At 34.8% G+C, this 288,358-nt stretch overlaps 2 protein-coding genes across 9 annotated transcripts; both read right to left on the reverse strand.

The window, feature by feature from the left end:
- Positions 1 to 1,799: 1,799 nt before the first annotated feature.
- On the reverse strand, positions 1,800 to 22,195 carry Ptpmeg (protein tyrosine phosphatase Meg). The gene is made up of 15 exons (XM_073092931.1): positions 21,611 to 22,195; positions 18,564 to 18,692; positions 15,609 to 15,822; positions 14,950 to 15,158; positions 13,244 to 13,396; positions 12,490 to 12,728; positions 11,891 to 12,037; positions 10,445 to 10,700; positions 9,783 to 9,888; positions 9,163 to 9,405; positions 7,482 to 7,598; positions 6,258 to 6,481; positions 5,649 to 5,781; positions 4,972 to 5,183; positions 1,800 to 4,417 (listed from the first exon to the last, which is right to left on the reverse strand). The coding sequence occupies exons 1-15, from the start codon at positions 21,758 to 21,760 to the stop codon at positions 4,337 to 4,339; spliced, it is 2,613 nt and encodes an 870-aa protein (XP_072949032.1). The 5' UTR covers positions 21,761 to 22,195; the 3' UTR covers positions 1,800 to 4,336.
- Positions 22,196 to 24,486: 2,291 nt separating this feature from the next.
- pdm3 (POU-domain protein pdm3) lies at positions 24,487 to 228,295 on the reverse strand. Of its 8 annotated transcripts, none has more exons than XM_073092934.1 (13): positions 227,970 to 228,295; positions 218,844 to 218,935; positions 186,149 to 186,246; positions 89,885 to 90,005; positions 88,815 to 88,991; positions 79,532 to 79,672; positions 78,161 to 78,650; positions 60,436 to 60,617; positions 41,415 to 41,595; positions 35,715 to 35,768; positions 34,649 to 34,732; positions 28,950 to 29,086; positions 24,487 to 27,856 (listed from the first exon to the last, which is right to left on the reverse strand). In XM_073092934.1, the coding sequence occupies exons 3-13, from the start codon at positions 186,221 to 186,223 to the stop codon at positions 27,732 to 27,734; spliced, it is 1,767 nt and encodes a 588-aa protein (XP_072949035.1). In that variant the 5' UTR covers positions 186,224 to 186,246; positions 218,844 to 218,935; positions 227,970 to 228,295; the 3' UTR covers positions 24,487 to 27,731. The 8 variants fall into 8 exon arrangements, with proteins under 8 accessions (XP_072949035.1, XP_072949033.1, XP_072949036.1 ...); XM_073092932.1 differs by having other exon boundaries at positions 89,885 to 90,008; XM_073092935.1 differs by lacking the exon at positions 35,715 to 35,768 and having other exon boundaries at positions 89,885 to 90,008.
- Positions 228,296 to 288,358: the final 60,063 nt, after the last annotated feature.

Below are 288,358 nucleotides of genomic sequence, written 5' to 3' on the forward strand. Positions count from 1 at the left end.
TTATTACTACTATTACTTATTATTAGTAGTCGGCGCTCAATATATTTCGTTGGATAACGATGTAAACAGCGTGTCTAATATGTGTGCGTGTCTAATTCGGCGCTCAATATATTTCGTTGGATAACGATGTAAACAGCGTGTCTAATATGAGCGCCGACTTCAGAAATATGTACTAAACCAACATTTATTCGAATTATTTTTTACTTTGTAGTGACATAGAAGTCGGTTGTATTTTTTGTTAAAAATTTTTTTTCACCCTTTTTAGTGATGACATAATAACATTTATATTAATACAATATAAAATTGTATAAGCGAGATCATGAATTAAGGTAAGGTCTGAATTTACATTGATTGGAACCGCCCGCTCGCAGGGCGCTGCCGCGCCCTGCTCGCTTAGTTTTATATTGTCTTATATGTTCCAACCTAACCTAACTAAATAGTCAATGATGAACTGGCTTTGCAATTTCATTAGAACCAGTAAATATCTTCAAACACAACTCAATTATTCCCATTGGTTGAGGAGTTACATATTTTGTCTCCGAGCCACATTATCAGACCCTTAAATAGTCAATGATGAACTGGCTTTGCAATTTCGTTAGAACTTTCACCAAATATCTTCAAACACAACTCAATTATTCCCATCGGTTGAGGAGTTACATATTTTGTCTCCGAGCCACATTATCAGATCCTCAAATAGTCAATGATAAACTGGCTTCGCAATTTCATTAGAACCTACACCAACATTCTTCAAACACAACTCAATTATTCCCATCGGTTGAGGAGTTACATATTTTGACTCCGAGCCACATTATCAGACCCTTAAATAGTCAAAGATAAACTGGTTTTTCAATTTCATTAGAACCTACACCAAATATCTTCAAATACAACTCAATTATTCCCATCGGTTGAGGAGTTACATATTTTGTCTCCGAGCCACATTATCAGATCCTCAAATAGTCAAAGATAAACTGGCTTCGCAATTTCATTAGAACCTACACCAAATATCTTCAAACACAACTCAATTATTCCCATCGGTTGAGGAGTTACATATTTTGTCTCCGAGCCACATTATCAGATCCTCAAATAGTCAATGATAAACTGGCTTCGCAATTTCATTAGAACCTACACCAAATATCTTCAAACACAACTCAATTATTCCCATCGGTTGAGGAGTTACATATTTTGTCTCCGAGCCACATTATCAGATCCTCAAATAGTCAATGATAAACTGGCTTCGCAATTTCATTAGAACCTACACCAAATATCTTCAAACACAACTCAATTATTCCCATCGGTTGAGGAGTTACATATTTTGACTCCGAGCCACATTAGCAGACCCTTAAATAGTCAATGATGAACTGGCTTTGTAATTTCATTAGAACCTACACCAAATATCTTCAAACAAAACTCAATTATAGCCATCGGTTGAGGAGTTACATATTTTGTCTCCAGAACCCACTCTGATCCTCATCATATTTAAATGGGACCAACTTGTAGCAATTGTCCACACACGAAATTAAAGGCATTAAAATAGGTTCATAAATGGCGAAGTTATGGCTGTTATATTTACATGGGTGGAGGAGTTCCCCTCTTTTTCTCCAGAACCAATCGATGGATCCTAACCATATTTAAATGGGACCAACTCGCAGCTCGTCTCTACACAATAAAAAAAGAATTATTAAAATCGGTCCACTAACGGCGGAGTAATTGCTGTACATACATAAAAAAAAAAAAAAAAAAAAAAAAAAAAGATACCGGCCGAATTGATAACCTCCTCCTTTTTGAAGTCGGTTAATTACAGTTAAATTCGTTAGGGCAAGATTCATCTAACTATGAACAGTTTCTTACAAAAGCGGTGAAAACAATCACAGAATGCCATTCTCTTTGTAAAGTACTATTAATTATTAATTAAGAGTAATAAATTAATTGCGTTAAACAATAAATAGAACCTTAAAATTATATTTTACATTTGATATGTTGTTTTCGTTAAATAGGTTGGGATTTCAAATCAAGTTTTAACCAAGTGTGGTCGTTTTACATTTTTGTGGAACCTACAACTAAATTATCAAATGGACATTTAAAGATATAAATAAAGATACAGTCTATGTAAAGTTTCCAAGTTTATGAGTTGATGATCATATGATATGCTTGTATTACTCATGTTTTCCATCACTGTTAAAATAACTGAAAATTAATTTCTAATATGCACATAGCTTTGAAAAATCTGAAGTGCAATCTTCATACCTGTGCCTTTCAAAAATGTTTGTATGAATTATAAGAAAAACTAAAAATATATTTCATTCATAAGTACTTCATTTCAAATGTGTGTGCTCTATAGTATATTAAAAAAAAAACATCCAATGATTGACTAAGACCAATTAAATCACTTTATAATAAATAAGCAAATAAATAATTCTTTGGTACAGAAAGTGAATACAAATCTCCTTTAGTTGGTAACACATTTTTAGCCTTTGAAAAATATACAGGCATGTTCCACTAAACAACCACAACACAAGTCATATTGTAAGTCTCATACAAAAACACAAAAAAATGCAAGACGGCATTAGTGAGCATTTCATGCCGTCAAGTGGAATACGTGATTGGAAATCCCACCTTTTTTATATCAATATGTCAATTATTCGAGAGTCTTCTATCTCTTTCACTCTTCTATCAACCAGTTGTTCACTAATGTGCTTATAACTTCCTTACTAATTTGATCCCATTTAAAACCTACGAGAGTAATCTATTAATAGTATCTGAACATTGGGAGCTTATTAAGTATTACAAAAGAAATTTATAACACTGGTATATTTTAAAAAGTTAAATCTATACATATAATGAACACCCTTCATAATAAGATATTTTGCGTAACTATAATAATGGGTATATAAGGAAATACAGTAGACCTTCGGTGATCAAGCCCTCTACAAGAGGCAATCTGGCAAGCCAATTTTCGTCCACGAGTGTATGATTGAACAAATTACATTTGATGACACAGTGGCATCGTATAGATGTGTCAACAGTGTTTATTATATTAAGGCTGTCTATCTATTGCTTACCATTGCTTGAGCATTTGGTAGTGTCACTCTACAGGAGCTCAGGAGTCCTCTACAGAAAAACATTGTTAGTGACCCAATCTTGCATACTAATTGTAAAATTACCAAAGATCTACTGTACAAGTAAAACATTTTTTAAATTCTATAGGACTATTATTGTGACCGTAAGAATAATATTAATAAATTATTTATTAAGTATAAACTATTGTATGTTATGTACAGTGGCATATGAACATTATGTTAAGATGCTTATATTATTCCTCAACTGCGCTCTTAAGACTGTTTTAAAGACTTATGTGAAAATGAAATCTATTTACATAATTTCCATATGAATTATAAGCATTGCCAAATACATATATGGTGTTTTTAAAGATGAAGAAAAAAAACTGTCTTATTAAAGGCAAAATTGGGCATAATTCACATAAATGAAACCGTTTTAAATTACCATTATAATTGCACTTCACCCATGCTTATCATTAACACTCCATTATCACTTAAGGCGGAAACATACTTGTAATACTCGAAGAATACCAGGGAAGACATAACATTATTCCATTAGACGTTAAAAATAACGAAAACATTAAATTTTGCTCCCACTTTTATAACTTTATTGAACCAAATTCATTGAATGCTGAGGTTGCTATGGTTCATAATGTTTTACTAGCTTAACTTTGTAAAGACATGCTAGTGAGCAAGTTGAACTGTCTTTCTTGCTACGTTGCTTCAACTATCAACTGTCTAATGACATGCAGTGTCTATTAATATCACTGGATATACCATGCACAATTTAGATCTAACTATCAACATCCAAATAAATTTTGAATAATTGATTTAAACGCTACAATCCTATTTCAAAAGGGTCTGAATGCAAAATCAACTTGCAACCTTACGTAATTATCTGAAATTCATCTTATAACAAAAGTCGTTTGCAAAATTCATCTTCAACTCATTACTATCCTACTGCTGGTCGCAGGTCTCCTCTCAGAATGAGAAGGATTAGGCCATAGTCCATCGCACTGGCCAAGTGCGAATTAGTCAGACTTCAAAGGTAGAATTGGTAGGTTGCAAAATTAATTCTATCAAAATACATTACCATTGGCTTCAAATCCAATCATTCCATATATATGTTTCCGCCTTCAACACTACACACAATTCACATCACTTCACTATCAATATCACTACCACTAAACACTGTTCTAATCACACACAGTGGAGTCCGCAGTTAAGGGGCAGACCATTCGTCATAAGCATGACGTGATCTCGCAGAAGGGTAGCAGCTATCAGTTGGACGCGCTGTCTGACGCCGCAAGGCCCTTGGAGTATGCCGCTTGGATGCTCTCACAGACGAACTTGTATTGGCTCTGTGGATAGTTTAATAATATTATTGAATGTATAACAAATATGCATATTTTATAATATGGTACATAATAATCTATAGACATGTTGATTTTGGCAAAGGGAGATCTCCCGCCAGATTAGGTGATCATGCCTGTGCTCTGACAGTCTGTTTGGAGCTTGTATATATGTAAGATGTTGAGAAAACTTTGATACAATATGTGTGGCGCTATCTTTTGACGAGTAGCGGAAAGTCATCACACATCCTTACAAAGCTATTTCTATGATACACATAAAGTAGGTTCCCAACTTGTAGAATATACTAGATATTTGGTAATAGTGAAGATTTTATATATAATATATTTTGAAGGTGGTAAAACCCTCTATGATTTGACTCCAGAGGCAACGTCGCTATACCCATTCCTGCCTTATTATAGCAGTGTTAAGCACTGCTGTGTTCTAGTTTGAAGAGTGAGGTAAGGGTGATATACTCTTCTGAGGCATACCAGCTTAGTCCTCAGGGGTAGCGGCGCACCAGTAACCTAACCTTAGTAGGAATACAATCTGAATTTATACTCACAGCGTTCTGTATACACATAGGTCGTTGCGTCCTCATAGCTCTCACTAAATCCAGGGGGTATAAGGGTTGCCTTCTCGCCAGCAATTCTAGCGCAGTCTCGGCAAGTATGAGAGCCCCGGTTCTACCAACCCCAGCGGAGCAGTGGACGATCATTGGAGGCTCAAGTAGTCGTTCCTCTTCACCGTTCACTTCCTCCACTACTTCTGGTATTACTGTAAATGAATTTATTCATGCTTTGTCAGATTTAATGTTAAATTATTTTTTGCATCAATGTGTTCATATAAGGTAGGGTGGAGAGGGAGGAGTTAGGAACCCTCTTCTTAACCAAGCTTTAGATATAACACATGCTCCAATATGAAGGATTAAATTAATGTGTAATAGATTCCAGTTCTATTTTCAAATGTGACCAAATCTAAGTGACCACTATCACGTAGGTTTTATAATCAAATTTCTAGATACATACCTAATGAATTTACATTAGTAAAATCGGCAGTAATGTCATTATTTTAGTGTGGGTTAATTCTTTTTTTAAGAGAATCATTATTTTTTACTATAAACAAGGACAAAGATCTAACTACAAAAATGAAACAATCATTTTTGTAGTTAGATCTTTTTCATATAAAATTTGAACATGAGAAAACCACAAGCTAGCCACAATCATTAGTGTTTTTAGTCACCTGCTCTATGGTTCCTCAGTCGCGAGCACAATCGAGTGAAGTCGAGGAATTCGGTAGAGTCGTCGGGCACACCGTGGTCAGGCCACGCGGTATACTGCAACTGGGTTACGTTACGACTAGCACCGCTGCTGTCCTGAAAAAAGAAATTTGACATATTTATATAACTTTTTTTTTATTTGGATTGGTAATTGCAATGACTTGAAACGAGCAACTGTCTACTAGTCAATCATAGAAGCATTTTTATTAGTTGATAATAAATATTCTTAAAACTAAATTTTAATTGTATGATTGATGAGTGAAAGTTAATTGTATATACAAACAGGTCCAGAAAGAACTGTTTAAAGGTTCATGATACAACAAAAATCCAAAATAATCACTAAGAAAATCGTACAGAAACAGTAACTACTACATGGCATTTTTATATGGTTATCGAGTATAACTTGACTCAATATAGATTGTATTCCAAATTGGCATTGTATCTATTTTCCTTCCGTTCATTCCTTCTAATGTACAAGCATAAAAATATACATACACCCGTCCATTTTGATAACAATACTTATTGAAACAATTTATAAATAAAAGTATATGTATATAGAAAAATGTACGCACCTTCAAAACCATCTCCCTCCGTACATAATGCCCCATATTCTGTTCACTGTTAGTCGACACGGCGAGTGTATTGGTGGCTTTCAAGGCAGCGGCGCCAACTTTCGGCCAGTACTGGTGGCACTTGATGCGGCCGCGCTCCGCCAGTACAGTCAGCATCACCACCAGGCTGCTCTCGCTCTCCCACACCATCTGCCAGAAGTCGCCCACCGTTGACGCTAAGGGGCCTGGAAGGTTAATGACGAATTATTAGAAACTGGTAACTACAATTTTATTTGATACTGACCGACAGTCTCATTGACCGTGACAGATTGATTTATTTCAAAAAAATATTACTTTATGTATTATTGAGTTACATGAAACTTTAAATATATGTCGGAACAGGATGGCTGAATTAGTTGATTTTAATGTATTCCCGAACCGACATCTTTGTTACTTCATATTTGTCAGGATATTTCTTATACAGGTACAGGTAGAAATACAATCACAGATATTCTTATCACTAACTTATGTCTCTTAACTTAATCACTTGTAATGCTTTACATAGTCCTTAAATCACTATACTGGGAATACTCTAATTTATCGAACTAGAACTAAATGGACACTATCAAAACGAAGACAGATCCTCGGCGCGCGCGGGAACAACTTTACTCGTCAGTTTCCAAGTCGCACTGTATGCGTTCACCCCATACGAAGAATCACCCACTCACAGTGGGATGATATATTTTTTATATTTGTTCATTATTCTATTATGTTTTAAATAACATTATATTATTATGAATAAATATCAAAAATCCGGGGGGTATTTACCACCTAAGAATCTGCCCGGGCAAAGAGGGTATCCTCGAGACCCGAAATTCCATGCCCACCGCCTAGACATTGCCTACACATATGAGATTGCCTTAACATTGCCTTAGCACATGAGAGACCCGGAGGGTGTGACTTCGCAACTGACTGACTGACTCTGTCGAAGCTCCACCAAGTGCTTTAGGTGTAGCTTTTGTTCTGAAGTACCCATTTGATGACGTCACAGGTGACCACTCTCAACATATATTTTTAAAAATTATTTAGTACCTAAGGTAAAAGTAGCTAGAGATAGTCAACTTTAAAATAAGAATAACAATCTGTATAGTTGAACAACACCATAGCTGCCGGCTATCAAAATATCTCTTCCCATATCGTACCTAAAGAAGTATAATTTAAAAGTGGTTGAAAATTCCTGCTTACCTTGTGTAGCAATATACGTAAGTACTAGATCTGAATTCGGTATTTCTATGTTAATGTACGAAGCGTTAATATAGTCTCCTGTTGGTCCATTCTTAAGTATTACTCTCGTAGAATCATCTGAAAATGATTAAATTATATATTAGATTATTTGTGGACACTTGTTCTACAGCGATAAATAATATAAAAATATTTATGGTATCTATGAATTCATCAAATTAAAAAATATGCCATTGCATAGAATTATTTAGACTATTATAGAGCCATAAAAACTCTTAATTCAAAAATTTCTACCATTATATGTTAACTGTCTACCATTGGTATTGTATTTACATTACAAACCCACACACCAAATATCCATCACCAACTTTTACTGTTCTTATGAAGTGCCAGAATTTGCATTCATTAACACTAGTATCGTACACACTTCGATCTGAATAGGCTCGCCACTACTTCAGCATATTCTTTACGAGCATTAAGTACTGATATCACCACTACTATCCTACTACCATTAAAATTAAAAAACAAAAAAAAAAGTGTGTGTGTGTCAGCTACGACGCACGATTGGAGTTTACTCCTTACGAATGATAATTATGATATATATCGAATAGAAAAAAGGGTAGGTAAATGAACGCATCTGCTAAAATGATAAGAGAAACAAACATATATCTGTAATTATTCGGATTATTTATATTACTTCAATAATGCGTATTACATAAAGTATGTTACAAAATAATATAAAATAGCGCCATCTAGTGGCAAGTTTTATAAATTGTAAGTTTGCAAGTTTATCAATCTATGTATTTTGGTTCCAAATATTATAATGGTAACTTAATATAATTGTTTATATTAAAGTAAACTTTAATATAATATAATTATTTATATTTAAAACAATGTTAAACGTTTTATAACTTAAAACTTAATAATTATAATTTCTTTGCCATCTATAAAATATCCTTGTTGCAATTTACGGATGAAATTTATATAAGACTCAATAAACATGTTATTATATGTAATTTGGATTGTTTCTGAATGTTTTATAATTCTAGAATTCATTTAAAACGTATTGCTAATTTTATATAACTTATTTTGAACATAATTCATTAGCAATAATTCTGTAATTAATATTAAATAATACTGTTTTGATTTTTTCCGTTTATCGTTGATAGATGGTGCTGATCAATAATGCATCCATTTTTATAAGTTAAATTAATATATCAGTAACTTACAAAAGCCTCTTTATGTTAAAAACTTATTTTGCTAATATTATATCTTATTCAATTGCTTACTGATTTTATATGTTACTCTTCTTTAAAAACGTTCATTAAAGATTGTTAATCATATTATGGCGCCAATGTTCATATTTTTCACAGTGTTTATAAATAATCAAACCTATAACTTAATTTATGCAAAAATGTAAACAAATTAGTTAATGATGTTTTAATGTTTTATATATTGCTAATTATTTTTATTGTAATAATTACTTTCATATGGGATTTGAACTTACTGTATTTTAAATTAATAAAAGCACTCTTGATTCATATTTTGGTTACCGTTACGCCTCAACTTTTCGTGTTACACTTGATTTTACTCCTCATAAAATTTCCGTACCGGGCCTTATAACTCAAATCGTTTCTTAAGGAGTAAACTCCAATTATCAAAAACTACACAACAAACTACTCACAAGGCGCAATATCCCTGTATCTATTCTTGTTAATATTACACGGCAGTTTCGATGCCGTGGTGCTCTCCTCCGGCAGTCGTCTTAACAACGTATCGTATTGCTTCAACGCGGCACCACTGGCCAATCCATCTCCTAATAATAGCATGGACTGTTCCAGTGCATCCCCCTCGAACTGGTCCGACCAGAGCGGGACAAAGCACACCGCTGGTTCCTCTGTACCGGCTTCGTCCGCTTCGTATACCGCTGGAAGCGTGGATAAATTGAATATTTATCATTGGCGTTTTAAGTAACTAAATAATTGTAATGTATACTTATTAATAAATATAGATTTGTATGTGTATATGTGTGTGATGTGCAGTTTGGAATGTCAAAAATTACGTTTCTCGCTATTTATTAACTTATTATACTAACATATAAAAGTAAAACCATTTTTTCACAATTTTGTCAGTATCTTTGTAAGAGTTAGGCAATCTTGGATACACCCAATTCAATTTTATTTATAAAGGTATGAGATAGTTATAGGGGTTTTTTTAAAAAAAAAATATCCTGGTTTGTTTAAGTTGAGGGTATAAAGGGTTTCACAATATTTATTTTATTGAAAATACCTGTAATATACTCACCATTAGGTTTGACGAGCAGCGTGAGAACTCCCCTCGTGTTTCGTATCAACTGGACCACTTGTTCGTGTGTCAGTTCGTCCACGTCGGTGTTATTTATTGATATTACCTACAAATAAATATAATTTATTATTTGATTAAAAATGTTGAGAAAAAATACTGTGCATCTGAAGATTATATGGTCTTAGTGAAAAAATTGTCATATTTTAGACTCTATTATTGTATATAGAAGTGTATATAATATAAATTTTATAAAAAGTGTTGAAATTTGCTAATATATTGTGAATGTCTTTTGAATAATTTTTACTATTTCTACTTCAAACTGATAAAAACCTGTTTTAATGTGGCAGGAGTGTTACTTGTAATTATATACAGATTTTTCGTTTCCATAATCAAGATTAAAATTGATCTATTATTACAAGACAAAGGATGTAAGATTTAACAATATTGCTTTATTATAAATCAAAATATTAACTACGGTCTGCGGTTCAGTGAAATATACTTTAAACGCTAAAAATAAAATGTCCCAGGAAGTAGGGTTATATATTACTTAGTCGTCCGCGCCCGCACCCGCGTTCGCCTTCGCTTTTCCCTCGGACCCGGATTCCGAAATATACTTCATAACCGTAAAAATAAAACGCGTGAGAAGTAGGGTTGTGTACTACCTGGTCGCCCTCTTGCAGGTGCGCCCTGGTCCTCGGCGCGACCCTCGACACCAGCACCGGTGCGCCCCCGCCCCCGCGCACATTGAACCCGAAGCGGCCGTCCGCGCCGGCCGCGAGCCGCACCGCCACCGCACCCTCGCCCGCGCCCGCTCCCGCGCCTGGGCTCGCCTCCGCTTCTTCCTCGGACCCGGATTCCGATGCGTCGACGTAGGAGAGCGGTACGCGGCTTAGCACGCGCTCGAGGAAACCGCCGTCGCTGTTAATAAACATGGTATGTTACTTATTGATAATAAATAACAAAATTATTTTATATAAAAAGAACAATTAATCCCATTATTAATAAAATAATTATCACATTAATGTGGCACCTATATTGGGATCATTTAGTTGGCTATTAACATGGTAGTTTAATCACTAGTTATAGAAATAGAAATGAATCACGTCATCATAGCAAATTGTATGATTAAACCTGCTCGCAACAACTTCAGAGTGGATTAGCAGTTTGGCGCGGACTATAAATATGAAGCAGCACAATAAGACATTAATATGACACACAAAATAACAATCACGTTAAAACACTTTATTAAGCTGCAGTACGAAGTTGACTGTTGCATGACCATCGTCATGCTTTCACAAAAACTAAACAGGTTATCCCGATACCTATAGAGTCCATATAGTCAAGCTCATAAGTAGATTAAATAGACAAAGACAAGTTTTTTTTTTTTTTGTGAAGAGTTTAATAGACATTTTCACGTTAAATAGCTCATATCACAAAAAAAAAAACTGTTTTTGACTACTTATGAGGTCGCTTACATTAACCTGTATTTCAATAATTATTGTGACATAATTACATAAACAGGCTCATTTAAAAAAAGATACGATTTGTTTTTTTATATGTATATTATGAAATCTATTAACGACCCAAATCTCAAAATTTTCTACACTAATGATGGTTGAATCTTGATCATACGGTAAAACAAGCACCAACAACAACTAGCGTGCAGTCATTCTGTTCGAACATTGACCATTACGCTCAAATAAGTAACAACAAACACAACTAGCGTGCACTCACTCTGTTCGAACATTGACCATTACGTCGAAACAGAAGGTGAAGGTAGAACCCTTGTGGTTTGACTCCGGCGACACAACCGCCACACCTATTTCTACCTAATAGCAGCAGTGTTAGGAGCTGCTGTGTTCCGGTTTAAAGGGTGTGGTAAGGGAGATAGAGATTTTCCGAGGCGTTCCAGCTTAGTCCTCAGGGGTAGCGGCGCATCTGTGGCCGACCTCAGGTGGGAATATCTAATCCTATCTGGGGTTGATTACAGATGTCCATGGGCGGCACTAGCCACTTACCATTAGGTGGACTGTATGTTCGTCTGCTACTCCTATATTATAAAAAAATAAAAAACAGATAACAATAAAATACAACTAGCATGCACTCACTCGTCGTTAGTCGCGGGCGGCTCAGCGTCCCCCCAGGCGGCGCGCGGCGGCGGCTCGCCGTGGCCGGTGACGCGCGCGCCGCGCGGCCCGCCCGCCGGCGCCGGCGACGCGCCCGCCGAGCGCTCGCGGGTGCGCGAGCTGCTGCGTCTGTACACGATACATACACACTACACTTTATTAACGTGTTACGGTTTAAGGTAGAGTCCTAGTCTGCTCTGAATATAGAAGTGAGTTGCGTCGCAAAAGCAAATTGTAGATATCAGTGGCACAAAAACAGCGCAGCGCCCTCCCGGCACGTAGCTGCGTTAGTGTGCCCTTACTGTTGCTATGGAATATATTCTTGTAGGTATGTTCGACCTAATTGGGTCTCTGACTACATCTGCGCGCAACAACTTCAGAGCGGACTATGTGTGTTACGATTTTTTTTTATATGTATACCTAACTATAACGATAAGGCAGACTGGCTACTGTCGCCAATAAACATCTGTAATCAACCCCGTCTGTCTCGCGTGCGTCTCGGTCCGGGTGAGAAAGCCGTGTCGCTCCATGTTGCAACGCCACAGCACCTTCGCTGCGCGATCAGAGCGTATGATACTTACCTCACAAAGCTCCTATTGGACGAGCGCGACCGCCTTGCATCCTCCAGCGCTTGCGTCTCTGTTCTCGCCACGGTGGGTGCCGCTACACCTGCGACGGCGACTAATGCACTAAGTAACGGTCGACGTCGCGGCGCTCGGAGCCGGAAGAACCCGTGCCGCTCCACGCTGCAACGCCAGAGCGCCTTCGCCGCGCGACCGGAACGCATGTTGAAGCCCAACACCGTGTCGTAGGACTCCGACTGAAATATATTTTTATATTATTAGAGCGGTGTACTAGAAAAAAGAGTCTTAGCTGTCATAAAGATGTTACATACCCGCGCTTTCGTTTTATGAAAAGATGTGATTTCTAATGTTTCTTTTCTTTCTTAATAAAAAATCCCACTTATTATAAATTCATTTAACAACACATGCGTATAAAGAAATCTATATTTTTTTAGTGAAACCAAAAAATATACGTAAGAAAAATGCATGCATCCAATATTAAGTGTTTGTTGCAGCACATTAAGAATCATTCATTAGACATGCACATCCAATCTTATAATAGTGTATCACAACTGGCACGAATTGCATTTATATTGCCCTTATTATTTATGTAAGTATGTGAAGCATCAAAGTAACATTGCATCCCATTAAAAAAAAGTGAATTCAGAAAAACATGCAGATTTTTTTAAATACCATTTACATGCCTGTCTCAAACAAATGTACAGTAACCATATGAATACCACATTAAATTATTTTCAACTTTAATACTCACAGGCTCCCGTTTCAACTGTATGAAGAACTGTTTCTTCTTGAAGGAGATCTTGACGATCTTACTCCAGGAGAACGTGTTCACTCGTATGTTGTTCTGAAAGACCACTATGCCGATTGACGTCACGCCAATGAATATGTCTTTACCATTGTAGTCCTGGAAATAAAAATATTTAACTTTATAGGCGATACTGGACGAGTCTCGTCAGATTCTGCATCTATCACGAAAATATAGGCAGCTTGTGGGCAGAAGAATTGCTTTACGTGCGAAATGTGTGTGACAATCTATAAATTTTGGACGTTTTTGAGTTCATAGCCGGCTTCTTTAAACTGTTAGATCTATGACCAAAATACTATATCGAAACTTGAAGCAAAGAGTATTAGAAAATTATTACAAAAAATATTTGTATTTAAAGTTACTCTTTTATGCAACTTGTTTCGCTAAATATCGTAATCCACAATTTCTGTTTACCTCTCATTCTTTCTCTATAATGTTCGTGAGAAAAACATAATCAAAAGCTGCCATTTGAGAGTCCATTCTTTATCGAAACAAGTTATACATTTGCAATCTGATAAATCGTCATCCATCTTGCTGTCTGTCTATATTATACTACTTAAGATTGTGCAAGGAAATCATTTCCTGAATGATAAAACCACTCGAGAGGCTTATTTTCTTATCTACTTAATAAATATATGCTTTCAACAATGATTGAAGTTATACATGATTTATTTATTATGTTATTAGTTTTTCCTCTCTTATATTATTTATTTTCCGTTTAATGTTTATGTTCTAATATGCATATTAAGCAGTTTACTTCGTAATAACATCGTAACTGGTGGTAAAATGCACTTATTAAATTGTATATAGTTTCTATAATTGTATATGTAAATTATAGTTAAAATATTTATTATTCAAAAATTGTATCTAAGTCATACAATTATAAGTCCAACGAATATAATAATTTGATACAAAATGACATTGTATGTTTGAAGTACAATTTCATTTTATAAAGCGCATGAGGGGATGCGATTGTAACTCACAACATCATTAAATAACTCATCCAATATATTATACATTTATTGATTATTTTTAATAGTAGATCTTAACTTATTTACTTTTACTTATTTACATTTTCAAGAAAAAATAGCATTAGGGTTTCACAGAAATCAGCAAGATTGTTTTAAATCTTTGTCGCGCTCTCCCACGAAATGCCTAAAACTTAATTACGATGTTTTTCCTTGCGGGTGTCGATATTATAACATACCAAAACATTGTATATACATCATAATGGCATACAATGGTAAATAAACTATGACTCGACAAAATGCCACAAACCTATTAAATTGTCCTGTTACAAGTTACACAAATTATTAATTCATAGAATAATTTAGTTTCATAAATGTCACATAATGACTATTTCCATATTCGTTTCTCTTGGTGCGATCTAGAAAGTACGCCTCAGCGTCCGCTTACGCTTGTCCCTTGTGTAACTAGTGCAGATTTCTGATGAATGATCCTGGATTTATATTTTAATCAACGACCTTAGAATAATAAATTAATCCTACCTTACTGGGTGTGACTCGACGCCGTAACAAATCAATCTCTTTGCGTGTTCCAGAAAGATCGCCTTCGTGTCCGCTGGCGCTTGTCCCTTGTGTAACTTCTTCGAATGCCTGATCAATGACCTTAAAATAGTGTAATAATCATACCTTAGCTGGATGCGACTCAACGCCGTAACAGTCCAATCTCTTGGCGTGTTCCAGAAAGTTCGCCTCCGCGTCCGCTGGCGCCTGTCCCTTGTGCAACTTGTGTAGCTCTCGTATCCGCCTCTCGTCTTCCGCGGTCTGCTTCGGCAGGAGACAGAGGTCGGATAGGTAGTTTGGCGGATGTTCTGATATGTTGTAGTCGCCTAGTTCAGCTGGAAATAGACATTTAATACTTATTATTCGTTACCAACAAATAAATATTCTTTCTTTTGGAAATCACAGGTTAACTCTAAGTGGACGTGGAAATGACTCCTTTATAAGTTTCAAAGATGTTTAAGTAAAATTCAACCTTAGCTTTCAATTTTTAACAAACCTTTAACATACTTTCAGATAAAATTTTATACAATATTCGTACTTGATTTTAAGTAGATGGACGCACAAATTTACTGCAGTTGAGAGGCCACTTTTAACTCTGGAATGAGTTCAAAATTATTTATTATTAATATTAATTTGCTGCTATACATCTAAAATGGAATTGGGGAGAACATGATGGCTCGTGCGTTTTTGATTTCCTTCAAAAACAACTCATCATAGCTTGTCATTGCTTTAATACTGCAGAGTCAGTAACTTTGGCCAATTAAATACGACAAATTATAATTTACCTTGTACAGTAAACGAAGCGAGCAGCAAGGCGGTGTTCTTCGGCGCAGTCATCCTGCCATCGAGCAGCAGTTTCCTCAGTTGCAGACAGAGGAGGTATCGCGTGTACTCCTCCGCCAGGCGACACGGCTCCGGCGGGTAGAAGCGCACCGCGAGCCAGAACTGCGCGTTCACCCCCACTTGCTTCTTGACTGACTTGCTGCCGTCCAGCCAACGCTGTGGACAGCATTAATGGGTTATAGAGTAGGTTTCTGGGATCGATCTGCGTGCTTTTAGAAATTTATTTGCGTGGTAAAGGAAACACTTTTCTGATGCGTTCCAGCTTAGCCCTCATGGGTAGTGGGGCATTCGTGGCCGACCTCAGGTAGGAATATCTAATCCTGTCTGGGGTTAATTAGAGATGTCCACAGGCGGCAGTAGCCAGGTGGATTTCATGCTCGTCTGTTCCCCTTACATTATAAAAATAAAATAATAAATGATGGATATTGATTGTTCTGGTGTGGGTGTTTGTTTGACTAATTGCTTGTGTATCAAATATGTACGGACTTGGCCAGCGCGGTGGACTATGGCCTAATCCTTCTCATTCTGAGAGGAGACCCGTGCCCAGCAGTGGGACAATAGTGGGTTGATAATGATCATATTTAATTATAAATCGTATTAACACGATTACAACATTATATTAAGTACCTATTTTGCACTATATTTAACATGTCTAAACATGAATTCCAAATATACACGTTTCCTAATAAATTTACCTTTCACAAATAATAATAGCACTTCAATCAAGAATATGTCAATCGCACGCGATCTAAAGCGAATAAATTACACATAAAAATGTCTTCTCCAAGTAATTAAGGCAGTCCATTGATCGTTCGATAATAAATTTAGTTCAACTGAACGGTTTCACTGTAGTTTTCACTAAGTGTCGGGTATATATTGTGGCTTATCGATAAATTACTTGTGGCTAGCTACGGGCAAGGGTGTGAGCACATTAGGCGAAAGAACGATCGATCAGATCGATCGACATTGATCGAACCAATTATTTTAAACGTTACCAAACGTAACGGAGAGAATAATTGACGAAGAAAATATTGTCTAATATAAATAGTGGTTAAATCTAAGATAGATGACGCTTATATTATTTGAAATCCATTTAAAGGATTGATATGATGTTTTCTCTAAAGTATTGGGCCGTCTGTTAACATAAGGCGAAGAGTACTACAAAAAGGTTACTCTGATAAGTAGTTTTTTATTTGCGGTTTGTGTCCGTTTAAAATTGTGCGGTTTAAAATTTAAGCGTCCTCTTATTATTTATACCTATATTCTACAGGAACATGCTTCAAGGACATTAGGTTTTTTAATAGTACTTAGTAGGTACTAAGGAATACTGTGAATGGTGAGTATAAATTATTAGAATTACTGCAGTAGTTATTATGGACTGCGATCGTTATCACACCAAATCGATCGAAAGGTAGGTGTGGCAGCACCCTAAGTTTCATATCATTAGAAGTACTTTAACACACACGTAAAAGTAATCGCATGACTCACTGCAACGACTTATGAGACAATTAAAAAATATATGACCCGTAACATTGATATAGTAACTAAAGATACGTTAATAGCGGGCAAAACTTGTAACATACAAAAGCAACCAATTGGGGTTTATCGGCTCCAGGCGCGCGGCGTCGTAATTAATACGTATGTCACTGTACACGTTAAACGTCATTATTTTAGTCTTCTAAGCTTCAAAATACCTTCTTGTGCAATGTATAAATATACAAATTATGCGCAAACAATAAACGAGCTTCATGGAATCACATCAATCATGTGTAGTAAATAAGGAGAAATTAGTATCTAAAAATGTGCGTATGCGTGTCAATGCGCTTGCATTTCGTTCACTATTTGTGTTGTTTATTGGGCATGTAACGTATCTATTGTGTTAATATATCATTGACCCGCAATCATTGTCACGAGGATTAATTTTCACCAGTCTGTTATGAGCATGAGTCATATTTTGTGTAATAAAGTATAATACATTTTTTAGGGGAATCAGTCATTGCAATAATAATTAATGACTATGGTTTTTACTATGAGGTAAAAACAAAAATGCGAACTGGAAAATATGTACAAACGATGAATGAATAGCAATACTGTCTACTAACATTAAACTCCATAAATAAAATATTTAGTGCTTTATGACTTATGACTTACTAAAAGTAATATATTTTTCGTATAAACCCATTGCGCTTATTACCAAGACATAATTATGTATCTTCAAGACATTTGCTAGACATAGATATTCCACTTCTTCCTAGAAATTGTGGTCTTGGCGAGTACATATTTTAATGGCATATGAATAACATCCCGCAATTTGAGAATAAATGATTTTTTTAATTGCGAATAACATGATCATACTAATAAGGAAAATGTGCAATGATGAATGTAGAAATAATTTCCCAGATACTCAGATAGTCAATATTGCATAATAGTTACTCTGAGAAGTTTACTTATATGACTCGTAAGCGTATTATAACAAGTGTATGTGTTTTTGGAAATATTATTGAGAAATGTCGTCATAATTTCTTATCTATATCTCGCTTACTGGACAACACAAGCAACATAAAATCGTAGCAACATTACCTACTAACAGAGTGACGTATCCAATTAGCGCCTATTAAAGATCGATATTTGACTTTGGCAGTCAAAACATTTGATAGATTGACTATTAACTATGGATGATAATGCGCAACCTTACGGATATCGCTGGTAACGCAACTGCTGTTAGTGCAACTGTACCTAAACGCCACAAAACTTAGTCATTTATTAGCCCCTTAAATTTAAACATCTGAGTTATACTTAGATACTAAAACTATTGAGGAAATACGTGTTTTCCTCATAACTTACTTTGACCGGGCATTGCTAGCTGCAATGTTATGGGAAAATATTGCAATACGTACCGTTATCTCGGTATTTGTGGCGCTCGGTGGCGATCCATTTTCTGTGAATTGTAGCCCAAAGTAGTCCTTCTCGACGAGTTCTAAATTCAGGAAAACTTGCTCCAAGAGGACGCTGCCTTTGGCCTTTTTCTGTAACAAACAGAATGACAAATCATTTTAATTTAACTAATTGTGCCCGCGCCTCCTCTCGCATGGCTTATAATATATTTATAGTGGATAGATAGTATTGATAGCCACTGATATTTTAGATGCATCTATGCATTGCTACTCTTGCGTAGTGCGCCCATGTCATGTTTTTTTCCGACATGAACCAAAGTTGGTACTCTTAATATGCCTAAGTTGCCTATAGTAAATATATATATACAAATATCTAACCAATCATCGTATTTACATACTAAAAATAATCCAGAAAATTGGCCCAATGGCCAAACACATATTTTAAAGTTATGCATTGTTTGTAAAATGAATGAGCTATGTATCGAAAGTAAGTAATATGAAAATTTTTATTTTATGGATATACTTTACATAGGTCTGACAATTCTCAATTTTTGGTTTACTTTCATAATTAAAAATTAATTGAACTTTAATTTATATAACAAATCTCCATATCAGTACAGTACAGTAGTAAAGTTTCAAATGTTTGTCAAGATCATCATGATAAATCAATGATATTAATTGAATCTCTTAATATTAATCATTAATTAATTGATCACAATCAACTTTTTATCTTCATTTTCAATCAGTTCATACAAATCAATAATCTTTCAAATGAGTCTACAAAATAAACATAATAATGAGTAAAACTACCATGAACTGATTATTTGCATATTTTTTTGCGTAACTTGATAGATTTATTAATTGCAGCCTGTGACAAGCCCCACAGCCAAGAAAAAATAAAGTAATAATCCACCTTATGGTACAAAATGAGGAAAATGAACCTTGCAAGTTTTATCTTATTTGTTAACCAGATATTTTCAGAAATATTTTCGATATTCTTATATCTATCAAACTAATATAAAATGTCAATAAAACTGCAACAGTAACTTTCGCGAAACTAAAACATATACAAACATTGGGTTTAATTAAGATAAGATAGTCATGTAGGTAATAAACCCATTTACAGTTTGACTGTACTGTACTTTTATCAAGAAAGTATCTAGGACATAGGAATGTAGTCATTTTGACCTATGCAGAAATTATCTTTGACAAATAGTCCTGACCTCTACCCCCAAGTGATAACTTAGACAATGCAGTTGAAATAAATGTGCTAATGTTAGTAAATTCGATAAGGAAAATTAGGTCTATTGTAGTGTGTTTCATCCTTAATTTCAGATTACGGAGCAATTATTATAAAATCAAAAACCTGACTACTTATAAATATAGCCTATGGTTAGTCTGACAATTTAGAGGGGATACCTCTCACATGTTAAAATCTAGCAAACCATTTGGGCTTAAGGGTGTGCCAAAGGATGAGACGTACATACATTTGCTAGGTGGTATGAAGGTGGTAGAACCCTTTGTGGGTCGACTCCGGCGGCACCACCGCCACACCTATTTCTACCTAATATCAGTGTTAGGCGCCACTGTGTTCCGTTTTGAAGGGTGTGGTAAGGGAGACAGACTTTTTATTGATATAGACGCAGGAAATAAGCAGGCAGTTCATCAGTTTGGACATGGCTAAAGGGCTAATACCTTGTATTTATTAACTTGTATCTTCTTTATTATAATGATCAGTAATCATTTTTGAACTATTTTTATCATCAATAGATGCGGTGATGGTGCATCCATAATCTAACAATTAAACAAAGGATCCTACAATCTTCAAAACAATATTTTATCATAATTTAACTTTCACATAATCCACATGCCTTTTAAATTAATAATGATACTTATAATGTTGCTGATTATGAAGTATGTTTCCAAAATGTTTATTCCATTAACAGATGACAACATGTTTCAACAAAATATGATGAATAGCTCTTTGGAATGCTTCCAAATAAATACAAATAATGATTCATTGCTAAGGCCATCCTCGCACTATTGCACAAAAGTTTCTGTGACATTTTCACTCATCTATTTTACCTTCCATGATAGCCCAGCTAGTGAAGTAGATTCAAGCTCAGCATTAACATGTACAAAATTCATCCTTTAATATTATTATTTATTTTTATTTTATCCTATTGAGTTTTTAATTAAAAATATATCTTATTTTTTATTTCAGTTTGATTATTAGTTTATTACCCCACATAGCGGGTCCCTGCTAACAAGAATGACATAAAAGTGGTCTGTGACCAGGAAAAGGTTGGGAACCCCTGGCGTAGAGGCTTCAGAGTAATACTTTAGAGTAGTTACTAAAAAAAATAAAATTATGACATTTCTATTCAGTGACTTCTCGGTGTCAAATGAAAAGTTTGGTAAGGCGCCCTCGGGCATCTTCGGCCGAGTTCGGCTGGACGAGTAAAAGTTATGAAGTATACAAATATGCAAAAAAATATACAAAATTGCTTGCTTACTGAGTCCTAATTAAGTTCTGCATTCCTGGCTTCAAATTTATATGAATCCATTCTAAAATATTATAAAGACATGATGTTATGAGGTCCATAATTATAATTAATAATAAGTATAAGATCAAATCAACCAGATAATCCTGGCCACAATTCTTATTTTTTAGAAGAAGTAAAAAGGAACAATTTCCTGATGGTAAGTGACTGCTACCCAAGAGCATTTATAAGCAACCCAAGATAGGGTTAGTGTCTTAGCTGAGGCCAGTCACAGATACCTTGCTATCACTAAGGTCTTAAGTGTCCCTCTCCCTTCCTACATCATTCAAACAATAACAACACATCACACTACATTGCTATTTGACAGAAATATCTAAAGAGTCGAACTACAAAGGGTTCTACCACCTTTGAATGTAATATGTCGTTCTAAATTTGTAAATGCTTGTCATTTCGAAAAGCTGATAGAACTTTTTGTGGTTTGACCGATAGTACCATTATCACATCTACCGGCTACTTAACATGCTAATTGCTTTCACAAAAACTCACCTCGATCTGAAAGAAATGCTGGGTGTCGTCCAAAAACTGCACGGTAACATTGAAAATGTTCAGCTTACGTTCCCGCGCGAGCTCGGAAGCGCGCACGTTGTATGTACCACTGGAGCTACTAAACGCACGCCGTGATACGCTCTCAATCATTTCATCGATTACTCACTACCGGATTCCTATCAGACAAGTCAACGAACGCGATCCTTGTAAACGCACTCAAACTCGCTTAAACATACTCCCGAGACCTCTTAACCTCGTGATTCATTACACGACCCTCAGCGACTATCCTCACAGTATAATCGAGGCATTCCCGAGTGGGGATACTGACGTAGCTCTCTACGCAAATATTACGTACGCTGAACGTTTTACATTTTTTTCATGTATTTATTATTGTCGGATCGTACACAATTTCACTGCATGTTTATGTCTGAAACAAGCTGAATAAGGCACGTATTTGTCAGTCGGATCGTTGCTTGCAAGCCTGTAAAGGGGCTTTGTTTGCAATTTGGTTACAGTATTTGATATTTTAATTCAAATAACTAAATAATACACGCAAGACTCAGGACACTTCCACTTGCCGTAGAACATACGCCATATTGAATTTAATGAAGTTAGATTAGATTATTTGACACATAGCGTTTCGTTTCTGCATTAAACGTAATGTTGTAACTGACAAAATTTTTAGTTTTATATATTCAGCTGTATAATTAATTAATATAAACGAATTTGTAATATATATTATATTTTAAGTATGTAACCATCAAATTATTGTATGAAAACATTTACACTTTAGAGAAGCATATCAAGAAATTTAAACCAAAGTATTCAAAAAGCAAATACCAAACGCCGGTAAAATTTGAACTTGCATGGTACACATATTTGCGCTTTCTAAATTATCATTTTGTAGGATAAGGGTAACTAAATTAAACAAGGTAAATGAAACATGAGTAGGTATGTAGTTTAATAATGAGTCACGTAGAATCATTACTGTATAGTTAAAAATGTGCATGAACAAAAGTATGTGAGTCACTTTTTTACCACGGAATTCACAAGTAGATAGATATATTCCGACTTGTCTAGTCAAAAGAATGAATACATAAATTAAAAAACAGAATTTTAATTGAGTCGAATTATGGCAATTGAATAAACATTAAATTAATTAAGGATGAGAGTAACGTAAACGGATTCTTAGTTAAGAAAGACCGAAGGCAGTTGTGATATACCTACCTAGTGGAATTATATCTTTGATATTGATTAGATCTTTTATATCTAGGTTGATATTCTTGCCCCTTTGATGGGCACTGGTATACTCTCAGGAGTCAGGGTGATAGGGGCTTTAGCTGTAGTCTATGTAGTCCCGGCAAAGGGCTCCAGAGGAACACCGTGGGGTTTTAGCCGGTAAGAGTCCGGCATATCCTCTCAGCTGCTCCCACGGCAGAGAGGAACCCATGAGGGTTTCCCCACGTAAAAAGAAGAAAAGAAAAGGTCTGCTATGTTAATCATGCATGGATTCGAAAACTTCACACACCTCTCACAACTTAAAAAAAAATCGGAATTTTCCTTGCTACGATCTGATTAAAATTAATCAATGTTTTTTTTATTTAACACGGTATTAGATGCAATCCTTTTAGATGTAAATTTAATTATTTCAACACTGGTAGCTTGTTGCAATTGCGCCAAAGTGTACGGGGTTAATTGAACCGCTACAATTGACCTGTGTTAAAGTTAGCCCATTTGTTCAAACATACCATATAGAGTCTATAATAATTTATTGTTCCTTAATGTAGACCCGCGTTTCCCAACCTGTGGTCCGCGAGTATACGTATGGGGGTCCGCGGTGTCATCTCTGGACCATACATAAATCGCTCATTAAATGCAAAAGGGCCGCTTTACTGCTTTTTCAACCACATACCTATGTGAAAAGGCATTCTCTACTCTTGTTTATACAAAAAAACAAATACAGAAACAGATTACAAGTAGAATCTGATTTAAGATTACAGCTTAGTAGCAACTTCAACCCGAATATCCTGATTTAGTCGCAAAAAGCAACACCAATCTTCTCATTTCTTTTTTCTAATTTTTCATAATTAACAGTTATAATTGTATTTTTTTTGTCTCTGTAATAACTAAAATATATACCTAATCCGTTTTTTTGCTGTTTATTTTATTAAGGGGGTCCGTGAAAACTGTGCTTGATTTCTTAAGGGTCCGTGGACTGAAAAAGGCTGGGAAACGCCGATGTAGACCATCAAATTATTATCTTTGATTTTACTGCGCTAAAAATGTTCATATATCTACCTATTTTTTTTCTATATCTACTGCGTTCTTTCGCTTACGCTTAGTAAGGTAAGCTTAGGTAGGTACCCGTCTCTACCGAGGCTCTACTAAAACGTCAAACAAAGAGTAACAGGTAGAAATTGCACGCTGGAAATTATTTGCCTGCGTGAAATAATCGTGAACTGCGGGATTACGTAATCGATGCAATAATTTCGATGATAAGCCCAAACTGACAAAACTGACAACTAATTATTAATTAACATTTTCTTATTGTTCATCAACATTTTTCCCTTGTTTAACTCCTTATGGGAGACGAACTTTTAAAAATGTTTTGTTGATTCTCGTCAATAAATGTCATTTCTAGAACTTTTGGGCAGAATTTCATGCTATTGTAGACCTATTGGTTTTAGCTATGCATAGCTGAGTTGCTTGAAAATAAAAATAGCCGTGCGTAAGCTTAAGTCTGAAAGTTTTTCTTTGCACTGACGCTTAGGGTAAATACATCGATGTATATTAGCGAAGCTTGCCGACTTCGATTCCATTTTCAGTTCAAAGGAAGGGGTAATAAGGATTAAATGATTTCAATAATGAAACAAACATTCAAACAGTTATCTGCCTTTAATCTGCATCTCATCATAAACCAGCAGCCATAGTCATCCACTCGGTACCATTACAGGAGAAAAAATTAATACACTATTATACTGTTATAGTTTGGTTTGAATATGTGTTACAGATGAAGTTATGTGTAGTAGAATTTTATAATCGTATTTTAAACTATTATTATTATAGATATATGAAAACCAGGGTGCAATGCGATCTTGCTATGTAATAACATAGTAATATATACGCAACGGACTAGTTTTGTTTACAATTAAATAATTATTATTTGTACTTAGCACGCTATGCTCACTATTATTCTAATGTTTGTTGGGAGTCAGATTTTTCATAACATTAAATTAAATATGTGTATAAAGCGAAATCAATATTTGTTTTTAGGTATTATTTTTGAACCATTTATACAACTGAAATAAAGATTTTTAAAAAATAAATCCGTTAGTCATAGAGTATGAATGATTTAAATGAATACCTGAAAGCTATGGATATTAAAAAAAAAGAAAAATGAAAGTTTGTCATATTAAAAATAATTGCTTGTGAAAATAATGTTATCGATAAAGTTTTATTGATTATATTATCATATGTATAGTATGATAATCAATAATAATTTTGGAAATATGAAATAAAAAGAATTAAAAAATAAAATTAAAGTACCTATATGTGTATGTACCTAAAAACTTATTTTAGATGAAAAGCTCCATTTACGTTATGTATTATAGTAACCTTCCAATCTAGAATTTACCAATTAAAAGGCAAAAATAAGTATGGTGTCGGAGTAACGAACCACGAAGGGCCCCACCACCGTGAAATAGTTGCAGTGGTGTATTCGTCATATTTTTTCACTACCAATGGACATTTGGAAATTTAAAATAGTATAAAAAAATTACAAGAACTGTCAGCAATCTAGTGATAAGAATAACTTGTCGATACGTAGTCTTAATTAAAGTTTCAAGTTATTCTCACACGCAAACGATATTCCCTGTCTAAAAACTTATACATAAATATGAGGCACAACGGTAAAATATGAAATAAGGGATGGGTCGTGAAAAATCTGATTCCATAGATATAAGTACAGATTACTTGCAACATCGCACCGCACTATTGTAAGTCACTGTTTACCTTACTGCTTGTCTGTGGGTGTGGTAGTGTGGTTAAAGTCGATAAAAAATTCCTAAAGTGAAAAATTTCGATTATGGCCAAACGTTCCTTTTTTTAAATACACATTTTTTTGCACTTGTAATAATTTTTGAAAATATAAATTTTGATAATATTTTTTCTTTGTTCCTAAATATTACTCCAAATAGTTTTATTATCCTTAATATTGTATTTACAATTTTTCAACAGCCGAAAAATATGTTCAATTTTTTTATAATATTATTTTTTAACGACTCTTGTTAAGTAGTAGGTAACAGTACAAATATTAATGATCACAAGTTGGTTTTCATTGGTCATTAACATACGTTAAATTACAGCCTTATTCTATCGGTAATACAGTTAACAGTAGGTCTTTACTTGAAAACATGTGACTAAACTATTTACATACGCCACTCTAAGTGTTACAACTTTAATTCGTATTATTGATAATAATATTAATTGCGACTGGTGATTTTGAATTAAAATTACATAAACATTTAATACCAATACGTGTACATATTAAATTCATATGACAAATCATAAACGTCTGCATAATATGTCATTGTGCATACTTTTTGGGCACTTCAATTACTTAAAACATAAATAATTTTATTTTTTTTGAGAAACCTATACGTATATATTTCAAAATCTACTTTCCAAATGCGAGGCAATTTTAATAGTTTTATTGTAGCTACCCAAAAATATGCACAGACAACAATAATAAACATCGTATTTCCAAACAGACCCCCTGTTACGTGTATTTCGTTTAAAAATGAATTCAATAGAAAACCAAAAGAACTTGTGTTTTTACGCCACGAAATCAATGAAAACTTTGTTAATAAATGAAATTCGAATATTGCAACAGAAATATCCAACTCGTTTACCTACACAAGAATCTTACAAAGCTAAACTTATAGTTTTGTTATACATAAAACTAATAATACATTTTAATAAACTAAAATTACAGAACAATATTTACAATTTACGACAATGCATATTATTATAATAATTCTATACATATCGTTTTCATACCTATCTATTAACAAAAAACTATGATTTGAAAACTTTCAGTAGGCCACTAAGACTGACGACACATTTCAACTACATATTATCGTTAATTATCCTAAAACTATAAAGTGCAACATTCGCTAAGTAGAACGAAAAAACTCAGAGTATTTCAATAAATTAATGTTCCTAACTCTACATCATTTTATCGCCAAGATTTAAAGTTATTGTACTTATTTACAAAATGCAATAGTCTTTACAAATAAAAAAATAATAAAAAAACACGGCAATATAATTACCAAAATTCCTATTAATCCGAATAAATTTTGATCGGGCACTTTAATTCCCCTGTGACATTAATTTATATTCACGACATAGTTTCAATATTTTAAAAGGACAATTTTTGCGATCACCACGATCTATAGTTTCCAAAAATGTTTTGTTTTATAAACGGTTTGTTTTTGACAATTATACATACCATATAAGACAGTATTTAGGCGACAATCACTCCATTTTTGTACTAAACACCTATAATACACTACGTACCATTTATATCATTGTAAAAGTAGCTACGTCGAGACGAATATATCAGTCGAAATGTTTATTTTACAATTATATTTTAATTAAAAAAACTTAATAATTCTCTAAGCTTGGCTGGAATCGCATCAAAATTCTAATTAAGGCCAGATAATTTGTATTTTTAACGGTTTTAGTTTAATCAAATCCAGCTTTACGGTTATCGATGCAAAATAATATAGGTTTGATCAACAAGGTAGTCACGTTTCCGTGTATGGATATTTATGTGGTTCTTTCACAACTTCTTGATAGTTGAAATAAAAGGTGGATTAATGTTGTTCATTGGCGAACTAGGATTCTTTATGGGCTTCTTCGCGAATTTTTCGGATTCTGATATTTACAATCAAATCAACTTCTGTGTGGATTAGTGGACCCCCAATCATAGTGCTTAATAGTCAAGGAGTTAGTCTAACACCCTGGATACCCTTGCTACCCGATGTAACTTGCCCAAAACTATTGCAGCCTCAAACCCTAGTAACGCCGATGATTTTGTTGTCCGATCTACAATCAGTCCTTAGACCATGCCTTTGGACATCATTCGAACGGTATTCTTGAGCGCTTGCCGCTTGTTGCAGAACCATATTCTGATCACTTCCCTCTCGTAGCCGAGTTGATGCGCTAGACCGGTGATTTCGGTGCCTGGAAGTTGAAAAGGTGATGTTAATGATAATACTTATGTGAATCTTTATAATGTAGGAGTAGCAAACGAATATGATAGTACCAACCACTCGATGGTTACTGGTAACTAAGGGATACTGTATGGACATCAGTAACCAATCCTATGTAGATTGGAGGATCGGTAATAGCTGCGTTGATATCCCTGAGGACTAGGTTAGCACGCTTCATGTAAGTGTTACCTTTTCCGTTACCCTTACGCCTTAGGTGAAAGTTCAAACAACCTTCACTAGTTTGAAGGTTGTTTGAACTTTAAAGCTCTTAACACTGCTGTTCTAAGGAAAAAATATTTACAGCGGTGGTGCTTCTGGAATAAAGCCATGAAGAGCTTTTATCAATATTGAGTTAATTGATAAAAGTAACAATACTTTATGTATGTGTAAAAATATGGGTACAGTTATGTCTACGTATTGATTAGACACATTTCAATCGTTATTATGGAAGTAAATCGCCACAATTAGTATAATAGTCGGGAACTCTTGCTATATATCATTATATCCTAGTTTGAAGCATGTGACAAGTCCTACTTTGGAACGTTCCAACTTAATCTTCCAAGGTAGCAGTGCATAATATACATGATCGACTCCAGGTAGATTTATAATTGCTAATAAATATGCATGGGATGCTGTGTTTGACCAGTTATTATTGGATGGGATACACGCCTCATAGCTATGAAATAACGACGCTACGACTTGGGACTAAGTTGGAACGCCCTCGAATGCCTCTTCAAACCTATACACCTTCAACCATAGTTTTCAGTTTCAACGCTGCCGCAGTTTAACCACGAAAAGAGTTAACACTATTCAACATTATTATCTTAATATGACTTTTTGTACTGTTTTTTATGGTATTAGAAGATTATGCGCTTTTTGTTTATCTCATATGTGGTGTAAGTTTATACTGCCGCCCATGAACACAGATGCGTTGCTGCCCCTAAAAACGGTGGTACCTTCTTTAACCAAGGAAAGCTTTACTGCCTTTAAACGAGTTTCGTTTTTACCTTTTGGGTAGGGAACCCCAAAAATGGATAGGATAAAAATAAATCATGAATAATTACCAGATGGATGAGTGTTCCTCTCGAAGTGTGCGTTTAGCAGCTCCAGCGCCTGCGGTGTGAACGACGTCCGCCGTTTGCGCTTCTTACTCGGCTCCATGCCTATGAAGTCCGTGAGGTGGTTCTGCCCGGACGCGTACCTGGAATAAGGAATTTGACTTTATGGTTAAGGTGAAGAAAATCTTTTAATGGAAATTTACAACACCAAAGGAATCATCAACGGGCTGGCGTCGTAAATCTTCCACCCGCTATTACTCATTTTTTTCATTTTTTTTGGCCTTAATAGATGAAAGTCGTCGCTTTGTGTTAAAACAAAGACAAGTTGTAGTGTGTGGCTTACGAAATTTTACATCTTAATCTTTGTTTTGAGCGTAGGCTATTTAATTCGAAAATAAAAATAAATGGGGAAGGTCGTGAGTATTTTCCCGTTATAGATATTTGTATTTATTTTACAAAAGTGTCCTTTATACGTACATTTATAAAAATCAAAGTCTTATTATTATAAATTTATTTGACTTAGAATTAAAATCAAACAAAATGAACCAAATTAAGAACGTCCTCCCGATTTCGATAGCTACTACAAAATTATCTAAATACATGCAAGGTAGTGCATGCAAGAAATATAGCCTATAAAATTGTTTTTCAAGCTTTTTTATCCAAACATTCTTCAAGAAGACCTATCTAGATCTCCATATAATTCCTAGATCAATATTTTAGAATGAAGTGGGTGTTCATCATTCAGTCTAATTAGCGTCAATGCATAATTTTACGGACATTAATAATGCATTAGACAAATTAGTACGTAATTAAGTAACTTAATATATTATTAACAACCTTAACTAACCTTAATATATTATTAACGATTATTGGTAAACTGAGTTCTATTATAATACGGTAAATGAGAATATTGAGCGAAAACTTATATCTCTGAAAGTACTCCAAGGTTCTCAAAGGTTTTCTAGTTATAGTTATAGTTACGGAACAGACGACCATACAGTCCACCTGACGTTAAGTGGCTACTGCCGCCCATGGATATCTGTAATCAACCCCAGATAGCATTAGACATTCCCACCTGAGGTCGGCCACAGATGTGCCGCTACGTCTGAGGACTAAGTTGGAACGCCTCGGAAAAGTATGTCTCCCTTACTACAACCTACAAACCGGAACACAGCAGCGCCTAACACTGCTGTTATAATAACCGCAAATAAAACTAATTGGTCTTATGTGATACTACCCCTGAGGACTAAGTTCGAAAGCCTCTTGCAAGTCTCTCGCTTATGATACTCTTCAAGCCAAAATACATAAGTGCAACATTGTAGTTATAAGACAGAAATGAGAGCAAGTTTACCCATTACTGTCCCATTGTTGGGCACGGGTCTCCACTAAAAGTACAAGGGGTTTTGGCCATAGCCCACCGTGCTGACGAAGAGCGACTGAAGACTTCACACACCCTTGAGACCTTTTTTTCGAACTATCAGGCTTTTAATTTATCTCAGTATGTTTTAGTTAATCGTTCAAGCTAGTAATAATGAATTTCTAATATGCACAGATAAATCAGAGGTGCCTTGGATTCAAACCTCGGACCTATTGGGAGGCACTTTCTAACCACTTAGCTATCACTGCTTCGTTGTGTACGTATTTTTTATAGTAGCAGACGAGCATGCAGTCCACCTGATAGTAAGTGGCTACTGGACGTCTGTAATCAACCCCAGATAAGATTAGATATTCCTACCTGAGGTCGGCCACAGATGCGCCGCTACTCCTAAGGACTAAGCTAGAATGCTCGGAAAAGTATGTCTCCCTTACCAAACCCTTCAAACCAGAACACAGCAGCGCTTAACACTGCTGTTATAAGGCAGAAATAGGTGTGGCGGTGGTGCCGCCGGAATCGAACCATAAAGGGTTCTACCACTTTCAAAGTACCACCTTATAAGTAGGTATACACACTTTCCGTGTTTACGCCTTTGGCCTTACGGGTATAATGCAGTCGAATTGAAATAGAGCAGCCGTCTCAAGTTCATATCAAAACCAAAATACGTTTCGATGTTTGACAATGGACATAATGAACCTTGCTCTGGTTTCATAATATGGACACATTTGAATGTATTACATAAATGAATTTATAGTGTTATGAGTAGACACCGTCTGTTTTACATGTATTCGTATGTAAAGCAGTGGACCTATGTCAAGGACTGCAATCGTAATATTATCGAGGCATAGGAAACTTGAACTAATAAAATATTTTCCGAGATATGATTTTGTGACTGTTTTCACAGAAATTTTGGATGAAAAAACAACGCTTTCGAAACTTTGGAAACTTTTCATGCTTGTTTCTTTTGCCCCGAATGCGAAGACGAATCCGAAATAAAAATCTAAATTCAATATTTTGATCTCTGGTTGACATTGAACTCCGGAGCATTGGTCCTGTATGGTAAGCTTGTTCATATGACTCGTCAATGATCGATCTTTTAAAAAACTTTTTTGATCCAAGTCCGTCACCATGTCCGAGGGTATTCCTTATAATTTTATGTAATAGTAACGCTTGATGGCCGTTGTTACTGCATGGACATGTGTAACGAACTCCATATAGAACAGGCATAGATATACTACTAATAAAGACTACACACCTATTTCTACCTAATAACAGCAGTGTTAGGCGCTGCTGTGTTCCGGTTTGAAGGGTGTGGTAAGGGAGACAGACTTTTCCGAGGCGTTCCAGCTTAGTCCTCAGGGGTAGCGGCGCATCTGTGGCCGACCTCAGACAGGAATATCTAATCCTGTCTGGGATTGATTACAGATGTCAATGGGCGGCAGTAGCCACTTACCATCAGGTGGACTGCATGCTCGTCTGCTACTCCTATATTATAAAAAAAAAATAAAGACGGTATATCTATGAGAACAGGGGATTTATTAAGAATCGATCATGCCTTGCCACGACTAAAATTGTCGTCCCATAATTATGTAAGTCCGACAGCATCCACACTCTTCTACCGAAATGCAAGAACTGCATCACGCATAGTAATATGCGTAAGGGGTACCTTTAAGGTCGCACCATACTGGTTCTACCACTTTTCGTCACATACAACATATATATTTTTTTAAATGCCCTTTATGAGACGGACCATGAGGAAGGAAAAGATTTTTTAATTTTAATTGGTCAGTTTCGTCTATCCGACTATGTAACTATCTGACTTGAACCCGTCATTAGAAGTTACTTTTTTTCGATCAAACCATAATTCTACTACCCTCTATACATACAGCGTATCGTTAACTAGCATAGCGGGAGGGCACTGGTGACCTGTAACTCAGGTTCTACCTACTTCAGGCACCAGTCTCTCGCAACGTAAGACTTGCAAATAATTGTATCTCATTTTTGTTAAATGTATATAAATTAAGTCCTTATTGTGGGAGGAAATAAATGAATTTTATTATTATTATTATATTAAATATTAATGAAATGTCAGACGAAACTTGAATAATACAATGATTTTTAGTTAGTTTGGTCCATCAGACTATATTACGATCTGGCTTTAACCCGTAACTGCACACGGTTTTTTATATTAGAATAAGCTTAACCGATCCGCGTCAATCAGCTTAGTACGGACAATGTGCTAATCGTTTACAGGCTAAGTTGATTGCAGTCGGGAAGTAAAGGGTTATTAAGCCAATCCTGACTCTTAATCTCTTTGAACTTTTTACCTTTATGAATTAATATCTCAATAAAGTTATCCGCTTATTTTATTGTGATTAGTTTTTTTACTTACAAAGGTCACTAGAAAACTGAAAAAATCATTTGAGTATTTTACTAAACAGGTTTCTTACCAAATAACCAAAAATTGTCTAAAATCACTGGAATCGTTCAACTAAATCTCTAGATTAACTTGACTTGAAGAGAGTCAATAAACGCCAAAAATTCAGCATAAATTACGAAAAACTATTCACCCTAAAGACATATAAAAAAACTGATTCCCATTCACCGCACGTCAAAAAGACTTCTTAACCCCACTACGTAGGGTTAAAAGGGTGTTAAAATAATTAACACTTAGTGCCACTATTAGATAAAAGTGTCTCCATTCCTCTCTCCCTTAACAGTAATGAAGAAGTAACCGTATTAATTCAAGGACTATCGTTACGACCCGACCCTCGTTAAAAATTACCACGGAGAGGCCACAGGATTGCAAATTCACAATTTGCAATGTTAAATTTGTCCCGCTGCATCCAGATAATGCATTTTAATGATGCGAAATGTTAAATCGATAGATACTAGTGGTCTTACAAGATATTAGTGCGCGTTGGCGATTTAAGCGACACCTGGTGGGCTTATAAATGTTTATAAATTCTCTGTAGCTCTGTTCCTATTATGTTTATTGGTAGGGAAAAACATGTTTGTATTTCGATCGTTTAAATAACGGTTTGAGAACGAATACTATAGTACAATTACAATCGGTATGAAATGTATTTATATACGACTTTTTAGGGAAAGTTTTAAGCGACTTAGAATGTTGTATACACCTTTGTGGTTTTACTCCGGTGGAACCATCACCATAATCTATTTCTATCTGAACAGTGTTCGTTTTGACATGTTAAGATCTTCTAAAAATGTTGGAAGAAACAAAAAACTAGCTATCATCATCTTCAGCCTATTAAATCATCCTGGTCACTAATCTCTCAGAATGTGGACGGTTAAGGAACATAGTTTACCATACTGGTCAAATATGTATTCATAGGAAGAAACACGCCTGTCAGAACATTAGGAAGTTTTAAAATTGTTTCTTTATTATTTAAAATTAAAATATGTACTGACTCCACGGTCCACATTCGCACATGAAGTTATATCTGCTTTGCATCCGAATCTATTGGGCTATCCTTCTATCCCTTCATGACAATAGCTAATATCCTACTTCAGAGTAGTACTTACAACCCGAATGTCCTATTTACGACAGAAATGCCTTGAAAAATTTACTTTCATGAAAAGATATAGATATTGCATCTCACGAGCGCGCGTCGACGTTACATGTGTTGCAAACAGGTATTGTTATGCTTGTCCAAGTAGACGATGTTTGCGTGAGCTCTTCCGCGTGTAGGGATACAGTACGCACACTAACGCATAGTGCATGTATACGATTTACCACAAGTAAAGTTGACGCGCGCTCGTGACTTACAGAAGTAGATACCATAATTCACCTGTCTGTATACTATTCTGTACATATTTATACAAGCTAATGTTTACACCTTAAAAATATGCATGCGATGATCGATGACGTAAGTAACTTATCTGAAAGATTGACATATAGGTATTGGAATTGGGATAGGTAAAGCACAAATAGTAACACAGGTATAGATATTTTCAAAATTATACAGATATTATTAAGTAATACAAATGATTATAGAGATGCAGGTACGTTTATAGAGCAGCTAGCCGCGGATAACGCAATTGAAGTAAGTAAACGGAAAAGAATCCTTTGATTACTACTTTAATATTCACGATGTCTCTTATAAGAATAACGCCGCAACTTCGCTATAAACGTACCTATTGATAAATCGATCTACATGAACAAAGCATACATAAAACAAAGCTTAACCCGAAAAAGCGTAGTTAGTCCAGATTTGAGAAATGTTTTACGTCGATAAGCGTTACAGGCCAAATGTGTGACACGACACGGTTGCATATTACGTAAACTCACTCAAACAAACATATTTACCTCTCCTCTGCTTCCTTCATCCACCGTTCAAGCACCGGTTTGATTTTCTGCGCACTTTTTGGTGTTATATCCAATTTCTCAAATCTGTATCGAACATAAATCGTAATGTTAGAATCTTACTTTCACGCTCCGTTAAAAAAAAACGCGGCGGGCAGCGGGTTAAGTCAGCGCATACTTTTATCCCAAATTAAACGAAGGCGAAACACAGGACATTGACATTGCGTTAACGATTACAGATACAAAAAAACAATAGGCAATTTAGGCCGGCAGGGTAATCAGTTTGATTAATACCGAACGTGGTAACAATAAAACGAATTCAATTAGAAGCGAAAGGTAACGTATGCCAATGCCCTGGCTTGGAATTGCGCAAAATGAATATTAATAAACATAAAGAGTAATGAAATAATATATCATGCTAGATTAGATGGAAAGCTTGAAATTACACGTCGACGTTACAATAATAAAATCTGATAATGTTCTCACAACAATTACTCAAAATGTCGAACCGACATGCTTTGGTGCTTGTACTTTGGTAGCGTCGTCTTAAATGTAGTTCGGCTGATGCATAGCGCCTCCTGACTATAATTACTCGTATGTAAATACCGTATACGTGTGAAAAGGAAAAGAAAGAACGCCAAAACCGGTAATTATAAATAATTGTATGCGGGTTACATTCACGCGGTATGCACGGATCGCCGATCGAGATAAGATTACATTAAATAGCGTTGAAATATTTTGATTTAAAGACAGTGTTCGTATGACTGGCCGGGGCCGAAGCGTGTGGTTAATGCATGTTACAATGTGTATCTCGGAGCTATCTGCATTATTCGAGCGTTTTGCTAATGAGTTTATACGGATGTTAAGCAGAACTTTCGAAGACATTTGACGCACGTTTGACCAAACATTGGTTCAAATATTTGACGACAAACTTTGTTCGATGAGATTGATCAAACATTTGACCAAACATTGGTTCAAATATTGGATGATAAAAATCTTTCGATATTGCACGCTCGATAATGAAGTTAGCTCCGTTATACAGTGTAGGGGTAATAAACAAAACACGTACATGTTTTGTTGCTGTGAAGACAGCTGAGCTGCTAGCATCTGCGAAGCCAGGGCACTGGGGACGGTAACAAACAATATGTTAGACTGTTTGCCCTTCAGACTCTGAAGGATACATAAATAGTTTATTAGAGGATAAAGTCGCACGCTTATCTTTATGTGTTACAAATAATATAAAAAATACATTAATTTTCATAGTTCGTTTTTTTTTGTTTTTCCTTGTTTATACGGGGTTTATATATAACCTAGGCTCGTAAAGAGATTGACAGTAAGTGGTCCATAAAGTCTTCGTAAGTGCGTTAGTGCCGTACGATTTAAAAGCCCTTTGTAGGTCGTCTTTAACGCAGTATACACCTTGTACAACTGATTTAGTCATTGCAATATTATTCTATTGCATCATTTCAAAACAGTCCAACTTCTTTGCGTGGTCAAGTGGCCAGTGTCGTCTACGTGCGTTTGTAATAGAAGCCTATTGCTAATGTTTCGTTAGCTTTAAAGGCTTTAATTGCTTATTAAGCTTAACTTTCGAAGAGCTCTAAATCCTGTCACCGCATTCAGTAACTGTACTGAGAGTAAGAGTACTGACTCTTACTCTATTTTTCAAAATACTATTTACGTACTTCATGTACTTCAACTGCGAAGGCCCTACTACCTTATTGCACAGCGGTGCAGAGCTACTGTTTTGGATTGAAGGGTATGTACCTATGATACAGAAAATAAAGGCTTCACAATAGGATGGCAATGTATCTTCGATTAATCCTCCCAATCTTTTTTTAAACAACCAATTACTACCCCACTGTTGGGTCTCTTCTAAGAATAAAAAGGGCTCGAAACACCATGCCGGCCACGTGTATATTGGTAGACTTTACATACTCTCTAGAACTCTCAGGTATGTATCTATTTTTCCTCACATCCACATTTCCTCCTGTTTCCACTTGCCAACAAAACATATAACGATTAATTTCTAAAACGCAAATTATTTCAAATAATCAGAAGCACATGCCTAAGTCTCCCCACGTAAAATACCGCTAGAATTACTCCTTTTTGCCAGTTATATACAATAAAATTTAAAATATAACCCTTAACAGAACGGTGACCCGACACTGCGCAGACGCAGTCCGTCTCATATAAATTTGTAATAGTAACATGCTTAATTCAATATTTTCGATCGCAGTGCCAATGACCACTGCATCTACCGTTATCTTGGTAAATACATTTTGATTCAGTTTTGTTTGTATATTAATCGATTTTGGATTTTGGTACTGTAAATGAGGATATAGTTTTAGTTAGGGAATAAGTTGAATGATATTTAAATATTTATTTTTATAGACACGAATCCTAATTGTTTTCGCTAAAACGGTAGTCCATTTCACTCCTTATAAATTCTTGTATTAAATTTTGAAAGTTTTGTCAATAATTTTATTTATTTTCTAAATATACTTGATATTTATTACGATGATAGTAATAAAATCTTAAAGCCGCAAAGCGATGAATCAAAATTATTTACAATAATAAAGTAAACTGTAGTAAAATTAACATGTACTTACGAAAACATTTTATAAAAATATTCAGATTCATAATTAAAACACAATTTGACTGATTCGATGTAATTTTCGAAGCAAAAATTACACAGTAGGTACACTCGACCGATTGTTATACGGTGGCCAAATAATAAATTCTAATTATAATTCAAATTAATTGAGTCCGGTATAATCAAAGGGGTGTACTTTGTACCGGCTTCACAATACAAAATTGGGGGGAGTCGAAAGAAAAATTAATGGAAAATGAAATCACGACAAAGACAAGGGAATTCTACTCTTTTAATTACACGAAAAAAGTAATTACGGCAAGATAATTAATTAACTGGAACAGAAGTAACGATTAATGATTTTATTATACGAAGGAGGTCGATGGGGGCCAAATTGAAATTTCCTCCGAGTTGAGCCACTGTCAGGTTTCCAGCCGTCCGTATTGGCCAGGACTGGTCCAGAATGTCAATTTATGATTCGACATTTTAAAATGTAAACACCTATGAGATTAAAAAAACAATATGTATGTACCTAATATTATGTATAATGTAATAAGGCGAATTTTTTTTTAATATTTTTGTTTTTTTGTAATGTCTCTGCTAAATACATATCTACTTACAATTTAAAAAAAATGTCTTGTACTAAATTCATGGACCAAATTTCGAGGGAAAGTAACTAAAACATATTGTTTGGCAACTGTTGTTACGATACTTGATCTAATATTTTACAACCATTAAAATATTTTTATTTCTCATCATAGATTAGTAAAGATACTTCGCCGCCTTGAAATCGAATGAAGCCACAAACGGCTTATTTTAATAAGTTAGTTTTTTGAATTCTTGACAAATAAAAATATTTTTAGAGAAAATTTACGAATAAATAACTAATACTGCGTAATTTACGTAATAAATAAATTATTATTTCAAATATTTAGGGACATTTTAGCACGGAGACGTGGCAAAACTTATTTACGCAACTATTTCAATTCTCAAAACTGGGTAAATTTTCTTGTTAGGAGTGAGTAATCTTTACTAATCTAAGTTTCTCATTAATTAACTTGGAGAAATACATACAAATATAGCAGACATTATGAAAAACTTCATACAAAACCTTTCATCCCACGACACTGACACCATCGCGGAATTACTATCAATTGGTAATATTTCGTGGACAACAATATCTCCTACATGTACGATCTATTACTACTTATTAATATTCAATCTTTTTAAATTTTACCTACCAAAGATTGTATGAACATTTGTAGTATGCAGAAGTCAAATATTGATTTGGTAGGCAAATCATGGTATAGATCTATTATTAATAATGGACTCTATTGGATGTTTTTGAGTCAAGATTGTCCCGTACAAGTTAAAAAGGCTGGCGATCCCAAGCTAGTACTATTTGCACCGAACTCCGCTTGGTCTGAAAACCGTTTTCAATTATTTGATTTACATTCAATTTAATGTTATTAGCTTGCACGATAGTTTATTGTCGGTAAAACAATACTGTCCTTTAGCTAAAGCTGGGTAATTTACTTTTACGTGCTACTTTTTATCTTAGTAAAGTTCGCGTTGAAAAAAAGCAATCTTTACTCAAAACTGAGTCTATTGTTATGGATATTCCATATTCCAATCAAATAGGGATTGATTAATTACTACCGAATAAAAACGTTAGAAGAGCCTCCTAATATTTTATAAGTTCCACTTTTTAAGGATATAAGTTTGATTATGCATTTCGTACTGCAGTCATCGACAGTTTTTAAAAAATTCTCAAAGGTGTGTGAAGACTACCAATTCGCGGTTGGCTAGCACGGTGGACTATGGACTAACCCGTCTCGCTCTGAGTAGAGACCCGTGCCCAGTACCCTTACCAGGAGTTTTTACGTTTCGACAAATATGACTGTTTTGGTATTTTTTTACGTATGGGCCAATACGATTTCCTAGTTCTGACACAATCCGCTAGGGGCGCTGATTGGAATTTGTATGGGTAAATACGTAAACAAATACCAAAACAGTCATATTTGTCGAATAGTAAAAACTCTTGATAAGGGCCCAGCTGTGGAACAGGTGGTTAAAAGGTTTAATAGGGTGACGACGATGACAACTGCGGCGACAGTCATATTAATGATACGTCTGTTTGGTGTGGTTTGGATTGTAAATTGTGAAGAAGACTCTCTCTAATACGTTACATCGTGGCCTATGTTGTCAAGAAGTGTGTTAATACCCTAGATCTTAGGTTGTTTTGATCCTCCAACATAACATCTGTGGCCGACATAACTCCTGTTCGATTTGAAGCTCGTTTCGTGTCCATAGGTGACAGTGACCACTTACTTTACTTTTTAATTACAAGTTACTTTTATGACAAAACGCTCGATATCAGATAGAACTTACAATTCCTTTTTTCATTCGAATTACAACGTTTAATGAATATCTAAGTACACCTAGTATCAAAATTGGTGGAGCTCGTGGTACTCACTCAAATTCCTAGCGTGATAAGACATTATCTTCCATGGTGTTTCGCATCTATGCTCAAATTCTGATAGAACAGGTATTTCCAAGAATATGACTTATTTATCTACGGGTTAGGCTTGTACGGTTCTCCAATGTTTACAGAGTGACCTTATCTTAATATATTAGGAGTAATAGTAACCTATGTTATCAAATCAATCTCTCTTTAAATTAACATTACATCAAATTTAATAGTCTTCAAGAATTGAGTTAGACAAACGAACATTTTTATATACGTACCTACATTACATTTTATATTATCTTAGAAATGGCAAACAATTTAACATGTTAATTCGTATAACAAGCACAGCCACGGACAGTTGGTTACAATCTATAAATCTAGACATAAATCGTGTTAGAACAAAGGAAAGACCGCCACTAAAAAAATAAAACGATAACATAACACCTAATTAGAGCGCTCTAGCCTAAAAAATGGTCTCGGTTCAAAACCGGAACGGAAGCCCGAATGGTAATTAATTAAATGAATCGTAAGGAACGAAAGGAGTCATGCTGTTTTACAAATCACTTCAATTAGCGATATTAAAAAGTCGGTGTGATAACTGTTGTTGGCGTGACGAGGCCTATAAGGGTATTGCTAGCGCTTTTTTGATCGCGATTGTGCGACTTTCGATTAGTCGCCTGTCGTGTAGAATGCGACGTTTGTTTGTCCTATATAATAATGCTTTTATTTGTGCAATGTCTACAATTAATCGACTACGTACAGTTTTAATTACAATCAAAACTTATGATATTTATGAACATCAATTTTGTTTTATTTGCGACAGTGCGCGTTTGATTACCTTAGAGAGTGAAGTTCAAATCGTTGATGTTGTCTGAGTTGATTACATTTACAAATTAAAATGGTATTTTTATATTAATCATAATCATACTATTTTCATATATACATATACCAACAACAACATGATTCGATAGAGATTGTAATATAAAATGAAAGCTTTTGTATATGTTGTATGTCTTCTTACTCAAAAATTATACAGAAAGAGCAAGAAGTATGTAATTTATCTATACCTTAAGCTACTGGTGATATTATCAGCATTTTACTGATCTTTAGTTGGACTAAACCGTTTTGATAAAAATCTTTATTTATATTAGTTCGTGTCGGTTTTGGTAACTAAATACATAGTTTTTGCAAACAATAAAAACTTGTTTGCAAAAACTATGTATTTAGTTACGTCTAAAAATATGAATTAGTCGGAAAATCGCCAAATGTAGAGCGTTTGTGTAATCAACCTTATAGCTTTGTGCCCTCTGGGAGCGATGAAAGGTCACGTCGTTATGATGGCTAGCGATTCTTTTGTATTTGTATCCTTTTAATAAAACAATCACACAGATTTAATAAATCCGTTAAAAAACTAAATTTGTTTCTGACGGCTTGACAAATCGTTAAGCTGTAGGCGGACTTATAATTAAATTACTACACAGAAGACGATTTTTAATCGCTAAAATAACGTAACTATTTCGTTTGATTTGAATTTCCGTTTTAAATTTAAAATCTCCGTGATATTATAATGGACAAGCGTGCGTCTTTATCCTGAAAACGTGTGAAAATACAAGTTTTAACTTTAACAATTAATTTAAAAATCTGTTAATTTACAACTATCAAATCCTCAAAACATGAAAGCTATAAACAATGTGTCTAAGTCTTACCTGCAGATTGCGCTTTGGCTGTACGCGGGTCCCTCTGTCACGGACAAAGCCTGCCCCACTTGGGTCTGAGTCAAGCCGAGACCCAGACGCCGTAGCTTGAAAGCCTTAGCGAACTCCTTGATGTCTTCCAGGTTTATCCCGTCCACCACGTTGCCTGATGACTGGCTTATTGTTGGTTGATCTGGGGATAAGAGGTTTTTGTTAGTTTTTGATATATTAGATGGTGGTATAACTGTGATGTTTGGCTGCATGGTATGTATTGCAGTCTTCGAAATAAAAAGATGTCGTCAATAGTATTTGACTCATTATATTTAACGGTTTCACCTGGGACAATTGTTTTATATAAAATTGGACACATATGCCCTTGGGCTGCAGTAAGCATATTATATCAAGGTTGCAAGCTCATTTGATACTTTTCTTCGTTTTATGTTTGAAATTGGTCACTAATTTATCTTTATCTATACTTTATTTCTCTATTCTTGTGGAATAAGTTAGACTGGAATAAAATATTGCTTTCACAAATCATCGCAATTTTACAGTTTCGTCTTATGTTATTTCTAAAAGGAAGGAAGGCTATATATTAAGTTGTATTCATAATATACGTACCCTTGAACCCACAATAATAACGTATAAGGAGTAAACAAATCGAACCGAATAAATTTCCACAAACTACGTCCCATTTTTATGTAAAAATATTTGCGTTTGAGGTGAGAATGTCCTATTTTTAGTAGACACGAGATAAACGGAGTATCATACAAGGTTTTGAAGATTAAAAGTGTTCTGACTAAGTCTGAATGCCTTTTGCTTTCTTCACCTCAATAATACAATTAAAGATGGTAGAATCCTTCGTGGTTCGACAGCGGATGTGCACGTCACACACATTTCGGACTAATAAAAACAGTGTTAGGAGCTAATGTAAATAGTTTTAAAAATTCTCAATCGTATGTAAAGTCTACCAATACGTACTTGGCTAGCGCGGTGGACTATGGCCTAATCCTTTTCATTCTGAGAGACGTGTTTTACTTTGATGTGTGTGTGGGCGGGATACGTATATAATTTCCCACTTAGTCCTGAGGGGTAGCAACGCATTTGTAGCAGATGTAGGTGAACTGCGTTCTCACTTGCTACTTTTAATATGTAAGATCTCTCCGGTAATTTTGGTTGTTTTATGATGATACTATTACAAAAAATAATTCGTACAGACATTACGTGGAAAATTTGAAAAATGTGGTTTTATATTTCAATATCATAAATGTATGAAATTATAAATTACACGGCATAGGACTTATAGATAAACGGTTCGGTTAATGTAAGTTGTACCGTTATTATTTACATAACATAAACTTCCTTGTTTGTGAATTCCTATAATTAGACGTGATTTGACAACTGGTCTGGCAACAAGTCGTTATACTGAGTCTTAGTAGCGAAATTATAGGCAGGTTTAGCGGGCAATTTATGTAATTAGTAGATGGTAGCGTTCCTAATTATGCGGAATGTCATTAGCGAGACGAGGCCCGCGAACCACCCTGCTTAGCTAACCGATGACAAATTACTTTCCCTATCTACCCCCGCTAGTTCGGGGTTCGTCTCCATGGGCTAAATCAGAGAAATTATCACCCTGGCAACAATCTTAATTGAGTACTAACAGAAAATTTTCGATGTCTATACCAATTTTGGATATTTGCTAATGATTTTTTAAAATCTACTTTAAGTGATCTCAATATCTGAATCTTTATCTTTTTTGATTGTTCAACTACTTCATACATTTGAAACCCAGTTTCAATTAAAATACTGATCTATTACAAAATTAATAGAAAGCAATAAAATAAAACTAGCAAAAAAGTTTAGTTACTACTAGTTTAGTGCTACTTGGAACCATCTATGATAAACCCGAATTAAGTCTTTCCGAATCTTTCCGTATTAGGTCTTTCCGTACCTTTCGAGGACTGGCAGAAAGGCAGCAACAATAGATATAATTAACATAACCAAACCTAAGAAAAAAACTCGACGAAGTTAAAAAGCTGTAAACATAACAAAAAATACAACTAGCGCAGAAATACGACGCGTCGACGAAACCGTCATCCGTCAAGCTGGCACAATTTCGTCGGTCCCCGTTTCGATAGTTTCAATTCGTCGTAAGCGCGCCCGTGGAGACAATCCCGAAGCAGTAGTCTGCACCAATTAAGACAAGGTGGGGTTGGTAAATTGCCAATCGTTTCTCCATTTACCGGTGTACCAAACGCAGACGAATCCTAATTTCGTTTATGTACCAATGAAACGTTATTGTATTCGGCATCTTGCCTCTTGTTTAGTGATGTAATGACTTTTGCGATTTGAGGGGGAACTGTACACGATTGGATATTAATATGATTTTTTCGGATGCTGATTGGATGGGATGCGGTCATAACTGTTTGAAATGGGATTGAGTGTCATTTTGTTTGCAAATTTGGTGTCTATTACGCCGCAATGAATTAAAAGTATTAAAAAAATTAAAACGACGAATATTACACTGTACAAATATTATTAAACTACTAGTTTAAAAATTATTCAAATGTAAAAGGTATATCAATATTGTAGGTTAAAATCTAATGGTATTGCAAGCTGTAATAATAATCAATGTTAAAGATATAGTTTTTTTTAATAAAACTCTTCTAAATGCGACAATTTAATATTTATATTTTTTGGATTGTCTCCTAGTTTGTGACACTAAATCTTCCTTACATCTGCAGCGTGAATAAGGAGTAAGGCAGCTCACAATTTGACAAGCGGAGAAAGACATTTGACACGAACTGAACATCCGCATACACCCTGGCAGAGGTTAAAACTATTAGGCAACTCTTTGGCCGCCCAATTACTTCGAATGGCATGATGAGGCGCGCCCATTAATTAACTCGCGAAGATAAGTCAATTGGCCGAGCAACATGGCGGTCCAACTCAATAACAATAAGTAATGCATCAGATACCGCACTCTTAATTGTTTAATACATGTTATAAATTAATTAGACACAATTACAGATCGCGTGTCGGTTTCTACGTTTATTGACCCGTGTTACGTGTAAGCGGACAATTTAAAAAAAACGCAGCAATTAAGTGTTTTCGGCTATTACGGAGTAGGTAGGTACTTTCTTTACGAATTGGAGTGTTTTTGGGAATTTTTGTAATTGTGCGAGCTTTTCGATTGTTGCTCTTATCGCTGTTCCGTGGTTACTAATGTATATTATTTTTTTATTTAAGTAATTGTTAGTTCGTATGTATATGATCACATATGAAAGTGAGTTCAGTTATCAAATACAGACTGTACGCCACACACGCTACACGTACAGACTGTACTGTATTAGTATTTAGGACTAAGTTTGAACGCTTCGTATTAATGTATTTATTATACCATACATTTTAATACAGAACAAATGTTTCCAACAGTATGCCCTCTATAGGAAATCACCAATATGGCACACCAAATACAGGTGCCATACCATATGGTAATTAACAACCCAGGTGATCTAAATTTGAGTCACCCGTGGAGGGCATTAGGCATCATCTGCAACTACGGTAAAAGTAACATACTCGTAGTTTTAATAGAAAAAGTAAACAATTTATAATTTAATTTTGTTTTATCCGTTTTATTTTGAAAATACAATATAAAATATTGACTACATTATTAGAGCTTGTGTACTGTAGCTTTTGCTTAGCTAGAGTCTAACATAACATGAGAACATCAATTTGCACCAAACAATGACAATGAAGATTGATGGCCGATTACTTTCACACGATTTAATTTGATTATTAATAAAAAAACAAAATATTAATAGCCCGTACATTATAGCATACCGCGGCTTTACTACATTTGGGTAATTAACTTAATAATTGCTGTCGGTTAAATTTAACAAATTAGTTCCACTGATTAGAACCGGACACCTGCTATGCCGAAACATTATCGTTTATAACAAAATTTCGCCATAATTACAGTGTTATGTGAAAGGGGTTTGTGGAAATGCCTGCGAATTAATTTTTAGTATCATTAATGAACTATTAAGGTATAGCTCGAAGGTTCGACGAATTTTTCTGCGTTATACCTATTAAGGTAATGCCGAACTTGTGTGACTGACTGTATGTGGTTTTTATATTTTTTATTTATTGTTTAAAACCCTCTGTTTGCGTACTTCGTAAAAAAGCAAATTAAAATATGCCGCATTTTCTTAGAAACTGTGACTTTCTAAGATTGAAATACGAACATACTGTCTACCTGACGGTAACTGACTGCTGTCGTCCACATCTTTAATCAGCCCCAGAAAGATTACGGTCCTAGTTACGCACCACCCGACCGAACTACTCGTCGAATTGGGACGCACTGAAAATCAGTGGCCGTGGTTCGCCGCGGTGAGGCTGAGTGTGGACCCTTTTGATAAATTTTACTGCAGCAATGTTTTGATTTTAAAGTTATGTTTCCTATTGTCTATGTCACATAATGTTGTAGTATTTTTTACAAATAAATGTTTCTTTCTTTCTTTCTTTCTTTCTTTCTAGTTCAGATCAACCACACATGCGTTGCTATCCCGGACAACTAAGTTGGAATGCCTCACATCAAATCAGAACATAGCAGCGCTTAACACTACTAATTAATAGTAGAAATACATATGGCGATGTTGTTCCCGAACCACTAAAGTCCACCTTCAAAAGTATTGCTTTATTGTTTAATACACAAAAACAAATTGTAACCGCTTATTAACACAAGTACATTAGCTGAAACAAAAACAATGAATTCCACAAAAGCACTCACTTACCGAATATCGGGTTCACTCAAAAATTCAAAGCATTTATCTAATATTCATTCGTTCATTCGACACTTAATATCAGAGCTTCTATTATAAAATGACTTTTAATTACACGTAAATGAAAAGTCCTTATTGAATCTAAAAGGTCGAACTTTCGAAGAGCTGTATTCTTCAAAAACTCATTGGAAAGTACTTAAGACGGTTACAGTAATAATAAGAGTTAATTATAATCGATAATTCCCAATTTGACGTTAGAAATCGAATAATCGCAATCGCAACACGAAACTTCGATTCGAAGTTTTATTGCGAAATATATTGCGTGTCCGCAAATAGATAAGTCTGTATATTTCCTGTATCAATAGATATTAATATAAAAGTATGTTGTATGTATGGGTGTATGTAATCTTTGTATCTGAACTCAGGCTAGAAATTTTGCTAACAATAAAAGGTAAACAATAAATCACTTCAGAAGTAAAGTATGTTTTTTTGTGAGAAAAATCTGTATACTGTTTTTACATATAACTAGCTGACCCGGCGAACGTTGTGTTGCCATATAAATATAAAAATGTTAAGGCTGAATGACTCTTATCACTTAGGGGTATGAAAAATAGATAGTAGCCGATTCTCAGACCTACTGAATATGCATGTAAATTTTGGTGAAAATCAGGAAAAACCGTTTCGGAGGAGTACGGTAACTAACATTGTGATACGAGAGTTTTATATATAAGATTACGTAATTATAATTATATGCTGATATTTTAAGTAATTTATCAGTTTTGATAGAGCCTTTTTGTATATTTTTGTATACGATGTCTAATATAATTGTTTCGCATTATTTACTAAAGTTACAGGGCAAATTCGTTACTGTCTCTTTGCCGTGCACGGATCACCATTCAGTGTGAGACATATTTAGATCATAATCAACCGGGATACCTAAGTGTGCAGACTTCACACACTTTTGTGAGCTTTTTGAGAAGGTTCCGTGGGAATATAGCAGCGCGGCACAAAAGTGTATTTTGTTATATAGCAGAAATAAGTTGTTGCAGTGGTCCCATCACAGTCAAACCATAAAGGGGTTCTACCACTACTATAAGTCGAAAATCAGCTGAATTCGAAATCACGTCGATTTTTATAAATATGCATGTCGGTGGCATGTGAGCCCGGCATTACAGCTCAACAAACGCAAATCTGATATTAGCGGATCATTTTGAAGAGGAAGCCATTTCGAAATACCTTGATAAGGGAATTCACGAAACGAAACTGAATATGGAACAAACAAATCACGTAGCGTTCGTGGAAGACCTCATAATACGATTGTAATGAATGTAGGCACTATTAGTTAGTATTTCAATGAAATGTTTTCAATCAAATCGGCGAGCTTGAGGCATTCATTTGTTTCTTGTAATGCAAGGGAATTTGCTTAATAATGTGTAGGAGTTATGGTTTTTCAGTCATAAGTACAACGGTCATTTGATAGGTACAACTAGAGGTAGGTAGAGTCTTAGCCTAGTATACTTTACATTCCTTGTACTTTGAGGTTCCATAGCAATATTATTATTTTTAGAGCAAGTCGGTTCAAAATACTGACTCTCACTATAGACATCTGAATTAATTTGATCCTTGTCGGGATTCAAAGTCCAGACCTTTTGTCCACTGAATGGTTATAGTACCTAACAGTCTGTCTGTTTGTTCCACATAATCTCTGAAATAGCTGGATCGATGTTGAAGGGAAGCCTATTTAACGAATTGTCAGTGAAAGCGCTGACAATTCATTGAAGCTATAAGGAGTGACTTATTACATATTTAGGATAATTATTTTACAGAAAAATAATAAGGCTTCCGTTCAAACAATAAGAAGTCACTAAATGTACGTAATATACAGTAAATGTAATGTAAATAATACGGGGGAATATAGCAGAAACCACGTGTGAAACCGCGGGGCACTCCTCATCAAAAATAATCCGTAAAGCAAAGAAGCAAACAAGCAAACGCGTAACATTAAAGCTAGTGTAAATTACAGTATTAAATGTATCCAGATAATTAAGACGGTTACCGCCAAGGACATTCGTATAAAAATAAACAAGTGGGTAATTTGATGTTTGCTTGTGGGCACTCAGGTACCTATTCATCCAAATGCCAGTTGCCAAGTAACGCCGCGGAACTCTTTCTATTTGTCTTACTACGAGCGAATAAATATAAGCGAGAATTTAAATTATCTCTCAGAAAACCGAATGTTTATGTCGACGTGATTGAACGGCATCGGTTGCTACATCGGTCTGGAATGGAGAAGGTTCTATTAAATCGCCTCTGTAAGATGAAATATAGATTCTATCCTGCGTATAAGTGTTTATTTATATGTCGTTGTGTGTATTATAATATACAGGATTACCGACATGTGACTATAAATGCAGAAACATTAGAAAATTACAGCATTTATACTATAACAGCAGTTTTAGGCGCTGCTGTGCTCAGGTGAAGGTTGTGGTAAGAGAAACATAGTTATCAGAGGCGTTCCAACTTAGTCCTCAAGGACAGCAATTAATTTGTGACCAAGGATAGGTCTTTAAACTTATCTGAGTTTGATAACCGATGTCTATGGGCAGCAGCGGCATCACACTGGACTCGACTGCATGCTTGTTTGCTATTTTTGTACTTAAAAACGATAAGCGTATTAAGTTCAATTTATTTATGTATACTATAAGTATATTTATTATTCACGTACGTACTAAAGCGAAATCATTCCTAGTTTTGCTCGCTACTCGTCACCTGCCTACTGTGAAACCGACACCTCACTAACTCGTCGGCCCAACTCCTTGTCTTTCTTATCGATTGCGTTCAATTTTATCGGCAACGTTAATTATTTGTAATGGATTTTAATTAGTTAATTAATTAATTTAGTTCGGCGCGGGTATGCGCGGTCCTACCGGTGGCTTTGAGCCGGCCTCTTTGTGAATCGTGTATTTCTTGTCATTATTTTATGTAATTAAACAATTTTGTGCTGTATATACAGATGTTTTACATTTGTGCTGTAAAACATGTTTGCTCCTAGACTTTTTGATTGGGTTTTTATCTATTCCTTAGAGGCGGAGTAAATGTATCCCGAAGTTAATGTTTAATGATTTTGCAAGTTAACCAAAATATATTTATTTGTTGGTATTCATTTCAATTGTTGAATAATAAAATATAATGTCTAACGTAATAAAGTTAATAAGCCCTCTTAGCTTTATTTAAAATCGTGTATATATAAATTACTCACCAAACTCTTTTCGCAAGTATGCAACGTTCATTTATCAGAATATTATTATTGAAGCCTTATTGACAGTTGTCAAGTATAAAATACAGTAATATTTGAAACTAAGCACTTGAAACGTAAAGGATAGAAATTTATATAAAGGTTCGTGCACAGCGCAAAAGACTATTTCTAAATTCTTCACTTGACATGATTTTTATGACTTCAATTTTATGTCCATCAACACTAATCAGCCGGTACCTCAAAGCAACAGAACAAGCATAGCAGTTAAGCGTCCCGATCAAACCGTGCCCTATCGATTTAATATAGACAAATTAGCGCAGGCAGCGAACAGAGGAACTGAGTAATTCAGTAATTGTATCCACTAACAACGAATTAAATAGTAATCAATAGAACTGGGCCCCGGGCGGGGAACGCCTTTATATCCCACGATGCGGGCTCGATACGATTTTTAGGGTTCCGGGCCCGTAGGTTAAAAAAAACCCTTGTCCCTGCAGTTCCGGGACTAGAATAGGGCTACGGTATGCCCTGCCTGTCGTAAGAGGCGACTAAAAGGGGGCTTCCGGGGTTGAGGGCGGCAAGAGTGGGAGTTCGAACCGTCCAGAAAGCGACCCCAGGAAGGACGGCGGTATGTGTGGTCGCACACCGTCGTGAACACCAGATGGTGTGGGAGGAGCGAAAACTGCTCTCCCAGGACAGAGCCCTATCGGGGCATCGTGCTTCGAGGACTCCGGTTGCGTTCTCGTTCTATTTTCCCCTCGTTAAGAAAAAAAAAGTTTAAAAACCCTATTAAAAAGCCTCCGTTTCCTGACCGTCTGTTGCAGGGATCTATCTCTTGAACCTTAATATATAGACACTGGATTTTATAGAGTATGTATAACGATAGCTGCTATAAAAACACATACTAGGAATAAAAAAAAAAGAAAATAAAAGGGGGATACATGAAAACTGCTACTTTTCGAGTTTTTCGCTTTATATATTGAACTGTATTAGGTAGCTAGTTCAAATTTTCACATTGCATTTACTTCTACTATGATAAATACTAAAAAAAACTTAAAGAAAATTTGGTAGTACGGAATCCTCAGTGTGCGAGTTTGACGCACTTGGGCAATATTATATCATTGGAGTGTAAAAACCCATCAGCCTTTTGAAACTGTTGGAGAAGAAATGGACTAATCTGAACTAATTGGCATTCTGGCCAGTACATCCATCTATCTATCCAATCTTTGTTCCTAGTTGGAGCTATTTCAATCAATACTGTCTGTATCCAGATTATCTGCAGTTTTCCTTAGGATTTTAGTTCACTTTTGTATCAGCACCATATCAATTATTTCTATATCAATTAGCTCAATATTTACTAAGGTGTTGTGTTACGATTTTAAATGGCAAAAATATATATTTTTATAATATAGGACTAGCAGAGAACATGCATTCCATCTGTTGATAATTGGCTACTGCCGCTCAAACTAAGTTAGAAACCTGGCATAGGTTTCTCTTTCTTACTACAAACCCTTCAAACACAGCAGCTACTATTAGGCAGCAATAGGTATGACGGTGGTTTCATCCTTAACAAACCACAGAGGGCACTGTAAACTTGGCTACTTAAAGTACAAAAGCTGTAAACAATGTTTAATTGTTATAATTTATTTTTTCCGGTCAAAAGCCAAGTCTTGAAGTTTAAAAGCTCGCGAACTTTCAGGAGCTATTGTTTTAAATGGTACAGTGAACTACAAAATTAGATTAAGAACGGTTTTGAAACTAAGAGACTTGTTCAATCGCGGTCCAGTTATAAATATCAATGGGGGATATTATCAAACATTTTTTTTGGTTGAAACAACGTCACGTATGACTGATTTACGAATATCGACTAACTTTTATTAATTTTTTAGGTATGATTTTAGGACGTCCTAATTATATATATTTGTAATAAAGTAAAAAAAACGATGTCTATGTTCATGTGAAGTTTAAAAATAAATACATCGTAAGTAAAAAAATATTAATTAAATTTTTAATTTTTCATCTACATCGAAATGTAGGCATACTAACCACCGTCTTATTTGTTTGATAGTTTAAAGTTAAAACTAGTTTATTTTTTTGTAAATTTAGATCAAATCAGGCGAATTATTTTATGGTAAACAGATACCTTCGCCTGTTTTGAATTAACATTCAATATAGTATATTTAAAGATTTCATTTATTAAAAAAAAGCAAATCAGTTATTTTAACATGCTTCCCGGTGTTTTACTAGTTAATTCTTTGCAACGATACATTTCAAGCAGTCATTAATACCTTTGGGCGACTGTACCCTTAAGTTCGAGGCCTAAATTAGCGTGTTTAGGTTTATGTTTGTCTTTGTACCAGTAACCTTCTGTCTGATTATGTAACGTAATGGCGTCTGCATCGATTTTGTATTTAGAACGAGACGGGTATGAGTCTATCTGTCGTTATTTTTGACTTCTGATATCATATTTTTATAAAATAATACACGTGTTTTGGAATTTCACAATTTTTACACTATGATGATAATAAATTATGTAGTGTTTATGTACATAGTTGTGAATTGGTAGCAAGTAGCAACCATTTTTATTACCTACTGGTTGACACAGGTTTTTTCCGTAATCAGAGTTATGTAAACTTGCTGTTTTGCAAATAAGGAGACAGTTTTAGTCCTCAGGACAAAGCATCTGTGAGTGACTTCAGCGGTATACACCTAGTTCTTATAGAACCCAAGTTCTATAAGAACTATATTATCGTTTGCCGCTATAATATTACAAAAGTCACTTCCGCCAATGAACATTTACTAGCAGCTCTGTGTTGACCAGCGGTTGTAATTCAATCTGATCTGAGTAACAAATTTCCTATATGTGAAGCTGAAATCAGGTTTATACTTAAGAACCAAATTAACTTTTTTTTATAATATAGGAGTAGCAGACGAGCATTCAGTCCATGTGATGGTAAGTGGCTACTGCCGTCCAAGGACATTTGTAATCAGCCCCAGACAGCATTAGATATGCCTAACTGAGGTCGGTCACAGATGCGCTGCTACTCTTGAGGACTAAGCTGGAACGCCTCGGATAAATGTGTCTCCCTTACCACACCCTTCTAACCAGAACACAGGAGCAATTATCACTACTATTATAAGGCAGAAATAAGTGTGGCGGTGGTGCCGTCAGAGTCGCACCAAAAAGGGTTCTACTTTAAAACTTAAGATACTTCAGTGAAAGTTACACCGATATTGATTTCAGAAGCTCTGAAATAGGTATGTGCTCCAGTTTTCAATGGCACATATTTGTCTATTTATGGTAGACATCGAGATGTACGCTATTTTAAGTGGCCCGTGCCGTATGATGTTCAGTTTATGCTTAACTCAGACACATCACTATTAAATAGTTTAATATGTATAAATAATCAATATCAAAATAGTTGCAAATGTCGCGTATGTATTTTTGCTTTAATAAAAAAATATTTTCGTGCCTTATATTAGAGGGGTTAACCCTTTCTTAGTGTATTATTAAATTAGAGTGGTTAATTTTTAAAAATCCCTTTCTTAGTGGTCGTTTGAATAGAAGGAAATTCGATCCAAAATGCGTGTTGCACATTGTCACTCAATAAGTGTTAGAATTATATTAGCTTCACTTATATGTTTGTCAGTGAGTAACTTCGTTTTTCAGTAGAAAGAGATCAACATACATCCTTATCTTACCCTGCATGTATGAAAGAATGAAATATAATACTTTTCTACTTTTTAGTTGATTTTATCATAAAAGCGTGTTTTTTAGTTTTTGGAACTATATTTTTTTATTAATAAAAATGTGTTATTAATTTTATAGTAGAAATCGACAAAAATTTGGCAAAATTAGACAACTTGGTTGCTTCTTCAACAAAAAATATATTTTTGTAATAATTTTTAATTTCGAAAAAAATATTTAAACAAGAGAATCAAAATATCCTTATATTAATAAAAAAAAACTGCGTAAAATTAAAAATAGAAGTTGCCAATGAATCGGGCGATGCATCGGCCGGGAATCGAACCCGGGCCGCCCGCGTGGCAGGCGAGCACTGAACCACCGATGCTACGATTGACTACCAGAAATTTATAAGTCCGTATCAACAGTACAAATTAATATTGCACGACTCATGATGCGAAGCATCAGAGAGTGCTTTACGATCGAAAAATTTTTTTCGCTTCATTTTGGCGGCTATTTTTATTATTATAGCCTTGATAGTTCACGGAATCAAGATATTTTGCATACTATTGTCGAGATAATTTAATGGAGATTAATTCCATACTTTTTAAAAATTGATTTACTGCAATAGAATTGGAAAAAAACACCAAAATAGTTTAAAAAAAATTCCTGTCCGTCATGTGTGAAACCTGAAAACACTGTAACTTGTGAAAAAATCCATCATTTGAGTTAATTTTTTTTTTTAATTCTAATCGACGATTGTAGGTCACTGAATACGAATGATTAATTAATTCAGTGTCGTTTAATTGCAATTAATAAAAAACGAAAACTACAAGACTCTAGCGGTCTTATTCATAAAAAATGCTTATAGAAGGTTTTAAGCACTCATTAGTTAAAGTGTTCGATAAGCTTATAAAACGTTCTATAAAATTGCTTATTCATAAACGTTCCATAAACCTTCTATAACTAATGTGTCGCTAAAGTCAACTATAAATGAAAATGTTGCCATTATAGTGAAGTTCGGCGAACAAATTGACAAATATCCATAGATAAACATTATTAAATGACATTATTTCGTACTAAAAAAATATTCTGTCTTAACATTCTTGTCAATGCATTGTCAATAAAACCAAATAACATGTCAGTGTCATTGTATTTGTAAATACCGCGAATTTAAAAATATTTTATTTGTTAAAATAGGATATTAAGCAAAAGTTGTTAAAAGATAAAGGAGTGAAAATTGGTTGGATATAAATGTTTTATTAAGTTTCGTTTTGTAAACATTCGCAATATCTTATGGCAGTAAACATTGTATTTCAGAAGGTGTACCAGGATCTTTGCGATCTAATTTACGATCATTACGTACGAGATCAATTATAAAATTTACTGTCGATTTGTTAAAGCGATAACGCTTCCGAAAGTCTTCGTCGTTTAAAGAAAACGGATCACTCTTTGGTGCAATGTTCTTCGAAGTGGACGGTTTTCTAGATTATTAATAATATCTAAGCTTTGTAAAATTTGCATTGTAATTTGAAATAGTGATATAATAATGTTATTTATCGGATATTTAAATAAATTATTTCAAGTTTATATACAAAACGGACATTGCCATTTAAAATTTATTCAAAACATATTGTCAAATTAGGTTAGTAATCACTAATCAGCTGATGAGAGTCCGCCATCTTTGTCTTATAGCACTGTTATAGTAGGGTTCTGGCCTCTATAAGTTATAGAAGGCTTATAGAACGGTTTAGTGCCTAAAATACGTTTATGAATAACACTTTTTGACAATCGTACTATAGCAACGTTATAAGTGTGCTATAACTTTTTATGAATAAGACCGTATATCTATAGATATTATGTACATTTATTCCACCAGGGGCGCTTGTGCAGTACCTTCTTCCTACTACAGCTGTTTTTTCGGCAATTAATTTTGAACGACTTATTTTTTTTTTTTTATATTTCATAATTAAACGAGCATTATGAGTCGTGCAATTTTGGATTTTCCAAACCTTTTTTCATTTACTTTAACTTTACAGTAATTTACTTTAATTAATTTATATGTAATCTAGTAGGAAAAAAGGAATAGAATTTTAGTTGTACGTCGGTAATCACTAAGTATACTACTAATATACTAGCTATAATTTAAAATGTGGATTTTATATTGTTAGAAATATATACAATTTGTTGATGTTATCGTTTACATCAATGTAGTATTTTTGTTTCGCATTTTTGAAAGAGAACCATAATAATTCTATCGAATGATTGCATCTGCTGGCTTCAGAGGACCCTTCTCATAGGTATATGGAATTCGTTACAGATGTCCATGGGCGGCAGCGACCACTTAATTATCAGGTGTATGGTCTTTTGCTTTTTATTATTATAAAACTCATCGCACATAATATCTAGCATGCTAATAATGTTGTGGGAACATATTATACAATTGTTATTGAAAATTAAACACAGTAAACGTCCCATCTGAGTTGGGATCATGTCAAGTGCTAATTACATTTGCGTGGACCCGCTTTTAATGTGCAGAAATAGCTGAAATCGATGCACTCATTATGAAACAATTAGCAGTCGCACCTCATACGTGAACACGTGGTGTTGATAAATTAATCAATTTATGAACTATTGAAGCGGGTTTGCCTCATATCTACTTTATATTTAGGCCGTGTTGTATCTTATATATAAAATTCTCGTGTCACAATGTTAGTTACCGTAGGTACTCCTCCGAAACGGCTTTACCGATTTTCACCAAATTTTATATGCATATTCAGTAGGTCTGAGAATCGCCTACTATCTATTTTTCATACCCCTAAGTGATAAGGGTTGTTCACCCTTAACATTTTTTTATTTATATGGCAACACAATGTTCGCCGGGTCGGCTAGTAAAATATAAAACATTTGAGCGGTCTTGCTCTTATAGATCAACATCCTAGCCGTGCTCGGAAAAACACCTACATTACATTTTCATAGGTAATACATAGAGCTGTCATGTGTAATGTGCCGTGAAATTATCGCTATGATTGTATGTAAATCGCATAGGATGCCCTACAAGGATATCGTATGTGTATGTAAAATATTGTATGTGTTTGTGTATGTATTTATAAAGTTAAGCAACGCGGGTCACGTTAGGAGTTTTTTCTACACTAATATTATAAATAGGAAAACTTTGCTTGTTTGGTTGTAATGAATAGGCTCAAAAACTACTGGACCGATATAAAAAATTCTTTCACCACCCGAAAGCTACATAATCCACGAGTAACATAGGCTATATTTTATGTGAAATATATTTGATGAATAGATTTTGAGGCGGTACAAAGTTTGCCGTGTCAGCTAGTTATTAATAAGTAGGAAACGAGCATGCAGTCCTGATAGAAGATGCACAGCTGCCCGTGGACTTCTATGTCACTACTGTAGAAAAGAGTGAATTAGTATAAATAAAAGACACACTTAAAAATATAGCTTAAGTCCACAATTTGGACGAATCCAAAAACACCTTATAGGTAGTTGTGTTAAAAATCCGTCGAGCGGTTTGGGCTATAAGGCATTCCAAAGAACCATACGACTACGTACGCTCGAAAAACATTAGGTAGGTACTCTCCGTAGTCGGTAATCGGTAGTAAATATTATTTTAAATATCGACCCCAAATAAATCATTACATATTGTCTACATTGTAACTAGATTTTATAATTAAATCTAGCGTTCCTATTCAACAAAGTCCATTACAACAAATTATTCTAGACATCCGCCGTAAGCACGTCAGCAAACTAGAAAAGGTCGGTAGTGAATAATAGACAACTTTAAGGTCAGGTAATACAAATAAAACCTTTTTTTTTTTTTTTTTTTGTTTTCGAGGGGGATCGATACCCCGGTCGGGCTCTGCCCTGGGGGGAGCACTTTACGCTCCTCCCTCACATCTAGTGTTTACGACGGCATGCGACCACACATGCCGCCGTCCTTCTCGGGGTTGCTCTACGGACGGTTTGAGCTCCCACTCTTGCCGCCGGCAACCCCGGAAGCCCCCTTTTAGTCGCCTCTTACGACAGGCAGGGGATACCGTAGCCCTATTCTAGTCCCGGAACTACAGGGACAAATACAAATAAAACCTAGACTACAGATAGCCAGGCTAATAGGTCACTAATTAGCAAGTTAGTCCCTGCTCTGCCGGCCTATAATTGAATAAAATCTACCGGTGAAAATAAACACGAAATTTTGTTTAGTCTGGACTTTCATATTACCCTCGTAAAAATAATTTTCAACGTATACAGACCATAGATAAAAGAGTCAAATAGATATGGTACACACGACACGTATTTATAATTTCCACAATTAAAATTAAAAAGTACTCGGATAAATCTTTCAATAGGTATTTTAATCTAATACAGGAATCGATAAAAATCAGAATATGAAATTTACGTGAAACATGTTCAAATAACTGAAACGAAAATTTATCTGCCTGTGTCTTTACAAATATTGTTCAAGAACAAAAATCAAAAATTCATTCATATTTTACACGAATAGAAATACCGCAATTTTCGATTACTATCTCTATTGCGATGAATAATATTAAACTTCTTCTTTTCCATAACGAAACACCTTGTGAAGTGGTGGTAGTTGTACTGACATTCAAAAACTGTTCTGTAAAGAACCTATTTTGAATAAAAAAAATTGATTTGATTTGATATATACTCGTAGTTTGGTGCTTAAAATTGAATTTGCGATGGGCCTGTCTATATGATAACTGCTCTGTGGTTTGAACGGTAATGGAAATGGTAAAAAGTCATCGTGCAAATTGACTAAAAATAGACAAATATTAGAGTGTAAAATTATTAACGATTTTATGATGCAACATTCATTTTGATCAACCCTCCTTATATATTTGCTTTAGTTCGTAACAAAACGTAATCATAGCGCATATTGCTCAGTGGTGCTGGTACGAGTATATTTAAAACGATACCGATCTTGGTAAATATTTTAGCGATTAAGCGTGTTTTTGACAAATTAGGCTGTTTAGTGTTTATGCATAGCTAAGAACTACTAATACAATATTTTAGGGTTACGTATAAAAAATAAAAAAACGGAACCCTTATCGGATGACTCGTGCGACTGTCGGTCTGTCTGTCACAGCCCATGCTCCGAAACTACTGGACTAAATTAGTTGACATTTGGTACATATGTGTACCAAATGTCAACTTTATCGTGATTCAAAGACATAAGCAACCAAATTTTGAATCGATGGGTAGTTTTGACCCTACTTTGACACCCCATGATAAGGGGTTTCAAATGTAAGAGTTTTTTGAAAAAATATTGGAAAATCCTTGTAAAAATATACGTTTATTTTAAAGTACCGTGACATCTCAAGGGTTCATCAGATTCAATGAGACCCTTCAATACAATTCCAATGAGAACAAACAATATCGGATACATAATTTACTAGAAATCGTTATAGGTCAAGCTATACTCGGTTGCCCTTACATACAATTGCACTTAAATTTATAACTAGTTAAAGTCTGTGAGTATGTCTGCCTTATAAATGTCTTGTAAGCTTCTGTGTTTTGAGAGTATAATGGTATTTAGGCGTTTTAAATAAATCCTCAGAGGTATCTAGTAGCTACCTATTTATAATGGTCCTGAGAGAGGATATTTCATATTGGTCTCCATCATGTGTTTTACTTAACTTAATAACACATGATTATTTTTTGGTAGATCCTCTTAAAATAACATTATTGATAAAACAAGTTTTTAGTAACGTGTTTTCGTTTTTCATATTTTCTCAGAAAACTCTCTCATATGATATACATATAATACGGGTGCTTAAAAAAATATTGATCCGCCATCTTGGGGCTTCCGCCCATTTTGTATTTAGAATAACGTCACTAAGCTAATCATGCATTGTCATGTTTCTATTAGTGATCGAATATTGTCATCCAAACCCAACGTGGATGCCACGATGGATTACAAATCAATCGGTTGTGGTTAATTTAAAATTCAGTTTCTAGATTTGACCTTTATACATACAAACAAACAAGGCAAGTTACATAAAAGCCTGTAATTAGACGTTCGGGCTTAGTTCTTAGAATGATAATCATTAAGATGACATACATTAAGACTGACAGATTGTAAACATATTGTAAGTATTTAAAATTAATATGTTCATAGGCCACTGTATCAGTTAATGTGATTGTGTATGTGTCCGCTTCAATTACTATTGCAACTGTGTCTGTTGGTTTTCCCTTTAAACAACTTTATAGGTAAACCTTAATAATGCTATGAGAACATTTAGTTAGGGTCAAAGTTCTTAATACGCGACTACTTGGTGTGGTAAGGAAAACATACTTTTCCGAGGCGTTCCCATTTAGTATTATAGAAACGCATCAGTGGTGGACATCAAATATCTGATCTTATCATCTCATCACGGGTAAATACAGATGTATATGGGAGGCAGTTGCCACTTACCATCACGTGGAATGCATGCTCGTTTGCCACTTTTATAAATAAGGTTTTTCTTTGTGTGCGTCAGTCAACATATAATACAAAGATAATCCTAACATATGATAGTGAAGAGCGTTTAAATAAATCTAGAAAAAAATAATTCCAAAATCACTTAAAACAAAATTCTAAATTAATTAAAGTCCATTACTCTATTTCCTAACTTAGTCCAGGAACTTTCCTCCACACAGCCTTAGGTACTCTATATGAACGACCGCAAACCTACTTAGCTGTAATCAGCTCGACGTCGGCAACGCGCCGGCAACTCCAAACACCGTCCGACTTCGCTAACTCTTTATAGCATTAGCTGAAACGCAGGACATTGTCGGACTTCGCGACCTAATGGACAGCTTTTAGCGACTACGATAAGTATGTCGCACATGGAAATTGTAAGTTGCTATGTAATTGTTTTGATTTCCATCTGAGAATATTGTTGACATATTTTTGTATTAAAAAAATTATAAGCCCTTGGGTAGTGTTGCTGTAGTTTGGGTGTATAAATAATAGAGTTGAATATAGTGGTAATTATTCCACTAAAATCCGCTTCTGTATTATATTTTAATTTTAAAATAAATATATCGACAAATACTCGCACATTATGTATTGCGTGAATGTATGAAAGTCCGTCTGTGTGTCTCGAATTCAACTAAGATACCGGAAACTCTATTGCGTAGAAAGCGTCATTATTTCAATGTTATTTTTGAAATAAATTTATAGTTATAGAAAGAAACATTTTCTCATATAGTATGTATCGTTGCACATATTTTGTATATGTGTGTGTTTAAGTTATGTATGTTTGGTTGTGTTCATGCACTTACTTGGCGAATCAGCGAGTAGATCGCTGTCGTCCTGGGACGGCGACTTCACGGAGCTGGGCGAGAGCTTGACGGGCGCGTGGGGCGACGTGGTGGCGGCGGAGCCCACGGAGCCCGCGCTGCTCGCTGGCCCGGCCTGCGCGTGCGACGTCGTGATCGTGATCTCGCCGTTTGATGTTGCCAGCCTGTAAGTTAGGTGAGGTTAGAAGTGCTTTTGAGCTAGACATGAGCTCTCATTTACAGCCAGCGGTATTGAGCTCACTAAACTTATTTGCGGGAAGGCTGGGAATACGCTTTGTCTGCGCAGCCGTTTTACGTTAGATATAAATGAAAACAAGTTGAATATAAAAAAAAAAAAAACATTTTTCTAACATAGCCCGCTTCATACGCATAAATGTAAAGAACATCGAATACCGATTGGAACCGTGCAGTCACAAAGACATTCAATTATATAGACAACGGTCCGACGCGGACAATGTCTGTAGGTGTCTACCATAGCCTGTGTCTGGTACTCTTAATGTCAGTAGATATAACGAATCTTTAACCTGTGCGTTATCTGTCAGTTAGTGTTATACAGTGATTCGTTCAACAGAAGAGGATAAAGCTACTAAGTGTAAGGTTAATACAGCAAACATTTATTAAATAAATAAATAATTACGTCGATAAAATAAACAACATTGTAGCTTCCCGCAGTAGCTCGTAAAACCCTTCGCAACAAGAGTAGCAGCTACTTATGACACGAAGGGTTGTACACTCGAGGTGAAAAACCCGCGGCCGCAACAATAGTGGTTCGTCGTACGCGATATAAATGAGGTGCGCGCTTCATTAAGTGCCGTTGCATTAGAGGTAATTGCGGGCTAATTAGGCCTCATCCGTTGCACCACTCGCGATGGCTGATACGTACGCGTGAGTGTGTTGCGGTTTTTAAGTTTATTAAAGTGTTGTCTGGTTTCAAGGGTTTGTTAGGGTAGAGACGCTTACATATGATGTTTCTACTTTTTCACTATATTTAAGATGAATTATCTATTTAAAGAAAAAAGTTACTGTAAGAATAAAATGCTGAATTTTTTTTTGCCTTAAACATTAGATCAGAAAATGTACCAAGGAGTTACTTCCTGCAGTATCCTCGCCACTGTATTTTGGTATTACACTTTATTTAACGAAATAAAAAATCAATATTATACGAAATTTTGTCGTCAAAACAATGACAGTTAAAAATCTACACTGTCGCTTCCCGTAAAACCCTTCGCAACAAGAGTAGCAGCTACTTCTGACACGAAGGGCTGTACACTCGAGGTGAAAAACCCGCGGCCGAAACAATAGTAGTTCGTCGTACGCGATATAAATGAGGTGCGCGCTTCATTAAGTGCCGTTGCATTAGAGGTAATTGCGGGCTAATTAGGCCTCATCCGTTGCACCACTCGCGATGGCTGATACGTACGCGTGAGTGTGTTGCGGTTTTAATTTTATTTAAGAGTTGTCTGATTTCCAAAGTTTCTCTAGGCATTCCAATTCAGCCCAGAGTAAGAAATAGGCGTCAATTAGAGTAGTGACCAATTTTGTTATAACTAATTATTAGAAAGTGGGAAATTACACAAATATACAAGTACCGTCGAATTGATTCCTCCGTTCAAAGCCATTAACATTTCAAGTAAAAATAAACGTAAGTCAAATTTTGGAAATCGTGTTTTCATTTTAAGAAGATTAAGATTTTTGGAATTAAGATTTTTAGAATTAAGATTTTTAGAATGATGTACTCAATTTTACGTATCAAAAACTTTAAACAATTGAAATCGACGTTTTGTGCTGATTTTTATCGCTATCCCTATCCCTTATAAGTTATCCCTTATAAATTTAAACGATAAATTCGTAGACATCAAAGTATATAAAGAAGTGGCAAAACAGGCTTCATTTATGAAAAGACCAGCTGTTTCGTGGCAACTAATCAACACTATAGATATCAATAGCGCGCCTCCCAACAAAATAACGGGAATTCTAAAACTAATTTATGTGTAAATTAAACTAAAACAATTATAAAGCATCTCTATAATAAACAGTGCACGCTTGTTTAGCGAACGAGTTTATTCACACATGCTAAGAATGAAACACACTAACATTATATACAATAAGTGTAAGCTGTAAACTTCACGCACACATTCACACTAGAACATTAATTGTTCCTTCAATTTATCAACACGTAGAACACTCGACGTCGAAACTACGCCTTTTCGAGATAATTATTTTGAAAATAATAATGGCACGGTGGCAAATTTAATTACAACCTTATTTTCTTGTCATTGGAACACGACCTTTAATAACTGTATACGCATAAAATGCAATTGGTTTAAGGTATGTGCTACACTATCGAAGTGTAACGAGTAAATAGTTATGCAAAAAAACTAAAGATTAAATAATAATTTTATGTAATAGAAGTCGGAAATGATAATCTACACCTTTGAGAACATTCTTAGAAAACTTTACAATAGGATTTTCATGCGAAAATTTCCTTCGCGTTAAGAAGGTAACTCTTCCATTCGCATTTTGGACACGCAATGTAAGACGTAAATGAAATATCATTGCTCAAGAATGCGTTTTTAAGTTATGTCTTGTGTGTGATGCACTCAAAACATATTTTGACTCCAAGCAGGACAATGACTATTTGAAGATAGTCACAAACAGATTATAACTAAATTATCAGCGAGAAGATCGAGAGAGAATCCCAATGACAAAAAAAAAAGATATATTTCTAAAGCGAGAGAAAGTTTATCTTATGCCGTTTATCGCTTGTAGTAAGACTTGCGAAGAAGGGTTTATACGATGCACAGGCCCGGTAGCCTTAAGGTATGATTAAAGGAACTCCTTGATCGAGGTCAATAATTGCTTTTTAATAAAGTCAATGCAAGCTCATAAAAATGCTACAGGGAAAATTTGACAGCCTGTATTTACAACTGTTATTTTTTATACTTAACATAACTAATAATCTACTCTATATTTACTTTTAATTACAATTTCTTGGTTGCTTTTTACTTTGCATAAGTTCGACCAAATTCAGGTAATTTAGGGTATTTCTTACATAAGGGTAATTATTAACATACGGAGACCTTTTAAAAGATTACGAATATTTAAAATTAAGCCGTACTTATATTCTCTGTATTTAGTTTACCTGATGTTAACTGTCAATCTGCAGTCAACCCCAGATAGGATTAAAGTCGTACCTGAAGTTGGCCACAGACCCAGAACAGATTTCTAAATTTTTCAATCAGATATATGTCTGACCGGGGATAGAGCCCGGATTGCTTCGCGCGTGTCACCGGCATAGTGGCGCTACGCGACACGTCAAAATAAAATAACTACACATAATTTTGTATAACTTACTCTAAAGTTAACTTTAGGTAAACAGTTAATACGGCAAGAAACACAATCAAGAATCACATTAATTCATTATCTGATGTGATTCAGTGTGGGTGCGGCCAAGGAAAAAGTCATTACCACTCTGTGTTTAGTCAACTTAATAGCTTACTTTAGCTGTAATTATTGCAAAGACTAAAAAAGCTTGTAAAAGGACAACACTGTTGGAAATTTATATCGAAGGACAATTTGCTTTTGTGTGTGTGTCATATTTACGATCTGGCTTTTGTGTTCTATTAATGCTATAATTTATCTTACTTTATTTATATTAAGTTTAAAATAACATTGTTTATTATCGTCGTCAGCAACACATTACAGTCCCACTGCTGGGCACGAGTCTCCTGTCAGAGTGATTAGGTTAGGCCTTAGTCCATCGCACTGGCCAAGTTCGAATTTGTAGATTTCACATACCTTTAAGACGTAGGTTTCTTTACAATGGTGTTTTACTGTTAAATGAAGTGATAATTGATTTTTAATACACACATTACTTGGAAAATAAGAAGTACTGATAAAATCGATAGTTCTGCTATCGATCGGCTTTCTATGCATTATCGATATCCGACTATCGATTTGCAGCACTATTTATGATTACGTAACAAGTTATATCTCAATCGGTTCAAAAATCAAATTGCAAGATTTGGCCCATAAATAAAACATAGTAAGTCAATAAAAAGTTTGTAAAATTATATCCACTTACTACCTTATTTTCAACAGGCTGTGCCCCGCGGTTTCATTCACGTTTTATCGTGTAAATGCGCTGAAGTTACTCTGTTGTTTTTTGCGCGGAAGTTTTTCTAAAATAAAGTTACGCCTAGTTACTCTTAAGCTTACGTTACTCCTTATGTCATCAGCAATTTTTTAGTGGAATTCCCAACACAATAAATTGACCAGTCATTTTGAAAGCCGAAAGAAACAGACAGACAGTCAGACAGACAGACATTTTTTATAAGTATCGCATATACCTATTTTAATAGGCAATTAGCAAAAACTTCTTTTGATATTACAAACAAACACGCCAATTTTATTTTCTTATATAAATTCAATGTTAGTTACATTCTACACACATTTGTACTGAACCAGCCACGATTTAGACGTCAGCTGTAACATTATCCGTATTAATTATAATCAGAGCAATTTATAAGGAACGTTGATATTTATTAACTTGCTACATTATGTATTTGTATATTCCGTACCTATAGCTGTAGGCGAAGTTAAAGATTTGGTCTCGTTTTCTATGGACATTTTGTTATGAAATAGCATGAAGAAGGTTTTTAGAAGGTGGTAGAGAGTAGGCAAATTTAGAATGTGACAGAAGTCTTTTTAGCAAGGCAACGCGACCTCCTCATGTAACAATCTAATATTATATGAGGTTGATTACAGATGTCCTTGGGCAGCAGTAGCTATTTATATTGCATAACATTATAGAAGGAAATATATTATGAAATATTTTGAAAATCATAATTTTGTTTCTCGTTAATACGCGTAGTATGTAAGATAACTTTATCATTCAAGTCCATAACGATATCATTTTGATTTAAACAGATTTCAAGAATTGCTTGCTTAATAGTAATATGAACTTGATTGAAATAATGAGACCTAGGTTATAATCACATACAAAATCTTTTTGTAAGCTATTTCACAATACACTCAAATGCAACTTTAATATCGGCAATTAACATAGGTACAATATTTATCTAGATTGTAGGCCAACAGAAATGAGGTATTAAACTTAATTATGGATGCGAGAATTAATGCTTCTAACCAGTAATTATGAGGTCGCATTAACTTAATGTCTTTGAAGTACTTATGCGCACACATATAAATTAACTGTAATGATACGGTAACACTAAGGTGGCGAGCGCAAATGAACGTTCATTAGGGATTTTCATTTGTATCTGAATTTGTTCGAGGTTGTTTTGAATCGTCTACTTTTTATTCGTTTGTATATTTTGTATGTATCGATCGTTAGTTAAGTTGAAGTTTAAGGTCAATAAAAGTTAAACTTAATAAAAATAGAAAAAAATCAAGTAGACTAAACTTTATCAAAGTTTCATTTATTTATTTACCTAATAAAATTGTTTTGATGGCTATACTGAAAGATAATTCAAGAAGATACTTTTTTCATTAATTGGCCACTAGTGACTTTTGAAAAAAGCTGTTTAAACTTGACAGTCTTTTGTAACACAAGAAAGGTACTTAACGATCGATTAGAAGTTATGATGTTAATATTTTTTATTTTTAGAAACCTTTTGTGTAATTTTATTAGCAGTAAACAGTATTAAGAACTTCCCTACTTATGTGGAACATTAAATCCGATATCCTCTAGTAATAGGTTCCAGCTTTAAGATTTATTGCATTCGTCCACTTCAATCGAGTCTGTGAACAGCTTAACGTTGAGTACAATCGGCGTCAAAATGCTTTATTATAACGCAATATGACGTCATCCTGTAAAGTCGTGAACACATGTTTTAACATAACATTTCTTATTCTTAATTACATTTTTTGTAACAATTTGTCTATTTAATTGAACCAATTATACTTTAACATAATATTTTATTATGGAACATAATTATGGAATTTTGTTCCATGGAGTACAATAATTAACTACAATTATTTTTATTCCTACGTTGAACAGAAACTGTCTTTTCTGGTGTTATTTTAAAAATATTCAAGTATAGTCCGCGCCAAATTGCTAGTCCGCTCTGAAGTTGTTGCGCACAACTACAAACATATATTCCGTAGCAACGTAAGAGCATACTAACGCAGGTATGAACCTGTGGGCGACGGGCAGCGGACGGGTGCCGGGAGGGGTCCCGCACTGTCTTCGTTTGCTATACGACTCGATCGTTTTATATTCAGAGTGGACTAGCAGTTTGGCGCGGACTATACCTATTATTAATTACTTGTATCTTAAACATGCAGTTCATTTAATAACGATGGCCATAAATGGATTTCTATGAAGACTTTATTGAAATACTTCATATGAATGGTGAAGGAAAACCATTCATATGAAGTATGAACCTTCAAAATAGAACACAGTAGTGCTTTATATTGCCATTGTAAGGGAGAAAATATAGTTGTAGTAATGGTTCCTTTAAAGTCGAACCATCAGGTTTCTACCTACTTTGTACATAATTTCCTAATATTTACAAAATTACGTTAATTAAAATGAAAATCACTAATTAATATTAGTGCTATGACGAGACCGGAAACTCGATCAAATCAGTGTACGTCTAAACGCGGGAAAATATATCGCGCTTGCATTTCCGGCGACGGTGCCGCCTTCTTTAATTACATGGCTATAGGGAACTATGAATGTATGAAAGTAAAGATGAAATAGTAGAAAATTCATAGTGATTATATTTTTGCTATGAATGCCATATATTGAAGGTGGTAGAACCCTTTGCGGTTCGACTCCAGCGGCACCACCCCTACACCTATTTACAGCAGTTAAGCGCTGCTGTGTTTTGGTTTTAAGGGTGTCGTAAGAGAGACATACTTTTCCGAGGCTTTTTAGCTTAGTCCTCAGAGGTGCACCTGTGGCCGACCTTAGGTAGCAATATCTAATCATATCTTGGGATGATTATAGATATCCATGGGCGGCAGAATCCACTTACCATTAGGTGGACTGCATGATCGTCAGCTACTCCTATATTATAAAAAATGTGGGACTTCGGGGCAAAAGGAGTACAGAACACTCCTCAACCAGTTGGAAAATGCTGGAGTCAGACGGCTCTAGACCCGCGGCATTGCGCAGATTAGAGGAAGCCTATGTCCAGCAGTGGACTTTCAAAGGATGGATTTTATTACCAAAAAAACGAAATAAAATACAAAATTATATCGGTTAATAGGTATCCTTATCGAAATTATGACAGTTATGAATCGCATGTTATTCGATGCGAAAAGTCCCTGAATAGCATGAGTGCATTAAAGTTTTATGACATAATTACATTGTTGTTATTTGACTAAATGGGTACGTTTCATATAACACGTGAAACGCGAGCAAGCCTTAATAATGTTGAAACTGCTAAAATACTATTGATTTAAGACATAAAATGCCTTATTAAGATTTGTAATAAATCTAAGGGGCCACAATAATTACTTGAAATAACGTGGACTACATTTTTCTACATGAAAATTTATCAAACAAGCATTCATCTAGTGTAGTCACTTATGGTCATCAGTAGCCGACGCCATATAGGATAAGAGTCCTAGGTAAAGTCAATTATTGATGCCTAAAGTCGAATACCAATGTGCTGATACGCATCGTGATATAAATGACAGTCTAATAATCTCTGAAAATATCCGCTGTCTCACTGTCATACAATATGACATTACGATCAATAACTGCCAAATTCAATTTTACAGACTTTTTACGGACTTCGACCTGTTAAAATAAGGCTTAGAAACTTAATAACTAATCCTTATAAAGGGTGTATGTATTGTGTACATTCAATCAACATTCATCCTAAGCAAGTCCGTCAGAAAACATTCGTAAATGCCAAAGTCCGGAACTTCGTACAAAAATTTGTCATATAGAAATTAAAAGTCAAGCAACCCTATTGTTGGATTCGTCATATATCTTAACTTAGCTACGCCACACATTTTTGGAGGTAAGGCGCCTTAATATACGCAAACAGGTTCAAAAAGATCCGCAAATGCGTCTGAAGCCGGAAAATTCGGACAAAAATTAGTCATTTTTAAATTAAACTCAAGCAACCCTATTGGTGTATTTGTTACACATGCATAACTTAGTTACGTATGCATCGCTAAGCACGCCTAACCAGGCGCCCTAAGATACGCATCACATCTAAAATCATCCGCAAAAATCCCAGAAGCCCGAAACTTCGGACGAAACTTCGTCAACACAAAATAACATAGATGTGTAGGCATCCTTACATCACTAGTCGCCTACAGACAAGGTTTTCTAAGTATCGCACTAAATGTAATGTATTCTAATGATATTCTCTATATCTATTTATCACTATTACTGTGCGGATTAGTCGCGTCACACTAAGCTAATTACACACTGGAATATTTAATGCAATAAGTAGATATTATCTCGCATTTACCATGGGTTCGAGATTCAGATCTTTTGCACTTCTGATTGTTCAAAGTTCTATGCGTAATAGATAATATTACACCTACTTATTTTAATCTTATGACAATGCTGAGCGTTATTTTTTTCAAGTGTAATTTTTTGAAGGTTTAAAGGAAAGATACTTATAGGTATGTGAGGTTCCAACTTCCCTTTCAAATAGAAATGTTACACATGATTTTGTTATTCATTCTTTACAAGTGGATCCAGCAGGAATAGACAGACAGAAAAGATCACAAGCGAATTTTCATAAATTTATCGGGAAGGTTTTAGTCACTTTGATCATATGCATTCGTGGTGCTACGATAGCATAATTAAACCATAGTAAAACAACCGTGTTTAGAAGGAGTAACGATTAAGTGGCCGACCTCAAGTAAGTTACCACCTCAATACTTCACACTGACACTACAAAGTTATACAAAAATGTCTTGGATATACATTTCATTGACATTATAGATATCTCCATTTAAAAAGTTTATTGAACATCGCAATATAATAATAATAGTTATATTTATAATACTTTGTCACTTACGTATTTGTTGATATTTATATAATACACTTATAACTTAGAATTAATAATATTTTAATGACGTCCTTTACCAAGTATCGGTAAATAATATATTCAAACATTATTCTCGTAAGATCTATTTATCACCATTAATTGCGGATTAGACGCGTCATGGCGCTAGGTAAACGTTAGAATACTTAATGCAATACCTAATTATCTGCTCCCATTAATTGTAGGTATATCTCGATCATGTATGGCAGAGGTTCTCAAAGTGTATCTCTAGGTACCCCTACGGGGTGAGGTTTGTTAATTCTAGCGGATACATGGTTTTATGTAACGACTGATTTACTAACTTTGTCTGAATTATATGATTAAAATTAAGGGAATTTACGACGGCCAGAAATAAATCCTCATTACATTACTTAATTACTAATTTCATTAAACTTGGGTAATACCTTCTTTCAAATCAATCTTTTTTCATCCAAAGATTTAGTTGAAACTACCTATAGTCAGTATGTAAGAGGGGTTCATTTTTATATAAAAAAAACTATTAGGGGTACCTATGTAGAGTTATAAGTTTGAGGAAAATTGATGTATATTATGGTAGCATATGTATTCTTTCATATTAATATTTCAAACGTGTCTGTCTGTGCGTTTGTCCTGTATTTCCAACCACTAATAGAGATAAAGATATTATCGATTCTATTTTAATATCTTCAACCAGTAATAGTTACAATTGATATATAGCATTAAGTTTCACCATGCTTATCCATTAGAGAACCAATACATAAAATATAATTAAAGCCTTTCGGCGTTTATTTAGAGTAATTGGTACATAAAATTAGCAATGGAATGTTTCTAGACTATTAACGTTGAGTCGAAAGCAGTCAATTTGAAACTTTCACTAATAATTCGAATAGGTATCGGTACTTAATATATACTTGATTGCGAATTAATTTTATCGTGTGACGTTAAACGGATTATCTTTTTATTTATACTATACGAGTCACTCCACCTAATGGTAAGTGGCTACTGACGCTCATGGACATCTGTAATTAAGCCCAGAGAGGATTAGATTCCTACCTAAGGTCTGTCACAGATCCCCCGCTTACTCTGACGACTAAGCTGAAACTCCTCGAAATAGTATGTCTCCTTTACCACGTCCTTCAAACCAGTACACGGCAGCGCTTAACGCTGTTGTTATGAGGCAGGAATAGGTAGTGCAAATGATGGTCTTATCTGTTCCAACACAGTCCTGATGAATAGCAACGTATAGAATAGAATAGCATCTGTACTTGCAGGTCTTTAGGGTAAATTAGAAACATGTGAGAGTGGGAGTGACGATAAGATAGGTAGGTAACCATTTTATTATGCTCGTTGAGGTAATCACCGATATCGTTTACCCATAATAAGCAAAAACCTTTGCCAATATTATAGAGAATTCTTAGATAGGTAGGTATGTAAATTTTCCTTATAAACTTTTCCTTAATGTTAAATACAAGTAATTTAAGTTACATCGCTTCACGCTAAAAATGTTCTTTTTTAACATTTTTTGTGAATTTACTACAAATTCAACCTCTACCTACCAAATCGATAATTTAAACCACAATAATGTTTATCTCAAAGTATGTAATCATTATGTCATTAACATTCTTTCGGCAATAATTACACATTACATATATGGAGCGGCTATTGATATTTGCGACGGCGACTAATTAGAAATCATTACACACACTTCCTTATTAAACTGGTATAATTCGCTAATTACTCACGCCACGCTGTAATGAATATTACGTTTATGCAAAACATGTTATGTTCTGTACTGCATCAGATCGTAGGTATGCACCAATTTTTTGATGTGTCGGTTTTATTGTTAAATTGTTTTTGAAAACTTCTTTAACGGCGTTGTGCAATTTTTGTGATGGGTAAAAAAATTTTGAACTCGCGTCAGGTCACGTGTCCTGATCGAAAATTCCTAAGACGAAGCAAAAGTCAAGGTGTCATCCGTTGTCAGCATAGAAAAAATATGTCAATGGGTGTCGGTTTATTTTTTATTTATTATATTTTATTATTCAGGTTAGGTTGCGAAAGATTTCACTTTTGTCGCACTCCCGGAGTGCAACCCGATGATTTTTTTATTCTATGTTTAATGGAATAAGTCATGGTAGTTAATATAGTAGGTATATAACATATTACAGTTCCACTCCTAAACATGGGTTCCTCAGACTAAGAGGGAATTAGGCAATTGCAAATTGGTAGACTTCATATACCTTTAAGAACTTTTTGTAAAAGACTTCAGGGCGGTAGGTTTCCATACGATGTGAGGCTAGTGGTTGACGAGGCCTCTCAATCGAGTGTCCGAGGTTCAAAATTCAAATCTCAGACGCACCTCTGATTTTTCAAAGTTATGTTCTTATTATAAATTAATTATCGCAAGGAAACTTAAAGCCGGCGATGCATTGGCGACTCCTCTGGTGTTGCAAATGTCCATAGGCGACGGTGACTGCTTTCCATCAGGCAGCCCGTCTGCCTTATCGTTAGGTTACATATAAAAAAAAAAAAAAGAAACCTGCATACCTGAAGGGCAGCAAAACAAAAAAGGGTCTAAAATGTATGTGAAGTCGTCCCACTCGAGCTTGGTCAGCGCAGTGGACTTTGTCCTAGTCCTTAGTTCCTATCATTCTGAGAGTAGACTTTTGCCCACCAGTGGAACGGTAATACTTTGATGACGTATAGGTTTGGTGGTGGCGTCCTTGCCTCGAACCGTGGTGGGTTCTACCTTTGAACTATTTCCCTCTTCCCTTCCCTTCTCTGTTACTAAGTAACAAAACTTAAACGAAAGATAAGTAGCCATTATTCCTTGCATTATGAATCTAATTTCCATAAAAAATGTGTTAAGTCGAGAAACATTTCTTTTATCTCCTTGTCAAGTGGAATCCGGTAACATGACTCACTTTTACCTTCTATCTGGTTAACAAACACAAACAAAACGCACGCACACACACGAATGCGTTTATGCAATTAAAATGCAATAAACTTGCTGCAGTAGGTAATTCTTTGGTAATTATAAATTTAGCTTTCTAGTCTAGGCTAAACCTGTTTGCAATAATATTTAAAGGTGACAACGTTTAGGGCGTGTACAGACGAGGATAAAAAACGCGCGTTTTTAAGTTCAATTGCGCGTTTCATCTGACAATGGCCGATGCTGTTTTGTATTAATCCGAATCGAAGATCATCCGAGGTAGTTGGGAGATATTTTTATATTATTTTTTTATTTCTCAATTTGTACCTTAAGGTGCCTACTTTGTACAACTTTTCAATTACAAATAACATATAGAACTTTGGGTACTTCATTTATTTGTTATTATTTAATCCTTTATTTATTTATTGACTATATTATATATTTATATAAATCTTTACTGGGATTGAAAAGGAAAAAGGGGATCTTTAAACATACTTTAACCAAAAAACATATTAAATAAAAAATATCATTTGTGTGTGTGTATGCCGTAGTAGAGTCGTATTTTTAAACGCGTAATATAAAACGCACTTTGGCCGCCTTGTGCGATAAATGCCTAAGTCTATTGATTTTTCATTGTGTAATAGGTGACAAACTTCATGTAATGTATAACATTTTTATCTATTAACTAACTTCCTTTTATTTTGTTATTTATTAATTAAAATAAATTATTAAATATTGAATTAACATTAAAACTACTTCGCAACAATCCGCTAAAAATATATTCAGTGGTCAGTGACGCCCAGATAGATGGGGATACTATGAGGATAGTAGAGCCGGATTCGGGCTAGGTCAGCCAGGATGACTATGCCGGGACCTCCGTAAGAGAGGATCCCCCACAATAGTGAAATACAAATCTCGATTGGTCAAAATATTGTTTTTATCCAAACAAAATTTTTTCGAGATGAAATATTTTTATTTTTTGGCAGTAACTTTTTCAAAGACTTTTCAGATTTATGTCTTATATTCCCAAAATTATTAGGGGCCTCCGCTCCTTTGTTACCCCATTGTCTTTTGGATAATACCTACATTGTGGTAGTGATGACGTAACCAAACATATTCTACATTTAAACTTATGACTAACTATTCAAAACGTGTAAAAAACATCCCTATTGCCTTGAAATTGAATGAAGCCACAAACGGCTTATTAGTAAGTCCTTTTTTTTAATTCTTGACAAATAAAAACATTTTTCAGAGAAAATTTACGAATAAATAACTACTACTGCGTAATTTACATAATAAATAAATAATTATTTCAAATGTTTTAGGGACATTTTGGCACGGAGACGTGGCAAATTTTTTTACGTAACTATTTCAATTCTCAAAACTAGGTACATTTTCTTGTTAGGAGTGAGTAATCTTTACTAATCTATGTTACTAACATGCCCTTGACGGCCACGAAAACCAAAATGTCACACCAATCTTGCTTCAGACCTTTCCGCACGGCCAACACCAGAAAATTGTCCGCGTTGAGAACATTATTTATGTAATTATATCAACAGCTACACATCCTGCCCGTAATTAGCATAAAATACCTCATTACTGAGATAATAGCCGCCGGTGCCCGCGTTTTCCTTATTATTCTAGTATACTGATTGTTTATCGTGGAACTATTCGACATACCTCGTATTTTTAAACTTCACACTCGATACAAATATGAGTATGACACAAATACAAGTAGACACTTGTAGATACTTGTGTATTAGCAGTGATAGTACCCATCTTGTGACAAAATTACTCTTCCTACTGAGTGAGGATTGAATTCGGAGTAGGTCATATTGAAATAATTACATTATGCATTAGAACTTAAAAGTCAACTGTTGAAAATAGACCTCTAAAAATGCTTTAGATAGCAATCTACTATTAACATTTGACTACATAATATAAGTGATTGCAATAAGTAGACGAATAAATAAAACAGTGACGGTGCTGCCCTTATGCTTGACTTATTCACTGATTCCCTTCCTAGGATATCCACAGGAAGATAGGGAGTGGTTCTATTCTAGGTCACAAGTCATTTATATAATTACTTAAGCCCACGGTCTTGACAATTATTAACAAAACTTCCTATGTTTTCAATCTGATAGAACCCTTTGTGGTTCTATTCCGGGGGCACCACCACCACACCTATTTCTGCCTCATAACAGCAGTGATAAGCGCTGCTGTGCTCTGGTATAAAGGGTGTGGTAAGTGAGACATACTTTTCCGAGGCGATCACCATCAGACTCTTACCATCAGATGGACTGCATGCTCGTGTGCTACTCTTATATTATAAAAAAAAACATTTTGTAAACTTGGCAATGATTTATAATAACTTCGAGAGTGGTTCAAGATGCCTATCTGTAGTCGACTCGTCATATAAACTACCTACTTATATAATGTCCAATTATTTGTCATTATAAAATAATGAAGATTGTACATTTGAGCGAAGTTTTATTTCAGTGCACATTAAGCTAATGTGAGCACGGCTTAATTATAGCTGCCTAATTACGTGTAATAAGCAGTCATAAGCAGAAATAAGTACGTTGCTTATATGAACGTTGAGGTTTCCCTATACTGTTGTTTTTTATCTTTTATTTTATAATTACAATAATATTATTGTCATAATTATTATAATATTAAATTAAATAAATGATTAGTTTATCGTAGTGTTTTGTTTTGTTCTTTAATACTGGGAAGTGTAAAAGTGTGAGTACATTTTGACATTAAGCTAGTAATTAATTCACATGACCATATTAATTTAATTGGAAACCTTTGTAAGGCGATTAATTTATTACAATGTAATTTATATACTTACTTACTTTAGTTTATTACGAGATGCTTCATTTAGTTTTTTGCATATAAAAATAAAACCTTACATACTTGCAGGGTATACAGATTACACTTTCTCAAACTTTGTTTGTTTCCGCCAAATTACTTTTTTTTTATAATACAAGAGTAGCAGACGAGCATGCAGTCCACGTGATGGTAAGTGGCTACTGCCGCCCATGGACATCTGTAATCAACTCTAGATAGGATTAGATATTTCCACTTGAGGTCGGCCACAGATGCGCCGCTACCCCTAAGCTGGAACGCCTCGGAAAAGTCTGTCTCCCAATTACGTTTAAACTAAGTTTCAAAGATCAGGTTTTATAGATGAAAATTTAGAAAACGACTTTTGTGCGTTAAGGACTAAAGTTGTCAATTTTGCTTATTTGTATATTTTACTTGCATATCGTGTCCTTGTGCATTTGAACGAAGTTTAATTTCCAACGACATTAAGCTATTGTGGCCGCAGTTTAATTACGGAGTGCCTAATTACGTGTAATAAGCAGGGACCGCGCGATAGCATCTTCTGTTTCTATTCCGAACATTGAAATGCTAATACTGCAGTACATTAGTCATTCAATTAAAATTTGTAATTCACTTTATGTCATTTCGAATGATATATTCTATTTGGTTAACTGTGTTTGTCTTTTTTAATTATTGCATGTCGTAAAAATAATGGGATGTGTTATTATTGTTAGTTGTTTGATGTTATATTATTATTAACTAATTATTGTAGTTTTACTAGCTAACTCGGCAAACGTATAAATAAAAAAATGTTAAGGGTGAACAACCCTTATCACTTAGGGGTATGAAAAATAGATAGAAACCGATTCTCAGACCTACTGAATATGCATATAAAATTTGATGAAAATCGGTAAAGCATTTTCGGAGGAGTACTGTAACTAACATTGTGACACGAGACTTTTATATACTCGTACAAGATAAGTCTGACAGTATGTACTCTATTGGTAAAACCACTTAATGGATTTTCATGTTATTTTTACACAAAAAAAAGTTATAAGTTCACTTTGCAAAGTAAAATAAGACTTCTCACCTTGAAACTATGTAGGGTTGTACCAAGTGTATTTTGATACCCATTATCTTATTCACCAAGATATCCCAAACGAAAACTTCAGTTCAATTCTATTAATGTCTAACCCTATTTGTAGAACAACGCCCGTTGATTAGTACTGAGCTGTGTGTTGCGAGTGTGTGTAATTACACTCATTGTCACATAATTACAACGAGCATTTATCATTCACCCACGCTAAATCCACCCTTATATGTCCCGCGAGAATCGCCCGTAAAGCAAGCAACACAACGGTTACTATTCCGTGCGCAATTTTGCTAAGTTTAGTGCAAATTTTATTGATAGTCGTGAGAGATTGTACTGCCTTTTGCGGTCAGCGCGAACAGGTTTAACTAAATTGATTGTTCCTAATAATTATCGTTAATGCATTCCAGTAATTATTCAATTAATTGCATTTGTAACGTGAATGGTACGTACGAGTGTACTGAGAAACTATTTATTTAAAATCTAACTACTAGTATTTTGTTTCTTAAACGAAGTGAACTTGAAAAAGTTATCTACATACAAGTACTTTAGTCTTGTGTTTAGTCATTATAATATTCGTACTAGCATGTATTCATGATAGATGTTGGTTCGTGACTTTGATGGTCTAGTGGGATACATTTCTAGCCTTTTATGTTAGGAGTTCGGGGTTTAAATCTGCTTTTACCCCATTTTTTCTGTTACGCTAATTTAATTTTGGCATTGATGGAAAACACCACCAATAAAATTATATGCATAAGTATACTCTACAAAAATCTCAAAGCTTTGCCAATGTGGTGGACTTAATTTCTTATACCCATTTTTAGAGGTGGGATTATAACGAGTTAATTTAAGATTTGTGTTATTAAGCAATTACAAAGTTCTAAAAAATTATGAGTGATATGAAGCTGTGCTATAATTATACTTATTTATACATAATTACACCTACAGCGTATTTGTCATTGTATTCAAGCTGAGGCGGTATCGTTTTCACAAATACCACCCTTAATGTCTTCAAGATAAGGATGATAATAGCATGTTGAATTTTACTAAGGTTAGTGTAAATTTTGCGAATTAATAATTATCAGCTGAAGGAAACTGTAACTTTTGCTAAGGCTAATGTAAGTTTAGCATTTTCATTATTTAGGAAATGCATTAGCGTAATAACTTTTGCTAAGTTTAGTGTACATTTCGTGTGTATATTGCTAAGCTTAGTGTAAATTCCGTTAGTCCTTAGCGGTCAGCGGCAGGTTTAGTCGAATCGCGATTAAATTGATTGTTGAGCATAATTATCGTTAATACGTTCTAATAGTTGTTTAATTTATTTGTCGGTTGCATTGAAATGGAATGTACATCCGCTTAATGCATGCATTTGTCCTCAGTTCAGTCCTCTGTCCTCAATTTGATCTAGTTTCGCTTGAGGTCTTATGTTGTTATAGTTATTTAATAATGAATTCTAATTTGTGTAATAAATTCGTTTTAAATATTTTACTGCTTGTTAACTTAAGAAATCTGAAGAATTAAATTACTTTATTGTCGAATTACAAAAAATAACATAATAAACATGTTGATAATTCGCTGATATAAAAAAATATATATCATTAATAAAATTTCGAAGGAAGGCTAAATTGGTCATGAAGGTATTAGTAGGTAATTTACGTAAAATACAAAATATGTGTCTATCCGAAATTTTGTTTCTTCAGTTTCTTAATAAATGAGTTTTGGTGTCAGGTTGTCATTATATTAATTGACTAATTACTCTTCAGGGCTTTGTTCAAAAACAATAATTTCGAAACTTATTGAACAAATTGTCTTAAATAATGTTTAAGGACTCACCTGTTCATGTTGTTCATAGCTGAAGCCGCAGCATTTTCCCTCTCGTTCCGCTCTCTGCAGCCACTCACGAATCTCTCGAAGTTCTCCCGCTCCTTGTAGTGTCGGTCGGGGCGCGGCGAGGACGACCGTCTCCCCGGCATCTGCTGCGGCATGTTGTTCTGTTGGACTGTCTGCAGCAGGTTATGGTTCGCTTGGGGCTGCTGCTGTTGGAGAGCTTGCAGCAACTCTTGAGCGTTCGTCGCGCCGTTGGAGAGGAAGTTGGGTAGCCCGGGGTTTAGAAGAGCGTTCGACAGCGTCGGGTTCAGCATGTTCGGTCGGATGTTCTGCTGCTGTGGGTTGGAGTTGAGCAGCTGGTGGGGTTGGGCCATCGCTTGCAGGTTGGCGAGGGACGTTGATACCACTTGGCCGTTGTTGAGCGCCAGGTTCACCATCTGGTCGTTGGAGTTCACGTGGTTCACCGGTATCGTTAGGATGGTCTGAGTTGCTATACCTGTTATAAGAAACGTACAATCAATATTCAGATTCTTAAATTTAAAGTATAAAATGTATTAAAATGCTAACACCTTTTAAGGCAAACGTATTTTTTCTTATAATAGTACATATAGTATAGAAAGAAATATTTAGTAGTTAATTTAGTCTTAAGGGAAAGAAACGCATCATGCTCTTAAAACTAATATTCGTAGGTGAACCCATAAGGGTTTACCTACGAATATTAGTTTAAAAATTAAATTTAAGTCATTATAAGACGTATAAACGTCTTATAATGACTTAAATTTAAATTATAAGCCAAAAAAAAATATATGCGCCGTTCATTAGAAATTAATAATACTGTGGAATTTTATATTTTAATACGCTTTTATTAGCTTCAGACGTATGTATGTTAGTATGTAACGAAATCTTTGAACATGATTTTAACCCCCTTCAAAACGTCGGATTAACTTGAAATTTGGCATACTTAATAATAATAAGATAAAAATATTTTTTATTGTAAAAATAGCGTGGGGTGCTTTTTAAGATATTATCAAAATGATAATCCTTCTACTCAATATCTATCAATAAAATATTTATAACTATTGACACCATGCACCCCACGCTTTTTTTACAATAAAAAATATTTTTATCTTATTTACACTATTCTTAATTCAAATTTTAAAAAAGTTATTTTCTATTTTTTAGTTGGATTTTCTATAAAAAGTGTATTTTTTTAGTTTTTTTAAACTATTATTTATTTTTCATTTTTTGGTCGAATTTTTTATAAAAGCGTATTTTTTAGTTTTTTTTAACTATTATTTATTTATAATGATAACTAATATGTAAAGCCTATGAATCATTACCTATACAAGTCTACTAAACTATATTTTGAAGCCTTACCCTGAGATGTTGGTATCAAGAGCTGGGCGCCTTGGATTCCTTGGACTAGTTGCCCCGACGCCAGGATGAGCTGCGGCATTGGAGAAGGCATGGCCGGAGGCAGCATGTTGCTGTTAGCCACTGGGTTGGGTGACCCCATACCTTTGGACAATATTACCATATTAAACATTGTTATTTCTACTTGAAAGATAAAGGCTGTTTATTTCCAGAAATAGTAACCATAATAATACAGAAAGATTTATTTTTCGGTTTGTTGTGTACTCAAACTAATTTTTAAAATGTGTCGTTTCAACAAATTTTCAACAAGATTTTCGATTAATGTTTATCAAAAATAATAGTCTTAAAATTAATTAAATTAACATTTATTATTTTAAATGGCGTTATTAAAAAAATAAAAGTAACATTTTGATATAATTAAAGATTTTGAGCGCGAAATCAGAATACTAATTATTACTTGAATATAAAATCGGATAAATTTACTATCGGATAAAATTTAAAGATAAATAGCTTAGGTATCATACTAGTCGTAATTTCATACAATTTAAAACATAATATCATAAACAAAATCCATGAAATTAAATAATGTGAAATTAAATAATTATTCAATCTCAAGACTCATTAGACAAAGCTCGAACGTTAGTCATGCAACCACTTATCGTATTGACGATATAATCACCAACAAATCCGTGAGCTTTCTACTCATAATTTGAAACAATAAAATAGTATCTCAAAGGCGCCGTCGCACCGCCACAATAAAGCAACGATAGAAAATTACACAAAATCCATCGGCAACCGAGCAAGACTAATTTACCGCGAACAAAACGCCACGAAAATCTAAAACATTATCTGCATGCTTTACAAGCCCGTTAAACTCAACATTAACATACGTATTCGTTTATACCATGACATTTCACATTTTGTAATAAATGCTCTTTCCTACGGCGCATCAATTAAGCGCCGAAAAAAATGTATAATTAGGTCTATTAAGACAATAAAACTCTTAATGATACCGCAACAGACGTAATATCCGTGCGTTCGTGAAAAAATATGTAATTATACTCATTATTTAAATAGGTTTTTTTACCATTACGGCATGGGTTTAATGGGCGGGATAGCGGCCGGCACTTGGTTTCATTAATCGATTGGTTTCGGTAATCACCTAATTACTCCGTGATTTCCGTTAAGAGTTTTAATGCACAAACCGTGTCTCTCTGATTATCCTGATCTGTCTAATTCTAACCTAATTAGCGGTCTACCCTCGTGTCGGGATGTCTATTTGAAATGGTAATGTGCTGAAAAACTGTATGGATAGGGCTAGCGGCGTTCGCCGAGCGGTGAGTGTTAGGAGGCAGCGGATTTTGTATTCACAAAATTGTATTTGTTACGTACATATGTTGTTTATAATTATGTTGTGTATAATATAAGTAGTATTGCTTAACGTAGGTAATGACTATACTAACAGACAAAAAATTAGCCCCCTTACTAAATCGATCGTTGCAGGAATGTATGAAAAAATATTTTTAAATTACTCTTTCAATGAATTGTACGACCTAACCTAATTATTTTGTCTGCTTAAATATTATGTAAATAACACGATGTAAAGTATTCAATTTTATTACTGTCCCAAAATGATACTTTATTTGATGTTCCCACAAAATATTTCCAGCTTCATTGAAGGTCATTTTTTTTCTAGGAATCAGAAAATATATCTTTAACAGTAGTAGAAGGCACTGCTGTACCCATAAGTTGATGTCAATTTTTGGCACCCAAAACATTGGATAGATTGATTGCCATTATAAATAACGGGCGTAGGCAGAAATTGTCAAATTTTGGTCTAATTTAGGCAAAACATTATGTCATGTGTGTAGACAAGTTTACAAATCGGAGCCAAACCTATTAGGACTTATTTTTATTTCGCAAAACTTTCACTGCCAAAATCTATGACAAAATATTTTCGGTGCATTTTTATTTTTTTATAAAATTACCCGCTGCTCTTCCTAACTAAACTCTCGCGCCGTTTTCTAAAATAGAATGCGTACTCGATTCCACTAATAAATGCTACTTAAGGCACCGGCCACAAACTGCATTCCCAATTAGCTCCTAACACTTACACTGTAAGTTAGTTTTGCCACAAAATGGCTCCCGTATTGAATTTGTACATAATTAGGGACCTTTAATTAAACTGTCACGATACGCGAAGAAAGTTAGTTTTAATGTTCGTATTTCTGAACTAAATAATGTTTATTATTATTTGTGTAATGATTAATTGCTTAATTAATAATAAACGGTTATTTTGAATTTAACAGTGATAGCCAAGTGGTTGAAACTCGGCCTCTCGATCGAACAGTCCCAGGTTCTAATCCTAAGTTTCTAAAATCAAAATTATGTGCGTATTACAAATTTATTATTAATTTAATGGTTAAGGAAAACATCGTCAGGAAACCTGCATACTTAAAAGATCTTAAAAAAACAAGTTCTCAAGAGGTATGTGAAATCTACCAATACGCACTTGGCCAGCGCGGTGGACTATGGCCAAATCGTTCTCATTCGGCGAGGAGACCAGTGCCCAGTGGAACAGTAATGGGTTGAAATAGAGTTATTTTCACGTGTTATTAGACAGCGTAAACCTTTAGGTTTCATATGCCCGTATTTTTGTTTATAACAGCAGTATAACGCACCCGTATTTTGAATTGTAGGGTGTGGTAAAGTTGACGCATTTATTCGAAGCATCCCGACTTGGTGTTTAAAGGTAACATCTAATCTAATAAGGCCAGAGGTTTGATTGGACGAATACCAAGCAATAATTACCATTATCAAGACACATCCAAGAGACACAGAGTCATTCAGCTAAGAGACCTCGTATATTTTTGGTTGACACGTATATTCGTATCACCCAAGGCATTCCCTGCAGGCACGGCATGGCAAAGTATTCTTGATGGACGGATGCGACAACTAAAATTATAAATTTACTAGCTGACCCGGCAAACGTTGTGTTGCCATATAAATAAAATATAATAAAAAAATGTGTGTGTGTGTCAGCTACGACGCACGATTGGAGTTTACTCCTTACGAACGATAATTATGATATATATCGAATAGAAAAAAAGGGTAAATGAACGCATCTGTTAAAATGATAAGAGAAACAAACATATATCTGTAATTATTCGGATTATTTATATTACTTCAATAATGCGTATTACATAAAGTATGTTACAAAATAATATAAATAATAATAATAATAAGCCCCTCACAAACCTAACTCCACGTCCGGCCCAAACACCAGTGGCCACGTGAGGGGCGGACTTAGGCAGCTTTCAGCTAAATACTTACCTAAGACTAACGGAGCAATAGTAAAACAGTAGAATGCGATGCGTCTAAGAAGCGGTAATAAACTACCCCAGGCGGGTACCGGAGCGAATCGCGATGGAGAATCCCGCCCCGAGCCATCTAGCTCGGGCAGTCCCACGTATTCTGGGGGGGACACCGTGTCGCAAACTTCTGCCCAGTATAGTACTGTTGCAGATTTTAATCACGACTTAGTGTCTGTGGTTGAATCAGTTAATACCAGCCCATCTTCAACCCCACCTCTGTCAGCAAATGTTGTACAGGAGGCGCAAGCCAGTAATCCCGTACCCATTGCTGACACCAAATGTGCGCGAAAAAAGTGGACAACAGAGATGAACCAATTTATTTGGCGCACTTACCTAATAGCAACAAATATGGAGACAAATACGCGGCAATACCTAGATACCTTACACACCGAATTTAATAGTAAATTTCCACACATGAATTCTTCCAAGCAAAGAGTGGGAGATCAAAGAAGAATTATCGTAAGAAACAAGCTACTGGACCATGAAACCTTAGAAAGAATAAAGTCAGAAGTTAGCACATACATTCAAACTCATCCCAATCTGCAAACACAAACACAAGACTGTAGCCAAAACACACAACGCAGAAGAATGAAGTGGTCCAACGAAATGAATGAGACCCTAATAAGATGTTATTACGAAATAACAGAATGTGAAACAAACAGGACTGCCTATAGATCTCAGCTTAGGAACAAATTTCTTGATATATATCCCCAACTTTCAGATCTTTCTGAACAACATATCTCAGACCAGACACGATCTATCATACACAATAAATATATACCGGAAAGTAGACTTCAGGAAATAGCTAAAGAGATACAAAATTCAAGAAGAACTCACCAGCAATTAAATATCATAAATGTAACTACATCAGAAAATAATATCAATTTAAATAACACATATAATAACGAAGAAACGAAAGTTAGTAATACAAATACACAAAATACCTCACGTAATTGCCAAAATGTATCTCGTTCTCGTTATCTCAACTCATCTACACTAAATTTAAACTACACAAACATAGATAATATATTCAAAGAAACATTAGACCGGTTTAAAAATTCTAACCCAGTTAATCGACCCCGCATACTTAAGCAAAAACCTTGTAAAATATTATCTTCTATAGTTCGTTATATAAATACTAACTTACTGCCAAAATATATATCAATTGAGCATGATTTCACATTAACACAGACGATAATTTATAGTGCAGCTTACACAGCTGCCGTTTGTAATGGTACAAAAATTAGGGAAACTGCAAATACACTACACCGCAATGGCAAGCAAAACATACCATCATGGCAAAGAAGAATTGAAAATAAAATACAGCTACTCAGAAAAGAGATAGGAAGAATGACACAATACATAAAAGGAAATAGAAGTAGAAAGCTAGATAAAAAGATAGAGGATATAAAAAATAAATATATAATTCATTCCAAGCACGAAGGTCCCAATGATACACCAGAATTGATTTTAGATACAATGAAACAAAAACTTAATGCGTTCGCGAGTAGACTTAAAAGGTACTTGATTTGTAACTTAAGAAAAACACAAAATAATCAATTCATTAATAACGAGAAAGTATTTTACAGAGAGCTTAATTTAAACACACCCCAAATTAATTCATCAAACACTAATATTAATAATAGAAACGTAAATGTAAAACCAACAGAAGAAGAAATGTGTCAGTATTGGTCCAAAATTTGGGCCAGTTCTGTTGAGCATAATGCGTCTGCTAGATGGATTAAATTAGAAAACCTAGAAAGTATAAGTCCAATGTCTTATGAATACATCCCAGAAAACACATTTTTGAAAGTTCTTAAAAAATCTCATAACTGGAAATGTCCAGGATCCGATAATCTTCATAACTTTTGGTACAAACAGTTTACAGCAACTCATCTTATATTACACAAACATATTAACAATTTCATAAGTAATCCACATTCAATACCGGAATATATAATGCAGGGCGTCACTTACTTGATTCCTAAAAATAAAAACACCGCAGATCCCTCAAAATATCGCCCAATTACTTGCTTACAGACCATTTACAAAATACTTACAGGGTGCATATCAGACATTGTTTACCAACACATAACACAAAATAACATACTAGCAGAGCAACAAAAAGGGTGTAGAAAAGGGAGCCAAGGCTGCAAAGAACAACTAGTAATAGACGCAGTCGTCATGAACACTGCTTATACACAGAAAAAGGATATTAGTATAATGTACATCGACTATCAAAAGGCGTTTGACTCTGTACCGCACTCCTGGTTAATATACATATTAAATCATTATAAAATACACCCAACAATAATAACCTTCTTAGAAATAGCCATGAGTCACTGGTCTACTAAACTAAAAACACATGAAACTGAAATCACACCGCATACTCCTTCTATTCCTATTCGGCGAGGCATCTTCCAGGGTGATGCTTTTAGCCCATTGTGGTTTTGTTTAGCCCTTAACCCTCTCTCCTATATGTTAAACAAATCAAAAGCCGGGTTCCGCGTTAAAATCAATCAAAGTCAGACAACACTCACACATCTAATGTACATGGATGATATCAAACTATACAGTAATAACACCAAATCTCTGCATGCTTTAGCAGACACCACCCAGACGTTTTCAAAAGATATCCAAATGAATTTCGGTGTAGATAAATGTAAAACCCTAACAGTTAAAAATGGCACAATAGTACAAAATGATTACACTTTAGATTCAGGACAAATTATAGAATCACTAGATCATAACACTTCGTATAAATATTTAGGAATTCAACAAAATCAAAAAATTAATCATAAAGTCATTAAAAAGGACATATTAAAGAAATTTCAACATAGGCTTAACATCGTCCTTCGCTCTCAACTTAACGCGCGCAACTTAATTAAAGCACTGAACACTTATGCTATACCTTTATTAACGTATTCATTTGGAACTATTAGGTGGTCACAGACAGAACTCAAGAATATTCAACGGAACATTAACACGTCCTTAACAACTCATCGAAAACATCACCCCAGATCCTGTGTACAAAGGCTAACACTACCCAGAATTGAAGGCGGAAGAGGAATTATAGACGTGGTTAATTTACATAATAAACAAATAATATCTTTACGCACTTTCTTCTTTGACCAAACTCTAAAATCGAATCTACATAAAGTAATTACTGCAGCAGATACTCGACTGACACCACTCAACCTTTGCGATAGAACACCTCAACACAATGAACAATTAGTAAATATATCAGACAAACTTGCTACATGGGAGAAAAAGTCTATGCACGGAAGGCACTATAAAGATCTACAACAGCCACACGTTGATAAGGCAGCATCAAATGAATGGTTGCGACGTGGTGAGCTCTTCCCCGAAACAGAGGCTTTCATGATGGCAATTCAGGATCAAACTATAAACACTCGAAATTATCAGAAACACATAATCAAAAACCCTAACATATTAAATGATCTATGCCGGCGATGTCAGAGCAGTCCTGAGACAATACAACACATTACAGGCGCTTGTAAATCCATAGTTCAATCAGATTATAAACACAGACATGATCAAGTAGCAGCAATAATTCATCAAAACCTAGCACACAAACATAATTTTATACCACACAAAATCTCATATTACAAATATATACCTGACACTATATTAGAAAATAATAATTATAAAATTTATTGGGACAGAACAATCATCACCGACAAAACAGTACATTTCAACAGACCGGATATAACATTATTGGATAAAATTAATAAGACGGTTTTCATAGTAGACATTGCTGTATGTAACACCCACAACTTAGTAAGTACACACACAGAAAAAATGGCCAAATACAATGAATTAGCGATAGAAATAAAAAGGCAATGGCAAGTCAACACAGTCAAAACAGTCCCAATTATAATTTCGACAACAGGTGTCATTCCCAAAACTTTACACATCAGTCTCAACACATTACAGATGCCACCATACACACAATCACTTCTACAAAAAGCCGCCATCCTTAATACCTGTCGGATCACGCGTAAGTTCTTAGATTTGTAAAAGTCTCCTCCTTCTACGCTTGGCTAAGGCCCGCGCAGATGGATTATACCCCTTTGAAGGGAGAATAAAAACAACGTACTCAAATAATAATAATAATAATTGTGTTCAATTTATACAAATCCAATTTTAGGATGATTGATTTCTTTCACTTTGAATTATAATATCATTCTTAAACTTAAATTCAAAAATAGAAATGGGTCGTAATAATTTAATATAAGTATTACAAAATATTATATAAATATAAAATATATTTAATCAATTGATTAAAAATAATAATAATAAAAACACTAAATAAAAGATCTAGCTGTTCGTATTTAAAATGTATATTATTTATAAATGTAAACGATAAGCTTACCAATTAACCGCATCCATGTGTTTTTTGGATTCTTCTTCATTATCATCTAAATCAATTTCTTGCATATTTTCAAATATTTTTTCAACTTTAATCACTTGATGATTTGTTTAATAGTACATAAAAATACACGTATCAATGCATAGAAGTACAAGAAAACTTTAAAATCAAAACATTAAAACTTGATGGTTAGGTTAATAGGTTGCTGTTTATGTACGTTGTATATAGATGTATATATGGGCGCATGGGTATAATAGCGCCATCTAGTGGCAAGTTTTATAAATTGTAAGTTTGCAAGTTTATCAATCTATGTATTTTGGTTCCAAATATTATAATGGTAACTTAATATAATTGTTTATATTAAAGTAAATTTTAATATAATATAATTATTTATATTTAAAACAATGTTAAACGTTTCATAACTTAAAACTTAATAATTATAATTTCTTTGCCATCTATAAAATATCCTTGTTGCAATTTACGGATGCCATTTATATGAGACTCAATAAACATGTTAGTATATGTAATTTGGATTGTTTCTGAATGTTTTATAATTCTAGAATTCATTTAAAACGTATTGCTAATTTTATATAACTTATTTTGAACATAATTCATTAGCAATAATTCCGTAATAAATATTAAATAATACTGTTTTGATTTTGCCCGTTTATCGTTGATAGATGGTGCTGATCAATAATGCATCCATTTTTATGAGTTAAATTAATATATCAGTAACTTACAAAAGCCTCTTTATGTTAAAAACTTATTTTGCTAATATTATATCTTATTCAATTGCTTACTGATTTTATATGTTACTCTTCTTTAAAAACGTTCATAAAAGATTGTTAATCATATTATGGCGCCAATGTTCATATTTTTCACAGTGTTTATAAATGGTCAAACCTATAACTTAATTTATGCAAAAATGTAAACAAATTAGTTAATGACGTTTAAATGTTTTATATATTGCTAATTATTTTTATTGTAATAATTGCTTTCATATGGGAGTTGAACTTACTGTATTTTAAATTAATAAAAGCACTCTTGATTCATATTTTGGTTAAAAACGCTACTTCCTTTTTGAGAGGATATGATGATTGTAATAAAAAGGAGGGATTGTAATGGATATATATGTTTGTCTCTTTCTAAGTTACGCCTCAACTTTTCGTGTTACACTTGATTTTACTCCTCATAAAATTTCCGTACCGGGCCTTATAACTCAAATCGTTTCTTAAGGAGTAAACTCCAATAAACTCCAAAAATGAAACTGACACCCATTAACATATTTCTTCTATGCTGCCACCGGATGACATCTTAACTTTTACAGTTTACTTTTGTCGTCTTACGAATTTTCGATCAGGCCACGTGACTTGACGCGAACTTAATATTTTTTACCCATCACAAAATGTGTACAACGCTAAAGAAGTTTTCGCTTCAACAACAAATATCTCTCTTCGTACCGAGCCTACAGGGCACGTAGGTCCTAAAACTGAGGGTCTGCAATCCTAACAAACCATACCTGGAGCGCTGACACTCAGGTTGAGCGGCGAGTTGATGACGGGGTTGGAGGGCATGGAGGTGAGGCCCTGGAGGTTCGCCGCCAGCTGGGACATCTGCTGCGACATCTGCTGCTGCGTCATCGGCATGTTCTGCTGCATGCTGGCCAGGTTTTGCAGGTTTTGGAACATCGACGCCACTGTGGAGAGTAAAGTTGTTTTAGGTGATTCCTAAGATTAAAGTTGGAAGTTTGGACGGGAATTGATCTTAGGAATGTTTATTGATGAGTCGTTTTGAAATCGATTGTGACCTAGTTATGGTAATCTTATTTCAGTTTTATATAAATCTAGCAAGATAAAATATTCTACTCCACGATTTGTCAACAAAATTTAGTTTTTTAGCAGATCTTCTATCATTATAAGTATCATACTAGAATTAAATGATTCTCTTTAGTTTGACCGGTTTGCTTCGTTTCGTCTTTTAGAAGAATCACTAAATGCCACAAAACCGACCGGGGATCGAACCCGGAATCCTCCGAACCTGAATCAAGTAAGTTTGTTAACACAGAAACAGTGGCTGGTTGATTTAAACACAAATACCGTAATATAGAACACAACGACTAGGATCGAACCCAGGACTTTGCGTTTCGTATGATCGTCGCTTCGCTATGCATTCCCTAACTTACAATTCCATCATAATTTACAATGCCTGGCCGCGGATCAAACCCGGAACCTTCGTAAAACGTAACTTAAATAAATAAAACATTCAGTAGGTACAAACTTACAAGAGTTATTTAAGTAGGACTGATCGGAGATGCTACAAACCATCATATGAATATCATGACATAATGCTTGGCCAGGGGTCAAGCCCGAAACCCTGACCACTAACGTATCTTATACGTCTTTGTAAGTAACAAATATAAAACATTCAGTACGAACTCACTGGAGCCATTCAAGTGGTACTGATAACCATAATATAATAATTATAATACCAGACCGGGGCTCAAACCCGGAACGTAAGTCACCGGTATTGTGACAACTGCTCATATGTCTTACATAAGTAACAAATATAAAACATTCAGTACGAACTCACTGGAGCCATTCAAGTGGGGCTGGTGGGGGGTGCGCGCGCGCGGCGACGGCGACCGCGGCTCGGCTAGCTGCGCGCGCGCGCCCTCCGGCGTGCTGGCGCCGCTTTCACGGTCCGACTCCGCCTGCTGGACACAAACATTGACAAACTTAGTACTAGGAACATAGAGCACAAACAAAAAAAACCTCGTAAACAAAAAAAAATAGGAACATAGAGCACGGTCAGACTCCGCCTGCTAAACACGAAGATTGAGAAACTTAGGAATACAAGTTTAAAAAACTTAGAACTAGGTACATAGAGCACGGTCAGATTCCGCGTGCTGGACACGAACACAAGATTGAGAAACTTAGAATTTGGTACGTAGAGCACGGTCAGACTCCGCCTGCTAGACACAAAGTTTGAGAAACTTAGAAACACAAATTAAAAAAAAACTTAGAACTAGGAATATGGACCTTGTGCGACTCCGTCTGCTGGACACCCATACAAGTTTGAGAAACTTAGAACTAGGAATATCGCATGGGACTCTTCAAAAGTGCAGTAAAACAAAAGCTAGTCACAAAATATTGCGGTCGGCTAATGCGGCGCCCCTTTCACGATACGACTCCGCTTGCTGGACACAAACATTGACTAACTTAGTTCTAGAAACATGGGCCTGGTGAGACTTCGCCTGATGGACACATAGATCGAGTAACTTAGAACTAGGAACATGATATGGGGTCTATAAAAGTCTAATAAGAGATTGCAAAACACAAAGTTCAAGAATATAAGGAATAGGAATATCACATGGACTCTTTAAAAGTGTAATAAGAAATCGCCTGCTACTTCTATGTTATAAAAAATCGAGTTCTGTTTTTACCTTTAATAATAATAATAATAATTTCTTTATTTCAGACCTTTTTTTTTTTTTTACAGTCCATAGATTTGGTTAGTACATATTTTCTTAAATCTATGTTAGTGTACAACAAATAAAAACACGTAAAAAACACGGGGGTTAGTGTTAAAGACAACTTAGCCTATGTTAGTAAAGACAATTAAAACAAAAAACTTAAATTCTAAGTACACACACACTTGTTGGCTCGCGTGTGTACATCATTCCAGCGGGCCCAGAGAGGGCTGTCTGGTTTGCATACCAATGTGCTAAGGAGGGCGTTGGTGCTCCCCACAACCCGCTTCATCATCGACGCCATACGTTTGCGGACGATTGCGTAAAAGTCATCGATACGAGCCTCCGCAAACATGGCAGACGCACTACAGAAACGCGGCTTCCCCAACACCACCCTCAGCACATTGTTATACTGCACGCGCAGAGCTCTGAGGGTCCGCTGCTTATAGTTCGCCCACAGACTGCAGGTGTAGAAATTTTGGCAGTAAGCTCTAAAAAGTGACAGTTTTACCTGTTTACTGCAACGCTTAAATCTGCGGGCCAACATATTGCCTCGGACCGACATCGCCCTCCTCTCTCTTTCTATGTCCCTGTCGTCCCCAAGGCACTCGTCAACTATGTGGCCGAGGTACCTGAACTCAGCCACCTGCTTCAGTGGGAAGCCGCATAGTTGAAAGGTGGGTTTAAAGGTGGATTCTTTGTTTCTCCCCCTGAACACGAGAATCTCGCTCTTTTTCGCGTTATAGCTGAGTCCATTTACCTCGGCATACTCCTCACAGATTTTTAACAATCTCCGGAGGCCACTGACCGAGGGACTCAGCAGAACCATGTCGTCAGCATAACTGATGTTGTTGATAGAAAGTCCATCAATCGAGCATCCGACACCCGCCCCACTGAGCCTCTCTATCAGCTTGTTGACGTAGAGATTGAAAAGCCTCGGAGACGTCAGCCCACCTTGCCTTACTCCACAATCCAATTTGTAGGGGTCACTCATTGCGTCTCCCCACCTCACTACATTTGACTGATTGCCGTACCAGTATTGAAGCAATGATAATAGTTCCGGCCGTAGCCCTGTTTCAGTTCTGAGTTTGTGCCATAGAACTTTATAGGACACCAGGTCAAATGCTTTAGACAGGTCCAAAAAACACGCATAGACCTGCGTTTTTCTGTCAGTGTAGTACTGGACAGTCTGCTTGAGACACATAATCGCACTCTCAGTTGACAACTCGGGTTTGAAGCCAAATTGCGCGTCGTGGGTCTTCATAGATTTACTCAATTGTGTATCGAGCAAACTGTCCAGCACCTTCGCAATAATAGTCGCGAGGGAAATGGGCCTGTAGTTGGATCTGTCTGCCGCATCACCTGTTTTATCTTTTAACAGGGGTACAACCACCGTCTTCATCATTGCTTCCGGCAGATAACTATGGTCGATACACAGATTGTAGAGCTTAGCAAGGACCCCTGGAAGGTGCACACCCGCGTGCCGTAAATGCTCGACACTCAAGCCATCGTGACCCGGCGATCTCCCGCGCTTCATGTGCTTTAGGGCGTCATTTACCTCACATACCGAGAAACCTTTGGGGTACGGAACCCTAACAACAAAAATACCACCTGATTTAAAATAATTAACTGAAAAAAGTAAACTATCTATTTCAGATAAATCCAACGACACCTCATATGTTAAAATCCGACAGGCTGATCAACTCATGTATGTATATGTCGAGAATCGAATCCCGACCGTCGCATGTCAATTCATCATAGACATCGCTCTGCCATGTCTATCACCCGTTAGTAATAATCAATCCATCCAATGTTTTGTCTAACAAAACTTGGAAATTAGTCAATTTTTACCTACCTAAATTGTTCCTCAAACTGTAGTAGCCAAAAATTTGTTAAGATTAATATTATTAAACTGATTTTATTATACTAGTTTTTAGCCGCGGCTTTAATCGCGTTCAGAGGTATAATCCCTCGGGACAGTATTTTTTTTCGTGGATAAAAGGTAACCATGTCCTTTTCAGATGTTTTAACAACGTGTGTACAAAATTTCATGAAATTCGTTTACGTAGATAAGGTGTGACAGCCTAGCAATCAAATAAACTCTCATTCGCATTTATAATATAAGTTACGAATTACGATATCATAGTATAGAGAATGTATGGTATAGAGGTAGTATAGCTAGGATACCATGGTATAGAGTATGTATGGTATGGAGGTAGCGTTGCCGCAATCTAACCCGAATCCTTTATATTCGATACTTTTATAAACGCATTTTTCATATAGGTACTAGGAGCTTTTTACAATCTAAATTCTTGTAAAATAAAACAGGAGGGCTGTTGTAGCTAGCATGTTGTTAGAATATTTGTTGTTCGCTTTAGTTTGTGTGAATGACTCATTGAATTCAGATTCAATTACATTCCTACGTTCGTACGACAATTAAATCATTCGCGATTGATATTAATACCTACCTAGTTTGTTTTATATAGTAAACAAGAAGTCGTGATTTAGATATAGTTGTTAATAAATGTTGTTTAAATTAAATCACTACTATGTTGCGGTAACCTTTCACTTTGGGAGTCCAGGATTCAAATCCGTACGATCACTTTATCGTACGGATTTGAATCCTGGACTCCCAATCATTATCACACGTTTAAGAAAGGAAAGATAGTATAAAAAAGTATTTTTAAAGTATACTTAAAGGTATGAGAATCTAGAATTCGCACTTGGCCCGCGTGGTGGTATTAAAAATCAAAACGACTTATTTTGGAAAATAGTTCTTGTTTCGAATAAGCTGATGCAAATTTAAAGACACGCGTTCAAATACCAAATAGATATTATTTAATCCGTAGTACTTATATTTGAAAATAGTTGACCTGAGATATTTAAAAACCATTTTCGATTGAAATATTAATAAGATTTTTTTAATATATACATGTACCAACAGACAAATAGAAAATAATTTATACCTCATTAAATTAAATTAAATTTTAGTTTGTAATTATTGTGTTTAAACAATATTGTTTACAAGTTTCCTTGGTCAGTTCGGTACGTTTCGATTTAAGATATCTTGTAACCGCTGTAACCTATTAGTTTAATTGATAACTGATATTGTTTGGCTCCACGCTTACTATGTTTATCAAAATTACGCAATCTGTTGTTTTCAACCGCTTTGAATTCAAATAAGTTTTAAGTAAATGTTTGAATAACTTCTTTTTATAGTAACAGTATAGTTATAATAACAGTTATTTTTTTGTGCGCATATCACTGTGTTCTTAAAAGGATATATTTTTTTAATAAATAACATGACTCTATAAAGAGAGGATTATAGGTACTTTATATGATTTTATAACAACGAAAAGTTATTTCCGAAGTAACTTATACAAATTATATTATTCATATTCGTTAGACTTTGTATTATAGTAGAAGTATACTATTATTCTTTACGGAAATAATGCTAAAAATAAGTTTGTTTAAGCAAGTGTACGCCTCTTCTAAACTTTTGTGAAGTTTCAAAGTATACAAGAGTTTAGTTTCTCAAGATACCGCTAGATGGCATTAGTAGTATCAACAAAGCTCTTCCGATTACAGGGTTGACTTTCAGTTTTGTTTGTGTTTTGTTCAAGTCAATGAAATTAACGGAATAATACTTTTAGAATGTAACTTATCATACCTTTTTTGAAATTTGCTATAAAATTTTTAAATTGCAAAGGGTTTTTACGTACTACAACCGGGTAGCAAAGGTTCCGAAAAAATTAAGTTTTATATCTACTGTTGTATCCTTATCGGACCGACAAATTTAAAGACATTAGGAAGAAATCGTACTAACTTGAAAAGTTTCCAAAAATAAAAAATACGTTTAACACAAGATTCCAATATTGAAAAAAATATATATATTAAGCATAAACATGTACGATTATTAAATATTACGTTTCCAATAATAATTTATCGATAATACGTAATTTACGCATAAACGTGTATACATCCTCTTAATTAGTAACTTAAAATTTAATAGTCGACAAATAACTACTTATCAACTATTAATTATTGTTTATTGATACTTAAATCTAAAAACTCCGATGACCACAAGGATATATTGACTGCACCTATGTAATTAAATCAATTAGTACATTATTTTATCGAATGCAAAGATATTATGTTTCTTGTCTCAGAAGGTCGAGCCAGTTCTAAAGTAATTATTACAGTCATTAAATACAGTTTATTAAATTACCTCAAGGAAATGTTATAACATGTTAATTTATAACATAATTATATCTATTATGTTCTGTGTTAATGTATATTTTTTTTTATATATAAAATAGGAATAGCAGACGAGCATGCAGTCCACCTGATGGTAAGTGGCTACTGCCGCCCATGGACATCTGTAATCAACCCCAGATAGGATAAGATATTTCTACCTGAGGTCGACCACAGATGCGCCGCTACCCCTGAGGACTAAGCTGGAACGCCTCGGAAAAGTCTGTCTCCCTTACCACACCCTTCAAACCGGAACACAGCAGCGCCTAACACTGCTGTTATTAGGTAGAAATAGGTGTGGCAGTGGTGCCGCCGGAGTCGAACCACAAAGGGTTCTACCACCTTCAAAAATTTATAAATTTATAAATAAAATTTGATGAACTGATATGTAATCAACGTATCATTTTAACAGATTGTAATTTTTTTATAATATAGAAAAACTAGACGAGCATGCAGTCCACTTGATGGTAAGTGGTTATTACCACCGTTGGACATCTATGTTTAATCCCAGATGAGATAAAAGTCCTACCTAAGGTCGGTTATACATTTCCTTTTTTCCCCCTGAGTACTAAATTAAAACGCGTCGGATAAGTATGTCTTTCTTACCGCACTTTTCAAACCCTATCACAGCAGCGCTGAACACTGAAGGCAGAAAATGTTCGGTAGTGCCTCCGAGTTTGAACCACAAAAGGATATTATGTACCTACATCATAATTGAGGGCTCTAGTTTCTAAGGCGTAACACTTCAGGGGTTGTACAAAATAGTATACTTAAGTAGCTTGTTGCAATGACTTGTACGGTATCTACTCTTTTCATTCTCAGATGGATTGGAGATCTTTATTATTCAAGGAGATAGATGATATGTCAATAACTATTTATAGTAAGCCAGTCACTTTAGACTTTAGTCTTCGTAATATTGTGAATTCCACATACTTTATTAATAAATTTGTAAAAACAATTGAAATGTACCTACTTTACCGTACGTAACTAACCGATGATTGTATGTATGACTTTTCTTCAATCTTCCATCGAAACGCCAAACTGCTTCACGTTAGAAATAGGTTATCACTCTCTGATCGAACTAATTGGTTCTAGCTTTCAAATAATATCTTTACAGACTTAGCAACTAAGATCATAGCGTTCTAACTATTATTTCTATATGGAAATATCTATCAATGTTATAAATTATCGTTTTGTAATTAAGTATAACCTTGGCGGAATAATCGACTAGTATCATTGGTTCAATAATTAATTTACGTAGCTTAAGCAGATAATTATGTTGAGACGGGTTTGTTATTCCGGTTTGAAGCGGTTTTTTACTTTCCGATAATTGTGATTTAAACAAATTACCGATTTGTAAACTTTAATTAATGTTTTGCTTATTATAAATTTTTTTGGTTTTGATTTATATTAGAGGTACATGTAAAGAAGGTTCTTTAGATTGTAACTTGAAGATTAGACATACAATGTTACATACATGTTTTCAATAAAATGCTTCTTATAGCACAAATAAACCTAGATATAATAAATTGGAACAACTTTGAATAAAGATAAAATTATTGTATCGATAAGGCAAAACCTAATACTAAAAGAATACTTGTAAATATGTACTTATTATCTTTAATGAACTAAGGCTTATTGTTTACTAAAAAGATGATGGTGGTTCGTGATTCTGTGACGGTATCGATGCAACCCCTATCTCAGCAATATTTGTGTTGCAAGCCGTGCGGTCCAATGGAATCTTCAGTAGCGGTAGTAGGCAGTTTTATTAAGAACTGACAGTAGTGACCACTTAATATTGGTTTCCCAAATAAAATTATTGAGAAAAGGCTTTAAGAAATATACTAAGGTCTTTAAATAAATATACTAGGAAGTCTATTTTATTTTATGCGTTCCTAAAATCAACTTTCGTTTAAAAATAATTTATATTCGCTTATTCGTCCAGTATTGTTTAAATTTGGCATTAAACGCACAAACAGCAAAATAACATATTTATCACATTTATATCGATATTTTAAAACCATATTAATGTATAACTATTTCCTCATGATATCATAAACTTGAAAACTTGAAATATTGTTTAACAAAATAAGTAATTACATTTTTGTTAATTTATTTTTAATAACAGCTATATTTTTAACAACGAATTATATTTGTTCATTATCTTTAGTACACAATTACCTACGCAAAAGTAAAATTCAAAATCGTTACTATACCTATAATACAAATAACAATACAAAACCACATTAAACATTTTGTAAATCTAATCTAAATATTTGACTATAAAGTAATAATACATTTTTCAATTCAGTTTTGAATAAAAATAAGAACAAAATTCGAAGACGGTTGAGACATTTCGAAATCGTTCACCTTAGAACTACTGAAACACATTGTTCCGAGAGTTTAAAGAAAAATATCTAATAAGTAGTACTTACGAAAGACAATGTCATTCTCCCCACGCGCACAGTTGACGGTTAACTTCGAACAACTTTGTTACAAATTTCTCATTGCGTACATCATCGTCTAAAAATTTGAAAATATACAAAAAAACGCCGACGCGGAACTTCGGCAAAGTTTCTATAAAATTTAACGCGGTCAGGAGTCACTACACTATTACTCGTACAATACAGAAAAAATAATTATTAAAAATATTTTTATTACAATTTGAAATAAATAATTGTCATTGGCCGCAAACACACTCCGTAAGAACAATTGTAAAACTTCAAACGTCAAAAGTTGTATTGTTTTAAAAGTTCGAATTCCGAACGTACGAACGAGATACCGCGGAAGAGGAACGGCACTATCGACAAAGCGTTCGCGTATTTTTTTTCTATTTTTTCCTTTTTTATTTATTTATCAGCGACCGGCACACATACAGCCGCGCGCCAAGTTGCACGGCGCGGAATGAAAGCGCGTCATCAGTTTAAAAAATCAACCCCTTTGGTGGTGGCTTGAAAAAATGCGGCCCCGAAGGGAGGTGGGTGGTCCCACCAAAATCCTTGCCAAAGCGATCGCCATCGGCTCGACTTGTCACTTGTCGAATAAGCATAATAATTAGAGTTTTCGATTAGTGCTTTAATTACGTTTTTATGTTTCCGCCCGCTTTGCCAATCGCGCTTTGAATAAATACCGTTAATTATTCCGTACCTTCGATAAATCTTTCGGTGTCTTGTGTTTAAGATTAACGTTTTGAATAGTTTTATGACTTGTTTTATCGTCAATGGGAAGTTTGGTAAAACATTACTGCGTTTATGATAAACATTTTAATAATTAGGTATGTTTGTTAGTTCTTCTAACATATTTGCATAGATTAGTAAAGATGCTTCGCCGCCTTGAAATTGAATGAAGCCACAAACGGCTTATTTTAGTAAGTTCTTTTTTTGAATTCTTGACAAATAAAAACATTTTTAGAGAAAATTTACGAATAAATAACTAATACTGCGTAATTTACGTAATAAATAAATAATTATAATTAAAATTTCAAATAATTTAGGAACATTTTAGCACGGAGACGTGGCAAAACTTTTTTACGCAACTATTTCAATTGTCAAAACTGGGTACATTTTCTTGTTAGGAGTGAGTAATCTTTACTAATCTATGCATATTTGTAAGTTATTCCTGTTTAAACAATTCTCTATTTTTATATTTACCTTTTCTACTTTTAAGCATTTTCGTTAGCCACAGTTAGTAAATTGAGCACAAACTCTTCGGGATTTTCGGACTCTACTTAGTACGTAATCTGTTGCGCTCGTTTCGCGGTCATAGCTTGCGGACAAATATTTGGACTATTGCGAATATTAGCAGTATATACTTTTAATTAAGATTGTGAAATGACCAAAAATCACAGTATCAGGCTCAATTTCAAACAATTTAGGATATTCCAGGGGAAATAGTTTTTATTCCAATGAACATTCTTTCCTCATATCGTAGTAACATGACACATGTTTCTTCTTCTTGTGATTTTCTTATGTGGGTTTTAATCCTTAAAGGCTGAGAATGATTTGGCTTTGATAATGTACATTTTCAATTAGTAATTTAAATGTGTCCGTCTGTCATACCTTTAAAAATGTTTCAATAAAGTTGTGGCGTCATCAAAAATATTTTTATGAATGATTTAGCAAACATCGCGCGAGTTTATCGCGTTTACAAAGCTCATATGACCGGTGTAGAAAGGGAAACATGGGGATAAAATTTAACGTACTAACGTAGATATACGTTATTCAACGCGCAGCGAATGAGAGGAGCTAACTCTCGAACGAGCGAGCAGAAAAATTATCACCAGCAAATAACATTCGAAATAATCAGCGGTACACGAAAAAATCAGTAATTATTCAGATGAAGTTGGACGAACGAAGGGGGTAAGGGGGCAAAGGCCGGCCAAAATAAAAACGCCGTTGCGTAGGGGTGACACCCCGCTCTCCCCTCGCCTCTACAAATGTTATCTAACTGCGTTCGCTTCGCGCCGCGGCGCCGCTTCGCTTGGAATTAGCGCGCCCGAACCGACGAATTTTCAATTTGTACTCCATTTTTTTCTCGGATAGTTGGTCCTAATGGAAAAGGCTGGCGATAACGGATTCCGTGTGACGACGCGGCCGATCGCCGCCCACGCATCCCGAACTATTACAAGTCATTATGTTCGTCGAAGGCATCGGACGACACACGCATGTGTGTCCGCGGCCGTGTGTGTGTAGATTTTTACTCATTAATTTTAAAACGCTCCGGATTTTTTTCAGGGCGGGTGCTAGGGGGCTCGTGGGGGGTTAAAATTGGCGATGGCCGCCGGGTGGGGTGTCACCGGCGGGGGTTATTAAATAGATTGGTCCGCGGCCGAACGGAGCCGCCGATCTGCACTTGTACTCGCGTCATTAACGGGTTGAGAACCGATTTTAAATCGTGAAATAACAGCCTGTTACAGGAAAAGTTGAGCGGGGCTTATCGGTCTCTCCTGTCGTATTCTACGAGCTTAATTGCATTAAAATGTCTAAGTGTGTTTTATCTGAGGCGGGCGGGGTTAATTCGTTATCGGCGTTAATTGTGAAGGCGCGATGAAGACGGCGGCCGCGGCCCGCGATGACCGTGCGATCGGCGGTCCAGCGCCGCACACACGCACACGCCGTACGCTCGGAGGGTGAACGGGGGTGTTGGGGAGAGGAATTGTGAAAAATACTCGAAAAAAGGCGAAATTGTAGCAGATATATAATTAAAGTCCGACGTACAGTAACAGCGTACAGCGATGTATTATGCAGACGCGCGGGTGTCGCCGCGACTCGATACGTGCGGCAAAGCGGACGAGAAAAATTAATTGAACAGACAAATTCGTGAGAGAGAAGAGGGATTATCATTTAAGTTAGCTGCTAACGGATTTTGATTAGCTTTTTCACATCGCTCGTAGCGGACGCTGAAACGAGGCTGCTAACATTTAAACCTATTAGTCGTATATGAGCTTGCAAAGTTAACTGTGTAAGTCAATACTACATCGATGCTTATAACGATAGTATCATTAATTAATAACGGTTTTAATGACAGAATAACAGTTCATTTGTCATTAAGCTTAACATCTTAGTAAAACCACATTTAGATTACCTTGACATTAAAGTAATACTAAAATTTTATACCATTTTGTAATTGAGTATTTGAATGTCATCGTTGTCAAAGACAGATAGGTATATAGAAAGAAAAAACTAAATTATAAATGTTGTAAAATATAAATTATGTCAGTGTACTAATATATACATTTTTACATAAAATGTAAAACGCTAATATACAGGTTAAAAAGTATGTAATGCTCCATTTAGTTACAAAAGTAAAAATGCATGTACTTTATCTAAAATATTTAGCGTTTCTGTTTCAATCGTCCGAACAACACTAGTATTCGCAGCGGAACTAGAATTAGTCCGCGAAGACTGGGAAGAATTTTCTGCGATCTGTTTCTAAGACAGATAAGTTTGCAAAAATATTATGTTAACCCCCTGACATACTCGTAGATGTTCCAATCACGACAAGAACCGCCATACGTTATCAATTTTGAAGAAAACGTTATAAAATCATACTTCAAAAACCAATCGAAGCCACTAGTCCCAACTGACACGCTTACTCCCATACTACATACATTGTAAATTTGTAAAAGCACTCATCCTATGTAATGTAACGTAATAACTCATTGTCGATCGAGTATCGACAGCGGGGGGCGATCGCGACAGATGTTAGAGGGGGCTTACGATTAATTTAACATTAAATTCAATAATAACCTCCCATTTATTGCGTAATTTCCTTTCAATTACCTTTCATTTATCGCTCTGTAACCAGATTACAGATGCGATGGAGGGCTTGTTGTTAGTGAACTAGATGGCCGAAAAATAATAAACTGTTTATGACGGACCTATTGGAAAGAAAGAAAGGAAATTGGTAGAAAATTATGCTTACGATACTATGTTAAAAGATGTTTATAACTTTGAAGAGGTACACTCCTTTTATGAAACTCATTTCACGCCTATGTCTACGTAGGACAGTGCAGTACTCAGTGCCTTAGAGTAAACAGTAGTTCTTAAGCGGATTGCTTTTTAATATTTTACAAAGCAGGGTCCATTAATAAAAGCCTGCGGTCAATCTGTGTTGGTTTCTAACCACCCATAAGGCATTCGATTAGGTTAAACGATTGCTATCAATGATAAAAACGACGACTTGACGTATTTTTAAAAGCGTGGAAGAGCGTTACTTAACATTGTAGATGACATAGGTACGAAAAAAAGAAACCACACTTGTAATTTGTATCCACTGTCGTACGTATATTGTAATATATATTGTGTAATACGATGGAATTCTTAGTGGAACCACATACATTTTTTGCCCCATTACAGAAATATAACGTAGTTTGAAGGATGTAATAATTAGTACGAGTAGATGTAAAGCGCTTCAACTCAGTCATCACATTATGTCTCATTGAATACTGATGGTCACCAACAGAATGAACACATAACATAACATATACCTTTGCTACTTCCGTTTAGTAAAAAAAAAAAAAAAAAAATATCTATATAGAGCAGCTAGTGGCTATCGAATTATGAACAAAACGCAGCTCAAATTAAACTCCCGCGCATACGTCACCGGCCCCCGCCGCGCATGAGCACTCCACTCGATTGTTCGTTTGTTCGTTCGAGTACCAAATTTGAATTTATGAACTCCATTGTCGAATTTTAAAGTGGGAACGCAATTAACGAACGTGGTGATTATTTTTTTTTTCTCCAAGAACAATAGGCTTAGATTTGTAGATGGCCTTCCGAATTGTGTTTTTCGCGTTAAGTATAAAGCAGTTGTTTAACACATTTAAGTGTAATTGTTTGATTGAACGCGGTCAGTTTTTGTTTTAATTTTTTATTCAACACCTTTGTCTTTGGTGCGGATGCAAAAACGTTTGTAGAACGTGTCTACATGACTATTTATACAATGATTCATGCCAAATCTGCGCTAAGTAGAGTTTTATGAGAATAGTATGCATAGTTTTACGAAACAGATTTTTAATAAGGTATTATGGTGACATAATTTTACTTATACTCGATATTAGAAGGCTCCATGCATATTCTCAATCACGATATTGAAGAATGCACTGAGCTAAGACTAGTAGAGCTCGGTTGTCCCAACTAGACTTTTGGGAGGTATCCCTTTCAACCTCACTAAAGTACTACTTCTCTAAAGAAAGGTTATTTAATGCAATCTTAGTCTTGAGCATTTGTCATTAATTTCAGATGAAATCTCTGTTCTATATGGAATCAGTTACAGATGTCCATGGTGCTGCTCCAATATGGAATGAACGAAGACTAAAATTTTTAAGACTAACTTTTTTATAAACACTAAATCCATACTTAAAATTCAATTACATACCTATAAAACATCAAAGCACCGCATTTTGCACCATTTACTACCTAAATAGCCGTACACACACTCCTTAAATATAAATTTGACTGGAATAAAAGCTGATTCGACATCGGGATGCCGGTAGTTTTTCAAATATGCAATTTACTGATTTAAAAAAAAGAGTCGTATAGGGACGGGCCGTCCATGTGAAATGGCTGAAAAAAGAAGAAAAAACCGCTGTAAAAATAGTAGGCCGTGCTGGTATGGTAAGTAGCATCGAACGCCCCTACCTAATTTGTTACGTTACTGCATTTCAAAGGGGGGTTATTATGAAGCTATAACTTTTGGTATGAATACCCGCTGTGTATGACCTTTTTATGTGCATAGATGTAGCCATAGATGTATTAGTCGGATATAGTTCTAAGTTGGTTATTATACAGCAAATGAGCATGTTTTCTGTCGTCAACGTTTTTGACACAGATAAAATTGTTTGATTGCACAGTTACGCCTGAGGACTAACTTACAATGCCTCGTATAAGTGCATCTCCAAATAACCTCCAAACTAGAATACTTGGTTAAATGCGCTGTTACTAGACATTAGGCAGAAATGGGAGCGACGGTGATGCTCAAAGTCAAATCGACAAAGATTTTAATCACCTCCAAATTTTCACTTTTATAAAAATACCACATACTTACCACAAGGAGTGTTAGAATTCGAATTAGGAGTCTATTTAAATACGCAGTCCGTAAACACACGTGTCGGAAATTAGAATAAAATATTTCGATTTCAAGGTACCGACTTTGATAGATGTCACCGAAGGTGCTGTTTATTTATGAAACGCCTATTGAAATCGCCTGTACCCGATATTTAAAAGTGGAAAAGGAACAATTCACACTATCATTAACGCGACAACATAAACACATGAAGTGTTTACCTTACGTATTCTTTACGATTAAACCTAGCATTAGAGTACAGTCAGCGACACAAGACGAACAACACAATTGAAAACGAAACACACGTTTTTAGGGTTCCGTACCTCGAAAGAAGAAAACGGAACTCTTATAGGACAACTTTGTCGTCCGTCCGTCCGTCTGTCAAGACCTGATTTTCTCAGGAAGGCGTGAAGGTATTAAGCTAAAATTTACATCTAATACTCAGGTATACTGTTTTTTGGAGGTGTGAAAAAATCAAACTTCTAAGCTAACGCAATCAAAAGATATAGCCGTTTATGCCGCAAATTTCCGAAAATTTTACTCGCAACTCGCAAAAACATCAAAACCTACAGGGTACTTCACGTGAACTCAGAATCTTGAAATTTGGTAAGAAGCAACATCTTATAGCATAGATAAAGTAAAAGTTGCGGAAACCGTAAATTTTTAGTTATATCATAATATAATAAAATATTCTTAATAATTTCAAAGTTACCCCATTTCCATATAAACGCGTAGAGGTTTTAAATTGAAATTCATATCCAATACTTGAACTTTTACTTATCGAATCCGACTCGCACTGGGCCGGTTAAGTACTTACTTCTAAAGAAACACGGACTGAAATAGCATACTCAAGACTTATAATTTCCTTAGATTCGACGTTAAGGACACATTGTTACATAATACATTATGAACCATTAAAAGCACATAGAAAGAATCGTAAGCTGCAATTAAAAGTGTCGTTTGCAATTAAAATAATGGCTGTCACACCTATAAGACAATTAGGTGGCGGGAATAAATTCTATGTTTTGGTAGCCCGCCGTGGGTTTAATTAGAGCTAATCAAAAAAACTTAATGCACGGTAATGGTACGTAATGGCTGTAGGGCTGAGGTGCTCAAAGTTTTGCGTAGATCACTAAAAGTTAACTATAAGGTATTCGTCGTAGCTGTTAAATTATTATTGATGCTGGGCACGGGCCTCCTCTGATAAGATATACCGCACTGACCAAGTGTGAATTGGTAAATTTTACATATTTTTAAAAACTTTTTTGTTTTTCTTCACCTTTATAGATACTTTTTGTACACAAAATTCATGCCTGGTCTCGAACCTTTAACTACCCCAACTGAGAGGCTAATTTTCAATCACTATAAGTTACTCCGCTTTATTTAAATTTTACTAACATAGGTTTTTAAGTACAATGTAAATACTAACAAAATATGGACTATGTCTGAATTAAATGGAAATAAATAAATAAAATAAATTTAAATCAGAAAAAATATATATAAAAAAAAAAACAAGGTGTATCTTGTTGATGGTCACCAACGAAAGCAATACAGCAACGAAAGCAGTGTAATACTGGGTTTGAAGGGTTCGACAGTTTCTTAGATATTCCATCTATTCTTAGATTAACATTACCTTTAAATGTATATGACAGTTTTAATTTAACATTGGTTAGTAGTTAAATTTAAACTTTCTAGTATCTTGTCACAAGCAACTATTCAATACTACTAGTACTAATAACACTGTTTACGATAGGACTATACAATCTAAATACATCATTCCAAAGCTCCGCACTAACTCCATTACATTTAGGCGGGTAAGTCGACAGTGAGTTTGAGTACCACTGACCTGTAGTTTAACGTGGTATCAGAGCCCATGATAATGAATGCGATTACATTAGGGGTTGAATTAGACCCGGGGTGGTACAATTCGTGGTATTATTTGTGAGGGTTTTTTTTAATTGTGCTTTTATTTGGATTTGGATAGGTTTATGTAATAGAGTTGTGATACTCAAGTGGTACGGTTGGATTCTCAGGTTCGAATCTGATGTAAACCTGGTTAGTAATATGCACATTGCACAATGGGCTCTTCATCGTGAATGCCTAGTAGCAACAATGGAAATCTGTAATCAACCTCAATTAAGATTAGGGTCCTGCCTAAGGTAACCCCCGGTCGTACCCCTTAGAAATATGTTACTGAAACTCCATCTCTATCTCTAGATTATTTATTTCTCAGAATTATAAAATAGCCCTTAACACTGTTATAGAGCAGAAAAGTATGATAATGTTGCCGCGGCCACAAAGTGTTCTACTACCCTATTTAGTTACACAAAACATGAAAACTTACTTATAGAGTGTAACTTAAGGGACTTATTATATCAAGTACGGTAACGACCTAACATTAGACGGCCTGCATGCACAGTTGAATAATACAAGAATATATCGACTGAATTCAATATTAAACACATTACCGTGGTATAACACTGCATTTCGCGCTAGGCGTACCTATTCTTCGCCCTTAAATTATTTATTCCGTTAGCGAAGGAAATTATTTTAACAACCTAAATAGGTTGCTTCATAATAAAACGTCTAATGACGATATAATTGTACGTGCTACTTTTTAAATAACAGGTTTGGTACAATGATTATTTGGAAGTGTACTTAATGTCGTTTGTTTTTTTAATCAAAATAAATGTTTTCGTGGAAAAAATAATTGTTTAATAGTGTCTGATGACAAGTGTGCGATGGGTAGGTACATCGGTACATAGTACATCGTAATCTAAAAGTTAAGTGAGTACGGGCGCGGTTGATAGTTGGATGGGTGTCCAATTGTGGCTAATTTTAATGCGCTTGAGAAGGCATTTTAAGCTGCCAAATACTAGTTTTTATCATTTGATAGTAATAGAAGGCCATATAAAGTTATGCTAGAGGCTTATCGAAGACGGTATAGGCGATATGGTAACATATGGGATGGCCACTAACTCATATGTTCTTACACTAAACCGTACCTATTGGAACAGCGTGGTAAAACATGGTCCAGGCTTCTGCTGGTGATGAGGTAAGCCTTTATTGGGTAATAAAAGTCTTCCTTGTTGAAAACCTACTAAACATGTGTACCACAAAGTGGCATACTAGAAATGACCTTTATTTTTTAAATTCAACAGATTATAAGCCAAAAAGATTAAGATTAAGAGTAAGTCAACGAGGGTGACAAACGTACCCAGTAATAAGTCGTTTATACACAAGTCACCGCTAGATTGGGTGTTGAGCGCGACGAAAGATGATTAGCTCGAACGAATCTGTGTGATAGGAGATGACTCAATGAACTATTTGAGCGTTTAATTCTGTGTTTCGCGGTACATTGACATTTTAGATAGCATTCGGTTTTTACACCACCTTTTCTTAAAATATTTGAAGTAGTCGTCACTAAACTCAGCCAAGCAATTTTTCAAGTCAGTGTATTTTTCGGTAAGTTCTGTTATTGGGTATTTTCTTGCTCCAATATAGTGGTTCTAATTGGAATTGAAAAAAACATTTATTAAAATATAATAAATTCGAATACTTTCTTTAATTTTATTTTCCTTCTAAATTCAATAAATTGTGGTATAATTTATTACCGAAATATAACCCAACTCACTCCTTAGATGAACATGAATTTAATAACACCTTGCATTTATCCACCAAGTCGACATAAAGCCTCGAAAAACAACCTTCGTGGTTCAACTTCGAAATCACCACAGCATCCAATAATTCTACTGTTTTCTGTTTTAAAATATGCAGTAAGCGAAATAACACAAGGCATTCCAACTTAGTCTTCAGGGGTAACAACGCTATGGCCAACCAATAGAAGTCCAAACCAATCTGGGGTTGGTAATAGATATCCATTGACAGCAGTAGTCAATTACAAACTACATAGGTAATTGTTTGCTATTATAAAACAAAATTACCATTATTTTAGTACAATATCGTTGTTGGTACAACAAATAACGTTCAAAACTAACAGGAGTATGCACGTTATTCCATTACTGAGTAACTTGCCTCGTACTCTGAGTAGAGGCCGGACTAAGCCATTAAGGAAGGGAAATTAGTGCATTATTGACTGATTTCCCTTTTCAACTAGCTGATAGACGGCTTTCGATTTAAAATACTGCCGCGCACACCGTCACACTATTCGTTTACTGAATTTGATGTGTGATATACGAATTACGTTTTGATGGTAAAGTAAAGCAGGGATAGCTTATGGACCTGAAGAGTTAGAGTTCTACTGTTTTATAACATTGAAGTAACGACCATACGGAATTAATTTATTAGGCCATCCGATGGTAAGTGGTTACTGCCGCCCATGATTATTTGTAATCAAACCACGATAAGTTAGAAATCCTAACAGAGATTGGCTACAGGCACGTTGCTACCTGATAAGGGTGGAACGCCTCGGATAAGGGTGTCTCCTTTGTAGCAGCGTTGAACACTTAGTTATTAGTTATTAGACAGAAAAAGGTATGGTGGTAGTTCACGGCGTCGAACGACAAAGGGTTCTACCATCTTCTAAATCTTCTTGTGATCGGCCACACTTGTGGAGCTGCTACAAATAAACATAAACATAAATGTTTTTTACACTCACAGCCCCACACAAGGATTTCCTATATCGAGGATGCCGTGGACTCACAAAAAGCCGAATACACAAACACCCAGAGCCAGAACAGATCTCAATTCATCATTCAAATATCTGTCTGGCCGAGGACCGAACCTGGAACCCTCTGCGCGTCAGATCGATATGGTGACCGCTCCGCCACACGGATCGTCAAATAGGTGTAGCGGTGGTGCCATCGCAACTATACTATAAAAAGCTCAGCCAAAAAGTTTATTGCAATTTATGCAAGAACGACCTTGTGTGTTCGGAATTTGAATGTTTGTTTTTAATCTTGCTTATCTGCAAAATGGACAGTATTGACAAGATATTTTTATAATTGTTTTAATTATAGACATACCGGTTCTTATTATTTATTTGTTTATAATCGCAAATTACCCGTTAATCAGTGGACAAGGATATAATAATTACTTACAACAATTATTTTAATCACGTTACCTAATTAAAACATTATTAATATTCTCGATAAAGATCAGTATATGTAGATGTATCTATTTTAAAATTATTGTGCATTTACCTTAACGGGTAGGTACTAAAATTATAATTATATTACAAATATATTTGTAAAACATGTTATTATTTACTGTTTTATATCTTATATAAATATAAAGTTGGCCTTATCTCTAGTCTTCAGTCGGGCTATACACATGCTTTAAAAAGTTCTTTACCATATTTCAAACCAGGACATAAAATATTGAATTAAGTTCAAGTGGGCTAAAATACCGGAAAGTCGAGTATATTTTGATCAATTTTAGAGGCCTTAAAATCTTTATGTTTCGATTCCGGAGGCACGCTGGAACGCACGAAGGAGGACGCTGTTCCTATGTCGAATAACAACAGTGTTGCTGCTGCAATCTGATTTGTAAGATGTGGTCAGGGAGATACGATACAGCCATATCGGCTACAAACTTTGTCCTCAGGGACAGCAATCTGGGTATGATTACAGATATCCATGGGCGCCAGTTGCCACTTTTGGTGAACGAATTAAAAAAAAAACGCCCTGCACCGGTATTATAAGTACTCAATCTTTGGAAGCTGAATAAAGATCTCTTTTTAATATGTAATGGGTACTCACCGGCAAGTTCTTTTGCCGATAGTTCGACCCATAGATATTAAAATGTCTGAATTCCGCTAAAACATTAGTCTAAAATCATATAGATTTTTGGAAAGTGGAGACGCCGATCATCTGCTGAAATCAAATATCTTTGACATACGACTCATAGAAGAGAAATAACAAAGAACGAAGTCATCAGGAGTCCCCTACCACTTTTTTATGATTTCTAATAGGACTTATAAATTATGTTATTTGTATACCTAATAGAGTCGAATATAGCGCACTTTATATAACCATTTGAACACCCGCAAGACCTATATTCACAAATAAAGAGACTTGATTTGATTTGACTAAGATCATGCCCAACAGTGGGATATTACACAACCACAGTGACATAGCTATTATTGTGACAAATAGGCACATATGCGCTTTAAAACAGCTAGTTATAAATAATAATGCCGTTCATTAACTACTTATTTACCTAATTACTGCAGGAATAAGGAAAACGTTGTTATTACGACTTGGTATAATGATTCAATCGCCATCGTGTTTATATTTTTAATTTATAAATCCTTAGTTTCTATGTAGAGGTGGTAGAGCCCTTTAGAGCTAGAATGTCCCGTGCAAGGTCCTTAGGTACTGTAAATGATGACCTTCTAAAGAGAGTAATTTATATTCTAACACACTGGCCAAGTGCATATAGAGTTTACAGGTTTTTTAATGTTTTTACAGAACTGTCAGGCATTAAGAATCTGTCATTATATATTTTTACGACTAAGTAATACATATTTAACAGCAATATCATAATAAATACTAATTTGCGGAGGAAAATCTAAGGATTTGAACACGTGATTCCGACATAAAAGGCGAATTTATATCTACATTTACATATTTATATTTACATAAATCGGGCTATCACTGCTATTAAATATAACATTATTGTGGCGGTAGAACCACCTACCACAGATCTTTTCACAGCAATAACAACATATTAGCTCAAATACGAAATGCAGAATGATGTATAATATTAAACATATTAATTTCAAAAGATTTAAATCGTTACAAGAATAATTGTTAATCTCGCCGCCAAAGGCATTAGAGGTGTTTAATGCCGAGAAAGATTTGTAATTGGTGAAATCAAGCATGTTAACAATCAATTTTAACTAACTATTATAGAAAACGAATCGACCGACCATAAAGATCCCGATAAAATTACAAAAGAAATCCATAAAATAATTAAAACTTCTAATCGCGCCAATTAGTGGGTGGATTTATGGTTTCACTTATTAGGGAGTTAGGAACGATCGAAGCGTACGGTTTGAAATCAAAAATTGATTTAGAAAATTAAAGTTAAATCTGACATAGGTATACTTTGTGCTTTTTTAATTTGTTACTAGAGATTTTTCTGTAGTATCAGCTTCTTAGGTGCAATCGTGTATTTTAAATGTCATTGATTTTTAAGTTATGTGCGAGAAAGTTGTTGATGCTTGCTTTAACCATGAAGGAAAAAATCGCAAAGAAAGCAGCATACATGATACACCATATAAAATAAAAAAAATCTTTTCAAAAGTATGTTAAGTCTACCGATAGTGTACACATTTGGCCAGCGCGGTGGACTATGGCCTAATCTTTTTCATTCTGAGAGGAGACCCGTGTCCAGCAGTGGGACAGTAATGGGTTGACGACGAGTAGCTGTCCTTTACTGACCATGTAACGCCTCTACATCGATTTGAAGATCAGAATGAATGAAAATCAGATCAAGTAATATTAAGATAGAACTAGGATTAGTCTGCTTTACTCTTAAAGCCGAGACGAGTATCCAGACTGAAACTCAATCTAAATTAATCATTGATTATATTATTATTTACATGTCTTTGACCTGCGTGGCCATACCGGTCTGACGCGCAGAGGGTCCTGGATTCGATCCTCGGCCAGACGGATATCGTAATGATGAATTTAGATTTCTGTTTCTGGATCTGGGTGTTTGTGTATTTCTGTGTTCATGGCATGACATGACACAGGGAATCCTAGTATGCTGTGATTGTAAAAAGCGTTTTTTTTCCAACAGAGGGTCGAATTCGGGGCTATTATTCTGATGATCGCTGCCGTCATATTTTCCTCACTTTAATTCAAAAACAAAATGCATACACACCTAAGCAAGTAGGAGGGAGGCCGTAATTAGGTCGTGGAGTGGAAGGCGTTCGGCACAATAATAATTAACACTGAGTGTAATGAAGCAGCCATAAAAACTAATTGGGGGCTACAGACTGGTACCTTCGCCGATCGCCTATTGTTTACAATCGAATGGATTTAATACTTATGTTATATATGTAAAAGTAAGTGTATATGTGTTTGTAATATTTTATTATATAACGGGTACTCACGATATGCGTTTTTTTATTTCCGATATTTCGACCGAGTTACATGGATCGTGGTCACGGCGAAACTGACTTACTTTCCTCGTTTAGTAGAAGCAATAGAAATCAAGAAACATCCTAGGAACTTCAACAGAGAAGATGGTTTTAAGTTAGCCCAAACGTGGAATCCAGTGGTTAGTTTATGCAAGTCACAAATAGTACAAAGTACGGTGCGTAAGGATACTGTTAGTGTTGTGTGTCGTGACATAGAACCTAGAAAAGAAAAACGAACTAGACGTAGGGTAGATAGATTAATCTACCACTAGTCAACCGTTTCTCCCCTCCACCTCAGTTTCGCTGTGACTACGATCCATGCAACTGGGTCGAAATATCGGCAATAAAAAAAACGCATATCGTGAGTACCCCTTATATAATAAAATGTATCAATTCCGCGATAATTTTAGCCTAAAATCATATGTGTTTGTAATGTTTACTACTGGCATTGAAATTTGGTAGAATTCTTATAGCTCCACTCCGGAGGCACCGCCAATTTCTGTCTTATAATAGTAGTGTTAAGCGCTGCTGTGTCCTGGTTTCATAGGATTGGTAGTGGTCTCTCCTCAATCTTTTACGAGGCATTCCAACTTAGTTCTCTTATTTAGCAGCGCGGTTTGTGGTCGACTACAGGTAAGACCTCTGCTGTAAAACCGCTACTTATGGCTGACCTTGTTTAATACTCATCATCAGGTGGATTTTTACTCCTACGATATTATAAAAAATACCTTGAGTAAACTTGCTGATTGTTCGGATAGCACAAACACGGAAATGAATCCGAACGAAGAAGATTTCGTTGAAAATGTATCAAAAATGAGGTTGCTTAGCAATGTAATTAAACGAACAGGCAGATGGACAGACAGAATAAATTTATATAGGTTACTTTTTCTACGAAAGTCTTCTACATAATATTAAAGCACTACCTTAACTATAAGTTAATCTGCAAATTAAATGTATAAGGTCTGTCATCCAAACACACACATACGGCCGGACAATAAATAATCCACTAATAACAGCACACATCGCAGCGGTATCAATCACGAATACTTACATTGTGGCAATTTAATGATCTCAAAATAATGTAGTGACGTGCTGGCCTTTATTCTCTGACCAGTGAATACAGAGATGGTGTTATACGATTATCGCCCTTGACACTACGAATTAAGAGTTTTGCCACGTGCCAAATATAAGAAGGCAGTGGATTTGGCAGTGATTCTCAAAGTTAGTGTAAACTTAATTACCCTACTTACTATTCTAATATCGTTCTTCTGGTGTGATTTTACCTCAAAAATTATTTGGAAATAGCTTCACTTGTCGGTTTTAAATGTATTTTTTTAGCTAGAAAGTGTAGAAGTGACTAAACATGTCCATAATATTAAAATGTAATTTGGTCGACACAGTTCGTACTTTTATATACAGAATCAGTTTAATACATACTCTTGAAATTAGTGTAATTTTAACAAGTCACTCGGTTAATTACTCAGTTATCACTCTAGTCATTGTATGAAGTTTGGTCTAGGGTCTATTTGCAAAGTGGTGAAATGTGATCCAGGCCGTCCAATTGACATAGGCAGTCTACTGAGATGAACATGGCTTGGAATCAAGTCATGTTTATTCATATTTTATATGATTTATGAAATTTACATAGCAATATAAATAATTAATTGAATTTTTACAAAATACAGATTGTCTCTTCTACAATACGATGAATCTAATGCCACCTCATACTAATTTTAAAATCCGTCAAGCCGTTTGAGCTACAGGGCGTTCCTAACAATAAAACATATAGGCATACACTTGAAAAACATTACCTTCCGCGGTTGGGTTAAAATAGAACTTTTGTACGTCATATGGTGATAAATATTAGATTACACAACATCACATTAAATCACAAAATTATAGCGAATATTCGTATGATTCAAATGCGAAATATCTATACTTTCTTTAATTTTAATATTGTTTTTGGTAACTGTTCTTTGTATTACCTAACCAAAACTTTGAAAACCGCTTTCCATGAGATCATGGTTGGCTCACTTGATTTATTCCTTTAACCGTCTTGACCTACATTCGCGTATTGCCTTTAATTGTTAATAAGCATAATTAAAATGCGTGTTAAACATATACGCACGGACGGACGAGTGGACAGGAGTGTTTTATTAATAAATCAATGAGCGGTGCTGTAGGGTCCCGTGTGTGGATTCCGTGCGGTTTACATTTTTGTTCGGGAACACGATATTTATTATGCACTAACTTTGTGTTTGTTTGGTGTTTTGTGGTGTGGTCGAATAATGCATGCATGAATAATTTACGTGACATAATTAACTAAAGTTTTTATTCAAATATATCTTACGTACTACATGTCTTGTCTTAATAAAATAACGTAATATATTAAATTTCAAGCAAATATTAAACAGATCATATATAAGTCTATTGAATGAATGACTTGAATGAATAACGGACAGTATAATTTTATTATTGAAAATAAATTTTCGATCTTTCAAACAAGTTTACAACGGGTAATTATATCGTCGTTCCTAAATCTATATAAAAACATTTTTAAAATATAGCACTGAATGTGAACCAAATCAATTATTAAATAAAGCAATTTTTTTTTAATTAATACGTTTAAAATAAAAATTAACTTAATGAGTCACTACATTATGAGGCGGGAACTTTGAACTTCGTAACGTTTATAGTTTAACTGTAAATTAATATCAGCATATAACCTTCGGTCAGAATAACCATTAATTTATTTTACGTACGGCAGACGTTCTCAAACTTTACTTCGAGACGCCCTACGCATAAATTCGCCTACACTTATAAATATAGCCCAAGTTTGAGAAACTACGATCAGAAAAGGTTAGATATCGCTTTAAATATGTTTTTTGTTTAAAAAAAAACATGCAGTTATTAAGCATTTTTTCATTTTTTATTTGAACAATAAAATTATTTTCACGTCTGCTTCATGTGTTAATCAAATATCACCTTTAAGGGCCCCAAGAATCACAACCCGTAAGGGACAGTGTAAGGTTGAGAAGCCCTATCGTACAGCATACCAAAGCGCAAATGTTCTTACATTTCGTAACACTGCCTCACGAAGGCACGTCGTTAACCCTTACTACTTAGTACATAGCATCTAAAATTGATTGAATTCGTGTAAAACGCAATTAGTGTATTCATAATCTAAGTGTGCTAATTAGGAGCGCGATTAGTATGTGGGAAGTATGTTATTATGCTTATAATAGTTTCGTAATTGTTCCTAGGAACTACGTATGAGTGTATTGGACGTGGCTGTACGAAGGTAATGCTTAAATCAATTTGAAGGTGGAATTTTTGTATTAGGCACTTTTTCATGTCTTATAACAGCAGTGTAGACTTTTTTTTCTAGTGTGAGAGGTGTACTAAGAGATAGGTACTTACAAGAGAAATTACATTTTAATTCTCTGAAAAAACAATTGTTGCGAAGCTGCTATTCTGGTTTGACTGTTGGGAAGACAATACCAGGCATCCCAACTTAGTTTAGTCCACAAGAACAACTCATCAGGGATAGGCCTACATGCGACAGTGTCCACTCACCATTATATATTAAAAAAAATAGATTTTCAATTTATCCTGATTTATTTAGACAACGCTGTTTATATATATATATATATATATATATATATATATATATATATATATATATATATATATATATATTTATCTATATTTAAATTACATTCCGATTGGATTCAGAATAAACATAAAAAACGTTTTGATAGACCGATTGGAGTTCTTTCCAGCCTATTACACTTATGGGGTGCAAAAGCAATATTAACTTAAATGCACACACCCTCAGGTGAATAAATAAAAGCGTGAATCGCAGTCGGTGCGTCCTTTGTAAGGCACTTGTTGTGTTGGTCGCGATGTGCGATAAGATATTTAAAGGTAAATAGCTTGGGCATATTAAATCTGTATTATATTGGCCTTATTTATGTCACATTATATTTTTTATGTCACAAGGATTTTTCTCACAACTTTGGAGAATTCGAATGTACAAGATAGTTGACAAAACGTCACTTTTTAAACAGCGCATAAAGTATCTAACATGGTTTAGTGGCTGCCATGTAATGTTATTTAGCAGATTTCCCATACATACTCGTAGAAGCAGATATGAAATATAATGACCACCAAATAATGTATAATATACATCATCACATTCATACATATCATGGTATTATTAAAAGGTAATAAATGGGATTTAATCTCGTTTGTTATTAAATTATACTCCTAAAGTAGGTTAAATATAGTATGAGATGCGATCAAATTTATTCCAAAAACATTTTACAATCCGAAGAAAAAATAATTTAGGCTGTACAAAAAGCAGTGGAGCACTCACAGAACTCTTTACCTAGATTAATTATTTACACATTTCCGTACAACGCTTCTCGCTCCTCTTACCCACTCTGGCAGCAGCGTTACCGGCTAATTACGTTCGATTATGATCACGTCGCGACATTGAATATTTTATCGGCGTATTGTTCTTGTGCGCTTTATGTCTGCGCCTTCGAGAGCGCTGTTAAACGTAGTGGTGTTGAATACTTGAAGCGGCGCTGGGCTAAAATGCTGCATTATCGACGGCCAATGAGGTTTCAATACTTAATTGTTTGGTACTATATGTAGGCCTAAAATGCTGTTGGAAGTTTTAAGGTTTGTGTTGTGTGTCTGTTTATAAATGGAAACCAGAAAAGTTTTAATAACAGATGCGTTGCTAGCCGTTACTACCAAAGACTAAATTTACATACTAATGGGGTTATTCCATGAAATTTGGAAAACACCGCCTAGACGGCATAAGGACTCTAACAAGGTTAAACAAATGCCAACCACAACCGGGACGAAAGGTATAACGTGCCCACCAAAACATACTCGTGAAATGTACATCTAGCGGTCCCCAATCCAGCTCCCGACCGAACTAGTTGCTTAAGATTGGAGGTAGGTACATAAAACGCCACACAAAATTCTATAGAATACTTAATTAGCTACCTTACCTTGTGCTTACAAAAATCTTAGTAGGTTAATGCCATTATCCCATACACAACCACAACACTACACAACACAGACAACGATACATTACATACATTAGTAAAGGGGTCTAATTATACATCATTATTACTAATTGTACAATACACCGACTAAGAAGTATTCGCGTCTATTAATGACAAAAGCAATTAGGGTGCACGCACACAGCGCTACGGCAGTGTGTGTAGTGCATAATGTTACTGTCTGCTACTAAATTGCTTTAAAGGAAAATTATCGTATTGTGGTTTTTGTGTATTGATATAAGGTACAATAAGTATAAGGAAAATGGTTGTAATAGTTTGCTGGTTTGGAAGTATACCTACTTTACCAAGCTTGTACCTTATGTATGTGATCGTATTTTTTCGTCTTGTACATTATTAGAAAGAGGTGTAGTTATGCTAATTCTTAGATATGTATAGATATATGAAGAGTTTGTAATGTTATTATGTGTATGAGGCACTGTAGGTCATTGACTCCTAAAGTTTTGTGTCCATTCCGGGCCCAGAAGAGATTTAATTGATGAATGAAGATGTTTGTTTTCGGTCTGAGTTTTTTTTTGTGTGACTCCAGTACCTACAACATAGGTAATTCTTATGTGGTGTTATAATAAAATGTTATGAAGCGGGTAGAACTCTTTGTAACTCGACTCTGGTGGCACCATCGCGAGACTTATTTCTGCCTAATAACAGCAGTGTTTAGCGCTGCTGTGTTCTGGTTTGAAGGGTGTTGTAAGGGTGTTGTAAGACATTCTTTTCCGACGAATAAAGTATAGGATAAATTAGTCCTCTGGGCTAACGGCGCATCTGTGGCCGATGCCAATTAATTTAATCATATCTGGGGTTGATTACAGTTGACCATGAGCGGCAGTAGCCACTTACCATCAGTTGGACTGCATGTTTGTCTGTTACTCCCAAAAATATAGGTACATATCTACTATCGAAGTCGAATCACCTTATAGAATGAAAACACTAATTAAATTACTTCAAGTAGAAAAATCGTTACAACTATGTATGAACCATACAAATTTATTTACAATGCAAAATCCCACAATTCAGTGTAGAGCATAACAAAACGCGTTTACCTAAATGGTTTTTACTTAAGTTTATTTCTATTATAATGTTAAGTAAGCGATAGAGATCTCTTGACGAATTAGCACGAGATTATAAACGGAGATTAGTAAACATGCTATGCTTTTGAAATTAAGTCATGTTTTAGTGTACCTAATATGTTTTACTTATTTTTTATAGTTGTCGAATATTTTTGTGTGGTATCAGTAAAAATATTTTTTTGCGCGACTGCGGGTTTTTTTATAATGAGAAGCACAAGCATGCAGTCCACCTGATGGTAAGTGGCTACTACCGCCTATGGACGTCTATAGTCAACCCCAGATAAGATTAGATTCCTACTTGACGTTGGCCACTGAAGCCATCATACCCTTGAGAACTAAGTTGGAAAGCCTCCGATAAGTATGTATATAATTTATGTATGTATGTTTCATTCATTGGCAGACCCTGCAAGCCGAATGGCTTGACAGAATTTATCATATGAGGTATCGTTGGATCCGTCTAAATTGTGGGAGTAACGTAGGTTATATTTTTAAGTAGTTGGTTTTTGAATGATTCTCTAATTGTACCTGTATCTAGATGTAGGTGTATTAATAGTAGATAAAATACAAACATACTTTAAAGAAAATTTGACAGCCAAAGATTACCTTACTATTCTAAGATTTTGTGTTATGATGGCCTATGGTATATGTCCAACAACTTAGCTTCGAACATACCTAAAAATAGGCTTACTACAGACGTGATAACATTAAGTTATGAATAATAATATAATAAAACAACGCCAACTATAAATCATATCTCACTCCATACCATTTTTATTAGACCCGCCCATTCTCAGTACAGTTAGCATAATAACATTAATAACCGAATTATACCCAGTACAGTGGCGGTCATTAGCATTAACGTTACAGGCAATAATGACCCCTATAACGTGGATATAAAAACGAAAGCTTGATAGCTATTGACACTGATGTCTATTGTGGGCTTAGGGTCCTTACAAACGGCGCGATGACGCAGCGATTTAGAATAGCGTTAGTGTGAAAAATCTTTAACATATTTTTTTACCAAGTTTGTAAGAGAAACGCTCTATATCATTATGTCTACTTAATAAGTGTAACAGTGGCTAAGTAACAGATAGTTAAGACACTAACTAAATTAGTGAATCTAGCCGTATTCAATTTTTATTTATAATGTAGAATGTAGATATGTACAATTGTACATTGTACATACTATAAAATAACTTGAAAATCGAAAATTGATGATAAAGACCGTAAAACTTAATCTTATAAATCCAATTCTAAACTGTTTACATCACCATTTTAATTTCTTTCTAGACTCAAAACATCACACACTCGACTCTACATTAGGATTCCAGAATTAGTTAGAGTGTTAGTTAGGTTAGGTTAGGTTGCTTTGGAATTATATAAATACACAATCACGAATACTTAGAACATAAATTTATATTCACCATTACAATATCTACCTGGCTGGAAATCGAACCAGGAACCCTTTACGTGTAAGACCGGTATGGCAACCGCTCGGATACGTAGTTCATGGATTTGAGTAAAAAATATTATTTTCACTTAATATATATTATCAGGACTAATACTAACTAAAATAAATTATTTTCATCGATATGTTTTATAAGATACAGACTAATAATGTTGCTAAAACAGAAATTGATTGACATCATTGATCAATCAGTTAAATATTCAGAATTAAAATTTCTATTTGTGATCACCCTAATCACACAAAGACAATAGTTGTGTGTGTTCATGAGTTCTCATTAGCCGGACGCCTAATGGCTTAAGTATGCGGCTGATCGTTCAAACTATAGCTACGGGCATTTAGCATTGTAATGACTGGGATTTAAAGACATTTTCAAAAAGATATATTAATGATTATATGATGTATCTGGTGTTTCCGGAAATGCTTTAGATGAAGCAATCACTATGACAAGTACATAATATACAAATACACTATAAATAATAAAAAAACACACGACACAAACACACACAATTAGAGAAGATCTTATAAAATACTTATTCCGAATGGCTATATTATCGGAGAGCATGAATTACATACTGAAGATAGAAGTATGAAAATTTAGAATTTAGATTTAGAAATTTTTTGCTCCCGCTAAGGAAGTATTATTTGATATTTCACCCTTGAGGGGATTAAATAGGAAATAAATATTCCTTTAAAAATCCGTCAATTAAGAAGTAAATTCTATGAAGCTTTGTAATTGGCTATCTGTTTAGAAATAATGAAAATACTTATTTCACTCTTTCGTTTCCTTTAATCGTATTGTTAAATTTCATGATAGTATCATAACGGTAACTTTCCAACAGATTCGAGACTTCGTTGACGCATGTACAGAATAAGCCTCCAGTACCGCCAAATACGAAGGGCTTATTAAGGGTACAACTCACAAAAAAGTGCTGTGTGAAATATAGTTTCGTAAACTCTGTTATACTTATATTATGTATTCATGTTTAGTTTTACGATTTGTTTTTTATAATATAGGAGTAGCAGACGAACATGCAGTCCACCTGATGGTAAGTGGCTACTGCCGCCCATGGACATCTGTAATCAACCCCAGAGAGGATTAGATATTCCTACCTAAGGTCGGCCACAGATGCACCGCTACCCCTGAGGACTAAGCTGAAACGCCTCTGAAAAGTATGACTCCCTTACCACACCCTGCAAACCGAAACACAGCAGCGCCTAACACTGCTGTTATTAGGCAAAAATAGGTGTGGCGGTGGTGCCGCCAGAGTCGAACCACAATAATAATGTTAATATTGTGGATATTAAATTAGAAAACAGCAGCTTTGTGCCGTTATTACAGAGTTAAAACATGTGTGACGCTGGTGCCACGGATCTACGAATAGCTTAACACTTATTAGTATAAGTGTTCATTAGTATGAACACTAGAAAGCGTAGCAAACATTTCACCATTGATGTTAATTAAACGTGACGATATAATATCTGATTTTAATGCACATTTGAAATTGAAATATTCCCGGAACACTATACAATAGGGTCTTAAATAATATACTTTAAAAACTAAAAAGCACGCTAAAATCGCACAAGGAAAATCGTTAATCCGGATTCCTGATCCTGATGAGGAGAATGGGATAAAATTATTAAAATCGTGTATTGTCATCGGTTCTTGAGAATTGTTCAAAATTTTAAATTAATCGGACCGTTCAAAGTGGGTAAAAATCGAGTTCAAAGATTTCGTTACATACATACATACATACATACATACAGGTCAAGCTAATAAAAGCGTAGTAAAAGGCGTAAAGAACGCTCTCCTTCGAAGCCGACGATGCATTTGCGACTTCCCTGGTGTTTCAAGTGTGTAAAGGTGATGGTAACAGCATCCCATCAGGTTCCTAGTCGGTCTTATTGCGTATCCGTTTAATTATTTGCAAAAAAATGACTTATCCCCGTTATCTATAGCGATGTGGATGTTTGGTATTCAAACAGGTCCGTCCTAATAACAGTAAATTGTTATAAAGTTTCATTTTTATAACCTAAAATTCGGTACCTAATTATTATAATTTTTATTACTGTTTTTGACAACGGTACAAATTATTTTAATTAAAAACCACTGACACAAGTTGGCGTAAGTTTTTTTCAACGTACAATCAGAAACTTACTTAATAATTGACGAAAGTGCCAATTACGGATGTGTTCGTATTAAAAAATTAACCAATCATGGCTTATGAGGAACGCTGCGATATTCCAAATTTGAATTAATAATTTAATCAAAAGATTCAACAGCACTACGTGCATCTTCATACTCTCGCTGAGCGATTTTTTGTGCATTTGCACTCACGCACGGTTAAATTGGATTATATAAAAAAACAATTTTGTAGATGAATTGCCGAACTTCTGAATGAAGATGGACGTCGATGAATGATATCAAAAAATCCTTAACATTTGGATCAACTGCCAATTACGGAAGCGAAAAACTCGTGAAAACACCGATAGCCCACATGAAGAACGCGTTCGAAATTTGAATAATCAATTTTATTTAAAAATAATTCGAACGCATTTCGAGCATCACACACACAGCGGCGCGCATTAACACACACAATCGTGCTTAAAATGCCTAATCAACGGCAGGGATTTTTCGGTTCGCAATCAAGCGAACGAATTTCCACAGCCACGGGCGGCAATTGGAAAAATATAATTACCAACATAATCCTCGGCAAATTGGATTAAAAGTGAAAAAAAAGTAGAAAGTGTTTTAGGGTGCGTCATTATTTTTTCCCGGGAAAGGGATCGCGGGCTAATTACGACAGATGGATCGCTGTACAGTATGTAATAACGCTAATTAATCGATCGGTGTGATCCGATGTGAGTTTTTTTAATACGGATTCAAGCCTCTCAATGTTACACATATTTGAGTTTTTGCCTTTATGCGAACACTGTTGATGCGAGGGCCTAGTTATACGTGCAAGTACCTACTTTTCACATTTTATTCACGCTTTCGCTGAAAACTGTTAATGGCGTTGACGAATGAAATAATTTTATCCATATTGTGTTTTACTATAATATTGATAGTGTTATTAAAATTTTAACGGGACGGCCGTGCATTGGACTATTTGCTTATTATGGGGTTTTTGAACACAACAAAAGTAGAGAACGAAGCGTTATAAGAAACTACGAAGCTTATAAGATTTCTGAAGGTATCCGAGAATGATATTTGAATATTGTACATAACTATTTATTTCTCTAGTATTTAAGTAAGAGTTTATACCTCTTTAAATAAAAAAAAAAAATTAAAATTAATAAAATCAGTGTTTCTACTTATTACACATGTAAGTAGTTATTCTTATTTGTACACAAGCGAGAAGTGAAATTATTACAGTACAGCAAAATATTACAAAATGAGTAGTTGGTATATGTCGTATCCGTATCGTATATGTCGATATCGTATATGTAATATGATTGTCGTAGTATAGTCCGCGCCAAACTGCTAGTCCGCTCTGAAGTTGTAGCGAGCAGGTTATACAATTTACTATGGCGACGCGATTCAGTTCTATATTCAGAACGGACTAGCAGTTTAACGCGGACTATACTCTTATCAAATCTACATTGACAGTGGTACTTATAACCTATACCACTTGACGACCTGACTGACCTAAAAGACGTTTAAAAATAAAGACTAAACTAGTCGACACCGCTTTTCCTGCCATTTGACCCCATACCAAACTCACACAAACACGTTTAGAGTACGTACAGGGCGCCAGCGGCCACTTGTCATACACGCTTCAATTAAAAATCAAGTCATTTTTCGCCCGTCGTTTGTTTCGTCATGTGGAATCTGGAGGTATGTGTATATGAATATTTTTGTTTGTCGCTAAGGTTTCACTCGCCGAGTGTAGACGAATATACGCGAGTAGGAGTATGTAAATACCTGTTATTCGCCACGTAGGTAGGTTTGTTCGCTACGGCAAGGAAAGGATTACGCGCCTGTAATCGTGCGCGGCGTTAACACACTCGTCATTCTTCAGCAAGTAGCTCGGCGAATAGTTCGCAAATATTAGAAGGGATAATAAAAGTTTAATTTATTACAAGTTAAAAAAAATCGTTACTGAATCGCAACCATTGTCGAAATAGTATTATTAAAAGCTTATAAATTATTTTATCGATCAAATACCAAACTAAAACACAATCACGCACGCCTTGAAAATAACCCTTCTTTGATTAACATATAATTACTTCTGTAATAATCGCCCTTACGTGTAACCCTTTCTTGCTGACTTTTATTTCCGCCGGCGTAATTACCCCTATAATTAGCTTCCACTAATTTATTTATTCGAAGGAACGAGATAGTCGATTTTCAAATTATTTATTCGACCGATGACGATTGTAAAGGATTAGGTTGATAATTATATGTTTGAAATAATTACTTTCAATTGAAGGTGGTAGTTGGGGTTTGATCATAGCGGCACCACACCACCTATAGCTGTAATTATATTTATAGCAGCTATTTCTGTGTGGTTGTGTTTAAGTTTGTCAGGCCTTAGTTATATTAGGCGTGCCAATTTAGTCAGTAGGGATAGCAACGTAGGCTTTAAGTAGGTATTCTCTTAGATTTGATTCGGTTAAGTATATGTCCATTTACGATAAAAAAGACTAAGTTAGTCTATAAGACAAAAAATACTAACTTAGTCTACGTCTGTGATTGACTTTAGAGAAGACTCGTGTTCTATTAGTTATTTAGTTATGGTTTTTAAATGTATATAATGTCACATGTAACTTCATAAAGTAGAAAATAAAGAAAAAATTTAGAGTATCTAGTGTTTTACTTTCTATATTTTTTGACTTAACAATGTTTTTTTTTTATATAATATAGGAGTAGCAGACGAGCATGCAGTCCACCTGATGGTAAATGGCTACTGCCGCCCATGGACATCTGTAATCAACCCCAGATAGGATTATAATTATATTCCTACCTGAGGTCGGCCACAGATGCGCCGCTACCTCTGAGGACTAAGCTGGAACGCCTCGGAAAAGTCTGTCTCCCTGTCCTCACCCTTCAAACCGGAACACAGCAGCGCCTAACACTGCTGTTATTAGGTAGAAATAGGTGTGGCGGTGGTGCCGCTGCAGTCGAACCACAAAAGGTTCTACCACCTTCATTACTACTATTTATTTATTATTTAGGTACTGTCCAATAGATGATACCCCATAAAACTTTGAAGGTGCGTTTATAAAAACCAGACACCACGCGTGCTATATAAACGGACCTCGCTAGAAAGCCAAGACGCGTTACCAGTCAGTCAAAACAAGTTGAAATGCGCACAAAAAATTATTGGTTACAACCTATGAAGTGAAAGACATCAACAGAATGAGGGGAGTACGAATAGAACCACTTAATTTCACCCTCTACCCTTCATTATAATCACCACCCGCACATAGACACTATCGATCCAACGTTCTGTCTGTACACAGTGCGTTTATACAAGTGATTAGTGTATTTAATTTGAAAATGCTAAGTAGTTGCCTTGTTCTATCGTTGTGTTGATGTGCGCGTGTGTGCGTAATTACGTGTTGGGGAGACCAACCCTTTGCTTGCCGCTCATATCGCGTCGGTCGAAAAGTGATCCCGATCGTAGTTTTACGATTAATGTGCCGCTATTCGTTGTTTTGTAAGACGTTCGGTTGTGCTTTTGAGTTGTTCTATCGATATGTCAAAGATATAGTAAAAAGATATAAAATATATTATAAACACAAAAAGAAATGGTCATTGTCATAAATATGACATTGTTTGATTGATAATAATGTACTGTATAAAGAAGCTTATAAAAACAATTACAGCAAAAGAGTTTTGTTAAGAGGAAATAATTTAATCATACTTATTAGTAGATTAACTCATAGTTTGCCGCTTGATAAAATAAAAATCGATTTAAATACAATGTGCTTTGTAAGGTGATGATCATAAGATGATGATGATGATATAAGGCACTACGCCTATATATTGTTCGTGTTGTTTATAAAACTATTCATAAAGTAACGATACTAACCGTATTTTTTTATCTTTTTACTGCTAATACTTATGATGGAAGAGAAAGGACTCCACATTAAGGTTAGTAACCCTTTGCTTGCCTCTTCATATTATTTTCGCGGCGGTGTACAAGTGTTTGCGATTTTGTTCGTTCTTCTTTGATTATTATTGCTTTTGTCAATAAATTTGTAGATAAATAAGTAGGTTAGTGCAAGTGTGTTTTCAGGATAGCCTGACACGTTTTATTGTGGCGTTACAAAGGTGCAGGGCCCTAATCAACTTTGTGTCTGTCGCAAGTTACACGCTCATGGTTAATGAACTCGTCAGCATACACTTAATGTACTTGAATACTAATTATAGAAGTATAGAATAATATAGAAGTGGCAGTAAAGAGTGCAAGTAGTTAAATTTAGCAATTTTCGTGGCACCACTGCCTTACCTATTTCTGCCTTCCTAAGTCAGTTAAGCGCCGCTATTAGCTATTACCAAGCATTTATAGGGTTCCTTTTTACCCTTCGGGTACGGAATCCTAAAAATGAAAGATTTAAGACACATAATGAGTAAGCATTACTAAATATAATGTCAATATGAGCGTGCTACCTCAATAAAAAATTACTAAAAGGCACTTTTTCATTCCTTGGCTAAAATGTATACTGTCCTGCGACACCGTTTACTTTTCACCTCACTACACTTACGCTTTTCCATTGCTTTGGTAAGCGATAAATTCTGTATACATAAGTCTTTTGTATTCACACATTCGAAAATTCTCAAAAATCCTTAACATTTCGTTTTATCCTTTCTTTCTTTTAAACAGTAGAAATAGTTATTATTCCTAAGTTAGTTAATAATTATTTGACGTTTCTTTTTTAAAATTTCTTGAAAAGTTAAGGTATCGAGGGGACACATTATAAATATCGTTACTGGCTATTATAGCTAGTAGCAAACGAACATACAGTATTGTGGTCTACCCGATATGTGGTTACTGCCGTCTATCCACATCAGTAATCAACCCCAGATAAGATTCGATGCATACGTGAGATCGGTCTCAGATGCGTTGCTAGCCCAGATAACTAAGGTGGAACACCTCAGAGAAACGTCTCCCTTACCACACCCTGCAAGCCAGAACACAGCCGCGCTTAACACTGCTGTTATAAGGTAGAAAAGTGTAGATTTAGTTCCTTGCGAGTCGAACCACAAAGGATTCTACATTCAAATATATTTTTATGTCGTAGTACGAACAACGAGTTCTTTCTACAATTAATTAGTATGTGTAAAACTCGAGCACATTAGCAATTCGCAACAACACTTACACGGGAGTAATGACTCGTCTGTCCATATAATCATAGAGCAGCCATTACTCCGGCCGTGTAGGATGGACACACGGTGTTGTTATTGTAGGATAAGGTTTGGTACAAATAAAATTGAATTAAAGAAAGTAACAAAAAATATAGTGTGTACCATGATGAAAAGTGACTATATTAAAGTAAAATATGTATTGTCTATTTTATCTTCATGTATGATAATAATATAGTTTGTCATTGAATACTCATATCAATATAGTAAATACATTATGTAGCATAACCTATTGAAATAGTTTAACGTACTATCTCTTATAATATTTAATTACATTTTATCGTTTCAAATAATGCCTTTAACGTCTAAATAATTTATAAAACACCATTCGAAACTGTTCTAATTGACTATTAGAAATTTATTGATTTAAAGACCGCCACTAATAAGATTTCAAAATAATAAACTATTCAAGATTTAATTATCAAGATTACATCTAAGCCGGACTGTCCGAGAGGATCTTACAACATGGTGTCTCTACACAGAGGGAGGGACTCGACGACATTAATTTCGCGAAATGAACCTAATTTACATTTAAATAAGGACTCGCCTTAGCGGGGATAAGTTGCGAAACTAGCGGCCCGGGGCACTCTTGCCCAAACCAGGGGTATTTCATTACTATAATTCAATTCGAACGATATATTTCGTGTGCGTACATAATAACCCGTTTACGTGTAGGAAAGTATAAATTCGTGAGATTTACTCGCTTTGTTAATGGGATGTAAGCTTTTGGCTACAGGGTGCTTGAAATAAATTAAAGAAATTTTTAAGTTTTATTTTTCCGTCGACTACGCAATTAGATTTCTACTTTTTTCTATAAGTAGTGGCATCCTACGATAAAAAAATAACCTCCTATATATTATGACTGTCAAGTAAGTTAATAGACATTCTTTAATTGTTAAATATACGTTTTATGTGATGCAAAGCGTAAGCAACGAGTCATTCCATCATAATATGAATATTTCAAAGAAAGTAGAGTGCATTGATAATTAAAAAAGACCTCACAATATTTAAATAAAATTAATCCAAATAGGCATTCCAAGCGTAATCACACAACTATTTTCCGTTTATAATAACTCGATCAGTGAATCGTCTCTATGATTTCGCATAATTGGGCATTTAGGTTTGGAGCAAATTTTCGAAAAATATTTCGGAGTACCATTATAGAAAAGCGAGTATTTTAATTGAGCCGTTTTTGAGAGCTCCGTAATATAAATAAGCGAATTACGGGCTAAAATCACAGCTCAAACTTCTCGGGAACTTTTTAACAACGTCCGATTCAATCGTACCGCGAAAGAGGGTCATCAATAACAAAATTAAAAATTCCCCAATTTGAATTTTAATTGCGTCCGATTATAATCGGGGCCCGCGAATCGGCAGCCCTTGGTTCGCTTTTTTAAGAGCCATCTCCTAAATAATTCATCCTCTGAACTTGCTCAAACTAGTTACGACTGGATTGAAGCGGTTCGGGCGGCGAGGGAGTGTAAGTTTAATCCTTATAAATTTCCTTTTTACACAAAGCAATATAAGTAATTAGCATAATTTCGTTGAGTAAATGAAATATGGTAATGAGGGGTGGTTTAACCCCTTCTTGGGGGGAAGTTGGGGGAGTCAGCCCTTCAGTCGCATCCTTATTGATACTCGTCACCGTCCGATGTAGTGATGATTACAATTAAATTATCCGCTTTTCAAAGTCAGCCATTTTGTTGTGATTCCTCCTTTACAATTTGAATCAGGAAATTGTCTTCTGCATAATGCAAGGTTTAAAAGTAGACTTTATGTTAAATTGGTTCTTATAGTGAATATTTAGAACATAAATATAATATATTATAATTTTATTTCGAGTCATTTTATGTCTTTAATATATCTATCGTTTACTAACTGGCTTGCTTTTCGGTAAAAAAAACAATTGAATCTGACAAGATATAATTATGTTAGTTGGTTATTTTCAGTGGCGAAATATTAGGGTCAATTATTAATTTAAAATTGCAAAATGTATTTACATGCCTTTCATACTTTGTTGAGTCAAACTGTTTTAAGATGTTTTACAGTAACGCCTATCAAATTCGTTTTTCTTATAGATTAAATATATCAATTGATGTTAAGTGGTGAGGAACTAAGAAACGAAGATGTTTTTGTCATTTTGTGAGTTATTAACCCTTGATTTAGCAGCTAGTTTGTATGGAAATAATGAAAATATACTTATGTAATGTAGACATAAAGTTATCCTGGTATAAGGCTGCCTACTCTACTCTTTATTCTGTTTTATTTACAATTGTATGAAGTATATGAGCATATCTTTATATTGACACGTATTTTACGGTCTTGTTATTATTAGTTGTTAACAGAAAGAATTGCTCCGGTAAAGCCGAGAATTCTACTTAGCCGTTAACGAGTCAATTACATTGAGTGTTTAATTAATTAAGTTAATTAATTAACAATACGTGTTAATAAACCTAATAACATACGTATACGTATACAAATATCCGGAAAAGCTCACTCAATAGAACTCCAATTAAAATCTAAGTGCTAATAAAATCCGAAAGGAATCGAACCGGCGAACGCTCCACTTCGTGAAATGCCTGCGCGATAAAAGGTCTTCGAAAACACAATACCACGTTTTGTGCCGTCGCCTCCACGTTAGACAGGGACGGGTGTATCTAAGATGAACTGCGCGTGAAAGGAATAGAGACCAATTGGAATTAATTAATTATAATTAAGTTTTAAGTTGACGCGCCGGTTACGAGTAAGCGTAGACTTTCGTTTGTGTTGCCTGTGTGTGTGTGTGAATAGTTTGTGTGTGTTCTAGTATCGATTTGGAACTATGGCCAGAGATAATGAGGTGGGTAGGGTGGCGTAATAAGTTTTTGAGGTCGGTGGAGTTTCAAATGTTATCCGGTGGAATAGGGCGAAAGCGCCTTGTCCGTTCCGCTAAAATGCCGCCTCTCCGAATTCGGCGGATTATCTACAGGTAATTTTAGATAAACAAACCAATTATATGATGTAACGGTTCAGCTTGCTTACACTGGATGGATTATTTTAAGACGAATTGAAGTCTGCTTAACATTAAAATGATCTCTTATCAATTTTTGATGTTATCTTTCACGATCTTTACTTCCTCTTCGTTTAAAGTTATATTAATAGTACATACAAAAAGTATTCATAGAATTTTTGTCATGTAACTTTTTCAATATCACGAATACTCGTATATTGGAGCCTAGAAATAAACATTACGTATAATAACTTTTAGGAATAAGACTCCTTATTGTACATGTAATACTGTAATACTTTAAATCAGTAATTATAACCACAAAAATATTTTTATCGCGCCACTACTTCCCAAAGGGAATTATCATTATCAAGATTTTCATAAAAACGGTTTCATCCGTCTTTACACTAACACCATCTCGGATTGATTGTTTGACTTACTAACAATTGGTAATAACTCATGGATGTCCCATATCCTCCCCATGTCCACCATATTACTACTATGTATGTACTTTGATTTTTTCATTTAATGGGCAGTATTAAAATTAGATATCACTATTACGAGAAACAAAACAATAATTCTATTTTTTTTTTCGTACAGGCTCTAAACATAACGTTTCTCAGTAGTTAGTAGTTTAGCAATGGTTTGTTCTTCATCAAACCCGTACGAAACATCCCTATGTACACCAAAGAGGGATGTCCGAAGACAAATGCACAAACGGAAATGTGCTAGACCTTTTGGTTAGAAATGCAGCCCTAAATCAGGGGAACTGTCACAAGAATCGCATCATTTATAGTCTTAAAGAGAATTCTTTTCTTTTTCAATAATACCAACTGTAATTATCACATGTAATAAAGAACACAGTAATTTAGCAGTACAATACAAATAATACTACTTATAAAGTAAAAGAGGTTAAAAACATGTCCGGCACCATGATTTCTTGTGCTGTAAATGATTTAGAAACGCCTAAATACCCTAATACCCCAAAAATAAATACGCCTAAATACCCAAAAAATATTTAAATTCGTCATTCAGATGTGTGTTTGGCCGGAGATCGAACCTAGCCCGCTACGGTATGGTGACAATTCGTTAAATTAACCTCTATACAACTAATATATGCATAGAAATAAATTTACATCTCTATCTACTAGAGCTCACAATAACCCAGTATACTCTATACAGCACCAAGATACTCCAAACTACAATAAATCGGATCTCTACGGCTCTACGTAACTTTATTCACAGTGTAAACGCTCTACGTAGAGTCCGTCTGAGCTTAGTCTTATACATTTCTGTGCTACGCGCACGCACTGCAGTGTTCCGGTTTGAAGGGTAAGAAGAGCCGGCGTGATCACATGCACGTGGAGGCACTAAGGGTGGAGGTGGTAACTATTTGATAGTTTGGGGTCGTTACGTAATAATGTTTTGCTGTGATGTTATGGTTGGTGGAGCGAAAGCAAAGCAAAGATTATAAGTAACGAAAGAGATTTGTGTATACAAATTAGATATATTTAAATTATTAGAAAAAACTTAAAGTAACTTATAAAAAGTTTGTAATAAAAATCATAAGTAATATTATAATAATGTTATTAGTATTTTTAGAAGATATTTTTATTTATCAAAAGCATAAAATTGATTATTAAAATTGCCTGAATTAACTTAAATAACAAATTTATTTTAACTGAAATATGTCTTGAAAATCATCTCTAAACTATAATCAATTAATCATATTATATTTTTTATCGCAGTATAATTTGCGCTTATACCTAAATACGTTGTTTGCCTTACAGTCTTCACATAAGATACATTCTTTCAGTTTCCTTTCACATTTCTAATCTGTGACTACACCTAAAACAAGAACAATCTATGCGACCACAAGTACGCACAAACAACCGCAACGTGTGCACAAACAAAACTGCATAGCGATTGCCGCATCCATCGTTAACACCTGCGAGTGCGCCCCAGACGACAAAGATCGGGCATATGGGGGTACGAATTAGGAGCGGCCGACCTCCGCTATAACAACAGGGTGGCCCCCCCGGCCGCTATCGATTTTGGATGAGGAACTGGACTAGAGACATGCAAGCTTAATATCAATTCGAGATAACCTTTCGGCCGGTAGTTTTGCTCGCCTGTAGTTGCGTCGACGTACAACGTACGCCTATCGTTCGACCACGTGCTTATGGGAGTGGTAACCGAATCTTACTTACTTAGCTGTGTTGCTGGGCTTTATTTTCACTTGGACTTTAAAAGGTGTTGGACTTTAAATGCCATTTAATGTGATAGGTAATAACGAAGTCTTTTATTCTTTATATTGTATTCTCATCGGTCTTTCTTTCTTGGACTTTAGAACCACAAGTTTTATGTAATTTAAAGTTGATTGTGATAAGTGACAACGAATTCTTAAGGCTTTGAGAGTATTGTTGTTAGTTTTTATTTTTAGCTGGGACTTAAAATAAAGCTTGCTCTTATGTAATGAAGTCTTATGCTTTTGATTGTATTGTTGTTGGTCTTTGTTTTAAATTTTTATTAATAGTCTGATGGCCTTAGTTGTACTTTTTTACTTTTTGTTTTCACTTTATCTGTATGATTAGCATACTATTATTTAATGAAATAACGGAGTCTTACGCCCTTGATTGTATTGTTGTTGGCCTTCATACACTTTTCTTTGAAATATTTAATGTGATAATGTATTATGACCTTAATTGTATATGTTACACTATATTTTCGCTTGATTTGTATAACCAGCTTACTATTATTTAATGTAATAACGAAGTCTTACTTTGGTCGTATTGTTGTTGGTCTTTATTTTCACTTGGTCTTTAAGGTAAGGTAAAGACTATTTACAACGGTAACGGGTAACGAAATCTTACGAGCTTCATTGTATTAAAATTGTATTTTCTTAGTTACTTGGGTTACTATCCATTATACCTTATTTAAGTTAAATTAGTTAATTTCTAGTTCGGACAAAGTAATTTATAAATCAGCTATTGTTATAGACGCCCACTTTGAAGACGTTATGTACGGTATTATAATACTAATTTTACCAATAGGTATATTTCAAGTTTTATGGATCTTAAATTAAAATCATGTTACACCATTAAAATATAACTTTATGAAGTTTAAACTATACTAGTATATAAAAGAATATTAAAATAGAGTTAAAACAATACATGTCTGTGTCACTTATACATATTATTATTTTTTTATTTGATGATAGAGTTTCAACGAAATGTTTCATAAGGTAACACTAGCTTGCACCTATATATACCCATTGCACCTATAATCCGAAACTGCACGTTTAACAGAAAAAGCGTAAGATAACTCCAACCACTTAAATCACAAAAAAACGTAAGAAGAACCAATGAAACCGCAAAAAGAAGATGTTTCGCAACGAGCGGGAAGCTCTCGACGATCAACTGAATGAATGGACGCAAAGGCATTCGGATAAAGTGTCTAACATCGCGCCCGGAGTCAACGGAAATAAATGTCGGGGTTTAAGCCACTTGCTTCATAGCCAGCGAGTAAGCTATGCTATATGGGGAGTACTACCTGCCGATGACACAATAAAATTTATTGCACTACCCACATTTTGTGTAATGTATTCAACCCGCCGTTTATAAAATAAATGTGAGATTCCGCCGCTGATCGGCACTTGTCAGTCCTAATTCGGGAGCTACGAGAGATGGACGTGTCGTAAGCGCACGAATTACAAATAGATTGCTTTCCTTGATTTTCAACCACTGTGGTTGAAGCACAAGACATACATTTATTTACAATAATCTTTATAAATGTAACTTCAGCTATAAGGTGCGTATTACATTTACATTATATTTACTTATTTTCATAGAATATCGGCGAAACAATGATATTATTTTATTAAAAATACATAGAAACGTTCTTCCCTTCGTCTGAAAAGAATATGTTTCGCAACGAGCGGGAAGCTCTCGACGATCTCTGAATGAATGGACGCAAAGGCATTCGGATAAGTGTCTAACATCGCGCCCGGAGTCAACGGATATAAATGTCGAGGTTTAAGCCAATCGTTTCACTACAAGCGTATGAACAGCGAATAAAAAATGACAATTTTATTAAAAATAAAAGAGACAACTGTTAAGACACTTTTGCTATGTAACTTTTTAATTACGTTTTTATCAATTTATATATTATAACATTTTTATAACAGGATTTTATTATTGTCATTTACTGACATTTCATATTTTATAGTTTCTAATAATGAAATATATTACTGAAGTTATTTATGAAAACATTAAGTATATTTGTTTGACGTCAAGTTAATCATTCTTTGCATGTTTTTGGAATTACTATAATATAAGTCTCCAATGTATCTAGCGAACGTATATTTCATATATGGTATTATTACATTAAAATACAATGTATAAACATACAAATTAACAAAATACCCACATTAATTTATCAGTAAATGGCCAAATTATCTAAAACAGGCGTCTAAATTAATAATTCTGTTATTTGCCTGACCAGAGATTGAACTCGGATCTTCGCATAGGACACGAAGGCAACTGTGTTACACAAGTCACGGTTCAGTAGTCAGTAATGAAAGAACAATTTGTAAGACATAAAAAACTTGTGAATACCGCATATAAATGTGAAAGAGCAAGTGGCGCCTCGGGTGTCTAACAGCGGACAAAAAAATAAACAGACTGGACTTAAAGGTAGGGACCAGTTTCACCAGAAGCCGTTATGCCGCTTTTTGATTAGGATTATGTTGGTTAAAGACATGATTAGTGTTGTTAATATTTAACTCTTGCAATAAAACAGGGAATTTAGTTAAGATAGAAATAATTTGTTATTATATATGATGTTATGTAAGAAACAGTTAACCTTAGTAGTGTGACTTTGTAGCAGTAATAAAACTTGATTATAAATGTATATATTATTATTTAGCAGATCGATTATAAGGAAATCACATCAAATACATAATAATTAACTACATCGTTATTTTAAAATCACAAGTTAATTAGACATTTTAGGTTTTAGATACTTTTAATTTTCGTTCATCTTTATATTCTCTAAAAACGTAAACAGTTGTTATAGTCTTGTTAAATGTATATTTTATTATATCAATTCTTGTCATCATCATTGATAATAATATATGCTTATGATGATACCTTGCTCTGTTGTGAGCTGTTATTTAACTAAGTTTATTTCTTCTACACATAAAACAAATAATTTATGTGTAGAACACCGTATCAACAAACAAGATAACATTAAATAGACAACAACTATAATACATAACATCACTAAAAATCTAACAAATCTGAATAAAACAACAAAGCATCAAATATAATGCTTAAAAATAAAACTGTAACAAGTACTTAAGATCACTAAAAATCTAATAAAACAACACACCAAGCTACCGTAAACCACAAAAAGGCGAAGGTATTCAACGCGGGCGAAGCGGGCAAGTAATCCCTCTGATCAACTACAAGCGAAAGTTTAGACGGTGCCGCCGGCCGCCAGGGCACATATTTGTACGCCACGTTTTTGACGCTTCTGCCTGCCTCCGTTCAACTTTCTTAGGGCTGTGTAATGATGTAATTAAATTAAATTTAGTTCGTCTTTGAGATAACAATACATTAATCTTTGGTGATTGTGTGATGCGAAATGCATATTGGAATAATGATCAACTGTAAGCAACGTTTAGACGGTGCCGCCGACCGCCAGGGCACATATTTGTACGCCACGTTTTTGACGCTTCTGCCTGCCTCCGTTCAACTTTCTTAGGGCTGTGTAATGTGATGTAATTTAATCCTATAAATAACAGTTTGCGAGGTAACAATACTTCAAATCGTTGGTTATTGTGAGATGCGAATTGCGTATCGGGAAGACCATTTTTAATATACCGAAAGAAGCAGAGCACTAACGAATCGTCTAATGTTTTCTATTGGATCTATCTCACACCTATCCATCTTATAATACCCTAAAATAACGAATATTGCACAGAAGATCTTCAAAAAGTTTTGTTACTCAATCTATGCAAGTATTTCTTAAAATCTTTTGCTTACATAAGGCTAAATAAGGGATGAAAGCTTTTCATAAATATTGTTAACACAGCATCCATAAAACAAAATACATCTTTGTAAGCTTATGAGTGTAGAAAGCATTAATATTTTCATCATCATTTTTTGCAAGTGTTATAATTGGCCGTAAAGCTTAACAGTTCGTTAAGCAAACATGCAGTAACCATCTATGTATGTTAATAATCCCATTAACCAATTAAACTGTAGGTGTAAGTAAACTAAACAAGCGGCAATACAAACGTTAAACAAAAGTAGTTAAGCTGGCATTAACAATTTAACGGCAGCCCTAGCAGGCAATGAAAAGTCGGTTAAGCTAATGTTATCGAGAAATAAAAATGTATAATAAAATACGAACGCGAGGAAACAATTTGCCGCAGGAGACTGGAAGATTTCGCCTCCGACAATCCTTCGCACTCGAAAACAAACCTAAACACTTTCTATTACGCTCGGAAACCAAGTGGGGCGTTCAGGCAGAAAATTCCTTAAATTTTCTCGTCGCGGCCCATCCATTTTCAACTGTATGAAGTCGTTGGTAGAGTTTGTTGTCGAAAGGGGGCGCCAGTCGACAATTCAGGAAGAAAAGAGCGTTTCCCGGCTCGTCGGGGCGTCGTGACATTTGTGTTAAGCGAGACCGGGGGAGCCCATTCATAAAGGATGCTCATGGCCCAACCTACTACACGTTTGAAAGTAAACTTGTTGGATACAACCTTTCTGTGGATAGACTTAACCGTCTGTGGCTCCACTTTGTGTTGAGTGACGGAGTTTGTTAATTTTCAACCGGTTGACTTTGAGTTGTCTTTTTACCACATCTCGAACGGGACAGTCGCGCTTTGAAAGATATCTGATAGGATAGGCAATTACACACATTGATTAAACCTAAAATTAGATATAAGAAACATTTGGATGTTTAGCTTTACAAAAGTTTCAGTCAAACTTTTAAGCTTACACATGAATCTGATTAGCGTACAATAGATAAAAGTTAACTATATCACATCTAACTTATAGTGCATACTGAAAAAGGATTATAATTATAATGCCTCTAGGACTGCCCATCCAGACCTTTTTTTAATCCCAAAATCGGATACAACGAACATTTGCATGCGAAACTTTAAAATTTTTAAATAAGATTCTGATAAACTTTTAAAAAGCTTACATAACTGTCTCAAATTTATTTCATAGTGGTTTCTAATAATGCTTACCTAATGCTTAGGACTACTATAAACACAGTCCCGAAGTTGGATACAGCACACATTTGAAAGGGAATTCTTAAGAGAGAAAATATTCAGTGAAACTTTTAAACAACTTACATGTACAAAAATTTAAATGAAATTGTTGAATAACTATTCAAATAATCTTTATCAACTTTATTTTGTTGTGCATACGAAGAAACGTAGATAATAACAATGTTTAGAGCCCAGCAACAAAACTAACACAGTATGGAAGGGTAAGCGATGATGTCATAGTTCACAATCTGAAGTGAGTGATTGGGAGAATGTCTTTAGTAAGAGGCGATAAGTGTAGAAGTTATTTCAGTTGATCACTTGTTACAACCATCTTACAAGAAAGTTCCACTAAACAAGCTAAAGGAACGAACCTACTTGTCACAACCAACAAATCCTCGCAAGTCACACACTACACACACAAACAAGGCAAGAATGTGGCCAACTTTTTCTAATCGCAAGGACACGGGGCCACCTGTTGCGGGGGTCACGTGACTTTTTTGCTCCAAGGACGCGCGCCTCCTTCGCCCATTCATGGGCGGGCGCCCCCCGCTCCTTACGGGGGTCGGAGATTTTTTGCTCCTGCGTGAACCCCGAGGGCTTTCACCTACGTTTTCGAGGTCACGGCGGGATATTCGTGGTTTTGTTTCCACTTTTTGGCCCGCCTCAACTTTGTTTAGAAGGTTTTTTGGGTTGAGTGCGTGTCTGTTCTTTTGTTGTCTTGTGTTGCCTTGTTTCGGTGTACTCGATCTTTATTCGCTGCTTTGCTTGGTTTTGTTTCTGTTTGCCGTTTGGCTTTGCGCTTCCGAGGTGTAAGGTGTTTGTGCCTTTAATCCACTTCAACTTTGTTCCGGTTTTATCAGTCAGTCACCTTATTTAGTGAGACACGTTATATTTTCGGAACACAAGGTAAAATGGTGAAGAATTTATGACAAATGCATTTAGGAAATTGATTCTTGATAGTTTATTAGGATTCCTGTCATCGGATCAAAACGATATGATATTCACAAAAGACATATTTTACTAAGTTTCGTTTTACTTATGTTTCCCAAATTACTTCTTTTTTCTTGAATGTGTATTTTTAAAAGCCTCTATCATAAGTATCATAAATAAGTTACACCGTTCATTGACCTTTTAGCACTTTCAACATTTGCCATTACAATTCCATTTGTTTCACATTACATTTAAGTGCGTTTCTGTATGTATAAATGTATGTTGTTAGAAATTCGCCGATTTGATACAGCGGCGTCGCTAAGTTTTAACTCATTAAAATGTGTTACTCGCTGAGTTGTGCAAATACGCATTTTGCACGCTCAATTCAATTGTGTGCGAGTAACTGGCTTATACGTGTTTACAGTTATTGCTTTCGTTATCCTATTTTAGGATATTACATCACTTTTTACGTAAAAAGTTAGCTTTATTGTTTTTCTGTTATTTACATTGCTTTTTAATTGTGTTCCAAACATTTACAATATTTAAACAAGACACCTATTACTGAAATGAGTTTATTAGTAAACAAGTAAGCTTTTTATATGATTGGAGTAGGACCACTTTCAGTTCATTTGACAGTAAGAGATCACTACCGTCCATAAACATCTGTGGCTCCATATGGTCTGTATGGGGTAGAAGTCGATCACAGATCCCTTGCCACTCCTGAGTACTAAAATGGTCGCTTCACAAATATAAGTAAGCTGTTAACTCTAAGTAACTTCTTGGAAGCTAATGTTTACTTGAACACATTGTTGTTAATGTAAGTTGCTATACTTTAAGTAATCGCCATCACTATAATCCGAATACTGGGTATTAAGGTTTTTAGAAATCACAAACTGCTAAACTATTAAACCTTGCAAGTACGAGACTCATTATTAAAAAAATATTCTCACACATGTTACTTTTACTAAGTTTTCGGTTACTTTACTGTTGTATGATGGTATTAAGTTTAAAACTTAATTTACTGAAGCTTATTTATCATTCACCGTCTGTCCAAAACTCCTTATTACTGCATTTTATTGCCACCGAAGTATCATTGTTTCGTAACTTTATACCTTGACTTAACCAATTTTATCAGTTAATGAAATGAGGATTCACAAAAGGGGAAAAAATCGAAATTTATTATCATCGAGATTCTTAATGTTGACGGTAATGACGGCGTCTCATTTTACATTTTAATATTACACACACGCAAATACTTAATGGGTTTGTGAATAATGACAATACGGTAATTTAACTTTCACATTGCAACCGGTCTTCGAATTGATGAAAGTGTGAAACACTTAGGTATGATAAGTTGCTGCTTAAGCGATAAGTTAGTCATTTCGTCATTTATATGCTAATGAGCGAGTGTTTTATAAGTTGCAAAACACTGTCTTTTGATTAAAGTTAATCATGTGAATGTTAGTAATATCAGGAAAATATCGGAAGTATTGTAGTTATGAGGACTTCTATGACAATTGATGCCTACATTTTTATCCAAATTAAATTACTTTTTAGACACAATATCTAAATATTAGAAGTATTGTGGTTATGAAAACGTCTATGATAATTTAAGCTAGAATTTTTACCCAAATTAGATTACTTTTTACGACAAAACACCTGAAGCTAGTGACTCTATTGCCTCTAAATGTTAACTGAGGACTTCAAAACATAATATTCACAACATCTAGAAGACGAAGAGTCGAACCAACAATTTAATATTCTTAACGAGTTAAATTTTGTTTTTTCATCCAACACTATTATTAGACTTAACCGGATTCTAATTAAACCCTGTCCCTGATAGTGCACCGTGGAGCTGTAGACTGCGTAATTTACATTAATCCAATAATTGCATGGAGGTTCCTAGTTAGAAATTCAAATGAGATGATGTACTGGGGGGTGGGGCGGTCTTTAGGGAGGTTCGAGACGCGAGGAAACGGTGCGGTCTACACGCCGCGATTAGTATCTGATGTTGCCACGCTATTATTGTGCCTTTGGAATGGACGCCACGCAAAATGTTGCAACCCCACACTTATCGAGTTTCACTTTGTTGACACACGTAAGTTGTAGGCGACGTAACGCACTTATTTATAATATTTTACAAGTATTTTACTAACTTGTATATTGTAGGCTACACAGTTTGAGTTTTACAAGTCTTTTATTGATTTCCTGTTTAGTTTTATGGGTCATCTTGACGCATATTTAACACTTTTAAGTTAAAAGCTAAATTACGGAAATATTTTGATTTGAATGGCATGTTAAATTCTTAAACTGTGCTTGATTTTTTTTTCATTACGAATCTTTTGTAAATAATAAAAATTAAGCAACCTCTATCATTCAGAAATAGCCAAACATTTTCCGTTGGTAAGTTATTTCACACACTGAAATCATGTAAGATACATTAAATCCAACCAGGTCACAATATGAGGTGTTTCAACTTAGTCTGCACATCGTATTTGTGATCGACTACAATAACGATACTATTCCATTCGGCGTTGGTTGTAAATATCCATGGGCGACAATAGACCCTTAAAATCACATGCAATGCATGCCTGTTCCATACATTTTTGCAAAAAACTGCAATATTTATATAAGGTAAATTTCAACATACACTAATTACTCGAATATCTAAACACAACTAATCATTAAAATGAGGCCTCATTTCAACAAAAACATTAATTATCTCCATACGTATCATTAATTATTTTTTAAATCCGGATTAGTTTCAAGATAGCTGACGTCAGCGGTTCCAAGACTCAGTGTAGATTACAAACAATAGTGGCGAGTTATTGTACGTCTGTCGGGGGGTTGATTAATTAAATTGTTATGCTAATGAACGTTGGGATTTTTGGCCAATACCGCTATTAACTAGTTTTCGCTACGCTAATAAATTTGCGTCCGAATCAAGCGAATTAGGATTAATTTGATATGAAATTGTTATGTTGTAAACGTAAGATCGTATTACTGTGTGTTACTAAGAGGCATATGTACAGAATGAGTGATATATATGTTTTTTAATATTAAGGTAGGTTTAAGATGCAATTAAATGTATTAAGAATTTAAGATAAAAATGTTTTAAGCTTCCATTAAAATGTTCTCGACTTTTATGCACGTTACTACACAAAAACGTATTTATAAACAACTAGAAACAGAAAAAAATAATGTTATGTTTTTGTCGAACACAAAAATCATACTCATGAAAACAGTACAGAAAACATTGGGTATCTTTAAATGACCTCAATACTTAATGTCTTAAATATCGAATACTTGTATCATTGGAATTTATGTAATCTGTACTGAAAAATAAATATTAAACTACTTGCTTAAACTATTTTGAAAAATAGCACCACAAATACACCCCCAAAAATTGAATCCAAGTTTCGAGTTACGCAATTTAAACCTATAGGGTAAAGGCACCAGTGATTGACCGTCTAACCGAGACGCAAGGCGGGTGGAGTCGACGCCTTGGTAATTTCCGAAATCGCTTGTCGACAATCAGAATAGTGCTGCGACAGCGTCAGACGAATCCGAATAATTAGATCCGATCTGCGTTTAATTGCGACGATTGTGATCCGTTTGTGGGGTGTTGTGTTTTTGCTGTCGATTTTAAAGTTATTTTCGGTGTACAAGTACGGAAGGATGCGTTAAATTCGGTTACAATGTAATGTTTAATGTTACTGAGATTCATGTGTTAAGTAATTATTCCTTACTCCTACCCTAGATAAGTTTTATGTAAAATTGCTTTCTCTCAAAAACTCAATGGTTTTCTGGGTGAGATCGCAGCACCTCTGGTGGTAACTGGTCGTTATGAACATTTGTAACTCCATATAGAGCCAGGGTTCTACTTGAAGCTGATCTAATGCGTTGCCAATTTTGATAAGTTTCAAGATTTTAGTTTTGCTTATTTTTCAATTTGCCTCTTAACTATTAGAACAGTGTTATGATTTTAACTTGTCGTGTATAAAGGCTAAACGACTTTATGTAGCGGCAAAATGCCAGCGATAAATGTAGCACAATATTAACTTTTATTTAAAAGTTTTTCAGTGAGGATTACGAATGATAAGCAGAAATTTTGTTATATGATATATTACATTCATTGATTTAAAATACATTTGTAAAAATTCTAAATTGGTACTATAACAAGGGCTATCGGATATTCATATTTCATACAATAAAACTATTTAATATTTTTGACCGCAACATGACTAGTATGAAGAATCAACAATATCAAAATATATTTTCCGACTAAAATGGTGATAAAATTGAAAACGTAATAAAATTGAACACAAACTTCAAATATGTCCACAAAATATTCTCCAAGAATGCGATTGTGTTCTGCGTCTATATTCCATCATCAGCTTACAAATAAAAAATGTTTTTATCATAAAATGGTACAAAATAAGGCTACATCATTCATTTCGCCCAATATTTCAATAGGTATACATAAATATGTACAACATACAAATAGAATAAGTCAAGTTTGCTTATTGTTTGTTGACTTTCATAACAAAACGTTTCCAAGATTAACCCGTACACAAATAGAAATTTGCTAGAAAATAGCTATGCTTATTTTAGTATCATGTAATAATATAGCTTAAAATATTACCATATTCTTATAACATTAGAATATTTTTTATAAGATGGATGGAACAAACGAGCTTGCAGTCCACCTAGTAAGTGATCATTGTCACCCCTGGACATTTGTGACAAACTCCACATAGAACTGGTTTTACTTGAAGCTGATCATGATGTATTGCCTTTCCAAGGGACTGAGATGATCACCTGATGACATTGTGTAAGTCGGGGTGTGTATGCCACCCTTACACCGAAACGCAAAAGTTCTTCACACTAAAAAGAGCGTGGCGTTAGTTTCTCCCCGGTCGAATCATACTGCATTTACCCCTTCAAAATTCATATATTTTATTAATACATTTTTATCAATAATCGATACATTAGCGAATCGAAACAGACATCGATGTATCGTTAACGAGAACAAACTCGTACGGCCGTCGACACCGGGCAATCAGAAATATAATTAGATTGAGGCCGGCGCCTAATTGTGATAGTCTCAAGTTTCGAGCCCCTAGATGCGTGGAACATACAAAATCGATAGCTGACCTCACTGCCCGGTTACCCTAAAGGATATACTATAAATATGATTATTTATTGGTTATTGTCTGAGCTTGGTCTCGAATGCCTACCGGGAAATCGTGCTTAGATATTTGGGGTAAATTCAATCTGAAATGACCGTTAGACATATCTACATCAAGGTAAATAAATAATATAGATGTGCATATAAATTCGATATGAAAGCCATTTTGCAAATATTACTAGTAGGTACCTATATTTACGCATAACTTTAAATAATCTGGTGTGTCTGCAATTTTAACCTCGGACTGCCCGAATCAGAGACTGTGTTTCATAACCCCTAGGCTCATTGTAAAAATACTTTTCGTACATAATTATTAAAGATAACAAATACAATTTCTATTCATTTTAGTTTTGTATGTACCTACGGGCTAATCATCAACACTAATTATTTGACTTTAACGTAAATTTCTCGGAAGGTTTGATGACTTTTCTGGCCTTCATATATATAACTTTACTATGGAATTTAATTCCGTGATGTTATACTCTATACAGCCTCCTTTAGCTAAGATACACAGGGCGGTAACAACGGCAAACATCTCACAGGTCTATGTCCAGCAAAACACTTTTAACGGATCATGTAGTACTTTCTTATATTGAATTATACTATATAGGTTAAGTTTAAAACTTTTTGAACGTGTAAATGAAAAGCTCACAAGAAATTTAGATTACCGTACAAGTACCTACCTAATGTGGACGTAATTTATAAGGCCAGTTTTTAAACGTATTTGAAATATCCTGTAATTTTCAATACATTTTGGGTCAAATCTGGTCCACAGTTGTATATCATTACACAATATACACGGAAAAGAAACTGAATAAGTTTTTCAGACTCCCTTGAGAAGCGAAGAAAAAACATTAGCATTAATCAAATTACGATGGTAAAATTACAAGAACAAGTTAATTTCGCAAGTTAACGAAAACCATAGGTTCCCATAAACGTATCCCCAATAAATAAGCCGGCAAAACCAATAACTGTTCTTTCAGCCGCTAATCACCATGAATTCGCAAACCTAAGGACAGTCCGTCATAATTCCGAACTTCAAAAGTAATACCATCAACTCGGTGTTAACTTAATTTCAGTCACTTTAACAAGTCCAATTAAAGGAATTTGTGTTTCTCTTATCTTCAATATAACATTGAGCATAATTTCAAATTATATTTCAAACTTTCCGATAATGAAGGGTGGGTGGAGAGGGTTGGGCTGCGGGGAGCGGCACTTCGCTTATTTCATTAGTTACATAAATTCTCCTATTGAGAATGGCTGGCAGAAAGGGGACGGTTTACCCTTATTACGAGAGTCTCCTTATCAATACAATTATTAATATAATAATATTATTATTGTAATAATTTCTGAGAGGAAAGAGGACTCGTAGCTTAACTTCGCCAGTAATAAAGGGTGGTGAGAGATAATGGAATGGAAAACAGTTTGAAGTTTTATTGGAAAATTGGTACCGACTAATTGGCAGCATTATCGAACTGCTGGTGACTTAGGCGCGGACCGAGTAATATAATTTCTGATAAAATGGTTCACGAAACTCATTTTTTGGCACAAGTACGGATCTATAGTATAAAGTTACAGTAACGTTTTGATTCTGATTTTGAAGTTTCGTTTATAACTTTAGGTTTGTTAGTGTGTTTTAGCAGATTGAATTTGTAAACTATGAGGGATTGAAATGTTAGGATATTTGTTAGAAGGAGCAAGAAACATATTTATGTATGTTGTCTATTATGTATTAATGATCTTGGTTCCCGGTTCGATTCTTAGGCAGATAAATGGTGAACTTAATATATTATTACAATAAAATTTTAAGTTTAAAAGTAAAATAAAAGTAGTGTGACGATTTATTTTCGGTCATACGTGCACGTGATAATTAATTTCTAATACACCAATACCTTTGAAAAATCATAGGTATGCGATAGGTTTTGGATTCAAACCTCGGATTACCTTATTCAGAGGTCGAGTTTCTAACCACTACGCTATCACTATTTTTTGCGTGTAAGAAAATATAAATGTTCTTTAAAATTAAATACTGCTTTATTCAGATAACATAAAACTTACAGTGCTTATATGTGCGCATAATAGTTATCAAAATTGCATTACATAGAGATCCATCCTAAAACATACAACAATAACATACGAAAGATGATACAATCGGGGTTCCTTACGAAACCTCACAGAATTGAAACTAGGTTGAAGGTAATCCCGACCCGACCGTAAGTATAGCTATATTCCTAAGGGCCACGTCTCATTATAACACTAATACAAGACTCATCCCGAAGTTACGGTGAATACATTAAAGGGTTCAATCCTTACTGATGAGACATCGGGAGGCGCCACCCACCGGGGGTCGCTTCGGGCACTGGCCTGGCCGGGGGAGAAATAAGGCAGGCATTATAGGAGATAGCGTTCATTTACATTGTCCAATAACTCCAAGTAGTGTCCAGCCGAATATTAGTTTATGGTATGCGGTGCTCTACCTAACCATAACAGATATGCCTCGCCCTCTCTGTTTCTTAATCAATTTTTAGAGGGTGGAATAATTTTAGCTTGTAATTAATTCGATTTCGTTTTAATTAACGAGACGCCAATTTCGATGTTGGAAAAATTTTTAGTCTCCAAAGGATATAATGTTGGATGAAATTTTAATTTTGTAATCTTCACTTTTTGGGATGTGTTGATTGTTACGTAGATTGAGTGGTTATTATGCTATTTTAAAGTTATGTAGACGTTACATTGTATGAGAAAAATGGAAAGAATGTCGTTTTAGGTAAAGAAAACGCATCTGTAATCAGTAACTATGACTATGAAAACATAAGTTACAATCTATATAGCTCCTATAGATGTGGGTACGTATATACAGAAAGTTGTTTAGTAACTGAATATAACAACGAAAAAAGACATGAAAAATCTAGTGCTTTATCAGGCATAGGTACACGTGCGGTTCATATCGGCAAAAATATTTTATGGTTACAACTTTTTAGGAGCTTTTTGAGCAATTCAATAGGAAATCAATATTATTAGTTATAAAAAGCTTATTTTGCGTCTTCTCACTGCTAAGATAGTAGATTTACTTCACTAGCGATAGGTACCTATAAGAGACATGTTACTAGCAACAAGTGTTTATTAAGTGTGAATGAATTAAAAAATAATTGAAATTGAAAAGTACACAAAGTGAAAATTAATATTAAGACTATAATTTTTAATTCAATGAATATTTTGTAAATTGACATTTTTATGAGCCTATTTAGAGCTTTAGTAAGATTTCCAACTAACCAAATGGCTCTGTGTTAGGAAAGACATATTTTTCAAGAGATTCCAATATGATTTATCAAAGATATTTATGATAGAGTTTTAGTAAATGAGTGTGTGATGTTTCAGCTGCAAGATAATAAGATAGGGTGTGGGATGTATATACGACATTACAAAGTGGCATGTGGACGAGGCTTCACGGCTTCCTGGCGTCAGGGTTGCCACTTCGGGCATTTCGTCTTTCTTCTAAACGAGTTTCGTTTTCGTCGTCTATAAATTCGTGTTGTCGCATTTCTATAGTAATTTAGATTGAATTATCAACTCTACATAGATAACATTTAAATATTTTGAAGACGACACTGCGGCCTCTATATAATAAAATAATACAGTATAAAAAAATATGTTTATGTTTACCATCTATGTTATGGTTTCAAAATAACATGTATAAATTCATGGATTGCTGAAAAAATATGGATTTATCAACTTGATGAATTTTTCTCCTATATTCTGACAAAGGTCTCTTTGAACGTTTTTTATTTACTCGAAGCTTCAATTCAGTTTATATGCCACTGCAAGGATATTTCCACAATTTGACAATGCTTGGATCGTAATCTACTGTCAAGATGAGAAGGATTAGACCATAGTTCACCGCGCTGGCCAAGTGCGTTTTGGTAGACTTCACATACCTTTATGACTTTTTTAAAATCTCTCAGGTATGCCGCTTTCCTCACAATATTTCTCTTCCTCACAAAGCTAGGCTTTATTCTCATTCGACTGAGATACACTATCCTAATTATTGAGAGGCATCGATCCAGAAGGCCGCTTTAACACTAGGCTATCACTGCTTTTTGACGTTTAACTATGTATTACAATCTCCTTTCTACATTGGCAAGTAACACTGGCAGTCTATACTCTCTATAAATCTCCACAAGGCAACCCTACGACGTACATACGAAATCAAGACACACACAAACACACAGACACAAAGCTAGGCTTTATTCTGATTCGACCGAGATGCACTATCCTAATTATTGAGAGGCATCGATCCAGAAGGCCGCTTCACAACTATCACCGCTTTTTGACGTTTAACTCTGTATCTGAAACTGTACTATACATTACATTCGCAAGCTTTGTAAATTCTGCAACCCTACGACGTACATACGAAATCAAGACACACACAAACACACAGACTCAAAGCTAGGCTTTATTCTCATTCGACCGAGATGCACTATCCTAATTATTGAGAGGCCAAGAGCAAGGGAACGTATTGTTTCGGAAAGGTAATATTATTACTGGGAATACTCAGATTATTCTAGCGTTAGATTCTGGATAGGTGTAGACGGGGTTTGCTAAAAGGGAATTTGCGATGGATAAAATTAGTAGGTATGTACAGATTTTGTTTTGTTTATGTTAACTTAAGCGTGTTAATTTTCGACTTAACTTAAAGTTAAATGAAAATAAGCTAGTGTCGATTAAGTTCTTATTTTGTAAAGTTTTTATTATTTATTTTGAGAATGATTTTCATTTTACAAGGTTAATAATTTTGGTGAAAATATAGAAAATAAATTTATAAAATGTTTATTTGCCTATTGTTGCATTGTAAATGGCTTAATTGTTTTTAATAGGACTCTGATGCTAAAATTGAGAATATTTCGAAAAATATGGCAATTATAAGTAGGGTTCCTGTGTGAAGGATGAAAAACCGTGTGTACCCTTGCGTAAAAATAAACTACTTTTTTATAAAACTTCTTTAGATTTCTGCTTTGTTACACAAGCATACACAATCAGAATAAAGGTCGAAATTCATCATATTGGCCTGGCCGGGAATCGAACCTTTGACTGTAGTAGTATCTTTTAAATATTATAAAATAAATGAAGATGATAAACGCCAAGTGGCTTCTAAACCTGTTTAAAGTCCGTTAAATTGTTCATAGAATAACAAAATTATATTGCTTTGTATAATTAGTAGGCACTTCAATGTTCGCTATACTTTGCAAATACCTACTTGTATTATTAACCGTAATGGCATATAAAGCTAATACTACGTAGTGAAGTAGTTTTTAGTATTTCATTGAAATGAGCTATTGTTTCATAACTTGCTTGGTTTTATAATGAATATAATTCAAAATTGTCCCTTGTAAATCTCAGTCTAATTGTAGTATGGAAAAACTTAAATTATGTAATAAACAATCTAATAGTAAAGCATTTAAAAGTATTATTTAAATCAGAATCGGCAGTTTTCCAAATTTATTTAAAAATATATATGTTCCCGTATGTAAATTAATTCCCTAATTTAATTAGTTCCCTCATTTTTATCTAATTTTTATCAAGTATCATGCTGTACAGAACTCCTTATTGAATTTTCTTTATGATAAAAATCGTTCAATTTAATTTTCTTTGCGAATATGTCACAACGAATTCAAGTTGTAGACATCAAAACGACTCAAAAGTGTCCGTAAACTATGCAGAACGATGCATACGTCTACAACTTCGTAATTCCCCGGACGTCGTCTAAGCATAAATTCATACGTGGCCGCACGCACGCATCGTACCGTCAAATAAACTGGCAGTTTAATCAAAGCCATTAGACAAGTGAGCCAAACACCACCGGCCAGTCTAACCTGATCCGTGAAAGTCGGTCCGGTTTCCCCTCCTCGCGTATAAATAACCGTGCGAAGAGACGGTGGGGGGCTCTATTAAAATTGGTGGGAGGCTGTAGCTGATGCCTTTAACGCCTTGCTGGCTGTTGACCAACGCCAGGAGGCGGGAGGCCATGCGTTCTTAATAAAGATGACGGAAACAACATGGCGGTTTTGGCGGAGTTTTGGAGACGATGGAACGAGTCGCCCTCTTCAGATGGTGCGGCTAAGCTTGTAGCTCGTAATGGCTATCGATATATCGTGATCCTAAATGGATTTTGGTACGGCACTATGTTTATGTGCCTACGTAAGGTTAGGAAATATACGAGTTTATACGAGTTTATTTGTTGCTAATTTAATCAATTTTCGTCACTTAACAATAAGAGTTGAATATATGTTATTTTAATGTTAAGTTCATTTTACAATATATAAGATAAGGCAACTAGTATCGGTCAGTTTAGCGGGAAAATGAATTCAATGATTTTTTTGTTCGTAGAGGAATTTACTTAATACATTTATTTAATTATCTGCAAAAGAATGTTTCAATACCTTATATTACTATCCTTTACATATTAATGTTTATTTTATAATCATAATTCAATATGAAAGATGTGATACGTCATTACAACAAGTAAGAAAGTCTAAACTACTAACTAAACAAACTAACGCCCAAAGTTCGAAATTCGTTAATTTTTTTGGAAGAAATTGACAAAGCTTTACCTTTGGTAAGAAAAACATTGGATAGATTGAGTATTAATAACGAGCGTAAATAAATAATAACGATATCATAAGCTTTGAAGTATCACATCCCATGTGGGACAACAAATTGTATCCCTCCATAGAACCCACTAGTAATATCACGTCCATTACCGAATGCACCTCAAACAGCAATTACGAATTATCCGACACATTTAAGCAAATTCGCTGGCGCTACCCATTGCTGACGGCCATGGCAAGTCCGCAGACCAAGTGGCCGGCATTTATCAAGTCTGACGTCCCATATACATTACACTGCCCGATACAAAGCCGTAATGAGAGACCAAACTGTGTATAACTTATCCCACTTCCCGTTAAATTATTCAGGAGAGAGTAATCTTATTACATTTACATATTAATCAACGGATTTTAATTATGTCCCCCTACCCCCTAGCTTTCGAAGTGTGAGTGGCAACACGATTGAGGATACTTACGTTGAGTAATTTTCGTTAATAGTTTGTTTGTGTTTGGCATTAGGTATTCAGAACTGGTTTATGTTATTCGGTTGCGTTCGTAAACTTACCTGGAACAAAGAAACACACGTTAGTATGGATGTAAACGAAATTAAGAATGAGTTTTAAGTTTACATTTACTGTAATTTAAATAAAGAATTAGTACAAGACTTACATTAAGAAGAGAGTGAATAGGGGCAAAGATAACACTGTGGTTTGGATATTAGCTGGTCAATGTTTGAAAATGAAATATCGCCTTTTTATAAAATAAAACATAGAAAAATAATCTGACATTTTCACTGGAAATCTCATTACTTTTAAATGAGGTCCTATTACATGAAATCATCACGAAAACATATACAAATACACAAATATAAAAAAAATGTTTCCATCTTTGAAAAGATTACGTGACATTAAGAACGCTAATCAGTTACCGCCAACAAAAACAATGCACGCTTTTAAATCGTTTGAATATCGAACGATGCAATTTATCCAAAAGTGCGAATGTGGTATTCGCAAAAAAACACACATCTGCACGTGACGTAAGAAGGTTGTTTAGTTAAAAAACGAACAAACAATGAGTACACGGGTTTAATCAGCGCACTCATTTGTTGGACGGGCCTGCATTACCGTCTGGGAGTCGAACGCGCGCTGGGCGGGGCGTCAAACCGTAAACCATCGGAGAAATATTACAGCGGCTACCAGGCAAGCCCGGGGGCTTGTATTAATAAGCATGTTAATGTTGTGCGTAAGAATGGCTCGGATTATTCGAGGCTTTGTGACTAGTTGATTTTGTTTTAACGTCGGATAGATTCAGTTTGGATGCAAGGATGTTGCATTATTACTTGAACTGTTGCACAACTATTTACGGTTGCGCGTCGCGTATTAAAATTCATGGAAATAAAGAAATTATATTCATCTTAAAATATCCACGCTACTTTATTTTGTTATAAAAATAATAAAAAGCCTTTAATTTACTTTATTTTGTGACATTTTTATAATATAGATGTAACAAACGAGAATGAAGTCCACCTGGTGGTGAATATCACTGCGCCTATGGACATCTGTATTCAACCCCAGATAAGATTAGAATCCTACCTGAGGTAGAGCGTTTCTTCTTCTAAAAACTAAGTTAGAACGTCTCGCGTGAATATTTCTCCCCAGCCACACCCTTCAAACCAGATAGCAGCTTAACATTATTATTCAAGAGAAATAGGAGAGTAATATTGGTGGTGCACCCAGAGTCTAACCACGAAGCGTTCTACCTTTAAATGTTAATGGTTTGTATGTAAATGTCTTTTATATATAAAAACATAACCACTACAGTTACAATGTTGTCTAAACTTGTAGCTGTGTCGCTGAAACTTGTTAAGTTAGCCGCAAACTCTTGGTATGTTAATTAGGGAAATTGATCTCAGTCTACATTTAGATTTAAGATTTTCTCTTTGATATTTCATATATTTACTTCAATAAAATTATAATACGCTTATTTATAAATGATTGTCAATCAACGGTTTGACATAAATGTAGAAGACGTCTATTTTTATTAACTATTTCGAAGGTGGTAGAACCCTTTGTGATTCGACTCCGGCGGCACCACCGCCACACCTATTTCTACCTAATAACAGCAGTGATAGGCGCTGCTGTGTTCCGTTTTGAAGGGTGTGGTAAGTGAGACAGACTTTTCCGAGGCGTTCCAGCTTAGTCCTCAGGGGTAGCGGCACATCTGTGGCCGACCTCAGGTAGGAATATCTAATCCTATCTGGGGTTGATTACAGATGTCCCTGGGCGGCAGTAGCCACTTACCATCAGGAGACTGCATGCTCGTCTGCTACTCCTATATTATAAAAAAAAACTACTTTGTAACAAGCAACATGCAGGCATCTATTTTTACTGCATTAAAAATTAAAAAAACTTAAGATAACAGTCTGTACCTTATCTCTTCTAGTAGATATCTTTATCTTTAACTTCAGTGTAGTAGATATCTTTAGTTGTTATTTAAACTTCGATGTTGTTTAACTAGGTCTTTAATCAACTTCCTACTGCCATTTTTTATGTAAATGAGGGAATTCCTATTTATATCACCGTCCTTTTCATAAATTTTAAATTCCTTTATTATATTTATATAAGAGACATGTTATACAAACCAAACAATAAATGTATTTAAATAAAACTTCATTTCCTTCGAGGCGTCTTGATAATCGTTAAAATCATTTATCTTTTACAGAAATTACTTAAATAATTATACCGGCTTATAAAACATACCCGTAAGATGAAATGTTTAATTTCTCGATCAAACGCAAGCAAGACTTTAAAAAAACTTCTTTAAAACATTCATTAGTATACGATTTTTAATTACTTTTAATCGACTTTTTAATTATTTAGTAATGACTCAATCTTATTTCTTGGTTAAAATTCCACATTTTGCTATGTAGATTATACGAAATGAATTACAATTTAAAAGTCATATTAGTGAAATAATATAGACTTAGGATTTTTTTGCTACACGCAATATCAATATGGAAATTCATTTTCATCGTTTAATACTATATTTACAAAAAAATTAACGGTATTATGTGGTTTGTTAACAAACTACCAAAATATGTAAAAAAAAACGTTATTAGACTTTTAATAAAAAAAATGTCAAGAACATCTCTCGTAGAAGCTATTTATGCCATTTTTTCTACTATAAATGCTCATATCACTACTTTACTAATCCTAAAATCCTCAAAAACGAAATCGGAAGCTAGTAACAAAACAATATCCATACGCAATCCCATTAAAACGGAACAAAAGCACCAAAAAGCTCATCGACAAGAGTCCACTTAAGCCCAACCTCCCCAAAGGTCCACGCCACGTCCTTATTACCGCTCGTATCATGCAAAGAAGATAAATGCATCTCGAAATTAATTAATAAAATTGCATTCATAAGTACGGAATCCTGAATCCCATTAAAAAGAAGATCTTACTTGATTGGCCCCGGTTATTTCGTTTATTATACGAGTTTGTTTGGTTTTCTTGTTAGCCATTTATCTTCGCAATCGCGTAATGAAGCAGTGGTGTCTTTAATTTCATATTTGTTTAATTATTTTTGAACCATTGTGCGACGTTGCGGTTAAGGAACTTGTATCGTTTTGATAATTAATTTGGTATATGTTCCCAGAAGTAAATGCTTATCGTTTAAAGCGCTTTCTTTGTCTTATTTTTTATTGTAAACCAAAATATTTTTTGAAGGTGCTATAACTTTTTATTTGCCTAAAAAGGCACCACATTTTTACGCCATTTTAGACGAATAGTAGTAATATAACGCTGCTGTTTAAAGAAGTGGCTTCAAAAGACTAAAACTATCTATAGTAAGCCACATTAATTTGGATGATCATTTAAAAATGTTTTGCTGATAAAAAAATAATCGTTTTCAGAAGTATTTCTGCTATGTATAATACTACTATATTATGATTTGAATGCTGGATACTAATCCACAAATACTTTTAATCCCGACTTACTTTCTTAAAATGAATAAAATGATATATTTTTATTTTAATTATAAGGTTGTGCAAGGATAAGTTATTATAGCTGAAAACGATTTTAATTCAAAACATGTGTAAGTACCATTTTTATCGCCGATTGGCTTGTGCTTCAAACATGAGAAACTTGTATCTTAGAACAACGCATAAATGTCACTGGACATAGTGAATGAAAATATAAAAAAAAAAAAACTTGCGACTATAAAAGGTAGTAGCACCCTTCGTTCTTCCATTTTGGTGACACCACTGCTATATTATAAATTTAATAAAAAATGTGATAGAGGAAATATATTTAAACGAAGTGTTACAACCATTACTACAACTTCAGTTTTCAGAAGTAGCACTCTGTCTAATAACAGCAGTGCTAAGCGCTGCTGTCACAAAATAAAAAGGTACCTTTACATTTTGTGCTGCTGTGTTCTGTTCTGAAAAGTTTGGTAAAGGAGACATACTTATCCGAGCCGTCCCAACTTAAGCCTCAGAGCAACGCATCTAAATCTAAATACCTCTAACTCTACTAACCTTAGGTAGGAATCTAGTCTTGTCTGGGTTTGGGTTACTTCAATATTTCAAAAAGTTATTAAACAGGTGTTTAGTAGATACAAAACAGTCGATGCCAACTAGACGATCCCTAACCCTAGATCTTATGGATTATTAAAACCCAATCCACGATCCCCCGCTAGGATCGCGCGACCTAATCAATATGCAAAGTGATCGCGTGCGCGCGCGCTGTTCTCGCTTTTTATTTAATTAACTCCGCCATCTTTATTTCTTCCTTTCTTTTTGGGATAAGTGTAATGACGTGTAGCACTAAGTAAGTGGGTATTACAGTTTAGACTCGTTTTAGCTTGCGAATGAAACATTGGGTTTAGAAATCATTAAATATGGGGTTCTAGTTTAGTTTGTAGGAAAAACGATTGTTCATTATTTTGAACGTAATTTTATGAAGATTTTACTTATCTTATAATCTTTTCTTATGAAATTGAGGTAGCAAAACTTCCAATTACCCGAATGGTAAGTAGTCAATGTCGTTCGTGGAATAGTGGTATAGAATTATTCTAAATCGATCACAGATGGGTTGCTACCCCATACACCTAACTTAAAATCGGGTAAGCCTTTCACCGTTTCCAAACGTTTTAAACTAGAACACAGTAGTGCTTAATACTGCTGTTTTAAGGCAGTATTAGGGGTGAGGGTTGAACCGCTGCAGTCAAACCACTTATTTGTGGTTTGACTGCAGCGGTTTTTCTTCTTTTAAATAAAGCAATTATTATGAAATCTGCAGTTCAAAGATCATCATCTCATACAACAATCTTTAGTAAAAAACGATAAGAAAATATGATTTTATTCGTTCTTAAGTCGGAAGACGTTTTATTTTCCTATTTTATGCATATATACATTTTACTATAACATCTACATCTTTATAATGACCAAAAACGATAAATAATAACCTGTAAATCTCATTTTATTCTACGTAGATTACGGCAAATAAGGTTTTTGGCGCATAAGCGCTGTGCCTAAGTAAATTGTTGTCCAAGCACTTTCCATTACTTGAGAGGGTATCGCAAATTATGACATCATAAACTGGGCTACCGGCTTCATTAAACGTCCTTATGTTATTGCAAAAACATTCTCCGTGAATACATTTAATCTCATTTAGTGACAGGAAACCCGTATTAACCATAAAAGTTAATTAACCTAACTCTATTTCAACACAAATCATTATAAACTCTATCTTGTTAAAATTAAGATCATGTTTCATTGCGCGAAATTTGCACTTACGTTGTTTTTGCTAAGTTGTTACTGCTTAAGGACTTTAAGCAGATAAATTAAGATAAAATTACTTATACGTCGTTTTAAGGCATATCTCTCTATTGATTTCATAGCTAGGATCGTGTGAAAGGATCAGGTGTTTTAAATGTTGCGAAAGTTTAAAAATTGTTTTATATCTTTTTTAACCGACTTCCCAAAGAAGAGAGATTATGTATTCGGCTCTATTCATCATGCTTCCTCATTATCTATTTGAGTTATTATATTATTTATTTTTATGCAAACGTGAAATGAAGTAGACATCAACTACATTAAAACTTATGACGTCGTTTTAATTATTACTTAAGATATTATGTTAAGATACTTAAGTTCAAAAGTATATTTGTATATCAAAATAATTCGCCAAGTACGAGTCGGACTCGCACCTGGAGGCTTAGTATTTGTTGTTATAGCGGCCACCGTTATGCATCCTCTGTAAAAAAATTATGTGTCTATCTATTACGGTTTCGGAGATATAGCCCTGTGACAGACGGACAGACAGCGAAGTTTTAGTAATAGGGTTCCGTTCTTACCCTTTGGGTACGGAACCCTAAAAATGTATTACAATAAAAAACAAATTAAGGCTTTTCATAAAACAACAGATTGCGATATAAACTTAACATTCACATTCACAAAGTACATAAAACTAAAAACAAGGTAGATACTTAGCTTCAAAAACCAACAAAACCATCTGAATATATTAGTAGATAGATCATAGAGCCTTAATGAAAACCGCTTAGTTTCATTACAATATGCAATATTCGCTAGACAATACTTAAAGTAATAATGAACGTGTAATTAATTATTGCCATATATTTTGCAAAACAAAGTAACACTACCTCCTGGTCTAGCAAGTAGCTAGCGAGTTTGCTAATTCGGTACTTGTTACACTATCAGCGAATATAGCATATATTATATAGCCAAGAGAAATATGATACAATCACGCAGTACCACGACTTGTATCTTAATTGGTCTAGTCGCGGTCAGGACTTTGATGGGAGACCACTAGTGGTTATCGACAGCGCTTTCGTGCTTCCAAGAACACGTTAAGCGATCGTTCCTGATTGATATCATCGGACAACGTGTCCGATGATATTAAGGATTAACCCCATACCTTCGTTTTGTGGCAACGTAGTGAAATAGGCCCTAAGCTTGGACTAATAGGGGAAGAAATATGCCTAGCAGAATAAAAAAGTTGAAGCCATCTATTTCCTTTTATTAATCATTAATACTATGGCCAGTTAATCACTATACTATATTTTGCTTAAACCCTCCTGGACTAAAGAAATCACCCAAAATTCCTCGCTTACCGCTCCCCGCCAGGCACAAGACAGCAACCTTAGCAAAGGCCGCAACAATCTTACTTTAATTGCGTGTAACATAAATTACGGGCGACTTATTACAATCCGCTCCCGTTCTATACGCGCCCGGGGGCTATTCTGCGATGCGTTCGCAACGCGGTGTGAAAATTTTAATTTATAAATCGCAGATGTAATCGAATTTGTTAGTGGGATTCGTAAAAGGATATATTTTTTATGGATGTAGAAATTTGATACATTTGTTACATTTATTACTACGAATTGACTGCATGTTGGAATTCTGAAAATTAATATACTTAGTACTGTGGAAAATCAGAAAGAAAGATTATTTTCTACTTTGTTCCGTTGTAATATTAAAAAGAATTTAAACAAAGCGACATTTATTCGAATTACTATTATATATATTTTTCTAAAATTGTACAAGTATTTTATAATCACATGACTATATTAAGTTTTTATACACTTTGGTAACTTCATTTATCAAGTATTTAATTACCCAGATGATGGTATTCATTGCAATATAGGCTTGCATAATATTACGATATCATTTTTTCTTAAGCATATTCAAATATAATTAAAAGGGAAACTTCATTTATATGCTGAACGTAATTTATTTGCGATAAGCAAATGACATTACTTAAATGTAAACTATACTTGAATATGCTTATTCATAACTAGCTATGCCCCGCGGTTTCACTCGCGTTTTAATGTATATACTCGTAATATCATGTTTTTTGCATGGATCGAGAATCTCTATATCTTTCTTAAATATAAATAGCCAGAACAAACAGATACACAAAAAAAATTGTTCTTTTTTATTAGTACGTGGGTAAGTATTTAACATGACATACAATACTACAATTTATTTATAAAAAACACTCCAATTTTATTTAAATGTTTAGAAAAGGCGGTTACTTTAACATTACAAACAGACACTTCAATTAAATTTATTTCTATATGTACAGCCTAGTAATTAAGGTACATTCGTTGATTACGAGAATAGGCCCACAAATTTTCTTAGGCATTCTCGCTAGCCGTGTTTATCTGTAACATCCTGCTCTAATATATCAATAGCTTGCAGAATAGTTCCCGCAAATTATTCATACTCTCATTATCATAAAATTAACGATAATAAATCATAACGGCTCCAATTAAGCTGGTCGATACGAGACCGACATAGTAAGAACGCGGAAAAATTATAAGTAGTCAATTATGTTTACAAGAAGTATTATGATTGTAGTACTTATTCTTAGTGCTTAATGTGATTTTACGTTGTTATTTTTCTTCTTTATTCAAGGTATATCTTGCAGTTTGAAAGGCACTATTGGCAGTCCTATTTTTGTCTTACAACAGCTATCTTAAGTCCTGTTTATGTCTATAGTACCCTTACCATGGGTTTTTACATTTTCACAAATATGACTGTTTTGGTATTTGTTTACTTATTGGCCCATACTATTTCCAAGTTCTGACACAATCCGCTAGGGGCGCTGATTGGAAATTGTATGGGCAAATACGTAAACAAATACCAAAACAGTCATATTTGTCAAAACGTAAAAACTCCTGGTAAGGGTACAGACATTGAAAATTACATAGGCCGTGGCACAGAAAATCATATTTTTATAAACAATATTTCGACAGACATGACCCGCGTCTTGTGTGCCTTTGTGTGTATGCCTGTGCTACTACCTGTTTGGACTGCCACGGTGCGCGTCTGATACGCTATATGTCTGTTCATGTAAATAAACTGTTAAGCGCTGCTGTTCTATTTGTAAGGTGTGGTCAGGTGCCACAACGCAATACAACACCAAGTTCCGTCATAGTCTATGGGTAGATCAATCTTATTTAAAGTTAATGACAGATGTCTATGATAATAAAGACTACTCGTCATTAGGTGAACTGCAAGCCCGTCTGATACAACAATTATATAAAAATATGCAATTATCTTAACATTTAGCGATAGCAAAATTAACAAAGATATGTTTGAAAACCATTTAACGAGTTTGCTGTCATAATTTTATGTATCTCAAGAACTGTAAGGCTCTTCGTAAGTTCAAACGAGGACTTGTCCCGCCAGATGTTACGTGGTCACTGAACCTATAGATTGACCACCTATTCGAAATGGAACAGAAATAATACTAGAAATTGGTCGCAGATACGTTACTTTTCTGTAATATAGGAGTAGCAGACGAGTAGTCCACCTGATGGTAAGTGGCGGCCACCCATAGAGATCTGTAATCAACCCCAGATATTAAATTCCTATCAGTGAGGTATTTAATCCCATAAGGATTAAGCTGGAATGCCTCGGAGAAGTCTGTCTCCTTTACTACACCCTTCAAACTAGAAAACAGCAGCGCTTAACACTGATATTATTAGGCAGCCTGTGGCGCTTGTGGCGTCGGATTCGTACCACATCTGTGGTGGCCTAAGGTACGATTCCCGTCATTGGGTGGTAATGATCGTATGCTCTCATTACATTATAAAAGATTTATAGGTGTTTCTCCACCTTGGAACCACAAATCAAATAAATGAATAATTACTTAAAGCTTTGAATAACAAAACATTCCGCAGTTTCATTAATATCAATATAAACATAATATATAATTACTGGAACGGAGAAATACCTACGTTCTCTGCAAATTTTATTCATAGTGTAATTAGCATAAAATTAACCATTATAGATCATTCCGGTGGGTTTGCCTGTGCAATTATGATAAATTCATTATAATTATGGTTATCTTTAAATTCTATCGATGCATTGCTTTGCTGTGCGTGCTATTTCTAAAGCGTTTATTTATATAATTAACAGTAAGAGTTTTAACATATTTTTAAAGGTATCTATCTATACTAAATATATTTTTTAGTACCATAATAACTTTTTTAGTTTTGCTATTTGTAAACGTATTGATAACACCGCATGTACCAGTTAACTAAATATATAAGATCGTTTAAAAGGGATAAGTCAAATCATTTAATAAACAAGTAGATTACACATTTCAGTTTTAGAGGATCATATCCATCAAGCATCTTAGAATCGAAAGTACCACGCTGAAAGTAAACTTACTATACATCTTTCTTTTAACTTCAAAATTATTATCTAAACACGAAATTTCAAAAATTACACTTGCTCCAAAAATATAAATTTTATGTCAATTTTTTTTACTGACTATCGAAATTATGTTTATTCTTTTTATGTTCCTACCTTAACTTAGGTACATACAATATAATATACAATATATATACTTGTGTGACGCGATGGGACGCGATGTATACACAATGTATCTCACAAGTAATACATATTATATCAATAAGGTTAGCTAATTACGCAATTACTAGGGGACCTTCTATCTTAAGTTATTGCGTTAAGTAGGAACTGAATTACCCGACTTGGTATTACATGGATCTCATAACTTTTTACTGAGTTGCGAGACTTGGTTTTTTTACAAGTTGTATTCACAACGAACACACAAAATCGCATCTTTAAAATAACAAAATCTAGTACAATAAGCGCCTAACTTATTAGATTATTAAAATCTAGTCCTCTGTAGCAACATTAAACTTTTTTCATCATCCTTCAAGACGCTAAACCCAGCGATAGTGGTCCGAGTAACTCTATCCGCGGTAATGATCTAATTACGCTGATTAATGAGTCGCATTTATATCGGGACTGTACTGTCTAGAGCTATCCTTGAGACACGAGTACTAAAGATTCTTCATGCAAATACTCGGATTTTCTCTTGAGTTTTTTTGAAATCTAATTAAATAGGAAATGTTAGATTGATAGTTGTTTGTAGACGTTGCTATATGACTTTATGACCCACTGCTAGATAGGTTTTACCTCACAGTTTATTTGGGATATCCATCATCATGCTGATTCAATTTAAATTGGTTGAAATTTCTATTGACGATTGTAACTTTAAAAGGACCAGAAGCAGTTGCTAACATCGGTCTTTTAACTTATATTCTTAGCAGCCCGGTTTCGCTAACGATTCCTTACTTTTTACGAGAGCTTTTAGTTGTATACCAGGTATGTTAATCTTATTTAAATTCTATCAGAATCTCCCAAGATTTAAGGACGTTTTTCTTCAGATTATCACCTGTTTGAGTATGGTTACTTGATTTCAATTCAATTTCTGTAAAATACCATGGATATCATATCAAGATTTTTACAATTTAGGAGAATTAAGATAGAAACCATGGTATATTTAATTTTTACTACGCGCTTTAAATTAAGTCTATTCCTACGATCATACACTACTTCGAGAGCAATTCCAACCAAGTTTAGAGTGATTATTTGTTTATAAATATATCTAGTACAACCGTCTTAAATATTCTTAATTGTCTGGAATGTTCGTAGCTCTACAGCCGGCGAAAACAATCTATAAAATGACCTTAGAGTGAAGGAACTCGGATAATTATGGAGGGGAATTTATTTCAATCAGTTGAAAGTGGCTAGTGCTTTTATCATCCTAAGTAGGTAAGTACATTTTGTTTAATTGCGTGGATTTTTAATTATTATAGATGTGGATTATTATATTTAGCTACTAAATTGTGGTTATTGGGGCTATTTGTAGAGATCCTGTTTACTCGTTTTAAGTATTAAAATAGAAGGAAAACGTCGCGAAGAATCCTTGCAGGGCGATATAAAAGAAGTTTTCAAAGGTAAGTGAGGTTTACCAATGATTTAGCCAGCACGGTAGACTATGGTCTAAACCCTTTCACTTTGGAGTCCTATACCTAGCAGTGGGACAGTAATGGGTTAATGAAGAAGCATTTTATACGCGTACCCTCATTACAATCGACAGAGTTAGAAGAATTTAGGCCACAATCTAGTGGGCTTAAATTTGCGCTGGCCACGAACGATTAAGTAGACGACACAAACCTTAAAGAAGTTTTCTACGTTAACTCTCAAGCACCTACAGTTTACGTAGAAAGCAATAATGATTATAAATAATACGTTATTCTTTTAAATTTTGTATCAAAGATATTTCGCTGCAGGTAGACCCGAGCTACATACCAAATTTCTTAAATTTATGAAACACCTAACTTCTCGCCTGCAACTAATGATTACCCAAATGAATAATAGCCGAAAGATCTCTACATAATTATATAATTCTACTTATTACAGGCATTCGTAGCTCATTTGTAACTTCATGGTGCTTTAGTAAAGTGATATTATCTTCCTTTCGAAATGATTTCTTTGTACCACTCTAATTACAAGTAAGTGTGTATTTTAATTACATAGGGTGCAGAACCGGCGTGCCTCGGGCGCCGGCCACAAACACTTCGGACCTCGGACAATAATCATAATGTGGTAGTGACAGTTTTATGTTTGTCAAGCTTTACGATGGCTAAGGTTTATGTTAGGGTTTTTGTTGTTGGATATTTTAATAATTATTAGCATCGGCTTAATATGGTAAGGGATAATTGCGTGAATTCATCTGTTTTCCGAATTCGAATACAGTTAATTTGATTTGAATGTTTGCCTTCGCAAAAATTGTTAAGGTAAATATAAATTTAACATTATAATTATGGAACAATTTACTAATCACATAACTTACCAACTTAGTTTATAGATAATATTTAGTATAATGGTAAAAAAATATAGATTTCATAAAAGTTTAATAGCAAACGAGCCTAAAATCCTGAAACTTAACACTCTGTTGACTATGCATATCTGTAATCATCTCCTGTATATACTACCTAGAGTTGGTCACAGATACGGTCACGATATCCCTAAGGAATACGTAAGATCGCATAGTCTCTGCCTTAACACATTATTTAACTTTTAATTCAACTCTCACAACAACAGGATCTCCTTACCGCCATGATAAATCGTAATACCCATTAATGTTCCAGTGCTGGGCGCGGGTCTCCTCTCAGAACGAGAAGGATTAGGCCATAGTTCACCGCGCTAGCCAAGTGCGTATTGGTAGACTTCAAATATCTTTGAGTTTTTTTTATTGATCTCTTAGGCGTGCAGATTTCCGTACGATGTTTTCCTTCACCGTTAAAGCAAGTTATAAATAATTTCTAATACGCACATGACTGAAAAATCAGAGGTGCCTGGGATTTGAACCTTGGATCCCTCGATCAAGAGGCCGAGTTTCTTAACCAATAGCTATTGCTATTTAACGTATACTTTAACTCTAATCACAACAACGGGATCTCCTTACTCGTGATAAATCGTAATACGCGTCAATGTAATTACTTATAATTATTTATTTGCAAGTCTCAAGTTTAAGCGTTGGCTAGCGCTTGTGATTAGCCGTCGCCGCTTAATAATCGTCTTGGCCATATTTATTGCTTTACTCGCTAATTATCAGCGAATTTTGATACTTGAGTTATTGGTCTGTGTTGTGAAACGTTTTATTTAGCACGATTGCAGAAAACGGCGGATTTAGATCGTAATGACCAGCTGAGCGATTTTGTACGTTAAATTTCGTGCTACTAATGTATGCTTTGTTTGTAAACGCCGCCTTATAACAACTACACAGTCATGAAATAGTGTTAATTACTAGGTTTGTCTTATAGTTTTTTTTTAGATTATATCAAGACATATGACAGTAATCTAAATATGGAACGTATATATGTGCAATTGATTTGAGTGATTGATTATGAAAGAAATTTCAAATGTAAAGGTAAAAGATAACTATCACTGTATTTGTTTAATAAATGTATTTGTTGTAAAAACAAATACATCCTTATAAATTCTATATCCATTTGTCTAGTCCAAGGATCGGATTAACAAACCTGTGTGTCAGACTACTTAGTAATTTTGTGTAAACACTTAAATAAGGCATACTTTTGGGAGAGTTTTTGAAATCTGTAAATATTCACAGTGATAACTTATTTCTCAGTACCACGCTTAAAAAGAGATTTCACTTCACCGAAAATACTTAAATACGGAAATAATATTATGACGAAATAAATTTAAAAACTTTTTGCTATCTATACTGAACAAGATAATTAAATACACACATAATAATCCGTAAAACTTATTGAACTAAACTGGTATTACATGAAAATTTTAAAACAATGCTTTAAACATGATAAGTGAAAATGAAATATTTTATAAGAATCCTTGTACCTAAGAGGATTATTATTAAAGATTAAACTTTAGTTAGTTTTGCTAATATAGAAAGTTACAACTCAAGTAAACTATCATAAATTAAAGATAATTTATACTGAAGTTGTAACTTTTATGAAATTAAGATAATAAACGAGTAAGCTGTCTACTGGTAAGTGATCACTTCCGGCTATAAATATCTAATCAACCGTAGGTATGTAGGATTGAAGTGATACCTGGGGTCGGGTACCTAAAAATGTGTACCTACCCTTTGAAAACTAAGATGGAATGCTTTGTGTATGTCTCTGTTAAAAGGTCTTCCAAGAAATTAGAATTGCTTAACATAATAAGTCCTAGTTTTATAAAAGGCGTGGTGATAGAGACCATACACGTTTATTACCATGAGATGAAGGATACGAAAACCTTAACTAAAATAAAATATCCAAAAACGATAGCAACTAAAATCAAAAAGCAAAACAAAACACGAAATGCTCTTGACAAAATCGGCTTTCAATCAACGCAGCTAATGAAATCGTGATGTTTGAATGAGCGCGTACAAAAAGGCTTTAAGCAAGATCAAGGGTCTCACCAGCGGGGAAAATTTGGGAAAATCCAAAAACCGGCCTCGGTTTTTATTTTACACAGAATTTAATTTCCGCCGCTCACATGTCACGGGCCTCAAAAACTATTGCGCATCGCTCAGACGGTAATACAAAGCAATCTAAATTGGAAAATAGGCAACGCGCAGTGTGTGCTTACCAAAAACGACCATGGTGTATACGACGCGATTAAAAAAAGAAGCTTGATGCCGATCGCGCCGCGGGGGGGTGTGGGAACTCTCCCCACCGCCCCCCTTTTTCGTATTTTTTCCTTTTTTTTCGGGAGGTGGGTGAAGCATGGGTGCATGCAGCCAGCGCCTACCTTTGTTTCGTATAAACAAATTAATTTCGGCCGCTGTTTTTGATGCCTAATACGTGTGATCGCGTCGGTGCTGAAGTGAAGTCGGCGGAGCCTTCGGCTAAGCGGGAGGTTAAGTGTTCTACAGTTAAAAAGAAGGGTGTCGCTTAGCTTTGTTGCGGTTTGCGTATCGCATTCTTTGTACGGACCGGAGTAAATATGAGTGGAAGAGGAAACACGGGTAACAAAGAAAGGTCTCTTCGTTTTTCTCACCTTATTGGGAGTTTAACTTGGGACTGAATGCTGCCAAGGTGTGTAATAAAAGGCGTTATTGGTAAAGATTGAAACACGTAAGATAATTGATATGTGTTTTTAATAAAATGTATTTTTTATCATAGAACTGATGTATATAGCATTTACAAATTGACGAATTATCTTCAAAATGTTAGTTAAATACTTTAGAACCAGCCTTAGCCTTACGACCGATAAAGATATCGTATAACACCCAAAACATATACCTAATATCTAATACGTAACACAACTCGCGTGCCATTAAGTAAAAACTACTCGATTAGGCAACTCGGCGCGAACATCTACATGCTACTGATAGAATCAGGTGATAATCAGCCACTTCGGGCACACGTCGCGTACGGGCGGCCCCCACTCATTAAGGGGGTTGGGCGGCAGGACAATGCATGTTTGTACTACTTTTTGCCCATTTTTTTCATTATTTCATTTCATTTCGCCCACCACCCACACGTCCGCGCTCGCGATTGTGCGCCTCCGCTTTTTTATAATTCGTTACCTTTTTTATCGGTCGCTCCATTTTCAGAGGATGGGCACCCGACGCAGACCGGCGGCACGCACGCCGCGGTCGAGACGCGGTGTCAAAACGATACAATATATATTTGAACTAGTAAATAAGTTCGGACTCATCCAACAAATTTTTTAATAGTTAACTTAACCTATTATATACCGCGATGTATTTTGAACATAGAATAAGTTAAAAGCTTACATTTCTAATTTAACCGCTATTAACATTTTACTATTTTACTAGATATGTCTCAGAACGAAAATACATTAGTACTTTAGGATGTGAGTTTCCCCTAAATTTCTTTTACATTAAAGTAAGCGATAATTAAATATCAGTGGAGTCTTGGAAACACCTAATCAAGTATTAATGTGGAGAGTTTTAATCCGCTTAGATTTAAATACTCAAAACAACTTAACATTACCAATTATAGTCCTTTTTATGAAGTTTAAGTAGCAACGGGTAGAGTAATAGTAATAGTAGAGTAACGTAGAGTAAGAGTAATAGTACGTGGTAACTACAATCCCAAGTAGAATTGGACCCTTACCCAAGATCGATCTCGCAACGTATCTGTTGTTATTCCAGAAGACTAAGTTTGAACTCTCCGTGTTAGTATCTTTGTTTTATAAGCACACTTTAAAGAAAGTTATTTTAAACAGTACTAAAGACGACTTTGATTAGAACCTATGTATATCTAAAGTGAAAGAGTTTTTGCGTTTTGGTGGAAAGGTGTGTAATGTGTATGCTACTAGTCGGTTGGCTTACATATTAGGCGACATCTTAGTCCTCAGGAAAAGTGTGTATGCTAATTTTTGGTTAACTTACATGTGAGGCGACATTTTAGTACCTCTTTTTTTTATTTTTTTTTTGTTTACGAGGGGGAAACCTTCAAAAGGTACCCGACGACGTGGGAGCGACGCCGGGTTATGTGGGATTTGGCCGTTGGGTGGCCGTCGTCAGCGCTTGGTGGAGAACTCCGGGATCTCCAATGGAACACAACCGGAGTCCTCCAAGCGCGATACCCCGGTCGGGCTCTGCCCTGAGGGGAGCACTTTACGCTCCTCCCTCACATCTAGTGTTTACGACGGCATGCGACCACACATGCCGCCGTCCTTCTCGGGGTTGCTCTACGGACGGTTTGAGCTCCCACTGTTGCCGCCGGCAACCCCGGAAGCCCCCTTTTAGTCGCCTCTTACGACAGGCAGGGGATACCGTAGCCCTATTCTAGTCCCGGAACTACAGGGACAGACATTTTAGTACCTAGGAGTCTCAACGCATCTGTGATCGACTTTAAATAGAGTCCATATTCTATATATAGATGGTGGCAGTCACCACTTATCATCAGGAGGGCTGCATGCTCAATTGCTTCTTCAATATTAATAAATATAATAAATTTAAATCAGAATACAGAAGTGCTATACTACTTATGGTAAAAATAGGTAAGTATAGTAATGTTGTTGTATATATCTTAATACGTTATATCTGCCACCTCAAAAAGTTTTGGTTTGAAATATTTAACATATAGAGATACTTAAGGCGTTCCAGCGTGTCTACGCTACGCTAAGTAAGAACAACAAATAGTAAATGACTGTTATAAAGCTTTATCGTATTTTACATGCATTTTATAGGCAGTATGATAACCGCAAAGAAAACTTTCCTTTGTAATTATATTATAGTGTCTGTTATTAATACAAGTATCATCCTCACTTCAGTATCTACTATTTGAGTAACTTCAATAACTGTCATCGGAGTAATATTTTCTGATAATTATAGTCTAAGTTAGATAATTCTAAGACTATGCCTCATCTAGCCAATTGGCTGGCCGAAGCGGAAGACAGATAAAAAAATCGTAGAATTATTTAGTTACGTAATATTGATTACTAAAATAAGTGGTATATTTTTATTTATACAATGACCTAAAATATGACAATATAATAAAAAAAACTATATGTTAATAGATATTTCTTAGATAGTTCTTTCTTAGTATTATTTTCTTAATTTAAATTATAAAGGCCCGATATATTTTAAAAATATTTCGTAGAATGTAAATAAAATCTTTAATATTTTTCAAAATATATAAAACAAACTTATAATATGTATTAAATTTATTGTTAACCTTTTACAATTAACTTTAACAGTTACTTATTCCAGTATTTTCCTTAAGCTCTAACTGCCAGTCTGACCGCCCAGTTAACGTTATCGAATTAACTTCCTTGATCCATTGCCTTCATCTCGCAAACAACAAACCCTTTTTTATTTCTATTTGCCAATCCAGAGAGCTAATCAGAAGATATGTCCTTTACATATATTTTACTTGGATGAACACATAAAATAACTATTTAGAAGACCTGATCTAAAAGTTTCTCCTTCTAATTTTTTTTCACTTTGAAGACAACTTTTGTTATATTTTTATTCTATGAGAAGTTTTTATGCTTTCTTTATCCATTTAAGCTTTAGGAGATAATTTTCAAAAGTAAATAAAAATAATCTATTAATTAGTAGGTAGAGCTCTCTATACTCTTAGATCCGCAAAAGGATTGTTTCCTCTGTCGTGAATGCCATGGACAGACTTTTTAGTTGAAATTAGAATTGAATCATAGATATATTAACGTCAGTCGGATAATATACCTATGGATTGAATATACACATTCGTTGGCTGCTAAGCGACCACTTCTTTCACTGATATCGATACAAATTTAATTTTCAAATCAAAACGATATAAATATGTACATTACATATGTATACGCGTAATGTTAAAATGGGAAACAAAAATTGCAAATAAACAAGAAATTAGAATCAGCCATTAAACAGGGATTCCATTAATTTTAATGTAGCGACCAACAATTCAGAATGGAGAGGCATGGAGACGCCTCGCGTGTTAAAATTAATATCGCATTTTAAAAAGGCACATGTATATTATTTAAATAAATAAGTGTTGGAAATAGAGAGGTTTGCTTAAAAATGTATAGCCGTAGAAAAAAATCGAAATTATGAATTTGCATTTTTGTTTTTGGCTCTGGGTGGTTGTTTTGTATTAGGTCAGTTGACATTTACACCCTTCCATTAAAACACAACTATTTCTTTACATTAGAACTATATATAATGTAAAGAATATCGGTGTTTGTATATCATCACCACACATAGGTGATGATTTCTTCCCGATAGAAGCATATTTGTTTCTAGCACATTTCAATTACTACTTATAGTCTATAAAAATATAAAACCCAAAGGAAGCCTGCGGCAACCCGAATTTTAAGGTCCCAAAATATGAAACGTGCACACTTATATCTGCAACCCTTCTATGGATATGCAACTTTTGCCCCGATATATCTCAAACTCATTAAAACACAAAACACTGATTAAAAGATAATTATGTCTTAACATTTAAAATGTGCAGCAATTTTAATTACGCGTTTTAAAGCTGCTTACGATCGACTTTTCGAAATGAAAGTTGTATTGACACTTCCTAATTAATGAGAGGTGATTTTGAGCGCAATATCTTGCCGAATACCTGTTTTAAGTAGCAATTATTTCAGTAATTAACGTTGCTTTATTTTATTACACAAGTGTCGATAAATAAAATATAAAGTTAAATATTTTTAATTAGCATAACCTGAAGCTGATACCGTCTTTTCGAGATCCTTAAGACAAGATAGTTTTAAAACTGATTTTAATAACGCTATTAAAACATTATTTAAAATTAAAAGCCTAAACCGTCTCCACGCATTCCCTGTTCGCATTTGTATAAGTGTATTGAAAAAAAAAACCGAACACGCTATAATGTACGTGATTCCGCATTTTAATTCGTCTGTAATGTCGGAACATCTCCCTTTTTTAAATGTTTATTGCTTTTTTTCTTCGTAACGTAAGCACGTCGCCATTCTTATTGACACGGAATCTGTAAGCTGATAAAAGTATTTTTTGCGATTTTATTAGTCGGTTGCTTTATCTGTATTGTAATTATTCTAAGTTCCGATAGTTCTTTAGTGTCAGTAGACTATTATGTATTGCAGTGAATTAGTAGGTACTAATACATCGAAGAGAAGATATACGTGAGGAAACCTGTATACTTTAGAGATCTTTAAAATAATGTTCTTGACGGCATGTGAAGTCTACCAATACGCACTTGGCTAGCACGGTGGACTATGGCCTATTACTTCTCATTCTGAGAACCAGTGCCCATGGGTGTCAACGAAGTTATTTACATGTAAATTAATATTTCATGATGTGTGGTATGGTAACGGCTACAAGTCTGGAAAATTTCTTGAGTACGGGTTGATTAGTTTCCCGGAAAGTAGGACGAACGAACATATAAGCAGTAGTCTTTCACATTACAATATTAGTAACAAAATAAGGACTAGCAAGGACGGGGAGGAAAAAATGAGCAATAATCAGGATAAGAAAGTAAGTAAATGAAGTTTGTAAAAATAAACGCTTATTTCAACGATGATTTATGACTGTGATCCTTACATTGGTTGAATTAATATGCTGAAATTAACGCCCATTTTTTATGAAATATTGTCTATAAATATTTTGATTAAAAATGGGTTAAAACAATCACGCCATTGGATCTCACACCCATTGATAAAAGTTTGAAAACTACAGTTCTTTTTTAAGATTAGCATACAAAATCTAATTTTTATCCTCTTGATTCAATTTCTCTGTTTTAAGGGCTCGCATAGAAAGAACTAATATTACCTTATAGCTATTACCATGGGTATTAAAAGAACCTAAAGTAAAGTATATAATGGGAGCTGGCATGAAGATGCAGGCAAAGCCACACGCGGTACTTATATTTAATATATTAGCACTCGACATAGCGCTCTGCTTCCTAACCCATTCTGAATATTCATTGGAAGGTAATTGGATATCTGTTCTTTTCTTGCACCCTTAATGGTGGTAAAATATAACGTGAAGGATTAATAGGTGGTAGAACTCTACAGATTTTAACTACGACGAGATAACCCTAAATTTGATTATAGTAGAGTTAAGCGTTATTGAGTTCTAGTTCGAAGATATAGTAATGCATTTAAAATACAATTCCAACTTATCCTGGAAAATTATCGCATCCGGGGTCTACCTCGATCTACCACTAAAACTATATGAGTTGATTATGAATGTGACCTATTTCTTGTTAATACATATACATATTTTGCACAATATCTCTTTAAAATATAAACAAACTTATCGTTACACTTATCATATTGTATCCGACTGATATCTGTGATTGAATATTGCTTACAGTGTTAAGCCTGTAAGTAATTTCGTGATTGGTTTAATCGTGCTTAGTCGTGATTCTTCGATCTTTTGATAATGCATCTCTGAACTTGTAAAGCAGGTAGGGCTTTTGTTATGTATCGGTACCTTTTTACGCTTATAGCTATGTAGAGCTTCTGTATTCTTGTTTGACAAATCCGAAGCACTAAACTTAAGAAATTAGATTTAAAGAGTTTAAAGGTAGTTACAAATTATAGTTTAAGGTAAGCCTAGATACCTATTTCTTTTTTTTCGTGTCAAAATAATTTACCGCCTTGGTTTCAGTTATTTGTAAATTATTTAGTAATATTTGCTACACTTATACTTGACTTGGGAAGGAAATGTAACACTTGGATGAAATGTCGACAGAACAACAGCTATTCAGTACTGGTATTTCATAAAAATACTTATATCTCACATAGAACCTTAAAAATATTTTTTTTAGTATTTCAAATTACAATAAAATATAAATGTAATATCAAACAGTAAACGCATAGCGTCCACATCTCACCGCATGCACCACGAGGCCGCAATGTAAGGGCTTAGGTGCAATCCGTCTTAGGAATAAGAGCTACACTCGCACTATAAGCGAATGCGGTGAGGGTTAAACGGGGTCAACTGGACAGTTTTGTTAAAAAGGATTTTGTATACAAGAAAAGAGTAAAATCGCAAAAATATCACTAAAAAGTGTAAGTAAGAAAAAAGAAAATATTTTTATAGAGATTTCAACGGATAAAATTAGCACTAAAAATAATAAGTAAGAAAAAAAATAATATTATGGTGATGTTCGTGCGTAATCCTCGATGTTTGAGTTCATATGCCGTCATGCCCCATATATAAGGATAAACCCTTAGGACATCATTTTTCGTAGAAGTCTGGTAAAATAAATAGCACATGACGCTCTCAGTAATGAGCATACAAAATCGGTTAGTAACAAAGTTCGTCTTGTTTGCTAAACGCACATGGTAGGCTTTTTAAACAATTATAAACTGCAGGAACATTTCCTCAAATAAATTTTCATGGATCGTACTATAAAAAAATCCCAGACGCACGGTATGGCAATATCCATATGACGTATACTACAGAAATGTCCGAGATATTCACTAGAGAAAACCACGAGATCCACATTAAATAAAAAAAATCCCAACGCATTTAATAAGAAACTCCTGAACGCACAATATACCAAAATTCCCACATGCGCCGCACACTAAGAAAATTCTCAAATGTTATTTTTCTTCACGATATTTTCCTTCTCTGACATTGTAAGTTACGAACAATTCCTAATATGCGTATGATTTAGGAAATCTTACGTCTGATTACTTTAAATTCTAAGTCTACGAGCTTTCTGTACGTTGAACGTTTGACCTCTACAAGTTTTTCAAAGGATTTAGATCTTCGTCCGAAATCCCGTTATATTCTCTCCCTGAGTTTATTACGAAATGTATATCCCACATCGAGGTAACCACAACTTGTCACCCCCAAGCTAGGGTTGCTACAAACAAATCGGGCGTCGCAGCCGCGCCAGGGCTGCCCACGAGGACGTGATTGATCAAAGTCGTTTGTCAGGCTCGCGTCGCGTGTTGCCAGCCCTGCGCAATTAGCACGTGATTCTGGACGTCTAATGCCCGAATTTAGTTTTAATTACACCGGTTGCTATGTTACCGATTTTTAATGCCGATTTTGATATCAACTAGAAGTTTAATTTTGATCTTTGCTACGAGAATATGTCAAAAAAAATATTATCATTAAAAAATAAGAATATCTGTTTCTAGCTTTAATCATATTTATTATTACCAATGTAATAACTAGACTCATCAATTCAACTAAATGTTGGACATAAAAATAGACAGCAAAAGATTTTTTTTATTTTACCTATAAACTCCTTTTTTTGTCTCAAGTATATTTTCGAACATAACCGCCCCCTAACCAATCATATAGACTAAAACGTCATTTTGCTAATACCATGTAAAAAAAACTTAAACTTACTAGAGAAATATAACAAAAACAAAACACCACCTGCCTAAGAATATAACCTATGTTATGTTATACCCATCCCTATAGTATACCTTATAGGGAAAAATGATACCTACATATATACATACATACAGTCATAAACATTACCCTCCGTAATCGGGTACAAAATAACAAAACTATATTCTCCTGTTGACAAAGTCTTTAATAAATTTCACAACGAGAAACTTGCCAATCGCACAGAACCTCACGTATTGCAAAAGGACAAGAAAGCATTAATTATCCCATTCTCTCCTAACTCATTAAAATCCGTAATAATCTCAATAGTAAACTTTCAACTTGCAAACGAATGGAATAAGGGCCTCACTTGTAAAAAATCACAAATTGCTAAGAAGGAAATAATTATGCCCTCGACTAAATGTTGGAAAAATACTACTAAAGTGTCTTGAAATCTTAAACATTGGAATGAGTCCATGAACGGAAAAGGGAAGTATTCGTGAGATTGCAAAGATATTGGGTGTAAAGACAGTAGAATGTATCTTGGTTCAAGTGTAGGATAATAACAACAAATACTCTTCATTTGTATACCAAATATAAGAAACATATAAAGTATTATATGAAACAGCATAAAAAGGCGGTCTTATCGCTTAGAAGAGATTTCTTCCAGGATGGAGATAAAGATATATGAAACATAGAGAAGATAGGGTGTGCACATACATAAATACATAACAGACATTTCCTATGTATGGCCTTAGAAAGGTAAATGGGAAAATTAAGAGGGAAATATGTCATGAGGAAGAAGGGATAACTATTAATTTCTGTCTTACGAGTATGTATTGTTGTATTTTTTTTACCAATAACTGACATTGTTGTGTTTGTTATGAACAATTTGGTAAAATAATTATTACATACATAGATAAGATGTTACAATTTAGTTTCAGACGTAAAAATGAATGTAAAATACGAATTAAATTAAACTGACTAAATATGCATAAAAGCATTGCTTAAAGTTTAATGTTAAAACAGATATTTTACAATTTTTAGAAAGCATTTTGTCAAAAGACGATCTAGGGTACTTTTGATAAATTGTAATTAAGATTGGGATTAAGACAGCACAGACCACACGTAAATCAGTCAAAGGATATCTCCATACTCCTGCTACATACATTTCATATTTTTTTCTTTGCATTTCATTTCTTTTAAATATAAATCCTATTCTATCAGCAGCTTATAAATAATCTTCCCAAATTGCGAAACTCGCTCTCAAAGGCCTCATAAAAGCAAAGGAAACACAAAACGCACAAAAACAACAAAAGCCGAATATTTAAACTGTTGAAACCATTCACTTGTAGTATCGGCCGACGAACGAAGACCGAAATAAGTGTAACTAGCCAATAGGGAAGACCTCACGTATTGCAAAAGGACCGAAAGCGACCGGGAAATCGAATGTGTGTCTTTTGATGGGGAATTGCGGGTAAATGCCGGAGATTTTATGAACGCCTCTTTGCCCATCTCTTTGGACGGTTTATTTAGCAATCATAGAGGCTGATGTTCATAATTATTATGTTAGGTTATTAGTGTACACAATATAATGTTTGTGTTGATGTTTCTATATAAAACGTCTACCTTATTCATCATAAATCCATTACTATCCCACTGTTCGGCACGGGTCTCCTCTCAGAATGAGAATGATCAGGACACAGTCCACCTCGCTCACCAAGTGCGTATTGGTAGATTCCACACACCTTTGATATTTGATTTTTTAAGATTTCTCGGGTATGCAGGTTTCCTCACGATGGTTTCCTTCACCGTTAGAACTTGCTCTAATAAACAATTTATAATACGCACATAACTTTCAAGAATCAGAGATGCGTGCTGGGGATTAGAACTTCGGACCCCTCGATTGTAATGCTGCTTTTCAACCACTAGGCTATCACTGCTTTTACTCTACTTTATTATAATTCTAATAATGTTATTTTAGGCATGAAAGAGCGGCTTACATATGAGGCAATCATTTAAGCCTCAGGAGTGGCGACGCATCTTGATTGACGTCAGGTCAGGATTTTATTCTATATGAAATATAAAATGTATAGTGGCAGCATTCGGGGAGCCTTGACCATCAATTCCCGCACAACATCTCAGGGAAATCGGGGCGGCTGAAAATTATTAGGCAATAGCTGAGCCGTTTCCATTTGCTCTCAATATGTAATATTCCAAATTAATTGTTTACTTTACTTGTGTAACTTCTTGAGGCAATAAACCATCATTATTATTATTATTATTCTTATGAAGTTATTAACAGATGAATAAGGGCAACGCGGTTCTAGTTCGAAGGGTTTGGTAATGTACTTTGAAATTCTATCAGAAGAAAAATAAGTCTTATATGAGCACTCTTATGTACAAGAAAGTTGAAATTAAGCGTTTATAGGAAGTCACGTAACTTCCTACTCAACCACATAGATATATCGTTAATTAAGATCTTAAATTCATATGAGATTGAATTACATTTATTGATTTAGATTAATTTAATACGCAGAATAGTACTTCATTTTCTTCACGAGTCCAATTCACACTTGACCAACTTTCGTTAAAACAAAACATCATATTATATTGAGACAGTATACATAAATTAGATACATCTTATCTCCAACTCAGATATGACCGAGGAAAAATTACCTCACAACATTTTCACTATACCTTTGGAAATTTACAAGGCAATTAAAATAAAAAATGGTTTGCATCCCCAGCAGACCACCCCTTTAATTATGATTTTTTGCATTTTTTAATGATAATAAATTTACGTGGCGCCGCGTACGTGCACTTGTTTTTATTTGAGGAGTTGATCGCCTTGACAAAATAGGACGTTTAATTATAGTTCTTTGTTGTACGGATTGTTGTCCACTGCTGGGCTTACGTGTCTTAACGCTTTTATGTGTTGGGCTTTCAGAATGGTTTTGACTTAAAGTGTTTTATGTAATAACAGAAATGAGCATACAGTGAAATTATTTCGGTAGTAGAACGCTTTGTGGTTCGACTTCTGAGGCACACTGCCACACCTTTTTGCCTAATGTCAAGCGCTAAGCGTTGCTACAAGTATGTTTTGGATTTGAAAGGTGTAGTAAGGGAGACGTGTCCCCGAGGGTAGCATGTTTGTAACCGATCTCAGGGAAACCAAAGGGGCAGATACCACTTACCATCAGATGGACTGCTTGCTCGTTTGTTACTTGTATATTATAAAAATGTCTTCCCAAAAATAAAAACCTTTCCCTATCATCACAAACTTCTAAGTAAAATACTCGATCACCACTCCATTTTTATAAAAAAAATATACATGTAACTTCAAAAATTTTGCGGTAATTCGAACCCCGCTCCCATCGTGTGGGTAGTCAAAATTACAACCACAGAGCTTCCACTTTTATTTTTATTTGAAGAGTTGATCACCTTGACTAAATGGGACATTTAATTCTGTTTTTTGCTATTATAAAATTTGAGATTGCATTATAACCGGTTTCTGCAAGCTTAAGTTATCAATGTTAGTGTTGACAGAATATGTTTGCATTTATGATTCATAATAAATATTAAAAATCAAATTAAAAACATATTGCTCATATATTAAATTCAGTAATGATTCGTGCAGCTTTTAAACGTGGGAAAATATTGGTACAAATACTGTTTTTCTGTATGTCTTATGAAGAGCTTGTCATTTTGTAGAGCAACATCATTTGTATCTAGTACTGCATGAAATCAATACTAGATACAAATTATGTCATGTATAGTATGTATCTTATAAAAATATTGTTATAGTGATCATAATCGGTAGACAGTAATACATATCCTAATTTATATATTTATTCCAATTACAAATATGATTATAGTTATTAACATGATTCTATTTTATTATTCATTATTTTTCAAGAAATTACAAATTTCAGTTTAGTAAAGTCGACACCTGGGAAAACAATCAAACTTAATGCATTATCCAATTCATAGGTTATTTCGTTTCAAATTAATTGCCTTTTTATTAATGAAACTTGCAAAAACGAGCGCGAAATCTTTTCAACTGAAGATAAAACTGGGTATAATTTTAAAAACGTTGATACCGACCTGAAAAATTAATTGATCGCGGAGCGCGGATATATTTTTGAATAAACCCCTAATCTAATTAACGTGAACATAACACCCTCTCATTGGTAGCGTTTGAAAGGAGCGCCGATACAAATTGAACGGCAACGGTATCGAAAAAAAGCCCCACCGGTTAATGAAAAAACTACACGCAGCCAATATTTGATGAGAGCCAATTTAAATGTTCGTCCACTTGTAGACATCGCATAGTTCGCTCCCGACTGTACTGTACAGTTGCACATACGGGGGGAGGGGGCAACGCCCGCCGATTCCCGAAAAAAAGAAAAAACGAAGAAAAATAAAAATGGCCGGCCTCGGTGCGCGCGGCAAAAATGCAGATATAATGCCCGTAATAATAATAATAATAGGCGATCGGCCGCCGGACCGCGCCGCCCGCCCCCACCCAATTTTCATTCAAATGTGTTTGCGTTTTTTAAACTATTTTTTTCCCGATATTTTTTCGGGATTTCCATTAGCAATGCGACCGGGATAGTCGCGGGCCGGTCGCGTTGTCTGGCTTCGATGACTCTTTGTTCGCGCCCTTTGTGACTTGCGTTTCGCGGACTTGTCGATTTTATTTCGACTCTGTCAAGGCTATCGTGCCAATTAGCATTTGCGGACACAATAACACTTGTTGTGCATTTTAGAGTGTCTTCCACTTGAAGGGATATGTTGGGGCCTGTTCACATCCCACTTTTGGACTAGCTTTTGTTAACCGGTAGCGTGGGTTTAGTATAATGTACTTACTACTCCGAGTACTTTAGTACAATTTATTAGTCATGCTGCATAGTAGTAGAGTCAGTACTCTACTGGAATCATGGTAGTAGATAATGATTTTCTTTAAGTTGAGATGCATATTAACTACCTATCGGAAAACTTATTATTGCATCTAATTAAGTTATTCCAAGGAAACCCTTATTCCGAGCTGTAACTGTAACTAATGAACGCTTAAGAAATAAATGATTTTTTGGTTCTAATCCAGTGATCCAGTGATCCGGTTCTCCTGTTTCTGTTTTATAACATCAGTGTTTAGCGTTACCTACTGTGTTGTAGTAAGGAAGATAATTAGATATTGCAGTAAACTTGAAGGCTCGCAACGCACCTCTGGCTGATCTCAGGCACCCACATCACCGAAATGCAAAAAAACTGCTTCACAAAACTATACAATTTCAGTAGTAGTTTATACGATAGTCAAGCTATACTAGTTTTACCATCTCTTAACTAGGTTCTAGATTAATGGAAATGACCACGTACCGTTAGGAATCATTGTCGTTTGCTGTTCATTTCCAAAACACTCAGACTAATTTGGAATGCCTTGTGTATCAGCTATACAAGAACCAACTAATTAAAGAAACCATTTTCTACCACAGAAAAATAATCCAAGTAGTTAGTAAGTACGCTCATTAACCGACCTAATTACATTCTTCTGCTGTAATTAAGTATTCAAGGAATGTGGACTGTTCACATTAACTGGACTTTGAAGTCCGCTTTAGTTTGCAATATATCCAAGTTTAAAACAAAGTGCGAATAGTGTGAATAAACCACATTGATATTTGAAATATTTGTATGTAGGAAATGTAAAACCTGAACGAATTTACAAAACATATTGCATTTTGCAACAAATAATGCCTCCATTTTAATTCCTAAACTTTAACAAAATTTCTATCTATGTTTCACAAAATCTTATTACAAAAATCTGGAATAAATTAACTTGAGCATATTAAACTAAGTCCACATGCCGATAAGTGGCGACTGCCACTTATAGGCATCTATAATCAACCCCAGATAGGATTAGAGTCCTACTTGAGGTCGTCCGCATATGTGATGCTTGCCTCTAAGTACTAATGGAACGCCATGCATAAATGCGTCTCACTTACTAAACCCCCCAAAGCAGAGAAAAGCAGCGCTTAGCTAATTATTAGCCAGATTTAGTTGTTACGGTGGAACCCCCAGAGTCGAACCACTAAGGGTTTTATCGCTTAGTCTCCCAGGACCCACCAAGCAGACCCACCAGTGGGTCTGTGAAGACTGATATGTCTCAATGGTCCCACTGGTGGGTCCTGGGAGACTTGTTTGTCTTCCAAGACCCACTATCCTAAATTAAAACCTGCTTAAATTATTAGACCAGTGTATACAATTTTTGAAACCAAAAATATATATATGAAGCCTATTGGAGAAGGACGAGAATATTTTTTTTTTTTTTTTTTTTTTTTTTTTTTTTTTTTTTTTTTTTTTTTTTTTTTTTTTTTTATAATTTAAGAGTAGCAGACGAGCATGCAGTCCACCTGATGGTAAGTGGCTACTGCCGCCCATGGACATCTGTAATCAACCCCAGATAGGATTAGATATTCCTACCTGAGGTCGGCCACAGATGCGCCGCTACCCTTGAGGACTAAGCTGGAACGCCTCGGAAAAGTCTGTCTCCCTTACCACACCCTTCAAACCGGAACACAGCAGCGCTTAACACTGCTGTTATTAGGTAGAAATAGGTGTGGCGGTGGTGCCGCCGGAGTCGAACCACAAAGGGTTCTACCACCTTCAGAATATAACAAATATAAAGGAAAAAATAAATTACGTTTATTTTTCCCTTTATTTTTGAATACCAGAGTTGTAGATTATTAGACTTTAGACTTGTAGTACTGCCGGAAATCGAGACAAACCGATTTGTACCCTTAAAAACTCATCCCCCCAGTCGCTAAGTGTAGCGACCGCAAATCGCCCGTAATTTATTACTACGTTTTTATTAGCTTGACCTGTATGTATGTAACGGAATCTTTGTCCAATTTATTTAAAATTTTGAACAATTATCAAGAACCGATGACAATACATTTTAATAATTTTATCCCATTCTCGTCATCAAGAGATCAGTTTTAAGGATTTTCCTTGTGCGATTTTAGCGTGTTTTTAGTTTTTAAACTATTAATATTTATATCTTTATTTTTGTTATATTTTCTTCCTTTTTCAATAGGTTTCACTGTACTATATATTTTTTTCACATTTTACCTATTTTGAAGCTATCTGCACTGGTCTATATTCACAGTGTTCGAAAATAAAACAATTGATTTTATTTGTCACTGTCATTTTATTTTCATTGATATTTATTTAATTCATAATTATTTTATAAATAAAAATGGATGTATCCGATTCATCGTCACGTTCCAATTCGGAAATTAAGTTTTTACCTAGAAGGGGCGGAACTGTATTGTTATATACTGGGTACCAGTATTATAAAAAAAAAGTATATAAAAATGGGTCCAGTATATGGCAGTGCAGCATGAGAAAAAAGTTCAAATGTAGTGGCTCACTGACAATACAAGAGGTAAGTACGATGTTATTATTAATTTCACGCTGGGGAAATACTGACCAATATCATACTCCTTGTTACCCTTAACATTTTATTTTCATTACTTTAATTGATAATAACTAAGTAGGTTGCCACTGTTATTGGCTATCCAACAGTATTTTACTTAAGACGATTTAGCCCTGGAAGTCGAGAAAAGGGGCGCAGGGTCGTTTTGGAGAGTTAGGGCTGCGGCAGTTTACTGTGAGACACGGACCAGTCACATCTCCAAGGCGAAATTGTTTGTCTGGTCGATCAACAATCGACTAACTCACTTATTTAATTTAAAGTATTATTTTTTTTATTTTTCAGAATCCTCTTTGTGTTTTAAAAAACACTCAACATAGCTCAGACCCACAAGCGCCTTGCAATCCCGATTTAACCAAAAATATAGTGGCGGAAACAATAGAAACGGCAAAAAAATATGTAACAATTTCCACAAGTCCAATACCAAAAATTTTTAAAGAAAAAATTGAAAATCCTATAAAAGATACAGGCTTAAACCTCATAACCAAACCACCCTCGTACGGAAATAAAAAAAGCCTTTTATATAATGCGAGGAAGCAATCACTGGGTGTAACTAAATGTGTATTTAATTACGTGACAGATGTAGAAATTCCTGATAAATTTAGATCCTTTTTGTTAGCCGACTACAGTTGCAACGAAAACCGAATTATGTTATTTTCCGCAAAGGAGTCGAGAGACCTATTTTCTTCGATTAAAGAGGTGTTCTGCGACGGAACATTCTCGAGCTGTCCTACTCCTTTCGTACAGTTATTTACAATGTTTGGTAATTTGGATGATTCTGTCAATAATGTTAATATGGTCCCGCTATGTTATGCGTTACTATGTAACAAAAAAGAAGAAACATACTTTGCCCTTTTCGAAATTCTAAAATCGCAGTTCCCGAATTGGAGACCCACAAAATTTCATGTAGATTTCGAAGTTGCATCTACAAATGCAATACTTAAATCATTTCCTGATGTTTTAGTAAAGAAGTGTTATTACCATATGACGCGTAGTCTCTGGAGGCGGGCTAAGAAATTAGGATTAAATAAAAGAACAGATAAACGTATTGTTGCACTCTGTGGGGTTCTTCCCTTATTGCCAGAGAACATGATACCTGATGGATGGGAATATATTTTATCGCAATTTCCTAGTTCAGAAAAATTAAATAAATTTAAAAATTATATGCAGAGGTACTGGCTAAAAGAAAAAGCATTTATAAGCCAGTGGTGTGTTTATAAAGAACGGCACAGAACGACGAACATTCTGGAAGGCTGGCACTCGAAACTTAATAGGAATATAAACAAAAATTATGTGACTCTGCTAAAACTTTTAAGTTTTTTGCAAAAACAAGGATCGACATTTTCTAAACGGCTACAACGTTATATAGACAGAGATCAATTTATTATTGATACTCAGTTAGAATTAATACGTAATCAAATTACAATTGGACATTTCCTTGAAAAATTAAGATAAGATGTTATTTATAGTATGTAAGTAAAGGTTCACGCGTAGTTTACTATAGTTGTTTTTTTAAGAGGAAATTATTTTTTTAATGTTACTATTTAGCAATAATTAGTGTGAAATAAAGTGAAGTAACCTAAAAGAAAGAGGAAATAATTGTTAGTGTTTGTATTAACAATATGTGAAAGTGAGGCAATAAAGTGAAATATCTATCTAAAGGACATCTAGCAGTAAGGTGAATAAATAAAGGATTATTTTTATTAGCAATAAGTGAAATATGAAGGACATTTTTTTAAATAAGGTGAATAACAAACAAGGTTTTATTTTTTTTGTAAGTAAATAATAATATACGAGTTTTTATTTTATTTTGGAATACTCAAAAAGTTTTTTTATTTCTTAACTAGCTAACCCGGCTAGGTCTGTTTCGCCTAACATTATATGAAAAAGCAGACGTACCCTGCCGTACAGTTACCCTACCTCTACCGCATACTTATATCCTCTAATACACCCTGTAGATTCGTGGTGGGTCTAAGAAGACATAAAATAAAATAGTCTCAATGGTCCCACCGTCTGGTGGGTCCATTGAGACATATCAGTCTTCACAGACCCACTGGTGGGTCTGCTTGGTGGGTCCTGGGAGACTAAGCGGGTTTTATCACCTTTACTTCCTTATCTTAGAGTAGTCCATAATGTTCTTAAAAGGTAACTAAGACATTCAACCTATGCCCAGCATTGGGAGAATAATAAATTGATCGGTCTTAATAATAGGCTCTTTATAACAGCTGATAAGAAATAAGTTATACCACAAACCGGTAACAATAAAAAACGAGCGTCACTATAACCGCACCCTCTCTAAGTTTTGTATTTATCAGCGAGCTTAACGTTTCAATGTCATGGGCAAACGTTTTAGCCACTTGTTTGATTGCACGCGTTGAGATATAAGCGAGCGTCATGGTATGAAACGTAAAGGCATAAGCTCACTTTTAATATAATAAGCGAAATAAATAAAAGTTAAAAATATAAGTAGAATTTTAAAGTTATTAAATAAAAGACATTTCTTACTTTATTTTGCACTGTTAGTGGAATACTGGTAATTAAAGGTAGAGGTAGGTCTGTGATGCATTTTCTATCGATTTAATTTTATAATAGTAAAATAAAAATTTATTAATCAGACACTGTGGATTTAAATTTGGCTCCTCATGTCGGCGGCGGTGGATTTGAACCCCATGGCATGCACCACTTATTTCTGTATGTTATATGCATATGAAAAAAATATATCACTTCCTTTTACCGGGAAAGACAGGCCTCAGATTTTTGTAAAAACGACTAATTGCATATGGCTTCAGACCGACATATCCGTTTAAAAATTTGAATACGCAGAAACTGTAAATACTATATCTTTGCCAGAAAAAACTTCGGATAGCCTAAAAACAGATCTTCTCTACACAATTTTTATTCATTCCAGTGCGAAATTTTCGCTTGATATCGTTTTGATCTCGCTCGCAGTAGCGCAAGTCAGTTACACCCACAAGTAAGTTCGCCCGAACTTGGGGGTGTAAAGCTTTTTAGCGGTTGAACTTATTTTGTAGCGCTTTCACCGAGTCAACTGAGCTAACTGCTAGCTCGAATTAGCCTTTCAAATAAAAACGTGAACTGTTTAAGAAAAATTATAAGTTTTAATTGAATGGTCTTTCGCACTTTGTAATTTTGGTCTTCGTTTTGTGTTTAAGAATGATTTTAGTTATCGGCGTAAATATCATGTGAAATATTTGTTATCAATGTTTTTCATATTTTTAAACAAATTTATAGAGACAGTGATGCCGAGAAATTTCTAGGTTTGTTTGTCTCTTAGACACATGCAAATAAATAAATGTAAATTAATTAAATTTTTTGGGGTATAATGTGTGTATGATGTGTTCTTGTATGAGATAAGAGCATAAATAATAGTTTAAATTAATATCTATCATAATAAGTAATAGCCATATTCATTATTTTGTAATACAATACTTTACTAACAAATAAATAAGCAAGTCGTAACTCATACTTTAAACCGAGTTTTCGATAAATATATCTCTAACGCGTTTCTAAACAAGAATTCTATTTTGTTAAAAGTTCCTCCCACGATGAACGGTATATTGCCACTACTGCCAAACATCGGAACTATAAATCGTCGTCCAATCGATGCCAAGATCGTAAACAGGATTACTTGAGTGGAAAGTAAGGAGAAAAGTTGGATGTGTTTCAGCATTAGACATTATTTTTATTCAGTGTAATATCATTATTAAGATTATTTACATGAAGAAATTATTTATAGATTTCCTGTAAATTTTCTTAATGATGAAAATAAAAAGTTTTTATAATAATACCAATTTTTTTTTTTTTTTGTAATACTTTAAGCAAATAAATATACATAATATTATTTTGGTTTAATTAAATTGTGTTACATTAACATCATTACATATTCGTTTCTTTAAAAAAAATAAAGAATTGAATTTATATTTTTAAAATATTTTTCCTTATAACGTTGCAATAAACATAATTACAACATTTCACAATCGTAAAGATAATGGGCATGTTCCATAAATATTAAAAATTCGACGACGTTCCCCGCATTGCTTTTTAAATTTGCCGCGAAACAACGAACACGTGTTTAAGTCGTCGGTAACATGCATTCCGTGCAAATAGACGAGTCGTAACGCGGAGACCTCTACACGACACGACGTCCAATTCAAACTCGGCCGGACCGCGCGATAATTAACATAATGCACTTTTTCTCCTTTTTGCACTTCCGTTTGACACTCCATCACTCATGGAAATTCCATTTCAATGCTGCCAGGGGTAGGGGGGCGGGGTGGTCTTTGCATCCGCGCAATGGACATGGCGGTTTTGGGGAGAGGGTGGACGAAAAAAAGATTGTTAAAAAGCTGCCCCCAACGCGGCAGTGTGAGTGCGTACGGGTAAAAAAGCGCTTACTAATCGATACTATAGATTCTGAGGCAAGTAGGTTGCGCCGGTACCACGGCGATTGGTCGGCCGGATCGTTTCCCATTTTTTTCGGAGGCTCTCTAACGAAGCGGTGGATGTTTAGGTTCTCGCAATCGCGAGGACCTTTTGAGCGCTGTTCTTTTTACCCCTAACTCTACGGTCAACACTTGAAAATTAAGCGCGCTTATTCTCACTTAACTTTGTCCTTGTTTGCGCCCAATTTTTAGTCACACGCCGAAGAAACAAAGGTTTAGGGATTTTGGGTCAACGGATTGGCGTTTGTTTCAAACTTTTAATTAGTGTGACTGCGAAGTTTGCGTTATTCTCATATTTGTTTTTGATACGAAATAGCTATGGTTGCTAAGAAGTTATGAGTGTTGGTACAGCCCTTCGTGCATAGACTGCAGCGGCATCTACATATCTCGGCTGCTATCTCTGCTCAATATCAGCATTGTTAATGACTGGTGTACTTAGAAGAATGTGATAACATGATACGCATATGAGATGATCCAAATTAATCCTCAGTATAACAACGCGTCTAATCTAAGATAGGAATGAAATTTCTTTAGAGTTAGAATTGATTACATGTATCCATGATCGACGGCGACCACTGCACACCTTCAGGTAGGTAGCATAGTTTATACTGAAATATTTGTATTGATTTGGGTTTTGGTGAAATACGTCAGTATAACTAAATGAAATAAATGAAATACTAATGGGTGCTTTCCCCCAAACATTGAAACCAGGCCACAAGAATGGGTTTTTCGGGTATCTTTCTGCATATACCCTCAGACAACCTGACTTACTTATAAAATATAATATAATTCCCAGTAAAATGTTTTTAAAGCTAAAGATCTTAAGATTGTACGTAATAAGTGGGTCGCTAATAAAGCGGAGAGGCCGCTAAGTAAGGCTCACCTCATTCTTCAGCTGAAGGCTCTCAGCCAGAACCTACTTTTACTCTGACAACTAACAAAATACCTCTGTATTTTATTATACGATGTTACTCTTCTTTTAATTTAGTCATCAATTTTTGGTACTAGTACCTACCACGGAGATCTTTTCTAAGTTTAATCGATTTATGTTTGTACTGTTAGCACGGTGACGACTTACTTATACCATATTCGTTTTAACTTAGTTTTTAACTACTGCCAATTTTTTTCTTTTTGTACATATTTTTGACAAGAACATTGTTAGCATTACTCAATCAACACTGAGACTTGATACGTTGCTACTTGCTACCACTAAGGACTAAGTTGAAACGCCTAGTATAAATATGTCTCCTTGCCACACTCTTCCAACCTTCACAGCAGCGTTTAACTGCTTATTAGGCAGATAAAGACGTAACGGTGGTATCTTCGAAACCACAAAGGGTTAGCTCATGTGCTACTTACCTCATGCTTGAGGTTGATAGGCTCTTGCTGCGGCCGAGGCGGCGAGTGCCGGCCCCCCTCCGCGCCCTCCAACATATCAGCCTCGCATCCCGACTCGTCTGGAACAAATTAAAAAATAAATTAATAATATTAGACACATCACTAGTTCAACGTCTCAGCACTAGCTGTCATGTAGACAGATTTGGCGCGCTTTTTGTTGAAAAACAATATGGTGGATTCATAGGTTTAAATAATTATTGCCAAATTATTTAATACTAGCCGCTTACCGGGCTCAGAATACCAAACGAACAGGTCCACCAGGTGACCAGCTCAATGTCTTCGAAATATATGTCAAATTCCGTCTGCTAGAACTTGATAAGATCATTTCTACAAGTAACATACGTATGAGAAAACAAGCCACTCTAATTTATAACTAGTAAAGTCAAAAAGGTTTTAGACACATCCACATTCTATTATAAATAATCCACTGGTTACAGTAACTCAAGTATCTTAAAACAACATCTTCTTGACATTCTCCTGAAATGAGCAAAATCTTAAAAGACACATGAAGACTTTCTTCCAATGTTTAGAGTAACAGATTTACACTTTAATAAATTGTTATAATCAAACAATTCAGGTGTATCTATTTCACAGAAACATTTAAACCAGCTTCATAGATCAGTCAACGCAATAAATATAATCACACCCTTATAAGCCTAACATTTGCTTCCCTTTCGGCACGCATCCTTCCCCCACACGTTCTTGGTCGACCGCAAAACAAATGACGCGACAAATTCAACAGAGGTAACGGCAGTTTTAATTTTAACCCGTTAAATGCGTCGGAAAACCATTTCATATCGTCTAAAGTATTTAAAAATATATATGTCCTAATTTTTCTAATCAACTTAAGTACAAAAAAATCTTAGAAAACACTTTGAACATTGATTTTGCGGGTCACTGTTTTATTTATCCAACTACTTATATAAAAAAGATGGTAAAAATAGTATTGTTTTTTCTATTTTTAACGTATCACTAAAAATTGTTCTGCCTTCTTAACGTAAAAAATATTGAACTAGAAGCTTTCATCCGTTATGAAGCCTACTGTATGTTGTCTAAGGAACCCCTGTGTAAAATTGTGTGTGTCTAGGTGGGCTGGTTTTAGCTGTGCGTTATTTGCCGGTGTCAGAGGTTTAATAATTAGAAGATTTTACTTAAACTTTTTTCAAAATTAGACCGATCGCTTTATCCTGTATGCTGCCAATCAGTCAGTATTAGATTACTGTAAAGTATATAATATGTACAATATCTCTTTTTAAATATCTACGTAATACATATTACCTACTTAGAAATATATTTTTTCAGGTACCTCACGTACGATTTACTTTGTCCAACTGTACTTGTTAACCATGAGACGCATAACGCAATGTCGTAGATCAGTGAACGCAATAAAAACAAACCCGACTGATCCTTCACACATTCTCGGCCGACCGCAAAACATTTGACGGCGAACCCAACAAAAGAAAGCAGACCTGACCCGCTCAACCCGCGTCGGGAAATAGGTCAAGACCCGGAGTCTGTCGGAATTCGGAAGGAAAATTCCCGGCTATTTACCTGAGGGGCGACTTCACGGCCCGTGACGTCGTGTGAAAGAATCCGGGGGTGTGTTCGGTGTTATCGGATATACTTTCACGAATGTTTTGGTTTCTAAATTTGTGTTGTGTTTGCTGCGTAATTTCATGTTGTTTGTAATTGATGTGAAGATCTTATGAAACATTTATACCGACGTACTGTACCTTATTAACTTCTTATTTTGACGATAATTTCATGTTGTTCGTAAAAGATGTCTAAATCTTGTAAAAGATTTATATCAACGGACTTTATACCGCTCTAACACAGAGTTCCGGGTTCGATCCCCGGCCAGACAGAAGTCTTAATAATGCATTTAGATTCTGTGTGGATCTCGGTGTTAGTGTATTCGTATTTGTGTGTCCCTAGCATCCAGGATGCAAGAAATCGTAGTATGGAGGTGTGATTATAGTAAGTGTCTTTTCTTCTTTTTCATAGTGTTTTATAGCTTAATCCGGGCCAAGACGCATGTAATTTTGCACAGTATTCCTTATATTTGTCTAACATACAAGTGAACAGATTGAGCACCAAGAAAAGGTTTTGGATAATGAATCCTTTAAGATAAATCTGAGATGAAAATAGACTTATTATCATTCATCGATTTGTTCCTTTTATTCTCAGAAAACCTTTTGGTATGAGACCCATATCATAAGGGGGCATAAAGAATAATTACTTCGCTATCTTGGAGTATCTGTCATACTGGATTAAGAATGACGTCACTAAACTAATCATGCATCGCAAACCAAATATGTATACAAAATTTCAGCCCAATCTCTTGTTTAAATTTTACTTGCAGATAACTCTCACATACCTACATACAAACTAAAGCAAGTTAAATAAAATCTTATAAAAGACAACACTGCTAAGTTTTCTCCGTAGGCTTAACATGTGTGATACAAGTGAATAAAATTGAATCCGCATCTGATTCCGTATAACCCCGCAGTTATTCCCTTCCAATGAACACCAATCTGCTTATCCATTTAGTTAGCTTTTCAGTAGAACCGCCCAGATATAACGAGATTCTCAGAAGCGTATTAGTCGGTAGTTAGTATAGTTACTATGGTTTAGAATATCAGATTTGACTATCGGATGCTATTATTGGTAGTAAAATTGAAGTAGAATTCCTCTCTATCATACCATACAAATTTACCTTATGGTTAGTGGTCATTGACCCTCATGGACATCTGAAAACCAATCCATGTGAAATAGGCGTTTTACCTGAAATCGATCACTGATGCGTTGCATTCCCGGAGACTAAGATGCTTATGTCATATGTAATTCACCTGATATTTACAATGTTCCATCGAAACGCAAGAACTATTTCACGTGTAATAAGTCTGATGGTCGTATTTTATTATGTAGTACGGGTAGTCACCATATGCGTTTTTCACGGCGAAACTGCGATGGCGGGGAGTAACCGTTGACAAGTACTAGTTGTAGATTAATCTATGTACCCTACGTCTAGTCCGTTTTTCGTTTCTAGATTCCATATCACGACACACAACACTAATAGTATCTTTACGCACCGTACTTTGTACTATTCGTGACTTGCATAAATTGCAGTTTCGCCGTGACCACGATACATGCAACTGGGTTGATATATCGGCAATAAAGAAATTTAAAAACGCATACTCGTATCGTGAGTACCCGTTACATAATATAATGTCTCAATTTCGCGATAATTTTAGTCTAAAATCATATGATGGTCGTATCTCCCTTGTCGGAATCTCTCAACGCTGGTAGACTTTATGGACAAACGTTTGTATAGATTTAGAGCCATTCTACATCATGTCATAGGTCTCCCGTGACGTACCTCAGAAAATAGTCACGATCATTCTTAAACCCTTAATCCACCCTACAATTTGTTACCGTAGTTCTCCTCGAATGCTTAGAGTTCTTTTCCTCGTAAGATTTTTAATAGAACTCAAATGTCTCGAACATGGTCTAAAATCAATATGACAAACGTTAACTTTTGTTATCAAGTGTCGTTATTACTTCTTAATTAGCTAAAACAAAACCGTAATCAAAGCCTGGACACAACAGATATAAACGAAATTGTTACAAGCCTACAAGAGCACAGCAAAGCCAGCCGAAAATAAACCCTATCGGTCTTACGGAGTAAGACAACGATCATTGTACAAACAGCGGGGCTAAGCATTGTGAGCTGATGCCAAAACGTAGCCGTCGAATATGATTGCTCCTAATGCGGGGGTGGGGTGGGGTGGGGTGCGTTCGCCGTGTTTCTGACCGAGCAGTAAGTCTGGCTTAATCCTATCGGAAACGCGGGCCCCCATTGAAGATCGGGAAGGACGCACGCTGGATACAGATCGGGTGATATATCTCGGGATATCCGAGTTTAGGATTCGAGCTAGCTTAATAGCAGGGTCAGTTGAGGTAAGTGTAGCAAATATTTATATTTTATTTTTGTATTAAAGGGGTCTAATTTTTATGAATATTTTATGAATGGATGCATCAAAGAAATCATATTCATGTTGTAAATTATGTAAATAAATGTTCTATTGTTGTTTCTTGTGACCTATCATATTTTCAACAACCATGCAAATGAAATAAAATGAAATTAAAAATAATAACACTTACAAAACAATAGATTATAACGGTTTTTGTATCGAGAGACTGAACTTTGAGGAGCGAAGCATATAAAAATAATAATTGATTTATTGGGAGGAACCCCAATAATACTGAGGATTTTTGCGCAAATTTGAGCAATCATGCACGGAAATGCATACGGACCGAGATATATATCGAATCTATAAATAAATTTACATATTCATTTTCATTTGTAATAATCTTAAATTATTTTGAAGTTACATTTAAACTGTTGTTATAAAACAATTATATATAACAAATTAGGATTGTAAAAGGTCATAGTTTCATAATATCTATTACAGAATGTCCTCAGGCAATAAATATGATTTAGTAATCATACTTGATACCTTGCAACATTGACAATATAATATTTAAAGGCAATTAAATGTTACTGAAATACAGCAAATTTAAATAACTAATAAATATATACGTTTTTTTTTTAATTTAGGTATAGCTACATAATCATTATCATCGATTTTACAATCCCACTGCTGGGCGCGGGTCTCCTCACAAAATGAGAATGATTAGACCTCAGTCAACCGCGTTGTCCAAGTCTGAATTGGTAGACTTCATACCTTTGAAAACATTTTTTGACTTACATTTGACATTTATCAAAACGTATACAGTACTCAAAGTACTGTGAAAATCTTCCAAAACCCCAGCTGTCAATGAGCAAAGCATCGCGATAGCCTTCCATCAAGGTAAAACCGTCGGACTTATCCGCGCTCCGTCCGCCCTGTGTAGCCGCACTGCATCTAGGCGAAGGGGGGACATTACAAATTAATAGCACAAAGACCGGCCGCAGATCGCCGCTGCGAAAATTTACAGGCACCAGACACTTATACTGCTCTACAGAGTATAAAGGCAAGGCTTATACGCTATACGTTAAGGCGACATGTCGAACTGCGCTGTGAATATATTTTCGATGGTATCAATACGGTGTTGGTGTTTGTTTTAGGGTATTATTTGATTCTCGTACAATGTGTATAGAGTAAGATATATTATAGACAGCAAAGCTAAGGTTAAGTATATGTCTACCCACCGTCATCATCAATGCTGGGCAGAGGTCTTATCTCAGAATGAAAACATTTCTTCTCCTTCATTTATAAAGTAAGTGATAATTTTTAAAATACGCACATAACTTTGAAAAAAGAAGTGCATGCCTGGGATTTGAACCTCGGACCCCTCGATTGGGAGGCCGCGTTTTAACCATCAGGCTATCTCGGCGTATTACTATGTCTCTACCCGCAGGTCATTATTTCAATCTGTTCAATGGATCCTGGTTCGATTCCGGGCTCTAACCGACGTTATAATAAGATGTCGACTTGATGGCTGCTATATATGCTTTACTTGTAGAGGTTTAGAGTTCGATTCCGGGCTCTTAAGTGAATTAAATTGTCTAGTCTAGGCCTGGGAATTTATGCAGACATCGTTTATCAAGAATGTTGTGCTTTGATAAGTAATTTTCGATATAAATTATCCTCCTGTTTGGTTCTATAGAATATATTTGATTGTCAAATGTATTTCTTAATTGTATGTTGTTGTTATTATAATATTCGCGGAATATTTGGTGACGGTTACAATAAATCAGGTTTAAAATATTTGTAACTAACACATTATGAAATCGGATCGCGTGAAATTGATTTGTAAGAAATTAATAACATACACATACACACGATACTAAAATAGCCGCAAATAATTTCCATTAAAACTAACATTAGTAATCTTAAAAATATTTTATTTAATTATTAATGCTCCTAAAATAAATTAGAATCAATTAAATATATCAACAAAATACAGAATCAAAATACGTATTTATGTAAAAATATTATTTTTTAATTTCGTTCTTTAAAAGAATTAAAGACATAATATAATGAAATTTAATTACAATTTATCTTCAAGATTTTATTTTAATCTTCAATACACATCAACCACTGGGGACCACCTTGTTTCGTCTTAGAATTTCTGTGATATGCACCAATACTTCTTATTAACAGAATTACCATTAAGCGCACGGTCTATTTGTACCGCTAGCTGACAAGAATGTAATTAGTTTTTAGGGTTCCGTACCCAAAGAGTTAAAAATACTATACTAAGACTTCGCTGTCTGTCCGTCTGTCACAGGGCTCTATCTCTGGAACCGTAACAAGTAGACACTTGATATTTTTACAGAGGATGCATAACGGTGGCCGCTTTAACAGCAAATACTAAAGATATGAAAGTTAAAAATGGGGATGGGGAAAGGGGTCGCCATACAAGAAACCGCTATTTCTCGACGTTTTTAGCTTTATCTATTGAACCGTAATAGGTACACAGTTCAAATTTTCACGATGTATTTACTTCAGTGACTGCTATAATAATAAATACTAAAAATAAAAAAATATGAAAGTATTGGTGGTACGGAACCCTCCATATGCGAGTTCGACTCGTACTTGGCCAATTATTTTTTTGGTTAGTTAGTTATTATTTTTAACCGCAAATACCGATGTTTGTAAGTGAGGCGGCAATGTTTGTTAATCCTTTTAAGGGATATTAATGTATGTTTAAGTGATATACAGTAAGTAGGGCAGCTGATGCTTCGATGAATGTCTAGTAGCTTTAATATGTTCTAATTAGAAACGATGTCTGCGCTACGTTCGTTGTTCTGTAACTAAATGGTTTTTAGTTGAATAAAATATATATTGTATCCGTGAAACATAAATTATAACGAATTAAATAGGGTATGACAATTGTTAAGAACATTTACGTGTATTCATTTATATAAAATAACAATTGTAAAAGGGTTACGCAAAAAAGGTTAGGAACATTTTTTTACTTTGTATACCTTTTTGTTTTGTTCGTTAACGTTTGATGAGTTTAATGTACTTACGTCGACAAGTTTATTTCAGGCAAAAAATAAATTTATAAAATAATGATGATGATTTTGGTTAAATTTCGACCACTAGCTAAATATTGTGAAACTCGTAATTTGAAAATATTATAAAAATATTATTTATTGTCTGTTTGGATTGTCTATGAAAAAATATATCTATCTTATATTTTATATCTTGTTGTAATTATTACTAAAATATCAAAGAAAAATGTAAAGTTAAAAAAATATACTTAATATATATTTATGTTTTACACCCCTTCTTCATGTACATTAATCAGACACGCGAAATTCACATAAATATTTATTTGTATGTAGATAAAGATAAAAATAAAGATAGAAGATAAAAAATGTATCGCTTTTTAACTAATAAACGCGATCGCTACGAATGATAACACAAATTCAATGTCACTCTTATCTATTCACACGATTTTATACGAAACACACGATTTGACAAAACAGTTGCTATCAAACATTACCCCCTACCCTACATTTGCCGGCCACCCCTTCATATATCACCCTCCCGGCGTACCACTAACTGTATGATTTGTATTTGCAATGCAATGTCAACCATCCATAGAACATGTCTTGACGTGATCTTCTGCAAAAGTATTATAACATGTTTGACGTCTAACGTCGTCTTCTGCAAAAGTATTATAACATGTTTGACGTCTAACGTCGTCTTCTGCAAAAGTATTATAACATGTCCAACGTCTAACGTCGTCTTCTCAAAAGTATTATAACATGTTTGACGTCTAACGTCGTCTTCTGCAAAAGTATTATAACATGTTTGACGTCTAACGTCGTCTTCTGCAAAAGTATTATAACATGTTTGACGTCTAACGTCGTCTTCTGCAAAAGTATTATAACATGTTTGACGTCTAACGTCGTCTTCTGCTAAAGTATTATAACATGTCTAAAAATCAATTGTGTTTTCTTACGTCTTTTAGCATGCCCTATAACGATTTCTGTCATCTGCAGTATTTTTGCACTTATCTGCAGTGTTAAACTTACTTTTAGCATGTTTTATCGTCAATTGTTTCTTCTTAAGTCTTTTAGAATGCCCTATAATCATTTTTGTCTCTTTCAGGATATAAGCATATCTTAAAGATAATTGTGTATTACGAAGACTTGTAGCGTATCTTAACGTAAATTGTAAAGTCTTTTAGTATAGCCTATAAAGATGTGTGTCTCTTTGGGATGGAGGAAGCATTCAGGTATTACAACAAAGTCACAGTTCATCATAGACATCATCATCATCATCAACCAATTATTGTTCCACTGCTGGGCACGGGTTACCTTTCAGAATGAGAAGGATTAGGCCATAGTCCACCGTGCTGACCAAGTGCGTATTGGTAGACTTCATATACCTTTGAGCTTTTTTTTTATAAAAACTCTTAGGTATGCAGGTTTCCTCGCGATGTTTTCCTTCACCGTTTTAGCAAGTGATAATTAATTTCTAATACGCACATAATTTTGAAAAATCAGAGGTGCGTGCCTGGAATTGGAACCTCGGACCCCTCGATCGAAAGACCGAGTTTCTTAACCACTAGGCTATCACTACTATTTATCATCATAGACATAGTCATAATAGATAGACGCCACATATTCAAATCAGCTCAACCATTAGATTTATACTACTGCTATAAAGTAGAAATATCTTTAATCCTAATTACGTTGAACCAGATATCTCTTACTATAAGTTCCTTAAAACTGAATGACGAAAATAATACATCACATTCAAATATTTTGTTTCAAATATTTACCTGGACAGTACATTTATTGGTTAGTTCTCTATTATAAAACAATGTTATCAACAATCAGTACCCTACATTTGACTGTTCACCCCTCTCAATGCCTCCCTTTCAACGATAACGTTCGTACGTACGCTTTTTGCACACAGCCCCATAACAGGATTCCCCGTGTCGTAGATGTAAACACACACATGGATGAGTGTATAAACACCCAGACCCAGAATAGACATCTAAATACCTAATACAGATTTATATCTAGCTAGGGTTCGAACTTGAAGCCTCTGGTTACATCATGAGGGCTATGTTCCGAATTCTGATGCCATTAAAACAATTCTGTCGCAATTCTGGGGACTTTTCTCATAGAATAAGAAGTGTCCATAAATAGTTCCTCATACAATATAGTCTTCAGCTAAGTGCGAATTAGAGATTTCTCAATTTTAATACTTTTTGGAGACCTGAAAGGCCGCTATAACAATGGTTATGTTAACTAAATGATCATTAGTTTCTTCAACGAGATCTCTAAAAACCATCCGATACTGATATGATATGTGCCACTTTGTAATAATTATTAACATACAGACTGAGTTATTTTAAGTATATTTTGTAATATATTAGGGCTTCGGCGAAATTATCGTAAGTTACACGCACGACGCATGATGCTATGCTTAAATTGAATAAACTATAAACCACTTATCAGACACGTTTTTGCAATAGCATGCAGTTCGGCTTGACCTACATCTGCATCGAGCTTTAGATATATAACTCCTTAAACTCTTTGATTATAACAGATGTGTTATCAATGTTATGGTAGCGACCCCCTACCCTACTTTCGATACACGTCCCCTACTAGCTGTACTAATCGTTGGTTTGTCCCGTTTACGATCTTTATTCAAGAATACAGTTTTCTTAACTTTAGATAATTCAGAGGTTAATAATAATTTCTAATATTGGGAAATAGATAATCAACTAACTAACTAGCAAACTAGGATCGCCAATGGAGATTTGTATAATTAATTTACTTAGATACTAAGGAAAAAATAAATTTATTACTATATATATGATGACTCTACATTTCATCGATACTGACTGACCCTGGACATCTTCTGGAGTCCAATCATAAGGCATTATTAGTTTCCAATTAAAATTTCCATCGTAGTTTGATATCCAATAACCTATCTAAACTGTCAAAATAGTCAATTCTTCATGCCTCTATATGCTGTAAGACGATTTTAGTAAATTCCCTTGACTTAAGAGTTCTAGTACTAGTACCTATATAAAAACTTATTTTATGTAGAGGTTTTCTTCAAAATCAAACACTTTATTACCAGACCTAGAGAAAAAATATTTTTTATTTGGACTTTTACCTACTGGGTATCGAATTCGGAACCAGCATACCAATATAGACGTTTCTACACCCAGAATCCACACTAGGATTCCCTATGTCGTCGATGCCATGAACACACAAAGACGAATACACAAACACCCAGACCAGATCAGGTACCTAAATCCGTCAGTCAGATATTTGTCTAACCGGGGATCCAACCCGGAACCTTCTGCGCGTCAAACATATATAATGACAGCTTTGCTACGGGGGTTTTCAACTATGGGGTAACGCTACGCGGGTAAATGATCCATTGTTTTTTAAAGCCAAAATATACAAAACTATTTGATATTTCATATCTACATTCAATTATAACATAGGTGTTTCCAAAAACGAAAATAAATTAACAAATTCCCGAAACTATTCTTCAATTTGTCTTATAGTTCGATAGTTGTTATGTTATCGCCACCCCACTGGACCGTCCACCCTCCACCCTCTACCGCACCGCACTAATCTTACTCGTATGTACGTCCCATTTGCGTTTTGAGCAATGTCAACGATCCTTGGATAAATACAGACGTATTCTTGCTGAATAACTTCCTTTAGATACCCCACTGCTGGGCACGGCTCACTTCCAAAACTGAGGGCATGGAGCATATCAAATCAAATCACATTTATTCAAAATAGATTCATATAGAATACTTTGTGAATGTCAACAAACTACCACCGCTTTGGAAGGTGTTTCGCTATGGAATAGACGCGGCGCAAGAAACTCCGTACGTATACAAATTTGCATCTTTTAAGGAGTAATTTAATCCATATAATTTTATATAGTAGTATATAAAATTAGTTATTGATGTTGGAGCTGGAGTTGTCATACCATGCGGATTTATAATTTAACATTTTACAACCCTGCTCCAATACGGGTTGAAATACCAACATAAACAATATACAATAGTTAACTACATCTTTTTTAAATAAATAATTACCTAAAATGAAAGTAAGAAGTCGTTTTTCTAATATTACACAAACATTTAATACGTACCTCTAGCAAAGCGGAGAAATTCAGTATAGTATGCTTCGAGCTTGATAGATGGCGTTGACTCATTAAAAACAATCTGAATCGTCCAATAAGGGTCGCAAACACAGCTCGTTTTAGATAATACAATAATGACTTAGTATTAAAATATTTTCTACGAATATTATTTTCCTATAATAAAATCCCTATTTATGTTAATAAAAATAACTAAAATAGTGTCTGAAGATATTATTAGGTATTATTATAAAGTAAGGATTTGTACTATATAGATAACTGAAATATCTATTATAAAATCTTCTATTTTATTTTAGTGCTGTTTTTATAACCAAATAAAAATATGTTTATTTGTAGTGATAGTTAGAACTTAGTAGCTTATACATATTAATTATAGTTTATACATACAAACGATATTCATAGACCTATTTTTACACATACCTATTTTATTCTGCAACACTTGCAATATTTATTAGTCAACTTTATGGTGTTGGTTTTTATTTGTTGGTTTTGTAATAAATCACTCTCATGAAAAAACAGTAAAATCCCAAATTTATAAAACGACTAAGTAAATAATATTATTTTTTCATATTTTTAAAACGACTATTTTGCGAAATGATTTTGACAATAATCCATTCGCATTTTCTCGTAACATTGATAATGGATTTCCATTCGGAATTATAAGTTACTGAAAGCAGGGACACTAACACGTTCCATTACCGAGGATTCTCGAGTACTTAGAACAGATTATTTTAACTGAACCAAAACTCCTTTGTCTCTCGCTTTTTCTATTCGAATATCATTCGAGGTTTTAACGAATGCTCTACAAAAGTAAGCGGACAAATTGCTTCTAAAACAACAAAAGCCGACCGGAAAAATTCACAATCGCACCGAATCATTAATCTCAGAAACAAATGGAAATCGGCCGACATCTGCTATACTGGCTCGAAAAAAAATGGCCGCCATAGTCGACAGTTGTCACGTTATTCTCGACGGGATTAATTAGAAATGCGATTAAAAGCAAACAAAACAGGGAATGGTGAACTTAAATTAATGAAAAATTACCACCCTCCGTGAACACTCGTCAACTCTTTTTTTTACGGGGTCGCTCCCGCGCATTAAGCGGCTTTAATTTGAATTCGAAATTAGAATTACGCGCGCTTTATAATTATTGTTTTTTTTTTGTGCCAACGACTGGTGATATCTAATTCACGGGTTCATTATTCCGCGACCTTTGTTTACCGTGTATTAAATTACACATTCTTTCTAATAATTTCTAACATAGGTTTTCTTAGCCTCTACGTGAGTGACACATTAATAAAATGAAATCGTAGCTACCCAATCGACTAATGCTTCAAAGACCTTTACAAAAAAGGCGAAATGAAAGTCTATTGTTTCTTCCCTACAACTCAAGACAAAATAAAATGCACGCGTCATTTTAGTATAGAAATATTTTTTCTTGAATAAATATTTATTTTATCTATAAGTACTATAATTTATTGAATCTCTAAAATAAATCTCACAATGCACATCGATAAAGTCCATCTTTGCTATAAAAAAACAAACAAACAATGGCGCGTGCGATGAATTCCCGCACAATAATTTTCAACAAATATCTTCATTCTATGTGTGTCATTAAACACCACAGATCTTATGGACGTACGCATACAATAATCTATAGCAAAATCCTTACGAAAAAAAAAACAAAACAAAAAAATAATGACGCGTGCGTGGCTTTCCCGCGTTTTAATTTCGGAACAATGGCGTTTGAAAATAATAAGTGATCGGGACACCGCGGAAGGGCAATGATGAGTGCTTTTGTGAGGAGAGCGCGACGAGAGCCCTCTACGTACGCGCCTCGAGAAATATACGTCGACTTTATGTTTTTTACTTCGCTTTTTTATTCCATTTAGTCGATAATAATATGTCGTTCATGTGTAAAGTGGATGTCTGATGCCTGCAGGGAAATTCTGAGATTTTTGTAATTATTACGGAAACTAGAGGATAGAAAGTGACATGTTCTATTTGCGAAAAAAGATTTGTACCTTTTATTACGCACAATGATTGTGTCAATGATTATTTTTACAGAAACTTTAGTTACTAGAATTTAATAAAAAGTTATTTATAGGTAGCTCTACCATTTTAGATAAAATATTTACTATCTATTATTTATATTTCTGTAAATGTAAATAAATATTAGTATGATAACATTTTAACATAAGCAAAGCGTTACTTAAAAAGTGTCCTGAATTTGTTTGATCATAAACATCAAAAATCATAATGAAATAAGTGGCATATACATAGAATAGTACTCAAAAGCAAGAAAAAAAGTTTCTTTGTCAAATTGCTTACAACTGGAATAATCTGCGAAGGCATAACTTCTTTGAACTGATGTATTAATAGAGAGTAGTTTAAACAAAACTTTATTGCCAAAGATCACAAGAGAGCATTATTATAATGGTCAAGGAAACATGTCGGGGTGTGTAAAATCTGCTCTAATGTGTCATTTAATGACGTCAAGGAATAATGGAATTACCTTCTTTATTATGTGTTGTAATTCTTGAGCAGATTTATGTGATTCGTGAAATGAACGTACGACATTACTGCCGTTTTAGTATGTAAAATGAGGGTTTATGAGCGCAAATGAGACCGCTGGCCCATTGCAATAATGTCGGTATTCCTTTAATCTACAGGAAGCTACACAATATAGCCTGCGCTTTTTGTGTCATAAAATTACTTTTTCATTTTCGTGTCTCACAAGTCGCGTGAACGTTCATTCGTATCATTACAGACGTATTAAAAGGTCACGTACAACAGATGGATCGCAAGAATAGGTGGCGAGCAAGAAAAAAGAAAAAACTAAAGTTTGCAATATGCGGGCTTAATAGGAACAGAATGGCAATCAAAAACAAGTGCAGAAAAGAGCGCATTCGAAATTCGAACAATCCTAACATAGCGTTCAAAAACCGAGCGCCAACTAGCCCGTTAAACAGAAATTAACCCCGCGAACATTTACAAATATCGGTCAATTAACGGGCGAGTGAGATAACAATTGAAAACGGTTTCCCTTTCACCGAGGCCGGGTTTAACGCGAGCTAAATATAATAATAGATCAACAGATACATCAATGGGTTGTCCACTCTGTTTTCGTACGGCCACTTTCAATTTTCCGAACGCAACGCGCACCATGCGATGCTGTTTTCCCGCGTTCGGGACTTGTTCTACTAGTAACGAGCGACTGAAATAACTAAATTACTAAAATAAGTAAAACATGATGACGTAAAAATAAACGAATAATTATCGCTACTTATATTTTACTTTTTTTTTTTTTAATTATATTAATATATCATGAAATGATATAATATTTGTAAGCTACTCAGTTGTAGAATAAGCGATCGTCGTAAATTGTTTTGACATCCAACAGCTATAAGTAATATGTTACCTTATTCACAAATAAATTGATTTGATTTGAATAATTATGTATGCAAATAAAAATTACAGCACATTTTTTATTATAGACCAACGTCATCCTCATATTTGTAATTTAAAAAAAAACATTATTTTATCTGTATATTTCCGCTGATTCAGTAATATAAATCAATGGAGAATGAAACAAAATATCACAAATCTACATTATAAGTATTGTATTTATATTTATTGCGCTTAAATGTTATCAAAATTCATTATATAATTCTACATTGAACCTATACTTTTTTGTACTTAAATAAAATCATCTTTTATATCGCGAGATTTTAAATCGCATCTCGTCCATACTCAGTGAGACAATTAGGCCCGTCCCGCGTATCGGTGACCACGTTTGTAACTTACGTACATGGATTTTAATAAATGATACGCTAAAAGCCCAGCTTTGAATTGTTGCCGTTTACAACGAAACGGACCGTTTGTGTGTTAAACCAATTGTTGGTTTTAATGTTTCACGTAACAAGAACGGGCCGGAAGTTCAATCGATTTAAATTTCGAAGTGGCCAGCGATTTCGCGCTTCTTTATTCATATTATGTATGAACTTTTTGTAAATTGTTTTTCGGTAACCAGTCCTTTTGTGGGAAAATATTTTCGGTGGCTCTCAATTTGTTATGTTGAGACAACTCCGATATGTTTCGTTATCTCTCGTTAGGTAGTGTGTTAATTAAATGATAACTCATGTAAATATTTAATATGTTAAAATATAATATTATTTTATTTCATTAAGAATCCCAATCTTATGGACTGGCCAATATAAATATCTGCGTACATTTTTAAACAACAAAATACATTTTTTTAATGTGTGAAAATTTTCGTACACTTTTACCTAAATAAAATATTTTACCGTCTACCTATTTCTATATATGGTCCTATGACCTTAAAATACGATCAATAACAATTCAACTTTAAACAGACCTCCAAAACAGAAGCATTTTATTCGCTTAAATTTTTGACGAATATTCACATCAATTTAATTAAAACAGTCGTCATGTCTATAACATGTATTTCAAACTATCTAACCATATTGTAATTGAATCTACCATTTCTTTGTCACCGATCGAGCTAATTACAATAACAATAAACTAATTAAAGTTTCTTTAAGCCCGGCGCAGCGCGTTCGTGCTGCCGACTACGATCGGCAAGATTTAACGATTATTCCACTATAACCCCACATCTGTACACTGCACAATGCCAGTACAATCATAAAAATTGCTCATCCATGAACACTTTAATAATAATACATATTTATACTATAACGAACGAAATCAATCCTACAAATGACACGGTAAAGTTCAAATTTCATCGCCCGGTAACGATTCATTAGTGATTTAAATAAAGGGTTGGCAAATCCAACTTGTATTGTTAATAGTCACGCGTCAACTTAGTATAATAAATATTAAATATAATTATGTGTTATTACCGTTCGTATAGAAAGCGTCCGGTTTGAATGTAATAAGCTATTTATTATACTCGTTTCTTAGAGCAGCTTAAAGTTAATGAAAGGAGAGGAATGCGGCATATTCATCAAGGCCACAGATTATACTCACAAAGACCATAGATAATGTTATAATTTTATTTTTATTTTGCTTCTTTGTAGAAGAAAACTATAAATTAATGATGTGTATTTCATTTCTTATCCAACCGAGGAGGGTAATGCTTTATGAGTATATGTATGTCTCATTCTTTGGCACGCACAGCCCAAAATGCTTGAGGAATTTTAACATATTGTTGAATTTCACTAAATTGTCGAAGTAACTTAGGTTATATTTTTAAGCAGTTGGATTGTATGTTTTTATAACTTTCTAATATTACTTATTTTAACTAAATTAATAAATTTCAATTATTGTCATTACATATCTTGCTCATATTACAAAGCAAATGACTACAAGAACATAATTTACTCGTAGGTACTCGTAGGTATCCTACATATAATATAACGTTTGGAAATAAATTAAATAAGCAAACAGAGCTAATTATCAGTAAATATAAAGTTCGTACACCTAAAAAAATAACGAAACCCAAGCACTGAATAGGCGCCAGAACAATAAAAAGACTATTTCGTAATACGATTACATTTTTCCATAAAAAGGCGCGAACGGCGGACATCTTGTTATTTCGATTCTAATTATGTTTAATGTCCCTGTTATTTTTTGAGTTTTAATGCGCGGCAGCTATAAAAAGATAATCACAAATATAATTGAAACGAAATAATAAAGGGAGTAAGAAAGGGGGGTGGTGGGGTGGCGATTAATGACGGTGGGGGAGGCGGGATAGTCGACATTACGACCTAAATAATCAACATAATCACACTTTTTACCCCGGTTTCCCCCTTTTAGCCTCTAAGTGCTAGTGAAAAGATTGTCTATTCAAATCGGTTTTTAAAAGCATCGGTTAATGTGTAGTGCTCTGATTTAGAACTTGGCGCGGCTCTACGAACTAAGGTACGGTAAAATCTATTGTTCGATAACTCATGATTTGTGGTGTCTATTTTCTAGTTCGTGTTACCTGACAGTATCAAATCGGATTGTTTTGCGTTGGATTTTCAGTCCAGAACATTTCAATTTTAATTCAATGGATATTTTTGCATGTGCATTAGAAAACCTGCCTTTATGCGTAAATAGAAGGAAGTTTGAGAAGACACGTTTCAACTTAGCCGAGGGCTTATTTGGAATGTTTGATCTACATAGCAATATCAACGCAGTCCGTTAAGGTAAGCTTTAAATTATATTTCGGGACAATTGGATAATAGACAACTGTCTATAGGCACGTCAGCAGCGTATAGCAGTCACGACTTACTTTCAGGTGGCCTGTATAGTGTATGCTTTGCTACTTCTGAATCAGGAAAAAAGTTCAATCCTATTTGGAATTGATAACCATTCTACCTCATTCTAAATTTAATCTAGATTAAAAATATTAAGAGCTTTTTAATTTGAAATTATCTCGAACTTGCAATATAACGAATATAACAAGTTTCGACCTAAAACGAGAAGCGGAGTGAGCAGCCTTCCGAAGAATCGGTATATAATTAAAGATAATGAGACGCCATTCAGATGTCCGTCTGGGTCCTTCGAGCCGTACACCTACGAAACTTGAAGGAGGCATCTGTTATTTTGTTTGGAGAAAACTTAGACACTGTCAGTGATAGATTTCTTTTATAATATAGGAGTAGCAGACGAGCACGCAGTCCACCTGATGGTAAGTGGCTACTGCCGCCCATGGTCATTTGTAATTAACCACAGATAGGATTAGATATTCCTACCTGAGGTCGGCCACAGATGCGCCGCTACCCCTGAGGATTAAGCTGGAACACCTCGGAAAAGTATGTCTCCCTTACCACACCCTTCAAAACGAAACACAGCAGCGCCTAACACTGCTGTTATAAGGCAGAAATAGGTGTGACGGTGGTGCCGCCGGAGTCGAACCATAAAGGGTTCTACCACCTTCAAATAGTGATGGAACTACAGTACGCTTAGTGGTGGAAACGTGGCCTAAGAACCGAGGTACCGAGGTTCGAATTCTGTAATAAAGTGCGTGCTGGATGTGTATGTGTAAAGAATAATGAGTATCTACACGCATAAAGATTCTTCTAAAAAGTTTTCAAAGGTGTGTGATATCTACCAATAGGTATTATACATTAAGTGACTAATTTTGATGATGATGATTAAAGACTATCCCTTACACTTAAGGAATTTAACGCGTAAAATTCGTAAAAAATACTTTAAAGGATTCTTGGTTTCCAAGAACATCATATTACGGATTTTTTTTCCATTTCGATGTAAGTTAAAGTCTGTTTCTAAGTTTTGTAATTAACATTTGTCGCACCTATTATATAATGTGATTCCATTATTTTTTACGATTAAAGCACAATTAAGTATTATACAATTTTTTACATTATTTTTAAAATACGAAAAGAACCGATATAATATCATATCCTATAAAATAAATTTCGTAGCTCGACGGTCCGTCGACTGACTAAGACAGAGGTCTCTAAATGAATGGGTTTAATTCAGTTAAATTTTATATTAAAGCTCTATAGCCATAATTAATAACTTCTATAATAAGTTCTGCGTTTATTAAGGTTTTGAGATAGTTCAGATGAAATTAAATAAGGCCCTTTTCGCGGGAAAGACAATACCTCAAAATGTTCATTTGAACATTAAGGCGCTTTACTGCGACATTTAATTATAAAGTAATGTTAGGCTTTTTGTTAAAATGATTAATTAAATACCAAGACTAAGTGGACATCGAGTCTTTTTTAAGTTTACGAGGGTGAAACTTTCAAAAAGTACCCGTTGCCGCGGGAGCGACATGGGATTCTCAACCGCACTAAAACTCCAGGATGGAGCTCTCTTGGAGCGTTGCCTCGTCGGGATCCGTTCAGGTGAGCTTGTCATCGAATTTAATAAACAAAACCTTGAGTTTTTACTACATCCAATACGTAAATCTTAAAAAAATATGTCCAAAGAAATAATCTATCAAAATTTTTAATTTGAAATTTAATAATACAAACTCCATACAAATTCCAACAATAAAATATATGTAAATCATTTTCCCTATATTTTATTGTATGTAAATGTAATAAATGACATTTTGAACACTTTTTAAGCGAATTTTTGCATAATTTTATCACACGGAACTAAAATATTGATATAATTATATTTAATTTATGACAAAAAGGAATCATAGCACTGTAGGACTTATTATTTGTAGCGCTATTTATCTAAACGTCTTTTAATTCTAAGTAAGTTTACCAACTCAGTGGTTCTAATACATAACTACTCTATATTACACATTTATTTATCTGTGCGAATGAAACTAGACAAAAGTGGTATGAAATGTAGAGCAAACAAGTAGGTTTAGCATTCCATAAATAATTTAACCTTTACCAGAGACAAATGTAGCTTATCAAAGTATCAAAAATAACCATTAAAATTCTAATTTTGGTGTCTGCTCGACTAATGAATTCTTATAAGGCGATCCATAACATTTTATTGCAATAAACTAATTTATGAACAATAAAATGTTTAAATTATAAATTATTTCACACTGACCGAACTTCATTTGCTTTGCTTATGTATATACTAGCTGACCCGGCAAACGTTGTTGCCATATAAATAAAAAAATGTTAACGGTGAACAACCCTTATCACTTAGGGGTATGAAAAATAGATAGTAGCCGATTCTCAGACCTACTTTTTCAGACCTACAGAAATTTGGTGAAAATTGGTAAAGCTGTTTCGGAGGAGTACGGTAGCTAACATTGTGACACGAGAATTTTATATATACGATTATATAAATAGCCCGCGACTTCGTCTACGTGGTAGACATCTCACGGTACTAGACAAGTGATCAATCATGATTTCTTTATTGATTCTAAAAAAAGGATTTAAATTATTTTCTGTGAATTTTTAATATTACCTGTATATAATATCAGTACGATATGTGGCAAAGGTTATGACACTATAATTACTATCTATCACACCACAGTATCTAGTAAATAAACCAGTCAAAACTGACCTCCCTTTCAATACTAATTTATTCAACAAAGTAGTCTTTATGCTCCTCGGGCAACCAATGCTGGAGCGATTTCAAAAATATATATTTTTAAATCTAATCATAAGCTTAGAATATAAAAATAATTATAATTCTTGTGTTAATATTAAAACAAGAATTGTCATCAAAATCCGTCTAGTGGTTTTTACAATACTCTTAAAGCAATAAATAACAATAATCGTATATATAAAATTCTCGTGTCACAATGTTAGTTACCGTACTCCTCCGAAACGGCTTTACCGATTTTCACCAAATTTTATATGCATATTCAGTAGGTCTGAGAATCGTATACTATCTATTTTTCATACCCCTAAGTGATAAGGGTTGTTTACCGTTAACATTTTTTTTATTTATATAGCAACATTAGTATATTTTTATAGATCAGTGATGTATATATAATCTGTGAAATACTCGTAGATAATTAACTGGAATGCACGAAGTGTCAATTAGTAGTGTGTCAATAAATATATTTTTGTATTACTACTTTGACTGTTTGTGTGTAATTTTATATACAAATCCACGGTCAGCTACATATATCCTTTCTTGTCTAATTGACATACGTAACGTGCATTGCCTGCTTAAATGGTCATACTGTCAGTCAATCCTACAATTAGAGACGATGTTACAGTCATAGAAGTCGCTGCCTTTTTGGGCGAATAACGGGTTATTAATAATCAATCTATCCAATTTTCAAATCTATCTATACTTTATTGCCTGCCAAAGAACGATTTTGATACCTAAATAAGTATATATAGATTATTATAACAGACATAAGTTTTAATGATCCATGGTGATCGAAATTCAAGTGCAAGTTGGTAATCATTATTACTTATCTTTTGTTTTATATTTTTAGGTATAAGTATGTACGTGTAGGACTAAAATATATTATGATTTCTCCTTCTTGTATTGAACATTCAAATATGAATAATACAAGAAAGTGTAACATATCAGAGCTAATCATTTTAGCTCAAATTTCGCCCCTCATGTCCAAACTGTCCAGGACAGTAATGAGTTAGCGATGCCATCACAAAATTAATAACGTTTTATAACAAAAATAGACGCAAGAGCTCCACTAGTGACCTCTCCCCTTTATAAGAAAAAACGAAACAAAACGCAAGCGACGCCAAGTTCTAATTAAAATGATTAACTTAATGGTCTTAGTCATTAGCGATTTTAATTTCAAATCGGCTATTTTTTCGTCCGTTGAAAATTACAACTCTGCCACAATTTTACGATTGGCACCGCGTTTTTAAGCTTTTACGAGCAATATAATAACGCGTTCATTTCGCTATTGTTTAATGGGTTAGAGATCCGTTGGTAGTGTCGGGTTCGCGGTATTGACTTGCACCGAAACCCGACATAAAGTTGGCTCAATAGCTACTGGTATTACGTGCAGTGGTTCTCAAAGTGTCGTGTTTTATTTGTTTTTGTTAATGAATTCTCTCGAAAGATACTTTACAGCAAAGAATAGAGATCCTCAGTATTGAGGGACCGAGTAAAGAGAGAGAAGGGATTAAGATACATTTCATGATTATAAGACTCTAAAACTTTATGTGCATATTGTTATAATCCCCAAATAGGTTTGAACTTAGCCACAGATCGTATCTAGCCGTAGAATGACTCTTTGCTTTTAAAGTTACTAAACTGTTACGTTTCAATTAAAACCAGCTCAACAACGAGCTGCAATTTTTTACTATTAATAACAAATGCATGCCGAAAGATTTACCGAGAACTTGTTTATTTACTGTTACAAATTAAAATTTACATGCGAACGTGAGGTTCAACGTAGGTATTTTTAAAGTTTGAGAAACTCAGTCCTAAATTTGTACGTAAAGTTTTACTGTCGTTGGTTTTTCTCTAATAAGTATAGGTATTCATTCAATAGATTGAAACTTCACATTAAGGGGAAATTAGATTGTGTCGGTTTTTATCAACTAAAAAGTTATCGACACGCACCTCAGCACATGTGAAACATCAACATTCGTAGTAGAATTTATTCTTAATAGAAACTAATAAATAAATATGGAGTAAAAGAAATAAAATAATAATAATAAATACATTATAGTCTCATAGAAAATAGGTATACTCCGCGTAAAACTGCTAGTCCGCTCTGAATATAGAAATGAATTGCGTCGCCATAGCAAATTGTATGACTACACTTGCTCGCAACAACAGAGACAGACAGACACAGCGGACTAGCAGTTTGGTTGGTTTGACTATAGTAAACAAAATAATTAAAAACGAATAATTTCTTAACCTGATTTGAAGTTGTTGTTATTGAAATGAAAAAATAAAAGTATTCATGAACTCCTGTTTCAATTTAATAGAACAGTCATTTAAAATTTATAAAGATAGATGGCGTACGGTGAAGGGAGACGCCACAACGCCTACAGTCGGTCTATCTGAGGTTTTTCACAGATGCATAGGTACCACCTTGTATAAATATCAATTTATAATATACCGTTCGCCCCAGCACGGATCCATAATATTACTATCGATAGGCAGAAATAGATAAGGCGGTGGTACATTTGCTATAAGAATTCTACCACATTTAGACGTCTAAAAAGTCCCTTAAAAATTTTCAGGTCGTTGCAGCCCTTACTAAACGAATCTTCGAGTTTCTCTACACTTTGAATAACATTTGACCTCAAATGCAATAGCAACACGTTACAGAAACATTCCAAAAAACCAGTCGCCTAATTACTCGTATTATAAAATAATTTATCAGCAACATTACAGCGGCCTTAAATTAGGTATTTAATAATACATTTTATATCATTATCGGAGGCCAGTAATGAGCTATTAATTACGTAATTAAAGCGTTATCGTGTTGTAAACACCTTAATTAGGGACATTGGGGAAAAAATGTATCTACGCCACAAACAGTTGTTGCGATGCGGTGGTATTTTTGGAACTGTCGGCATTACAAAGATGTTATATAAACGTAATTACTGTAAATGCATAGTTGTTATTACTAGAAATGTTTTTAGGTAACTACTTTGTTGTAAGTGTAGTTTAAGTCAAAGAGTTTTGTAAGCCAAATCTTTTTACATTACTGGCCTATTATTGAGCACGGGTTCTCAGAGTGACAGGATTTAGCGTATGTTCCACCACGCTGGCCAATTGCGTATTGTAAAACTTCACACACTTTTGAATTATTATTAAGATGATGAGACGTATAGATTTCCTGAGGATGTTTGCCTTCATCGTTAAAGCAAGTGATGATTAATTTCTAAGACTTAGACCAAATTTATAAAACATTTTGGTTGGAGGACCTAACATATCTTTGAGAATATTTGGAATTTGAAAAAATCTTAGGAGTGCGGGTCTTTTACGATATTTTTCTTCTATATTTATTTTATTCAATTACCGATCGGTTTTTAATGTAAACATTCCTTAATTAAGAAAAAAGATATCTGTCGTCATATATTTTATTACTTGCAGCTGTACCTGTGACATTAAATATAAAAGTTTATTGGCCATTGTATGAATACTTTGTCCCTTAGACCAGTCGAACTCAGCTTTTCAAATAGAATGTGACTTCGAAATATTACATCGAGAACTATGACATAGGGTAGTAAAATGTTGCAAAGAGAGATGTTTTTTGTAAATAGCTATGTATTGGCGACTCCTCTGTCATGATTATGTTCTTAATCTATGACTGGAGTAGGATAGAAATTGTACCTTAATGATATAAACGCGTTAGTTTAGCAACACAATTTGTGCCATACTCTTGTCAAAATATTATTAAAGAGTGTTTAAAACAAATAAAATCGAATTATTTTAAATTATTTAAAAAATTATGTGATACATACAACATCGATGGTGACTTTTTTATGGAATTAAAATGGTAGACAAGCATGCAGGACACCTGATAAAATACATTTCATGACTACAGTCATTGCTCAGAATATCGCTAACAGTATAAATACAAGATAGTAAATAAATCAGAAAGGTAGAACGTTGATGCCTCCGCAGTCTGACCACACAAAATTACCAACAACCCTTTAATGCGCGGGTAAAGCAAAGTAAAGTGCATAACTAGTTAATCCTTTTATCACAGCAGATGGCGTTAAACTCCTATGAAACATTATACGTTTACAAAAAATATACAAATAATTTCCTGAAACGTTAATTAAATTGTTTTGGTTACATAGCGTAATCGTAATAAATGTGATATAATATTATTACAGAGTATTTAACTTACTTATTTATCTAACAAAAGTATGTAGGTGTATGTTACATGATTTCAAATTATTATAAACCCACCAAATTGAACTAGTTTGCAGATGATGCACACTCTTCAGTTTAAGACAGGCTTTTTAATTTAGTAGTTTTATTCTAATCTTATTTCAACATTGTAACTAAAGTACATTTTTGAATACGTATCAGAATCGTGCAGTCAATGACGCATTCGTAATTAAGGCGCTGGAAAATCACAAGTTAATATATTACAACGGCCTTGTGGTTGCTAATTAGAGTAGACTACAAATTAAATAAATTCTGCTTTATACGTTTTATTGCTTAGGTTTTATTAGGAATTATACCTACTTTGTTAATTACCTAAGTATGTTCGCTTAGATTATTTTACTTGCTAGGTATTGACGACGTTTACGATAGACTAATTATCAGTTTGATTTGCTAACGGTTCCGGGTTCAATCCAAAATTGCAAATAATGATTTAGTTCTTCATAGGCTACTTTTGAAGCACCAGTGTTACGACATTGTTAAATGTTGCGGTATTCGTATTCTGTATAGAAAAAGGAGACTTTTAGGCGAGGCATTTCAATTTAGATCTTTGGGATAGCATCTGATCTTCAGCCGACTTCAGGCAATATGAATCAGGCTCTAATCCTATCTAGGGATAAGCTCGTCGCCAACTATTTCCTATTCTACTGCGAGGCACAGATCTCTTCTTAAAGTTTGAAAGAGTTCCAGGCTACAGTCCACCGCGCCAGCCAAGTGGGAATTGGTAGACTTCATACGTTTTTGAAAACATTTTTTATTAACATTCAGGGGTGTATCTATACCCCTAAGAACACATGTACTCACGGTGTTTTTGTTCAAGCTGTGTTAACTTATTTTCTTTAGCACATAACTGACAAACCAGAACCTGGGATTTGAAGCCATTTGCAGGCCGGATTTCAACCACTAGGCTGCCTGGTGGACAATCTCGTTACTAGATCAATTTCATTAAATATCGCGGGTATAGCGGACGCTCGTACGGTATACATTTATAAAGGTCAACAATAGGATATGGTACTTGTAACCATTGCTTAAAGTCCCCAAATTGATAGCTTCATCAATTCGATGTAGAGACCTCTTCCGGGTTGTTTAGCTAATTGGTCCTCTGATTTAAAAGGTAAACATAATTGACCACATGGGGGCCTATTACGGCTTCAAGTGCGGTTGGAACGTCAAACAGTATATTATGGGAACAAAATGCCTTATAATAGTTTGTGTTTAGGCTGGAATTAGGTCTATCTTAAGCTGGCACGAATATTTGACTGAAAAAATCTTGTCGATATCCATGCTTAAGTCCCGTCACAAAATACGGACGAATACAAAAAATAATGACAGAAAAATAAAAAAATACATCTATAATAGAAGGGGAGCAATTTCTCTGCGTGTTATATTAGTATGACATACCTATTAGACTTAAATAAGATCTTAAACCTTAAATCTTAAGCCTTATTATTTTAATGATTTTTAGGTTCTCAGTATATTTCGTATTACATTTAGTTTCACTCGTGAGAGAGGAATCAAATGACTGGAAGGGTGAATAGGGGTAAATCAAAAGTTCAAACCTTAAAATTTTAAGTAGATAACGAATATTGATTTTGGTTTAGAATCATTTGAGTCGTCTTAGACTGCAGGAAATAAAGGTTTTTAAGAAAAGGTTTAAAATACTGCTTAACAGCAGTATTTTAAATTTCAAAATATTTAGTGTACATAATAACGTTTGAATTATCTCAATCGGTTGAGGCATCGTCGACGAAAGGCGGAATAAACATAAATTGCGAACGTCTCTCCTTTGGGAAGTCGGTTAAAATGATACAATTAATGGAAGCAAAATGTTTTTATAAAAACGCTAGCTGACCCGGCAAACGTTGTGTTGCCATAGAAATAAAAAATGTTATGAACAACCCTTATCACTTAGAGGTATGAAAAATAGATAGTAGCCGATTCTCAGACCTACTGAATACGCATATAAAATTTGTTTCGGTAAAAGCCGTTTCGGAGGAGTTCGGTAACTAACATTGTGACACGAGAATTTTATATATAAGATAATAAAGGAAATAATGTATGGAATAATATACCCGACTGCGAAAGTAATGCTCTTGATGGTGTGTATGTAAATTGTGTATGTATGTCTGTATGTATGCCAAAGCAGGAGATGCTTTGGCAAGCCCTACAGTCCAAATGGCTTGATGGATTTTTACTATGTGGTGTCGTTGGATTCGTTTAAATTGTGAGTTACGTATGATATTTTTAAGCCCTCAAGTTTTTTTTTATTAGGCTTATTGTCATTTACATATTCCCTTACCTGGAAGTAAATTGATATTGAATTAATTATGTAAAAATATTAGTGACAAGATAGTTACTTCATTAAAATGTTTAAATGAAACTTATAACCACAAAACATTCGATGTTAATTAAAATATTATTGATTTATTAGTTCTTCATATTATGACGTTTGATAACAAAAGAGTTTTGCAAAACATGTGACATGCATGAGTGATTCGGGGATATCGTGTGGAGGGTGAATAGGGCAAATGCAACTTAGTGTTGAAATGATAAATGAAGTTTATAAATGCAATTGTAATAACCTGAATATTTTTTCTGTAAGTCATTTAAATAAAAGGTATGAAGCATGCTTATAAAATAATATTAATACAATGGAAGGGTTATTAAATTAAAGTACTGTTGGTATTCTTGTTTAAGACCATGTTTATCCTATTTGTGACACTTTTTTTGTAACCTAAGGAGGCTTGAAGAGTTTAGGTACCTGTTAAAAATGATGTAGTGTAGGTTGACAAAGATATACTTATTATGTGGGTTAACTTGAAAATTTGAAAAGCCTGAAAATTTTCAGCTAACTGAAAATTAGAATAATTTCATTTTGAAATTGGACGCTGCATATCCAGGTTACTTAAGCAATCTCGATCTTCAAAGTGGTAAAGTACTTAAATAAATATCACTCATAATTTATTTTAATAATCTTAACTATAATTACGATATGTAAATAAGAAACCGAGTTATAAAACACATTAATCATACATCCGCACATAAAGCGGATCTCACGACTTTCATGAATTCCTATTTCCAACCTTTACTTTCAAATAACATTTACTTTTATTGCACTATTAAGCATATATTATGCGACCCTGATATCTACAATAAACGGCTATTGAATAAAATTAATGAGCATTAAATTAACTATAAAATGCAATAGGTACCGGAGTAAATCTTTCCCCATTAAAGTAAAAAGTAGATATTTAGCTTAGTTGGAATCGTTATTATAATCAACAATAGAACACGACCAACAATTAGGAAAAATAAAAACTAAAACACAGCGATTAATTGAGAATCTCCGTAAACGCATCTAATTTCCGCTCAAGGCCTAAAAAAGGGTTGCATGTAAACATGCGAAAATCCGCATAAAAGGGGGATAATTATGCATGCTAAATCGATCCCATTCATCAACGTCCCAGCGATAATGCTGTTTCCATCTCACAAGTAGGCATCTTACGTCCAAACTTCAAACAGAAAGCGATTCGCGAACAGTTGTACCCGAGAACCTAATAACAGTCTCCAAATGAAGGGTTGCGAGCCACTCGAATTTTAATGAAATATTTGATTTATGCCCACCGAGAACATCAGGTAGCTTATTATAAGAATATATCATTAAACATTACGTATATAATTAAAGATCCGCTTAGCCCGAAGCTACCCCAATTTGAGCGGCGCACCGCATTATAATTTTAATAAAATTGCCCGCCGACCGATAAAAATACGAATTAAAAAATAAAATAAAACTAAAATTATAACACATCTGATTGATGTATTATTTGGTAATTTATTGACTGTAATTACATCGTGTAATAATGGTGGATAATGCGAGTGTGAGAGAGCGATTTATTAGTATTTATTGTGGCATGAATTATTGTATAATTACTGGGATGGAGCTTCCAAACTAAACAGAACGGTTGTTTTAGGGTTGAATTTATGGGCGATTCCAGGAGAGCGTCTAATCGCGCTTGTTTGCGATGTAATATGGGCGCCTCGATCGACGAACGTAACAAAATTATCGTATCTCAAGGTGCTTTAAACCGGCTAAAGGGTTAACTCCTTAGTTTAGATGATTCAATAGACGGCAAACTGAATCAGTGCGTGCCAGGTAGATGTATTCTAAGATCTATAGTTTAGTGTAACAACGGAATTGGTGTGCATTTTTGATTATTTTAAGCATTGAATTTTATGTTACAGTCATAGATTAGTAAAGATACTTCGCCGCCTTGAAATTAAATGAAGCCACAAACGGCTTATTAGTAAGTTCTTTTTTTTAATTCTTGTCAAATAAAAACATTTTTAGAGAATTTACGAATAAATAACGAATACTGCGTAATTTACATAATAAATAAATAATTATTTCAAATGTTTTAGGGACATTTTAGCACGGAGACGTGGCAAAACTTTTTTACGCAACTATTTCAATTCTTAAAACGGGGTACATTTTCTTGTTAAGAGTGAGTAATCTTTACTTATCTATGGTTACAGTAAAATATAATAGAAGTTGAATAGAACTACGCTAAAGTATTGCAATGGACATAATTTTAGATTAACCAATCAAATATTATAAATTGAATAATGGGCAGTTATTAATTAATTGAAGACGAAGCAATAATAAAGTACAATTAGTTTCAAATAGTAAATTATAGAATAAATGAAGTCCTACTGTTTCTAGTTATTTTCGTTCTGTTTAATTTAATTGCAAAAATGAATAGAAAATTTAAAATATTTATCAAGGTTAAACATAGGCACCGAAATTTAATATAGTAGCAACATATAATAATCTTTGCTCAAGAAGGAATTAAAAGGTAAAATTAAAAAAAAAAGTTATTGAAGTGTAAAAAATACTACCATGCACATGCAGACGGTAACCATTACTGTTAAAGTTACCATTAACGATTTACTATTACTATTAATAAGATGCTGCTCTATCATACTTTATGACACGGTATTACGAGAAATAGATTAAACTTTCACAAGATTCCTTTAAACCTTAAAATAGATACATAACTCTTTTGAAGATGCTCTAAGCCCTTAATGACTGTCTAATCGGAATCGTACAAATATAAGATGTTTTGTTATGAGATGTTTATTGTTATGTTGTTACGGCGTGTTGTGAAAACATGTTTAATAGTTTTTACGGGCGGTTTACACGTCGTTCTGACCGTAAAAGAAGATTATGGTCATGATAAATATTTCAAGTGCTTGAGTTGTTTTTAGGGTTCCGTAACCAAGGATAACAGAACCCTATTACTAAATCTCCGCTGTCTGTCCATCTGTGATAAGTGTAACGAGTACTGAAAATACAAAAGTTAAAATCAAAAAGGGGTTCTAATATAAGAAATCGATATTTTAGGGTAAGGTAGGGTATTTTATCCATGGATTCTTATAAGGTAGATACTTTAATTATTTACAGTGTATTTATATAGCTGAATATAAGAAATAGTAAAAATTAAAGGTGGTACGGAACCCTCCGTATGCAAGTCCAACTCGTACTTGGAAAATTGTTTATAATTTATGTATCGTACAATCACTACACGTCCATACTTCGTTTCATTAAATGCACTCGGTTAATATTTTCAAAATGTTCAACATATCGTTGACAGTATCAATTTGGTTAATAAGAGTTTAAACACCCCAATAGTGCCTTAAAACAATTCGGTTTTAATATTAACCATGTTTTAATAAACTTTGTCAAGGGTTTTTAAAGTGGACAATTTTATTAATCTGCTTGTAGTAGGAATTTGGTTCATATTTACATACGTATTAAAATACTGCATTAATTATTATTGTGTAGATCGGTCTTGACGTAACGGTCTAGACTAAAAGTTAAGCAACGTCGGTCGCGGTCAAAGTTGGATGGGTTACCGCTGGTGGCTTAATGTCATGGACATTTCCCTATTTCAGAGGGCCTGTTAAGTCACCAGTATCTGGTATAATTGGAAATGTAAGGCCTCCGAAGTTAAAGTTCAACAACACTGTCGGAGGCCCTACGTGTGACGTCAAAACTCGTACCTTCCTTCATCAAACGTACCTTCCTTCATCAATGGTAGAGGAATAGGTACACTCCTGACCTTAATCCATCAAGCGTGGGGAAATATACTCCAGCCCTTATTCCTAGAGTCCCGTGCCCAGCAGTGGGAAATAAAAACTGAAGCAGCATGGTGTAGACACGCTGTTAACATAAACTTTAATTAACTACGATAAAATAACCGGTCCTTTGACATATTTAGTTTGTTGCAACACTGTTATTTATGACCTTTCGAGACAGCAGACAACAAGTTCTTATAAACGGTAATGTAATAGCTATATTCATAATGCTAATTTTGGAAATTGGCATGACAATATTTATAGAATATTTTTCAATATACATAATAAACATAATTACAGGTTTACAGGGTGTTGTAAGTCACAGAAATTTTACTTTGCTAATGATAGCATAAATAAAATTTGAAAGGTTGGTATATTTTTTTGAACAAAGTGAAGTTACTATAAAAATTAAGCTCCCGATTGTTGAATTAAAAAAAATATATAAAAATAGGGGTACTCTACATATATCTGTGACGAAAGGTATTTTGTGACAGGTTTGTGCCATTACATACTTTCCAAACTATTTGTAAGAATTGTTTCTCTAATTATGGTATCTAAAACATTAACTTTATTTACCTCTCACTTATTTCAAAACGTGCGAGCAAGATACAGATACGAAAGCCATTTTGCATTCCATTATTTACGGAAACAATTATAAAATCGTTAATAAAGTAAGAAGTACATAATAATAGGTATTTAAATTCAGTGAGCTACTCAGTCTCGCTACGGTAGATCACATCATTGTTTTTTAATTTCCTTTGTTTGATTATGAATAATGAATAATATATTTATATTGTTATATAGAATTATATGTGAAATATATTGCTGTAAAATTGCGTTTATTCTTATTACACGCTGAATATTATGTAAAAGTATTTAAAAGAATTTACGAGAATGGTAACTATATTGACGTATACGTACATTTAATTGAAAATATCATTATTTTTCATTTCATTTAGTAATCTAAGATGTTTTTCTAAATTTAGATGCACTGACATTGGCATGAACTCTTTTTGCCCCACTTCTGAACATACTTATTTTCACTACTAGGGAAGGCTGTATCGCCTTTGCTTCCTTTAAAAATAACACCATCTATGAGTGTGGAAGGCGATATTTCCAAGGTATATAAATATAGCCCATACTAAGATTTCCTACATCGAGGACACCTTAGATATACAACAATAAGAATATACACACGTACACATAAAAAATCCTAAAGTTATTTACATCTACCCAGGAATCAAATTCGAAATCCCTTGCATCTCATCTTTATGGACACCGCTGCACCCCACGCTTCATAATCTTAAGTAAAAGCTAAAACATTTCTACATTAACATAATAAATCACAAATAAAATATATTCAAAACGAACGAAATATCAGGCTGCGAAAAAATCTATTTAAAATAAAAAATATTAAAAATGAACCAAACATCAGTACGCAAAAAAATAGAAATTGCAAATTGCAGCTTACCGGAGCCACTCGCAAACAGGAAGTCTCTGTGGAGGGAGGACGTCTTCAGGTAAGGGTAAAACAGCTTGCCGCCCGGGACACACTGCTGGTAAAAATGTAAAAAAAAAACTAAAAATAAAATATTAAATACAGATTGCAGCTTACCGGAGCCACTCGCAAACAGGAAGTCCCTGTGGAGGGAGGACGTCTTCAAGTAAGGGCAAAACAGCTTGCCGCCCGTGACACACTGCTGATAAAAATGTAAAAATAAAACAAAAAAATATAAAATACAAATGGCAGTTTACCAGAGCCACTCGCAAACAGGAAGTCCCTGTGGAGGGAAGACGACTTAAGAGTAAAACATCTTGTCATCTGCCAGCGACTGGGACACACTGCTGGTAAAGGCCGCGCCAAACTTTTAGTCTGCTCTGAAGTTGTTGCACGCAGGTTTAGTTAGCATATAGCATGCATAGCAGCTATGCGCCCGTGGCCGACATCGGGCAGCGGATGGGTGCCGAGGAGGTCCCGCGTCGTCTTCGTCCCGCTAATATCTATATTTTGCTGTTGCGACGCGACTGTTTGGCCCGGACAAAAAAAATGTAAAGTAACAAAATATAAAATACAAGTCGCAGCTTACCGGAGCCACTCGCAAACAGGAAGTCCCTGTGGAGGGAAGACGTCTTCAGGTAAGGGTAAAACAGCTTGCCGCCTGCCAGCGCCCGGGACACACTGCGGGCAAAAACGTTTAATTATTATTTTTAAAAGGGCACAGTTGCTTTTTAGTTCAAAATTTCACAAAAGTAAATAAACTGTTTCTTAATTACTTCGTCTAAAATATCTCTAATTCTACTCTACTATTTACCTACATAATTTTGTTCTTTTTTTTAAGTTACGTCTTTGAGTTTCTTTTAAAACTAACTTTTAACTTCCTTTTAAAACAAATCGCTTCGTGATGCAGTTTTTTAAGGAAAATTACTAGAAAATGAGAATACCAGACTACCTTTTGCTTATACGATCACTGCTGATCGTGGATATCTTTATGGATATCTTTAATCAACCTCAGATAGGATTACGGTCTATCTGAAGTCGGCCACAGATGCGTTACTATCCTTAAAGGGACTTTATTGCCTTTCATAAATGATTCGTTCTTGTCAAATTGTATTATTGTAGATAAATAAATGTAAAAACAGTGCTTATATTACATTATTAAGGAGAAATAAGTATGACGGTCGTGTCTACGGAGTCAATCCACGGAAGGTTCTACAGTCTTAAATAGCTAACAAGTATTAATGGATGAACCATAACGCCCTGTTGCTACTTGGTATCCACTAGGGGATACAAGCACGTGTTGAATTTCTGTGCGAGTCTTGTGAGTAGTAAGGCATATCGCTGTTGGAGACGGGTATTCAGAGGGAGTAGTTTAGGGTATAGTTCACCATGCTGGCCAAGGAGTACTTGTAAATAACGAGTTCTTACTCATTTAAAATAGGTGTTTTTTTATTGAAGCAAATAAATTTTCTCACACTATTCCTTTACCTTTATAGCGCTTTTCCTGTCACGCGTGTTTTCGCTCGCGTCCATCTGCATGCGTGTATGCATCCCATTGTTTCATACGTACACGCACTGGTCGTAAAGAGACTGCATGAGTCAATGATTTTGCGGGTAGGTCCCACTTGTGGACGTAAACATGCGCGACAGGAAAAGCGCCCTTACAGCACTTTGAAGATAGTACGCTCTGGTTAAGCGCACTCGTTTCCCCTAGAGTAGACACAGCTTTACAATATTTATCTCTTAATCTCGATATTGAAACCGTCATCATCATAAAATCTCTGAAGAAACACCTCAATTATACCATAAAACTTTGGATCAAGTCAAAATTACGTCCCTACTAAGTGACACTGCGATCCTACCTGTCTGGTTATTGAAGTTTATGTCCACGTTTATAATGTTAAAACAAGCTAGCATGTAGTTTTATTTAACGATTCCTGAATGGTTTTAAATGTTAGTAATATGATTATTTGAAAGGACTTTAAAAAATATCTTGGAACCATAAATAAGTATTTTACTTTAGGATAAAGAATACAACTTTGTTTTAACATAAATTAGATTTTATCTAAAAATACTTCCCTACGTATCATAAATATGAATAAATATACAATATAAATACTATAATACCGGTAAACGGAGTAGCAATGCATTCGACCTCATGTATTAAGAAGTTCTCAAATGGGGAGACAATTTTACCACGATTACAAACGCATTTAATTGTCCTGTACTACAAAACTTACTTTTAAGAAAAGTAATATAATCATTCAATCGATATTATTTATAATTTAAGCTTTGTAAGGTTGTAACTTAGTCTCCAATTAACAACGCATCTGGGATCCCCATCGCCTAAAATCAAAACCCACGTTAGCTATAGATATTCAAAAATCCGATTAAAAATTCGATTAAAACCATTAAAATTCCGTAAGCGATTCTAAAAATAAATCACAAAACGTTCTAGAATCAAATCAAATGTAGCGTCCCCACTAAAGTAACACGGCTAGTACCTGATTATCTAATTCAAATCGAATCAGTTACTTCCTTATTACGCAAGGTGAATGCGACCATGCAAAATGGATCGCGAAAGTAACAGAAGACCGCTCGAAGAAGTCAAAGTTGATTTATACGCCCGCGGTAATAGAATCCTTTCACTGTGCAATCGCGGTAGGGTCCCGGATTGGAATCCAAGTTAAATTTTGATGTCTGTTTTTAAATGCTTTTTATATTTTTTAATTGTTTAACCCAACGATAAAGGAGACGTGCTTCCTGATGGAAAGGAATCAACGCCGCCTATGGACATTTGCAACATAGGAGTCGCCAATGCATCGCCGGCTTTGACTGAGCGTTTAATTAGGATATCTTTTGGTCTGGTTTTATGTAATTAACGTACCAAATTAGGGGTAGAGTAAAATTAAAGTTAAATTGGTAAAATTATAGATGATGGAAAATAATAAAAAAATATTTGATGGTAAAACTATATAACCAGTGTTAAGCGTTACTGTGTTCTGGATTTGAGGGTAAGCAAGCTTTGTCGTGCTGCTTCGTATAAGACACAAGGTATTCTTTTCAGACTTAGTTCTTTCTCAGTGTTTGCCCTTGGCTTTGGTTTTTATTGATTGTTAGTCTTCCTAAAATATTAATCCATCTTGATTTATGCATTTCTTCTGATACATGCCCTAATAAATGTTAAGTAGTACTTAACTTACCTATTGGATCTATGATGATCAGTGTGCATTTATGTCTCATATAATGTTCAAGAGGTCTGATATAAATCATCTCACACTTTCTGTATAACCGTATACGTCTTCTAGAGATTTTAATTATCACTTTTTTGTAGCAATGAAATTTACTTGAAATTTATGTGCCCAAGTGTGAAACATGAAAATGTGAAACGTGTCACATTTTTTGACCAAAATTGTGATATCTTGATCCTTCAACTTTTCAATCAATTTTTATTTCGTCATATTAAGCGAAGATGTCATCTAGAGTGACAGTAATAGGTTTAATCATGACATTATTATCGATTGATTTTGAAAGTACCTAATGGGCATATTTAGGTACTATTTCTTAAAGGTAGCTTTCTTTTTTTTTTGTTTTCGAGGGGGAAACCTTCGAAACGTACCCGGTGCCGTGGGAGCGACGCGGGGTTATGTGGGATTCTTACTGCACTAAAACCCCCCGGTGGCCGTCCTTGGCGCTTCATAGAGGGCTCCGGGATCTCCAAAGGAACGCAACCGGAGTCCTCTTAGATACTTATAGGTATAGGATTATTTCTTATAGGTAGCTAGTAATAAAGTTAAGTCTAGTTTTACTCTTAAGATATCTAATTACTATTACTAGTAGGTGTTTATAAATTCATATTGTCTTTTATTTACTTATTTACTATTTCCTGTCTGACTGCCTGATTTGATCTGATACAATGTAAATTTGAAACAAAAAGGACTAGTAAAGTTAAAAATAACTTTTAAAATCGATCAAAGTTTTGAGGTTATTTCTATCAAACACCTCTACTTCCTCAGATAACTCTGAGGTGTTATACTTCCTAACGTATAACACCTCAGATACTCAGCACTAGTGACCGGCTGCCCAGTTCAAGTGGCGGCTTCCAGACACTTCAAACAAAAAAGCTGCTTTCAGATAGCTAGATAAAACGAAATCGATATTAACTTATAGTTATAAGATGAGCAGTTTCTTGAGTGTAAGTTTTTATGTTTTAGTTCTTTGGTTAACTAAAATCAGTGTTATTTTAAGTTATGTTTAATTTATTAATTAAATGTTAGTTAGCTAAGTGATCTTTCCCGTCCATCGACATCTAGAATAGTTTAGTTCTAATAATTCTAATTCTAACGTTAAGAAATCCCCATGTGAGCAAGTCTGTTTATCTCTTTTTTAGGATAATCATGTAACAAATAAGTATGCAGTCCTCCTCTTTTAATTGGTCACTGTCACCCCCAGTGGTCTCTCTTTTTAGTACATCCTTCATGAGAGAGCAACGCTTAACACAAAGTTACGGGTAACACGTATATTTATTTATTTTTATTTATTTTATTTAAAATTTATTGCATCACCTCTAAAAAGAAATGCACAAAAGGGCAAACATAATGCCTGATGGCATTCTCTACCAGTCAACCCTGGGTGGATGTAGAGAATTTGCAGCAGGTGTTACAAAGCAACAAAAGAAAAAAAAAACGACAAACAATAATGAAAACAGCAGATATTATAAATATGTATTAGGAGTAAGAAAAAATACATATTAAAATGATTTAATAAGTATATATTATAAAATTATATTATAAATACAAAAAACCGGACTGCACAAAAGAGCCTTAAATGAATACAACGACACCTCATATGTTAAAGTCCGACAAGCCGTTTGGGCTTACTGAATGAAAACGAATGAGACTTAGGTACGCAAAAAGACCCTCAGTACAGACATAATAAGATCTCGTTTATATTTCTAGAAACATTCAACGTATTGTGATCATAGATAGTAAAGATACTTCGCCGCCTTGAAATTAAATGAAGCCACAAACGGTTTATTTTAGTTAGTTATTTTTTTGAATCCTTGACAAATAAAAACATCTTTAGAGAAAATTTACGAATAAATAACTAATTTACGTAATAATTACGTAATTTACGTAATAAATAAATAATTATTTAAAATATTTTAGGGACATTTTAGCACGGAGACGTAGTAAAACTTTTTTACGCAACTATTTCAATTCTCAAGACTGGGTACATTTTCTTGTTAGGAGTGAGTAATCTTTACTAATCTATGATTGTGATATACAAAATCATTTTTGGTACTATGTTTCGATAGGAACAGCCCGTGGCCGGCTGTGTTAACAGTAACACAGTCCTCCCAAACACATCAGATCAGAATCTATTGAGCTATATTTTAGATATCGTTAGGTACTCATTGTGTGGAAGAATACTATTTAATCTCCCACAATCATATCATATCTATAACTGTAAATTCATTCATTCCTGAAGTCCAAATAGTGGAGACGTCACATTCGATGTTGGCTCTACCACTTTTAAAACAGTTTTTAAATCACAAACTCAAATCAAAACATTAGCCCTACAGTGAAGGGAGAGCAGAATACAGGCTGTGGTTCACCATGATCAAACCACAAAGGGTTCTAGTACCTTTTGGATAGGGATGAAGTTTAAATAAAACGTTCGCTACCCTGTATTAGGAATGCAATTGACATGGACACAAATAAACTTAAATTTCGTTGTGTATTTATTTCAAGGATACTGTAAATTTAAATGTTTTGGTTTCGTAATGCTTAGTATTGATAGGTTATTAGTATCCAAAGTCTTTTTATATGGCGTAGTGTTATATAAGTTCTTAATTTTCATAAGTAGATCCAGCAGGAATATCTGAATTTTGGTTTTTCTCTTGTATATCCCATGATAGTAAGGGAAATGCATGGACTTATCGGGAAGATTTGAGATGTAGTACCGTTTAAAATCGGGGTCCTATATTGCTCTTATCAACTAGATGTAGAGACTTATACTATCCCTTCAAAAAACAAGAAATAAAGTTCAATAGCTCATCTATTGTGAATCAAAGGTTTATAATAAAAAGGCGTAGTCTTGTATTGTATGTTTATGTGCAAATTTTAAAAAGAATGAATTATGATTTTCTGCTGAAGTATAAGTAGATATTTGTATGTGTTCGCTACGATGTGGTATGTAGAGTTTTACTTGCAAAATATATGTTTCTTTAGTGAAATGTTAAATGTAGGAACTTTTTACACTGTCTGATTAAAAAAAACTGTTGTTTATAATTTTTTATAACCCTACGGTTAAAATAGAGTTTCAGGCTAGTTATCTAACTTCTAGGCTCTGTTTAAGTAATCTTAAATAGGTAATCCATATAAATGTTCCAGTACTAAAATGTACTTAGTAATGTATTTGCAAAATACCCGATAAGAAAAAATGAAAAGCGTTTTTAATTTAAATGTTTACTTTAATTCCAAATAGATAACGTACTATTCCCTTGGTGTCGAAGAAAGACTTTTGCTCAGTAGCAGCAACTTCTTTGATGTGCTCATAACTATTTAAATATAGTATTTAACATTGCATATATTTTTATTAACTAAACTTTACCTTAACTAATAATAAGAATAATTATTAATTATTCATAATTATTAAAAGTTTAAGCCCCCGCCAAAAGCTCCGAATCCGCAAAAAAAAAGAACAACCAAACTTCACGTTGACAGTAACTTCCCGCCAAAAACATTCCCGCGTTCGGTAACTCGCAGACACGTCGCGTCTTCCCGCAGTTCGTTTAGAAAGGACTCCTGAGGCGTCCTTGCGGGGGGAGCGCGGGGCTGCGCGATTTTTCACTCAAGACCACGTGTAAACCACGTGCGTGGAACTTTTCGCAAAAGTTTTTCGCGGCTGTTCACGCCGCACGCCTTAGCCTCGGAACGAGTTTACGTGTCCGATTTAAAAACGATTAATGTCAAATGTGACGGATGACTGCGGTTTTTGTTTTATCTACAAATGAGAAAAGAAAGTTTGTTTATTAAAATGCAGAGTGCTTAATTAAAAGTTATGATTAATTTCGTATTTTATTATTGTATTTTTTTCCTACATTGGCAACAATTCCGTTTTTTATTAATTTAAGCTATAATATAACATAATTTCTCCTAAATTTGTATATTTAATAATAGAGTAAAAATAGGTTTACTTTTTCTTTTTAAAATAATGTTCTGAAGGTTTTTTTATTACTTTAGGTTTAATGTGCTCACATGGGGTCAAGGTACAATTTGAACTCATTAGAGCAGCGGTGAGATAGCCGTTACTGGCTCTTCGGAAACATTAACTTATGGATATTAAAAATTAAAAAACATCGATTAGTTCCATATTCCATGATCATTATTATTGATTGATATGAGCCGTGTCTAACACTCATAAAATTTATTGATTACCGTCATCGGATTTCACCTAACCACGATTCCCTTGTTATTACCAAAAATGTAATAAAACTTAACTTTCTCAACAATACTAGATAACCGTTTTGCAATCAACATATCAACTAAAGCGTATCTAGAAAATTCTTAATTGAACTAATGAGAAGTAATTACAATTTTTATTGCAGCCATAATGATTACGATGCCTTAAAATAATAAAAGCAATTAGACATTGATGGGCGTAGCGGAGTGATTATATGTATCTCTTTCGCACTCGTGACTGATATACGAGAGTGAGTGGTGAATGAGAGTCTGATTAGATGTAATTGTTCGAACGGTTATAAAACTCGATGTCAGAGAGGGTATTCAGTTTGTCGTAAAATGGCGAGATGTTTTCCACTTGTAACGTCTTAATGTAAAAAATAAAAATATAAGATGAAAATACATTTCATGCTGGTTGATTACATTTTTAAGAATAGTCATAATGATATAATTAAGATGGAATACGGGTACAATTAAAATGACTGATTCAGAACAATGAAGTTGAAATACAAGTGAGTCATGAATAGGGTTGCCAAGTGTTTTAGAAATGTACGGATAAGTGTGATATATTGAGAAAGCCAATTTTTTTAAGTTTAATCCACAAGACAAAAATAACACACTTCCAATAAATTTAATATAGAGAGTAAATCTTATAATGGAAATCGGACAGATTTGGAACAGTTTTTTATTTTATTTTAGCTAAATACAAAATTGCAGCAGGACTGTTGGTGATTATGGGACTGTCTATTGGACTACTCAACACATGGTGCCTCTAGACACGTTACATTAATTAAAGTAGAGTTTCAAAGAATTTAGACGAATAATGATGCGATCAGATGGAAATAGCACTGCTCTATTTGAGAACTATTTCTGAGGCTCGTAAGATTATTTTGACCTTCAGTGTAATACAAATTTATTACAATTAATTTCCTGGTGTATTTTTAGGAACTACATTCATATTTTCGGTAAAATTAATGTTATATTTAAAATTTATTTTATGGAGGTATTTTAAATTTAGTAGAAGTAACATTATATGATATAAAATTATGATATGCGATACATAGTTTATTAGGAAGGTTAATTTAAAATTTGAAAATATATTATTTGAAAATAGAAACTATTTGAAAATGAAAATATATAAGGCACCATAATATTAAGAAATGTAATTGTAACTCGTTAAGCCTTTTATATCTAACTTAAAATTAATAATTTAATATAATAAATTTGCTGTTCTAAATATAATTTGTGACAGGCAAAAATATAATATTTGGTCAGATTGAATATAATACAGTATACAATATTTACAGTAGCATTAATTTTATATGTTAAAATTATTTAAATAATTTTAAGCGTTTTAAAATTTATTACGAAAATTCTTATTTTTATTATAATACATTTAGGTCTATGAAATTTATTATTTAATACTTCTTAAATTATAATATACAAAAATTTTAATCAAATAATTTTTGGTAAACATATTAATATCCTTTAATTCTAAACTAGGTGCCACATAATAATTTTATACAATTCTCAGTCATTCGATTATAAAAAAGTTAAAAAAAAACCTTATCAATACAATTTTGTGTAAAAAAATCTTTTTTATGAATATGAATGCGTACGAAATAAATCGCACGAAGAAAAATTTGTTTCCTCCGAAGAATGGCTCTACAGATTGTGAATTTATTGCTTTTTACAGGCGTGCAATAAAAAGTTGGTGCGGGAAATGCAAACGAATAAAAAAAATACCTACAGAAAAACCGAACACATGACGTATAACCAATCAGCTGTTCGTCGGCCGCTCGCCCCGCCCATAAGCAACTTTTACTCTATCACAACAAAAATAAAAACTTTGCTCTCCCATACAAATACAAATTTAAAATCGCTGTTTGACGTGTCTACTTTTTTAAAAACCAAAAATCAGTCGGATCAGAAAGCCGGACAAGTGTTCCGATTTCGATTCTTAATTTTCCGATATGTAGAGTCGCTGAAAGTTCGCGAATACTCTACGCTACGTGTTGACACTTTTCAAACTTTACAATAAGTTTTTCTTCTCGTATTTTTTTTTATATTTTTCCCACAAGTTAAATAATTATTTTGTATGCTTTAACCAAATATAACAAATAATTCACGCAAAATTCATTTTCTTTAATAAAGCCAATACTACCGTGACTCGTGGATAATTATCTCTTAGCTCATTAATACTAATGATGAACGTTATAATGTAAGCGATAAATAAACGTGTTACTTACAATATCCGTCAGATAAGTTGTTGGAGGTGTTTATATTTGTTTTCGTAGCAATGACGCTTAATTAGCCGGCGTTCGCTGATTCATCACTTTATAGCGTCTCAACGGCTACTCCAAGCCGGTATTAACACACTAATCCGTCTTTTAGTCTCGTTTACATTCAATAGGAACGTCACTCGAGTGTCTCTTCAAATATCCGAACGCACTGAAAAGTTTGAATTTGGCTGTCAAAAGACGCGCGAAACGTTTTTTTTTTCAAGCGAAACGCGCAGCGAACGCACGTACGGCCGTCCACGTCAGTACCCTGACGTTCACTACCCGCGAGTCGGCGTAAGTCGAAGAGAAGAAGGCAGCGGTCTCGAACAACCCGCCTTTCGTTCGTCTCGCTCTCGCGCGGCTATGCCCGCCCGAACCATTTTTACGGTTTAACCGACTCAATTCAATTCAACTCAACTCAATTGTCGTGGCGCGAATGCCTTCGTGCCGGACGCTAGAGCGAGACGTATAGCTATCTCCTTTCGGACGCTGCGGCCGTAGAATAAACTATTTTCGAAGACACCACGCCGAAGTAGAATTCGGACGCGGCAAGGCGAATGTTGACCCGCAATGCGTTTCGGTCAAGAATCTGCGTCCGGAAAAGCGGAATACGGCCTATATCTTAGTGTAAGACGAAGCGACGGGCACGGTATGTTCGTTTCGCTCGCGCCACTATCGTCCGGTGCGGATTTGTGGCGCGCGCGAAAGAGAAACCCGAGCTTCGATAGGCGGTACCGTTTCTCTCGGCTCACGCTTCTGGGTGTGTAAAGTTTTAGGCCGAAACATGTAAAAATGCATCTTGAAAAAAAGTTATGTATTAAAAAAAGAAGCTTAGTGCGCGGTGGGGGGACATTAACGCTAGCGGGAGGTGGCGTGGACGGCTTTTTTCGCATGCTATATTTTTGGGGTGTCCGCGTAACTGGACAATGCATTATCGAGCCGAGCCGGGCTCCGCATCACCTTAGTGGGCCATTTCCACTCCAAAACTACTCGGTTTGAACACCATCTCATATCTCTACGATCTTACGTCTAACAGATTTGTGTCAATAGGACTCTACATGTGTTGCTTATGGATGTACATTAATTTATTTGGCTTATGAACAAATGTTCGTTTTAAAATATTTTCAGGGTACGCACTGACAAACTTTTTAAAGTAATAAACAAACTTTTTACTTAACTATTTTTAACTATTTTGGGTACCAAGAGTACCTAAATATATCTCAGAATGAGTTTTAAAGTGAAGTACAAGAAAAAGTTACTAAAATATATCTACACAACGGTTAAACTCTACGAACTCTCCAGAGCATCTGCCTTCTTCTAACGATTTGTTTGGCAAAAGTAAATAATATTTTTTATTTCATTTTCCACACAAAAATCTATCACCTGCCCATCCAAAATACGAAAACCATTTACAAACAATACAAATATTAGCGATCAAAATTCAAATATAAGCCAGCAAGTTAGTGAAAAAATAAAATTTTGTATCAATTAACCCAAACTGAACGTAACTTCTCTACGTATTAGAATTTTCTTTTAGAATTAGAGTAGTGTCATTTCAATAGCTAAAACCAAATAGAATCCTCAGTAACTTATTATACTCTACTATACTGTATATTATCTATACTCGTAATATAAATTCTCATTTTCTCATCTTACCTTACTTTAATATTATAATATTATTTTTAAGTAAAATTCCTGAAACAACTATTAGTTATTACAATTAACTAACAGAGACTTAACAATAACTTCTTTATCAACATTGCTACATCACTGGTAACTTTTATCTCCTCTTAATAGGGTTTAGACGCTAGACGATCTAGCACGGTAGCGTCCCTTACCGTAGACCCTTAAGAGCCTGTGATACTTCCATACAATTTCTTCCAAAATTTGAAGACATGTAAATTTAAACCACTAAAAAAATCTCAATTGTCCATTGGCAGATATAATTTTAAGTAGATACCAACAGGTGATGAAGAAAGATCCTAGAATTTGCCTTTAAACCCTAGATTTTGAAGGTGGTAGAACCCTTAGTGATTCGACTCCGGAGGCACCACCGCTATACTTATTTCTGCCTAATTAAAGCAGTGTTCAACTCTACTGTGTTCAGAATTGAAGGCTATCTTAGTCCTCGGAGGTAGCAATGTAACTATGGCCGAATTCATAGAAGACTCGTATCTTGTCTCGGGTTTATTACAGATGTCCATGGATCGCATTAGGCTTTTACCTTCAGATGGACTGCGAGCTAGTTTGCTATATAAAAATAGTGTATTCATGTCCATAAAAAGAACCTTGACCACATATTCAAGTGTCTCTAAGAACGCAGAAGGGTTCCTAAATTAACCTTCTACGGAGCAATGAATCAGTCCACCACCAAGATGAAGTCATCTAGTGTAACCCTTAGCTCTAGCTACAGACTGCCAAAGGTAGTAGAGGTAGAGTTTTCTTCCTTTGCGCATCATAAAATAGTTATCGAATCATCCTAATATTAAGTGACTATCTATTCATCTGACCTTTGAGCTCCACTACTAAGTATAGGTCAAATTAGCGCCAATCCAACTTCTCCTGTGTTATGTGTCTTCCTTAGTTCATCGGTTCACTGGTCGATATTAACATCATACTGTAACTAACCCCACATAAGACTTGAGTCCTAAGATCAGTAAGCTTGAAGGTGGTAGAACCCTGTGTGGTTCGACACCGGCCACACCTATTTCTGCCACATAACAGCAGTGTTAAGCACTAAGTGCTACTCCTATATTATAAAAAAAGTTGGCACGCCTTGGTACCTAAACATAGGTATCTTTCTTACCCCTCTGAAGCGCTGAACACCGCTGTTATTTAACAGAAATAGTTGTGACGGAGGTGCCTCCGTTGAAACACAAGGTCGGAGTTCTACCACCATCAATATTTACATACAACAAAGTCTTCATAAAGTTCCCAGAGGGTGTTGCCGTCTCCTAAACCTTAGTTTGCCAACGTCCCTAGTTATACCTTTAACTTTTTTTTTGACATCCGAGTTTAATAGTCTTTAAAGTCAAGACTTTAAACCAAATTTAAATATCTATCAATCTATCCGATGTTTTGTCAATCTGAGATCGACGTTTGACAGTTTTTACCAACTAAAAACTGTCAAATTTCGATCTTGATAGGTAAACATTAATAGGATTGCTTATTAATAATTGATGGATCAGAATCGTTACTATCCTTAAGAATATTGTTTGATGTCTTTAATGTGTAACTCTGTCTTATGTCTAAAACAAAATAGTAAAAACTGCAAATTAAAAGTTAACTGTGCCAAAAACTATTGTCTGCGTAATATAATTTTTAAACTGGCTGTAATTTTTAAATTGATAACACACACCCAAAGCAATGGATCTATATGCACGAAATTTTATACGAATTCGTCACACAACACTGATGAACTTTAAAGAAAGTTTCTTAAAAAATCACCCTGTATAAGAGAAGAAAACTTGTCTTTCTCCGTTCGTAAATAAATAATCGTTGATACAACTTACGTTACTACTTTCATTTAAAAGTTTACATTCTACTTACAAAGAACAGATTCTTATTAGACTTATAAAGACAGTATTGCCATAACTATTTTTGCCTTTTGCCTTGTTTGTATTATTATAACAGACAAACTGCCTCGCATATGAGGCGATGATCTTAGTTTTTAGGAGTGGTGACTCATTCGTGATCGGCTTCACGTAGAACCCTTCTATATGGATTTTTACAGGTGTCCATAAGCGATAGTAACCACTTAACATCATGTAGACTTTGAACTCATTCATTCTTTGATCTTATAACAAAGAAAAATACTCAAGACATTCAAAGTCAGTACTAAACTACTCAAATTGACAATTGTCCCCATCTCTGATCGAGTTCAGATACGAATCCTATTTTATAGGCTTAGTCTTTTGATTTCCAGGGGCTATTTTAAATAATCAACAACTTAATGCCTAACAAAGTTTTGTATGATATACGAGTATTATGCGAAATATGCGTCCTGTCGTCATTCTCTACAAAAACTCGAATTAATACGAAAGATATTTCATCCATGACAAGCCTTTGTCCGTGCCTTTATTTCACAAAATCTATACCAATTACGGCAAACAACAATTTACCAATTTAACAAGCCTGTGGTCGGTTCCCGGGAACTCCCACGGGGTAATAAAAGAGAAAAGAAACTTAGTATTTCAGTGCTAGAAATCACTGCGTGTTTCAGGCTTCGATTTTCCTCTCTGTATGCACGAGTTGATTTTCAGTTGTCACAAAAAGCGCAAGACCGATTTGACAACCTTTTTTTGGTTAGAGCGGAAACACAAAAGAAAAACTAAGGCTTTTCATGGATTTGTTTTTTATCTGCGCGAAATTTTCGAGCGTAACAAGATTGGTGAAATTGCCGCCCAAACGACCAAACCTGGGGCGCAAAAACCGCAACCTACAAATTTTGGGTTTAAATGTTTTAAAGGTTAGAAATAAAAATTTAAAACTAACGCTATCTAAACACAATATCATGTTTAAATCACGTCTCACATCACCTTTTAGATTAAATTTCGACATTTCTAAAGTGCTAAATTACATTATATAAAGTACACCTACTCTTGTGCAAAATTTCGTATTTGAAGTCATGATAAAAAATATGTGGTAATTATAAGAATTATTTGAAGTAAAGTATTAGGTACTTGTAGACATTATTTAGCTTAAAAAAGCTAGTTAGCCTTCTACATTTTTAGCAGATGTAGCAAACAAGCTTACATACCACCCGATATTATTTGATTGTCTACCAAGGATATGTAACTAACCTGAACATCTCACGATAATCTGTGAACCAAAATTTAACAGAGCAAAACAGAAGCTTAACCTGAGGTCGATCACAATGCCTTCTCAGAAGCCTGCCAGACAGAATTCCTGATCAGAAGCCGTTCTAAGAAAAAGCTTAGAGATATCGTTCTTATCACACGCTTTTAACCAAAACACACCTATACCACCACTCTTATAAGGTAGAATAGTGGTGTTAACGTAGCTACATCAAAACTAGCTGGTGGTGGTGGGTGGTAGCTGGTGGTGGTAGAACCCCCTGAGATTCGACTCCAACGGCACCACCGCCACACCCATTTCTGCCTCATAACAACAGTGTTAAACGCTGTTGTGTTCTGGTTTGAAGGGTGTGGTAAGGGAAACATACTTTTCCAAGGCGTTCCGAATAGTCCTTAGGAGTAGCGACGCATCTGTGGCCGACCTCAGGTAGGAATATCTAATCCTCTCTGGGGCTCATTACGGATGTCCATGGGCGGCAGTAGCCACTTACCATCCGGTGAACTGCATGCTCGTCTGCTACATCTATATTGTATATATAAAAAAGAACTACGAAGTTAACTTCAAACACATATCACAGAAAGCCAGTTACATCTGAGATTCTGCATCCTATGCGTACACTGTGACCTTGCCTTCCTTACTGAATGGAAATAGAGATCTATTGTAGAGTTCATTGTCAAGACGTGCTCGGGAAAGGAACTAGGCAAGGAGTTACGAAACTTTGGAGGTGACTGCGGTTACCGTCTTGTGCTCAGTTTAAGATATACCGTTTTTCCTTAGAATACATTTGTGGTAACTGGAGTGAAGGATAATAGACAGATGTTTTTAGTAGGTACAAATTATTTCGAAAATTCTAATTAAACGTTTGTTTAATGTAAGTTTGATGTTTTCTAATTTAACGTCTATTTTAATGGTATATTCTTGAAAGATAGTACATACATTTGTGCATATTTCTACCTACACCAACCTTATTGTAATCTAACACTCGCAACGTTTGTACTTGGTACTAAATATAGCTTCTTATTCCTAGTAAGACTAACGCCAACTTAATACACATAGGATTTGATTTTGAAACAGAATAAGTAAATTCACTAATAATAATCACTATACATATATAAGCAGAATAAGCACTGATAGTTTTAGTAATAATGTACTCGTAAGACAACACAAGACACTAAAAAGCTTGGACGACTAAAATTCTAAGCTAGATATATTTTTATCACTACTAGGTCTATTTTCTATATGGGCGCAGTGACCCAAATTGTCGCAGTCTTATTCCGATACTAAAAGACATCTCTCTCATCGTCTCTGTACCTACTGTGCGATATTTTGCAGCGAGTTGGTTTAAACTATATTCTGATAAAAGCAATAACTGAAAATTTGATTTAGATTCTTGGCCACGACAGCTGACGAGCATGCAGTCCACCTGGTGATAAGAGGCTACTGCTGCCCATGGATATTTGTAATCAACACCAGATAGGATTAGATCTCTACCTGAGGTTGGCCACAGATGCGTCGCTAAATCAGAGGAATAAGCTAGAAAACCTCGGAAAAGTATGTCTTCCTTACCACACCCTTCAAACCGGAACACAGCACTAAATATTACTGTTGTTATGCAGAGGTGTGGCGGTGGTGCCGCCGGAGTCGAACCATACAGGGCTACCACCTTTAGCTTTAGGTTCTCTGCAGAATTATTTATAAAAAATAATTATCTTGTACTTTACTTATAAGGTCTTTCATTTATGGAGAAAAAGCGAATAACACTCCATAACACACAACATTTTTTTATAAAACAAGGAATAAAAAATTACCATTTTAATAAAATATTCTATTAGTTCCTGATTTAGTTCATCGTCTACACTTAAACTTTTACAAAAGCATCAATTGATTTTACCTGTACAGCTAATTCGAAAATAGATCGCGCATTAAGGGTCTGTCCCCACTATCATTTAAGAGTATTTTTATTTAGCTTTCAACCCAGAAATTTCTGGTGTTCATATAAAATACACATTCTTGACACGCTTTTATTAGCTTTGGGTATGTATGTACGTAACTATGTAACGGAATCTTTGAACCTGATCTCTATCAATTTTTAACGTTCAGTTTAATTCAAAAAATTGAAGAATTATCAAAAACCGATGTCAATACACTATTTTAATAATTTTATACCATTGTCCTTATCAACATCCTCAGGATTACCGATTTTCGAGGCGAGATTGGTCGAACGCCTTAGAGAAAGTTTATCGCAAAATTACTAGATTGCGACAATTATTACTTTTTAGTTTCAATAACTGTTGTAGCGTGATTTTTAGTTTTGAAAATAATAATGTAATTTTCTAGATAGATGCACTTGCAATTTTAAGAGGGACATACTTTTCCGAGCCATTCTACCTTCGTAGTCAAGGGTAGCATATGCTGCAAGCATGATGCATACTCTTGTACTTTGGAGCTTTTAAAAAATATCATATCTGCCTCACTATTTGTCATGTAAGGTTGGTGTGGTCAGTTCTATTTTTTCTATAATATAATAGCGGACGAGCATGCAATCCACCTGATGGTAAATAGCTATTGCCACCAATGGGCAAATGTAATTAACCCCAGATAAGCTTAAACTCCTCCTTGCGGTCGACCACAGATGCACCACTGAGGTCTAAGCTGGAAAACCTTGGAAAATTGTATCTCCTTTAACACAACGGCCTATGATTACAAATGTTCATAAGTGCCAATGACTATTTACCATCAGGTAGCTACCTGCTTCCTTCTTTCTGGCGTGAAATAAGTTGAATAAATTGAAGGTGGTAGAACCTTTTGCGGTTCGACTCCAGCGACACCACCGCCACACTTATTTCTACCTAATAACAGCAGTGTTAGGCGCTGCTGTGTTCCGGTTTGAAGGGTGTGGTAAGGGAGACAGACTTTTCCGAGGCGTTCCAGCTTAGTCCTCAGGGGTAGCGGCGCATCTGTGGCCGACCACAGGTAGGAATATCTTATCCTATCTGGGGTTGATTACAGATGTCCATGGGCGGCAGTAGCCACTTACCATTAGGTGGACTGCATGCTCGTCTGCTACTCCTATATTATAAAAAAAAAACTAGGAAATAGTCCGAAAGTCAATGCGAACTGACCGCACCATCCACTCTCAGTTCAAAACTCCGGAAATACCCCGTCGCTACTAGACAAGGCAGAGAACAAACGTCCTATTCCATCCTAAGGTAACAAGTTGTTCCTAAATAACTAAATGACGTCAAACTTTAAATCTGGCCAAGTTGGAGTGGGCGAAAGTTGCCTTCGGTTAATAATTGATCACGCGTCTCTATTACGTGTAACGTCTCGCTTGTTTTGATAGACATTGCATTAGACTTAATTCTATTCATTTTATAGACCACGTTTTAATGATTTTTTTTTAATTTTTAGTTACTAAGGCCTGTTAGTTTAAATTTTAACCGAATATTTCCGAGCATAGCTTCTTGATTATTTATGTAGGCAAATGTTCTCAAATTGAAAAAAAATGGTAGGCAAGGTTTTTCGAGAAATAATATGCATCCCTCTGACGCTACGCTGTCTCCTTTAAAATGAACTAAGATTGAAGTTCCGAATATAATTCGAGATGCGTCTTTACTATGACCAAAGCATGTGACCAGAATAGGAGATTGCTAGAAATACTCCTCATAAATAGAAAAAGTTTTTCAAGTACTGTTTAAAAGGTCAATCTTGTGCCTTTTTATTAAAAGGCCACAAAGTTTCAGAGGTAAAGTAAAAACTTAATATGTACGTACCAGGTACCTATGCCTACTATTTTAATTTAATAAATTGATCAAAGTGTTTAGCCCTTTAAGACTAAGTAGGACCTTTAGGTAATAATAAATTGTAAATCATTACAAAGTAGCACCAATATTTCTTAAACCATATAAGATTCCGTAGTGCAAAGTATACACGAACTAACCACGGAGATTTTCGCCACAATTATTATATAAAACAACGAGCTTTTGACCGCGGCTTCTCTCGCGTTATGAAGTAATATTTTCATCCCCTATTTTATCCCCTTGGGGGTAGAATTGATCAAAATCCTTTCTTAGCGGATGACCACGTCATAACATCTACCTGCATACCAAATTTCAGCCCGATCCGTCCAGTGGTTTGGGCGGTGCGTTGATAGATCACTATGTCAGTCAGTCAGTCACCTTTGAGTTATATATATTTAGATTAAGTAAATAATATTTAAGTCGGCTATTTTTGTCGTTTAAAAATGCAACATCAATTTCCGTGGGCAAAAGTGTTAAGTTGGTGGTAACTGGTCCAACCGGTGGCTCAGTTCATTAATGTTGTTCAAACAAGTTCGTGTTTCAATTTAAGTTAAGATTATACCGTATATAATTCATTAAAATAACATTACTTCACAAAACTTAATTAACAAGAGGCAATGATATGTTACTTATGCTTGTACGTTAAATGCCAAGCTGTAAAACTCCGTTTTTACGATACGTCATTTTCGCATTTTACAATTATGCCTTTTTGCGACGTTAACTGTAATGATATATTATATTTTATGCATAATTAAAATTTAATTTTGTAATATTACACTTTTTTACTTACTTCGTGTGTATTTAAAACAATTAAGGGGTCGTCATATTATCTACGTTATCCATTGAGTAGTGATATCCTACCTGCATACCTGAGAAATCTTTAAAAAAAAGTTTTGAAGGTATGTGTAGTCTACCAATTTGCACTTGGCCAGCGCGGTGGACTATGGCATTCGGAGAGGAGACCCGTGCCCAGCAGTGAGATATTAATGGGTTGATGATGATGATATTATCTACGACAAAGCAGGTGGCATTGAAGATTGTAGAACTCTTTGTGTTCTGGTGGCATCACCGCCATATTCCGTTGCTGCATTATAAGAGGTATGTTGAGTAATATATTTTGAAGGATGTAATAAGGGAGACAAACTTATTCTCAGGGCGCCAACGCATCTGTGGCCGACCTCAGGTAGGAATTTAATCTTATCTGGGGTTGATTACAGATGTCCACGTGCGACAGTAGCCACTTACCATGATGTAGCCTGTAAGTATAGATTATGTATAAAAATATAAAAAAAAACTTTTTTTAAAATAACATTTTGCAAATTTTATTCTCTATACTTGCTAGGAAAATAACACTGTCAACATTTGCCCTCAACAACTACCCCACTGTTGGGCACGGTACTCTTCTTAGAATGGCCACTTCCACAGGCCAGGTTCAAATTGGTTGACTTCACACACCCTTGAGAACATTTTAAGGACATGCAGGTTTTCTCACAATGTTTAAGCAAGAGATAATTTCTAATACTAAAATAATCTGTGGCGACCTCAGGTAGGAATATCTAATCCTATCTGGGCTGATTACAGATGTCCATGGGCGGCAGTAGCCACTTTCCATCCGGTGGACTGTACGCTCGTCTGCTACTCCTATATTATAAAAAAAATACACGAATAACTTTAGAAAAGGTAAAGCCTTGGAAAATAACCTAGGACCCGATCGACAAGCCAAGTTTCCAACCTCTAATCTGTCAATGCTTCAGAAAATAGCAGTTTTTTTTTTTTTTTTTTTATAATATAGGAGTAGCAGACGAGCATGCAGTCCACCCGATCGTAAGTGGCTACTGCCGCCCATGGACATATGTAATCAACCCCAGATAGGATTAGATATTCCTATCTGAGGTCGGCAACTGATGCGCCGCTACCCCTGAGGACTAAGCTGGAACGCCTCGGAAAAGTCTGTCTCCCTTACCACACCCTTCAAACCGGAACACAGCAGCGCCTAACACTGCTGTTATTAGGTAGAAATAGGTGTGGCGGTGGTGCCGCCGGAATCGAACCACAAAGGGTTCTACCACCTTCAAACCTTCAGTTATAATGAAATTATAAACCGACACAATTTTTCATCAATTTCTAGATCCATTGATAGCAATTCCTTAGTCTATACCGACACGTAATACCCAAGTGTATCGAATCCCGTCTGCCGTGTATCTCTGTGCGGCTCGGATCTAAAAATTAACGAATCAACTGCACACGTAATAAATGGTTCTGTTGTATTGAACTCTGATATAACCTGACTTTGTAGAGGTTGGATACGTATTTTTAATATAAGAATGGTGTAGATTATACATTAAATATTTTCAACCGCTTAATTCTATCAGACTTATAGCCCCTTGCTCCGTATTCCATGGACAGCAAAGAGGACAAACTTCTCTATACTAAAGGAGCTGAAAATAAAAACAAGCTACCATCTGCCTCCAAAAAATTCTCTCTTACTTTGGCCATATAGAAGACGACTGCGTGGAAAAGATTATGGTTGTTGGGAAAGTGGAAGGTAAAAGACCTCGAGGAAGATCGCCAACCAGATGGTCTGACCAGACCAAGGACCTAACGAAAATGTCTGTCACAGAATGCCTAAGACAAGCAGAAGACCGAGCACTTTGGCAAAATTTGCAGCACACCTGCACAGTAGACCACCAGAGCAGGGACGACCTACACTAATGAAGAAGCGACTCATTAGAAGAGACATAGCCCTTGACAGACTAGGATTGCCTGAGTCGTGGATGGAAACATACATAGACGAATACATTAATACCCAGCTCTAGATCTGACCGGGGATAGAACCTGGATCCCTACGCGCGTTACATCGGTATGGTGAAAACTCGACCATGTGGGTAAATGGTTTTTGAATATTGTGGTTAATGGTTTTAAAACCCCTCATGGTTTAAATACGTACGCACTATCGTTTCACTTGTTTTTGCCTAATAATCTGCTATATTCTGGCTGGAAGAGTACCTATGCTAAAACAAAGTTATTCAAGGCGTTCCAAAATACTTTTTTTAGCTTATAAATCACCCATGAGCAGCAATCACCACTTACTAACAGATATACTGTATGATCATTTGATTATTCAGTTCCGTAAAAAAATACAGCCATCTTAATTCTAATTCTAAAACACCGCGATCGGTCGACTTTGTAATCCCAAACGAGACGACTTCATCTAACATCGATTCCAAATACATTTTTATCCCTGAATACTAAGCTAGAACGTCTGGCAGACATTCTAATATTACACAGCCCTCTTGCCCTAAAATTTAGATTTCAAGAATAAGGTCACCTGTTAAAACTAACTCGTTGATGACCTAATTGTTACAGCTTTATTTCTGTAAAGGCCAAGCAGCATTTTAAATGCCCCAAAAATAGTTTTAAACTTCTCGGTTCCACTTAACTAGTCTTGTCTGAAAGGTATATAGGCAATATATAAAATGGTTTGAAAGTGGAAATCTGTGTCATTTTATTGCAGTCGCTACAGTATGAGATTTTTCTGTAATGTTTTTTTATAAGATTGGAGTAGCAAGCAATTTTGCAGTCAACCTCATGATAAATGGTCAATGACCATGGACACCTTCTGAAGGTGGTAGAACCCTATGTGGTTCGACTCCGGCAGCACCGCCACACCTATTTCTACCTAATAACAGCAGTGTTAGGCGCTGTTGTTTTCCGGTTTGAAGGGTGTGGTAAGGGAGACAGACTTTCCCGAGGCGTTCCAGCTTAGTCTTCAGGGGTAACGGCGCATCTGTGGCCGACCTCAGGTAGCAATATCTAATCCTATCTGGGGTTACAGATGTCCATGGGCGGCAGTAGCCACTTACCATCAGGTGGATTGCATGCTCGTCTGCTACTCCTATATTATAAAAAAAAAAAAAAAACCTGTGACTAAATTCATGAAGAAAAGATTGGAAGTGTATGCAATCTACTTGATGGTATGTGGTCACGGCCACATATAAACATTTTTAATAACAGACAGACAGGACTGGAGTCCTACCTAAGGCCGGCCACAGATGCGATGCTAGCTCTGGAAGTTGTAATGCCTCGTGCTGTTTGTGTCTTCCCTAATATCCCCTTCTAATTAGAACACAGCAGCGTTTGGTAACACTTTTGTAAGTAGAAATAGGTGTAGCGGTAGTTCCACCAATTAAAAGGTTATTTTTATACAAGTAGCAAAGCATGCAGTCCACCAGATGGTAAATGTCTACTGCCGCTCATGGACATCTGTTCAACCCCAAATAAGATTAGAGCCTAGCTGAGTTTTGCCACACATGCATAGCTAATGTAAGTTGGAACATCTCGAATGCATGTCTCCCTTACCACACCCTTCAAAGCCGAACGCAGCAACGCTTAACACTGCTGTTATAAGACAGAAATAGGTGTAGCGAATACCACCACTTAAAAGTAAATTGCCTGCGTATCCGTTTACTGCATTAAATGTATAATGTATATTGCAAATCAGGTGTAAACGAAAGGTAGGTACAATAAAAGCAATTTATAATTACAAAGTTATTTATATAAGCACAGCTTCAGTCCGAAACACCTGATTATTTATTCATGACTCGCCTTCCCGTGCAAGCGCTGGTTTTGTGGCTTGTGGCAAAAAACGATAAAAACTCATGTAGGTTAAGTTCACTGGTTGGTTACGTAACATACGCCACGTGGTAGTGCTTGTAAGGTTCCAGGTTTGATGTTTGGTCAGGCACATATAGAAATAACATATAGGCCGTGTAGACGTTTTAAGTGGTAGTTGCTACCCATGGACTCTTGTAAAAAAAAAATGGACAAATCCTAAATAGAGGCATTAAAGAAGATTAAGAAATAGAGATTAAGTTGGAACGCCAGATGTTTATTGAACGTATATTATATGTGGTCTTATTGGAGAAATGGCAAAAGAAAACACGCATTTTTGCAATATCAGTTTTATTTAACGTAACTTAACAGACCAAGTGGAGCTGATTATATTTGAAACGAGATTAAAATACCCCAATTACACAAATTACCTTTTACCTAAAATTTCGCCAATGTAGGGGACCTGAAGAACGAACGAGAAGAACTAAAGCTTTTTAGAAAGATTGCAAGAAGTTTGCATTTACAAATAATAATTCCCACTCAAAGGGAAACAATCAAGCGATCCAAATTCGATTTTTGCAACTCGCAAGTAGGTTAAACAAAAGCGACGCAATCAGATAAAAGTTGATTAATCTCCGAACGAAGTTCCGCTTCTTATTATAATAAACTAATTAATGATGGCGGCGAACAATTCATTATAGAAGCAAAACTGCCTTCCGAACAATAATGATAATGAGTGTAATTAATTATAGGAAGTTGGTTCAAGACGTACTGAGGCGGCCGGGGGAGGGCGCGGAGGTAGTAAGCGCCTACGTCATGTCTAGGCTTTGGAGGAGGCATTCGAAATAGAATTTACGAAAAAATGTTAGTAGTACGGGCATGATGTCATTGGCATATTTTGTTGCAGTATCTTATGTAGTACTTATTTATTGCAGTAATTTTATAAAACAAGCATCCTATTTTTTCTATTCCAACTGTAGAAGGTATTCGTCCATTCAAAGTGTATGCACTTTGAATGGACATAAAAATACAATACAAATATGAAACGTTTCTCTATATACAACATTTTCAAATCAAAAACATTCCAGACTCTTAATCAAGGATCTGGTTTTACTACATATTATATAATTTACTATTTTATGTGATAAAGTGAAGACATTCTAAAGCAAACATTACTTATTACTTCGTCGTCAACACATTATCGTCCTATTGCTGGGCACAGCTCTCCACTAGAGAGGAGTTTAGGAAATCACGCTGGTCAAGTGCGAATTGGTAAACTTCATACCTTTGAGGACATTTTTTTAAAGAACTCTCAGGCATCCTCAATGTTCTCCTTCACCCAACTATACACCTATATTACACCTATTACATACTTACCATCATCAACAACCCATTACTGTCCCACTGCTGGGCACGGGTCTTCTCTCAGAATGAGAAGGATTAGGCCATAATCCATCGCGCTGGCCAAGTGCGTATTGATAGACTTCACATACCTTTGAGATTTTTTTTTATAAATCTCCCAGGCATACAGTTTTCCTCACGATGTTTTCCTTCACCGTTTAGCAAGTGATAATTAATTACTAATACGCACATAATTTTCATTTTCATAAGGCCGAGTTTCTTAACCACTAGGCTATCACCGCTTTTATTACTAACCAAGACAACATTTATTATGTACAGTATAATGTTGTGTCATGTTACATAATATTTTGTTTCCAAATTCTGTTAACCTTAATAAAACACCACATCCAACATTTCTATCATGGTTGTATAAGAAAGGGTGTGAGCGCGGGAGGTCAGACCGTTGTCGTGCTACTGATGGCTTTAATCATTATTACTTATAATTAAAATTTAGGTGGAAATATCTATTGTCCTCGGAAGACAAGTCCGCCTTTGTATTTTGTATTCACACGTGAGGGGGCTTCAACTATTGATTCAGTATTCAATACCTTTCTAAATAATTATAATGTAATGGTTCATTGTAGTCAATGAAGCAGTGATAGAGTTTTGGTTTGAAATTTAGTGTGTGACACAAGTTCTGGTGCACAAATCTCAGCTACACATCTGTAATTTTCCGAAACTATTAAAAATTGATCTTCACTCGCTATAAGAGTGAAGAAAATATCGCTATATGTGGGAGACTTCTTTTAAAAATATAACTACTCTTTCTATCAGTTTGGTAGTCCACCGCTAGGCCTATTTAAAGGTATTTAAAGGTATTTAAAGGTGGTAGAACCCTTTGTGGTTCGACTCCGTCGGCACCACCGCCACACCTATTTCTGCCTAATAACAGCAGTGTTAGGCGCTGCTGTGTTCCGTTTTGAAGGGTGTGGTAAGGGAGACATACTTTTCCGAGGCGTTCCAGCTTAGTCCTCAGGAGTAGCGGCGCATTTGTGGCCGACCTCGGGTAGGACTATCTAATCCTATCTGGGGTTGATTACAGATGTCCATGGGCGGCAGTAGCCACTTACCATCAGGTGGACTGCATGCTCAAAAAAAAAAAGGCCTCCACTAAACTGCGCCACCGACAGGTCCGGAACTTTGTATCCAGTAGCTACCCGCGCTCTTCTTTAAAGATATAGCTGCCCATATTTCATTGGTCCCCTTAAACATAGCTAGATTTCTTAATGTTATTAGTGAAACTTGGAAGTTTAACTGAGCAGCTACCAGCTATCCAGATAACTGTTACATCTATTTCTATTATGAAGCAGCAGAATCAGTGTTATGTTACGGCCATGTATATAGAACATGCATCTAAATTCTCAACGATAGAAACACAGGTATGATATACCTACTTCAATAAATTTTCCTCTTCTATTTGGTGTTTCGAAGAATAAATGGTGAAGAAACCTAAAAAATCTATATGTGGGTTATTGAACTAAGTCAAAATTACAGTAGTTTGGGTCCCAAATTGACCGACCTTTAATTATAAGTATCATTAAGATCTCTCGATAAAAACTCGAGTAATGTTCTACATATAAAATCTAATTAGATTAACAAAGTATTTTAGTTTAAAATAAAAAAATACACCAATTTCAAAAATTATACCGTGAAAAAAGTTACGTTTAAAATTTCAAAATACCAGGGCGACATATGTGCAGAGCACCTAATTCCAAACGACGTTCTTACGCGCCTTGGATCACAACCCAATTTACGTTCCGATGCAAAATTGTTTCTTTGAGCCTAGCTAAGTTGATAACAGGCCATTAGAACCGTGCTGGTAGTTTGAGGCGGAGTACCAGGGCCACATAAAGAGCGCATGAACACTCATTAGGTCGCGGTATCGTCCATAAATACATTATCGTGGGGGGAAAGGGGGCGGCGAGGCGGGTTATCGAATTAAAACTTCACTAGCAATAGTAGAGTTGAACACCGTATTAATACACCATGTATAATTCGTGCGCCTGGACAAACTTGGCGGGTTCCACTTGAGACGTAAATAGATTTTGCCGAAAAAATCACTATAATAACTTGACTTAATGCTACCACTAACTTATTATAAGATGGAAGAAATCTTTGAGTTATACCTAGAGCGGCACCATCGTCCCTCTTATGGCTGCCTGTTAACTGTATAGGTATTGATTTATTTTGGTTTGAAGTTAGTAGTAGTAATCAATCCATTACTATCTCACTATTGGGCACGGTGGTCATCTCATGTCCTCTTCCAAAGGGCACAGCCCAACATGATGAACAAGAGTGAATTGGTTCCACACATTAACATTTTTTAAGAACTTTGAGGCATTTAAATTTCTTTCACAATGTAGGAAACTTGTTCACCTTTATATTATAACAAGGGATATTATTTCTAATAAGCACATAATTAAAAAATGCTACGTGCTAGGAATCCTACGCAACGCCTTACTTATGATAGACCAGTTGCAAAGTTACTTTAAAAAAAATCGAAAACCCAAATTGCATTGCCTAGTGAAACAAACCGAATACTACAGGGACTACAAGCCTTATTAATAATACATCAGTAGGTAAATTAAAACTTACAAAAAATTTAAAAACCCGAAATTACTATTCTACTTCCAAATTGGGTGCAAACTGGAACAAACAAAATATACAGTACGGCGACTACATAACCTAAAATCTGATATATTCAATAATGCGCAACTTACAAAAAAAAAATATTTTTTGAAACCCCAAATTACTATTATGCCGCCAAATTGAGCGCAAAGTGGAACAAACCAGGGTGGGCGGTGTGGCGGGCGCGAAGGAGCGATCGAGGTAAGGGTACTGGCTACGTAATTAGATTTTCAAAGTCCGAATACACTGCTCGTACTTGTCTTCATAATAATGTGGCGGGACCCACACGTCTTGGCCGTTGACATTATCGTGAATTAGTAAATGTGTTGCACCGCACTGAGATTGCGGTGCAGATTATAATTTGGTATCACATCTAAGGTAATGAATGTAACAATGATTGTACTTCACTGCATAGTCTCTTCAATGATAATGTTGACATGTAGTACACCGCCAGTCGTCAGCCTTGTGTCACGTATATTCAGAGCTAAAAACCTCGAATTCAAATAATTTAAAACAATATCCAACCTACTTATAGCGCCCCCTACCGGTAAATGTCATTATCGTTTTTCGTGCAGCCTGTGTACATTTATGATTTTTCAAAATAAGAAATAAAATAAGTAATTTATAGTAAAAATTGTTAATTTATAACAAATATTTCATTTAATAATTTATAAAAGACGTAGGTGTGATATATTGTGCAGAAAAGTTACAATGGAAAATGAAGAATTTTGACGAAATTATTCTGAAGACTTGTACTAGGCGGCCATTACGAATGCCGTCGCAAATTGAAAATGTATTATTTTCATTTATTAAAGATAAGATGATAATCTTATATATTCATGAGGAATGACAAGGTAAATTTTTACATATATATTTTTCCAAGCAAAGGATTTTTAGATTACCATATTGTTCTGTAGCAAGGAATTTGACGTCTTATGTTCATTAACTAAGCTTGTCACCTATTTAGGTGATCTCGCTTATTTAAATCCTTATATAAATCTCGCTTATATAAAGCTATGAACATAGAAATAGGGTGCTATTTAGCCCCGTGCATGGGTACTAACCCGTTTATATTGAGTATTTACTCACATAAAAGAATCTACTATTGAGTAGAATATACCTAAAGGGTATTCACCCGTTCAAATAAGGTTATGACCCTTACATATTGGATATTTACCTACATTACAAGAAATAGGGTGCTATTTAGCCCCGTTCATGGGTACTAACCTGTTTATATTGAGTATTTACTCACATAAAATAATCTACTATTGAATAGAATATACCTAATGGATATTCATCCGTTCAAATAAGGGACCCTTACATATTGGATATTTACCTATATAACAACTATAACAAGATACTACTATTAAGTAGACGGATACAACAGATATTCACCCATTCTAATAGGGTATTATGTCCTTCACATTGGGTAAATAACCCATATAACAAAATACTAATAATCAGTAGATAGACACAACTATTACCATCGAGTGGGTGTAATGATTTTAATGAATGAACATTTTATTGAAGAATCATTCAGATTAATAATGTACATGATACAGGATATAGAGATGACAATTTATATCCTTTTGTAATACTCTAGAAGAACCTAAATTTGGTTTAACCATTCATATGAATTTGGTATCTAGGTAGATCAGCATATTAAAGAGTAATTTACTAAAGGAACTATCCATCTTTCTAGATGGTGATAGATAGACTAAAGGAAAAAATAGTTTAAAGGAAGAACACTAGCCTCTAGGAAACTGTGGGACGGATAACACATGATTAGACTTTAAAAGTTGCACAAGTCGCAGTTACTATTGTAGCTGTAAAGAGTCAAAAGCCATGCCACATCAGGCGAATGCTTACTGCTCTCGAGCATTTGACATGATTGTTTCTTAATAATTTTAAATTATTTGCCTTTATAAAGATAATTTGCTATCAATTATCTTATTACTGGTGCTGGTCATTTATTATGTATAATAAATAATAAGAAGAAATTTCATAGTACAAGTACTGGAACAAATAATCAGCAAAATGGTTTAAGAAACAATGATTGTTCAATTCATATATATATAGTACAATATTTTATAATAACAAATATAACGAAGATATTTACACTTCATCCTATGATAAACTTCATCCAAAAGTTTGAGATACTCATACCAAATAGGGTCATTATCTGACTTACAACAAGCCTCATGCACAAATACCTGTGTCACAGAAAGGCTTGATCGAAGTTTCCTTTGGAATAAATCTTCAATCACAACAGATTTTTAGGTGAGTGGTTAATAATGTGGTCGATTATAATTATAATTTTAAAGACCAGTTGTAACAAATAACTATTGACCCAAGCTTTGCAAGTGGTTAGCTTTAAGAGTATTTGTATAAACACTTAAACTCATTATTCTCAAGGAATGAAGATTTTGTCAAAATATACTCGGTATGTATGTAGAAAGACTTCTCACATCAGTGGTAACATATTGTTTACTCTTAACCAATTTTTTACTTTACCAACACCTGATGATGGTGATGTTGGTTTATATTGAATATCTTGGTCTTAATCTTGAGCTTTAAATAAAGCCTGGCATTCCACTCACTACTTACTATTGTTTTCAAGAATGCATATTTGGATACTAATTCATGATTACCTTAAACAGTGTTTACATGTCTATGGTTAAATGGAAACATATAATTTCCATTTCAAGTTCTTTCCTTTGGTTTGAGCAGAACACTATATTTATGTTAATACTAACCTTTTAAACATATATAAGACCATACATAACTGATTAAGATCTAGGGACATTGTGTCAGTTATATATTTATATAACATAGTTCCTATTTGAAATGTCATAATAATGGACAAGGAACAATAACGACACTTAGTAATTTAGGATCATAGACATAACAAGCTATATCATTCTTTAGGATTTAATGGTTACTTAAAAGATAGTTCGATAATTGGAAATAATACAACTGTTAAGGTTGTTCATTGTATTATACAAGCAATAAATAAATAAAAAATCAAATTGCTTTACCATTAGATAAAAGATTAAAAATCAACACAAGGGTGAAATAAAAAGAAAAAAAATAAAAAAATATATATAACAATAATATTAAAAAATAAAAATTATAATAAATGCAAAGATATGTATATATACATATAACAATTTTAATAATGTTTATCAAAATACTATCCCTCTTACAGATAGATATAATTACAGGTGGTAGTTGTCATATTATTTTTATTATCGGGACACAATCAGTTATGTAACATATGGTCATTATTCTCGGTATTTTTGTTATTTGATTTAAATAACAAATCCGATCAACTATTTAAAGTTAAATGCAGCGTTACTTGTGCTTAAAGATATTTTTTCAATAATCATCTTCAACACGGTGAAACCCTAATACGTGTAGGCAACTCCATAGTTATTTCATATAGAAACAGCATGGTGTTTAATACCCACATTTAACCGTAATATCAAGGCACATATTGGATTTATTGAATACCCAAAAAATGTTTTTATTTCCCTAATACATTCAATAATTTCAGAATGAATTTGCTATCACTAAATCAAGATTATACATTGCGAATTAACACTTTGAAGGTTTTTAAATAGATTTATTTACTAGGAAACCTACAAGAAGTATGACTTACATGTCATGACTAAGGTTATACTATTTAAATGGAAATATTCATTTTATTTCTAATAAAATAATTGTTGTTAAAGATTATCTCTGAACGGTTGGGGAGTTTGTGGTAGTACCAGACTGGTCCAGACAGTCCTAAAAAATAGTGTTAAAAAAAAAAAAAAATAATAAAAAAAAAAAAAATTAATAAATAAATAAACCTTTCATTTTGGAAGGGTTGTTTTTGGGTCTCATATGAATTTAAAAAAAAAAAAAAAAAGATCTAAATCCATTTGTTTTTCGTCAACGCTTTACCCTGTATGTTACTCGCTTCCTCGAGGAGCGTTTCGTTTCTATACACGAATGTCAAGATTTTGTTGCTCTACAAGCAATGTTAGACGCAATAATGAAAACGTGATGCTGGTGCTTATAATATTTTGGCCTAAACAGTGTAAATAACTAGATCTATCTGTAGACTGGTTACAATATTCTTTTCATTTTGATATATATATATATATATATCTAGAATTATTTTTGTTCTTAAAATGCATATTTAGGTTTTCTATCCTCCATATCCCAAGTATGCTATTACTTGGGATAGTTACATCTGATGTATAAATATTTTTAGCGAGTTAAGTGTAAAATATTATATATTATTTAATGGAGATGAAGAAAAAATACTATTTACTTTTTTTGGTTATTGTAATTACTCATATAGTAAAAAGAAAAAAAAAAAAAAAAACAATAATAATATATAAGTAATATATATATAAGTAATATATAAAAACAATAGATATCGTATATATTATGACGTTCACTTGGTGTAAGCCCGTGAATGCCATTATTACTACCGATTCGCCTACATCTGAGTCGAGACTTCTAAAAAGTATACATAAACATAATAATAACATTTTTGTATATTAACCAAATTGCTTGGCGGAAGATATTGTATATTAAATTGCCACATGAATTTAAACCTTACTATAACCAGTGTTCAAACAATCTAGTATTACCATTATTTCATAGTAATCATAGTATTTGTCCAGCACATCCTTAATAAAATTACCTAGATAGGCCTAGTAACACTTGAGAGTTACAAGAATAAGTTTATTTCCTTTATGTAATCTTATAATACAGTGACCTCCCAGACGACAGTTTCTAGATTTTATCAACCACGGAGGATGATGGCATTGATATATCATTTTTTACAATACATACCATTAGAGAGCACGCATTACCACGCTGCTACGCTGACGTCTAAACATATGAGTGTCAGTTAAGACCCTCTTAGAAGGATAGCTGAATGGATCAGATCTAAGTTCAATTTTGTAGTAGAGACGTTACATCAAACGTATACTTGATAACTGTAATTAATATTTAAATAGATATATTAAATTAGGAATTTTAAAAATAATAGGATTTAAATGTTTTTGTATTTTGTTTAATAGGCTCGTTATTTTACAAATCTCTAAACATCTACATGTCAACATTATCATTGAAGAGACTATGCAGTGAAGTACAATTAGAAATTAAACGAACTTACCTAAGTGAAGTTCCAATTTCAATTGTACGAACTGCATAGTCTCGAAATGATATTATAACCCACCCACCCATACTTATATACGATAAGTATTACCCATAATATCATCTATGTTGTAAAATAATCGAGCTAATGAACTTACATCTTGACCCCAGGATCTCTAAACTTAATGACATTTACCGGTAGGGGGCGCTATAAGTAGGTTGGATATTGTTTTAAATTATTTGAATTCGAGGTTTTTAGCTCTGAATATACGTGACACAAGGCTGACGACTGGCGGTGTACTACATGTCAACATTATCATTTCGAGACTATGCAGTTCGTACAATTGAAATTGGAACTTCACTTAGGTAAGTTCGTTTAATTTCTAATTATAAATCTGTTCTAATTACTTACTAGGTTTTAGTTGTGAGGTAGATTAGATAAAAAAACGCTTCCTACACTCACAGCCCCACTCTAAAATTCCCTGTGTCGTGGGTGCCATGGATACACACATAGACAAATACACAAACATCCAGACCCAGAAACAGAAATCTAAATTCATCATTCAGATATCTGTCTGGCCGGGGATCAAACCCGGGGCTCTCTGCGCGCCAGACCGGTATGGCGAACGCTCCCCCACGCGGGTTTCGACGAAAGTACTACCACTACGTCTTAGCATGAAGCAGTTCTTGCGTTTCGATAGAAGTTTTTGTATGCCGAGTGCCGACGGACTTGTGAGGCCACCATCTAAGGCTAGGTTAGTAGTGATTGGTTACAGGTAGAATCTCTTTTTTATACCGAGTTGGCTAGAGATATTCATGGGCGGCAGTAACCACTTACAACCGGAGAAACAAGCAAGATCGTTTGATAATTCAATCATAAGAAATATACCTAATAATGATAAACTAGATAATTATTGTACCCAAAACCCCAAATGCTTAAAAACAAATAATTATAGTGCACTCCCACAATTTAAACTAGTCCACCGATACTTCGTGTTAAATACCTTTAAGTCGTTTTAATTGTAGGGGTTTCAAAGGATGAGACCTACATGAACGCACTCGATAAACGTTATTATTAACAATTAGGTATATGATTTAGACAAATCCAACAACACCTCTATAATAAAATCCGTCAAGTTGCTTAGACTTCATATTGTCCCATTCATGTCGTGTCAAATAATGACATGCATACATACGCTCTAAAAACATTACCCTGCATAGTTAAAAAAAAAAACAAAATTATTCTACAAGAGAGATCTCAGTCCGTAATAACCAAGTATCAAGACTCACAAAACCGCACTCAACATCGAGGTATCGGATATTTAGTTTGCTTTGGGGCGGGCGCGCGGGACGAGGCGGCTAAGTCCAACTATAAATTAGGAAGGGTACGGTTTCATTAATCACCCATACGCCGTTATTATTAATTAACCCCCTCTGGAACTATCGTTCGCGTTATCGACCGCCTGCCAATGTCAACTTCTCGGTAAAACTCTTGAAAAATAAATTCGAAGATGAATCTGGACACTGGCTCGTAGAGGCAGAATGGAATGGAGTCCGAAAAGAATATTTTCCTATATACGTTCTTGTATTGAGGATTTGGTCTCTTAGTATATGTGCGCAGAACTTGACCAGATTTGGTCACAGTTTTCTTTGGACAAGCGTTCTAACTAGAACTAAATTTTCAGAAAGAAAATACGTACTACGAAATCTACCACAGTGCTCTAGAAGTATGCATTATATGTATTTGTATGAATCCGTTAGTATCCCACTGTCGAATTCGGATCTCTTACAATTTACCGCTGTTATAAACTAAACTAGAATTCACGCATAAAGTCGTGTAAACACTAACACACACACGAATATAAATTAAACATTTAGATACTACCTGGCCAGGGATTGAACTCGGGACCCTCGGCGTGTCAAACCGGGATACCGGATTCCTCTCATGGAGGGTTAAGTAGTTCATCCGTTGACCTAGTGCGACTTGGTAAAATAACTTTTACATTTGATTTTTGGTTTTCCAACGGATAATATCATCTAACAACGTAACAGCTTATTTGATATTATTATTTTCGGTGATAATATAGAGGTGTCAATTAACATGCTATCTGATGATAAGTGGCTACTGCCACCCATGAACATCTGTAATGCACCCCAGATAAGATTAGATTTTTATCTAATGTCAGCCACAAGTGAGTTGCTGCCCCTGAAGGCTAAGTTGAAGCGCCCTGGTTAAGTATACATTTATTTTGGTTAGTTTCAGATTGAGCTGGACTAAAATCCAGCTAGTTAAGCATAAAAACTACTAAGTACAGAATGTAACGGATATATACGACCATCTTTTTATTCGCAATTTTTCGCACACAAACTGAAAAAGACGCTTACTCGCAGCCCTAAATTAGGATTCCCAATTAACAAACTAGGAACCCTGTATAGTTGGTCCATTGACACAAACAAAGACAAATCTTATATATAAAATTCTCGTGTCACAATGTTAGTTACCGAACTCCTCCGAAACGGCTTTTCCGATTTTCACCAAATTTTATATGCATATTCAGTAGGTCTGAGAATCGGCTACTGTCTATTTTTCATACCCCTAAGAGATAAGGGTCGTGCACCCTTAACATTTTTTTATTTATATGGCAACACAACGATTTCCGTGTCAGCTAGTACTTACATAGACACCCCGACCCAGAAAATTAAACTAAACTGATGATTTAGATAGATATCTAGTTCCATCTGTCTGGCTGGGGATCGAACCCGAAACCCTATCCTTGTTATGTTACGTCGTACCTACTACTTTTTGATTTCTAATATTATTTACTTCATCATGAACTCATTACTGTCCCACTGCTGGGCACGGGTCTCCTCTCAGAATGATTAGGATGATAGATGATGAGAAGGATTAGGCCATAGTCCACCGCGCTGGCCAGGTGCGTATTGGTAGACTTCACATGCCTTTGAGATATATTTTTTTAAATAAATCTCTCAGGTATGCAGGTTTCCTCACGATGTTTTCCATTCACCGTTTAAGCAAGTGATAATTAATTTCTAATAATACGCACATAACTTTGAAAAATCAGAGGTGCCTTGGATTTTAACCTCGGACCCCTCGATCGAGAGGCCGAGTTTTTTAACCACTAGGCTATCACTGCCTATCACTGCCAAGTTTATTTACTTACATAACTGTAACATAAATACGTAAAACAAATCTTGAAACTGTAAGTTGCATTTCGTAAGCTTACGTCCAATCACCGGATCGGTGCCACCCACACAATTGATAGGAATTATATCCACTCTGGCACTAAGACCTCACGGCTAGATCTGTAAACTTGTACATCTCAAGATCGTCTGATAACGATACAGACTGTTATAATCTATGATGAATTGCTTTGCGACTATTTTTTTAATAATAATATAGGAGTAGCACTAACAGACGAGCGTGCTATCCATCTGATGGTAGGTGGCTACTGTCCATGGACATTTGTAACCAGGATTGGATTCCTACGTGAGGTTGACCATAGATGCGCCGCTACCCCTGAGAACTAAGCTAGAACGTCTCGGACTATGTCTCCCTTACTACACCCTTCAAAGCAGAACACAGCAGCGCTTACTATTTTTAGGCAGAAATACGTGTGGAAGTGGTACCGCCGGAGTGGAGCCACAGAGGGTTGTACCACATTCAATTTAAAATCCTTAGAGATTAACGGTAATGCTTAACTTCTACTTAAGAAAAGTGTGATTGTTAGCCTACATATGAGGCGACGATGTTAATCCTTATGAGTGGGAATAGATCTGTGACCGATCTGTGGCTTCAGGCTTATCCTGTTTAATTAAATCAAGTCGACTGCAAGCCCGATTTAATAAAAAAGAAATCTGAAATTTCTGAAATTTGTCTGAAATTTCTGAAGGTCTGCTCTGTAGCAGACCACAGGTAGGTACTTTTATCTTATCTGAGTTTGGTGACAGATGTCTATGAGCGGCAGCAGCCACTCACCATCAGATGGACTGCATACTCATCCATACCCTTCTAACGAAACATAGCAGTTTTTAAAGTTTGAAAAAGGTAAAATTTGATAATTTTCACCAATTTCTACTGTTAAGATACGCTCAACAAAGGCTCAACCAGACAAACTTTATTAATATAATTAGTATTACGAATTAATCAACGCCATTATAACTTGTTCGTTATTGAATACCAGATTCTAGTTAAACAAAAATAATTTGTACCGACAATATCAATTTACGCTAGTTAATTTCGTCGAGAACTTGTAAGAACACGACATGAACGAGCATGCCATAGAGTTAGTAAAGAATAGATATGGCATGTACCTATGACACGTGTCTATTAGAGTATGTTTAGGTATGTTTTTCCTTCTTATGTGATAGTTTTCTAAGTGAAGATTCTTACTAACATTCTATACTAACAGCGTCGTTTCCAGACTGTGTCAAACCGAGAAGAGAAGAAAGACAAAAGGGAAAAAGAGAGACATAAAGTGAGAAAGGAGGTAATTTTCCTCTTTAGTAATCCTATTTAATTATTCATCATATAAAAATATTTTAGTAAAGAGGGAAATAACAGAACAATTAAATGGTAAACAAAATGTTTCGCTTAAATTTCAAGAAGAGAAACCTGGGGCCAAGCAGTGTCTCAATACGATTTAAGTATTAAATATTATATTTATCACTGTATTGTTTAATTTATTATTTATAAACTTAAACGTATTTTATTGGTCCAAGTAGAGTTAGTAATAATGCGTTTCAAATATCTTCTTTTCTTATCTTCTCAGTTCAGGTCGCGTTCCGATCCGGTAGTAGTTTAAGAAAAAATACTGTAACTGACAATTTGTAAGGGTCGCTGTAGCCCTTTACAGATTAAATATATTTCATTTTATTTCATAAAAATGTTTTGATGCTTATTAGAACATATCTAATCAAGAAGCCTAACAACCGTTGTGTTAGGAACACCAATTATAAAACTTGCCTTGTTAGTTCATATGTATGTGAGGATTATATCTTGCAGCTAAATTTTGAATCAGTAACACCAAACGATTGAGCTAAAATTTTGCATACTCGATTGGTTTGAATGATAATGCATGACGTTACTCTAAATCCAATATGGTGAACGCCTCGAAATAGCGCATCAATTATTTTTTATAACCCCCTTGATATGTGCATTGAAAGAAAAAAATGTTCTAAAAAATACTAAAAACAAAAATTATATCTACTAAATTCTATTTTTTTACCTATCTTTAAAGACTTTTTATGATGGTTTTTATTATTGAATATAGTTTTAAAACCAACGTCCAAAAGCAATGATAATTACCTTCAAGGAATCTACTTGATATTTATTCTGCAATATAAACAATAGTTTCTGTATAGGAGCTATTAGCGGCCATTAAATTATAATGAGAACAAGGTTAAAAGTAATGTATTTATGTAAATTACACGGACCCCGCACTCCATACAAGTGTATAAGCTAAGTAGATTTATATGCGAACACTTGGCGGCTGTTTCCATTGTTAGAATACGACACGTCAAGAAATTACGAAATTAGTTTCTCTGTTAATTTACTTTGAAATTATTGAAGTTCTGATTACTCTTCATACGAGACAAAGAAATGAAGAAAGTGTTGACGACATAATTATAGTCTCTATATTCAAAATTTTCTAAATGAGTTACAAACAAAATTCTATAAAAATATTATTACTTATTAGAGCTTAAGCATCGGACGAAAATGTGTCGTTTAGTTGTTGAAACATGGAGTATTTTCTGTTTAACTTTCTTTTTAGTGTAGAAACTACCAAACACATTGATTTTTCTCGTTCCTTTGAGGTATACAAATTTATTTTTGCTGGTGTAACTTACACTGACTAGGTAAGACTTATACGCAAGTTATCCTATATTTTCATTTGGTAAAAAGAAATAATAAGCTCTGCAACACGCTTCAATAAATCCGTCTCTTAAAGATTTTAAGGCTGATTAATTTATCAGCTATCTAGCCAGTCTACCAGACTTTTAAGCCAATTTAAGCCAAAATACTAGTTGCTAAGTTTATAAGATTACAGTACATAGTTAATAGTTATTTAAGGACAATGGAAACAATTTAATGAGATATTTACTTCCGTAATAAGGTAGGCGTGAAATTAATATTGTATTAATTCAGTCATAATGTTTCCAAAATTATGCTTCTGTAGTGATGATAAGATTGTATTATATTTATCTTTTAATCTTTTAACAAGAAAATTATTAATGTATATTGTAAAGTTTTATAACAAAAGCTGGTCTAGTAGACTTTGTCAATGTTTTTAAGTGGCATGATGTTTTTGGTTTCTTAATTACGGGAGTTTGGTTGCATATCAAAAATATAACCAAATTGTAAAATTAACCGATTGCGGAAGCGAATTTTACGCCTACGATGGGCAGAACATGTTGAAAGATTGGGTGAAACGAGGGTACCCAAACGTCTACTAAATGGTAAACCAGATGGGCAAAGAAATCGTGGAAGGACAAAACTCAGGTGGCTAGATGGAGTTGAACAGGACCTGAAGACTCTGGGCGTGACGAAGTGGAAAGAGAGAGCCAATAATACACCAGACTGGAGAAATATTCTGGACCAGGCCAAGGCCAACGCGTGGCTGTAGCACCTTAGATGACGGAAGCGATTTTTTCTCGAGCTTATGCATGCGTCTACTACATTTAGTAAACCCTAGGCACAAAATATTCGTTTTTATTTTGTGCCCTAGGCTTGACGAATTTTAACATATTATGTGGTGTCGCTGGATTCCTTTAAAGTGTGAGAATGACAGATGAATTAATTAAGTTGTGCGGACTTTTGTTTTTATAGTAGATTTTGTATGGTACCTTGTATTTATTTATTTTTAACCATTTTGTATGATGAGAATATACATAATGCTCATAATGTCTGAGATTTAATTGGGAAACTTTTAGTCCATTCTGACATCGACGTCCTTCCATGTGGATCAGTTCATTTTTATCATTTATTGTCATTTATTATCACTTGATAATTAATCTACTAAGATTAACATTCGTCCTAGTAGTCATTAGATACTTTCATAGACGCTTTATTTTGTTGAAGGCTCCACTACAAACACTAATTTCTTTGTGCCACAATTTACATGGGAGCAGCGTGGTGAAGCATGCTCCAGGCTGCTCCAATGTATATACAACTAGGTCAAAGCCCATAACAGTGATTTGATATAATTTCAGACACTATTTTGTATCTACAATATTTGCATGTGTCCTAATTTATTAACTACCTGACATTACTTTAGCTTATGAGCATATCCTATCAAAAGTTTGGACAATATCATAAAACCACACCAACATGAATTAAGCCGCAAGATTTGTATCGCATTTCAATATGAACGCAAGAAAACAATTAACAGCTAAGCTTACGTGTACGTAAGAGGATGCAGTTTGGGCTATAGTATAGCTGGCTATCCGTTGACTGACCCCACCCTTATAAATAATAGTGGTAAGGCTCCCATCCACCCTCCACCCCTCAAGGGTACCCGCCGGATCTCATTTCCAAATTGCATTTCAGAACCGAATCTCGACTTTACAACTGGATTTTCTCAACGCAAAAGCCACTTTAGTTTGTCGTGCTAAAGTTGGAAGTTGTTGTTGGTGTAAGATCGAATTTTAGTGCCAGCCGGGAAGGTCATAACCTAAGAAGGGGCCACCATCTACCCAGCCTGTACAAGCACTAACTCGTATAATGAGATATGATAATAAACGCTTCAGTTGAATATTGATGTTGAGAAGTTAGGGATGCACTCAGCATGTTTACGATCGCCGGCTACGCTAATTATAAATAGAATTAATGAATTCTTGATGAGACGATCTTAAGCCCGTCTTAAGTATACTAAGTAAAGGCTACTAATTAAGTTTGTTGTCTTTTTCCATCTCACTTTTAATTGAGAATTTATCTTGAAAAAATCTCTACGTTCACAGCCCCATGCTAGGATTTCTTGTCATGTGTACACATATGGATGGACATATAAGCACAAGAACACATACAGCAAAGCCTAGAAAATACGTTTATTACTGGATTTTCGAGTTTGATACGTCGGGAATCAAACCCGGATCTACGCGTGTCACATGATATAATGCTACGCCACGAGTCTCCTTTGGACCAGCACGGTGATTGGTAGGATCGTATTACGATAATAGATTAATTAAATTATGACTATCATTTCCTCAGATACAAAATAAGTTTTACTATAATTTTTCGACATCTTCCCCTGTCCTTTTGTTGGCTTAAGTAATGTTACGTATAAGTAACACCACTACTGTTTTATGTCGCATTTTTGTAAACTTTATATTGGAATCTCTCATTGTTGAAAGTCGTTTTTCTAATAGGTATGTTTAATTATTTATGTTAACACATTTTTCTTCTTGTGACGTCACAAAGCTTGATTTAACGTATATAAGTACTTAATATTCTCTAATTTTAGTATATTGCTTGGGTAAAATATTTTATCATACTGTAAATCCATCATTATTAAAAATGTTTGTTAAAACTTGATTTTCTAATATAAATATTTATTGTAACATATTTTTTCTTGATGTGACGTCGCAAAGCATATCCCTTACTACTTTAACGCATATTCTCTAATTTTAGTACTCGTATATTGCTTAGGTAAATTTTATCATACTGTAGTTCTCAAGCATATTGTACGCGTGCGTATATGAAGAGAATGTCCGGCCTGAGTCATCAAGGCAAAGGCTTGCAACTATCGACGTGATATGATATTAGATATTTAACAACGATATTATAGTACACACACAAAATTTGCAACATTGTTACCGAATTGTTTGATCATAGCTTTAAGATTATACAGCCTTTTTATACAAATTTCCTTTTTGAAGTCGATTAACGTTTTAAAACTGATTACCATTATTTCCAAAAATTAAGATAATCATTTGTCAATTTAATCACTAGCGGGCATCAGCACTGTAAGAAGTTGGATACAATAAGAACGAAGCTTTTCAACCTAGACCACAAGAGGACCAAACATTTGAATTCGGAATCTGATCGAAAGTCTTTCTTGGATTAGTTCTAAAGGGTATCAATGGTCACTTACCATCAGGTGGAGTGCACACTAATTCGATACTCCAATTTCATGCGATGACGTCACGGAGTCAGGCTATACAGATGAATCACCCGCTGGTATTATTTCCGCGCAATTATCGGCCGCGCCTCGGCATTATACCAATTAATTGTTATATTGCGCGTTGTAGAACATGAAGTGACTACAGATAAAACGTCTTATGAAGATTTCATATGGTTGTTCTCGAATGTAGATGTAGATGATAATGATTTTCAAACGTATGAATGTGGTGTGAAGGTGGTAGAACCCTTTGTGGTTCGACTCCAGCGGCACCACCGCCAAACCTATTCTACTTTATAACAGCAGTGTTAGGCGCTGCTGTATTCCGGTTTGAAGAGTGTAGTAAGAAAGACAGACTTTTCCGAGGCGTTCCAGTTTACTCCTCAGGGGTAGCGGCGCATATGTGGCCGACGTCAGGTAGGAATATCTAATCCTATCTGGAGTTGATTACAGATGTCCATGGGCGGCAGTAGCCACTTACCATCAGGTGGACTGCATGCTCGTCTGCTACTCCTAAATAAAAAAAAAATAAAAAAAATGTGTGTCTTATTTTTTGACACGTCCTGCAGCCCAATTATCTTGACGAATTTTGACGTATAAGGTCGTTGGTTTTGTCAAAATATTTTGAGGAACATAGGCTACATTACTTGTATTTTCAGTTAATTATTTTTAAGCAATCAGGTATATGCTTTTTAACATAACTACTAATTAAGAGTTAGGTAGTCCTGTAACTCTAAGGGACTTCTATATCATTTTATTATTCTCAGCCGAAAAGTTAAAGTTGTGTGATGTGATAGTTTTATTAAGTCGATTTTTATAAACCCAATAATTTTGTAATACAAAAAAGGACTTAATGTTAAAAAGATTTTTATATTCAACTTTGAGGTAGAGATTGGTTTTCAGCATTCAATCATTTGAAATCGAAGGATTTACATCTAAACATCTTATATTCTTACCCCTATATTAACACAACTTTCAATCTAAGACACAGTATGATGTATTGATACCAAGATATATGGGAATTAGGTATCTATACTGCTGATGCCACCGTCTTTCAATCACGTAGATTTCAAAATCTCTGTCAAAGTTGACCACATCTTAATCTTTACAGTGCTGTTTATTTCATTTATATTTACGGACATTTTTCATACACTTGTTACAATCTTTGTTTAAATTGTTTCACCGTATTCAAGTCTAAGTCTCGCTAAAACCCTTAAGGGAAGGAAATAACGAGGGAAAAGGTAAATATGCTTTTTATGAATAGCTACTGACACACACAAACAGCCAGGCCCAAAAGAGAAATATAAAACAGTTAAACTACTGGTTGGACATATTGCATTTTTCAAAATATATTTAGTGTTATGAAAAAGCCGCTGAAATTGCATCATTAGACATATTTGCAGAATATGGATTCGGTATTTTTATATTCTTAGTTAAAATTTATCAGTACTAAACAAATTATGTTACAATCGTAGACTTAGATTATTAGACGCTGTAATAGTTCATATGTACTATATGACGGTCAAATCTTGCAATTGAATTTTTAAAAAGTTAGTTATTTTTATGCACCCCCAATCCCCATGATATTATGGTAATCAAATATAAGAGAAGAACCCTAAAAACAAAATGACCTAAAAGCTTGTTTTCAAAACGGTTTTAAATATATTTTTATTTAGTAGTAGTGTATCAAAAGAAAACTAGCAATCCGAATACGCGATTATCTTTTAACTTTGCAAATTTTGTAAATTTATCTTACTTTTTTCCGTATACTATAATCAAAACAATGGTGTTAGTCGTTACACAATTAATACTTTTACGGCGTCTCCTAAATACGGCACTGACAACATCTCGTCTCTATATCAGTTTCATTTCTAATACACGTAATATGATCCTTATTACCACGGCTTTAGAGGGATAGTTGGTCATATACCACGCCGTCGTGAGATGTAATTCTATTGTAATTGTTATATCTCGTCCCGTTAATAACTATGGAGAGATATGATTAGACAGATCAGCTTTCAAGGTTTGCTTACACGCAGTGCTGAGCTGGTTTATTATTGTATAATATCTATCAGCACACTTAAGTTACAAATGGCAGAACCATTATGGTCTCACAGGTGAGATACCACCGCTACAAAGGTCTTGCGTGAAGCAGTACTTGCGCTTCGTTGGAAGGGTACATATGAGGTGATCATGTTTGTTTTCGTAAGCAAGCAGTCCACCTGATGGTAAGTGGCTACTGCTGATCATGAACATCTGTATTCAACCCCAAATAATATTAGTCCTATGTAGATATATATCTTATGGAAACATACCTGAAGTCAGCCACAGATGGGCTATCTCTAAGGACTAAGTTAAAAAAACCTCAAATAAGTGTGTCTAAGCAATCTCACTTACCACCTTATCTGTAAACTGGAACACAACAGCGCCTAAAACAGCTGCTATTAGACAGAAATATGTGTGGCTGTAGTGACACCGGACTCTTCCACCGGCCTCTACGACCTTTATCTCAGCCTAAGGACTGCAACCTTTTTGTTCCATATGAATGTCCATGGATGGCAATAACAACTTGCCGTCAATATATGTAACTTTTATAGACCTTAGTGATATCATTGCATCCGTGGCTAACGCCTACAATCCTACTAGAAGTAGATTACAGCTATCTATCGAAGATAGTGACCTAAAAGTCTAAGGATTGCATTAAAACCCTACAACTGATGTATCAACATGCATATAAAACCCTTCTGTCTGCACCGGCGTCTGTCCGAACAATTAAGCGATTGGAACACTAACTACACTTACAGCGATCTTCGCTCGTAAAATATGCATAAGAAGCTAGCTTCTCGTGGTAAACTTCTTCGGGCGCTGACATAATGGGCGCAAAGATATCGTAATAATAATCACGTTTTTCTTTTTTTTTTATTAGTAGCTAAAGAGCTTGCAGTCCACCTGATGATAAGGCACCGCTAATACACGACCACTTCATATAGAGCAAGTTGTGTCTAAAGCCGACATTGATGCGTTTGGACTTTTGAAGACTAATAAGGTCATGTGTAAGTCAGCCGGCATCAAAACCCTTTCACCGAAAAGTTGAACTACTGTACCCTGGAAATGGAAATTTCATTTCAGATCAGATCTTCGTAGATTCTATTAGATCGGCACATCCATCATTGTTCATGTCCCTTATATTTTGCTGAGTTAGTTTATTGAACTCGAATCGGTAGTATGGTGGTGATAACAAATTCCAATTGTCCTTTTTCAATCTAAATCAAGAAATTATGGAAGTGTAATTAAAAAATCCAACTCAAGCACCACCTGCCGGACAGGACCCAATGTTTGTGGATTATAGGGAGCCCGTGTTTCATAAAAATGTACTTCAACATAACAAGTACTAATAAAGAGACCATATTCGAAGTAAGTATCCATTGATCAAATTCAAAGTACGTAAAGAATTATACTTAACATTTCAAATGTCATCTAGTGAATTATAATTAACGGTTCTATTTTTTCTAGGTCATTACTCATTTTATGAACATCAGGAAATTTATTGTTACATGCAATTTTAAGGGTAATTCTTCGAGTTCAATTTCTATGTTACCACAGTAACACTTATTTTTGTCTGCTGTGTTCTGATTTCAAAGATGTGGTAACACTTATGTAAGGTAACACAAGCTAACTTAGTTCTTCAGAGCTAACAACGCAACTGCGGATGACCTTAGGACTAACATTATTTTGTCCCTGTAGTACCGGGATCAGAATAGGGCTACGGTATGCCCTACCTGTCGTAAGAGACGATTAAAAGGGGGCTTCCGGTGTTGCGGGCGGCAAGAGTGGGAGCTCGAACCGTCCAGCAAGCAACCCCGGGAAGGACGACGGTATGTGTGGTCGCATACCGACGTAAACACCAGACGGTTTGGGAGGAGCCAAAGTGCTCCCCCAGGGCAGAGCCCGATCGGGGCATCGCGCTCGGAGGACTCCAGTTGTGTTCCCTCGGAGATCCCGGAGTTCTCCAAAAAGCGTTGAGGGCGGCCACCGGGGGGGTTTTAGTGCGGTAAAAATCCCACATAACCCGGCGTCGCTCCCACGTCGTCGGGTACCTTTTGAAGGTTTCCCCCTCGTAAACAAAAAAAAAAAAGGACTAACATTATTTGGAACACGGATATCTTAGAGTGTTAGCATTTACGTATTGTGCTAATAATCGCGATGTGCGATTACACAAAGTTTGAGTTATATTAAAAATAAGTGACATAATAAAATTATGATAAAGTTTGATTAATTTCGCATTAATTAAAATAATTCGCAATACAACTACAATGTTAAATAAAATAAGCACACATTATAGAACGGTCGGCATGCAACACGACAGTACTATTGTTTTAGACCGCGGCGCGACAAGAGCGCGCCCCGACCGCGCTTGTGACGTTGTCCAATGGTCTCGATAAGTACTTTTTAATTATTAGCAGTCTATAATATTATTAAGCATAGTAAACTTAAAAATTAACATACGACGATACGAATAATGTTTTAGTAAAAGAAATTTTTCACTAAGACATTTTACAAAAACAATAATTACCTACTTTTTGACGTTATAAAATATTTTGTATTCTATCTGTAGTATCTGGAAAAATATTATGACTTTAAGGGTGCCTTTGGAGTGCTTCTTTTTATAATATAGGAGAAGCAGACGAGAGTTACTCTATACATGTTACTAGTAATAAACCGGTTGTCGATATGTGTATGTTTTATCGCAAATAAAAACTAATTTAGAAATGTCATAACATTGCAATGGATGGTTAGCTTTGTACTTTTTCAACCTCGTCAAAGATAATACATATCATTAAAAGATATGAAATAAAAAATGGAAAGAAGAATGATTCCAAATTCCAACTGCGAACCACTTGTAATTTGCTTCCATAGATAGAATACTTGTGAATAACTATAATGTCACGATTATGTACTCTTAAGTGTCTACAGTCTACACATTGGTAGTGTGTCGGAACACTTGGCAAACCGCAAGCTATTCGTTGATGCACTATTCGGCGACAGTAAGTAATTTACAGCGCGTGTTTGTAGGAGTAATGTTCGCTTTATTACGCGTTACAGTAATGAAGACGTGGTGTTAACTGTTCGACGACATTTGACGATCTTTACAATGTAACTTATCGATAGGATTGTATGGCAAAAAGCTATGGGGCATTTTTGTTTAATTATAATAACTTGATAGGTAGTAGAACGTGTATGGTTCTACCTGGGAGGTACCACCGACATACATATTATCTATAACCTGAAGAAGTGCTTGCGTTTCACTGTCTTACATTGCAACGGATCAAACCTTAGTATGATTTTTTACGTTTTTACAAAAATGACTGCTTTTGTATTTGCTTACGTATTTTCCCATACATTTCCAATCAGGGCCCCTTTTTTTTTGTTGACGAGGGGGAAACCTTCAAAAGGTACCCGACGCCATGGGAGTGACGCCGGGTTATGTGGGATTTTTACCGCACTAAAACCTCTCCGGTGGCCGTCCTCAGCCTTTGGTGGAGAACTCCGGGATCTCCAACGGAACTAGCGTAAACAAATACAATAACAGTCATTTTTGTAAAAACTCATACTAAGAGTAGAGGTTCTTCAGGTAGAACCAATGTTTAATGTAGAGTCGTAGCGTATGGTTACAGATGTCGGGTGGACTGCATGCTTGTTCGCAACTTTATTTAAAAAAGGTTAGTACGAGTTTTTTTTTATATCCGTGTTTTTTTTTATAGTATTAGGTAGGATTATGCAGGTACATTTGTGGAATGCAGTGTTATATTATATCGTTTTCAATATTTTTGCGCGATTGAATGGTTAAGATAAAGATGTCATATAGCTGAATCCAGATTTAGTCCCTACCCATACAATATCGCTTTTTGTATTTGCAAACAAATGTATACATGTACGAGAGAAACAAATGTAGCTACTACCGGTCTTCATACTGAATTAAAAACGAGAAGCATGCGAGAACCAATAGGTGTAAAACTCGAACTAAACCGGCAAAAGCATTGTCTTTTTGTGTGCTACAAGCTCGGAGTGCAAGTATAAAAGATCGTACGAAGGCTCGCCCGTGAAATATGAGACCACCGGCCTCCGTCGATTCTTGGCTTCGAGAGAATTGTATTAGTGTGTTTTGGTAACATTTTTGTGTGTTTAGTTTTATTTTTTTTCCTTTTTACAGTGTTACAGTGTACAATGAATTGTGTGCTTATAAGTTTCTTTTTAATGGATATATTAAATTGTGTACAAATGGATATATTAATAGGTATATATATATATATATATAGCAACAATATACCTTATATGGGGAAAAAAGGGTATTTCTAAACTTATTACCAATCGGTAGTAACTTGGTATGAAATTTCAATTTTTTATTTAATTCAAGACGATATAAGTGTGAAACTGAATGACCCAAAATTACACTTTTAAAACAAACACTATAACTATATTAAATATGAAGGACTTACATCTAAACTACTAAAACACTAATTTAGCTATATATGGTGAAAATATTTTACCTCGTAAAAGTTATTTTTTTTGGCTATGATAACTTTTATTTAAAACAGAATAGATAAATAATTGAAGTACTTAAACATAATCTAAAATTTTGAATTAAAAAATAAATAATAACAAAATTAAACTTATAAAATGAAAGTGCTTTATATTTACATATTTTAAAATTTTAAATTGAAAAATATATACTTACATTTAAAGCCACGAACAACTCTATATAAATACCACAACACGTAACCGAGTAGCCTTGTTTGTGTGTGTTAACTAATAGGACATCTCTGTGACCTTCACCTTTTACTCATTAACCTTTTGCTTTTTTCCACTCTTCCCGAGTTAGATTAGAAAGGTTCTACTATTTAGTAACTTGCGGCGCTAAATGCAATTGTTTGTAAAGTGGAAAATTACACTTGTATTTTTATTTACTTTTCCGCGTTTAACTTTGTTAATGTCTCTAGTCTACATTTTTTTCTTAGAATAGTACAAGTACTTAAATCCTAATTTCATTTTCATTCGAATATTTAATTTAATAATTGAAAAAATGTCTATCTGTTACGGTTCAAGAGATAGAGACAGATGGACAGACGGACAGAGAGCGTAGTCTTAGTAATAGGGTCCCGTTTTACCCTTTGGGTACGGAACCCTAAAAAACAAAAAAAGGAAAAATCAATGACAGTGCAGCATAAAAAGATAAAACATGTTACAAATGTACCTATACTGTAAAGTAAAACAATGATTAACAAAACATAATTTAAATAACACAAAATTATTTAATAAACAGGCATTATTGGTAATGCTTTGAACATAAACCACAAAATAAGTCTTAAATTGCTTTTGTAACTCTTAAAATTATCGTTAATTATAATAGAACGTTAAAGAATAATCAGCATATCGGCATATCCCATCCCCACAATAGTCGCATGCATAAGCACGTCCATATGTCTCTCGCTAACTATATCGGGCTTCTTTGTGCGACCTTCACCTTGACTCTTGTCCCTTTTTCTATTGCCGTTCCACTCTTTTGCGTCCCTAAAGCCGTGCGGTTTTAACTTTCCTTTGGTACAAACGTTTCGAGGTATCGTTGCTTTAAATTTTTACCCTTAACACATTGACTTAAGTTACAAATAAATGACTGAGTCTAATTGTGAGTCTAATATTGCATAAATAAAATATACCTACGAAAATACCGACATATAATTATGTCGGTATTATAAAGACCGATCGAAATATCAATTCGTTTAGTAATATGACTAATGTTAGGCATGTTCAATATTTGTGATACCTGCGGTGAGCAACATATACACAATCAGAAAAACTTAGTCGGTATGCCTCGTACGTTTCTCTCTTAACACATATCCAAAACACACAAAAGTGTGGCGCTGCCTCCTAAGGAAAATTCCTGTCGCGAGTCTGAACGACCACACGCGCGGGCCTTCCGCACGCGTGCATCTCGCTCGCACGCCACTCGCATCCTATCGTTTCATTCTCACACATGCACGAGTCACGAAGAAACTACAGCGGGTCAATACAAGTGTGCACTGTGCATAAGGAACGCTCGTGCGTCGTAAACACGCGCGACAGGAAATGCGCCAAGTTGTACTTAAAAAAGGCTTTTTATCTTAAAATATCAAACAGCTTATAAAAACAAAGGATACTCGTACATTCAAGATATTCGAACGTACATTAACAACATATAACAAGCGCTAATGTTAATTTAATGCGCATTATCTCATTACCGGCGGGTAGCTTGATAAATGGAATGTATCTTTTTGCTTGAAAAAATTCATCTCTAATTAAGACAGTAGTTTATGTGGTTTTCAAATTAAAACTCATTAAAGGCGGCTAATGCGCGGTCCGCAGGTAAACGGTGCCTGCTACTTAATGACAGGTTATTATCTGTTTCATATCGAGGAATGCCAGCGTAATTAACGTTTAATATTATTTAATATAGCCTTAAAATAGAACACGTAATGTACTTACTTTGGCAAGTTGGTTGAGTTTTGTAAGAACGGTGGTAGAACAAGTGTGCTCGATCAGATACCACGGCCAAATATATTTGAAGCGTAAGTCCTTCTTGCATTTTTGTGGATGTTAGCTGACTTATGAAGCTGTCTTAGTCAACAGAACTGACAATGCATCTGCGATCGGCTTCAGGTACCGCTATGAAGTTGCTTACAGCGGTCCATTGGTGGTAGTGATCACTTGCTCTAAAGTGGACTGCATGCTCGTTTGATACAACGATCTTATAAAAAAGACTCTAGTATTTCGTGTCTTTCTCTAAAATTGATAGAGCCCTTTGCAATTCGAATGTTACGACACCACTGCCACACTTTACCTGTCCGAAAACATTAAAAATACCGTTCTTAGTTTTTAAAGATACCGACTCACTTGTAGCCGATCTCAGGTAAGACTTTTGTCATATTAGAGGTTGATTTCATGAGTGACAATGACAACTTACCATTAACAGGACTATTATGTAATTATTAAAAATATTATCAAAAAGTTTAACTAAGTATGTCATTTTGATGAAATGTTTCTACTTAAGCACTTTTTTCAATATAATTTACTAACTAACTATAGGTACATTTTTATATTGTGCTGATTTCTAAACACCCTGTACATAACAAGCTGAGTGAAGACAATTGGGGAAGTCCGCTTCCGAAGTGTATAGAGCTAGCGGAAGATCTCCCTCTGCCAAAAATCGTGCAATGACCTTGCTTCGAGTTTGCCTTGCGACGAAGAAAATAGACTCCTAAAATTGTTTGATATGGATTATTTGTGAACTTGCTACGATAAATAGGAACAACTAACGTAATACTTCAGTAAAATATTGCAGTAGTGTGTATGTTAGTTGGTCACAACGGAGTCCAGGATGCGAATACCATGCAGCTCTGATTTTAAGGCATATGTTACGCCTTAAATTACTTAACTACTAAGAGTTAAAAGAGGTTATATATCTGATTAACAGCGGTGTTCAAAATTCGATCTCAACCCGGTCGAACAACGAATTTAAAATTTAGATAAAGATTAGTTTTCTGTTCTGCATCAGTATGTTTTGTGGATGTCTATCCTTATTTATCCCCCACTAAAGGGCGTCCTAATACCCTATTATATAGATGGTAGATAATAGATTCAGTAGGTATTTGATTCTCATCCTAAATATCTGAAACAAATGCTGTTAATATTTAACGTAATTATCCATTTAATACATTATTAAGGACATATACATAGCTGTCATTTTTTATTTATTTATTTCATGACGATCATATAGTTAAAGTATTCATCACACGCTATGACAACATTTAGTACCTATTTAATTTTTAATTACACAAATCGACAACATATCCTACCTATACAACGATTTGTCTGAGTGTAAACAATCTAATAGTGGCTCATGTATCAAATTAACTCAATAAGACACGCGTGGACATATAAAGAAATGTAATGACCGAAGCTATAAACGTTACTCAAGGCGAAGGATTAATTGCACACGCGATGCCGGGCGCTAACATAGTTCAGCTGTTAACAATAAAATTGTTGACTTGTCGTATTGGTTACGAGTAGCGAGTATTGTGAAGATAAAATTAACATAATATATGTCTATGCAAAGTAGAGTCGTTTAAAGATTTTTTTCCGACTTTGGATGGATGGATAATAGATGTATTTTTTTCAAATTGAATAAAGTAGGTAGGTATCAAAAATATTTGATATTTTATGATTTATACTCACATATGTTTTTTTTAAATAGCATTTGAAATGAGTTTTCAATATTTTTAATAGTAAGAGAAAATATCATGAGGAGAGACTATTGATACCTATGTGCCAACAAATGTATCAAAGATATTGGTAAATAAAAATCTCAAAGGCGTGTCAAGTCTATTAATTTGTACCTGACCAGTGTGGTGGAGTATGGCATAAACCTTTATTAATCTGATACGAGAAGCGGTACTCAAAAATGTTAAAAATATAAGGCATCTTGAACGAAAGCTATAATAAAGTTGGTTATTAAACCAACATGTGCATGGATTAGTCGTTAATCATAAGGTTATTAAGAGATGCCCAGAATATAAAGAATAAACTAACGGAACAATTGCCCTTTATTTATATAACCCTGTCAAAAAGTATAAAGCTAATTTCTTTTTCTACATGTGAATAAAAATGTCCAAAAGAAATAGAGTAGAATACATCAGGATATTTAACGATGAAGTTTTCTCAGCCTTTTACAAAATACTTTTAATATCAACTAGTAAAAGTAAAAGAATCGAAGGAGTATAATTCATAACTGAAGTTGAAGTCGGACTATCTGGCGTCGCCTAAGAACTCCTGAGGATTAAGTAGGAACGCTTTGTGAGTATTGTGAGTAAGTAAGAACACATTAGCGATTAACACTGTAAGGAAAATTTAAATCAAACTTTTGCCAAAATAGGATGTAGCAGTGATACTACCGGGATCAAACCACAAAACACAAACGGTCCTATCGCCGTCATAGTCAACCCATTACTGTCTCACGCGGCATGGGCACAGCTGTCCCCTCAGAATGAGAAGAATGAAAAGTCCTATCACAAAACCTCTATTTTTTTGCGAACTAACTGCGATTATGCCACTACCTAATAAAACACATATCCAACCTCTCATTACCCTACCCAGATGAATCACAAAGAACATATTAAATAAATCCAAAAGATGCGATACCCAAACGTCGTTAACTGCGATCCGCAATTGCGTTCACGTTACAATTTGCACTAAATTTATCATACAATAACGTTTGTATCTGAAAATTATTATTCAAATCAAGCTGCATTAATCAATACGTCGATAAAAGAAAATGTAAGCGACGATGCTCCCGCGCATAATAGGGACGCCGGCATGCAAATTATTAAATTGATGTCGATTTAAGGTTTTTTCTGTTAAATTTTAAGTTCGTTTCAGTTGTTCTATAATAATTTATAGGTAATAAATAAAGTCGATATACAAATGTTCATAAAAACATTATTTCAACCTTACACTTTTTCGTAATATCGTTTAGATAAGTATATAAACTTCTCACATACTTTCGAGAAAACTACGACGAATACTTTTCTAGAGGATACAAAGGAAGCTGACTTACATATTATGAACGTACATCTTAGTCTCCGGGAATGGAAAAACATCTGTAATCGGCTTCAGGTAAAACCTGCTCGATATAAAGTTAGTCACAGATATCCATGGGCAGCAGTGACATCTTACCATCAGGTGGACTACAAACTTTGCTACTCCAATCGAATACAAACAAAAACATTTTCTGATGCTCGAGACGCTCGAACAAGTCAATATATTTTCAAACAATTAACTAAATGCCACTTGAATTCTTCAAGTAATTCGTAAGATCTATCGACACAGATCCTATCCCATCACTTGAAACCCGTCGGTCGCGTGAACGTCGATGTGTGCGTGCTGGCCGCGAGATAATGAACTATCTGCACTAATATATTATAAAGTTCATTATAAACAATTATTTATTGTTAGCGCATGTTTATTAATAAGGCAACCCGATAGAACGGCTACTGGGCCTGTGTTGGTGTTAAATAGGGCTGAGTTGCGATTGGCTTTGTACTTTTAATGACTTTCGATTTATGTTGATACTTTCAACCTTTCCAAGTTTGACTCCGGAGGCACATTCGCTACACGCATTTCTGCTTTTTATACCTATCTATGTTCTTCTTTGAATGGTGTTATAAAAAAGAGGCTTTCGTGAAACGTTCTAATGCAGTCCTCAGGAGTAACGCAGTCTTTATTATACTTTGTCAGATATCCTGCAAGCTCATTTGCAATCTTGCCAGATAACAACATTTCCGAGAAATAAAGATTTAGATATCGTAGTTATATTGTAAACTTTAACGTTGTTGCTAAAACACAATAATACACACTGAATAAGTTTTGATTGTCTTCCTATAACGGCTTAAGATATAGAGCTCTCTGACATACAAACAACGGACGTATCCTTAAATACAAGCAAGTGTATATATGAAACACTGCAACTGAACCAAAGTTCCAACCGTCCTACCGAAGGCGTTTACAAATGTCATACTTACACCCTTCGTACAAAAACACAGCAGCCTTACATGTAATATTTTCTAAGTGAAATTAGGTGAAAAACGATAGACATTGGCAACCGAACACACCACTGATAATATACACACTTACAAAAGACATTCATAAAAGAAAAATTAAATTTTATTTTTAATTTATAATTTTTCATTGTTTAATATAATTTGTAACTGTTTGTAATTGTGGTGTATTTTTATAAATTGACATAACCTTGTAAATATTTTTGTAATTTTAATTTATAGATATAAGAAATTTTGTTATACTTTGTACACCAATATTTGGTACAGTAAGCGTTGTTTCCAAAATGTAAACCTCCAGTATTGTAATCCTTTCTGACAAGTGAGTAAATGAATATGATTATGAAACTCATCTCATATAAGTTTTAATGGCTGCATAATTGAGCTGTTCAACCCTAAACCAGCCGTCAATACAATATGAAAGTGCACAAAGCAGTCCGGCTAGATTGTGCCCGACTAAGATCGCTTGCGTTGTTATACTCGATATAACATCGTAACAATCAAATGTATTGTATAACTTTGTTATGAATATTTAAAGGTTTACTGCTTTTTCTACTAAATCACAAATAATTACTATGTTGCAACAAAGATATTGTTGTTATATAATTTTGTCGCAAACGAGCGAGGACTTCAACTGATGGTAAACCACTGCCACCCATTTGTAACCAACTTTATAATAGAACAGAGGATCTACGAGACACCGATCACAGATGTATTGCTTCTCCTGACGACAGATATTGTCACCTCATTGTATGTAAGGTAGCCGAGCATCTAACTTTCTTTGTAATTTTAAATGTAATTCCAGCTTTGTATACTGAATCAGAAGTAATCTAGGTAGAATACAACCAACAAAAATAGCTTTGTCATACTTGATTAAGACGTTACTTATTGTTAAAGTGCATATCACTTTAAAAATGAAGAAGAAAAAATAAATTAGAACTTATTCATGAACTCCTACGTACTATAATTTTTCCATGTCCTAAAGGACAAATAAAATAGAGGAATATGTTTTTAGGTACGTAAGTAACAATGATTTCCAACCCTAATTTCACCCCTTAAGCTGTCAATGCGAACATGAAAATACGCTCCGTCCGCTTGTGCGCTGAGATTGCATGCGTTGTTATACTTGATACAAACATCGTAACAATCAAATGTATTTGTTATGATTGTTAAACACGGAATACAACGTGAAGGTGAGCAAACTATAAAATATTTGTATTGTTCTTACTGAACGTTGTATTGCATGTAATTTATTGTATTGTTTGTTATACACTCTATGTTGACATTCAATAATGATAGCTGTTACTTCTTAAGTGTATAATGTAATATTTTTCTCCTGTTTTAATCTAATTTAATTATATTTACACCGTCTTAAATATACTTAGATTAAGTTTTAATAAAAATTGCATGCCCACTGGGTAACTACAGAGAAATGTAAAACCGTCCAAAAACCTTGTAAACACCTGTATTATGCAATAAATACTGATTACTGATTACTGATTACTGATTATTAATAAATAATGATCTTGAAGATTGCTACAGATATTTTAGAAATATTAACTTTTACTCTTCTCTCGACTTTCTATCTTTACTACTCTTTCGCACGAAACATGTAAGTAATCTACTTAACAGAATAGAAGGTGGTACAATCTGTCATGTATCGACTGCGCCGGCACTCCCGTCACACCAATTTCTGCTTGAAGGGTGCGCTTTTACATAAGCCGTATGCATTTAGAATTTGGCGTTAATTAGGGGTCCAAGGGGGCCAACAACCATCACGTGGACTTTATATTTCTTTTATAAGTACGCACTTCAAATTGATAAAAATAATCCTATTCTTTAATTAAATAAACTAATAACATAATCCTTCTGCCGGGAATCAAACTAATGACATTCAGCAGCGCCCTGTACCTATATTTGGTCGTTACTTCATTACCGTAATAATTATATGGCAAGACAAATGACAGTGCTTCGTAACAATATAGATTAGACACTTGATTGCAGTGACTCATCGACAGATTTGAAACCACTGACGTTTCTGCCAACTATGCTAATCTAACTAACTGACCTACTGCGTCTATTGCGTCATTAGGTGACGTCATTGATATAAGTGTATGATTTTAATTTGGGAGACCAAAATGGTTAATGAATTTTGTTAATAAGATAATTAAATAGTTTGTCTAACTCAGAGGCCGCGGTTGTAGTAAAAGTAGGATTAGGATCCCAAGTTAGGTAGATAGTACTGTCAAATTATTATGCTGCGATGCAGTTTGTGCATAGTAAAACTAAAATTAAAATTCTATTTTCTAGTACTAATGCATATGCAGACCCGGAACAGAATTTCAAATTCTTAATTTAAATGTTTCACTTGGTCGAACGAGGAACTCTACGCAGCAAGTCAGTGATGTAACTACTACGCCACAGGCTAACTTTGATTCTAAGAACATATTAAGAAGATATGATTTTTATTTGTAACCCATATTTCGTGTCGTTATAGGTACATCTCTTTTGAAAAGGACTTACAAGATGTTAGAAATAATTTGATTTTTTTATTAAGTATAACTATTGGACTGTACCTTACATTTTGTGTACGTACATTGTTTAAAATAATAGATTACGTAATTCATTATTGTCCCTGACATAAATTCTATCCATTTAGGTAAATTACTAACACATTACCTATTACTAACATGACTTAGGTACTAAAGTAATTGAAGTATTGATACAATTTTACATCAAAACAATGAACAGACAATGCACTCTCCGATAGACTACAGATCTAATAATTCGATGCACTAACAGCATTGTTACGTTAGAAAACGATAAAAAAACTCCATACGTCCGTCACTTTTAATTATGATTGGCGAACGGACGTCCATGCAAGTAGGCCTATATCGACCGTTTAACCCCGCACTGAAGTGTGGTCCATACGGGCGCTCGATAAAAAAATAAGTCCAAAAAAACCGCGCGCCACCCCTAGGCTCGACGGGAAAAAAACAGATAAAAATGGGTCCCACTCGTAATTTAAATGTCGAACCAGTTGTCGATAACCTGCGGCGCGGTGTTACGCCCCTTAATTTTTTATAGAATTTCCCGTTGAGAACTAAAAGTGCAGTAGTTGATGTCATTGTATGACAGTTCTGTTACGTGCTATGTTTAAGGAAGGTTTAGATAACGAGTGATACGTAAAGCACTCTAAAAGTATTACGCATTAAAAATAAAGTTTCCATTGCACACGTTTTAAAATCGTACATTTTTTATAACATATGATATCAATGTCATTCGTTCTAAAATGTTTATGTTATAGTATTACACTCATTAATTGTTAAGTAATTTAAGGTCAAAACGCTACTAACTACATGTAACCTACAGAGTTAAGTAGTTTCTGGAACCATCGAGAGTTGAATGGATGACCTCTTACAGTTTTTCAAGCACGCTTCCTTCGATAAGCCGTCGGTTCCAGTTGTTGTTTAAGATAGCTTTTCAATTAGATAGATTTAGTTTTGAAAACATACAACACTGTGATTCATCTACTGTGATCATAGATAGATCATAGATGGAGTACTGCTCGCATCTCTGGGCAGGGGCACCACAATACCAACTTAACCCACTTGACTCCGTACAGAAACGCGCGGTGCGAATCGTCGATGACCCAGTGATCTCTGATCGGTTAGAACCCTTAAGCCTTCGGAGGGACATAGGTTCCCTCTGCGTGTTCTACCGACTTTACAATGGTGAGTGTTCTGAGGAACTGTTTGATCTGGTGCCTACGTCGCCTTTCCTTCATCGCACCACTCGCCGAAGGATGAAGTTCCATCCACATCAACTGGACCCGTGGCGGTCCTCCACGGTTCGGTTTAATAGATCATTTTTGCCGCGTACGTGCAAAATGTGGAATGAACTTCCTCCTGAGGTATTCCCTCAGGACTATGACATGGGGCTCTTCAAGAGGGGTGTAAAAAGAGCTCTCCTTCAAAGCCGGCGATGCATTGGCGACTCCTCTGGTGTTGCAAATGTCCATAGGCGACGGTGACTGCTTTCCATCAGGCAGCCCGTCTGCAAAAAAAATATGCACAGTCAAATGTGACAAGGCAAATCTCATCATCTGTTATTCGAAACAGAAATAGTGGAGTTTCAAGGTATAGTGCGTGGACATAGTCGTGGAACATAATTTTAAGATGATGGAGAGAATCAATGAATACTAACTCGTATTAAACTTATGAAGTGTAATGACCTGAATTTGGTAATAGGACTAAGCCTAAAAGGAGATACGTATCCACAATAAGACCAAAATAGATTGAATAATTATCCTAATACAAAAACATTTAAATACATACTCATTCTAATAAAAAATCCAGGAATAGGAAACTAATAATCGGGCACTAATTAAGGTTTTCTTTTTTTTTTCAAAAATAATCAAAATAAAAAAAAGGTTGCGTACTTGGCAGAGAGGGCAGAACATAATTTATAGAGTAGGCAGGTACCACTAGCGCTCCGCGGCGTGATTCTGAACTATACTTTGAATTATCTAATTATTGTTGTTTGTATGTCTTTATCTGAATACAGATCTAACATTATCTTATAAGAAAATCTCTATTAATAATTAAAATCTCTAAAAACATTGATGAATTTGAAGAAGCAAATACTCATGCAGTCCACTAGGTGGCCGCAAATAAACATCCACAATCAACCCCAAATATGATGGGGCATGGACTTAAGATTAAGGACAAAGTTAAGATTAAGTAGGATTTAAGATCAGCCGTTGATGCAGTCTTAATCCCTGCACTTTAAATTGGGATGTCTTGACCAACTTTTTTTTTTATATTATAGGAGTAGCAGACGAGCATGCAGTCCACCTGATGGTAAGTGGCTACTGCCGCCCATGGACATCTGTAATCAACCCCAGATAGGATTAAATATTCCTACCTGAGGTCAGCCACAGATGCGCTGCTACCCCTGAGGACTAAGCTGGAACGCCTCGGAAAAGTCTGTCTCCCTTACCACACCCTTCAAACCGGAACACAGCAGCGCCTAACACTGCTGTTATTAGGTAGAAATAGGTGTGGCGGTGGTGCCGCCGGAGTCGAACCACAAAGGATTCTACCACCTTCAAACTCTCTACCTTACCAGACCCTTCAAAATACAACACAGCAGCGCTTGACACTGAGATTGCAGTGTTATGAGTCAAAGGATGAAAGGTCCTACAACTGTCAATTTTACGGTAATAAATACTTATATAAGTCTGAATCTGAATACCAATAAATTTAATTATTGCATATGCGTTTAAAGAAAAAAGTTGTACTGCATATAAAAATTTAAACGCACTCTACACACACTCACACTCACACAATTCCCTGTTGTACGAGTCATGTCACAAAGACGAGTACACAAACACTAATTTAAATTCAACGCTCCGATGTCCGCCTGGCCGCGAATCGAACCCGGACCCCTTTGTGTTACACTGGTACCCATAGGTACCAGTGTAACCTAACCTACGCTACGCGGGTAAATTGAAACGTTACAGTAAGCATTAAGTACTGCTAAATCTATTCTAGTAAAGTGTTATTAGAAATCATTCAGACATCTGTATTTCATTTTGATCTCGTTAACCAGATTTGACACCACTACATAATAATAAATAAATATTACAATTTTCCGTAACAAAATATTTTTAGAGAAGGACAGCGGATCATCAAGAGGTAAATTAATGTTTAGATGATCTATATTTACTTTATTATGTCTTACTCATGGGTAGAACAACTAGACGACCTGTACCCTTACTATGAGTTTTTTACGTTTTATGACCGTTTTGGTATTTGTTTACGTATTTACCCATATAGTTTCCAATCAGCGCCCCTAGCGGATTGTATCAGAACTATAGTGTCAGTAACATTAAATGTCTAAATTGACAAAATGGCGCTTTATGTTTTGTCTCTCTTTTTTTGCGAACATGTGAGGCAGACAAAAAGACTTGAGCACTTACTTACTTACTTATTGTTACGTTTACTCAGTGTACTGAAGCAAACGGATCCGAATAATGGATTGAGTAAACGTAACGTAAAATTGTGGGTTGTTTTAAAAACTCATGGTAAGGGTACTGAAGCATACGCCACCACTCTGCGCAACCAGGATTAGTAAATGTCATCAGGCATATACATTTTTATTTATATCAATATCTCCTTTTAGATACAATTAAAATTTGATTTAAAATAAAAAAAATAGTTCCATCTTGGCATCAGCATTGAATTCAATAGATAATGTTTTCTTCCCAGATCTCCATTAAAAAGATAAGAGATCTTGGAAAGATAAGCTACAATTCAACATTTTGTTTATTGTATAAGTAATTCAAAACTTTGTAGTAGCCCTAAGATTAAGTTAAATTTATATAAACTTAAGTATTTGCATCGCATAAGCTTGGAGCTAACTTTATCATCGTAATCATTAAAACATGCCTTAATTGCAGGAGTGTTAAACATTTTAATTCAAAAATAAAGGTGGATTATTGGTTTCTCACCTTATTTATTTACACCTGCACTGTATTTAAATCAAATATGTAGGTATGTATAAGAAAAGGTGTTTGTGAGCGCTGGTGGTTTTGTGACCCTTACGTTTCGAAAATAATATGCAAAGCGGTTTCTAGATATATTGTCAGTAGAGTCAAATCGGGGAATTCCTTAGTCATTACGCTGGCCACGCGTAGATTGGTAAGCTCTCCATCTGATAGTAAATAATAACTACCATCCATGGATATGCGTAATAAACTTTATTTAGAACAGAGACTCCACCTCTCTTGCTCTAAAATCGATCACTCCTGGTGACGAGGATGCTCGCTTCATCCGTAAGCCATAGGTAAGTAAACCAAAAGTAAGAAATAGTTATAGCAGCGGTAGGTCCCCGAGTATACTATATTGGTTCTACCACCTTTGAAAAGGGCATCAAACAAGATAATTAAAGTGTCAAGATTTCCTCACGATTCCATCAGGGCATCCTCCAACCAGGTGGTATATGGACCAGAAGATATCAGCAGACAACCTAGATACAGAAGTATAAGGCCGATATGGCTAACTAGGGGAAAGCTACATCTCGCAGTAAACTTTTAAAGATTGCTCGTCGAATCTTTCTTCTACTGGCTTTGAAGAAGGTAACAGTCAAACAGTTATCTTCATAATACGGCTACTGCAGCACACTTGCACATCTTCCTACGTTATAGCAGCGTCTACGCTATATTTTGGGCATAAATAAAGTATCATTTATATTGGACGTACCAATGTAGACTTTCACAGAGGAAACACGTCAGTAATCGAGTTGAAGTAAGACGTATTTATTATTTTGAGTAAAATTTCGAAGCAGCATAACAATACCAAGAACTCTACACGATTTTTGCTATCATAAAAAATACAAAAGATTATATAACCAACTGTAAACCACGTTTATGATTGAACGAGCTCATTCTAGATTCTTTGCACTAACTGGCCAACAAAACGTTCTCATCTATTCAAATCCGTTTTCGCAAAGTGACCTAGTAAGCGCAATAATGATACATAAGTGAACCAAATCGCAGAGCACCTATACTAGCATTATATGCAGGATCTCTAAACTTAGGCACAATGGCTGGTCATCATTCAATTGTACTGGAAATGGCCCGTTTATCTACAATGGGACGATCGTTCTGTCATTTCGTTGCATTTCTTTAAGTTTCATACATTATGTATGTGAGGTGCCGTCCCGTTACGGTAAGTTTGGTTTGGGAAAATGTATTGTATAGTAAAGAAAATATACTCGTATTACACATAATAGTAGGTAATGGTAAACTTCCTAAACCTGAAGTATCTTTATTCATTGTTTCTGGAAAGGCCTAAGGCTAAAATGTATCACATCTAACGTTACCTACTATTCTTATTCGTTTTTGTTCTATCATAATTTTATGAATAAACATAATAATTCTATTTCGTAATTATATTTTTAACAATGCTTTAAAAAGCAGCCAATTCTTATGCATCCAAGAATTTATACCGAAGCAAGTTGACACCAACAGAAGTACATGGAGACAGAAGTAGGTCTCGTCGCGAGTGACGAGCCCAGCCCAGAGCGGCGTCCGGCCGCCGGCAGTGCGCTATGATTGTGACAAAGTGCTGCTGGTGACGGCACGTGAGCTACCAGTTATATAAACAAGTTATTATTGCACAAGGACATATTGTAAATTATAAAATATAGAGTGTGTTTCTATGCACGAATGTATGCACATTTTAATGTGTATTTAAACTATAAGGTATATAAAATTTGTTTTAAATCAATGGTAAATTTCGGACAATCCTTCAACTGCTAGATACTTTGAAACCCCCAATACAGGTCTATTAAATAAAAACCTTTATTAAATTACTTATAAAGTTCTTCTAAATAGAATACCGAAGCAAGTCTAGACCAGCAGAGGTACAAAGAGACAGAAGTAGGTCTCGTCGCGAGTGACGAGCTCAGCCCAGAGCGGCGTCCGGCCGCCGGCAGTGCGCTATGATTGTGACAAAGTGCTGTTGGTGAGCGCACGTGAACTCCCAGTTATATATAAACAGGTTATTATATTACATGAACATATTGTAAATTATAAGCTGTTAGTGCATTTCTATACCCTAATGTATGTGTATTTAAAAGTATAAGGTATATTAACTTTGTCTTAAATCAGGGTTAAACTACTAGCTACTTTTAAACTCCCGATACAGGTGTATTAATAAAAAAAATCTATACAATTACGTATTATTGTTGTTTAAATAGAATAACGAAGCAAGTCTAGACCAACGGAGGTACAAAGAGACAGAAGTAGGTCTCGTCGCGAGTGACGAGCTCAGCCCAGAGCGGCGTCCGGCCGCCGGCAGTGCGCTATGATTGTGACAAAGTGCTGCTGGTGACGGCACGTGAGCTCCCAGTTATATAAACAGGTTATTATTGTACATTGTAAGGAACTTTATAATTTATGTTAATAAAGATTGTGCATTTAGTTTCGTACAAGTTTTTATTTTCATGACTTTCGATTGAACATAAAATCTTGTAATCAATTTTCTAAACGCTTTGATCACCCGATTTATTTAAAATTTGATATACGTGTAAATAATTTCAGGTCTTTCACCTGGAATATTATGTATAAATATTATAAAAAAAGTTACACGATGTGTCTGTCTGTTACCAAATTACCAAACGGATTTTCATGCGTTACTTACAAATAAACAAAAAGTTTTTTTTTCTATTTGTGGGCGAATCTTTTATTCTGCAAAATTATTTTAATTCCATTAGTTTAAGGAGTAAGAAATTCTTTATATAACGTCTACGTTATATAAAGCCTTAAAACTTCTCTTACACCTGTACATATCTATATATACATAAGAAAAGTTTTTTTGAAAATGTATCCCCTAAATAGACTACGGGATAAACGCTTGTTACAGAATAATATTCTAAATGGCCATACATCGATGTTGGCGGTTGTGCCACACCAGCGGTTTATCGCCCTATCATTTCGACCTCGTTTCCAAATAAGCTCATTTATAACGGGGGATGAACAAAAACAAAAATTTGAATAAGGAGGGCATTATTTATCGCCGCCCCAATGAAGGCCGTTAATGTGATTTTTTAATAATAAAAAATACACGGCCCAGCCAAACGAGGATCATGTATCATCGCGGTTTTCGACCAGTCATTGTCCCCGAAAAAAATATTATTTTTTATTTACCAACCTACGTTACGGGAAACAACGAAAGTATACATCAAATTAATCACGCCGTAAATTTAATTTTGAGCACTCATTTAGGGATGGGTGTCGTGTAGTGCGCAATTATTCGACTTATCAGCAACTCTCAACGTGCCGAGCGACTGATTGTCAATAAATACGATAATTCGATCCGCAGAACCGAACAAAATTAGACGCACTTACCTACCGTACGTGTGAAATGAGAACAAAAACAAAACACAGTTCGCCAATAAAACCCTTCCCTTGCCTAATTAAAAAAATTAAAAAAAAACCGGCTCCCTCAGAACGCGCGTTGTCACGTTCCATATTCCCGCGTTAATTACACGTCATTCTTTTTTCAAAAAGCGCGCCAATGACGCGCGCAATTAAAGCCGTGTACAGACAACGGGAAGACGCGACATAAAGCCGGCGCACACAATGCGTACTCGGCGAAATTCGCCGCAGGCCCAGCGAAATTAACAAGGCGATTTACACTTGACACTAGGCGCCTGCTTTTCACTACTTTCCTATGCCGACACCTCCGCACGTTGACTTAGCGCCCCCTCGTTTTTTGTCTAAAAAATTCCTCGCCCTACACTTTGAAAATAGCCAGCGCGTCAAAACTTCCGATGAGATTCGTTTATACTGTGGCGTAGTTTACGAAACCGTGTTCGTATGTGGGTGTGCAGATTTCCTTCCCGCTCACATATCGCAGTAATTGTGTGAAATAAAGAGCTTTGTATCATTATTTTTGAGATCTTTCCTTCACTGAAGAGTCTCGTATTGTTTGTTGATTATTTTTAATTAGTTCGCGAAAACACGGGTTCATTATTCTTTCGAGTGATTCTCGAGTGTCGACGCAGTTATAACTCGGAACAATGTGAGATTACTGTCTTAAAGACTAGTGCATGCCTGTGGCGACTCTCCACAGACAAAAAGGGTTGTCTTTAGTTCGTCATGACTAATTCAACGGACCGTGTAACAATACACGTTTTACAATGAAATTGTGTCAAGTTTGTTTTTTTATTTAACATTTTTGACTTCGAGCTTTGACTGGTTAAATACCGATTTGAGCTAGAAAGGCCTTTGTTTTACTCTGTATTTACTCTTAACATGTCTTTGCGTTGAAGAATAGAGAAAATAGTGGAGTCCGAAACGAAATAATAACAGTCCATTTGCTTTATATGTCAAGGTACAAACCATAGACAATAGTCACGGCCACCGAAATATCTCCACAGATTATAATAGATAAATAAATTCCGTTGTCAAAACATAAACAGTGTACAAGTTACACAATTATGCAAATTTTATGTTACCCCTAATTGCCAAATTATTTAAAGAGGTTTCCGTTGATTCTCTCCACACCCCCACAAGGAGATTTGCCCTTTCTTTAAATTACATGTAAATGTTATTGCGTAAGGAGTTATCGGGAAAATGCTAAGGGATAAAAAAAGTTTTTGAATTAGAAAAGTTTTTTCATTTGTTGATTAAATTGTTCGGACCTTCACCACAGAACTGAATTATTATCATTATACTAATAATTGTCTGATACTTCTACGACGTCTAGTAGGTAGGTTAGGTACCTACTTGATTCTTTAGAATATATATTTCAAAATTGTATAAATAACTAGATAAGAAATTTATATAATGTGCATTTTCCATAATAATAACAAAATGGGGTTTATAATACTCCTATTATCAAAATTTGTGCCTTATTCTGATGTAATTTTACCGGTACTTAATTGAAGTTAGTTCGAATATGAAACAAATCAAAAAATATTTAATTTCACTTCAGGAATATTACGTACATATTAATATGAAAGAATAATTATTTAAAACAACACCATAATGTTATGTTATTATTTTTAAAATGTTAAAACGGAGATAAACAAATTAGAAGTCATACTGAGTCGTAAAACAGGTTTTAATTGTTTTTTAAAACGTTTATATTTCTATTCCATAAGTCAGCGGAAAATTCAGGTACACACACCCCAAGAAATGTACGCAATAGGTACATAATCGAGCGAAATCACTAAAATCGACATACTGGCAGCCGTAACGCAATAAAAAACCAATTTAAAATTCAAATTCGCCGAACGCAATCCGAGATCGAAATTCAAAACTATCGAATCAACTAAACGCTCCCTCTGTAAGGTCAGGCGCGCCACCCGCCTCCCTTGATCATTTATAATGCCAAAATGTTTTAATTAAGATGCCGTAAAATGTAATTTACATGCAAATTCGGTTTATGTTAATGTGCCGCGTATATCTGTTTGGGTGCGTGCTTGCTATCTAATTTTGCGACAGTGTACGCCATCATTATCTTGCCTCTAATGAGAAATCTGGCAACGGCTTGATGTTTGCATAATTAAACTTGCGGTTGGGAACGTTCGTTTTGATTGTTGTCGTGATAAAATGCGGGGTTAGGCATCTGCTACAATAATGGCATAGGCTTAGACCTAAAAACTAAGTTAGTAATTACTTGAATTTAGGAAAATAAAACTGCTAATCAGTTAAGTAACTTTTAGTAATAGCGATGCGCCACAGTATAGTAATGGTCACTGACACCCATCATAGGTTTAGATGCGCAAAAACTAAGTTAGGCATTACTTGAATTTATGAAAATAAAACTGCTAGTCAGTTAAGTAACTTTTAGTAATAGCGATGCGACAGTATAGTAATGGTCACTGCCACCCATCATAGGTTTAGACGCAAAAACTAAGTTAGGTATTACTTAAATTTACGAAAATAAAACTGCTAGTCAGTTAAGTAACTTTTAGTAATAGCGATGCGACACAGTATAGTAATGGTCACTGACACCCATCATAGGTTTAGACGCAAAAACTAAGTTAGGTATTACTTAAATTTACGAAAATAAAACTGCTAGTCAGTTAAGTAACTTTTAGTAATAGCGATGCGACACAGTATAGTAATGGTCACTGACACCCATCATAGGTTTAGACGCGCAAAAACTAAGTTAGGTATTACTTAAATTTACGAAAATAAAACTGCTAGTCAGTTAAGTAACTTTTAGTAATAGCGATGCGACACAGTATAGTAATGGTCACTGACACCCATCATAGGTTTAGACGCGCAAAAACTAAGTTAGGTATTACTTAAATTTACGAAAATAAAACTGCTAGTCAGTTAAGTAACTTTTAGTAATAGCGATGCGACTCAGTATAGTAATGGTCACTGCCACCCATCATAGGGTTAGACGCGCAAAAACTAAGTCAGCTATTACTTTTTACATAAATATAACTGCTAGTCAGTTAAGTAACTTTTAGTAATAGCGATGCGACACAGTATAGTAATGGTCACTGCCACCCATTTACATGTATCTATAATTATGAGGACTGGAGAAAACAGCATAACTAACTTTGAGGACTGTCTTAGAACGGGTCGTAGGTAATTCGTATGTCTTAATGCTTTTCAGTATTTAATATTAGTATTTTACGATAGTAATAGTGGTGTCGAAGCCTCCGCAATTGATCCACGAAGGCTACCTACCTATTTTTAGTCTACACAGGTACCACGTCTATTCAAATTTCAGACTAATATTTGTAACTGCTGAAGTAATTTGGTCAATTTTAGTTAATGAGGACTTACGAGTTGGATATGATCTACCTAAATAACTTAGGACTTCTAATTAGTAAATAGTAAGTACTTATACCTGCCTAAGAACCTGTTCAATATATGTATATAATGTACTTTTTATAACACTAGAGGTGGCAGGCAGTCCACCTGTTAGTAACAGGCCATTGTTGCCCATGGGCATGTTATCAACCCCAGATAGGATTAAAGCCGTACCTCACGTTCCACACGTTCCTACTGCTGAAAACTAAGTCAGAATGCTTCACAAAAGTGTCTCTTACCGCAACCTTCAAACCCTAAGCAGGTGTGGTGGTGATGACTTCGGAGTCGAACCACGGGTGGTTATACAGCATCTCTACAATTACAGTTTTTTTTTTATAATATAGGAGTAGCAGACGAGCATACAGTCCACCTGATGGTAAGTGGCTACTGCCGCCCATGGACGTCTTTAATCAATCCCAGATAGGATTAGATATTCCCACCTCAGGTCGGCCACAGATGCGCCGCCACCCCTGAGGGATATGCTGGAACGCCTCGGAAAAGTCTGTCTCCCATACCACACTATTCAAACCGGAACACAGCAGCGCCTAAAACTGCTGTTATTAGGTAAAAATATGTGTGGCGGTGGTACCGCCGGAGTCGAACCACAAAGGCTTCTACCACCTTCTAAGTATATAACAATTATATAAATTTGCATTGAGAAATAATGTTAAAATAGCTAATAATAAAATACCAGCCCAATTCCAATTTACACACCATTGTTACGATTTCACCCTTTTCCATTTTCATTACATAAGTTTTTTCAACAACTTTTGTAACAAAACGATTCGTGAGAAAAAATGAACGAAACTCGAGCACAAGAAGTTTTACCGAAATCATTATTTTTGCTATCTTTTAAATGAGATTCCAAGTTTGCTTTTTCTTACTCGCCAACGTTGAGTATGAAAACAGAGCCGTTGCCAAATTCAAATCAAATCAATTAATTAAAATAAAATCCACTCGAATCCGCCCGTCCACAAGACATTCATTACCAGCAAACGAAACACAATTCTGCTAATTTATTCCAATAAAAAGGAATAACAACCCCATTCCCTTAACTACTCTGTCTATACAGTCTTATGAATCTATATTTTTTCTCAACCCCTTCCTCGGATTCAATTCGGCTAAATAAACTGAATTATATGCTACTTAAATGAGTGTCAAGCCTCCCCTTCGCCCCCAAGCGTCTGCCCCTTAAAAGCCACTTCACCCCGACAACTTTCTGAGATTTTTGTGACACGCGAAACAAACGAAAAGTATTGATTTAACTTTTGTGACATGTCATCTAATATATTCATCATTGAGTCATTACCACAGAAAGCACTATTAACCTCACCTCTACATTTATATATTTTGTAACATGCGAAATAATTGAAAGTATTATAATAATTTTATTTGATTTTTGTGACATGTCAAACCATGTCATTTTACCAACTCTCTTTATTTGGAGATATAATTTACCGTACACTGCGTCTAAACCATTTCAGTACTTGAAATTAAACAAGAACATGGATGAAATATGTGTAGTTAAATATTATTTATGTGTAATATATACAATTTTAATATTAAATCTACTCTTATGTTACTACAAATAAATGATAAATTTTAAAAATGTTGTTTTAAGACATAGTTCTAAGGCGTCCTTGAGGTAGAAAAATTCTGCGGATTTTACGCACACGCTACAAATACGCACCACAATACGCGTTAGGTAAGATACAAAATCTGTAAAATTTAACATGACAATAACTATTGAGCTTATAAGCACATGCCCAAACCCAAATAACTGGATACACCTCATATGTTTTAGAAATTTGTTTATTTAAACTTTTTTACTTTCATACAAAATAAATATAGTCCGTCAATACTTATATAATTATGCGTATCTAAATCTTTGTAAGTACTTATCGTAAGTTAACATTAGTATCTACTTATACTTTGTTGTATTACAGCATCAGGCGTTTTTAAATTTTGATTAAACTAGTTTTAGTGTGAATAAAACTTATCTTACGTAAAAGTATATTATAAGAAAATTAAATCTAAACCCACTTCAGCGGCGCTTACTTTGTCTTACAATTTTCTTTGTGATCTAGCAATCTTCTTTGTGATCGCGGACTTGTGGCAACCTTTGTTCGCGCGAGGGTCGCCATAATGAACAGAACACGTATATCGTTATTGTATTACCGATACAAGCTACGATGCCACTCCAGTCACACTTGTGGCGGATAGTGTGAATGATAGATTGATATTCGTTGATATAGTTTAGTTTTGAACTTTGATTTAAAGATGGTGTAGTGTATCATATTGTGGGTAGTTTGTCTCGAGCGCATACGACACGGAATGAGAGCGGACTGTGTGGGGGCAGTCATGCTAGACCGTCGGTGAGTACGGGCGTGTTGGTGCGTGAGCGAGCCAAATGGGGTTTAAGTGATACTACTATCCCGACGTTGAGTCGGGAACACTACAGATGGTAGAGCCTAAAATAGGAGTCAATAACAGATCGCCGTGGAAGGCAGTGGCCACTTACCATCAGTTGGACTGCGTGCTCCTTTATAATTTCAATATTATAAAAAATCAATATTTGTATTAACGTAAAATCCTAAAATGATTACTTATAAAAAAATTAAGATTTTTTTCAAGAACTTAATATTAATTTTAATTTAAAATGTGTTGCGATTTTTGAGAAGGTACTATTTTTTCTACCTTATGCCTTGCTTTAACCATAAACCCTTTAAGTCATAAGACAAAACTAGGTGCTGTCGTGGTGCTACTGCAGTAAAAACCTTCTAATAGGTATAAGCGTATTTTAAATGGCGAT

Source organism: Epargyreus clarus, unplaced genomic scaffold (assembly GCF_041222505.1).
Source record: "Epargyreus clarus isolate Ecla_fem2 unplaced genomic scaffold, WU_Ecla_fem_2.2 ptg000004l, whole genome shotgun sequence".
Lineage (NCBI taxonomy): Eukaryota > Metazoa > Arthropoda > Insecta > Lepidoptera > Hesperiidae > Epargyreus > Epargyreus clarus.

What these genes read in the sequence shown, in the direction of transcription:
- Ptpmeg (XM_073092931.1), bottom strand. Translation starts at nt 21,760, where the DNA reads ATGATTGAGAGCGTATCACGGCGTGCGTTTAGTAGCTCCAGTGGTACA. An exon ending in CCGCCCGCGACTAACGACGA is followed by an intron (nt 10,701 to 11,890) that starts GTGAGTGCATGC and finishes GTTTATTAACAG; the next exon opens with CGACGGCGGTTTCCTCGAGC. An exon ending in GGAGGGAGATGGTTTTGAAG is followed by an intron (nt 5,782 to 6,257) that starts GTGCGTACATTT and finishes TTCTTTTTTCAG; the next exon opens with GACAGCAGCGGTGCTAGTCG.
- pdm3 (XM_073092932.1), bottom strand. Translation starts at nt 186,223, where the DNA reads ATGTTGGAGGGCGCGGAGGGGGGCCGGCACTCGCCGCCTCGGCCGCAG. An exon ending in TCTACTCGCTGATTCGCCAA is followed by an intron (nt 41,596 to 60,435) that starts GTAAGTGCATGA and finishes TCTTATCCCCAG; the next exon opens with ATCAACCAACAATAAGCCAG. An exon ending in ATGAAGGAAGCAGAGGAGAG is followed by an intron (nt 29,087 to 34,648) that starts GTAAATATGTTT and finishes TCCTTATTCCAG; the next exon opens with GTACGCGTCCGGGCAGAACC.